Below are 246,767 nucleotides of genomic sequence, written 5' to 3' on the forward strand. Positions count from 1 at the left end.
AGAACTTACCTGGACTGTGATTTACCTGGACTGTGAGTTAATCTATTGAGAGACTGCTTTACCTGGACTGAGACAACAAACTGTAATCTATAACAAATTGTAACTCGGTATCTTTGCTAACAGTGTCATTGCTGGTATAATTTTTCCAAGGGCTTCTTGCATGGAGCCATCAATTGGCTTGGTATTGTGACATTTTGTATCCTCCCCTTCTGCTTGTAGCAGATTATTTATGGTGTTTGTGTAAAAACCACTATGGTCGTTATTTAAATTAAACAAAAGGGGGAAATGTTAGAGTCTGTAAACAAGTCAAAAATAACACCTGGCATTTTGCCAGGGGAATGTTAGAGTTAGTAAACAAGTCTGGATGGTGCCTGGCAAAATGCCAGAGGGAGTGGTTTGAGAAGTAACAAAAGCAAGCCATTAAGTGTGGAGATTCCTGATTGGTTGACTGCTGTATCTAGTTTATGCTAATTAGATAAGCTCTGTGGAATGTATAAATACTGCTCCTGTCCTGCAATAAACGGCTCCTACTCCTGCTGTATCAACGTACACAAGTTGCTCGTCACCCCCCTGATTATTTTGCTGCAGCCAGCAGGACTGCGGCAGGAAGGGAGGACTGTCTCTTTTGCTGGTGGCAGTCCTGAGAGGGAATGTTTGGATTCTTCTGGGTCACGTTAAGGACCAGCTGTGCATCATCTGCATGGAGACCCTGAGCAGTGTTTGGACAGACTGGGAGACTGAGTGTGCTCCCTCCGTGGCCCCCTGCCAAGGGATGGTACCTGAAACTATGAACCCAGACGGCCACTCCAGGGAATGAGTGTAAGTTCGTGACACAGGAGAGATACGGCCATGCACTGATAGGGCCCACGGCTGGAGGCTGGGAAGCAGAGGAACAAACAAAGTAGGTTTGTCCCAAGAAAATGCTTGCCCCTCTGTGTGGACTGAGGCAGCCATGCCGTCAAAGCTGATGCTCGCCCCACTGCCTGTGCATGGTGGCTTGCAGCTGCTCACAGGAAGTCGGACTCTACAATACTGCAAGTCCCACATCCTGGGCACAAGTGACCACATGTGTGGCTTGGAGCCATGAAATGCCATTGCCTCCACCACCATGTGAAACCCATGCAGTCCAGCCAGGACTAGCAGTGTCAGTCCAGGCAACCTGGGGACATAGCATCCTTGGCAAGGACACTGGTGGGCTCATGAGAAGACCACCATCAGGGTACCAGTAAGACTCCTCTGGGTGCCATTCTGGGCAGCCACATTGACCTGCACCAGGACAGGGAGAAAAGACATGTTCTTTGAAAAATGTGGAATAAAACCTGGGGACACCTGGAACTGACTGTAGGATTTCAAAGCCTTCATCATTCAGATAACTTATTTATTATTTGTGCAGATGAAATAAAATATACTGCATCTATGATAAACAAGAAGAGCATTCTGGAAAAAAAAAGTAAGAAAAAACACTTCGGCAAATCTAAAACTATTCTAAAATAGAAGGTTTGAGGCAGGTATGTCAATTATGAATGCATTTAGCTACAAGTAAAAGAAAGCCGATCAACAATGGCTTAAAGCAGACAAGAAACCTGATGGAAGCAGACAGTGGTTTCGGAATCTTTGTCCACTGCCACTAACCTGTCAACTTGAGGTTTAAGCATTGAAACTGCATCCGAGGCTAAAGGAAGGAGGAAGGTGGGGAACATGGCATTAGCTGAATATGTCCTTTTTATCAGGAGAATATGAAGCCTTCCTGTTGCCATCTATCCTAGCTAGTGATCTAATGCTGGTTTCACAAAGTCTTACCATTCCAATAACTCAAGAAAATGACAAAGAAAGCAGGCAACCATACAGAATTACCTTTTCAATAATCCAGAGAGGGCTCTGCGAACTTAAGCGTGCTTGGAAAGAGAGAGCTACCGTAATTCTTTATTCTTATATAGGGAACACACAAGAGGAGGTTCCATGGAACATTCTATCCTAAAAAGGGCAAAGGGGTGGGATTATAAAGGAAGAGGTGAGTGTAGCTCAACCCCTACGGGCGACATCTACACCTGGAGCCATGCCTTGCTATCCCAAGTTACTGCCAAGACCTGGCACTATTGTGCCAGTCTGAAGGCAATAATTGGTCAGTGCCTCGGGCATCAGAACTTGAAGCTCTGCATCCAGGGCAGCTCTCGACACCTTCCTAAGAAACCACCCACGGCCCTGTGGCTACACGGGCAGCTGGGCAGCTGTTGTAGTGAGCACTTAGCTATCCCAGTCTCCAAGATGGAGGAAGCGAGAAGGGTTGGAATGGGTGTTGTCCTAGCCTGCCACTGGGGAAGTCGTGTGTTTAAACTTGTGTTTTTAAACCCTTGTTCTGGATACAGAGTGAAGAAGAGTTAGGAGGTCCCAGGCCTAGAGGGAAAGATGGGTGAGGAAGAGTAGTCAGACTTCACAGCCTGCAGCCAAGGCAGTCTCTACTATAATGACATTTGTCACCAAGGCCAGAAGTCCCCACATGCCCTTGAGGAGGCCAGGAGAGCCCTGCAGGGCTGGGGGTAAAGACCAGTTCCACCTCTGCCCAGGAACCTAGGGTGAGTGTATTGGCCCACCAGGGACCCACGGCCAACTGGACCCGTGGAATTTCCTCTGGAGAAGACTGCCAGGCCCAAAGGTCTCTGTCTGCAACCCCAGAGGCAGGTGGTGTTGGTGGGCCAGAGTGGGCCATGTTTGGGCCATGTTCCTCCAGGGCTAGGTCCAGCCAAGGAGCACAGGGCTAGTATGCAATGTTGAGCCAGTAGGACCAGCAAGTCTTGGGACAAGGTTGACCCTCTGAGCAGGTGTACATGCTGTGCACTGGCAGAGTCCCCCATAGAAAGCTCCCTCAACAACAGGAGCTGCAGGAACTGGTCAGACCCTGCAGGGCCTAGGGCCACTCTTGGACAATCCCATGTTGAGAGAAGTCACGGGAAATCCTGGTGCCCTTGGGAGCCAAGAGCTGCTCCAACTCCACACCCCAGCCTGCTCCTCAGGCCCTGAGCCCCCAAGAACCAGCAAGGAGGGCACACAAGTCCCCCTCAGGCTGAAGGGCCACCTGGAAACTCTCCTCCCAACCCAGAGAAATCCCCAACTTATCAGGGCATCCTGCCACCCAGTGGCAGGCAGCTCAGTGGGGCCTTCTCAGGTGCTTCTGTAAGGACCCCACTGGGAGAAGTAGGTGTAGGGGGTGGAGAGGAGGCAGGCAGGCCTGGGGGAAACAGAGGCTCAGAGGGAGAGGGGAGAAGCAAGAGACACAGGAGGACAGAAGAGGGTGCAGGGTGAGAGGACGAGAGCCAGGACAGAGCAGTAGAGGGGAGGGAATTAGAGAAGAGGGGCAATGAGGGAGGGTACGCAGGGCCTGGCAAAGGGGGCAGCAAGAGCAGAGGGAGGCAGTCGGGGCAACAGAAGGTGGCCCAGAAGGGAGGCCGGAGGCTAGAGGGGAGGGTAAGGGGCAGTTATGGGCAAAGAGCGCTCTAGGTCACCTAGGGGAGGGGCTGTGCCAGGACCAGCTCTGTGACCTGGAGCACCTGTGTCACCAGGCTGCTTCCCAGATGATGGAGGCCGATTCTGTTTGTTTGTTTAATGAAAACAACCCCACAGCATTTATTGTTTTTGATAATAACATAAAGGCAATCAAAACAATATGAACAAATATTTTAGAACTGTACTCTGGACAAAGGCCACACACACACCTGACACACCTGTCACACACCTGCACTGCCTCCTCAAAGACTTGTCACTCCTGGGTCATCCTGGATGGAAACACTGTGTATCATCGTCACAGCATGTTGGAGCTGGTTGCTTTCTGGGCTTGGTTTGGGGTGAATCTCTGGCACGCAACTACTAGGAGCTCACATGCTCCCCGAAACCTACCTGCAGCCCCCTGGGGCATCGTCACTTCACTGCATGGTCACCATTATAGGAACTGGGCCCAAGGCGGGGAGTGGCACCTCTGTAGGGCTGAGAGAGAAGCCAGGCAGGGCCACACAGCCTGGCTCACCATCAACCCCAGCCCTCTGCAGGGACAGGTGAGGTGATCCAGCCACGGTGCCCACAGAGCTTAGAGGCCAGCTGCCTCCTATTCTGCTCCCTGCTTGGCAGGGAGGGTCTGTACAATCAGCAGTGAGTCACTGCAGGAGTTGGCTCCTGGCTGGGAGGAGCGGCCGGCCCATCCCTGTGCGTCCCAGGAGACCGAGCCCTGATGCTGGCTGACCTGGACACTGCTCCAAGCCCAGCCCTGGCAGCCAGGGGCTCCCTGAGCCCTGAGGTGGAGAGATGGGAGGGAAGTTGGAGGGAAGAGCGGGAGGGAACACGACTTCAGGTACGGAGGGTTTGTCACACAGGATGGTTCTGGAAACCCAGCAGGTGCAGACCAGAGCCCACCCTGACCTCCCCCAGCACAGCCAGGTCTCCCCGCCGCAACCTCCCACCTCCTTCCTCCGCTCCCGGTGAAAGGGCGATGGTCGAAGGTCAGGGGTCAGATGTTGAGCCCTAGTTGGAAACCAGGGGTCATCTTGAGCCCGGGTTGGCCAAGCCAAGTACAAATTCGCACCGGCCTCCCCTCTTTTTAACCTCACCCGGACCCTTGTTTCCCAGTGTCCTCATACATGGCGAAAAACAGGAACTGGACAATAAATAATTTATTGAAACTGGAAGAATAAATACGTGGACAGAGTTACAAACAACTGTAAAAACCATTAACACGTATATACAGAGGACGCCGGCGGCCGGGGGCGGAGCCTGGAGCGGTGGGCGTGGCTAGCCCTCCCGCGCCAGCCGCGAGCGCCCCTCAGAGGTAGATGGCTTATTTACAACGCAGGAAGCCGCCGGCGGCCGCGGGTCTCCAGACCCCACCCGACTTGTGCCAGCGCCCTAGGAGCGCCCAGCGACTGGGAAATCCGCGCTCGGCTCCCTGCGGGCCCCGCTACCCGGCGAGCGCCCGCGGAACTGCACCCCTTGCACTACCCTCTCCACCCAGGAGCTGTGGGCAGGGAGACTGGTGTAGACGCCCGGCCGGTTGCGCTCCGCGCAGCCCTCGCCCCAGCTAATGATTCCCGCCAGCAGCCAGGAGCCGTCCACCTGGCACATCAGGGGGCCGCCAGAGTCGCCCTGTGGGGAGAAGAAAGGTTAGGGACCCACAAAGGGCAGGCGGGGGGCAGACCAAGGCGGGACACGCCTTCCAGACCCACTTGAAGGGAGAAGCACTGTGTGCAGCGCCTTCTAAACCACAGATGGTGAGGGACGGGGCGTCGTTATTTCTGTTTTGCAGGTGAGAAAACTGAGGCTCAGAAGGAGGAAGTGAGTCGTCCCACTGGCAACGTGGGCGGCAGGAGGGGTGCCGCAAGCGGGCCTCAAGCCGGCCAAGCTCCGGGCCATTGCACACCCTGCCATCCTCCATGCCACTGTGGAGCTGGAGCTGGAGCTGGCCCTGGGGTCCCCCTCAGAAAGCAAGTTCCTAAGAGTGAGGGGGCGCAATTGTGTGCACAGTCCATGCATAGCCCGGCCAGGCTGAGCGGCTGCATAGGGACTGGGGAGGGGGCCTAGGCAGAGGTGTGGGGCTGGAAGCGCACGGACTCTGACTCCTGCCCTGGGTGGGCACTCGCCCCTCCTAGCCAGGGCCGCAGGGGTGGGCACTCACCAGACAGGCATCCCGCTCCCCTTCCAGGTAACCAGCGCACAGCATGTCCTCGGTGATGGTCTCCTGCCCCGCGCCGCGCCAGTACAGGCGGCTGCAGAGGTCCGAATGGATGATGGGCACCTTCAGCTTCTGCAGGATCTGAGGGCGTGGCAGGGGCACTGGGGACAGGAGGATAGAGTCGGCCAGGTTCCCCTCCCACTTGTCTCCTCAAGGGGCAGGTTCCCACCATTCCCTTCTCAAGGGCCCACAGATCAGCTCTACTGATGGGGATTGACCTCAGGGCCTCCCACATGCTACCACTGAGCTACATCCCCAGCCTTTTTTTTTTTTTTTTTTTTTTTGTATTTAGAGACAGGGTCTCACTGAGTTGCTTAGCGCCTCAATAAGTTGTCGAGGCTGGCTTTGAACTCATGATCCTCCTGCTTCAGCCCCAAGCTGCTGGGATTACAGGCATGCACCACTGCCCCCCCCCCCCAGTCAGATTCTTCATCTTTAATAAGTCCTCTGATGCTCATAGGGCAGCCCTGCTGGTTCCCATCTCTGGCACTACTTGGTGCTGTGTGACTACTAGAGTAAGGCTCAGAGGTGCGCCATCCACGCTTACTGTCATCAGCCTCTCAGGGAGGCTGCCTAGAATTGGTTTACAGACCCATGGGGAAGCTGCAACCTCAGAGTTGGGGGGAGTCCCCAAATGCACGAGCTGATGTCATTTCTCCTCATTTTTCTGGACTCTGGTAGGGTCCCACTTTCCTCCCGCTTTGTCCTTACAAGTGGTCTCTGTCTGTCTTCCAGTGCTCCCCACATCTCTCATCTCTCATTTCTGCCTGGGTTCCTTTTTCTTGGCCTGGGCTCTGTCTACCTGTCATCTGTCTTTCTCTTGCTTACCTCTGCCTCTTGCTCTAGTTCGTCTGCTTTGTGACTTTCTAAACCTGAGGACTTACTGGAGACTGCATCTCCTCCTGGAATGTTGCCTGCACTTGTGGCATGCTGCCACCAGGGTGCCTGCTCTGGCTTTGCAAGCTCAGGGTGGTTTTCATTTCACCCTGAATCCAGCCTGGCCCCCTACACCCCCTTCCTGCCATTTCTGTGTCAGTGAATCGCTTTTCTGATCTGGCTGTTGTTGTCTTGAAACACAGCTCTTGTCTCTGTGATGCTGTGCCCTGGCCTCCACCCCTACTCCTCCTGGTAGTGTGTCTCTGAGTGCCTGCCACCCACTGTCCCCAATGCCCTTGGCCCCCCATGGGTGGGGAGGAGCCACACCTCCTTCGTGGATGCTCCCCCAGCCTGCAATCCAGCAGTCGGTGTTCGGAGGGAAATGGACAGAAGAATCAGGTAGGCAGATGGGCAGGATTCGCTCAGAGAACTGGATGGAGTGTTCAAGGCGCACCAGGGCAATATCTGCACGGGTCCCATCCTTCCAGGAGTACCCAGGATGGGGCAGCACCCAAGCGATACCCACATCCTGGGACCGAGAGCCAGGGTTCTCCAATTGCCAGGCCCCCAGTAGCACTGAGAACAGGGATGGCTTGTTCAGATTGCTGCAAAGAAAGGGGGGAGGGGATCAGCCAGGAAGGGTCCAGGAGGGGACGCCTGGGAAGAGGGCAGGGGTAGAAGGCCCCAGGAGGCATCTGGGCAGAAGGAAGGTTTCTATTGAAGGGCAGCAGATCAGACAGAAGCCTGGGGGCAGGGGTAGGATGGGGAGCCTAGGGTCTGAACCCAGCGTGGGTTCTGGATGAGCTGGCCATACGTACCCCTTGAAACAGTGGGCTGCAGTGACCACCCAGCGGTTGGTGAGCAGGGAGCCTGCACAGTGGTGGGTGCCGTTCTTCTGGATGCTCACAACCCACGGCCACTCAGCATCCACACTGTCCTGGCCACCCACGATTCGGTTCAGCTGTTGGGGCTTCCCGCAGTCTGGGGACACTGGTAAAGGAGGGACGAGTTTTCCGCCATCTCTAGTTTTCTTCCCTGCCCACAGTCTGCCACCGCATCCTCGGCCTGTGCCAGAAAGCTGTGCCCTCCCCCTGCCCTCTGAGGCTACTTCTGCTACTTGCCTCCCTCCTGCCCACTCAGCTGTGCCCCTGGGCCCCTCTGTCCCCTTGGACTCTGGCCCCTTTCCCTGCTCAGGCTCCTTCTCCTCCACCTCCCACTCTCTTCCCTGCCTGCCTTCTCCTCTAGCTCCATCCTCCTCTTACCCCAGGCTGCCTTCTGACCTGCCCCCACACAGACGGACACACAGACACCCATTCCTCCCCTTCAGCACGTCAGCTCACACTCACCAGGAATCTTGGTGGCATTGAGGGTGGTGGCTGAGGGTAAGAAAAGGAGGGAGTCAGGGCAGTGCCAGGGGAGTCCCCATCCTCTCAAGCAGGCTCATTCCCAGGGCCCCTCCAGCTCCCAAGGGGTACTTTCTGGGACTGGGGCAGACAGAGCTCAGGCCCCACTGTACAGGGGTGGCCTCATCCTCCCTCCTGCTCTGTCCACTGCCATGGAAGGAAGGGTAAGAGAGGAAAGGGAGGCTCAGGACTCAGAACCATGGGTGCCCCAGGCTTCTTCCCTGAGCCCCACGGAGCCTGGATGGGGCTGTCCTCAGGGCCCTCCCCCCTGACATCCTACCCCAGGAACATGTGGAGCTGGCCCCAAATGTAAGCCATGGAGGAGTAATGGGAGATGAGAAAGACAAGGGGAAGGAGATGAAGACGGTGAAGATGAAGAGGGAGAGATAATCACCCACAAGAGGGAAGCACACTGAGTGCCTGCCGCCCTGCACCTTCTTCACGTAATCCTCACAGCTGCTGAGGAAAGTGAGGTTCAGAGAAGTTACATAGATGCCAGAGCTGGGCAGAGAGGTGCATGCCTGTAATCCCAGCCACTTGGGAGGCTAAGGCATGAGGATTGCAAATGTGAGGCCAGCCTCAGCAACTTAGTGAGGCCCTAAGCAACTTCGAGAGATCCTGTCTCAAAATAAAAAAAAATAAAAAGGGCAGGGATGTGGCTCGGTGGTGAAGCATCCCTGGATTCAACCCCTGGTGTCAAAAATGATGACATGTCAGAGAGAGGGAGGAGAGGGGAAGGGGTAGAAAGAGGAAGACGGAGGAACAAGAGAGAAAAGTAGGGGCCAGATTCCAGGCAAGTCTGGCGGGAAGCTGCTGAGTCCCAGGGAGGCAGGAGGGAGCCTGGCACAGAGAGGAGGGGGAGGAGCAGCAGCCCTCGGAACTCACCTGTGGAAACCAGAAGCAGCAGAGTGGTCAGGGTCCTGAGACAGCCCCCTCCCAGGGCTGGGGGAGGTCTGGAAACCTCCATGGCCAGTAGGGGTGGAGGCCCAGCCAGATGGTGGCGTCAAGGGACGTGAGGGCTGTGCTGGTTGGGACAGGCAGGGCGGGTGGCTGTAGTGTGTTGGGTCCCCTGCAGGTTGCCCAGGTTTTATCCTGTGAGGTGGAATGCTGTTGGACCAGTCCCCGTGGCTTAGTCTGTAGGTCACAGAGGAGGCGGTGCTGCAGGGAGGAAACAGCCGTTACCCGGGGCTGGGGGCTCTACCTCAGGCCTCGATGGGTGGGCTGGGGCCCAGGCTCCTGGGTGTCAGTGATGAAGTCTGGAGGGGCAGGTGAAGGGACCTGGGCCCAGAGGTCCAGGCTGTGGTCTTGACATTGACTGTCCAGGTGAGGAAGTGTCCTCACAGCATTGAACATGGGTCCAGCATGGGGAAGGGCTGGGTCCAGCATGGCAAAAGTCTGGGTGCAGGGTGTTGGGGAGCCCCAGGGCATGGTGGCCTTGGCTTGGGCTGTCAAGGGGAGGGCCCAGCTCACTAACGGCTCCCACCTCCAGGGGCCCCAGCTGCTGTGACTCAGCCCAGTGACCTGGTCCTACCCAGGGCTCTGGAATCCCGTTAGCCCACTTCCCGGAAAGCTGTGACTCAGGTCAGAGTGGCGGAACACAGTGGCCTCTTGGCTGCTGTCCGAGAGATCCCTGAGGCTGCCTTCCTGCTGGAGGGGCTTGGCCCTGTCACTGGGTTGCCAGGAAGAACTCACTTCTCACCAGGACTCCCAGGAAGGGGAAGAGCCAGTGGCCACCTGGGTCAGGCCAACCCAAGAGGGAAGGACTGGGACTACTGGAGTCTGCCACCCCCATGTCCTGGGACCCCTGCAGGGTTCAAAAGGCTGTGGGGCTGGTCTGTGGGAAGCCCTGGTTGGGGTGGACTTGATCTACTTCTACCTGGTGGCAGCCACCTGGGACAAGATTGGGGCAGTGCATCCTCCCAATCAACACCCTGCACTTGTGACACCCTCTACTCCAAGAAGGGACAGATGTCCTGTCCTCCCCTAGAGAGATGAGTATGTCTCTATCCTTCCCTGCCCTTCAAGGTTGGGCCCTCGCCATGGCAGGAGAGAGGGATGGCACTGATGCCACCATGTCTCATGCACCGCGGGCAGCCTCATGCCACCTCGAATTCCTTCTCCATCCCCATCCTGCAGACAGAAACTGAGGCAGCCTGGGGAGTTGCGTGATCTGCCCCAGGTCCCAGCTGGTGGGTAAGTGGTGGAAACAGGCTGTTGGGACTGGACTTGGGGGCTGGGTCCCATGGGCAGAGTGTTATTATTATTGCACAGGGTCCTACGGCTGGGCAGGGGGATGTTGGGAGCCCAGAGGAGGTGCCTGGCCCGACTGTTGGGAGCCCTGAAGAGAGGCTGCTGACACGGGAGCCTGCAGAACAGACACTATTGGCCCCACAGAGCATGGGGACAGGGAGAGGACATCACTCTAAGAGAAGGGGAGATTGGACAGAAGTTCTGGAGAGCCGTGGCTAGTGAGGGAAGGCAAGATAACCCCGGTCAGAGAACCTGGGGCAAGCCAGGCTCCCTCTGAAGCTGCACAGCCTGCCCTGGTAGAGCCCCTGTGCTGCCCACCTTCTTGGTCTCTTAGGGGTCAGGGTGGCAGCAAAACCCAGCTGGCACAGTGGGTCTGGTGGGGCCTGCCTGCAAACATTGGGTAGCAAGAGGACGGTCACCCTGTTCTCTCCATGCTCACTGCACTGTGGTCCGGAGGGCTGAGGCAGCTCATGGCTGATCTACAGACAGACATGGCAGAGAGAGGGCCCTGCCCTGGCCCACCAAAGAATTGCCTGGGACTGGGGCCACCGGAGCCCCTGGGGGTACATGACTCTGCCCCAGGATTCAGGGGTCACTATAGGAGAATCACCATGTGGAGTGGCAGAGGGGAGGCCGTTTCTCTGGGCACCCTCCCCAGCAGAACAGAAATGCTATGGGGGGCACTTGCTTCCTCTCTGCCCTACCCTGGCCCCCTGGGCCCTGCACTCCTCCAGCTGCTCCCCCTGAAACAAGCTCACTTGACAGACATTTGGGCACCTGCTGTCTGCCAGTCCTTAGCTGGGCACCAGGACGGGGGATGGGAAGAAGACACAGGTGCTGCCACAGGAAGCTCACGTCTTCCCAGGTGGGAGGAGGCAATGAGTAACGAAGGGAGGTATCTCAGGTGGGCCCTGCCGTGGGACAGAGGGGCCCTGGAGCCACACTCTACACTGTGCTATGGCTCCCTGTGGGAGGGTGCTGGGGGAATGGGAGGCTCCTCAAGCTGGTCCCTGTGCACATTGGGTCTCACTGGGGTGTTCATTGAGTGAATAAATGAGCATGAAAGGTGTGCCTCTAGGGGTATCTGGGCACTGATGGCTCTAGCCTCCTGCCTCTCCACCTCTTTTCCCCTTGCTCTCCCCATTTCTTCTCCATTCCAGCTCTTCCTGCCTTTCCAAAGACCTGGCTTACTGCCCTGGAGACCCAAGGGCAGACAAGCCCAAGTGTTGCTATCCTTGGGGTGGTCAGGAAGAGGCCCAAGGAGAAGGCCCTGTGGAAGCCAGAGATGCTAATGAAGACTTCATGGCACACGTCCTGGGAAAGAGCCCCAGAGACCGGTTCCCGATTCCCAGGGTGTAGACAGCAGAGTCCCTGAAGGCCTGGGGGTGGAGACTCTGGCATGATTCAACCTCCATTCAACAAAATATTTACTGAGTGCCACCATGTGCTAGACCCACGCAGGCATCCTGGCTGGGCATTGATTTGCCTGTGCAAGAGATGGATGAGCTGCCCACTCATGCCACCCACACCCCATGTCCCTATCAGTCTGGTCTCAGGGCCGCTGATCATCTTGCACTGAGGTGTTGATGACTGATACAGCTGCAGGGACATTTACATGCTAGCACAGCTGGTGCTGGTGATGCACAGACCAGAGAGGTGACTCACCAGTGGAGGCGGTTCAGATGTATGCCTAGGAGTCAGGGGACACATTCTGAACAGGGGTATCTATTCATTATCCAACCAAAAGCAACTAGGCATCACCCACTCCTGCCAGAGATCTTGCTAAGCCCTGGGCAATAAGAAATCAGGGCAGTGTTCCTGCCTTCATTGAGTCAATCAGCAAGCATTGCTGAGCACCTAATGCATACTGGACTCTAAATGCTACAGATACCACAGTGAACAAACCCCCATGGTGTGGATTTTGAATAAAATCGAGAATTTAAAAAGTATGTAAATTGGTCTGAGTTGTGGCTCAGTGGTAGAGTAGTTGCCTAGCACATGTGAGGCATTGGGTTCAATTCTCAGCACCACATAAAATAATAAATAAATAAAGCTATTTTTAAAAGTATGTAAATCATTTAGTCTAATAGACAATAAGGTCTACGGGGAAAACCAAAACAGAGAAAGGGATGTGGCAGGGTGGGGAGCCCCCAGGGGACTGGGATAAGTGGCAGGTGAGGTGTAGAGGGAAAGCCAGCTGGAGGCTAAAGGCCTTTGACGTCCTGAGAGACCTGGGCAACCACAGCTCTGAGCAGAGACTAAGATCCCTGCAGCTGGCAGCGGCAGAGGCCCAGGATGAAGCCAGAATCGTCAGGCCCAGGAGAGGTGGTGCATGGGAAGGGGAGGGGAGTAGTGGGGGTCATGGCAGGGGTCAATTCTAGATCTTCTCTAGGGCCCTGTACATCTTTCCGAGGGGTTGAGAGCAGCAGCGCTTTTCCAAGGGCTTTGACCTGAGCCCTGGTCTGAGGTGCTGCCCAAGGAGGGGCTGCTGCCAGTCAGACAGGGTGGAGGTGGGATGGGAGAGACACACCAGATCTCTTGGCCTGGGGTGGAGGCCATAGGTAGGGGAGTTCCAGGGAGAGGTCGGCTGGCGGGAACCCTGGAGTCCAGAGCATGGGGGGCGGGCAGTGCCTGGATCTGCTGAGGTGGGCAGAAAGATGCTGTTTGCAGTTGGAGGCCAAAGAACCCCATGCTCCTCGCCTGCCCATCCAGGCTTCAAGGACTCACATCCAACCCAAACAGGATGAGAACTGTGACAAGAGACAGGCACAGGTGACCCAGGAGTCTGACTGCAGGGAGTGTTCAGAGAACAGACAGCCACCCAGGCAGGGAGCCCCTGGCGGGGAGCTGGGCGCAGGGATGGGGCACTCAGTTGAAGCCAGCAGCCCACAAGGGCCTAGGAAGGAGGCTTTGCTCCATGATGGGAAGGGACTGAGGCCCAGAGCACATGGGCACCACAACATGCACCTTGAGAACATCATCCAAACGAAAGAAGCCAGACACAGAAGGACAAATACCACCAGATGCAGTGACGCAGACCTGTCATCTCAGCCACTCAGGAGGCTGAGGCAAGAGGCTGAAAGTTTAAGGCCAGCCTCAGCAACTTAGAGACCCTGGGTCAAAATAAAAGATAAAAATGGCTGGGGATGCAGCTTGGTGGTAGCACATTCAATCCCCAGTGCCAAAAACAAGTAAGTCAGACATACCCTGTGTGAGGCCCTGGAGAGTCAGACCTACGGAAAGGAGCATGGTGCATGCCAAGGGCATGGGGAGAAGGGGTGGGGACACAGCTTCAGCCTGGGGTGATGAGAATGTCTGGAGTGGACGTGGTGATGGCTGCTCACTGCCACTGAGCTGTCACTTAAAGAGGTTCAAATGTTGAACTGGATGTTACATACATTTTACCACAACTGAAAAAGTGAAAGAATCTGGATTCCCAGTTTTCCCTGATACATTGACAGCTCTGGACCCCCTCCCCTGGGTCTCTGTTGCCCTTGACTGTGGCAGGGTCCCCCACCCTCTCTGCTCTGTGACTCAGGCCACTGCCCTGGGTCAACACTGGCCCCCAGGGGTGCTGGGTTTTTGACCCTGCTTTTCGAGGCAGGGCTTGGGCAGGAGCAGACGCTCACCCTTCCGCGGGTCATTCTACTTTGCTCCTTCCTCCAACCTGGGCCTCAGTTTACCTGTCTGTGAACAGGACTGGTCAGCACAACTGCGTTGCCGTGCTTGGGTGAGGGGCTGATGATGTGCAGCTGAAAGCAGGCCCAGCAGGGGCTGGCTTGTCTGCACGCAGAGTGTCCTGGAGCAGGCGTGATTTCCAGGAGCCTGGCCTGGGTGGCTCCAGAGACTCTGAATCACCTAGTGAGGTGACACTACTCACCAGCTGCCACCTTCCCCTGGGATGGCACTCCTCCCTCCTAATCACACTCTGCAGTGTCTTGGGAAGCTGCATGTCACTCGGCTTCCCTGCCTCTTAGAGACTTGGATCCAGCTGGGCTCCAGCCCAGCCCTGGGTGGGGGTCCCTTTCGGGGATGCTCCTGGATCTCACGCTGTTCCTTGCCTCCCCCAGACCCCCCAAGGCCTTTCCAGTTCTGCTCCAAAGCTCTTATCCTCCTTGATTTCCATGAGAACCTGGGCCATGTTCTGGAGTCTGTGTGGCTCGGTGGCTCTCCAGAAGTCCCCTTCTGCGGTATCCTTTCCTTCACCCTCCCCACCTCCAATGCTGTACTGTGTGCTTTTGGTGCCCACCCCCCAGGTTCCTCTACAGGAAATAGCTCCCCCTCAGGACAGTCTACCATCAAAATTCTGTGGAGTCAGGTTTTCCCCGTCTTATAACGGCCTTGCTTTCTTTCACAGCATTTCCTTCAGATGGAGGTTGAGCATCTCCCTCCCTGCCCAACCTTCCTTTCTCTCCACTCATGGACCCCTCTGCAGGGCCCTCCCTCAACACCAACAGCTACCAGTCCACACTTTCTAAATGCAGGGCTCATCTGAAAGCTGGACTTCCAGGAGCCAGGTGATAATTCCTGACTCTGAATTATCAGATCTGCAGATGACTTCTGTGACAAAGAAACAGTGAGTTTGTGTGGCTCTCTGTTGTTCTTACCTCCACTACCCCATACAGTTCCCTCTTTTGCTTTTTTTTTTTTTTTTTGCAGAACTAGGGATAGAACCTAGGTGTCTATCACTGAGCTCTATCCCCAGCCCTTTTAATTCTTTATTTTGAAAACAGGGTCTCTCCAAGTTGCTGAAGCTAGCCTCCAACTTGCAGTTCTCCTGCCTCAGCCTCCTGAGAGGCTGGGGTCACAGGCAGGTGCCCCAGTTCCCAGCTTGCTCCATCTCTTTTCTATAGCAGCTTCCCCCAGAGTTTCTCTTCTTTTCTTAGAGTGCTCTTCTAGGTTGTTTAAAATGTCCTTCTCTTTCAGAAAAGTTGGCTGTACACTGTATTTCTATAAAGTTAATCACCTTTCCATGTTGACTTTTGTTGTTCTCATGGGAAAACACCCATTGGCCTAGGCTGGCAATCTGGAGAAAAGGTGGCCAGCCCTCCCGTAGAAACATCCTGTACCATCCATTCAGCCCCAGAACCCTCACCTGCACCCCAGCTTGAGTCTTTCTAGGGTTCCCCGAACCATTTCTTGCTGGGAATCTCCTCCTAGTGGCTGGCTAACTTACTTGTTGAGGTGTGCTTGGAGACCCGTTTGCTTGTCTAATCCCCTTTAGAATGACATGTTTGCAAAACAGGATTTTAACACTGGCTTTACTGGCTAGTAAGAGCTGAGTTAAGTTTTCAAATATTTTGCAGATTGTGAGTTGTCAACACCACCCTAGCACCTTGACCTCTGTCATGTGGGACAGAAATCAGCAAAAGCTACACAAAAGGCTAAGCCCTACTGCCTGCCCCCCGAGCCCATTGTTAACCACACACCAGCTCAGCCCTGAGTCCTAACCAGCCATCTCCAGCATGTGCTGGCACTGGTCTATCAGCCAAGCACTCCTCTCTCCCTTCTACCTAAGATCTGAGAACCTCCCCTCCACATAACACTGAGAACTTCACCTGCAAGGAATGAGCTTCCTTGGTTGGGAATGACAGGGGCAGAGCCAGGGTGGCCTAAAGGGATCTTGGGGTAGCTGGGGGAAGTGGCCCAGAGGGAATGGGCTTGCAGGAGGCACTGCCTCATGGGTGCACTTGGCCAGCTTGAGCAGCAACTCATGCTCCTGGAAACTCATTCTGACTCAGAGGAAAGGGGGCAGGACCTTCAAGTTCTGAGATCAGAGGTCATGTCCCAGGGCTGTCTCCCCACTTCAGAGTGTCTGACATGTGCAAAGAAGTGGCTGACTACGCAGGGTTAGCCATGGCCGAGGGGTTGGTAGAGAGTGAGGGGCCCCAATCTAATTCCAGAGATGAATTGTGTACAGAGCTGAGATCTGCAGGTCTCTGTCTTTGGGGATGCCGTGACCTAGCCCTTGGTGACCTGGGCTGCCACATCATGCCTGCTGAAGAGGAAGCTTGGAGAAACCAGCTCAGGCCACCCCCACAGGGTGGGGATTCACTTCCCACCACGTTCCTCCTCCCCCTCTTCCCTCCAGGGAAATGGGTGACTCTGCTAATTGCTGCTAATGAGCAGCTCTGGGCCAGAGTGTGGCTCTTTCCTCCAATCAGGAGGCAGCCGGTTCTGGGGTGGAGAGATGCAGGTGTGTGGGGAAGCTGTTTTGCAGTTGGGTCACCCCTGTGTGCACAGGAGGGAGCACAGCCCCCCACTTCTACTCCCACAGCTGTTCCTCAAGCCATGATCTGGGCACTGGGGACTTTAACTTTCAAGAGGTCTCTAAAATAGTGATCTAGAAAGTTCTCAACGCAGTCATTCTCTTGGACTTCCATGGCTCTCCCAATTGCTCAAGTCTTAGTGAGGGATCATCCTTGATCCACCCTCTCCTTCCCATCCACATTCATCCAACCACAACATGGTGTTTTGGACTCTGAACAAGCCAGAGGATCAGGCACTTTCCTTTTTTTTTAATATTTATTTTTTAGCTATAGTTGGACACATATATACCTTTATTTTATTTATTTTTATATGGTGCTGAGGATCAAACCCAGGGCCTTGCTCATGCTAGGTGAGTGCTCTACCACTGAGCCACAGCCCCAGTCTGAATCAGGCACTTTCCATGTGCACAGACCCATCAACAATTTCACACACGGCAGCCAGGGGGGCATGGTGGTGCACACCTGTAATCCCAGCAGCTCAGGAGGCTGAGGCAGGAGTATTGTGAGTCCAAGCCAGCCACAGCAATTTAGTGGTTCAATCCCCAGTGCCAAAAAAAGGGAAAAAGAAAAGAAAATATTTCCCACAGTGCAACAGGGTCCTGACTGCCTGACTGTCCCCTTGCTCCCCTGCCCCCCCCAACAACACTGAAAGATGCTTAAGAGTATAAATGAGATTCAGCCCTTCCTAACTGAAAACTCACATCTCTCGCTGCTCTTGTGTAGCGTTCCTCACGACTAAAATACTCAGGGTCACTCCAGAGGAACTGGGCTGCACGAAATAACCACACAAGAGACAAAGATACCTTCATCTTTGGGGTCCTGTGATGGCTTCTCTGACCTTAAGGGTCCGCAGAAAAAGACAGCCAGAGAGCACATGCTGAACCCTTTTATTGAGGAGAAGCCACTCAAATGAGGCAAAAGGTCAAGTTTCAGGGGGCTGAGTCTTGCTTTGTGATGTCTGCTGTCAGCAGGTTGACTGACATCTAGGAAGGCCACACCCAAAGGCAGAGCAAGAGAAGGGGACACACAAAGGGCGTTTCCATGGAACATCCTATCCCAAACAGAGCAAAAGGGTAATACCACAAAGGAACAGGTGAGCGTCGCGCAATCCATGGGGCTACATGCCTACGTCTGAAGACACATTCTGCTACTTCGAGGATCAGGGCAATATCCAAGTCACTACAAAGTGACCGACAGAGCTTCCCTGATCATGGGAAGAAGTATGTGAATTCTTTCAGACTGGCTGCCCACACTCTTAGAAGGAGAGTCAAACTCAGCTGTATGTCCTTGGCACAAGGCAGGCTCTGAGCCATCTGCACTGAGGAGGGCTCTGCTTTCAAAATACCACTGCTCCCAGCTCATCCTCTGCAGCTACACTGGCCCTCTGTTTTCTCTAAGCCCCTCTCCACCCAAGGCCTTTGCCACACTGGGCCATCTCATCTATCTGGAAGGCTCTTGTTCAGAACTGGCAAAGTCTCCTCAGGACTTAAAGTGACATCCTTTCTTTCATTCTTTTACTTGTCCCTGTAGGGAAATTACTGAAATTACTCTACAAAATTACTGGAAATCCTCTCAGGAGGTTGCTGATCCTCCAGGGAAGCTGTGAGTGCTTTTCTCTGATTAGAGGTGTTAGACACAAACAAGGAGCACAGAGACACAAGTGAACTGCAAAAAACAGCAGAGCAAACAACTCTTGTTCACATAAATGAAAACTGTCCCATAGTGGTGTTAAACCACGACACAAAGAAAAGACCACCGTCTCCAATTTTAAATCAAATTAAAGCAAGTTTGAAATTCTGACTGGCTGGGATGTCTCTCCTGAAATCCTTGGGTTAGAGGACAGTGCTCCAGCTCTCTAGAAACGCAGTTTTATAGCACAAAAATTTATAAAAAGGGAGGTGTCTTGAGAACTTACAGATAACAGGATTTTGACAAGCATAACACAAAGGTAGGTAGTAGGTCAATGGTCTAAATGTTTCAGCACTTAGGGAGTAAATTTAAATCCTGACATAAGAATTTATGAAGTGCCATTAGGGTTTCAGAGAGGGTTGTTATTTGGTCAGAGAAAGCCAGGCATGGATGAGTTCAAGGCACAGGCAGGCATTCCAAGCAAGTTGAAAATATCAAAATACGGCCAGGCCAAATAGAAATCCTAATATTTTACAGAAAACAGAAATGAATTTTTTATAACTTTTGATAAGATGGCTCCTAATCTTAGGAGGGAATTAATTAGGCTGGGTTTATCAGTGGGTGACATTAGTTTTGTATCTGTTGGCAAGTTCATCTGTCATCTGTGTCTGACAATAAGCAGGTACTGCTTGAGTCCCATTTTTTTTTCAAACATGGTACTGAGGATAGAATCCAAGGGTGTTCTACCACTGAGCCATACCACCACTCTTTTTTATTTTGAGAGTGTCTTCCTGAGTTTTTTATTTTGAGAGTGTCTTCCAAGTCTGGCCTCACTTGTGATCCTTCTATTTCAGCCTCCCAAGTAACTGAGATTACAGGTGTGTGCCACTGTACCCAGCTTAAGCCCTCCTCTGAAGATGCTGCAATACCTTAACTGGTTTTCTCATTAATTGATAAAGTCATAATTTTGCCTTTCTGGAAAAAAAATTGTCCTTTAACTATAGCCTCTTCATTTATTTATTTATTTATTTTGAAAGAGGTGGAGAGGAGAGAAAGGGAATATCTTTTTTTGTAGATGGACACAACACAATGCCTTTATTTTATTATATTTTTTAAAGAAAGAGAGAGAATTTTTTAATATTTTTTGGTGGACACAACATCTTTATTTGTATGTGGTGCTGAGGATCGAATCCCAGGCCGCACGCATGCCAGGCGAGCACGCTACCACTTGAGCCACATCCCCAGCCCAACACAATGCCTTTATTTTTATGTGGTGCTGAGATGGAACCCGGGTCCCACCCATGCTAGGCGAATGCTCTACCACTGAGCCACAATCCCAGCTCCAACCTCTTCATTTATTATTAAAGTTTTTATAATGTGTTCTTTTTATTGGACTGGCTTAGTAGACCATAGGCTTCATTAGGATCTTGTGTCTTAGGAAATATTGTGAATAATTTTGAAATGGGCAAAGGAGGAGTTAGGTGTCCTTTCAAAGAAATGCCAAGCATCATCTGGCAGATCCTTTGGTGTTATCTGATATATGGGGTCCTTTGTGCCTTTGTCTTTGACTGGGCTATTTTACAAACAGATTTTCCCCTCCATCTTGTAGTAAAGGTGATTCCAAACATCATATTTTGTTGCTCTTACTGCTAACCAATTTTGCATCCATTAATAAATTGATTTCAGCATTCCCAGTTTCCACTATGGGTGTTATTTCTATAGATTATCTTTTAGACCAGTCTCAACATCTTACTAATTTCCTCACTCATCATTAATGAATAAATTTTTTTGTACTGAGGATTGAATCCAGGGGTACTTTACCACTGAGTCACATCCCTAGCCCTTTTTATATTTTAATTTAGAGACAGGGTCTAACTGAGTTGTTTAGGGTCTTATTATATTGCTGGGGCTGGCCTTGAACTTGTGGAAGACATACTAAGTCTGGTGGTCCATCTTCAGAAGATAGTATTCAGTCTTAATTGGATCCAATTATAGCTATTTTAATTATAGCCCTTCTCTTTGCCAGCTCCAGTTTTAAAATTAGCCAATCCTGTAGACTGTACCCAAGTCCTCCAATCAGGGTGAAGGGCAGCGCTGAATTAGGTGTGTAAATAGGTGGACTGCCTGTCCAGGCAGCTTGACAGGCAGGTTCTCTAGCACACCTTCTGGTAGAAGTAAAAGTTTGCTTTGCCCACCCACTTTTGAATACATTTGATTTCTTGAAGCACCTAGGTATTTCTAACACTTGCAATCCTCCTGTCTCAAGACTCCTAAATTGCAGGGAATAGAGGCAGAATTAAAATATTTGACTCATGTTTATTTTATTCCTACTTGAAAGTAATACTTTTCTTTTTGAAAACTATACTTTTAATAGCTTACTTTTATATCCTAGTGTCCGGCACATTATGGTTCCCTAATTGTGTTAATTCAATGAAACAGTTTATAAATTTTTACTTAATTAATAAAACAAGTTATAGATTATATATTTTTCTTTTTGTGTTAAGATCACATTGTGAGTGGGCCTGGGATTGTGGCTCAGTGGTAGAGCGCTTGCCTAGTATGTGTGAGGCACTGGGTTCAATTCTCAGCACCATGTATAAATAAATAAATGGCTATTGACAACTAAAAACATACTTAAAAAAAAGAGATCCCACTGCATTGGGCACCATGGAACACACTTGTAATCCCAGTGACTCAGGAGGTGAGGCAAGAGGATTCCAAATTTGAGGTCAATCTCTGCAATTTAGCAAGGCTCTAGGCAATTTAGTGAGACCCTATCTCAAAATAAAAAGGTCTGCGGGTGTAGCTCAGTGGTAAAATGCCCCTGCATTCAATCTCCAGTACCAAAAAATAAAAAATCATATTGTTTCTTTTCTAAAATTTGCTTTTGAAATTTAACATATTTTGGCATATTCTCATATCAACAAACTATTCATTCATAACATGATTGTTAATGTTTATATAATATTACATCACATAATGTATCATAATCATAATTTACTCAAACCCATTTACTCTGAAACTGGACATTCATTCCTTTTACTGTTGTATATAAAGCAACGAAACCATCTTCTTCCATAATCTTTGAAAGCATCTCTAATTACTTCCTCAAGTTAGATTCCTAGAAGGGAAACAGGTCAAAGGTTATGAACTTACTTGCAGCCTTTGATGACATCTATATCTATCCATCTATATCTAATTATGTAATTGAATTATGCTCAGGATTGGGTGATTTTTCTTCCTTCCTTTATCATAGAAAAAAATAGCAAGCATGCAAATATTTCTCCTTACATACTGGTGGAGTTTGAAGTTTCAGACTTTCTTGCCCTTGAGGCAACATGAAGTAATTTTTCAGTTGCTAATTATGTGGTCTCAACATCTGGTGTGAAAAAGAAGAGAACTGGTTTAAGGATGAGAGGAAACAGGAAGTACCTCAGCCAGAAATGGTAAGGAGAAGGATTTCCCCAAGTGCAAAAGATGGGAGGTCTTGAAACCCTAGCAAAGTTCCACAAGAGGGCACAGTTCCAACTTTCCACTGGTATACATCAGACTTCACCTGTAGACACCAGACTTCACCTGTAGATGCCAGCCTTCAGGTACCAGGGCCAGGAGTACTTAGAGAGGTACCCTGATCAGAATGGATCCCTCACTCATGCCTTATCTACATGGAGCTGTCTGCCAACGTACATTTGCCCCATTCCTGGTAGCCCCATGCTCCTCCAAGCACAGCAGATTTTCAGTCATTGATCTAATGGGGCCCAACAGTATTTCAACCATGAGTTGGTTAAAAGTTACTTCCCCAACCCCCTAGATGCCCCTTACTGCCCAGTTGTTTCAGTCCCTCCACTAGACTTCCCCCAAAACAGTAATTACAGTAATGCCAGTTGAGACGGATGGCTTCCAGGGTTGTTGTCATTGCTCTATGCCTATAAAGAACTGACTGCTAAATATTCAGCTCAGTGCAGGAACTGACCTCAGTGAGTTCCAGACTCCCTGGGTTGGGATAATAGCTAACATCATCCTTATTTCTCTTGTTTCTTCCCATCTGATAACCCTCTGAGTCCTTTCAAAGTTGCTTCCTATGGATACATGTCTCTTGCAGGGTTTCTTGTCCCAGATCCAGTTTGCAGGGCTGAAGCTACACCCAGGATCATTTGGGCTTCTGTTCAAACAACTGCTGACTGCTGTATTCAACACACCACCTCACTTCATCATAATCCTTGCTATACATATGAAGACATGAGTTCATAGAGGGAGGAGTTGGCCCCAGCTCACATGATTGGTGCGCAGGAAGGCCAGGATTCAAACTTCATAGGGCCATATTAAAGATCTCAAAAAGCCTGCAGTGTTTTTAGTTTTACCAACACAAAGTTGCCTGTATTCCCCGCAGTTTAGGAGAAAACACAATGCACTTGTATGTTTTGTGTTGCAGTTGACTAGCGGACATAGCTGTTTGTAAGAAACTTAATAAACACCTAGTCATTCCCATTTGACAGCTCCTTTTCCTATCTGAGAATAGTTTGGGGGACTCAGAACTTTTTGTAAGCCCTACTTTGCTGTAGCACCAAAAGACTGCACACAACATGCTCTCGTTGTATATCCAGCTCCTCCCCATCTCCCTTCAATACGAATCTCATTTTACACAAGAGAAACCATAACAGGATGCCTCTGGATGCAAATAACAGAGAACTCCGACTCACGCTGGTTGAAGCAAAATAATATGACTGTATCGTCTGACTTTGTCATTCCAGGAAACACTTGTCCAGGAAGACAAAAACTGCAAATAAGCTTACTTACTAAGTTTTGGAAAATCCACCTAAACCATACGACTTTCCAACAGGCAGCAGCAAACAAAGCTCCAAGACTCTTCCAGGTCCTTTCCTCAATATGACCACCAATATTAAAGAACTAGTGACCAACAACTCTAAACAACTGGAGGTGTTCAATACTAAACTAACACCATCCTAACCCTAACTGGGACTTGCAACAAAGGACCAGACCCCCAGGCCTCAGTACCCCAATTTTGTTCTCCACACTTCCATTCTGAGACTTTTCCAGTAAAGTGCCATCTCTTAACTTGGGAGGAAAAAAAAAAAATCATCTTTCTTATCGCTGACTGTTTTGATGGCGTTTTCAGGGAGCCAGCATTTGACAAGGGTACAGACACAGTCAGCCAACAAGAAACAGAAATGGGCGGTCAGGAAAGAAGCAGTCTCCGAAGGCACAAGACCCAGGCGTCAAATACTCTGCCCGAGGTCACGCACAGAGTTGGAGGAAGATCCGGGAGGAGAAGCCAGGCTTCCTCCTGCAAACCCCAGCTTTTCTCCCTCAGGCCAACTCCACCAGAAGCCTGGGGAACCTTCCCCTACATCTCCCCTGGAGTGCCGCCTCGGGGTGACTCAGGTGATCACTCCTGCCTCATTAATCCGGCTGGGCTCGGTGTGGGGGAAAAACATAAACTAAATAACTTCAACCAATTCATGTCTGGTCTTGCTCTGCTTCCCCAGCCAGCGGAAGTGCGGTCACTGCGCTAGGAATGCCGGGAAGGCTTGCCAACTTCCGGCCGCAGAGGCTGCCGGTTAGAGGCTGCTACCGCAGCCGTGGTGCGCCTGCGCGGGCTGGGGGTGAGCGCAGCCAGGAAACATCCGGTTCTGAACGCGGGTTGAGCTCGTGCTGACTGCTGACGCACGACGCCCGAGGACCCTACCCCGCGCGGCGCCAGGACGCTCCTAAAACCCAGGGAGAGGCCGGGCGGCTGGGTTCCGCGGTCTCCCCTCTGCCGCGGGCACGTCTGTCGCTCCAGCCGCAGCCTCGTCCTCCAGCTCTGGTGCCCATTGGGATAGGGAGGTGAGCGCCATCGGGAACCAAGTGACAGCGGTGCCTGAGCTGGTGCACGGAGGCGCTGGAGCTGATGGTTCATTTCTCAGGCATCTTGCAAGATGCATGTTACAAACATTATTTGCGGGGACTGGAGATGTGGTAGAGCGCTTGCCTAGCATGCATGAGGCCCCGGGTTCATCCCAGCGCTACAAAAAAAGAAAAAAAAAAAATTAAAAATCCACACTTATATGTTGCCATTAAAAATTAAATTAGATAAATCTACAATTTAATAAGTTGCATTAAAAACAAAATATTCAAAGTTCATTACTAATTATTTTGCTACGTTTTACTACTAAGTTCTTGAAATTATTTATGTCTATTGTATCTGTACAGTAGGGGGTAGGTACCTTATAATGGTGTGCTACGCCACATTTTTTTCTAAACTATGAATTATTTATTTCTGAAACCTTAGTATTTTCAGATCTTGATTGACCCTGAGTAATTGCAAATACAGAAAACAAAATATGAGTAAGTGGGGACTACTCTACTGAATGCTCCCTCTCCCCCTCTTTCTCCCAGTCCTTTAATGGCTTACTTGCCCTTCTTCCTTACCTACTGTCCACAATGGCTTTCTTGGCAAACTCCAGAACTCAGGACTGACTGATTTCCTTCCTTCCTTCCACCCTTCCCCACCGACCCCCGCTTCCTCTTCCAGGAAGTCAGTTGCTAAACATTCAGCTGCACACCACTGGAATCAGAGAATACAGGAGAACATGGCCAGAGCCTGTGGCCAGAGAAAGAATCTAGGCAATTTCCTTTTACTGAAGGCCCAGCACAGGTCTGACACATGGTGCTCAGTGTTTAGGGGAGGAAGGATATTACCTGCTAAACTGGGCTCCACCAATTTCCTTAAGAGCAGCTTGCTTAACTTTGATGCTGAAGTTTTTCTAATTGTCCTAATAGCCCTCATTGCACACAAGGCCTTGAGGGCTGCTAACTGAAGTTGCAAAGGTGAAAGTTGGTCAGCTAGGGAAGCACTTTGAGTTGGGTGATGTAATCCAAATTTGCTTTGGGATGAGAACCAGGCATCTGTAGGCTGTTTTGTGGAGACCCAGACCTGGACCAGTGCATACGGGTGTGGGACCTACATATGTGGGACCTGCGTAGTAGGAAAGGGGCGATAGAGGTGAGTGTGAGCCACAACACATGGTCCTTGGGGCAAGAGACAGCAAATAGACAGTTACTATAAGTGTGATGAGTGCATTGGTTAAAATAAGGAGGTCTAAGGGCTAAAGAGTGTCTCATTCTGCTTGGAGGAGGTAAGGAAGCTGCCACTTGACCCTACAGTCAGAGGGTAGCAGTCAAAAGAAGGATGACAGGACTTGGGGTACAGCTCAGCGGTAGAGCACCTGCTTAACATATACAAGGCCCTGAGTTCCATCCCTAGCACAGGGGATGGCAAACACAGTTGTGGTAGCATATGCCTGCAATCCTACCAGCTTGAAAGGCTGAGATGGGAGGTTCAAGGCCAGCCTGGGCAACTTAGTGAGAATTGTCTCAAAACTTTCAAAAAGGGCTGAGGATATAGTTTGGTGGTACACTGCCTTTGTGTCAATCCCCATTACATGAAAAACAAAAAGAAAGAACACAACAAGTGGAGACCCCAGGCTGAGAAGCCCTGGAAGGCCCGGGTTTGTGGAGGCCCTGTAACCGAAAAGGCATGCAGAGGCAGATGGGAGATGGAGCTGAAAGAGATGGCATTTCTTCTGGCTGAGGCTTAGCAATAATGGCCAGCTGTGGGGCAGAGTTCTTGACCAAGCGGGGGTCTGTTATTCTCCAGGCTTGACCTCCCTGTATCTCCCACTTTCCTCCCAATCCAGCCAGGAAGGGATACTGAGTCCAAAGATTACTGGCTCTACACCTAGCCCATGATGCTTTGTTTAAACACATGGTTCTGTCTCTCTGTGTCTTTCTTGCACACCCACACACATGCGTGCATGTACAGCACCAGGAAAATTTTGCCCAACTTCAGCATGTAGCTGGATGTCATGACTCAAATTCAATTCTCTGAGGTTTTTGTTTTTAACAATATGCCAGGCATGGTGGTGCACCTATAGTTCCAGTGTTAGATATACCAAGGTGCCCAAGAAATCAAACACCTGTGCTGGAAAGTAGGCAGTCAAGGCATTTACTTCTGACACAAGGGCATGCTACAGAACCTGGCTAGCAAGCACGCCTGGGCGGCAGTCCCCTGGTTTATATACCTAACAGCACTGCCCTTCACCCTTATTGGCAGACTCAAAGGTACAATCTCTGCGATTGGCTAATTTTAAAATTAGGGCAGGCAAAAGGGAAGGGCTATAATTTAAAATGGCTACAATTGGATCCAATTAAGGCTGAATTCTATATTCTGAAAGTGGACCACCAGACTTTGTATTTCTCATACCAGCTACTCAGGAAGCTGAAGCAGGGGGATCTCTCTCTTGAGCCAAGGAGTTCAAGGCCAGACTAGGCAATATAGTGAGGATTTGCCTATTAAAAAAAAAAAAAAAAAAGGCCATGCCAAACCTGAAAAACGAAGCTGCCTCTGAAAAGTTTTTAATCTTGATAAATTTAGATGTTTCAGTCTTTATGTGTGTACTTTGTATTCCAGGATTATAAACATATCTTTCCAATATTCCTATAGTTTTGGATTTTAAAAATAAGTTTTTGAATGACATGAAGATAAACTATTTTCCGATTTTACTTGCTAATTTTTTCACTGATGTTTATTGAATCAATGGTCTTTTGATTTCCACTATTGAAATGATATTGATGCAAAATACGTTCATGTATTCCCGTTAGTTTTGGTGGGGAAGCAGAACCCCCAGGAGTGATGTGGAGTCAGGCATTAAGCGTAGGGTTCACTTTTATGTGCAGCATATTGAGAGCAAGGGAGGCGGAGAGGGCGCTGTGCCCAGGGACTTGCTGCTACGAGGGCTGATAGAGAAAATGTCAAGCCAGAGCAGGGAGAACCAGAACCAACTGGGACCACATCTGTGACTAAGCCCCTGACTCGATGCCTCATGTGACCTGCAGGCGGAGCTGGCTCCCTTGGCCTCCAGCCTACGCGAGGCCTGGCCAGGGACTCCAGCAGTGGAGAAGACCTGATGGGGGCTGGGGAGACCACCTCATCTGGAAAACAGTAAAGAAAGAAAAGAAAGGGTGGAAGAAGTTATTCCAGGCCAATAGTGGGAGCAAGTGGGCCAGTGACATTAATGTTGTGAACACAGAACTTCAGGTGGCTGAGGGACTTGGTTGTTTTGCATCTTCCTGTGCTGTGTCCCCTTTGCCTTCCCTCTGGACTGCGGCTCTCTAGAGACTACTGTCTTCCTTGGGTGCACTTGCCTTTCTCCTGATTTGGATGCCCTGTGTCTTGGATCTCACATCTTTCTCTGCTTATCTCTTGTTCTGATGGAGCACATCCTGCAGTGGCCTCATCAGGTTAAAGATGATGCTGTGTGTGTGTGTGTGGGGGGGGGGGTGCTGATGGCAGTAGCAGCAACCCCATCTCTGGAGTCTCAAGGCTGATGAGCAGCCGGCCTAAACTGGAGCACTATCCTCATACTATGGTAAGGGTTCCTTCACTGCTCTTCTCTGACCACTCTCTGTTTCCTACAGCCTACATCTTCTGCTTCCTTGATTTACTCCTCTGGGAGAACATCTTTCCTTTAGCGGCTTCCCAGGAGTAGGGTGTATGGGGAAAGCTTTTGAGAGCTTTCATGATGCATGAAAATGTCTTTTTTCTTGCACTCTTGCCTGTGAGCAAAGTGACACTGCATCTGACTGACCTAGCTCTTCCCTCCTTTCTTCTACCACACCCTTCCTGAGGCCATTATGGGTCAACCATGGGGCCAGAAGTCAGGCTCCCATTAACATCCTGCCCTGGGATTGTCTGCACTGAGTGGGACAGCAAGAAGCTCTAATCTTTTAGCTGGAATTCCTTGGAGAGGAAACTCCAGCTGCAGTGCATCCTGGCTCCGGGAGCCCTCTCAGAATACAGCAGGCAGGCTCCAGGGAAAGGCCTTTAGCACCACTCAATCCTGCAGTTTACCTTCAACTGGAACCCCTGCGGGGAGTCCAGGAACCCCCAACTGTGTGCATCTGTTGAGTTCCACCAGACCTGATCAAAAGAAATTCCCATGAGTTCATGACAACTGGTCATGGCAGTACCTTGGGCAAGCCTTTTCTTTAAAATGTTGCTGTTATTAAGTTTTAAAAATTTTCATTGTTATTACCCTTCCTACAAATCTTTATACCCCCCTTTTTCTAACTTCCTATAAATCACAAGCATTGTCCATATTTACCCTGAAAATGTCATTTTTATAAATTCTATTCAGAGGATGTGTTTGCTGTTGCCCTACAAGTTTTTGTTTTGGTTTGTTTTTCCAAATATAAATAAACTAGGCATGAATATCTTTGGTCAAAATGCCTTTTCTGTACTTAAGACTGGATGGACTTCCAGGGATGAAGAAGTCACACATCAAAGAAAATAACTCCTTTAACACAGAGGCACTGATTGACAAAAGGCCAGTTCCATGCCCACCTGCTGACCCACTTCCGCCTGGCCATGACTAATGTCATTCCTCCAACCTCCAACTCTGTGCTAACCCCCTTACGGATAACTGGCAGCTCCTTCTGTGGCTTTGATTTGCATTTATTTAATTACTGAGGCTGGACATTTCTCAGCAAGTCCATTAGCCAAATTGGTTTCCTCCTGGTGACTCCTCTGGGTCCTTCACCCATTTCACCTTTTGCATCCAGTGTTTCCCTCCTCCTCCTCCTCCTCCTCCTCCTCCTCTTCTTCTCTTTCTCTTTTCTTCTTCTTCTTCCTGTACTGGGAGCTTATGCATGGCAAGCACTCTAAACCTTGAGCTATATCCCCAGCCCTTGTATTCAATGTTTCACTGAACAGTTTCTTTTATATAATATATATTAATATGTATTATATATATGTGTGTGTGTGTATGTATATGTATGTATAAATAAAACTTGTTGATGGACCATTATTTACTTATATGTGGTGTGAGAATTGAACCCAGTGTCTCACACATGCTAGGCAAATACTCTACCACTGAGCCACAACCCCAGCTCCCCCAGTTTCAATTTTTAGGAGAAATTTGAAATCATTCTGGATTCTTCTTCATTTGTTTGGTGGATGGTGTGCAGAAGACACCTAGCTTCTTGCTCACTGCAGCCCTGCCCTGCTGCCTGATATCAGTTTTGGGTTTCACAGGCCCCAGAGTGAGGCAGCTGGTGTGTGTGCATGCAGGGGGAACCAGGGTGCTGGTTGTCTGATTGCAGACCCCTATTTTATTCCTCCGGAGTCCAGCCTTTCCTGGTGTCCTTGCTTTCTAATTGCATACTGACTTCTTTTGCAAGACTTCAGAGGAACTGGCTTTGGGAAACTGGCTGAAGTCTATGGCCAAACCATCCTGAATCACCAGATCTCATTTCAAAGGGGAGGGGATGAAGAAAGGCATCCAGGAGAAAGCAGTTAGCCTCAAAGGGTCCCAAACTGTTGTTTTTTTTTTTTTTTTAATTATTTTTTAGTTTTCGGTGGACACAACATCTTTATTTTATTTTATGTGGTGCTGAGGATCGAACCTAGCGCCCCGTGTATGCCAGGTGAGCGTTACCGCTTGAGCCACATCTCCAGCCCTACTGTTTCTTGAGTGCCTGGAGAAGTGTGGTCACCCAGAGGTTTTGAAACACTTTCCAATTGATAATTCGCCCCTTTCCTCCTGTAAATGACGCCTGCCATCTCCTCCCCGCTGCAGGGCGTGTCTTTTGTTCACCTCTGTTCCCCATACCTAGAAGCCTTGGGCACCCAAAGTGTTGAATGAATGAATGAACGAACGACTCTGGAGTCTTCCCTCCTCCTCCCTCCAGCTACCGGAGGCAGCCCCGCGTCTCACACACCGGACTCCAGGGACAGAGGAGGGTCGGAGGGAAGGCGGCCCGCGCCTGGTCGCGGGGGACAGGGAAACAATGGGCGGCCCCGGCGGCGGGACAGCTCCGCGCCTGGCGGCCACCAGGGGGCGGGCCGGGCCGACGGCACCGCGACACGCCCACCGCACGCGGGGGCGACCGAGGCAGGGCGGCGTCCCGGGCCCTCCCCGCACCCCGACACCGACCCGCGGACTCGGAGGGCGTGTCCGCCCCGGCCCCGACTCCTGCTCTGACGTCAGTCCAGTGTCCCAAAAAACTTCCTCTCGGACGTCTTCCGCCGCGGCCGAGCGTCCTGGACCTGGCGGGCGCGCCCAGGGCAGGCGCGGGACAGCCACCCGGCCCGCCACCCACCGCCTTCCCGGAATGGCTTCCGCCCCGCCCGCCCGCCCGGGCTCCATCGGGGCTGCGCGCCGGCGGGGCTCTGCGACCCGTGGTCCCACTTCCCCCGGCGCTTCTTTTCTGCACAAGCGCCCCGCGCCTAACTCTTCAGTGCCCGTCCTCAGATCCCGCCTCCGTGAGAGCGTTAAGGCCGCCCTCTTGGAAGCTGGGCACGCAGAAGGTGCTCATGAATATTGAATGAACGAATGAATGAACCGAGGGTCTTATGGGGGCGCTTCCCCAACACAGATGAAGACTGTGATCAGTTGGGTGGGGGGGTCTGGGCCTGCTGGGGAGTGGCCAATCAGCTCATGGTGGGGGGACTCCAGGGCACAAGTCCCCAAGTCACATAAAAAAACAGGCACATCTTGGCACCGGCACCCGAGGGTGTGTGGGGTGAGGGGTCTGGCCTGCGGGGTTCAAGGGGTTCAGGACCAGGTCAGTGAGGAGCCGGGGTTCTGGGGCGCCTCCTACTTGATGGAGCAGAGCTGGATGGGCTGGGCTGACAGGTTGGGTGGCATAGCAGGAACAACACTCACCTACAGCATAAAACCCCACTTCATGGAGCCCCGCACCTCGCTAGTGCCAGGAGCTCCTGCCACCTCTGACCCCCACTCAGCTGGACCAGGCTGAGAACATGAGGCAGCCCCTACCCCCTGCACTGCTGCTGTTGCTGCTGTGGCTTGGTGAGTCCTGGGTTAGGTCAGATCTGTCTGCCCCTCCTGCCCCCCAACCCCAGGAGCCCTCTGCCCTGCCTGGAGCTCCAACTGAGCCCCCAGCTCCCAAGGCCTGCCTAAAGCTACAGGATGGGCCTCCTCTTCCCGACCCAATGGTTGGGCCCCCAGGGCAGGTAGGAAGGTTCCAGATGTTCCCCCTGGGTGGGTATGAAGTGGGGAAGGCAAGATGGGGGCTGTGGGTGCAGATCTGAGAGGACCCCAAAGCTGCAGTCTGGCAAGGGCACCTCTCCACCTTCCTCAGGCACTCACAGTGTGCCAGGCACTGGGCATGGGCTCCCTGCTTCCTCTCACAGTGGACTCTCCCCACTTCCCCAGAGAAAGACTTCATTTGTGCAGGAGTTGAAGTTAGGTCAGGTGGGCTCCAAATCCCTAGGCCATTGTCAACTAGGTTGGGGAAAAGGACTAAGCTGGAGTTGCCACCTGAGCCTGGAGCCCACGGAGGCTGATTGGGGGCTCAGCAGAGAGCTGGGGGATGAGGACAGGTTGCAGAGGGTCCCACCCTCATGCCCACAGAGGATCAGGCAGTGCATTGCCAATCCTAGGCTGTGGTCAGCAGGTTCCAGCCAGGGCCCCCATCTGCCAGGCCTCTCCCTGCAGGGCGGGCCGCTCTCTACCAGGGAAACTCTCCCACATTCTTAGGCCAGCTGGGCCAGCCCAGCAGCCACCATACTTCCCTGTCCTCAGATCACCTCCCAGGGCAGGCCAGGTCACTCAGACCATAGCCTAGCCAGGGCTTTAGGATTCCTGTCCCCAGGGGTAGGAGGGCACCAGGTGGGCACCTCTACTGGGCTGTGCTAACCTCCCCCAGCCTCACTGGCTGGCCTCCCACTCCTGGCCTTAGGTAACAGCAGGATAACACCATTCTTTTGAGAGTTCATTTCCACAGAGGTGTGACGCTGTGGTTGCTTCAGCCTGTTGGGCAATCGAGGTCACTGCCAAAGTGGAAACAACGGCCTGCAGTTTGGAGGCTGGGTCAAGGGGGTCCCTCCTAGTAGCTTAGGCCTCATCTGGTTCCACCAGCTACAGGAGCTTCAGAAGCCCTGGGCCTGGGGGCTGATCCGTGGCCATGCTGCTGGCCCCTGACAGGCCCTGAAGAGCTCAGCTCTCTGGGTCAGCAACCCTCACCACCATTCTGTCCCTCCACACATTCCCTGAGCTCAGGCCCCTAGGCATGGCTTTGTCTTGAGCTCCCAGGTCTGTGTGTAAGATGAGATTCCAGGTGGGACAGAGAGCTTGGGAACCAGCAAGGCTTCTGAGACTGACAGTGCAAGGGAGGAGGGCTTCCCAGAGGAGGCAGTGCTGGGGCCTCCATCTGGACTGGGGCCCACTGGGAGCAGCAGAGCTGCAGCAGGGAGAGTGGGTCTGATGGTGAGGAGGGCCTGTTGTGGGGACTCAGGCAGAGAACTGGGAGAGAAGAGGCTCTTCCAAGTTCCTGGAGGGAGAGAAAGGGTCATCCAGTATGTTCATGCCAATGTGGACAGAGGGTGGTTGGCTGGAGCAGCATTTGAAAAGTGAATCCTCAGGCCTCAGGAGGGGCAGAGGGTCAGGTGCTGTCTTCCACTTTTCTGTCAGTCCCTTGAAGCAAGGGTTCTTGGCCTGGGAGCAGCCCCTGGGAATCTGGAGTCTCAGGAGCCTGCCCCATGTGGCTGCAGGGCTGGTATTCTATTCAAGAACACAGAGCATGAAGCAGACCTGGACAAGACTTGGAAACCAGGCTTTACAAAGCCCCAGGCTGCCCACGTGCAGAGGTGGCTCCGGAGCATCCTCACTCCCCAGCTCCTTGCGGCTTTAAGGGAAAGGCAGACCCCACGCACCAGGGCTGGAGTTCTACTCCCTAACCTCAAAGCTTCCAGACCTGGACAGAGGTGGGCCATGGAGGGAGAGAGTCCTGAAGGGACAAGAAAGGAGTCATCCTGCTCCAAGTAGGGGAAGTCGAGTCACGGGGTCACCACACTGGCCTCTCCTGGTTGGCCTGCCATGTGGCCAGTAGTTTGCTGCCCTTGCAGATAAGCTCTGCCCACAGGCCAGACCTGGAGCGGCTGAAGGTTCCTGCTCTCTCCTTCTGGATCTCTATGGCTATCCTGAGGGGAGGGAGTGCAGGTGAGTGAAGGGAGGACAGACCTGGGCACAGGCAAAGTTGGCTGACAATCCCTTTTGTTCACTTTCAGGAACTCAGGGGGCCAAGGCTCTAAGAGGTAAGCAGGCGTGACTGAGAGCTGCAGGATGGGCCAGAACACCCACCCACCATACACACACACACACACACACACACACCACCACCACCACCACCATCACCATCCCCCACATCACATGCAAGGAGCCCCAGAAGGAAGCTTAGGGTAGGGAGGCGCATGCCTGTAATTCCAGCAACTCAGGAGGCTAAGGCAGGAGGATCCTAGGTCCAATGCAAGCCTTGGCAACTTAAAATAAAGAATGAAAAAGTAAAATGGCTGGAGATGTAACTCTGCAGTAGAGAGCCCCTGGGTTCAATCCTCACTACTAAATACATAAATAAATAAGAAAGACCCAGAGGAATGTGCAGGACATCTGGCAGTGGCTCATCAGAACTGGAGCCCAGAAAGGAATGAAGGAAGAAGGTCTACCACACACCCAGCAAGTCAGGACATGGTAGGAGCAGCAGCACGAAGCACTGCACAGGGTCAGGGAAAGGGTCAGCACAGACCTGAGGCTTGTCTCACTGCACCAAGCCTGTCCCTCAGGGCCACCTACCTGTGAAGGACAATGCCTGCCTTCCATACTTCCATGAGCTGCATCAGGCCTTGGATAGCTCAACCCTCATGACCATTCAAGAACACAGAGCATGAAGCAGATCTGGACAAGACTTGGAAACCAGGTTTTACAAAGTCCCAGGGCAGGTCACAGTGAGGGCCTGAGAATAATGGTGGTCAGGGCTGGGGGAATCTCCCTATATCAAACTCCAATCAATGCTCTGGGCTTCTGACTTCCCAAGGTCCCTGAGCAGGTCAGGGGCCAGGAAGACCAGGAATTGAGCAGAGCAGAAGTTGGTGTGTGGTACTGGGGCTGGAATCAGAGCCATGGAACCAGCCCCCAGGGAGCATCCCCTGTTCCCCCAGCCTGTGGGCGCCCCAGGATGCTGAACCGGATGGTGGGCGGGCAGGATGCCATGGATGGCGAGTGGCCTTGGCAGGTCAGTATCCAGCGCAATGGGAGCCACTTCTGTGGAGGCAGCCTCATCACAGAACGGTGGGTCCTCACCGCAGCACACTGCTTCTCCAAGTGAGTGGGCCCCCACCTGCCCTGTCCCCCCAAATGACCAGAGTAAGCCAGTTCAGCACCAGGGACAGCGCTGGGCCACTACAGGCCTGTGGGCTGCTGCCTTGCTGCCTGTCCAGCAATCCCCTCCCAGCTAGGAGTTTCCTTTAGGTCAAGCCAGACCTAACTCCCAGCTGCGATCCCTGACCCCAGCCCTTGCTCCCATCAGCTGGCTTTCCACCAAGGCTCTGCACACCTGGGGTCCTGACCCACCTCAATCCACCTCTCTCTGGTATCAGACAAGCCAGAGTTCTGAAGAGCATACCCTATCTTCTTCATCCTTCTATGGCCACCTACATAGTACCTGGGTAGGGGGCCAGATCCCCACCCCACCCAGTCCCAGCCCCTGGGGCTTCCCAATTGCCTCACCCCCCACCTCACTGAAGCCCTGTGGTTCTTCTGAAAGTCCATATCCTACACTCAGAAACTCAGCCTCAGAGACCACACAGCCTGCCCAAGGCACACAGGCAGGGCTGGGCCCTGCGTTACCTGGGGATTGTCATCTCCTTCAAACAACAGGCCTTCCAGTCCCCAGCTTACAAATGAGGAAACTGAGTTAGAGAATTTGTTAAGTCACCTGGTACCAGGGACAGAACTTCAGCTTCTGCGCCCCCTCACTTGCTGGGCAGCTCTAGAGATGACACTTTGGGAGACAATGTGTAGAGATGTCAGGCACTGTGGTGAGCCGGATGCCCTCCCCCAGTTCCCTGCTGCCTGGCAGGGAGGCTCACACCAGCTCTATGCTCTTTTCCACCAGCACCTCAGAAACATCTCTGTACCGAGTCCTGCTGGGGGCACGGCAGCTGCTGCAGCCAGGGCCACGTGCCATGTATGCCCACGTGAGGCGGGTGGAGAGCAACCCCCTGTATCAGGGCATGGCCTCCAGTGCTGATGTGGCCCTGGTGGAGCTAGAGGCACCTGTGGCCTTCACCAACTACATCCTCCCTGTGTGTGTGCCTGATCCCTCAGTTGTCTTTGAGAAGGACATGAACTGCTGGGTCACTGGCTGGGGCAGTCCCAGTGAGCAAGGTAAGGGGCAGAGCCAGGGGATAAAGGGGGATGTGTTGGAGAAGGTCCAGAACCAACAACCATTTTCTGTTGATATTGGGGTGTGTGTGTGTGTGTATATATATATATCCTGTGCTGAAACAAATGGGGTGGGGCTAGGAATGGAGCAGCCATTCCAGGAGCCACAGAGACAGGGACACAGACAGGAAGCCCAGTCTGGTGTGGGGAAGAAAGGAAGAGGAATGCAGTTTTACAAAGCCCTGTAGCAGAAAAGAAGGTCTAAACACAAAGGAAACTTGGGGAGGGACAGGCAGCTGTGGGTCTCAAGAACCCAGGACCATGAGGTTCTGGCTGGACTGCCCACTGAGCACAGACTGCCATGACCCTCCCCAGACCGCCTGCCCAATCCGAGGATCCTTCAGAAGCTTGCAGTGCCCATTATTGATACGCCCAAGTGCAACCTGCTCTACAGCAAAGATGCTGAGTCTGGCTTTCAGCCCAGAACCATCCAGGATGACATGCTCTGTGCAGGCTTCGCAGAGGGCAAGAAGGATGCCTGTAAGGTAGGGGCAGTGTGGCGAGCTGGTGACTCAGCCCTGACCTGTACCCCGGATAAGGTGGGCTGTGTGCCCATCATCCCCAGCCTGGGAGTGGTCCTAGGGTCTGGGCAGGCCCAGGAAGCTGCATTTCTAACTCCCCCCACCAGGGGTGAACATGCCGTTGACTGGAACACCCTCGTTCACAGAGGTGGGACCAGCAGATGGGGGCGAGGCAGGAGGCTCCCGGGAAGGGACTAGCAATAAGTGCAAGTTTACCCCCGGAGGCTGGCCCTGGGTTCTAATGGGGCTTATGATTCCCTTGTAGGGTGATTCAGGGGGCCCCCTGGTGTGCCTTGTGGACCAGTCATGGGTGCAGGCTGGGGTGATCAGCTGGGGCGAGGGCTGTGCACGCCGGAACCGCCCAGGTGTCTACATCCGGGTCACTTCCCACCACAACTGGATCCAGGGGATCATCCCTGAGCTGCAGTTCCAGTCAGGGAGGGAGGGTGGCCAGCATCGAGACCCCCAAGGCCAGCAGCGCCTTGGTCAGAACTCAGCACCCTGCCTGGCTGCCCACATGGTGCTGCTGGCCTTCCTGGTGCTGCCTGCCTTCCTCTGAGCCCTCCCAGGCTGGGACCAAGTAAAGCCCCACCCAGGGTGTACATTTGTAAATAGCCTTCCATCCTCCCCTCCCCCAAACACCTGTCACTTTTATTTATATTCACTTCCAATAAAAATAGTGCCCCTCAGGTTGGGACCTTTGGAGGTCTGGGGCTGAGGAGCTGAGTTGGGGGGAAGATTTGGAGGGTTTGGTCCCTGGCGGGTGGAACCATGGGAGGCATACCAGGCTAGGATGCCACTGGGTCCCAGGACTGTTCTGTCCTGTGATGCTGTCCCAGACCTCCTCACAGGAGGCTGCTTTGCTGTCACCACGTGCTTCAGTTTCCCCACCTGAGTATCTGCCAAGAGCTGCCCCATGCTGGGAACATGGACAGCGACCAACACACGTAGAAAATTGGGTTACAAGCCAGCCAGTGCCTCTGCAGGAACCCTGCCCAGGGTGGGGTGGGGAGCTGAGGAGGAGGCAGGACCACACTGGGGAACTACAGCCTCCTTCCCCAGGCACCTTCCCCGCTCCACTGGAGGCTTCTCTAAGCAGTGTTAGCTGTTGCCTTGGGGAGTGCCCAGGCCCTGCGCGGTTCAGCCCCACGGCTTCCTCCAGGGACATTCACCCCATGTCCTCCCTTTTCTACACTGGGGAGTCTGAAGCAGAGGGGTTGGACACACCTACATGTGTGCATTGATGGCCACACACAGCTGCTTGCCCCACGTGGTGCTGAGCTGCAGGCACTGCTATCTGTGGAAGTGGCTGCTTGGCACAGGTGCTGTAGACCACAGGAGCACAGTAGGGACCACCGCCAGGAGTCCCCTGGGCCACTTGGTGGCCTCTGTGGATAGATCATGTGCTGAGCTCCTGCTCCAGACCAGGGTGGGTGTCTTGTCCAGGAGGGGCTGCTCTTCTGTCCTATGAGGGGAGTAGTTGCCCTGGAGCCCAGGTTGGGGGGCAGTTCCTGAGATAGCCCAGGAATAAGCTCTGGGCATCCTGGCTGACAGGTGTTGGCTTGGGGCCCACCTCGAAGTGCACCTGCAACCACTGTGGGTTTTAAGGAGCCTACCCTGGGGTGGGGTTATGGGAGGCTGGAGGAGGTGCGGTGACATGTCCCACCTATACACCTGGAGCCTCTGTCCCAGCTTCCCCAGGACATGTGGCTGGGCTGGGCCAAGCCTAGGGAAGACATTACACAGACAGACATCATGGAACACAAGAGACCCTGGAGCCCAGGGCTTGAAAAGGGAAATAGGTTTATTTTGTGCAAGTCACAGCTCATACTAAGCTCAGTGTGTAAGGATGGAGGGGAAACACCCCAGGTTGCTGCAAGCTCTTCTGCATGCTGGGTGTGGGGGGGCTCAGATGGAATTTTCCACATAGCCACCAGGCAGTCTCCAGTGATCTGCCAGGTGGGTGGCACCAGGGCACCAGCTGCAGGGAGCGGCTGGCACAGCCAGGCAGAGGGCTAGGGAGGGAACCTTCCACACTGGTGCTCAGAGCAGGTGACACTAGAGCATCCGCTGCCATAATCACAGTACCATCCACGAAGACATACATGGCACACATGCGCAGGCACCACGATCGGCCTGTGGAAACCCAGGAGAAAAAGGGCTGGGAGGGGACCCTTCTTGCCCCATCAACCCGGGGCCCAGAAGCATGTGTGGGAGCAGAAGACCTGAGGGCCAAGTGGCCCTGCCCAATGCCACCATCCAACTTAGGTGTTCAGAATGTAGGACAGGTAGGAGTGTGGCAGAGGGAGAGCCCCAAAGCCAGGGACACCCCTGCTCCTAGTATCAACACTACTTTCCTCAGAAAGCTCAGTCTGTCCAAAGGGATCAAGGCAGTGCTATTCCCACTCATGGATGGATGGTGCCAAGACTGAAGGGCTTTCACCCCCAGTGCCAGCACTAGGGGGTTCAGCTCTCCATCTCCTGGGCTGGGCTCAGGCACCAGCCAACCAGAGGTGTGGCTCCTGCCCCCATGTGGTGCCCTGGACAGTAAAGGCATGGCCTCTGCAGAATGCCCAGCAGCTGGGGACCCACTTGGGGGTCCAATAAAATAATATTTAAAAAACAAAAAACAATGGAAGGAGACCCTCAGGGTTATACAAAAGTACATACAAGAGGAAGTGAGGGGAAAGGGAAAAATAATACAAGAGGGAGAAATGAATGACAGTAGAGGGGGTAGAGAGAGAAGAGGGGAGGGGAGGGGAGGGGAGGGGAGGGGAGGGGAGGGGGGATAGTAGAGGATAGGAAAGGCAGCAGAACACAACAGACACTAGTATGGCAATATGTAAATCAATGGATGTGTAACTGATGTAATTCTGCAATCTGTATATGGGGTAAAAATGGGAGTTCATAACCCACTTGAATCAAAGTATGAAATATGATATATCAAGAAATTTGTAATGTTTTGAACAGCCAACAATAAAAAATTAAAAAAAAAAAAAAAACAACAAAAAACTTGGGGGAGGACAAGTTTATTCTGGCTCAGTTTCAGAGGTTCCAGTAGGTGGTCACTTGGATCTGTGGCAAGGTGGGATGTGGAGGGGAGGGTGTGGTGGAGCGGAGCTGCTGACCTCGTGGCAGCCCCAAGCCTCTTCTGTCCCCCACCTGCTTCCTGGAGCCACCAGGGCTGACAACCCTCACAATGCCCAAGTGGTGCTCCAGGGACCCCCTCCATGGTGGGGGGCTGTGCCTACCACTGTACTTCAGATCTGGGACGCCCCAGAGGTCCATGTGCTGGAGGCTTGGCGCCCAGTGTTCAGAGGTGGGGATCTAGGGAAGTGACTGGATCATGAGTGGGCTGATCAATGGATTAATCCATTGATGGGTTCATAACTGAATGAACTGCAGGGGGTGGGGGACTGCAGGAGGGGTACTCATCACCAGCTCCTTCTTGGCTGCCACGAGGTCAGCAGCTCCACTCCACCATATCCTCCCCTCCACATCCTGCCTTGCCACAGACCCAAGCCCACAGAGCCAAGCAACCACCTACTGGAACCTCAGAAACTAAGCCAGAATAAATAAACCTGTCCTCCTCCAAGTTTTTTTTTTTATTATTATTATTTTAGTTGATGATGGACCTTTATTTTATTCATTTGTTTATATGCGGTGCTGAGAATCGAACCCAGTGCCTTACACATGCTCAGCAAGCACTCTACCACTGAGCCACAACCCCAGCCCCTTCAAGTTGTTTTGTCACGGTGACAAGAAAGCTCACACTGAGCGGGATGGGGCTCCCTCCCTGCCCAGCTGACCCAGTAGACTGTAGAGCTGTCTCCTACTTAGTCTTCTGTTCAGAAGGAACACCTGCCATGCTGAAGCCCTTCCCAAGTGCTCTTGGCCTTGCCCAGCTGAAGTGCCTCAGCACGTCCAGGTCCTGGCTGCCATCAGGAAGACCTCGAGCTACACCTGGACTCCTTTCCATGTGCCCCAGGCTGTATCCAGACACCTGAAAGCCTGAACTCTTGGCCCCACATGGGTGACCCCCACCCTCCATCCTAACTTGGATAAACACAACAGCCCCCAACAGAGCCCTGGGTTGGGTTAGACCACCAGTTGAAAGAAGAGCTGCACACCTGGAAACAGGAGGGACAAGGCAGAAGTTCAGGTGGCAGAGAGTCTGATCAATAACAGGGAGTCACACCCTCTAGGGGACACTGGGGGTGGGGCCCTTGCTCAAGTGGGAGCTATATGTCTGAGAGGGCGGGGCCCTTGGGTGAGCAGTGTGGCGCTCCCGGCAGTAGCTTTGCATGCATTTGAAGACACTAGCAGTTGCTGGGCTCATTCATAAATACACAATTTTATTTGCTATTTTCAGGGGAAACTTAGGCATTAAATGGTAAGCTGATAAAATACGGATACCTAAAAAAGTACAAAAGTATAAATATCCCCTTAGAATAAATTTTAGTGAATTAAGTCTTAATATTTTTAAATTAAAAAACAAAAACAAAACAACCCACAAGCCTATCTATTATGTCAATGTCAAAATCAAAAAATGCTAAGCACCCAGCAGCTCCCCAGGGCCAACACAAGGACACCTTCCCTTGGAGCTCTGCTGGGGAGGACCGGGTCAGCCAGTGGCTAAATCTGCCCTATAGAAAGGTTTTTATAAATTGTTTAAGCTGAACCTTTAACAACATACAAGAGGCCTTACGAAAGGAGGAGGTAAATCCTAGATGCTGGAGAACTTAGTTAATCAGGTTATTGGCAAAGAAGAAAAAAAAGAGGACCTAGGCAAGAAGTTTCTGGAAGCATTGACATTAGACAGTGTCAGAGCCTCTGACCTCACACAGGCAACTCCAATGGTCAGTCTGCACAGCTCTCCTGGCAAGCAGAGATCAAGAGGCAGAGCTTGCTCACTGGGGTCAGGCCCCCAGCCCCCACTGAAGAGTCTCAGAGCCTGCAGGGGGCAGCCTCTACAGCAACCCCAGCAGCCTTGATGGCACACTGGCTGGGTCATGTAGGTTGTGTCAAGTCTCAAATGCTCCAGGAGTATTAGAAAGAAGAACTGCATAGTTATACAGAGATAACAGAGCCAGAGAGGAAGAGACACATGATGCACTGTAAACATCCCGAATCTTCAACGTGACTCGGAGTGTCAGCTCCAGAAGCCAGGGGACACGCCTCCGCCCAGCCTCCATCCCAGGTGCGACAAAGGCACTGGTGGGCACCAGCTCCCAGATGAGTCCGCAGGTGGAACCCATGAGGCAAACCTTCTACCTCCCTTTAAACTATTTGACAGATCCATCTAAAACATAGCAACACTTTTAGGCATTTCTAAAGAGTATAAACATTGGGTAATCTATCCATACTTAAAAAAAGGGATACAAAGTTCTCTTGCCTGGAAAATACAAATCAAGAAGCCTTGACTGTTCTGGCTGTGGAGGCTGGAATAAGAGCCTGGCTCTGAAGGAGGCGGTCCTCAGGGTAGGCGCCCAGAAAGTAGTGATGATGCGGAGGCCACCATTGTCAGGGGTCTTCGCCGAGGTTGAGAAACTGTCAACTGATCACACTGGAGGCAGAGCAGCTTCCCTGACCCAAGGATGATGTTCAGGTGCTCAAGCAGTGACCACCAGGCATCTGGACCTGAGCCACAGTGCGCTGGACAATCCACATGGCTGCTGCCCCTTCCTCCTGGTGAGGCCTGAGCTGCTATCGCAGACTATGAATGTAGCACCAAGGGCCCTGCCCTTCAAATGGTCTTCAGGACTGCGCAGGCTAGTTGGGAGCACCCTGCCTCAGTCCCACGCAGCACTTGGAAAGAACAGAGCAGGCTCCCAGAGAGAGCCCACCTGGCCCCTGTGCCTCCTCCCTGTGGGGATGCCTGGCCTTAGACAGCTGGGCCGTCTCTCACCACCCACCTCTGAGGCAAAAAAGGATGCACACCCAGATCTCTAGAGAAATGATCAAAAGCAGGTTTCTTCTCACAGACGTACTTCCTGGACATGGCGGTTCACTGAATCTTGGGAAAAAGTATATCATTTCTTCAGCTGTCAGTACTGTATCTCACATCCTTGAGCCTCGTTCTTGCAAAATCTGAAAAATAACACATGCAGAGTGAGGACTCAAGCCTGACCAGTCCTGCTCTGCAGAGCAGAGCCACAGACCTGCAGTCCACTCCAGGCAATTGGCTCAAAGCCTGAGGACCCTGCACCACAGGCTAGGGTCTCAGCTGGCAGGCTCAGGGACCTTCAGTGTGGGGAGCCAGCTCCTCACACTCTCCATCCCCCCCCCATATCAAAGAGATCAGCCCCCAGACCCTTCCCCCCATGAAACAGCAGACCCATCACCACCCATGCAGCCCTGGCTCTCCTCTGAGACACCTGCCTGACCACAGAAAACTTTCAAGTATGGGTCATGCTGGGGAGATGCCCTCAGTGTCTTGACCCCACCTGCCCAGCACAGCCCTCTGCTCCCTGGCAGCTATGCTCACACCACTGGCTCCATCTCAGAGCCTGACCTCAGGGGACCCTCCCCTTATGGCCTCTCTCGCTGGCACAATCCAGTCCACTGTGCACCCAACTAAATAGGAGTGGGAGCTCCTGGAGGCCTGGGGACAGGCTAGGGCCCTGGCAAATGTTACTGAGTCAAGTCCTGGGCAGGGAAGAAGACCTTGTCTTCAGGCAGGGGTGCTAGAGCTGGCCAATCCCACCAGGAGCCACTCAGCTGCTCCTAGCCACTGCTGCAAGCACAGAGGCACTCTCAGAGCCCTAGCAGCAGAGAGCTGGCCCTTGGGAGGCTATCAAGGGCTTGAAAGAAGGCCAGGGTCTCTCGAGCTACTCCAGCCTGTCTGCCAGCACCCCAAACACCCTTGCCTGTCTCCACGGACAGCTCTCGGGGCCAACTCCTGCCAATGGCTCCCACTCATGTCAGTACCTTGAGGGGCACTTCCTACAGGACTGGGGAGCAGCGATTCTCCTCAGGCCCGACAAAAGCAAGCCCCATGAAGTATGATTCTGAGTCTGCCAAGACTCGGGAGGTGACTCAAAGACAGTTCCACCCTCCTGCTAAGGGACCAAACCCCCAGCCACCACTAGCCCCAGTGCAGAGCTGGAGCCCAGTACACCCAAGAGAGGGTCTGCATTGGCAGAACTAGAGTGAGTGACTTCCCTGGGACAGTGTGACTCCCTTGAGGGGCCAGACCTGATAATCCCCAGGGCTTGTGACAGCATGCTGTCACCATTAGCCCTCCCAAGACCAGCTGACACCATCTGCCCGGACAGAGTGCAGTGTAAAACTCCCAGGCATGCTTCCAGCAGGGCTGTCTTCCACAGGAGGTCCAAGTCCCAACAGAGACCCTATGGTGTGCTTGAGGCTGCGCCCAAGGCAGTGCCACACTGACAGGTCTGGCCACTTACATAGCCTCACACTGGGATGTCCTGGGGCAGAGACCACCTCCCATAGCCTAGATCTCTAGAGATGGGGGCCACCAAAGCATGTTCTCTGATAGCACAGACTTGGGAGGTAACTGTGGGGTGGGGAGGGGACACTGAAAGAAGTCCCCCTCCCTCTAGGATGTGGACCAGGCTCTGAGTCTCAAGCACCTTCAGATAATCCTCTCCTCTGCCCAACCTGGTGGTAGGTGTGGCTCCCCTGTGTTCCTGTGGACCCCACAATTCCCCAAGTCAGGCACCTGTCATAGCTTAGCTCCACGGCAGGTACATCTGAGGTCCTGCTACCCACATGGCTGTTGAGCCCTACAATGGATGATGCTGACAGAGGCTGTGACACAACCCCATGTCTCACTTCAGAGACTCAGAGCAAAAAAAGGAGAAGAGGAACAGATTAGTACTTTTTATGTTAAATGACAATACTTTTAACTCAATATGGTGGCATACCCCTGCAGTCCGAGCTCCTTGGAAGAGTCTGAGGCAGGAGGATCACTTGAGCCCAGGAATTCAGGGCCAGCCTGGATAGCAAAGCAAAACTCCATCTTTGTGGGGGAAAACACACACACACACAACTGAACCCACCCAGGGCCTGTACGTGGCAGGCAAGTACTCTATCAGACACCTCAAGCCCCCTTATTTTATTTTGAGACAGTCTCGCTAAGTTGCCTGGGCTGGCCTAGAACTTGATTCTCTGACCTTAGCCTCCTGAGTGGCTGGAGTTATAGGCATGCGCCACCAGGCCTGGTTTCTTTTACTTATTTAAGAAGGTTACTAGAAGATTTTAAAAGACCACATGGAGTTCATGACAAATTCTCTTAAAGGGCTAGATGATAAATACTTAAAGCTTTGAGGGTCAAGAGGCACTTACATAATCACCTAAAAGCACTATTCAAACAAAGAAAGTGAGCTCAAGGACTGTACACAGGCAGACCAGGTCCCTGGGCTGCAGTTTGCAAGGCCTGCTCTAGATTTTTTTCGTTAGTTGTTCACTTTGAGAGGCTCAGCTGGCCAGGTGTATTTCCTTATGTTCCCTTGTACACTGAGCTGCTCATGGGTGGTGGTAAAGGCTCCTAGCCTGTAGGGCTGGGCCTACAAGATGGAGGCCTCCCAGGGGATGGGGGAGGGGCTGGCCTTGCTGCCCACCACCACCCAGGTACTCTCCTGTGTGTAAGGGAGACACCAGGCAACCCTGCTGAGTGATACTATAGTTGGGTTCTAACAAAGGTCCAGCCTTGAAGACATGAAAGGTGAGACTGGGCTGAAGCAGAGACTGGAGGAGAACCTGGATGCTATGGGCACTGCCCAACCTCAGGCAAATGGTAGAAGTTCAAACACAATTGCTGCCCTGTGGTGACATGACAGAAGCACTCCTAGCCTGGAAGGCTTGAGTATAAGTGAGAATCTGGGCTTTGGCCTCTGAGATCAGAGCCACCGACTCCTGTTCACCCAAGATCCTGGCCCATGACCAGCAGGAAGGCCACCCCTCAGGGGCTGGCAGGCTGGAGTGAGTGTTCCCTGCCTGGCCCTGGAGTGCTCCTGGGTCCATACCCACTGATGCCATGGTCTTTCCTGACACAAATGGCTTGGTAAGTGCCCCAATCCTTCTGCCCATGGTAACCATGGAGGGGTACTATGGCAGAGCAGTGCCCAGTGTCTGTATGCAGACCTTGGCTCCACCTGCAGCTCTACTGTGCATCTACAGGTACATCTATTGGAGGTTCTGTGCATCTACAGGTGCATCTATTGGAGGTTCTGCACAGGACAGGTGTGTGGGAGGGGCTGGGGCAAGGGTCCAGTGGGGCCACAGGTTCAAGGACACTAGGTGCTGGGTCAATCTGAAGGGCTGCAGAGCTCACCATGACATTACACTTAATCTGAGTCACTGCCTTGGTACCCCGTCTCCTCGTCGTCACTCTGGTGCGGCAACGTGCAGCAAGGGAGAAGAAGACACGGGTGTCAGCCAAGTGCAAACCAGGCAGGCAAGAGAGCTGTCCACTGGATCACCCTGAAGGAATCCCCAGGCTCAGAGTGCCACAATTGCTTCCTGGAGGTGGACCCACCTGCAGCAGGTGCTCATCCTCTATGGTTTCTGCGCAGTTCGGCCCCGTGACCTCAGCTACCTGGAGGTGACTTTCAGGCCCACAGAACCTCCTGTTAGATAGGATGGCCTTTATCTGCCAGAGGCCAGGAACCATGCTGCTGCATGATGGAGGGTGGGGCCCTGGGTCTGAGACTAAGCCACATGCGCAGTTAACTGATCAATCTCAAAGGGAGGGGAAGGGTTCTCCTGGCCTCTGCCACATGTCACCTCCTGCAGCTGCATGCCTCTGTAACAAATGGTGACTGCTCCTCTGAGACAAACCTGGAAAGTTCTCAAGCCTGAGTAGTTTGGGAACCTCCTGCACTTGTGGTTGGCAGTGGAAGCAAGGGTGCTCACATGGGGTCTGTCCCTCTTGTAGTGGGCCCAACTCCTCACACTGGCCATAGCCTTGATATCTCTCATTCTCATCATTCCCAGCCTGAAACAGAAAAGGCTGCCTAGCATTGCCAGGAGGCCACCAAATGCTCAGGGACCCTAAAAGGCAAGGCTCAGTATAAAGAGGGACACTAAAAGGCAAGCCACAAGGTGACTCACTGCCCTCTGAAGTGTGGCCCTGTTCCATTCAGGCTGTGTGCAGGTGTCCCCAAACTACTCTCTTCCAGATCTGGCCCATGATTTTCCACTGCTCCCAGGGGGCCTGGGTTCTGCCCTACCCTCTGGGGAGCTACTGCTGCCCCCATTTTGAAGCTGCTGTAGCTGCTCCACTTCAGAGCCAGGTATTTTTGGAGACAGAAATAAGGTCCTGCTTTCAACAGCACTAGGACTTGGGTCATTCCTGGAGCTTCCTCACAACACAGAATGTATCCTTCCTGCAAATGAAAAGCCACCAGAGGGAAATGAGCCCTGGTGAGCTTCGGTGTGAAAACTGCAAGTTCAGAAAGAAAAGCTTCTAAAAATAAAACCATCTATAAAAGAGTCCTACTGTTGCTCAGAGACAGAGAGGGGTGTCCCCCTAGAACAAGGCTGGGGTCTGGTGTAATGGTCATCATCTAGACCTTAGACCCAATGGAAGCTCATCCCAAGCCTGGAACCAGGACCCTGGCTTCACCTCATCTGCTAAAGGACACTGTGGGCCTGCCTAGCTTATATGGTCTTATGCCTTGAGGTGGCAGTGGTGGCAGGGTCTGGCCTCCTGCAGGTGTAGGAGGTATAAGGGAGGCCAGCAGCAGATGCACACACAGCACCGGGTGGGAATGCATGGCCTCCTGGAGACCCCTGGGCTGACTGAGTCCATCAGTTCCCAAGCCCTCGCCCCAAAGAAGACCAGGGAAGATCCAAAGGGATAGCCCTGGATAGGTGGCTGCTATCCATGGTAGACGCTGGCCCAGAGTCAGATTGTCACAGAGCCCTTGATTCAGTGTTCTCACTTAAAAGCCTCCCAGACTGGCCTCTTCCTGCACCCACACATGATGCACTCTTAGGCCCCTCATCAGGATCACGTGGGGGCCCCTGGAGCTGCTGTAGAGCTCTCTGTCTACTGTTTGGCTCTCAGGCCAGGGGCCAAGCCAGCTCAGGCTGTGCTGGGTGCTTGCTGCAGGGGCAAGTACGCCTGTGTGCCCTAGGGCCCAGCTCTGAGAACATGCCTGGAGGATATGCCACTATGACTGGTCACTTGTGGACAGGCCACAGGACTAATCCAAAACTAACAAGGCAGACCACTCTCTGTACTTTTACCCTAGCCGCCACCACATTCTGGAGGAGACAGAAGAGCGTGGACTGCTGCAGGGCAGACTCACAGGACTGTAGAAACTCCTTTACACACTAAACCCAACTCAGAGACCTGTGGCCATGGGTGAGGCCACTGCTGATGCTGAGAACCAACCCTCAGCTTAAAGGCCTAAACCCTCCCCCGACATTGGAGGCTGTCTCGGGAATGGAGGATTCCTGGATTCCACAAGAAACAACCAACAGTGGCGATCCTGAAACACAAAGAGTCCCTGACAGCAGGTCCAGTAGATGCTTCCAGAAGCAGCTCTGCACATGGGTTGAGAAAACAAGGATCAGTACTCATTCCAGGAGGCTCTACTGATAAGCCAGGCAGTCCTCATGAGGACTTCAATCCATCAGGAAGAAAGCCTTTCAAAATTCAACCTTCAGAGTCTCCCACCAGGAGAGCTGGCAAGTCCACAGCTATTAGAGCACCAGAATGTCCCTGCACACTCACCTTGGCCTTCTCGCTGGGCTCACTGGTTGTGCCATATGGGGTGTTGTGCAGCTCCTTGGAAACCACACAGAGGAACTCGGCCTGGTCTTCATTCCCATAGTTGTAAGAGGAGCCAATGCTGACCAGCTGGAAGAGAGACACAGGCTGTGTGGAATATCTCAGGCTTCGGCCAAGAGGTTCTGGTGAACTGAAGGGAAATTCACCCCGAAACCCTTGCAGGAGCATGCACCTGCACCATGACATTATGCAACATGCTGGGACAGGATGCTGTTTCTCTCTGTTTCTGGGCCCACCGGAGATGCTGACTGGCTTCCCTGGAGACAGAGTGCGTGGAGTGAGACGAGTGGGAGACAGGGCCAGAGCTTGTGCAAATGCTGCACAACCTGTTTGTCCTTGCTGGCCACCACCTGGCCCTCTGCAAGACTGAGCTGGGGTGGGGTGGGGAAGGCAGAGGCCAGGCAGCTGAGAACCTGGAAAGCTGAGCCTGTCTCTGAAAGTGGGACTCTGGAGAAGCTGTGGTTTGCCGCATCTCAGTATGCATGGGTCTAACTGTGCCTGACCTGCTGGGCATACCCTTGGACATTTTAACTTGCCTAGAATACTCCAGGACATTCCATGCTATGTAGGGATGGGGCAGAGGACCAACCTGGCTGCTGCAGACATGCATAGGGGACTAAGTTACACCACTGCCAACAAATGTTTTTGTAATTTAAAACACAAAATTAATCAAAACAAAGATAGCAACGGTATAGTAAAGGCATTAACACAATATCTACTGAGCCAAAGAACAGCTGAAAGGCTGCCAGCAGTGGCACAGTCCATCTGGCAAGCCATGACCAATGCAGCAACAGGGACAAGATGGTGGGAGGTGGTGGGTCCTGCCAGGTGAGATAGACTGTAGGGATGCTGGCCTTGAGTCAGAAAGTTGGGAACCCCACTGAGGAGAACACAGAAACCCAGTCTTCTAGAGATCCTAAGCAACTTGGTGACACTTCAACTCAAAATACAAAATAAAAAAGGGCTGTGGATGTTGCTCAGCGGTTAAGCACCCCTGGTTCAATCCCTGGTACCATTAAAAAAAAAAAAAAAGGGGGGGGATCAAGTAAGGACTCCAGATTCTGCCCCAGTGTTGCAACAGCTTGCCAACCCACAGTCCTCGCCCTGCTTTGGGGTAGCAGAGCATCCTTATCAGGTGCAGAGGAGCGCAAGCTACTCAGCTCTAAATGAGGATGACCCAGCCCATGGATCCAGAGCTGGCAATGGCAGCTTTCCAGCACCTAGCTCTGTAGGGCCAAGACATGTTCCTGCTTGAGTCTCTGGCATGATTCTTTTATTTCTTTAGAGTACTGGGAATTGATGTGCATGCTAGGCAAGTGCTCTACCCCTGAGCTATATCCCAGCCCTTGTTTCTAAATTTAATCTGATAGGGTCTCACTAAATTGATAAGGCTGGCCTTGAACTTGTGATCCTCCTGCCTCAGACTGAGTAGCTGGGATTACAGGCGTGTGATGCTGTGCTGAGTTCTGGCATGATTCTGATGGGACCTGGGCGGGAAAGACTGGCAAACTCGGCCCGATGGAACCCCCAGGAGGGCAGGGACAGCCTCTGCCTGTATGCTGCAGAGACAGCAAGTACACACCCATAGTCAGGATGTGCTAGAGAGGCCAGCTCCACACATGGAGGTGTGAGGGAGGTGGCAAAGAGCTCTTGACAGCTGCACCTTCCTCAACCTCCCACAGCCACTGTGTCAGGCAGGGTGGGGGATGGCCAAAGGCTCCATATCACGGAATTCTGTCTCTGGAGACTTCTGAAGCAGAGGTCTCCTCACTGTACTTGTAATCAGATTTTAGCTGCAGTGTAGGCTACTGCAGCTAGCCAACAGCCTCTCACCTGCTCAAATTTCCAGCCATCGGACATGGTGGACACCATCTGTGTGAGCTCTTCCTCCTGACACTGCAACACACGGTATACATGCTTCACAGGCACCTGCAAGGACAAGGGCTGCCATGAGGCCAAGTCATGCCCATACCCAGCAACCCTGCCCATGTGCCTTTGCAGGAGAGAACTCCACAGGGATCCACAGGTCCTAGAGCCCAGAGCAACCCTGAATACATCCACACAGCCGCCCACAACCTGAACAGCCGTGTGTGCCACTTCCTTGCTTGCCTCCAAAAATATTTCTACTTCTAAATTCCAAAATAAAATGAGTCATGCTCCTCAAATCTTGAGAGCACCTGTAGCTAGATGTGAATACACAAGAATGCCCACTTTGGCCACAGGCAGTCTCTGGATTGACCAGCTGGGAAAAGGGACTAACTGGAAGAGCCTGAGAGACAGCCAGACACACACATGCAGGTCCTCTCCCAGTATTAACTGGCTTCCCATGCCCACATCTACCTCCTAATCCTCAACCAGCCCAAAAGGGATCCCTGTGCTGGGCTCCAGGCAGGCTTCTATCCTAGAGACTTGGGCCCATAGGACCCTGCTGGAAACAAAGACGAGCTAAGTCTGGGCTCCACCCTTCCTGGAGCAGCTCTAGCAGAGGCCGAAGCACAGGGAAAATGAGGGCCCAGGTGGCTGGCACTCAGGCAGTATCTCATATGCCAGTGACACGTGGCTGACAAAGTCACACAATGAACCTGCTGTTGCCCAAGTCTATTAGACAGCATATGATACTGGCTACCACTACTACTGGAGGGCCAGCTCCTGGGAGGGGTTTTTCTCACCTCCGCCTCAAAAGTAGTTGCACCGTTGTGAGTGGGGCTGGGATGGAGAAGAGGCAAACAGTACAAATGAAAGAACCGGGGAGCATCTGGGATACATTTCCTACTTGCTGGAAGAGGAGCCTCTCCCTAGACCCAGTCCTGCCACCAAGTGGGATCCCACAGAAGGGGGAAGGCCAGAGGCAGGTTACATCCATGACCCTCGCCTGACCTGGCTGTTATTGTTCCTGGGTCCACTGGGTGTGCAGGAAGAAAGCAAGCAAGACCACCACAGTGGGAAAGCCCATCATGGGGTGGGGATATTGAGAGGGTTTAAGCATACTGGCCAGAGTGCTAATATTACCCCACAGCATCCTTCCGGAGCAGAACCAGCTTGGTGAGGGCTTGCTCAGCTGTTCTTAAGCACAGAGCTGGCATGGTGACAAGATCAGCTGGTACACCTCCTTCACAGAAGGTGCTGGATACAACCCTCCTCCAGCAACAACAGCCCAATGGGTGGCAGACAGCTTCTGACTGTGGCCATGCACCATGGTCCCTAGGAGGATCCGCAGCAAGCATGCACACCATTCAGAGCCTGACCTCTCCTCTTTCCCAGGAAAGCCCAGCATTCTCTGTGCCTGTGCAGACCCCTTGCCTTTATCTGATGCCCCTCACAGTTTATCACTGTTTTTCCATTACACTGACCACTGGAGGCCTCCCTGTTTCCCCAGAACACGTTCGTTTCACTGGACCTTCCTCTCCTCCACTGTGTTCACTACACCCAACCTCTGTCTGTTGTCCCACTGGAGGAGGCTCCCTGAGGTGGGGCCAGGAAAGGCTCGATGGATCCTGTATGGGACACTGCAGGAGCTGAGCTGGAAGGTGAGGCTGCTAGGCTCTGTTCCAAAGGCCTCATGTGAGAGGGCAGGTGAGCTGTGCCTACAGGCCAGGCCTCCAAAGCTTCCAGTGCATTAGTCACTTGTCTCACCTGTGATGTTTTGCTATCTCGTTCTCTAATTTTGTCCTTTACAAGTTTTATTAGTGAGGTGATGTTGTAAAATTCTGCTTCTTCCAACACTCCTGGAATAGAGGAAAATAACAGACTTTCACCAGACTGGACCAAACAAAAATAGTATTTCATACCTGCCTCTCTCCCCAGGCCCAGCCTGTCCTAAGTTGTCACAGACCTGCTGCTCATAGCACTCAGCAGAAGTGAGGGTTCAAAATGAGAGATGGGCCACATGTGGTAACACATACATGTAATCCCAGTGACCCAGTGACTTGGGAGGCTGACGCAGGAGGGCTATACACTTGAGACCAGCCTTGGCAACTTCGCAAGATCATGTCTCAAAATAAAAAATGAAAAGGGCTAGGGATGAGGCTCAGTGGCAAGGAGTCCCTGGGCTCAATCCCCAATACTAAAAAATAAAATAAAAGAGGAAGGGTGATGTTTATTAAACATTCCCTTGCAGCCTCCCTCCAGTGACATACAGGGGTGGAACAGCTGTCCTGGGCCCACAGATGCTGGGAGAATGACTGGCATTTTCCCTCTGCACCCTGGACACTTGTTCTGAGCCCTAGTTCTTCCTGCTGGGAGCCTGCAGGTGTCACAGGTGCAGGCCATGGGGTGGTAAGCCACAGCTTCCTGTGTATCAGTCACTCACACCTATCAACTCTCTTGAATAGGCTCCCCTATTCCACAAAGACCAGATGGCTGAGGGCTGCTCCTGGTTCCAGTGCTCTTTCCAAAGCCTGCCATCCACAGCGCACCAAACTTGGAGACACAAAACCTCCCAGTTAGCAGCAGATTCCCAGGGTCCTGTTTCAAGAATTCCTCGTGGGTATGGGCCACTACCTCATTTTTTCAGCCCAACTGCATGACAACTCAGAACAACACACAGCAATGTGGGAAGGACATGGGGCAGGTGAAGCACAGGGCAGCTTGGAGCCAGAAAAACACACACACAGGAGGCTGTCCCAAGTAGTCAGTGTGTGCATGTGAAAAAGCCTGGGCTGACGCAGACAATGCACATGGGCAAGAAGTATCCTCTGGCCTCAGGGCACATCAACCTGGGGCTTCTCAAGCTCAGGAGGAAGGAGAACACCAAGGTTCAGAGAAAAGAAATGGAGATGCAGTAGGGGTTAGAGAAATCAAGCAGTCCAGTCTAGACAGACTGCCACAGAATCTCCCTGGCCCTTCCTGAAAGAAACCCCTGGCTTTTCTGAGCCAACACCAGAGCACAGAGTCTACCCTAGGGCCTGGTGCTGGGCAGCCTGCAGATGGGCAAGTGTCCCACACTCTGATTAGGCAGGATGCAGTGGCCAGTAAGGCAGGCAGTACTCAGATGATAGTGAGGAATGTCGCTACTTTGAGCTGTCCTTGGAAAGCAGGCAGAGGATCCTAAGATACCCCACAGGTGTGCTAGGGTGTCTGTGACACATGGCTTCAGAAACATGATAGATAAAACAGCTGCCCCCCGCCCCCCAACACACACACCAGACCCTTGAAAGAGCAGAGCAGCCTTGGCCACTTGGCCCACATCTCAGGCTCTTCTTCTACAGCAGTCCTGACAGGCCACTGGGTAGCCTCTCATTCTCAAGAGGCCTGTGAATGGCAGTGCAGCAGCCCCCAGGGCCACATCTGCAGAGAAATGTGGGGCTGCAGCTTGAGGTGTCTGGTTCTTCAATGGACTGACCAGCACCTTCACCAGGGGCTTGCCTTTGAAAATAAGGTCTCTGGGGGCTGGGGTTATGGCTCAGTGGTAAAGTATTTGCTTAGCATGTGTGCGGCCCTGGGTTCGAGCCTTAGCACCACATAAAAATGGAAGGAAGGAAGGAAGGAAGGAAAGGTGGGCGGGCATCCAATCACAACTAAAATAAATAAATAAATATTTTTTAAAAAAGAAAATAAGGTCTCTGTGCAAAAAAGGATAGCCTACCTTCCTCAGCGAGATCTTTGTTAATGACCAGCTTTCCATGTCTCAAGTAGTTCAACACAGGTCCAAAGTACGTGGGATCTCTGTCAATTAAATAGGCACCCGTTTCATCCTATGAAACAGAAATGTCATCAGTCATGGATGAGAAACTAGTGGCTTCTGCAGTTAGAGTAAGACTTGAGTGCATCTGGTTGACACACACTCACCCACCCAGCACCAGGCCTGTGTTCACAGTACCCCAAGGCTCTCCCAGGCCTCCTCTAAGCCGATCTGTCTGGCTCCTAGCTAGAAGACAAGTTTCAGCTGTTTCCTGAGTTTGCTCCAGAGTGAGGTGATGTGGCTGCAAGTAATTTGGGATGCTGTGGCTGGCAGGGTCTGGTGCTACAGAGACACAGATGTCCTTGTGCCGATGAGGGTGGGCCTCTCCCAGGCATAGCCTCGCATCTGCTCTGACAGACGCCCAGGGAGAACAGCAAAGTCAAGGCTCCACTGGGGTGAGGCCACAGTCCTGGCTTCCTGGCAGCTTTCCTAGCCCTTTCCTCACAGCTCAGGAGAATTCTGAGAAACCACGTGGCATGACCAATCACACAGTCTCCTCCACTGTCATGGGCAGGGCCTTCCTGAACAGAAGTCAAGGACTGGACTGGTCTGGATGGCAGTGGGGGCCTTCTGATTGCCAGCATGGAAGAAGGTAGCCTCTGATTGCTGATCTCTGATCCCATTGTCAAGAGCCTCCTTAAGTGAGCAGCACATCAACTGCCCACAAAGGAAGCCCTATTTTCTGTTGAATGGTAGCCCCTGAGCTTTCCCAGAGACTGCGACCACTAAGGGAGCCCTCACCTCACAGCCAGTGGTTTGCAGTCCACGGGAGCTCAGCTATGCACAACACAGCCCACTCACTCAGCAGGCACTCAAATTGACCTAGCTTCTCCAGGGGGCAGTGGGATTTCTGAGGCTGTGGTGGCCAGCCAAGTTCCCCTTGAGAGCTGATTCCTGTCACATGTATCAGCCTGGAGGTAGACACACCTCCCCAAGGCATGAAGTAGGCACAGCTTCTGCATGACCTGTTACACCACATAGCCCAAGGGCCCCCAGAAGCAGGTGATACACAGATGCCCCAAGGACACATCTGGAGGGGTGGGTAGTAAATTCCTGTCACCCCCACCCCAGACTCAGGCCCACAAATTGGCTGCAAGTAATTTGGGCTGCTGAGTCTGGCAGGGCCTGATACTACAGAGACACAGGTGTCCTTGTGCTGATGAGGTGGGCCTCTCCTAGGCATAGCCTGGCATCTGCTCTGACAGATGCCCAGGGAGGACAGCAAAGTCAAGGCTCCACTGGCTTCCTGGCAGCAAGGCCCACAGCCAAATGCTGGGAAGAATGAGGACTCTACAAATCAATAGGATGGACTCAATTTTCCTCTTTAGAGGCTTCTGAGCTCCTATGGGGCCTCTGCAGGTACAGGGCATGGACAGTGCTGTATGTGACCCTCAGTGGGAGCTGTTGGCCAGCTCCAGTCCCAGGGAACAGCATCAGTACCTCTGCAGAAGGAGACTGTTGAACCTCTGGGACACAGCATGCCCATAGGCACCAGAATCCAGAGAGGAGGTGGTGTCTTGGCTACAAAGCAATGTGCCAATAGGACCCTTTTTTCTTCATGAACATCAATTCCTATAGTTGGGCAGTAAAACCTCGTGATTTCAGGGTTCTTTCCCCAAACCGACAGGCACAAAACTATAAAAACCTGTTTTTCTTAGACCAAAGGGATAAAGTTGAGTTCTGTGGTTTAGATAAAATCAGAGAGCTCCTGGGGTGTGGGGGTGCTGGAACCCAGAAACCACTTGCTCCAATCACCTCTTTTCTCTCCCTGTGGGCCTGCCATTTCACCCCACAGCAGCATCCTAACCCCATACAGACCTCCTGACTCCATGCTTGACTCCTACCTAAGGCTATACCAGCTGGACTGACCAGGCTTCCCCACCCTGTGGCCCTGGCCTTTATTTCTAGAAGTTACCCCAGGGACCATCCCCCTCCCAGCCTGGTCCTCCAGCTGCGGTCCCAAGGAGTCTAGAAGCAGTCCTGCCCGCCTGCTGAGGACAGCCACCATTTCCCAGTGCCAACCATGTGGCATGTGCATATCACCAAGCTCAGGACTTAGGAAGCTACCAAGAAGGAAAGGTCCAAGACTGGGGCACATGTGAGGCACTGAGATTGATCCTCAGCACCACATAAAAATAAACAAATAAAGTCATGCTGTCAATCTACAACTACAAAAAAAAAAAAAAAATGTCAGAAGGGTATTGGGCTCATCTCTGCCTGGACACCCTCCTACAGGGCCTCCCTTATAATGTCAGCTATGATGTGAGTCAGACCGTGGGTTCAATGCCACACTACCCCAAACCTCAGTTTTTTTTCTTAAGTAGAACAGGAACAAGAGCAGTTCACTGGCCTCATGGGCAGCTCAGAGTACCAGGAAGCTGGGGATGGCCCTGGCCTGTGTGCCACACCTGCCAACAGATATCACACATGCTACAGGGCCTGGGCTGTAAGACTTCCTGGCAAGGACATAGCTGGGCACCCCTCTGGGCACTGGGACTGGCAGAGGAGAAAGAGGAAGTTTTCTGAGCACCACAAGCCACACAACTGCAGCCCAGACCTCCTAAGCCTGGAAGGCAAGGGCATGAGAGAAGGAGGAGGGACTGTGGGTGAGCAACAGAGGAAAACATGGCAGCAGGATGTTGTGGTAGGCCACAGGGAACTGGTCCAACTGGCACTGGTGCTTGGCTCTGAAACCCCAGAGAAGGGGAGATGAGCCTCAGCTGCATGTGGGCCCTGGCAGGCCTTCCAGATTCAGCCTTACTGGGGCTGGCTTGTCACCACACATGCCCATTAGGAGACAGCTTTTTCCTCTTGGCACTGGGGAGCACTCACCACTGAGCTACACCTCTAGCACTGTTTAGAGACAGGGTCTTGCTAAGTTGCCCTGGCTGACCTTGAACTTGGAAGACCTCCTGTCTCTGCCTCCTGAGTGACTAGGATCACAGGTATGGCCACCGTACCTGCCAGGAGACAGCTTTCTGGTGGACACTTTCAAGGAACTCCTGCCCTAGGTCTGACCTCTCAGCCTGGAGCACTCCTGGCTCAGGGCAGGGACAGGACACATCCAAGTAATAGACATGGGGCTTTTCAAGGCAAGTCTGCCAACTGGGCTGACGGCACCTTCTCAAGGTGCTCATCCATCCCCAGGGCTGCAGGCTTCACAAGTGGTAGGGCAGGGAAATCGAGAACCAATTAGCCTTCCTATGGCTTTAGCCACAACCTCTTCTTCCAGCCCACACCCTGTGTTCTCATGCTGAAGGCCTGTGTGCCTATGCAGCAAGTAAAAGGGCAAGCTAAGATCTATGTGCAGACCCCCACTTGCATCAAGCTAAGAAGCAACTTTAAAGCAGCAGCCTCCTGGTGACTTCAGAAAAACAAGATCAAAGGAACCCAAGACATCTACTTTAACCTTGCTGCAACCAAGACTGGAAGACAGGAAGAGCATGAGGACCCTGAGCACACTGACCAACACAGGCCTGTGATACCTGTGGGCCCCAGGCCACTTGGCCTAGGGAGATGCCAGCAGCACATCAGGCAGAGCTGCCAAGGACATAGGGAGAAGCCAGGCTCAACAAGGGCCCCCATGCAAAGAGCCCATACACTATCAGCAGAGGGCCACAAGCAGGCACAGAATGTGGCAGTGGGCAGCAGGAGACTGGGCAGCAGAGCTTGCAGAGAGTGAAACAGCCCAGGGCCAAGTTCACATCTAGACTCCCTTGCCAGGTCTCAGCTGCCCCATTGGTTAAATAAGACATTTAGCCAAGATAACCCTTAAGCTTTTTCTGGCTTCAGCTGTGTTCTAGTCTGACTCCCTTTCCTCTAAGAGGTGGGCATTTGGCTCTGTCTTGGGGTATGTGTATGACAAATTATAAGAGAAAGGAAGCCACATATCTGGTCACTGAGATGAATGAGTGGGAACTAAAACCCAGAAGTGAAGTGCACCTGGCCAGGCTGGTCCTTTTGAGGCCCTGCCTGTATACATCTTTATACAGGAAGGGTTCAGTTAAAGCTGAAGCCCAGATACAAGGGAATGAGTGTACCTCAGGTGAACCTCCACTAGCTTATGACTTGTCTCAAAAATTCACATGAATTTTACACTTAAATCCCTATTCTTGGGGCTGGGGTTGTGACTCACCGGTAGAGTGCTCACCTAGCACGTGTGAGGCCCTGGGTTCGATCCTCAGCACCACATAAAAATAAATAAATAAAAATATATTTTTTTAAAATCCCTATTCTTTTTCGACTATAAGATATGTTTTCCTAAAACTCAAAAAGTCATCATAAACCCTGGCTGTCCAGTCAGTGCCTCCTGTCCTCTGGAGTATAGTCCGGTTTGATAGAGCATTTCAGAACCTGCTCACCACTCCTGACACCCCTATACAGGCTGGCCTACACAAAAGAGGGATTCAGACAGGGACCCTTGTCATGCCACTTTCTTCCCACCATGGCACAAGCCTGAGCCCAAACACCTCCAGGTCTGCCCAGAGTCCCTCCAGGCCTCATGGAATGTTTGGCTATAGTCATTTCACATGGCCCCCTTTTGAAGTGAGGCCTGAGCCCATGCCCAGGCCTGCCAAAGTAACCTGGACTAATGATCCAAGAAGAGCAAAGGCCAACAGAAGCTGAAGAAAGAACAAATGACCCCATACAGGTTACACCTCCCACAGAAACCTGGATTGTCCTACGGCATCCCTCAGAGCACTCTGGTGCTTTTGGTGAGCACCTTTCAATCAGGTGGACTTCCTTAATAAAGGAGGCACCACTTGGACAAAGGTCAAGGTCAGAGCCAGCAGGGCCAGGAAAGGGAGGGAGCAGGCTCTCACACTGGGATTCCTGGGAGCTGTCAGTGGGAGATCTCAACTTCCATAGGAAGGTCTGGGTCCTAAAACAAGACTCTACCAACTCCCACTTGGATACACATGGGCAAGATAGCTCAGAGTCCCACTGTAGAGGCACGCTTCTCTTGAGTTAACAAGATCAAGGTGAGCAGTGCAGCTCAGGTGGGGGCCAACAAAAGTGCGGCCTCAGCACCATACATCCTAGTATTGGTAATGCAGCTTGGGGCCTCTGTCCTCAACAGAGATAAAGAAAACAGAAAAGCAGGAAACATAAAACACTCAATTTCAGAATGAGTCTTTGGCTCATTCATGCAAAAGCTATGACAGGATCATTCTGGGATGTCTGGAACAGTGACTGGGGCTGACTGAGGAACAGCCATTATTGTCACCTGCTCCCAGATCCTGTGACATGTGGAAGGAAGCCCTCATGGTACACACTCAGGTGGTTATACTTCTAAAACCAAACAGACTGAGAGGTCACAGCCAGGACTGAGTCAGGGTGTAGTAGTGGGCTGGCTGGCCAGGCACCTCGGCTCTTTCTTCTTCCTTCTTTTCGGTCCTTTCCATAATTCATGTAGCAAGCAATGTGCTACATCTGTATGGTGGGAAGGTTTGTTTTGTTTTTTTGAAAAAGAGTCAGACTTAAGTCTGCTTTCTCGGCAAATCATTTTTCTCTACTGACATTCTTTCCCCACTTCTCACTGAATTTTAGTGTTTGACCTACTTGAGGCAGTGCTGGCTTGAAAAATACACATCTCCCTTCAAAGACATAAGAAAGGGATCACTGGACTTAGCTTTAAACGTTTAATGAGGGCCAGCCCCCCAACCCCATACTATGGGTCCATATGCTGGCAGGGCAGGCTGGTGATGCCCAAGTTGACATTGAGTGGGCCCAACATGGAGGCTGAGCCCCTAGTCTCAAGGAGAAGCAACCCTGAGCCTGAGCCACTGGCCATGCCATGGCAGGTGTCCACAGACATCTTTCCAAGAGGAGCAGATGGTTACAAAGACAACATCAGGCCCAAGTCACATATGCTCCCAGGAGACCCCTGACCATCAGCCCCAAAACGGGGATGGGGAGACATGACCTGACCGACAAACCTGACTGGGCAGCACCAAGTGAGCCTCCTGACCCTGTGTTTTGGGTTAGAAAAGAGTCCTCAGAGAGGCCCAGGGGGAGGTGGGCCACTCTATTCACCCACAGTCAGACCTCCACCCACCTCACTGCTGTCACCCACCCAGGGCTCACCCCTTCATTCAACCAGGTAACCCTGGAAAGAGCAGGAAGAGGAGTTGAAAGTTCCAGGTTCTCAGGTAGTGTGGAGGCTCCTGCAGTCATGCTGAGAACTCTACAGAATGTTCACACCCAGCCCCTTTCTCTTACCCCACAGAAAGGGACAGAAAAAGTACCCACCTGACTGAGAGAGACAAGGCATGGCCACTGGAGGGGAATCCAGAGGGTAAAGTACTGTGAACCAAACTTGTGAGGTTTCTCAGCTGAAATCTAAATACATGCAATTTTCTGAGCACCAACATTTGTCAACATTAGAAATACCATTTTTGGGGGCTGGGGTTGTGGCTCAGTGGTAGAGCGCTCACCTCACATATGCGAGACCCTGGGTTCGATCCTTAGTACCACATAAAAATAAATAAGTAAAACAAAGGTTTATTAAAAAAAAAAATACCATTTTCACTTTGCATGTGCTACCATGCCTGGCTTTGTTTTTTATGCAGACTTGTCATATCCTTGACCCAAAAGAGACCCTAGACATCACCAATTACAAGTGAGGAAACTGAGGCCAAGAAATCAGGGAGGCTTATAAGAAGCCTCTGAATTCACAGAACAGGGCCAGGACTCCAGCACCCTGGTACCCAGACCTGCTGCCTCCAAACGAGTACCTCTTCCAATGCACCTCACTTCATGTAGCATGGGAGCGAGAGTCTAAGAGAGCTGGCGTACACACTGCACCTTTCCTCCATGAGACTCTGTGCTGGAGACTGGAAACAGCTACAGACAGGGAAGGCAGGTGCAGCAAGAGCTCCAGGTGAGACAGGGAAGGCAGGTGCAGCAAGAGCTCCAGGTGAGACAAGGAAGGAAGATGCAGCAAGAGCTCCAGGTGAGATGGGGAGGGGGTGGAAGGTATGTCAGGGCTGAGTCACTGAAACTCTGTATAACCCCGGCCAACTGCCCAGGGAGAGTGTCCCTCAAGACCCTAGGGCCTGACTCAGGATGCCTCTTCATTGACATACCTGGGGACTAGAATTAGGATGTCAGCAATTACAGACTCAAATGAAGCCCTGCAAAAGCAGATATGAGTGGAGTTGTGAGGGGGAGCCCACATGTGAGGCTCCTAGGGCTTTTTGTGGAACAAATGTGCTTCGAATTCAACAAATATGGGTCCCTAAGCTGTGTGAAGAAGCCTGAGATTTGTTCAGAGTGCCCTCCTAGCTCTGCAGGACAGAAGTCCACCTATAGCACAGGAAAAGGCAGGCAGGTGCTGTGTCAATCTGCCTCTGTGGGGGTGAGTTGTGGGCAGGTGCAGTGTGCCACCTCTCTAGGACATCTATATAGCTCCAGCTGCTGTGAACACTTAGCCAGCAACAAGGGGTCGTCCATCTGCTAGGTTTCTTGGGTGGTTTCTCCCCAGAGAAACTCTTGAGCTACAGCAAACTCCCAAACAAATCCCCAGCAGGTATCATCTCCTTACTGCTGATTTGCAGAATAACAAAAAACTGCCAGCACAGACAGGTGGAAATGTGGTCATGCTGCCAACCCCACCTCTACCCCTGTAATCTGGAGGTAACACTCCCCACTCCCTCAGAGTCTCTAAGCCACATGCTTCAGTCCCCTCAGTGCTGGCATTAGGGTCAGCATTCAAGGACACTGCGGCCACGACAGCCCAGCCAGAGACTCTCCCCCAGCTCCTGTGGTGCCCAAGCCTGCCCTATAGATGTCCCCGTGATCACCACTGTCACCTTCAAGGTGGCCTCTGCTCTCCTCACTCGTGGCCATGCAGGCAGACTGAGGACAGAGTTTTTTCTTCCTCACTGGGGCCAAAGGGCAGGCCCTCGGCTCCTCCTCCTCACTGGGTACTTCCTGCACCCAGAGGATCCTGCCTCTCCTTATTTGTTTTAGAAAACCTATCTCAGCCTACTGGCAGCAAGAAACAGGCCACCCAAGCCTGATTTTCAAAAACCAGGCCAAAGAGTGTGGAGACCCAGAACCAAGGTGGACAACTGAAGATGCTGGGGGAACACCCTGCACTCAAAAGTCTACGTACCAGAGCCCTGGAGCTATATATCTCAGGCTGTAAGGCATCAGGTGTCTTGCTCAGACAGCCCCGCCAGCCCTTCAGAGCACGGGCTCTGCTATCCAGAGCTGGGGACCCACCCTCTAGGGGCCTGTTCACCTGCAAACAGCCAGGAGCTTTGGGCAGTGTGAAAGGGCAGAAGGGGAAGCAAGGGAGACAAGCAAGGTGGGGACCCCCAGCCACACACAAGCCTTGGAGGTGCTTAAGGGGAGCTGCCCACCCTGGCACAGAGAGGATTACAATAATGAGTGTGAGAAAAACAGGAACAAGAATAAATTCTGAGAGGGGAAAAGAGCATTCTCAGTGTATCCTTTCTAAAACCAAAGTACAAAAACATCATTAACAACTTCTGCTGACTGCATTGGCTGGTGCCAGGTAGGGCAGCTCTCTCCTCATCCTGAATCTTCATAGCTACCCCCTGCAGAGGCATCACCTCCACTTCACAGAGGACAAACATAAGGGTCAGAGAGTTGCATCCCGAGTCACACAACAGGGTCAAACCAGGCTCTCAGAGACAGGAGTCTCTTTACACTAAGGAAATGACCATCATGCCTACACCAGCCTGAAATATTCTTTCTTTTTTTTTTTTTAATTTTAATTTTATTTATTTATTCTAATTTGTACCAGCCTGGAATTTTCTATGAGTGAAGGGAGAAGTTGCTCAAGTACGGTCTGATCAGAGCCAGTGTGCACCTGAGGACTGGGTCAGGCACACTGGGATATGCTCTCCTTGGAAAGGCCCAACTTATGAAATGGCAAGACCTTCTGGGCACCAATTGTGGCCTGCTCAGGGTTGAGGGGTTTTCACATGAGGCACCTTTCAGAGGTGACCACAAACTCAGAGAAGACAAGTACCCACTGAAGAGGGGTAGGGCAGCCTTAGCACCTAATTTATGGTCAAGGGTCAAGGACACCCTCAGAGCCACATCCTCAACTTGAGTGCAAAGTGAGACATGCATGCCTCAGACACCCACTCATGGCCTCTACAGCCAACGCAACTCTGCCTAGTGCACGAGATGCTTGTGGGGATTCTGCCAGTTAGTTTCTCACTTCTGATTTAGTTACATGGAACATAATCTGCCATTTCTACTCTAAGTAATCCCCACTTCTCTTGCCAAGCAGCTGATTCAAAGATGGTTCTCCCGCCCACATCCCATTCCCTGGCCGACTGTAAAATTCCTTTCATATCTTTTCAACCCTAAAACTTGCCAGCACCAAGTGCAACCAGGGTGGACATAAGAAGTGCTGTGATTGCCCCCAAAGACCCATCTGATGCCACCATATCTATAAGCCCAAAGTGGAAAAAGTGGCTCTCTTGTAAGGGGAGACGCTCCTTTGCAACCAGCAGTTTTCTCCAGGTCTGGCTCAGCTGCAGAGACAGAACCCTCCTTGATCCTCATCCACCCAGGTGGCTTCCAACCAAATAGTATTTGCTATTTCCCTTTACTTCCTAAAGTATATCCACAATAAAGCAGGACTGGTTCAGACACAACAATAAACTCTACTGTGTTTCCAACAATACCTCTAGAATACAACAATACTACGGATCACCACTGAGACGTGGCCAAAGTGAATCAAATACTAAGCTTTTACACAGGTTTTCTGATGGGCAGCTCAGAAAGGAGCACCAAGTCTGGTCTGCCTTAAGGACAACATGGGAAAGAAAAGTGACACAGGAGAGCTGATGAGTAGATGCTGAAATGCACAACACAGCCACAGTCCCACTGGAGGAAGTCCCAGGAGGAAGTGAGAATTCATCAGGCTGTCTAGAAACAGAACCTCATAGCAGCAGTGGGCCCCAAGATGGCCCCTGAGACAAGAGGGTTAGGGCCCGGGACACAAGGCATGAAAGGCAGTGGGTCCTAAGCTGTGCCTGGAGTATTGGGGGTGAGGGGCAGTCACAGCCTAGAGGCTTAGATATGGGGCTGCGAAGCAGTCAGCCAGCCCCTGGACATGCCTGTGTTCCCCACCCTCCCCAACAACCTGCCCATGTCTTTAGAAAGCATCCTCCAGAAGACCTGCAGTAACCATTCCCATAGCACCTCACTGACAGCTGCCACCACACTCTCCTGTGAACTTGAAACCCAGCAGTTTCCCAAAAGATTTCTTGGGAGCCTCTTTCTCTAAAATCTCCTCACCCAACTCTCATCCCAGTGTCATATTCTGCAAGCCCAGTGCTCAATAAACACTAGTAAAGTGCCAGGCAGGGATCTTACACCAGGTCCTTACTGAAGTTCAATTCCAGAGGTATCTGTCAGGTATCCTTTCCTTAATCTTGATGAACTATGGAGTCAGGACTTGGAGATACCTACACATGAATCAACATCCTGTTTATTTTCCACCATGTAATTAGTGGCCTCCCACTGCTAGCACCCCTTTCCCCTCCACCCCATCCTTAAGACTCCTCACTCAGGATTTAATTATCATGGTGGAATCTCCTGGGACATTCTTTCATCAGAACCTGGGGGATGAGGGAATGAGAAGATAGAGCATTTTATACACTTTCTTATTTGAAGTAGAACACTCTAGTAATATGACTAATGTGAATTAACATTATTCTTTCTAGCAACTTATCTGTGACTAAAACTAAATCTTATTTACTATCAACTATATTATGAGACAGGGATTGTATCTGCCATATTACAGTCATGCTTGGAATCTTGGCTTTGTAATTTAGAAATCAAGCCTAATTAAGTGATGATTAAAAAGAAAAACAATTACGATAGACTTAATAGATTATCCCCTACCAAGAATCCTTATTACAGTATGGCATAATTTTTAAAATGGTCTTAAAAGAAGTAAAATCAAGGGCTGAATCAATTTAACTGCATTAAAGTCAATCGGTTCTGAATCTACTGTTCGGGTGCTGAAAAAGCAGTCACTGGAAAGAACCCAATAGAAAAGAACATTAAAATCAGATTTAATATATAAAGCAGGGATTCTTTTTTTTTTTTTTTTAAATATTTATTTCTTAGTTGTTTTCGGAGGACACAACATCTTTGTTTGTATGTGGTGCTGAGGATCGAACCCAGGCTGCATGCATGCCAGGCGAGCGCGCTACTGCTTGAGCCACATCCCCAGCCCATAAAGCAGGGATTCTTGGGTAGAAAGGCAAGTGAATAGTCACTATGACCCACTGTTTAAAAAGAAAGACCAACAGTAAAACATACACCCACACCATAAAGGGAAAATGACAGCTGACAAAGACCTATTTCCATACTGGAGATGACAGTCATTTTCTTCGAGGTCAATCTAAGAGTAGAGAGCTTGGTCAAATGAGCAGCAGGAACGGCTGGCTGGGGCTAGGGAGGGCACACTGGTATGGATGGAAAACTCTGATTTCTGCTTAGGATGGATGATTTTGCTATAACTCAAAAATTTTCATTTTCTGGTCATAAGGTCAGGCCATGCTGAGACTGGTGTCTGTCAGGGTTCTCAAAGTAAAGAACCTTTCTGGATTCTAGGGAATATATAATCCTTCCAGAGATTCTCCAGCAAGGCAATGTCAGGCTGATAAAACATATAGCCAAGTGCAATCAAGTCAACTGGAAGACCCAGCAAAGTTAGCATAAGGTTTAGGAATTGCCTAGAAAAAAAATCAAGGCAACTCTTCTTCAATTAGACTTTTTTTTTTTTCTTTCTCTCCTGTCCGGTGATGCACTCCCTCATATAACTCTTGTAAAGGTAATAATCAAAATAGCTCCTATTACCACCCGAACAGTATAAATGTTTACTTTGATCAAAGACAAACTGTAAAACTAACCTGGAAATTCCTATCCTTTTGCAAGGATGGTGGGGAAACTAAGTTTAACAGAAAAGCAGATCAGAAGAGAAATAGGAAATCAGAATAGAAAAGCCTCTCCTTGAACCCCTAAGCCACCCACTAATGTGAGCAACACTCCCTGTGAAAAGTCTTACTATGGGTGGCACCTTCTAAGAGCTGCGGAGCCGGTGCGTGTCGCGGATGAAAAGGATGGAGCGTCAACTCTGTAAATGCAAGTCACCGGGGAAAGAAGGCCACCGTGTCAACCTCCATGCCTACGTTAATTCAAACGTCTGAAAACACGAGATGAACTCAAAGAGTTCTCCATTTCCAGAGCCAGCAAGTACGCTGGGGCGGAGAAGTGTTCACACACCCAGGGCAAGAGTCTACGGAGAAAAAGTAGGTCTGCAGCCAAGTCAGGGGTCTGGGGAACCTCCTCCGCCACCGAAGGCGGGAGCGCGAGGGCGAGGGGCGCCCGCGGCGCAGCGACGGGGGTCCCTGAGGCAGCGGGCGCCAGGGCGCCGTGCTGTCCTCTGACCCAGGCGCGGGGCCGGGCCCCCGGCTAGCCTGCGCGGCCCTCACCTTGTCAGAGTCCAGGTCGGGGTCTGCCTGGCACAAGCGGTACAGGAAGGACTTCGGGTCCCGGCACAGCGTCTGCCGGGTGGTGAGGAAGTAGGTGCCGCCGACGTTGAGTCGGACCCACTTGGACACGCCGCCGGGGCGCTGAGCCAGGGCACCGAGCCCTGCGCTGCAGCGGCGGCATAGGCCGCCCCCCAGTCCCGCCCCGAGGCCGCCTGGGGCCGGCGGCAGCAGCTCGAAGAGATTCTCCGCCATGATCTCAGCAAGCCCCGCCACAGCGCCCCTCCGCCGGAAGTGTCCGGCCTTTAATAGTGTTCTCTTCGCTCTGTCCCGCCCACAGGTCCGCCCTAGTAAAGCGCCCGCCCCGGAGTCATGCGGGAGGCGGAAGTTCCGGTCCGAAAAGGCTGCCGGCCGTGCTCCCTTCCGGCAGGTGCAGGCCCTGGTTTCACGCGGGGATCCCGGGTCCCGCCCCGATCAAAGGAAGAATCAGGCTCGCAAAAGGGTGCACTCTACATGCTTTTATTTCAAGACTACGGAGCATACGAGGGAAATTCATCATCCGGAACTATATCTAAAGCACAGATATTTGAAAAAAGAATAAACAGATTCATTAAATTATGATATGATTAAACCATGACCAAATAGAAAATTTATATAATAAAGCCAGAAAAAAAAGTTGTAAAATATAATAGTTTACAATAATTATTCACATTCAAGGCTGTACATCAATACATACAACAACGTGGCCCCGAACATGAATTCAATCCAAATAATTCATATATTAGAATTTAAATAACACAGAATGAACTAGAGGCCGACAATAGCCAGCAAATAACCTTATATAAGAATAAAAATACAAAAGTGTATATCCTAGTATCATTGCATTATTTGTTTCCATAAGGTTTTTGTTTTTTTTTTTTAATTTTTGCTTTGCCTGTACATCACAGTTACTGCTACAGACCAGGTAGAGGACATTACACACGGTGCAACTGACTGCCACCAACCTGAAGGACAGCAACATACTATCCATTCAACCTATGGTATGTGGTTGGAACTGCTGCAGCAGCTCCAAACACTGCAGCAGTTAAATTTGTCAACATCCAATCAAACTATGGTCAAAAGAGAGGCTTTCAGCCAGATGTTAGACTATAGTGGGCTACAAGGGTTTTAAAAAAAAAAAAAAAATTTTTTTTTTTTTTTTTTTTGCCTTTTGTAAAAAGTTCTCTATACAGTTTGGTGTTTCTTCACATTGAAGAAAAGAATTACAGGGAAAATTCAGGTATTCACACTGGCTCATTCATTTACCTGCCATGGCCATCTCTGCAACAAATAAAAATGCTCTTTGCTGGAAAACAGTTTCCTTCCCAGAACAGTTCTCCACAGGCAGCCTAATTTACAACCTTGAAGTTTTGGGCTAGAAGCCAATGCCTCTCAGAGGCTCTGAAAGTGGCTACAGCCCTGATTCAGGGGTTCTTGCCATACACTCTGCCCAAGAACAAAGAGTCACACCCACTTGAGTCACCATCAGTTCATGCTGGGTTTTCAGTGAAACAAAATGGAAAAAAAGCAAAAAAAACATCTGTCAGGACACAGTACCTTCACCATATTCTCACAGAAGTGGCCTCTCAAGTCACAGCAGTGAGCATCCTGGGTCTGTAATCCAGCCAGAGGAAGAACTGTGGTGCACCAGAGGTGGGCAGGAGACCCAATTCTGCACAATTCAGCCCTGAGCTCTGGTAGTCAAGTGGCACTGAGCATGATGGTCAGAAAACCCTCTTGTACATGTTTCTTCTCAGAATCAATGGAACTCAGTAAATGTGGAGAAATAAAAACACAAACAAATTTGGATGGTCTGGACTTGAAGACCACTGGGCAACCTGCAGCACTGTGGGCAGGGAGAACACCTCACACTCATGCCACCTCAGATCCACATTCCACAATGAAAGGCCTAGACATTGTGTTGTCCTGAATTGCTAAGAACTTCTGTTGAGGGGTGGAGGGACACACAAATGCACTCTTGTAAAACACAATCGTCTATACGGTTTCTTTTACAAATAGAGCCTTGCTCTGCTAGTGATCCCAAATGGTGTAATCTATAAACTTAAGTACAAATCACCCACTAAGCACGTGGCAAGGTCAGTTCAACTTTTTTTTTTTTTTATCTCTGCTGACTGTGCAGAAGCAGATTCAGTACCATTGTGGACACAAAGTAAAAGATTTCTTAAAACATCACCAAGCACTTGGAAGCCATAGCAGCAGAAATGGAAGAGAACTAACATGCAAGCATGACCAGATTATTGCAACGAAAATAAGGAAATTAGCTCCTGGAAAAATCTGTCACAAATGGATCTGCAGGAATGACATCATTTTAGCATTAACAAAAGAAAAGAGAGCAGTCATATTCATCATTCTTTGGAACACACAGCTTAGCAAAAACTGATTTGCTCAAAATCTGTAGGACACCAGGAAGGAGGCTGTTACTGAAACTCTGAGCATCTGAGCAACAAGACCAAGAGGGAGGAATATCTGAGTGAAATGAACAAACTCTTTAACCCTAAAATACCATTTGCTGGTATCTAAGGGGAAAAGATCAGAGTCAAATATAGAAAGATTTATAAGGACATTCATCACAGCATTATTTAAACAGTGAAAAACCAGAAACCACCTAAGTCTTTTACAATAGGGAAATAGATAAAACTATCATAAAAATTTATGACCATTAGACTCTACAATCATTAAAACATGCTTTTGAAGAACTGCTCATGACATGGGAAAGTACTTCAGATAAAATATCAAATGAAAAAGATGGATACAAAATAATGTACACTGTATGTTCCCAATTTAGTTTGAAAAGCAAATAAATGGAAGAGGGGACAGAATCTAGATCAAAATGCTCACAGTGGACTCTGGGTGGAGAGCCTAGTTGATTTTTTTCAGAAAGAAACTACTACTTTTAAGAAAGCACAGAATCACCTGGAGCTCTCTGGCTGGTGTGTGTGGATGTATACCACGGGGCTGAGTCCTTCCAGCATGGACCACAAATACCAGAGCAGACTGAGAGCACTGGAGCAGGTGAAGTCCCTGTTTGCTTTGGACTGACAACATAAGCCAACTTTCTTAAAGCAAATTTCTAACAAGCCTCTAGGAAGTTAAGGTTGAGAATGGTAGATACACCACAGTGCCACTCCCTAGGGTAGAGAGGCTTAAGCTCCACACAGGGATGCCTGCTGCCCTGGCTGGCACCAGAGGAAAAAGGGTGCAAACAAACCATCTATACCTAGCTCCCTCTGCATCCCCAGGGAAGGCAGGGCACAGTGGGCTGTCTGAGCCATGGCCACCAGTCTGCTACCCTCTGGGCTGGGAGAAGCGATAGAAAGGCATTTACATTTGTCCTTACTGGTCCTTAGTGGGACCCATGGCTCCTGGATCTATTATACAGGAGGGCACTACTTTCTCACCTGGGCTAGACCCAACTTGTGTCTCCACAAACGCATGTCTACATGTTCCCTGAAACCCACAGTATCTGCATGCTAGGTGACAGCTTGAGGGTGACTGGAAAAGCTAGACTAACATAAGTCAGGGCTAAAGAAGAATGTGCACGGCCCTTAAACAAAAAAGCAGCAAGGAAAAAAGGGACAGCAAGTAAGGACCAAGGGGAACAGGGAACGGTGTGGCATTTGTCTTGGCCCTCAGCCATGTGGTGGAGGAGGTTGGGATGGTGTTTATTGGTGAAGCCCAGGAGGTAGCGGTGCTCTCCAGAGGGCGCAGATAAAAGAAGACTTCTATTCTAGTTCTTTATTCTAATTGGCCAGGTTCTCTTATTCAGCCGAGTCTTAGCCCTACTTGTTCCACTGTACCAGATTGCCCCAAGAGACCCCTTCTCTGCATGTGTGTGCACAGGCAGGAGAGTCAGGGAGCTACCCCTGCAGACACAGGACATTCTGAAGAGGTCAAAATAGCAACAAGGGGAGTGAGTCTGCACAGGATTTCAAGAAAAAAAACAGCCAAGTGAGACTCACCTAACACAAGCAAGCCTTCTAAAGGCTGAGAGGAGACCTGGTCTGTTCCCCGCTCTCTGAGGATCCCCAAGGACAGGTGGGAACCTGACACATGCTTGCTCACACACAGCTCTCACAGAAATGACTGTCAAAGCCTGGGGAATACCTCTGTTCCAGTCTAGCACTAGTGCAGCCCCACATCTGCACTTCCTCTCAGTTTAAAAAGAACCACTCTTATCATTAAAACAGTTTGGGAAAGAAATCTTTCTTCTCAGTTTGGACTGGTCTGGCACACCAGGTGATAGGTGTAAGGAGTACATTTTCTGTGGGCCTTTTGCTGGTGCCTTTATGAAGGTCTACAGAAATGGCAAAGTTGTTCCTGCCTTGGGTACATGGGAGTCAGATGGTGTCTGTGAGCAGACTGCAAAGGCAGGTGCCTGCTCTTCTTCCCCAGGGACTGAAAGCCACCCTTCAGGGACAATCAAGGCAAGGACAGGCACATTTGAGACCTTTTGGAGCACTCTGCCTGGAAGCAGCAAAGCAAAGCAAGGGACTGGTACATTCTGGTCTCTAAAAAGCAAAGCACTGCTATGGAAGCGAAAAAGGAAAGTCGCACTAAAACTGGCAGAAGACACCAGATCAAACAGACTCAGGCTTCAGTGGGCTATTCTAATGTCCCGGGCAACAGTAAATAACACTTTTTTCTAAACAAACTCCACCCTCATTGGCCAAGTGACCAGGCAGTGCGGGAAGAAGGCTTTTAGATTTCCAACACAGAAATGTAAAAACTGAGCTATCTTTGAAAAGTGTTTAGCCACAACATGAACAGGGGCACGTAAGGCTGGGCAGGAGACTGAAGCACCCTGGGACTGCTGACACTAGGATTCTCTCAAGCCTGACCTTACTAGTAGCCTGTACGGGCAGCCTGTACATTTAAAACTTTCCAGAGATTCTCAAGAAGACCTGAGGATTCTGTGGTACCTCCTGGCCTTGCCAAGTACAGGACAGGGTTCTGTGTATCTGGCAAAAACTCAGCTGGGTGCTAACCTGGTTTCTATCTGACAGTGCCCCTCCCAAGCACGTGCTTGGCTTGGCATCCAGCCCCACTGAAGGACACTGCTAGGAGGTGGGACATGGGAGCTGAGACCCAGGAGGGCTCCTTGTAACTGCAGCAGCCTGCTCTGCATGTCATCTCCACAGTCTTGCCTACTCTTCACCTCTCAATCTGCCTGTCAGACAGCAGGAACCACAGAAATCCTGTCACCAGAGCCACAACAGGAGACACAAAGGGCCAGGCCACACCTCCAGGGCCATGCATGAGGAACATAAGGTAGGGAGCACACTCACAAAGCTAAGAACCCTGTCTGTAGTACACACAGTACGGTGCACAGAGGTTCCCTGGTGAAGGGCTCCGTGACAGTGGGGGTGGGCAGAAAGAGCCAGTCCCCGGGCCACAGTAGGAGTGGTGCGTGGCAGGCACATGGTTTTGATGGATGCTAGGAGGGGCTGGTGACACCAAGTCTAGCCACTGGTCTGGGCAGGAGCTGGGCTGCCGTGCAAGGGGCTGGGTCTTCACGGCCCCAAGAGCACATGGAAGCCTCCACAAAGCACAGAGAGCAAGCAAAGCGACCCTGAATTCCTGTTTTTTACTGGTTTTGTTCTTTGTGTGGTTGGGTATTTTTTTTCTTTTCTTTTAAATAAAAAAGCTGGAAGGTTTCCGCTGTCCGCATTCTCCTTGAGATGGCTGGCAGGTGGTCTGGAAGTGTCCCGGGTGGCGGCCGAGCCGCGCTGGGGCAGGTATCCTGGCAGCGAAGGGCAGCTCGGCCGCAGGCTACGTCACTGCACAGCAGCATCTGGGTGGCTCTGGTATCGCTGCCTCCAAACCTCCTGGATCTTTCTGCACCACTTGTGAGCATTCCCACTTGGATCCATCAGGTAATATGTCCTGTTAGGCTGCAAAGACAGAGTACCTGATGTTCTCCAGGGAGTCCCACCCACCCTCCATCCCGTCCTGTGTCCTGTTGCTAGTGCTACAAGTGCCTTGGAGAAGCCTGTGAGCACAGGGGGCTTCTTCTTTCCACACATGCAGAAATTAAATATGCAGGCAAGTGACCACCCCAAGTTGAAAAAAAAGCCCTGGGTGTCTCCCAGCCCAATTCAGGGCTGAGCAGCTAATGCAGATTCTCAGGGAGATGGGAAAATGCCATGGTCCCAGCTGCTCCCTTGACTAAAGCGAGGGATGCTGTCAGCGGAAGCACTGAGGTCTATGACAATACTGCCAATAAGAGTTCTCAGGAACAGACTCACCGTGTGAACAAAGAAAGTTTTAAAATTCTTGGCTTCTGGTCGGAGTTCTTGTGACCATGGAATTTCACCTTTTAGAACTTTGTTGACAGGATCAACATAATATAGATGTGGCCCTTCTGTAAGCAGCAGCTGTCGTCGTCGTGCAAATAAACCCTGATACAAACAAACAAACAACTCTATCATCAAGATTCACAGGTGAGTGTGGACAACATGCACTGCTACCTCAGAGGGAACTCACCTAGAGTAGCTCAGTGCACAGGGATCATGCCAGCTACCTCTCCACTGAGCTAGGACACCTTGTACCCCACCTAGACCCTGCTGCTGAGCTCACACAGATGGGCCATTGACCACCGTCCCACTGTCCCCTGGCTTGTCTAAGTCACAGAAGCCCACTCTGGGCAGGCCAGGTCAAACACAGCCCACCTGCATGGAGAATTTCACTGGGTGGAAGCTGCACAGGTAGGAAGGGCAGTTGAGAGTCATGCTTAGAATGGTTGAAGAGTCTGGTATTTTCTGGCACAATCTGCTTAATCCATAAAACATAACATAATACTAACAAAAATATTAGACCACCTGCTAGGGTACTAGACATGGACTCCACAGGACAGACACCTTGAAATGGGAAGCCAGGTTCCAGAGCCAGAGCTGAAGCTGGCTTTCCACCTGCCCCTTGCTGACTCCCTGTGGGAGTTCCAACTTTTTGGAACTCAATGGGGTTCCACCTGTTTCCCTGAGGGCTTAAATCTTCCTGGGCTATTAAATCTAGAGATTTCTTTATAGAGTGCCAGGATGAAGAACACTATGTCAACACATCATGGCAAGAGCCCAAGAAAGGAGAGCTAAGCCAAGCTAACAGCGGGAGGAAGTCACCTATGAAGACAAAAATCAGCAGGAGTCTGACTCACCTTTCGCTTATCCACTGGACCCATTTTTAGTATTAGATTATTTTCTACAAATTGGTGCCTATAAAAAAGAAGAAGAAAACAAGAATAAGACACTCACAGAAACTCCCCAGACTCCTTCTTTCAGAAAACCCCACAGGACCTCTGGGATTCTGCACTACCAAGACTGTCACCTGCAGATCCAGCCAGGCTTCAGATACAGGAAACAACTCCTAATGCGACACATGGGACATTTCACCTGTGTCTAGACCAAAGTCCCATAGTCACTTCTTGGCTGGGGTATCTATGCAGCAGAGAACAGGTAGAGGGGATGGTACCCTGAACCCAAAGGCAACACATAGCAAATGCAGGAGGCCCTGGGTTCAATCCCTAGTGCACATGTGCACCCACCCCTCAACACAAACCTATGGTGAGAGAAGAGATAAATAATCCATTCAGGACGAGATTGTGATAATTAAGCTACTTCCCATGCCAGGACTTCCCAGTTCAGGGTGTACAATCTAGAGTGCTTTAAGATCACAAATTCTTGAAAGACCCAACTTGGACCTGGTTTAAGAATGTTTTGACATAAGCACAGACATGGTGTGTCCTTGGACTAGAGAGTGGGACATCTGGCTTCTGAGTGGGAACCTACTTTGTGGTAGCAATGAAAGAATGAATTAAAAATGAGTGATGTTGGGGCTCAGGCTATTTAGCTCAGTGGTAGAGCCTGTGTCTAGCACACGAGGCCCTGAGTTTGATCCTGAACACCACATAAAAATAAATAAAGGTATTGTGCCCATCTACAACTGAAAATTTTAAAAAGAGTGATGCTGAGAATGGCAAAGAGTTTTGTTCACAAGTATGCCCCCCGTGCCACATCACGGAAAAGGGAGGCAAGCACACGACTGGGCCAAATCTCCATGGACTGTTTGGGCAGAAGACAGGTCAGGCTGCTGGATTCTTTCACACAGATGCCAACAAGAACAAAGGTAGCACCTGGGGAGAGAATACACTGATGGAGTATTTGGAGAATCCCCCAAAATACATCCCTGAAACAAAAATGATCTTCCCTGGCATTAAGAAGGGAAAAAGGGTAGGCTTAATAGCTTATCTCAAAAAAGGTACTAATGAATAATAGCCACTGCCTTATTTATTACCAAAAATAAATGTCTTGTGGCTTTTTTATGTGCACCATAATTTAATTGATGTGACACACCAGATTCTTATCAGGAATGACTGACAAAATAATTTTTCTTGATTTAAGTAAAAATAACTTGTAGTTAAATTAATATTTTGGCTATAATCCCACTTCAGTAAATTGTATCACTGTTTTCCCCTTTTTAAAGTTATGCCTGGACTTAATAAGTAATATTCAGTATTATGCAAAAATGGTGAATGCCATCTCGAAACTGGTTTTATATTTGGATTTATATAAGTGATTATGTGAATATGCTTAAATATAGGGGAACTCTCCCTTCACTCTCTCAGAACCAAGCATGATTCACATGTGTTTCAATTTGTGTTCATTAGCTTATTAAAGGCAATGGCTAAAGATAAGGTAGCAGTGTCTACTTTATATTTCTGTTGATCATGCCAATTTAATTAGAATCCCAGGTATCTAAAATGCTGTTTTTTTCTTTATGGAAAGGCCTTTTAGTGTGGTTCATGTATTATATTAAATAAAGAATATTTAACACTTCTTTAAAAACAAACAAAAAAAAAAGAATGTCTTTTCTGGGATAGGGCAGAGTATAAACTCAGCAGGCACCAGCCCTGGGTCTGACCCCAGCACCTGGAGGGGGGACATCTTTTCTGAAATCCCTATCACACTAATATAATACATCCATTTAAATGTGGCAAATCTGGAAAACAAAGTTTCAAGTACAGGCTTTGTTATAATACCCATCATCAGCAGCAAGTACAACACTTCACTTTGCCTCCTAAAAGCATAAGAGATCATTTTAAAAAAATATTTTTTTTAGTTGTCAATGAACCTTTATATCACTTATTTATACGCAGTGCTAAGAATTGAACCCAGTGCCTCACACATGCTAGGCAAGTGCTCTACCACTAAGTTATAACCCCAGCCCAAGAGGTCATCTTAATGTCTATAGGTTACCTCACTTGTTAAAGCTAATAGCTACTGATTTATATATTACACCACTCCCACCCCCACCCCCATGCAGTGATGGGGATGGAACCCAGGGCCTGTGCATGCCAGGCAAGTGATCAACCATTGAACTATTCCCCCAGCCCTATATCTAGCTGATTCCACTGAAATCCCTAATCTGAGGTTCTCCTGTAGAATACTGTTTTTATATTTGAAAAAGGCCTAAGACAACCATGTAAGTACCTGGGCAACTTACCAAGGGGCCAGAGCACTTGTAAGAAGGAGAACTGAAATGGAAAAACCCAATTCTCCCATCAAACTCTACTATCCCCACAGCCTGATCCATTCTGGCCTGTCTAGGCCAAGTCTTGGCCAAAGGCATTCTGTAGGCTTTGAGAACCAGAGGCAACACAAGAAAATGGAGGTGGTCCTGGGTTCAATCCTTAGTGCACCTGTGCATGTGTGCGTGCACATGCATGTACACACACACACACACACACACACACACACACACACAAACCTACGGTGAGAGAAGAGGCAAAGAATCCCCTATAAAAGGCCTGATACATAAGCAAGGGAAAAGGAGGCCTCATGGTGCCATCTTGTCCTTGGCTCTTACAGTGCATGAGAAAGTAAGTCTGAAAGATTAAACCAGACAAGGGGAGTACCAGAAGATGATGAGGGAAATTCTTCAAGCTATGCGGGAGGAGTTGCCTTCCAAGACCAAAGTAAAAGGAGTCACCAAACACAAAACCACAGGCTGGACTACATGAGAACAAAAACAACTCTAACCACAAAACCACCAGGATAACAGGCTTTGGAAGGGACAACACCTGTGCTCCACAGAGCCAACACCAAGCGCCTCTAGAGGCCACCAGTCTCAGCAGAAAAGTGAACAAAGTACCCAAATTGGAAGTTCCCCAAAAGAACGAGGTGATACAAAAACATTTTCAGTAGTCCTTAATAAAGAAATGGAATTGAGCATCCTTTGTACCATTCTTCTGGGACCACTGGGGTTGCAGGGGGATACAATTGTTCTCATGCAGCACTAATGGCCTGAAATGAGGCCATGCTGGAAAAGCAATTTAGAAATGCATATCAGGAAGTAATCCCACTTTATAAATCTAGCCTTAGAAGGAAAAGGAGGACAGAGAGGTCCAGAGCATTATCATTCAGAGAGAAAGTGAAGCCTGTGATAACTTAGCAGCAGAACATGTAGGCACCACAGGAAGTAGTGCCACTCACTCCTGTGCAAATGGGGAACCCCTACCTTGCTGAGGCCCACGAGTCAGAGAGTACAGGGGGCAAACAGAGGCCAAGAAAACTCCATCATTAGCAGTTATATCACAGTGTACTAGCTTAGTTAGCCAATGAGCTTACAAGTAACTTGTTTATCTACTTTAAAAGTTTAAGTACTTTAGCCAGGTATAGTGGTGCACGCCTGTAATCCCAGCAACTCAGGAAGGCTAAGGCAGGAGGATCAAAATTTTGAGGTCAGACCTAGCAACTTAAAAAAAAAGAACAGGGAACGTAGCTTGGTAGTAAAGTGCCCCTAGATTCAATCCCCAGTACCACAAAAGAAAGAAAAAATACTTCCAAGGAAGAAATATATATATATTTTTAAGTTGCAGATAGACACAGTATCTTTATTTATTTATTTTTATGTGGTGCTGAGGACCGAACCCAGGGCCTCACGTGTGTGAGCAAGCGCTCTACCACTGAGCTACAATCCCAGCCCAGAAGGAATCATTTTGATTTTTTACTTCAGAGTCAATTTCCACTCCTGAAGAAACCTCCTGCTCCTCCAAGTGTACTTCTTCTCCCTGGCAGGTTGTAGAAGCCATTTGAAGACTTAGAGCCAAAACCAAACCTCAATCAGAGATACAGCTAACTATTCAGTGGACAACCTTACTTACACACACAGCATTTGGCTCCCCAAAACGGATGACATCTCTCAGCCTCACCATATAGTGGCTGAGCATCTGATGACATCTACTTTCAACTCACAAGAGATGACAATGTAAAATCCTGCTCTTCCCCAACTCCAAAGCCTAGATTATTTCCTCTTCCTCCCCTGTACCCCACACAGACCCCAAAGAGACCCATCTTGAAAGATCTGAGCATGAAACACCCAGAAAAACTCCATCTGGAGAGCACAGTGAGGCTGTGGGACTGGGAGTGGCTGCCCTGAACTCCAGGAAGCCTCTCTAGACCTCGATTCACTTGGTGGGAACCAGTGGCAATGGCTGATGGGACATTGTTTGCTCTGAAAGGTCCACCCTCTACTCTTTAGGTCTTGGACTTCAACTTGATGGAGACCCAAAAGATCTGTCTCCAGATTCTATCCACCAAACGGACTGAGAAACAAACGAAGACATTTTCAAATATTTATTTAAGTCATTAAAACAATAAATCCGTTGCATAAATAATATTTAAAAGTGACCTCCTCTGTCCCCAGCATGGTGGCACACTCCTGTGAGCCATCTACTTGGGAGGCTGAGACAGAAGGATTGAAGTCTGAGGGCAGTGTGGGCAACTCAGTGAGACACTGTGCCAAAATAAAAATAATAAAGTGCTGAGGACAGGCCCCGTGTTCCATATCTAGGACTGTAGCAAAAATAGTTAATGGAATGAGAAGCATGGTTATGCATTTAAAAAATCTAATTTAGAAGAATGGAGCTGGACTCTCACATCTGTCCTTCAGGCTCCAGTATGTAACGATGCAGCCTCATTCTGATGAACTGCTAGAAAAAGGAAGGTTTTAATAGCCTCTTAGATAATTGTGGATACTCTTCTTTGATATTATACTAAAACTCAAAAAGTAGTAGTTTCTTAAAGACGAACAGCATTAAGGAGCTTTCCATGCTCTGTGACTTTAACACCACCAATCTACCTCACACTTGAAATGGACCTTCTGCCATTACATGATTCTACAATAGCACACTGTGGAGTCATCTGGGAAATACTGGAGAGCTTCCAAATGGCAACAAGTATCACTCTACAATATCAATGAATTAATTCATTAGCATCAACACTGATCTCCTCAAAAGAAGATGTCAAACTACAGTAACAACTTTCCAAAATCCTAATTTTCACTTGAACATTTCAATTTTATCATCGGTACAGATACTAGCAATTGTTTTCTTTGAAAAAAAAATTATCAAGAAAAATGTCGGGGCTGGGGATGTGGCTCAAGCGGTAGCGCACTCTCCTGGCATGCGTGCGGCCCGGGTTCGATCCTCAGCACCACATACAAACAAAGATGTTATGTCCGCCAAAAAACTAAAAAATAAATATTAAAATTCTCTCTCTCTCTCTCTCTCTCTTTAAAAAAAAAAAAAAGAAAAGAAAAATGTCATCCAAGTGCCCACACCTGCACAACTGCAGTTGGCCAACCAATCAGACTCTAGTGGGGATGGTGTTACCTGGAGAGTGTCAAGTGTGCAAATAAGTGCTTTCCTTGAAACAGCTGTCACACCTGTGTTCTAAGCAGAAGTGCCAAGGCATACTTTCCATGTCGTCACGTGGAACATCAACCAAAATCATTATTTCTAGAAATACTTGAAAGTGAGACCAGCTTCTTTTCTTTCTATGAGCATATGGCTATGAAGAACTAATATGGCCCTGCACTGCTTGATGCCTAGGCCTCAATTGATGCCAGCAGTTGTATCCACCACAGCTTTTGCACCTCAGCACAAAGGAGCACATATTGTTCCACAACAACTATTTGAATAGGGACTCTTCTACATTTCGACTATGTCAGCACTATCTGTGCTTACTGCCAAGAACTTCAAAACAACAGAACATCTTTGGTGAGAAGCTGGGTGGTACCAGATGAATACAAGCAAAGCAACAAGTCCTGTCCTGTGTGCACATTCATTCACAACTTGCCTTACAGGAGAAAGCAGGGATATGAATTCCCTCCTCTATGGTGCATTTCCACTGTCTTGTGGACAGTGGCAGTGTTGGCTTCCATGTAGGAAGCACAGTTGCAGCCAGGAGCCTCTGTCTCCCAGAGACTGTGTGGCCTCTGTATCCTCAGCCCAACTTTTCTGTGTGCTTCAAAGGCTTTTTAATTTCTAGTCTGGAACACTGTAAAAGTGCTTAGCTATTAAAGATCTCAGCACATACACATTTAAAATGTTCCTTTTAAGTAGAAAACATTCCCTTTAAAAATTTCTCTATCTTTAAAACTCTGAACTGTTGGTCTCAAAAAGATGTTGCAGGGCTAGGGAGATAGCCAGTGATAGGGCATTGCCCAGTATGTACAAGGTCCCCAGTTCAATCCCCATCACCCTCCCCCCAAAAAAGTTGTAATTAATTTATATATTTATTAATTTATATTCAGAACTATAATATTGTGCAAAGTTCTGTTCAGACAGAAAAAAAGCAAAGCATTAAGATCTATAAAGTCAAAGGAAAGACAGCTTTTATCCCATTTTTGTTTTGTATTTATAATTTTGCCTAGTTTCACTGGTGTAGATTCCTCCTGCCACATATAAAGCTCTCTGGCATTTCAGTTTCTTTTGTTTGAAGAAGTTGCAATTGAATCCAGGGTCTTATTCGTGCTAAGCAAGTGCTCTATAACTGAGGTACATCCCCAGCCCTTTCTCCTTCTTTTTTAATAACTGATAATCAATTTATTAAAATAACTGATTTAGACATCTGCAATGGTGATGACAACTTGGCTCCTGGCTTGAAGTTGACAGAAGGAACTTGCTTAACATTCTGGGAAGGGCTGGAAAGTCAGTGTGTTGCTGTGGATTCTCTTCTGGAAACCACTCTGTGTCTAAGAACCTTCACCATAAGGCACTTTCTAGATGATCTCAGGGTCTTAGTAGGTTTCCGAATGGCTCCTTTCACTTTGTTTTTTTTTTTTTAAAGAGAGAGAGAGAGAGAGAATTTTTTTTTAATATTTATTTTTTAGTTTTTGGCGGACACAAGATCCTTGTTTGTATGTGGTGCTGAGGATCGAACCCGGGCCGCACGCATGCCAGGCAAGCGCGCTACCAGTTGAGCCACATCCCCAGCCCTGCTCCTTTCATTTTGAAGGATCCTTTTCCTTTGACCTCTCAAGTCAGCATGCACCTTCTCCAGGGACTTCCTGCTGCAGCTGGTGAAGGTAACCCTAACACAATGGAGTACCACCTCTGGTTCTATGAGGTCCTTCCCCCATGGCTGCCAGGTATGGTGGCACATGCCTGCAGTGGGAGGCTGAGACAGGAGGAGCCAAAGTTTGAGGACGGCCGGGGCAACTTAATGAGACCAAAATAAAATTAAGCTAGGCTTCTGTTCAGCATCTTTAGACTTGAGCAATGCTGCAGCAGTTGAGAAGGCAGGCTTCTCCTCTGTTAAGCCAATGGCTCGTACTCACATATGAAAAATACACATTTTACTTCTGGAGAAAAACATTAATATCTGAAGTAGGTTTTAGTACAATTTACAAAATCTCTTGATAAATTTGTTAATAATAGTACAAAACAAGTCAATGAAGTATACTTACTTCTTCTTGTGCTTCCATGTAGGCTCAAGGAAAACATCAGGATTTCAAAGTGATTTATTGAATGATATAAAATTACAAAGATTATAGCAGGTATAACTGAAGATTGCTAGTAAGGGTTCAGTGGAAATATTGAGAACCTATTAATCTCCAAAAATACACGTATTTAAACCATAAACCTACTAACTTCAGAAAATTCTAGAAATAACAATACACATTCCATTAATTGTCAAAATAATGTCCACCCTACAGCATGGAGCCACTAAAAAAAACTCTACTGCACACTACCAGAGAATAAGAATGAATAATTTTAATAGCATCATACACCCAAGTCCCGGCCTTGAGCTTAGGGACTCCCCAATCTCACTGTTCACAAGAACAAGATGCTTGAAGGATTGACCACTGTCAAATGCGAGATCCTCCAAGCTCTCTGTAGTCATCACCTTTCACAATGAGCCTGAAATCTGGAGGAAAAGGAAAGAGAACCCTAAACCCAAAGGACACATGCAGGAGGATGCAAGCTCCCCTGTCCAGCCTGCCACTGAATCACCTAGGGTGACCCTGCCCCTGGGCAGAGATACAGACCTTTGAGGGGTCATCAGAGGAGCCAAGATGCACACACACCTGGAGAGGAGCCAGTGAAGAGCAGGTTGGCTGGAGGCCCAACATGCAAGAGCCCAGTAGGCCACCACACAGCCCAGCACACACACTTGTTCAGAGCTATGTCCAGCACTGCTCAAGCTGTTTTCACCAAACATTCTTTGCTCCTATCCCTAGCAATACCACTTAAGGAAAAAGTGAGTTAAAGGACAAACTTAGACTCCCTAGAATTGTAGGTTATTTCTGGGGAGTCAACATTTATACTCTTTTTCCAGAGATAATTTCTGATGGTACAATATCCCATTCTTAGCTACGTTCAGCTTTTCCCTCTGCATCTCATTGGGGAAGCTTCTGAGGGCTCATCTCCTCTCTCCTCACAAGTCCCCAGTCCCATGCATCCTCTCTCCTTCTTTGCCAAAGTTTCAACTCTCCCCTTCCTATCTTCTATTTTCACCCCACCTCAACATGCCTTCCCAAGAGATGCCACCACCTTGGGTGTGTCTGCCTACATGAAAGGTAAAAGCATAAAAACACTTGAGGCTGGGGTTATAGCTCAGTTGGTAGAGTACTTGCCTTGCATGCACAAGACCATGGGTTCGATCCCCAGCACCAAAAAAAAAAAAAAAAAGGCATAAAAACACTTGAAGAAAATGCAGGTAAAAATACTGAGGCCCTTTTCAAGAGACTAAGTTAGAAAACAATAAAAACATGGACAGGATGGACTTTGTGAGAATTTGCAACTTCTATACAAAACAACAGCATGGATAGACTAAAGAGATAAACTGTAGAAAAATGTTGGCTAAGTATACAACAGAGAATATCTTTCATTATGGCTCTTAAAAGTCAATTTTAAAAAGATGCAAAATATACAAGAAAAAGCAGAGGATACAAAGCACCTCAAAAAAATTTAAAAAAAAAAGAAAAGAAAGAAAGAAAAAGAAAAAACACAATGGCCAATGAACATGGAAAACGTCTGCTTCAATACAAATAAAAATCAGGATCTTAGAAACACCCCAATGTCTCCCTATGGGCAGCATCTATTTTAGTCATAGGGACTCCACACCTACACCTGGGCCATCCAAATGCCTGGCAGAGCAAGGGAACTGTCTCCAGCCTTGCCCACTAGAACCAGGGCTCTGAGGGTCCCAACCCACTTAATAACTGACCCTGCAGCATGCTTCAGGCATGGGGAGGTGGTACCAGGCAAGATCTCCCTCCAGCCCTGCCAGCCACTCTCTGGGCTCATTGCATTTCTAGTGTTGGTTATACCTGTATTTCTTTTTTTAGAGGTAGAGGGGAAACGAGGATTTAATGGGGTGCTTTACCCCCAGCCCCCCCCCCTTTTTTTTAAATTTTGAAGCAGGGTCTCACTAAGTTGCTTAGGGTCTTGATAAGTTGCTGAGGCTGCCTTGAACTTGCAATCCTCCTGCCTCAGCCTCCCAAGTCTCTAGGATTATAGGTATGCGCCACTGTGCTCAGCCACTATACTATACTTCTTACCAAGGATTTCCACCAGCTTGCTTCTCCAATAATAACCTCTTCTCATCTTCAGAAAACTGTAAGTCCAGTTCAAAAGAATTAGTGTCCAAATCGTGGATGTACTGCTCTATGTTGCTGCCTGACCTGTGGGGCAGGCCCGCATCTGCCGTAGACAGGGAGTGGGAGGAGGAAGATGAGGACACCTGCATGCAGCCAAACTGGCTCAGGAGATTGTCATACTGTGGGGAAGAACAAAAGAGAAAGATGCCTTAATTTTCCTCTAGGGTCAAAGACAAAGACACACACACACACACACACACACACACACACAGCCCACCTCTATGACCCTCTCATATCTGGTGAGCTTACACACACCACAAAGGCAGGTAGTCCATTGATCCCTTCTGGAAAGCATGTAGAGATCCAATTCTCCTTCACTGGCCGTTTGGCCATCTAGCCAAGGCAGGACCAAACCTTCCAGGATTTCTCTTCCAATAGGAGCAAGGGACAGAGAGAGAGGCTGTGTATGCCTCAGCCTTTTATTACCAGGGAGATCGAGATCTGGGACCCTCATCCAGCCCAGCAAAAGAGCAGCAGCAGCCTAAGGCCTCTTGGACCCACAAGAGAAAGAGACCAGAGGCTGCACCCTCCGGGCAAAGAACTTAATACCCAGGCATACTCCTCTTTTGGCCCAGTGTTCTTGAGTCAGTACTACATATTTTGATTTGACTCACCATGTCTTCAATTTAAAAAAAAAAAAACTATTCTTTTTATCTCAGTGAAGAGTAATTAACTTGGTATAAACAAAGTTATCCGTTATTCTAAGAAACATATAAACCAGTATTGACAGAAAACAGCTATTCACAAATGATCCACATGGGCAGAGCTGTGCATCAGCTTACTCCTGAAGCCACCCCAGCTTTAGGCCCCACACCTGACTCCTGCCTTCTACCCCACAGAGGATACCTCCTGCCCTCTGCAGGCCCTACACCCAGCCTCCTCACATGCTACCCAGTGGACTTTCCTGAAAGCACCTGCTCACACAGCCCTGCAGCAGTCACAGCCTCTCCTTGCTGTCTCCAGAATTGATGTAGTCTGGTACAGTCTCGGTTTCTTAAGAACTCCCTAACTCAAGGATGCCTATGCATGAAGTTTACACAGGTAACCACAAATCCCCCATCTGGGGGGCATAAGAGCCTTTGGAGCCAGCAAAGTGGCTACTACCATTTTCTCCATTTCTGACAGAGAAACCAAGGCTCAAAAATTGGCCCTAGGATGCTGCTGGCAAAAACTGAATTTAGTACCAATGTAGCACTGACTCTCCTGTGTCTCAGAGATGCCATGACCACAACACACTGGGCCATTCTTGCTTTGGAGCTCCCACACATTATCCCATGGCCAGTTCCAGAAGCACTATGCTAGTCTCCACGCCTCCTCTCAGTAGCCCAGCTTAGGGCCAGGGCCAGGACCAGGGCGAAGGTGAGTCCCAGGCAGGACACATGGGAAAGGGGATTCCTGGGTGGGAGTAAGGTGCTGCCAATGGGCACCATGGAACATCCAACTCTGCTGACCCTTGTGGATCCTTCTTCGCAAGAGCCCAGCCTTGGCTAGGTTCACTCCAATGTTACAGAGACCAGCAAAAAATGTCACCATCAGCAAGCTGCAGGGAATCAGTATGCCTGCCGTCCTTGTACCGACTCCAGAGTGGACACTGGACTCTTAGGTGAAGGAGTTCTATCCACAGGGAGAGAGCATCTCCAGAGTGGACTTCCCTATGCCAACACTCCCTCTGCTAAGCCTTTTCCTAGGCTCACTAGTTGTCCAAAGGTGAGCTTTGGCATGGGGAGCTCTCGCCCAGGTGCTTCCCAAGGTCTTAGTGGGACAGCTAAGCAGTGGTCACCTAAAAAAAGAGGCTTATGATGCTCAGAGCTAGAGTTTATAGTGGCAGCCAAGGCTTGTGATCAAAAATTCAGTATCTACAGCATCACATATACAGATCTGCAGAGATACTCAGGGTGTGAAGTGCACTCATGCATGATGCTCATCACACCCTGCGTGAAGAGAAGCTCCTGGGTATTGAGACTAGAGACACAAGAGCCTATATGATTCCTTCAGAGTGTGGCTGGTCCCTGGGAATAACAGGAAAAGGGCACAGAGCCCATGGGCTGAAAATTGCCTACCAGTCCCAAGTGAGACTTCTAAAGGTATGACAGGCTCAGCTGGGAAAGCTCCTGCTGACCCTGACCCTAGGGGGCAGCATCTGTCCAGCATGTAGGGAAGCAGGCAAGAGACTCTGAACTCCTGGGGCTGAGGTTTCTGGAGCTTATAGAGTGGAGGCTATGGATGGCTGTGGGAAGCAGATACATAGATGCTCTTGAGTCTTGCTAAAGTCTGGGTACAAAGGGTATTTTAGGACAAAAGGATGGATGTGCTTTACAGGAAGGGGACATAGGGAACCCTTGATGTGTTGCCAGGCAAGGTGGCACACAACCTGTAATCCCAGTGACTTGGAAGGCAGAGGCAGGAGGATCACAAGTTCGAGGCCAGTCTCAGCAACTTAGTGGGATACTCAGCAAGTTAGGGAGACCCTATCTCAAAAATTAAAAGAACTGGGTAGATGTAGCTCAGTGGTATAGCACTCTTGAACTGAACACGTGATCTCTATGAGATGAAACCAGTAGTGACTGTAATTTAGCTTTGGAAGACTTTTAGATATGAGCTAGAACTCCTCAGTCAACTGAAGCAGAACCCTATGAACTTATTCTAACTGGTTAGAATAAGCCATGATGATAGAATCAAACCAGAAAAATCAACTGTCAATGATAATAAACTTTTATAATACTAATTTTTATTTATTTATTTATTTTTGTGTGGTAGTACTAGAGATTGAACCCAGGGGTGTTTTACCACTGAGCTACATCCCCCAGCCCTTTTTATTTTTTGAGGTGGAGTCTCTCTAAGTTCCTCAGACTAGCCTTGAACTTGTGGTCCTCCTGCCTCAGCCTCCTGAGTAGCTGGGATTATAGACATGTGCCACCACACCTAGGAGATAGTGAATTTTTAAATCAAACTTAAATGTTGAGGGGTAACAATGGAAGATGATAAGAGGAGCTTGGATAAAAAAGACTGAAGGCTGGAGGTGGGCATACCATAGCTCCTTATACCTTTCTGCCCTTTTTTGCATGTTTCCCATTTTCCAGGATAAAAAGTTTTAAGAATAAGTGTACTTAAGATCCTGTGTGTGTGGTTAAGCCTTGGGAGACAAGGAGCTTCAAAACCAGTGACAGAGATGTTCACAGAGCCAGGTGATGTACCCTCATAACTGGCTCCAGTTCCTGCTGAGCATCAAGCTGCAGTGACCAGAGTCCACCCTCCATGTACATTCCTGTGAGTTCAAAGAGCAGCACTCTAAGCTTTTTTTGGAAAGATAAGCAATATTCCTGAACATCTTAGACACAATTATAATGGCACTACAATAATGAGCCACCAGGAGACCCAGTGCCAGGAGCTCAGGGATGCCTCCAGGGCACTGCTTCCCAACCCAGGACTGGGTTCCAGACTCACTCCTGAGGGAAAACTCCCCAGACTTTTCACAGCTGAAGATATGAGAGAAAGGAATTAGCCCACCCAGGCCTCATGGCAGCGAAGCATTTTACCACCGATAGGTTTACAATACTGGCTCATACTTCAGCCACTAATCACACAAATCAGTGTCCTGTAGCATGTGGGCACGGACCCTGAGTGCACAGAGGAGCCATGTTCACATAGCATGACAAGCACAACTCTTCTCTGCCCAGGCTATCCCAACAGGGGTCAGCTTACATTGCCATAGCAGTCCTCGTCGTCCTCTGACATGGCTGGCAAGTAAGCTGTGAGCTTCGGAGGTGTCTGCTGGTGCAGATTCTCCCATGTGATGGACTCAAAGAATGGATGAGCTTTGAGAGGTTCATACCCTTCCATCTCTTCACAGCCTAATCGCTTTGTGGCATCTAAAACCTTAAATGACAGTCAAGACAAGTTACTGCCTGAGTCAAAATGTAATTTTTGACCATTTTTTTTTTTTTTTTTTGGAGCAATTCTTTCTGATTCTCAGTCACTCCTAGAAAGAGCAGAGGCAACACGGTCCACCTCAAGGCCTGCCCACTCCTTCTGTGGGGCTGTAGGGGTGGTTGAGGCCTCTCTGGGTTTCTGCCTCACTTGAGGGGCTCTGCCCAAAGACTCCCACAGGTGAAAATGAATCTCTATTTCAAAACATAGTGGCAGCAGCAAAGTACCTTTTTCAAGTTTGCAGTTAAAAGTCTTAAAATAAGAAAAAAAAATGACCCAATTGGCTCTAATAACAGAGCAATCAGCCTGGATAACAAGTGGGGACACTAGGGAGGGGATGTGCCCCCAGGACCTCAAGGGGTACTAGGAAAGGAGACAGAGCAGACAGCAAAGAAGATATGAGAGAAAGGAATTAAAATCAAGAGAGGGAGGAAGCTCAGAGTCCAAAGCAACCAGGGCCAGGTCACTTTCAGTTTCTGGAATATAAATTGATTTACCTTTCCTAATTAAATCTGTATCTCTGTTTCATCACCTGGGTTTATCTTTAAAATATTCATGTAGTTTACTCTAAAGTTGACATCAGCAGATGACACTTAAGTAGGACTTACAACCATCTGCCACCATAATAACTCTAGTTGCTCTAAGAGCAGTAACTTAAAATGCTATGTGATATTGAGCACATTCAAAATGATAACAGTAATTAACCTGTCTTATTAAAGTCAGGAATCAGACATTTGGAAATTGAAGGGGGCTTATAATGAGATGAGATAAAGACACAATTCTATTTAGAATCCATCAACCCTGGATGTATCTTTCCAATGACACAGGATTACAGGGTCAGAGGATACAATGGGTGGTAGTGTAATGGGATCCCCCATCAAGAGAACATTCAGAATACTTACCAAGAGTTTTTCTACAAGGTCTCTTGCCTTAGGGAAGAATTTTTCTGGGAAGTCATATTCCAACTTAATGATCTTCTGAAATATAAGATATTCATTTCTGTGGGGGGGGGAAAAAGCAGTCATTTGGACAGGACTTTTGTTCACACCTCCAGTGCTAAATGACCTTTCCTAGAATGATTCAGGGTTGCCCTTATCTCAAAAGACCACCCACAAGCCACCAAGCCCTGTGCACTTATAAGTCATGGTGGAAATTCCTTCCCAGCTGGGTATGGCCCCTGTTACTGCACCCCTTCCACTCTGTCAGGCAATTGGGTGTACTGTGATGGGTTCAGAAGCCTGGGAGTCTCCTTACCCGGCTCGGAATGGTGGGAGTCCTGCCACAAGCTGGTATATTATGCATCCAAGAGCCCAAAGATCTGAACTTTAAGGTAGGGAGAAGACAAAGAAAAATGGCATTGGTATAATTTAAATGATGAGCACAGTTCACTTTCCACTTCTTCCATGCCACACCAGTTTCGGCCACCAGGTACTCCTGTCTCTTGGGACCAGGTATGTGTGAGATACGAACTGCCCTTCTGGGGAGCTTCCCCAGGGCCATGGGCCCAAAGGCTAGCAAGTGCCACCAGCTGGGTTCAGCTGCCCTTGAAGCTTTGCCACCTCCACCAGGGGTTCACAACTTCTCCATCCACCCTAAGAGACAGCAGAGTTCACTGCCAATGTCACACCATGCCAGGCTACTGCAATCAGGCTGCAGCAGTAAGAGAGTGAAGATGGATGGTCACATGGCTTCCAGGGATGACACCAGGAACAGTCTGACAGAAGCAAACTCCTTTCAGTGGTGAGGAGCAGGCTGAAGGAGCTGGCCTCACCACTGCAGGTGGTACACTTGAGACTAACCCATTTGAGCTCACATCAGAACAGGTGTGAATGTCGCATGCCACAGAGTCAAGAGGCTCATCCACAGGATACTCATAAAGGAGGCTCTGCCCTTCCTTTCTCGTACTCTGCTGTAAAAAGCCCTGCCCTTCCTTTATAAACATTTGGATTACCCATTTTCAAGGGAAAACAGCACAGTTCTAAATGTCTCTAAATTGTTTCCAGAATGTCCCCAGCTGTCAAAGATCTTAAGACTGCTGTTCATCTGCCCTCACAGCATTCCAAGTCTGTCTGGCTCTCCCACCCACTCTCAGTGTACTGTGATGACTTTACAGTATTTATTCCAAGTCCTGCCTTCCATTCCCAGCTCCCCGCAAGACTGGGTATGCACAGGGCTCACAGGCTGCTGACAGTGGCCTGGCATTCTGAAAGATGACATCATAGGACATGGGTGAAAACCACTGCTCTAGACAGTAGGCCAGCCAGAATGACCAAGCCTGGGTGAAGGCTCTGTTCTCACCCCAGCATCACCAGCACAGCAGGCCAGGATACTTAGGTTGGTTTTAAAAATAAGAAATGTGAGTCATAACAGGGTAAAGAGCATTTAAAATATTAATTTACATTGAACTCAGTAACTAGTTTACATTTGGTTTTCTTTAGTGTTTAGTTAAAATAGAGAGTGACGTAAGAAAAACCAGGGAGTCAAGCACATGCCCTTCAGTGTGCAAATAGAGGGGCAGGGCAGTCAAACCTGTAGCCTCTCTGAATCCTCTCTGGATTGTGGGAATTCATACAAAAATGGCTCTGGGGCAGCTTCTTCCTCCTCTGTGAATTATCTCAATGTTTTGCTTTTTGTTCTGTTTTCTTTTTGTTTTTTTCCTCTTTCTTTACCTATTTCAATGTTTTATCATGAGCTTGTATTTTAGAAATTTATATGTCTTTTTAATACAATAATAGAAGGGAACCAGTAGAAGTGGTGCATGCCTGTAATCCTAGCTGCACAGGAGGCTGAAGCAAGAGGATGGCAAGATCAAGGCCAGCCTGGGCAACTTATCAAGACCGTATTTGAAAATTTTAAAAAATTTTAAAAGGGCTGTGGATGTAGCTTAGTGACAGAGCACCCCAGAGTTCGATCCCCAGCACCCCTCCATACAAAATAATAAAAGGGGGGACCCAGTATAATGGTTGTGGAAAGCATTATATACCAAGAAGTCCTTAAATGTTCACTGTGGCTTTGTCTTTCCCACCAGATGAATGACAGGGCACCCCCCTGAGTCAGAGCCCTGGTACCTTCCTCATACCCAGAGGGGGCCCAGCAGCACATAGCAGACACACCAGCACCACCTCAAGCATCCAGCAGCAAAGGGACAGTTTGATGAACTATGATAAACTCATGCAACAGAAAATTACACAACTAGTAAAGAGGCTGGCAGATAATCTTAATGACATGGGAACTGTTCATCACAGAATCATGAGGATCAGGATTTATACTGGCCATGCAATGACTCCATTTGTATCAAACTACATAAACACATTTAATGTAGACACGAAAAATATACCAAGTTATTATCTGCAAGTGGGCTTGCAGACTTCTTCTTCTTCTTCTTCTTTTTTTTTCTTTTTGCAATACTGTGGCTTGAACCCAGGGCCTCCCACATTCAAGGCAAGTGCTCTAACACTGAGCTACTAACCCTAACCCTAACCCTAACCCTAACCCTAACCTTTCTACTTTGAGACAGGATCTCACTAATTTGTCTTGATTGGTCTCAAACTTACAATCTCCCTACCTCAGCTTCTTGAGTAGCTGGGATGATAGGAAAGTGCCAACACACTCATCTGGAGAATCATTTTCTGAGAATTTTTAACAATTAGTAGGACCTTCCCCCTTTATTGGTATTGGCAATTGAACCCAGGGTGCTCTACCATTGAGCTACATCCCCAGTGCTTTCTACTTTTTATTACAAGACAGGGTCTCACTAAATTGCTGAGACTGGCCTCAAACTTGCAATATTCTTGCTTCAGCCTCCTGAGTTTCTGGGATTATAGGCATGCACCATCGCACATGGCTAGGAATCTCCTTTCAAATATGAAAAGAATTCTCAATTATTTTTAATCCATTTGTCCCACTGTCCCAGATGTTAACACCTATAAAAACAAATACAGGCCGGGCATGGTGATGCACACCTATAATCCCAGTGGCTGAGAGGCTGAGGCAGGAGGATCCCAAGTTCAAGGCCAACCTCAGCAATATAGCAAGAGGGTCAGCACCTTACAAGACCTGGTCTCAAAATAAAAGAATGAAGGGCTGGGATTGTAGCTCAGTGGTAGAGCACTTGCCTAGCATGTGTGAGGCACTGGGTTCAATTCTTAGGACTGCATATAAATAAATAAAATAAAAGTCTGTCAACCATTAAAAAATATTTAAAAATAAATTAAAAAATAAAAAGGATTGGGGGATGTAGCTTTGTAATAACATGCCCCTGGATTCAATGCCTAATACCAAAAAAAATTAAAAATAAAAAAAATAACACCCAAAACTTAAATATAGTACGTAACATAAATTTATATAGCAGTATAATTATATAACACAACAATGATAGTAATATTAATGGACATCAGCTCATATTAATGTAATAATATATACACTCTAGATTATAATTTCCAACCAATCTATTTTAATACAACTGTCAATTTCATTGAAATACACAGAGAATTGAGATTTAACAGGTAAAGGAATATCCCAAGATTTAGAAAGTTAAAAGCAAAAGAAATACACAGTGATGTCTCCCTTAAAACCCTGTTCCATGCCCCAGTCATTTCTTGTCTATCCCCACACAGAGAACATGAGCTACACACACAAACATGCATGTATGTCCCTGCTTCACACAGAGTGGTCTAGGTGCTTGCACCCATCAGTGCTGACGAGCTTGTCACCCAGAGCAGAACTGATAGCAAGGAAAGCCAATTCTCAGACAATGATATAACACAATTGGAAGTCAGGAGGCCACACCTACCACCTCACACTGTGCACCCTGGCTGATGCATCCTCTGCACTATAAGAGGCTGAGCAGCATCCCTGGCCTTCACCTATTGCAGGTCAAAAGCACTCTACACCCGTTTTGACAACCCAAACTGTCTTCAGACAGGGCCAAATGTCCCCAGGGGCAGAATCACTCCCACTGGGCAGCTCTGTCTGGCCCTTGTTCAGAATTCAAAATCTCATGACTGAATGAGAAAAACCAAAATAGAGAAGCCCATTACAACTGAGATGCTCAAGTTTAATTTTTCAGAGCACCTTCCATGCAGCCATTATGTGTGTGCCATGGCACTACCCTTGAGTTTTCAAAGCTTCCAAGCTTAGAAACCGAGGGGCTTAATCAGAATCACTCATTCATTCTCACAGGGGCAGCCCCTTGTTACCTGTCAGAGTAGGACACTGACTGTCCGCAGGAGACTGTGTGACAATGGACCCAGTAGCTGAGCCAAATCAGACACTAAAGCAGAGCTTGACTGGTCCAGGGAGGGGAGAGCCCAGCTACATCTTCATTCCACAGATCTGTTGCCTAGAACTGCTCTCCAAACCTGAGCACAGAATCTAGTGCTACCTCTCTCAGTCTTCCAAGACAGCACTTCAACTCTTCCCTATTCCAGGCCATCAGCTGCTGATCAACTGCTCTGCAGACTGATCCTCCTGCCCTCTTACAAACAGAACCCATTCCTGGACCAGCAAAAGCTCTTCTAGTATTCATGACTGAGAGCACCACCAAGGCCCAGCTGCATCCTGCAAAAACCCTCACTGCTGTGACCACTGTGCCTGTACCAGGACTGGTTGTACCTAGCTGCAAACCTCCACTTCCCATGGTTCCTGGGCCTCTGCCCACCTCTGCAGACTCTGTGACACTAAACAGTGCACAGCTGCCACAGCCTTATAGCACAGCAACAGTACTTTGCCACTGAGCAGTTTCCTAAAGGAACAAGAGCAAATAACTAACCAAAGATCAACAACTAACCCTGAAATATGAAATATAATGATAAAGGAGCATACATGTGTATCAAAGAAAAGCAAAATGTTATGATTTTTTTCAAAGTAAGCTTGACTATATAAAGGCCACCAAAGTTCCTCTTTCAAATATTAATTTCTCATGAAGAAACCTAGTAGCTACCATAGAGAGAAGAGAAACATGATTAGATAAAAGCAGATTACCTCTTACAAGCCGACTTCTCTGTGAGCAGCTCTGGAGAAACATACTGCGCTGTTCCTACAAATGAGTTGGCCCTGGCTGAGGAGAGAGAAAGAAAAGGTTATATCTGGAGCTGTAATCCCCTGCCCACCAACAACTACACAGCTGGTGCATTCCCCAAGATATCATAGTACAAACACAGCAGAGAGGAGCTTGCTGTCAGCTCAGTGAGGGTCACCTGGAGCAAACTGAGCTCTCTCAGGAGCCAGACTCTTTAAGCCCCACCCAAAAATGCCTGCTGGACCCCAGAACACTGTGCAATCCTCCCTGGCAACTCCCACCTGATATGATATATGACTGTAAAAAGCATTCATGACGCACACTCATCATCCTGTCACTGCAGCAGGGCAGCATGAGAACAGGGGCCCTGTCTGTTGTGTTCACTGTTGGACGTGCAGCACCTAAACATACACGGATGCACAGTAGCCACAACAAACGGCTGTAGGCCAGAGACCACCCTCTTCTCAGTCACCAACAGCTCGGGCATACAGGGGCTCCAAGGCCAGTAAGACTGAAAGCCTCCATTCCAGAAACTCTCCACATTTGGCTACCTTCAGTTCTAGATTACTTGAGGTTCATCCATAGGTCACAGGATTGGTACGCAGGCCCTCTGGACCCATTCATCATCAGAGACCCCAGGGTTTTAGGACCATGGGGACTCATCAGTCATAGTACAGACAGACAAAGCAGCACCACAGCTGGGGTCCAGCTGCCTGTACACAAGGAACTGGCAGGTCTGGTTCACTCACTGCAGTTGCTACCACCTGTCCTCTTGCAAACCAGTTCTAAGCCATCCCTCCCACCCTATGCGGCCAGGCTGAGGAAGGCCCACAGCTTCTCTGTAGGAACCCAGCTTAGTTCGTCCTTCAGTCATATAAATGGTCCTTTCAGTAAATGGTTTTCTGAAGACTTCTTGGCTGCATTTGTGTCCTGCCAGGACCCTGAAAGATACTATTCAAGGACACCAAGGAGGCCCAAGAGGAAAGAAAACCAAACCAAGAGTCAAAAACAAAAGAGTCCACTCAACCATGTAGTGAACCCAAGAAATGTAAATTAAAACACAATAGTTTTTTTAATATTTATTTTTTAGTTGTAGTTGGACACAATACCTTTGTTTTATTTATTTTTTTATGTGGTGCTGAGGATCGAACCCAGGGCCTTGCACTGCTAGGTGAGCACTCTACTGCTGAGCCACAACCACAGCCCCAAATTAAAACACAATAGTTTAGACCAAAAGGAAGTCTAGTAGCATACAGGAAGGAGAATGGGAGAGAAGAGGGAGGACAGGAGGGAAAAGGTGGGGGGGGATCATGAACTGAAACTGAATTTCGCGCTGTATGAGTTTGTCAGGATAAACCCAACTACTATAAAGCTCTAAAAAAAAAAAAGTGTCGGGCACAGTGGTGCACACCTGGAATCCCAGCAGCTCTGGAGGCTGAGGCAGCTGGATCACAAGTTCAAAAGCCAGCCTTAGCAAAACCGAAGCACAAAGCAACTCAGTGAGACCCTATCTCTAAAAAAAAATACAAAAAATAGGGCTGGTGATGTGACTCAGTGGTTAAGTGCCCCTGAGTTCAGTACCTCCCTCCCAAAACAAACAAACAAAAAGCAAAACAAAACAAAAACACCACAATAGCATATCAAGTTGGCAAACAGGAAAAAAAAAAAAAAAAAAAAAGAATGAAATGCATGGCATTAACAAGGATCTGAGGGAACATGCAGGACTGTTGGTGGGACTCCAATGGTACAACTTACAAGGGGCCATTTTTCAGTAAGCATCAATCCATAAAGGAACAGGCCCATACTGAAAGACCAAAGCAAACTCTATCAAGACAGATAGAGCTATGCTGGGTGGGAGGATGGGCATACTTTGGTAATGCTGGGAAATCCATTTGAAGGCAACCATTTCTGTCCCTAGGCAGGCAGTCCTGCCCACGCTAGAATAATAACAAGACCAAGGCAGTCATGTGAGGTCCACAGCATAGCATAAAGACAAATGGCAGCTGGCCAGGGGATCTGAAGGATGGCCAACCACAGGTGGGGATGTGGGGCCACTGCAGTGATTAAAACCTCCCTATCCATCCCCTCTAGCTTCCCTGCCCACAATCGCTGACCCCCCTCTCCTTCCTATTTGCTGAATGCAGCCTTTGCACCTGGCTGAATACCAGAAAGACCTTAATAGGTCAGAACTTGGGTTTCCAGAAACAAACTCCCAGTCTGAACTTCCAAGACACGCAAACTCTTCCAAGGCTTTTGTAAAGAGGGCAAAGTCCAGGAACCGATGAGCTGCTTACTCCAAGTGGATTAAGCTGTCTTCACCAGGATGTATCTAAAGGATCCTCAGGTAAGGGCAAAACCAGAATCCCTCATCAATCCCACATGCCCTTTTCAATTGCCCTGCTCCACTGCCCATCATCTGCCCTCACAAACACAGGGCATAGCCTCTGTCTAGGAGGAGAGTGCAAGATGCCCACAGCTAGGGAACCTGGGTGACCCTGCTCCCACCAACACCTTATTCTAGAAGATTTCAAGATGTTTTAGGGGGGGGGCTGGGGATGTGGCTCAAGTGGTAGCACGCTCGCCTGGCATGCGTGCAGCCCGGGTTCGATCCTCAGCACCACATACAAACAAAGATGTTGTGTCCGCCGAAAACTAAAAAATAAATATTAAAAAAATTCTCTCTTTCTCTCTCTCTCTTAAAAAAAAAAAAAGATGTTTTAGGGGAACTAACTATGCATGAAAGTAAAAAGAAGCCAGTACAGGAATAAATTCTGATTGTGAACTACTCCAAAGAGAAGTTACTAAAATGAATCAGATATTTGTCCCTTTTCCTCTAAGAAGGAAACAACCCTGCCACCTCCTCTGCATATACAAGCAACTGTCCTGGGTTATACAACACCATAAGGACTTCTAGCAGAAAACCTTTCTAGAAGAAAAGGTTTATTTCACTAATTCACAAATGCACTTAAATTTTTATATATTTTTAAGTGGCTGTAGGGCACAAGCCCTGGCTAAACTATCAGATTCTGAAGAAAATCTACAAAAAGGAAGATACACAGAGCACAGCCCAGGTACGGCTCCCATAGCTGATGGGGGGCCAAAGATGTCCCAGTCCTGCCGCCCAAGATATACCATGGACTCGTATCATGCAGGAAGAGTCAGCACAAGCAGGACAAGGAGCTGACAGATCCCTGCACAAAAACCTGGCAGACATTTGGTTCAACTTTGTAGTGGACAATGTGTTTGGTTTTTTTGTTTTGTTTTGTTTTTTGGTACTGAACCCAGGGACACTTAACCACTGAGCCATATCCCTAGCCCCTTTTTATATTAGGGACGGTCTCGTTGAGATGCTTAGGGCCTTGCTAAATTGCTGAGGCTGGCTTTGAATTTGTAATTCTCTTGAGCTGCTGGGATTATAGATATGTGCCACTGCGCCCAGCTAGACAATGCTTGTAGCTATGAGGTTAAATCAAGTACATGAAAACAGAATTACCAGCCAGTAATATGATTACTATTAACAAGTCCAACAGATCCAGGTTTAGGAGCTTTCAGAAGTACCAGGGGAATAGACTATCATCTAAGACACTAGAGTCAATAAGCATCTCTTCCTTGACTGGTAGGTTTGCTTTTATCCCCCCAGGGCAGTGCTTTAGGACTGACAGAGATCTTCCCAATCCAGGAGGAGGCCAAACAACTCAAAAACTACAAAGCGGTTAAAGGGCAGACAGAACCTGGACAAGAATCCTCCATATAAACAGCACCCAGAAAGACACAGACTCTAGCACGGGAAGCCTGCGCTGCATGGGGGAACAGGCTGGCTCCTCCTAGTAGCACCCTGCAGACAGAACTGGTCAGGAAGCTGGGTATAATCCCCTCTAGCTCCCATGAACTAGCTGGCTGCTGGTGGAGAGGCCAGAACCATCACCATCCCCCTATTCAACAAGAGTAGCAGCACTGGAGATGCTTATGTTGGAGTCTTACTTCCACCAGCACACTGGTGCTCCAAGCCTGTGGCCAGCACATTCATCCCCCAGCACTTTCCTCCAATGTCTTTCTCTCACAGGGAGCCCAAGCACAGAAGGAGAGGCCAGGCAGCTCTGCAAAAACTCATGGGAGGATGGGCCACAGGACACTCACAAGAACAGAGCCTCCTTCCCTACACCTTCTAGACTGGACATGCTGCCTGGTGCCCTACAGTGGGACCCCAAGAAAGGCATCATGAGTCTCTGCAGTAATGCTAAAGACCACACAATGCTACACATTTCTCAGAAGTTGCTTTCAGTTTTAAGCACAGAGCTAAGCTCTGCTGGAAACCAAACTCACACACCTTGTTTGCTCTCTGGGGTTAAAACTTTTGCTGTTCCAAAATCTGTGATCTGGATGTGCATGTCTTCATTTAACAAAATGTTTTCTGGTTTAAGGTCCCTGTAAAAGTAGATATTTATGTTTGAGATGAAATACAACAGCAGCATTATTACATACTTTATCTTTTGATGACAACAACGCAGTGATGATGTGATGAATACTTACCATCTTTACGGATTAAAGCAAAAATACAAGCCCCTAAGTCCACACCAAATAAATATCAACTGCATACAATAAGGTCAGTGTAATTATATCACTTCATAATACCATCTATCATTTTAATAAATGTTTTACTACAGTATAATCTATCATTTTTAACTCAGAAAGAGCTTATGGATACTTCCAATTTGGAAAAAGAGATCAGAAATAAGTATACACAAAAGCTACAACTGATAAAATAAAAGCACTAGTCAAGATGGTACAAGTTACTGCCTAGGCAGGAAGACACCTGGCCACTGTGATCTGGTGACTGAAGGAAGACACTCAACATGCATATTCCTCTGACTTCAACCTTTTCTCACCTGGCACCTATATCCCACCCACCACAACATAAACCCACACTGATCTTAGAGGCCTGGGATGGTCTGGGCATCAGCAGTAGCTTGTAGGCCAAATGGCTGCTGGCCCAATCATTACACTGACCATCCCACACATATCACCCTAGGTGGCCATCAGGTTACCTGTGAATGATGCCCTTGCCGTGCAAATACTCTAGAGCAGACACAATCTCAGCTGTGTAAAATCGGGTACAAGTCTCATCAAATGAACCGATTTTGCGGATATATTTAAGCAGTTCTCCATTTTTGGCATAACTAAGGCCAAAATCTGAATATTGTACAGTTAAGGAAGATTGGTAGAAAATTTGTTGTTTTAAAACTAACCTTAACAGCCCAGTAGGAACATGTTTTATTAAATGCAAACTGAAGCTACCTGTGACCCAAGACAGTCACCCTTTTTTGAGTCAGATCCAGGCCAGCTCCAAGACCAGGCACCAGCCTTGGGGCTTCTAAGAACACAATGATACAGTTCCTGGAAAAACAGACAACACGACTCATCCCAGACTGCCCTTCTGGACATGGTCCCCAGAAGTGTCTGTAGACATATGAAAGGGAACCACTACAGATGGCTGTCATGCCTACAGACCCTGGCCAGGGCACCAATGCATGTATGGCTTCAGGTGAAAACAGAACAGCTCTGGAAGACAGGTCCTGACCAAGAACCCTGCTTAAACACACAGAGCTCCAAGTGTCATGCCAATTGTCCTGCATGTGGTTCTACTTCCATGCACAAGTGACATGCATTGTAAAAGAAGAGCCATTGGGATTACAGGCATGTACCACCATGACCAGCACTGTATAAATTTCTCAATTCATTTGATTTATTTGTGAGGCACCCACTGGGGAGACACAAGGGACAGTCAGCCTACTCTCAGCACCCCGCACCGAGACATGTTCCATCTGAATTCTCCTTCTGAGGGAAAGGAAGGCTGACAAGAACAGCTCCCATATAACTGTTTCCCCTGGAAGCACTGGACATTTGTGCCTCATACTAGAAATCTCTAGGTGCTTCACCTCCATGGCAGTCCAGAACAGAGACCCAATGTTTACTACCTTAAGCAGTGGCTACTGGAGACCCAATGTTTACTACTGTAAGGGTGGCTTGTGTTCATGGTGCCAGGCCAGCCTTCTTGGTCTGGTTTCTGTCTGCCAAGGCATGGTCAACTCCTATCAATGAAGGAGGGAAAACACCACAACCAATGCCACCCCTGTCAGGCCCATCTCTGATCACTCACACCTCCCCAATGGGACAAGTTTTCACAAAACCTAAAACAAAAAGCAAGTATACCTCATTATACTGGAGAATGCAGAGGGTCTCCACCAGGGCCCCCTCACCTCACCCTGCCTGCCCCCAACAAGGGAGGCTGGGGCCATGGAACTGCTAGTTCTGACTCCACCTGGGCTGCCCATAAGACTACTAGTTAGGAGCCCAGGTGTGAGACAGCCTCAGTCACATCCTGAGGAAGCAATTTCTTGCCTCTTCCAGCTTCATAGCTTTGACTTTTATCCAACCTCTCACTGGTTCCTGTTTTCTGCATAAAGGACATGTCTCTGCTAAGCATGGGGGGAGAGGTGATCAGCAGGTCTGAACACAGCAGGTGCCCAGGATTACTACTCAGGCTGCTAGTTCTCCATAGTCACATGCCTTCCTCATCCCAAGGTGCTCTATCAGAATCCTAAGCACATTCTCCACCCTCTAGGCCAGGGCAGTTAGGGGTTGGCAGAGGTGGCAGATCTCTCTCAAACATACCCAGTAAGCCCAACACCTGCGATTTGCAGAGCAGGAACCTGGATTAGAGATCAAGCAACTGACTCAAGATCACAAAGTAAAAGGAGAGGGACCAAAGTTCAGCCCTGAGCCCAGAGGCAGTGTTCTTGACTCCTCTCTGCAAGTGGGGCATCACAAGGGCAAACAGGTGTTAATCAGCCTTCACAAGAACTGGAGGAAGATAAGACTCCTCCAGCCTTCAACTATGCATGAAGAGGAAGGCCCCTCACTGCTCAGACTTGAGTCAAGGCAGAAATGCTCTGGGGGTGGAGGGCTTTCTGCTTGGCCAGGCGATTATGCTTGCTCTCCTGGTGGCCTACACTGCATCTGGTAAAGAACCCCAGCAGGCCCTGAATGGACCCACTTGCCTGTTTCCAGGCTGTAGCAAGGCGTCCACAGGCTCTGTCTACCCTCATACTGTCCTGAGGATAGGTGGACTCACTCTGAAGTCACTGCAGGTAGTGACAAGAAAATGCACTTAATCAACCACTCCCCTCTCCCACTGGAGATTACAGTTAAAGAGAGATGGTGTCACATCTAGGCACTTATTCATGGAGACAAAGTTTCATTTTCTTTTCAACACAATGTATACCAGGGATGCTGAGTGAAGCAGAAGTCCCTGAGTCTTATCCTTGTGGGAGGTGAGTGAGACCTCATGACCTTCTGGGGTTTTGGAATTTGTCTTTATTTTTGTGGTCCTGGGTCTAAATGAATTTATCTTAATCATCAAGAATAATATGTGCAGGGCTGGAATTGTGGCTCAGTGGTAGATCACTTGCCTTGCAAGTGTGAGGCACTGGGTTCATAAAAACAAATAAAAGCATTGAGTCCATATACAACTGAAAAAAAATTAAAAAAAAAAAAGAATACTATGTGCATAAGCTCATGCCCATAATCCCAGCAGCTCAGGAGACTGAGGCAAGAGAATTGTAAGTTTAAGGCCAGCCTTAGAAACTTAGCAGGCCCTAAACAGCTTAGTGAGAGCCTGTCTCAAAAAATAAAAAGGAATGGGGATGTGGCTCAATGGTAAAGTGACCTGGAGTCCTCTCCACCTGCACTGCTCTAGCCAGACCCATCTGAAAACCAGACAGCAAAAGCATTCTCATTTGGATTCAGAGCTGGTCCCATCAGCCATGACACTAGGAGGAGATGAAGTCAAGTGATTATTGTTCTGTTCAAGCTGTCTATGGTTTGGATATGGTTTTGATGTCCCTCAAGGGTACCTGTAATTGAGACTTGGTTGCTAGAGTAGCAATCCTGGAAGGTAGTGAAAATGGAGCTGTGTTAGGGACTCAGGTCACTGAACGTGAAGCAATTCCTGGGAAGTTCTCAAGAGAGGGTTTTCATAAAGGAGCAAACCCTGCTACATCCACTGTCTCTACTTTCTGACTTGAGATTTGCTCCTTTCTCTGTACCTACTCTGCCATTCACCATCCACCACATGGCTACAGCATGCACTAGGACTTTCTCCAAACAAGCTAAACAAACTGCTTCTCTTCAAAAAGCTGGCCGCCTCAGGCATTTCGTGGTGGTAATGCAAAGCTGACAGAACAAAGACTCCCAGCCAATAGGACACATCGTCCAGCAGGCTTGCAGGAAGCCAAGGCCTTGGACCTCTGGTTATCTGGTAGCTAGAAACCCTCAAAGAGGCGTGAATTCACACTGGGTCCCAGGGGACACGAGGGAGGGACCAAGGCAGCCTCAGAGGTGATAAAGATAGAGACATGAACAACGTGATGAGGCGGCTAATGAATGTCACATAAGCAGCAGAGGTGGGGACCATAAATGATACTGGGAGACAGCAGGCTCTACCCTACATGCCACTATTCAATCAGAGCTAAAACCACCACCAAAAAAGGCCTCTCCAGGCCACAGGTCTGCCACTACCAGACCACTAAAGTGATACTAAGGGAAAACCACCAGGAAGAGCCCACTTGAGTATTTTATCTCCACTTGCCTCACCGCTCAGTCTTGAACACTGCCCTAAGAAGCGTCCACCCAATAGCCAATAACTTGTATAAATGCAAATCCTGGTCAGGCCCAGGCCCAGGCCCATGTATTTGACTGCTGGGCAGCAGCTGGCTGAGCAACTATCACCCTACTGGAACAAATCTGATCCTGTAGCCTCCAGGTCTCCAGGCTCCTTATTAACTGGCAACAACTTATCACAGTCTCCTCCTTCTTTGGGTGCCAGTTAGCCCACTCTGGATCTGCACATCATCCTGGGTGAGCCTCCAGAGCTCTGATGACAGCCACCCAACAGCCCACTCAGTCCTTGAAGAGCAAGCACCAGCATATGTGTCATATGCCAACACAGTATCTGCCCCCAGCCTAGTCTCTCCTGGCTAAGTAACAGCACTATATACTCTGAGGGCAAATACCAGAAATCACCTGACTCCACTTTCTCCTGCCCAGCCCCCAACTGCCTCTAGCTCCCATTCCTCAGTATGGACTATGAGGGGGCAGAGTTGGGGCAAACCCTGTGTTCCCCAGCACAAATAGGACAAAATCCAAAATTGATGCCAGGTCATCATGGTTCACAGAACTGACCCACTTCCACCCACAGACTGCCTATTCCTCAGATTCACATTCTCTCCTGCCCTTGCAAGTCCACTGAACTTAGAGAGGCCCACATTTCCAGATACCTGCACATTGCAGCCTTTCTACTTTCTGTAGCTCATCCTGCTACCTGGACATCTGTGACAGTGTGATACTCTACATCTCTCCAACTCCTTCTCTGAAAGGGAGACCACCAGGACAGAGCCTTTTCCTTGTTTACCAGCACATCCCCATCTCCCTAAGCACAACAAACACTTCTAAAAGAACAAGCAAATTCAGGCAGCAGTAGAAGGAGCCAAAGATGGTATTAAAAGTGGGAACAGGGCCAAAGCATGGTGGCACACACCTATAATCCCAGGAAGCCTCCTTAGGGAGGCTAAGGAAGGAAGATCACAAGTCCAACCCAGACAACTTAGTGAGACCCTGCCTCAAAACAAAATTTTAAAGGGGCTGGCTCTGAGCTCCCCTCTATTCAGTTCCCAGTATGACAAAAAATAATTTTTTTAAAAAAATGGAGCAGGGGGGCTGGAGTTGTGGCTCAAATGGTAGAGTACTCACCTAGCACACAGGAGGCACTGGGTTTGATCCTTAGCACTGCATAAAAATAAAATAAAGATATTGTATCCACCTAAAAAACTAAAAAATAAATATTAAAAAAAAAGTGGAGCAGGGGTTTAGGAGTGTGGCTTAATGTAGAGCATGTCTTTTTTTATATATTTATTTTTTAGTTGTAGTTGGACACAATACCTTTATTTGTTTTTATGTGGTGCTGAGGGGATCGAACCCAGGGCCTCATGCTTGCTAGGTGAGCGCACTACCACTAAGCTACAACGCCAGCCCTAGAGCATGTCTTAATATGCACGAGGCTCTGGATAGGATCTCTAGCACTACACCAAAAAATAAAGTAGGAACAGAATACAGCAAAGTTTTAACAGAAGAATTGGTGTTCATGGTACAGAAAGAGATGGAATAGAGAGAAACCAGGTACCTCACCCAGGTAAAATAGGGAGGCCAAGCCCTCAGAGGCTTGGACCAGCTTTGAGGGTGCCAAGGAGAGGGGTGGGGCCCACTAAAAAGAGAAGAGCACCTTTTGGGAGCAAGGAAAACCCACCTGCCTGGCTCACAAGTGTAGCCTGCCCCCAAGATCCATAGACCTGCCTCCCTGATTCCTAAACGAAAGTTTGAAAAGAGTAAAGAAAGGGCTCCCAAAGTTCAGGGAATTAAGGACAAGAGAAAATGGACAAAATGAAGACCTACTGGAGAAGTAGGACTATCCTAGAGAGCAAAGGCACTAAAGAAAGCTGAGGGACTGAAAGCCCAAGGGAGAACTACACTCAGGACATGAGGAAGATGATTCAAGATCCTGTGGGTCACTCCCTGCACTTCTCAAATACCCAGAAAAGATGTCCTTTCCAAACAAATTCCATAGCCCAGGAGTCAAGGAGGCAGGCAGACACCAACAGACACTCCAGGAGCCCAAGGATATTCAAGATCACTCCTCCTCTCTTGTCCTCTGCTTTATTTGAGCACGGGATTTGATATCTAACAGATACTGCACAGATGCTTGTTAGAAGGGAGTACCTTTGCATTGATATCTAGCAACCCAGCAGCCAGGATTAAAATAACCAACAATCTATTAGGTAGAATGTTTACCAATAAAACCCTCAAAACTCTTTGATGGCTTCCTCAGCAGACAACCCAGCTGGGAGCCTCAGCCGTGTTTGGCACTACCTACTGCCTCCAGGAATATTGGCCACCCAAGAGGTCCCATAGCAACAGGAGTGGGGAGCCACACTGTACCCTTTCCTTTTGGGGGAAGGGGTTACTCATGAGAAAAAAAGGGCTGTGATTCCACAATGAGAGGGATAACTGGTATGATTTCAGATAGTGCTAACCACAAAAAGGATACACAGCTTTTCATCATCCTGAAATGTGAAGTAAAGCTTAACGAAGAAGGGGTGATCCAGGCGTGACATCACATCTCGCTCTCTGGTTACATATGGGACCTTGTTCTCTTTTATAATATGACGCTTCTCCAGAATTTTAACTTAAGGTAAGAGAGAAGTAAGTTACTACAATTAGAAAAGGTGAAAATAGTAAATACACAATTCATAAAGATAACTGGTACAAATTATAGTTTTCCCAAAATTACCCACACCAGCTTCATGGTCTCTAAGACCAACAATGTTCTAGATCCTGAAATCAGCAGAAAAACCTCGGGCCCTGCCACCCAGACTGCCATGTGCATGGATGCTGCACTGTCCCCAAGTCCCAGATACATAGCTCACTGGAATTAGTACTTACTAGCATATTCTCTGGAGGTAGCCAGTTCTCGGGCCAAGACAACCTGGTTTGGGGAAAAAAAAGGGGAAAAGAGAAGGAAAAGAACACACACTGTAATAACCAGGAGACAGTCTGAAGAGACACGGACTTCCTCATCCCACTCGAGGTTTGAAATTACATAAATCCTTTGGATTCTGTACTAACAAACAAAAGTACAAAGCCACTGCTAAGGTAAATGTGTTTTAACAGTTAAGAAAAAACATATAAATCTCTCCATTGTTTTCAGAAGGCTCAGCTGCTACTGGTCCTCATAGTGCCATGAAAGTATAAATTCAAGAACCTTATAGGAAAGTATAGTGGCACAAGCCTATATCCCAGCGGCTCAAAAGGCCAAGGCAGGAGGATCACAAATCCAAAACCAGCCTCAGCAACTCAGTGAGGCCCTAAGACACTTAGTGAGACCCTGTCTCTAAATAAAATACAAGAAAGGACTGGGGATGTGGCTTGTTGCTTAAGTGCCCCTGGGTTCAATCCCAGGTATCAAAAAAAAAGAACCTTGTAGCTGGGTACACCGGTGCACACCTGTAATCTCTAGCTACTAAGGAGGCTGAGGCAAGAGAATCACAAGCAAGTTAACTTAGTGAAACCCCATCACAAAATAAATTTTTTAAAAATTTCAGTGGTAGAGCCCTTGTCTAGCAAGCACCAGACCCAGACCCTGGGTTCAATACCCAATACTGACAGCAGTTGTGGGGGACAACCTCATAGACTAACATATCCAAATACCACAAGTGGGTCCTTGGAATTTCTTCAAAAAATAACTTTAAGAACATGCCCTTAAAAAAAAAAAAAAAAAAAAAGATGACGCCCTTCCATGGCTGGTGCTATAGTTCAGTAGCAAAGTGCTTTCCTAGCATGTGTGAGGCATTGGGTTCAACCCTCAGCACCACATAAAATATTATGTGTCCATCTAAAACTAAAAAAAAAAAATTAAAAAAAGAACATATCCTTCCGGTATATGTATAATGCAAAAAGATGCCCTAAACTTAGATTTTAAAATAATTGCTAATAATTTCTACCACACATTTCATCAGATGATGCAAATATGATCACAGCTATAAAGGGCACAGGGAAGTAAACCAGCACAGGAGTAAGCTACCTTCTCAGGACACCCTCACACTGCCACCTCAGAAGCACAACTGACCCTGTGGTTCAAACTCCACTTCAGGGGCAAAGTGCCCAGTGTGGCATCCCCAAGTGTGGATGTGGAAAGACTGAATAAACCCTGGCCATACTTGAGGCACCAAAGTGGAAGTAGCTGATGGGCCCAAGGTTTGGCCAGAGCTTGCCAAGACAGCTTTGCCACAGTAGATCCCACCACAGCCTATGGGTGCAAATGCGCCTAAGACCTCTGAAGAGCAACAGCCTGAGGAACAGAGAGCAGATGAAACTAGTCCCTATAAAATTCCTGGGCCTGATGGGAGGATGAGGTCCACTCAATCCCTCATTGTGAGTCAAATCCCATGACAGGATGCCTGACAGAACTCCTCAGGCGTGGTCCTGGAAAAGCACTTTGAGACGCCTGGCCATTATTGTGAACAAGATCGGGTTATATGCACTCAGGTGGAAAGATCTCAAAAATCTTTCCTAAGGAATGTGCTGTGTATGGATGGTTTTCAGTCACTGAAGCTGAAGGAAGCGGCCAAGGCAGAACATTCTTCTCTGGGTTATGCATTTATACAATGTCACATTCCTTCACAAAAGCATGTGCTAGATTCATAAATAGGAAAGGGAAAGAACTATTAGAGAGTACTGCTATTTAGTAGAATCCTCTCTAAGACCATATTTATGTAATCTTTCTGGTTGTCTAAAGTTAGCAATTTATTAACAGGTTTCCACAGGAAAGGAGGGGGTCCTTTTCCAGAGATTCAGGTGCAACATATCCCTTCACATTACCCAGGGTGATGGCAGGCTGCCCCAGATGTTTTAGTATCCTCAGGACCTCTTCCCTCTCTTGCACTAACACCAGGCTCTGCCAACTCAAGATCCTGGTACAACCTTGTAATTGTGCCTCTCCCCTGGAAATCTAAATTTAAGTGGTCTCTATTTCAGGAATTGTGAGAAAGAAGGGAGGGTAACACCAATTTCAGACTCAGGGCTACAGATTCTAAACAGTGGGAGAAGGAGCCCCTGGCTCACAGCACTTTCCCAGGCACCTTGTGGCTAGGTCCAAAACTGCACAGGGTAAGGGGAATGATGATTGCATCACCCAGAAAGGGTGACACCTACTCCGCAATCCCTAATCCAGGGACACAAGCAATGCCACAAGTAAATCCTCCCTCCCAGTTGAGATAAATGTAAAAATATCAAACTGAGAGGAGAATTTTGGATACTCTAAGTAGTGAGAACAAAAAATTGGGGTTGTACTACTGCCCAGGGTTATCTAGGCAGTTTCCTCTCTCTTAAACGGTAGTTAAGTACAGAACAACTGGAACTATCTTCATAGTTGAGGGCTTTTTCACGAAGGCACAATCCTTTTATAAACAATATTATTCATAAAAGTTGCTATTAGAAATCTAAGTTACGAGTGTAAGGGGAAAACAAGGCACAGTGACGCACATCTGCCATCCCAGTGACTCAGGAGATGTAGTCAGGAGGATCACAAGTTCAAGTCTAGCCTGAGCAACTTAGTGAGACCCAGTCTCAAGGAAAAAAAAATAAAAAGGGCTGGGGATAGAGCTCAGTGGTAAAGCACCCCCAGGTTCAATATCCAGTATCGTAAAAATATACAAATAGTTAATTTTTTTAAAGGGCTAGGAATATAGCTCAATGGTAAAGCTCACTGGGTTCAATCCCCAATACCAAAAAAAAAAAAAAAAAAAAAGTAGAAGGGCAGCAAAAGTTAACATTAAGTAAAACAAAATGACAAGATATTAAGAATGCAGTGAGCTATATTCCATGTTCTTTGTATTTTAGAATCATTCATAAATGTAAAACAGAGAAGGAAAAAACAACAAATTCCACAATTCCACATATGGTTTCTTCACAAGGTTAGCAAGAAAGACTGGTTATTCAGAACTCTCTCAGGGTGAGGTGCTTCCAGGGCCATCCTGAAGCGCCCATCTGAAACTGAAGGCCAGTGTAGAAGTCGCATTTGTGGAGGGACTTTTGAACTGAGATTGTATACCCACAGCCAGGACTTCTGAGCTGTCACAACCCTGCACAGCACCCCCCCCCCCCAAATGCCTCCTGGATCCCTCCTCAGCAACCTGGCTGCTACCATCAGCCTTTGTTTCTTTGCTTTCTCTTAAAGTAAAGAGAAAAACCCAAGTCAGGTAAATCTGTGACAATGTTACTGTGGTTCTATAACAATGTTACTGTTTATTAAAAAAAAAAAAAAAAAAAAAAAAAGAAAGAAAGAACAAAAATCTAATTTATTTTATTTTAATTTTTTTTTATATTTATTGTTTAGTTTTCGGCGGACACCACATCTTTATTTTATATGTGGTGCTGAGGATCGAACCCAACGCTGCGTGCATGACAGGTGAGCGCACTACTCCTTGAGCCACATCCCCAGCCCACCAAAAATCTAATTTATATATTAAAACAAACAAAAATCAAGAGACTTTTTTTTTTTTTTAAAGGATTAATTGTTGGGCTGGGGCTGTAGCTCAGTGGCAAAGTGCTTGCCTAGCATGCATGAGGCACTGGGTTCAATCCTCAGCACCACATAAAAATTAATAAATAAAGGCATTCTGTCCATCTACAACTACAAAATTTTTTTAAAAAAAGCATTAGTTGTAACAAAAAAATGTCTGAAAAGATACTAACTTTCAATCTCAGGAACACAAAAACTTCCTTGGGACAGGAGAATAAAGAATGTAACCTGCTAAGGCCAGGTTAGAATGAAATTAACTTGTATTTAAAAACACAACCGCAAATCATTAGTTGTAGATGGACACAATACCTTTGTTTTATTTATCTATTTATTTGTTTGTTTGTTTGAGGTGATGAGGATCCAGCATAGTGCCTCACTTGTGCTAGGCAAGGGCTCTACCACTGAGCTACAATCCCAGCAAGAGATGTTTTGAAATGGGTCTCACTATGTTGCCTAGGCTGGTCTCAAACTCTGAGGCTCCAGCAATCCTCCTGTCTCACATCTCCTAGGTGCTGGAACTACATAAGTATGCCATCACGCCCACCAAGAGATGCTTTATAAAGTTTTCATCTACAAAATCAGGTTTAGACATTCTAGACACACTCCTGGTGGTCTGCTGTGGAAGCCAGTCTAGAAGACTCCAGTGGCCTTTTTAGCGGGAGACAGACACTAGGAAGAAGCCTGGGAGCACTTCCCAGGAAGAATGCTACCTGCATTCAGGTGGCCTAGCTCTTAGTTTCACAACAGTTGGCCTTCCCAAGAGAAACATGGTAATTTAACAAGCAACAGCAGAACATACTCACTGTTGAAAAAGAGCCCTCGCCAAGAATTTTCCCAAACTTGAAGTCTTCAGGCCGTTTCTTGCGTGGCTGTGGTGGCTGGGCAGTGTGCTGCAGGGGGTTAGTGCTTGGCCGGGACTCAGCTGTAGTGCTGTCCATGGTGGGGCCCTGCCTGCTGCTACTGCTAGGAATGCCAGGAGCGGAGCCGGACTCAGTCTGGGTCCTCACCATTGATGGAGACGGGCAGGCACATAATACCACACTGGACTGAATGGGAACAGCGTCATACTGTGGACACAGAGGAGAAAGGTAAGACAAATGGTTCACTGTCCAGCACACATGGACTGAAGTCTGACCTTCTTCAGTCCTCTGGGGCTGCTACCCTCTCCCCTGCTCACACCAGCCACCACTCCTCAATTCTCTCTCAGTGCTGCATGAGTCTCCAACCAAATCTCTAAGGCCAAACTAAGGCAACCAAAGACAGCACTGTGAATTTTAATTATGGGGGATGAGCAGATAAGAGCAGTGATTAACTGTGTTTACAATACACAGAGACACCCAGTGCTGGCAAGACTATGATAGAGCAAGCACATTCATATTCATACTGCAGCTGGCACCAAAAACCAGTGGGGCTGTTAAAATTATTTTGGAAAGCAATTAGGCAAATGTCAACAAAACAACAACAAAACAGTTGTCAATGAGACACTGAAACATGAAAGCCTCAGGGGGAACACAGTTAAAAATGGAAGTGGGCACTGAGAAAATCAGATAAGTGTTTAAAGTTAAATCTGCAGTATGTGAAAATTGCACTCATGCTTAGAAAAGCCCCTTCCCCCGCTCTGCCCCTCATGTTCTCACAATGATGACACAGGCCCACTTATTACTAGACTGTGATATAAAATACAAAATGAACTTGGAGCACCCAGGTGCAGGTCTTCATACTCCTGCCCACTAAAGAACCTAGGAGGGCACCTTACTTGTTTCAATGTGCTTCTAAAATCCATGCTGCATCTGAAAATCAAAGTCTCCCCAACCGTCCCCATAGGATAGAAGGACAGGACAGCAGCCTGCCAGGTTGTCACTGGCCAACACATGGCCCTTTCAAACACTAAAAACAAACTGATCAGAATAACCTGAAACTGACCATGGGTGGTGGACCATACCTATAATCCAAGCAACTGGGGAGGCTGAGGCAGGAGGATTACAAGTTCAAGGCCAGGCTCAGCAACTTATTGAGACCCTATCTTAAAATAAAAATTAAAGGGGCTGGGGATGTGGCTCAAGTGGTAGCACGCTCGCCTAGCATGCGTGAGGCACTGGGTTCGATTCTCAGCACCACATAAAAATAAAATAAAGATATTGTGTCCACCTAAAACTAAAAAATAAATATTAAAAAAATAATAATAAAAAATAAAAATAAAAATAAAATAAAAATTAAAAAGGATGTAGCTCAGTGGTAGAGCAGTCATGTGCAAAGGCCCTAGGTCAGTACCCAGCACCAGCCCCCTGGAAAAAGGCTGAAGACAACTGAATGCTCAATTTTCATAATTCAAATAAAAAAGGGAGTGTGGACACACAGCTATTTCTTAAACTGTTTGCACATCTGTTTATAAGGACAGACAAGGATTTTTCTCTTTCCATATAAACAGGGAATGATGTACAGAGAAGCAGCAGCCAGGGCTCCAGAAAGGTAGTAAACATTCCAAACACAGGAAAGAAAAGTGGGGGAGAGGGATTGGGGAGATTGAAATGCAATCAAATTCCATTCCTGTATGAGTTTGTCAGGATGAACCCAATTACTAACGTATAATTAATGTAAAAAACAAAACAAAACAAAACAAAAAAAAAACAAACAAAAAAGACAAGAAACACAGGTGGACCCACGATAATCAAGAGTGAGCCACAAGACAACAGTTCAGCCACCAAAAGCAAGAAAAGGTGCTCAGTCAACCCACACCTATAATCCTAGCCACTCAGGAGGTTGAGACAGGAGGATCAGGAGTTCAAAGTCAGCTTCAGCAACAGTGAGGTGCTAAGCAACTCAGTGAGACCCTGTCTCTAAATAAAATACAAAATAGGGCTGGGGATGTGGCTCAGTGTTGAGTGCCCTTCAGTTCAATCCCTGATACCTAATACCCCCCAACCAAAAAAAAGAGAAGAGGTACACATCTTGATACCATAAAATGCACAAAAAAGACAAACAAATTTATTAATACAACTAATAAAAGTAGCCTCAATTTAGATGTCCAAGAGGATGCATTGTTTCCTTAAAACCCAAAAAGTGTGCTGGGCACAGTGGCTCATGCCTGTAATATCACCAGCTTGGAAGGCTGAGGCAGGATTGCAAGTTCAAAGTCAGCCTCAGCAACTCAGCAAGATCCTGTTTTATAATAAAAAATAGAAACGCCTAGGGGTTTGTCTCAGTGGTTAAGAGCCCATGGGTTCAATCCCTGGTACTAAAAAAAAAAAAAAAAAAAGTTCATCTATAATTCCAGCCACTCAGGAGACCAAGGCAGGAAGATCACAAGGTAAATGCCAGTTCTGGCAACTTAGTGAGATCCTGTCTTAATATAAAAAATAAATAATATATAAAGGCCGTTAGAATGGATGCTCACAAGAAAGCCCTGCCCTCAAAGGGGGAAGTGTGTACCTAACCTGGGCTCAGCAAGCCCCTCGTCCAGGCACCAAAACTAGGTGGTATGACCCCACAACTCCCATACTCCATGACAGTTGCCAGCCAGACCAGTGGAGGGTGTTATTAGAAACCACAGGGATGAATTGACAGCATGACTTGTCCCAACAGACTCCAAGACATCAGGTAGGACTGACATGAGAGGAAGTAGAGCATCACTGCCACATTGCTAACATCTGTCCACAAAGGAGAGTAAGCATCATGGAAAACACTCACATGTGTGAAAAGACTAGAGATCAGAGCTGAGATTCAAAGGACAGGAAGTGTGTTTTGCTATTACTGGTGTTGGGGGATAGCTGAGTAAGACTCAACTGAGTCAAAAAGACAACCATGGTGGCATTTCAGAGCAGCTGTTTTCACTATGGGTGTGCCACTCCATGTTGACCAGTTTTGATGAAGAGGACTTCAAACCCTGGGCCCAAAAGCACTTGATTAGGCTAGATGTGCCGCCAAAACTCCTTCCTTCCAGAGGACTGCATGTGCTCAGTACATAAGCAGTGGGTGTGAGAGCAGGCAACTGCCTGGCTAGTCATGGGCATAGTCCTAGGGCTGCCTCTCCTGTGGCTCATGTTGGGAACTGCTGGGCACAGGGCCATGCTAAAGCCAGGAGAGATGCAGTGCTACTCACATCACCAGGAGGGCTCAGTCCGAAGAACTTAGGTGTCCTGGCACATATTCTATTGCAGAATCTTTCAATCAGAGCAGTTTTGCACCCCCTGGTGAGACTTGGCAAAAACTAGAGACATTTTGGGTTGTCATACTTGGGGGAGGAAATAAGTATTATTAGCATCTAGTGGGCAGAGGCAGGGACTCTGCTAAACATCCTAGAATGAAGATAACGCCCCCACAACAAAAAATTATCAGACCCAGGGGTTGACAGGGGTTCCTACTGAGAACCCTGCTCCAGACTCACAGACTCTGCCAGACCCTAGGAGATCTTCAGCAGCCCCTCCAGAGCTCAGCTACGCCCAGGGACAGGATCACCAGGATCCTCAGAGAGGATAAGGTGTATCTTCAGTCTGAGAAGAGCCTTAAAAATCCTAATACAATGTTTTGGAAATGACAAAACTTAGTTTTGTGATACAAACAGCATAAAATGGTAGTGAGATTCCCATCAAGGGCTGTAACTTCAAGGTGAGAGACACTGAACTGGGGAAGAACACGCATAACACCAAGCACACTTAAGGAACCCAAGAGCCTACAAGCCCATAGGAGGGAGGGTAGGAGTGGCTCAAGAGGGTGCAAAAGCAGTGGGAGGAAAGCCTCAGGAACTGAGCCCACATAGAGGCTGAGGTGACATAGCTGCTGCCTCAGCAGCAGAGGATGAGGTACACCAAACCAGCAAAGATGCCATGAACCTGAAGGTCTGGGTAGAAGCTGTCCTCCTTATGAGAGTTGGCATGCCATCCCCTCCCCACCAAGTGGAAAGGCACCCAGGGCCGTGTCTGAGGAAACGCCACCCAGGCGCCAGTATTTGTCTGGTCCAATTTCTCTTGGACTCCTGGCTCAGCTGGTCACAACACAGGTTTTGGCTGGAACTCTGCTTGACAATGCTGTTTCCAAATGCCAGCCTTTGACATTTCACTTGCTGTAAGATTATACCCAATAATTTCTGATTTTTTTTTTAAACTAACAAAGCAAACTCTCAGCATGAAATAGGGATGAAAAGAACACCAAGGAACCCAGGTCCGGCTACTATGAAGAACACAGTGTTTCTTCCATGGTATAGCAAGCTGCTACAGAACAGGAACACAACCAGCCAGACAACTAGAACAGGAGAAACACTAAGTCCATGTGACCTGTAGCCATCAGAGCCCACCCTGAGCAGCTGTTTCCTGAAGGGGGGAGTCACCTTCCACAGACAGAGCCATTACCCACCCAGTAGACACAGCAGCAGGTAAAGGAGCTTCTCCCATGAGTCTTTGATGAGCACTGCACCCTGAGGGTGATCTATATACCATGACAGTCAGTGGCTAGACAAAGAGTACATCCCATACACTTCCCAGAGCCGATTTCAAGAGAGAGGTTTCAGCCCAGGTCTTTCTCAACTATAAACATCCATGTACCCAATGCTAACTCTTTCCTTTAAAATACTTGGCAATGTCACTCAGCTAAAGTACAATTTTTTTTTCAGTTGTAGATGGACACAATATCTTTATAATTTTTTTTTAATGTGGTGCTGAGGATCGAACCCAGTGCCTCATATATGCTAGGCAAGCGCTTTACTACCACTGAGCTACAACTGCAGCCACCCCCCGAAGTACATTTCCAATGAAAAGTCTTAAGGCGTCAATAAGCCTCTCCTTGAAGGCAAACATGGCACCTTAATATAAATCAACATAAACTAGTTAGTTGTCTGTCTTTGCTGTGGACATCTGTCTGAAACCATCAACAGGTCATGGGCAGGTGCAGAATGCTCTAGAGCCTGAGCTAAGTCAAGCTGCTTCTGTTTCATGGGCATGAAGTAAAAGGCAACAGCCAGGTTAACGAGATGCAGGGGTGAGGTAGAATGGCAGGGCAGGAATGGGGAGTGGGGAGCACCTACAGCCACCGTCTTCCTCCACCTAGGATTTCTGCACTCATCCTCAGGAACCTACCCCCCAGGCCCTTTAACCACCCTCAGCAGGCACATTTATGTTCTTTGTACAGCTCATAGCAACTTCACATTCACAGCTCTAGAAGGCTTAAGAAGAGATCCAGGACCTTTAGCACACCCAGCTATATCTAGCCCAGGATATGGAATGACTTCTGAAGGTACACCACACTCTTCAAAGACACAGTTTTTGTTATTTCAAAATAACTTATCAAAGCTGCTGCTGCTGCTTTTTTTTTTTTTTTAAAGACTTCCCAGTTGAAGAACTTATTTTCTTTCTTCCTTTCTTCCTTAATTTTTTGTGGTGCTGGGGATTGAACTCAAGACCTCACACATGCCAGGCAAGTACTTTACCCCTAAGCCTCATCTCCAGCTCTCAGTTTCTTTCTTTCTTTCTTTATTGATTTTTTATTATTTTTTTAAATACACAACAACAGTGGAATGCATTACAATCCTTATTACACATATAGAGCACAATCTTTCATATCTCTCTATATAAAGTATGTTCACGTCAATTTATGCCATTATACATGAACCTTTTTTGCATTACAATTCTTAATACACATATGTACCACAATTTTTCATATCTCTGTTTGTATATAAGGTATGTTGACACCCAATTCAAGTCTTCAATAATTCTTTTTTTCTTTTTTTTTTTTTTGGTGGTACTGGGGATTGAACCCAGGAACTTGTGCATGCTAGGCAAGTACTCTACAAACTGAGTCATATCCCAGCTCAGTTTCTTAAAGGAGGTAAATGAACTACACTATTCATCCAATTACTCAGCAAACATGACCACTGTGCTAGCAAGGCATGGGGAAATGGCCAGAAGTCAAACATGGTCCCTGCCCATAGAAGCTGACCTCCTGCTCCAGAACCATCCTGTTACAATGGTGAGGTAGCTATGTAAACATGTATAGGTGCTGGGAGGGCCCAGGGCAGATCCCTTGCTGCAATGGAGATACAGCACAGGCTGGCCAGGGATTTGGGCAGAGTGGCCATGGGCTCAGGAATGGTGCAGTTGCTGACACAACACTGCAATGGCAGGGGGAACATAGTTACATTAGGAACCTGAAGCATAACAATAGCTAAACAGGCATCATACATTACTGACTGCTCTAATTGACTGCAGTACTGGGGACTGAACTCAGGGGTGCTCTATCACTGAGCCACATGCCCAGCCCTTTTTTTACTTTAAGACAAAGTTTCACTAAGTTGCAGATCTCACTGGCCTGGAACTTGCGATCCTCTTTCCTCAGCCTTCTATGTCACTGGGATTACCGGCATGTGCCACTGCACCTGTTGCTGATGTACACATGCCTTTATTTTATTTATTTATTTTTATGTGCTGCTGAGGATCAAACCCAGTGCCTCACATGTGCCAGGCAAGTACTCTACCACTGAGCCACAACCCCAGCCCCTAAAAGTTTTTATTTATTATTTTTTTGCAGCACCGGGGATTGAACCTAAGGCCTTATGCATGCAACACAAAGCTCTACCACTGAGCCACATCCACAGCCCTGCTTCACACATATAAGTTTCATTTTCCCCTAAGGTTTCAAATTCAAAATGCAGCAGCCTTCACAAATTAGAAAGAAAACTCAGCCAGGCATGGTGGTGCATGCCTTAATCCAACTGCTCAGGAGGCTGGAGCAGGAGGATTGGCAAGTAGAGGCCAACACAGCCAACTTAGCAAGACCCGTGTCTAAATAAAAACAATAAAATATTTTATATTTTGACCATGGATGGTAAAATGCTTGCCTATGAGGCCATGGTTTCAATTCCCAGAACCACAAAGAGAGACCAGTCATTTTGAAATCAACATCCAAGTGATGTGTGGAAAGAACTCTGGATTTTTGAAGTGGCAATAACACAACACATGATGTAATACAGACTCACACCCCCCGCTTGTCCATCACATGGTCTATGTGAAATGGCAAGGCCTTCCCAGCACCTCCAACCATGTGGTACCACCAGTCCCTCAGATCTACAATGTCCACTGAACACCTGCCACAGGGCCTGCACTGCCAGATCACTGGAGATACAAAGAAAAAAAAAAAGCAAGTCCAGGCCCTCAAGAAGCCACACTGGGAAGGAGGATGGGATTATGTGGGTGGGGATAGTACACATTCAACCAAAGAAGCCTTTACTGGGCAGGTGACATCTGAGCAAACACTCAAGGAGGAGGGGAAAGTCCCAAAGACATCTGAATAGAGACTTTCAGCAGAGGACTAGTCAGTGCGAAGGGCTGGAAGTAGGGACAGCTCTCAAGTCACATAAGTGTGGCTGGGCCATGGCACGGCCACCTCCAGACAGTGCCCCTGGTACCAGCCAGATACCTCAGTACCTCTAAACACCCCATAGGGTCATTCTGACACCCACTGGATACTTCAAACCACAAAAGAGTAGCATGAGGCACAAGGCCACCCATAAGGGCCTGTGCCTCCTGAGGCTAAAGCCCACAGTCACATACCACTCCTGGGCTCCCAGACACTGGTCACCTCACCATGACACTCTTATGGATATAATGATAGAGAGACCTGTCCATGGCAACCTTCTGCCTGTGTGGAATTCTGCAATTTCTTTCCTGCCATGGTCACAGCATGGCAGCTAAGCACCTCTCAGGGCCATTCCCAGGCAGCAATCTTTACAGGGTCAACAGGATGCACTTGCCATCTCTCAAGGTAGTCCTAACTTGCTGCCATAGCTATGTTTTTTTGTTGATTTGTTTTTGGTTTGGTGGTAACTGGGGCTTTAACAAGGGGTGCTTTATTACCAAGCCACATCCCCATCCCTTTTTATTTTTTATTTTGAGACAAAGTCTAAGTTGTTGAGGCTGGCCTCAAACATGTGATCCTCTGCCTTGGCCTCCTGAGCCACTGGGATTATAGGCATGCACCATTGTGCCTGGCTATGGCTATGAATGATTTTAAATTTGCAATAAAAGGAAAAGATGAAATATTATCTTTTTAAAGCATTTCAAAGCATCAGTTGTGAAATCAAAAGCTTGAGAATCTCACTTTATTTTTTCTTTTTGGACACAATACCTTTATTTTCTTTATTTATTTTTATGTGGTGCTGAGGATCGAACCCAGTGCCTCACACGTGCAAGGCAAGTGCTATCCCACTGAGCCACAACCCCAGCCCGAGAATCTCACTTTGAAAGCAAAATCTAAATGCTTATTTGAAGCCAGGTACAGTGATGCATGCCTGTAATCTTAACAACTTGTGAGCCTGAAGCAGGAGGATCCCAATTTCAAAGCCAGCCTCAGCAATTTAGCAAGGCGATAAGCAAGACCCGGTCTCAAAATAAAAAAATAAAAAGGGCAGAGGATGTGGCTCTGTGATGTAAGGCCTCTAGGTTCAATACCCAATACCAACATAAATACATAAATAAGTATTTAGAAAAATAAAAGCTTATTTGACTATAGCTGCTTTTGAAAGAGCAAATTCTATAGCATTTTTAAGCAGGAAGCAAGCTGCATATACAGCTGATACTGCCCCCCCTCCCCTGCTCTGGAGGACATGCACTGCCCAGTGGCCTGTGTGCCAAAGAGGGTCCTGCCAGACTCCAAGCAGCCCTTCCAGCCCTCAGCCCTACAGAGGCCACGCAGCCTGAGAATCCAGCCAACTTCGGGCTTGGGGGTGAGTCATCGCCTCCAAGCTCAGCCCAATCCATTTGCCACCCATTTGGTGACCCAAAATTATGGTAAGTAAATCCTTTTCATTACTCAATAGCTTCTGAAATTTACGTCTCTGGGGAAATTTAAAGTAACAAAATCCTAGATGTGTCCATCTACCATCCCTGTCCCTCTGCCCATCCCATATAATGAAGCACTTTGACAAAAGAGTTCACAAGAAGATGGCCCTCTGTTCATTCCACAAGTGTTTCCTTAAGAACCCCGATTACCATCTGATATCTGGCCTTTCCTACACACATGAAAATGCACAGCCAATCCAGATGAGACCTGTGCTTTGGCCTGCCTCACCAGCAGTCTTCCACCCTTGGCTGCCCACAGCCAAGGCCTTCCCAGACCACCCTTACAACACCCACTCCCCAATCCTGGCAGTCATCCAATGTCCCCTTCAGCAAGGATTCCCTCCTGTCCTCTCTCCTAGCTCCTGTGTCATTGCCAGGATAAGCTTCTGCAACTGGATCATCTCAGGGAAATGCGATAGATCTATGGAGATCAAGGAAGGACAAACCCCTAAGTTTAATTCAGCTAGGACAGTCAGTGCCATTGACAAAGTTAAGACTGTTGAGCACCTCCTAAGAAAAAGTGGGTCTGGCCACACCTGTAGTACAGTCAACACACATCACTGGTGTCCATGAGCTCTCTGCATGGGCTCCCCAAGCTGTTCCCACCACTCCTTTCCACCTAGGGTTCAAGGAGGACTACCAAGTGCCTGATAGAAAAACAGACAAGTTTTAAACAAATGAAAGTTTTCAAAGAACTTCAAATTGTCTCATGTAATTTGCACATAAGAACTTAAGAGTTTCAATTTCTTTTACTTTTTGAGTATTAAGCTCAGCAGTCTCCCTTTCAGAAGTAGAAACCCTCAAGGGAAAATTAATTTGAAATCTAATTACATTTTCAAATCCACCAAAAACAGGCTTAAAAGTAGTACATAGCACACTGCTCAGTTGCTAGGGAATGTTTAGGAAAACATCAATACATCAACATACCCAGTGACCGGCATTCAAAACTGCTAAATCTAACAAATATGTGATTGACAAATAGATTGAAATGCAAATGGACTTGGAGGCCAAGGAAAACAAATGATCCATGGATTTCTTTTCCACCTCTCTTCAAGCCTCACATACCAGACACCTCAAGTCTTCCAAGGCTGCAGACAGCAATTAGAAGACTAATTGTCAGGTACATGAAGCCTTACTTTTAAAAAATACAGAACCGTATATTTTGAAAGCACAACTCACAGTTCTTAATTATCTGATGGCAAGTCAGTCTTGCAGGGGGCTGAGGAGAAAGTAGAAGGATGACAGACTCCCCCAGGTTTCAGCGAGGAGCCATGGCCTGGCCTACACCTGGCTAAAGAAGCACTCCCCCCACCCCCCGCCCAATCCAAGATGGCTCACAAGGATTGCATCAGGGTTGGAGAATCACAGGCAGTTCCCCCCTCTACTTTGAAATGCAATTTAGAACACTTTTACAGTAGTTCATTTACTCATACTCTTAACAGGTATTCAATGAGCATTTCCCAAAAGGCCCAGCACTATAAAAAGAGAAAACTCATGGGTCTGTTATCAGACAGGCAAGGGGATTGAAGTTGGGGGAAGAGGGTAGACTGGATTTCCTCAGATCCCTCTTTAAGGACAAACTGCAAATGAAGCAAGGAGTTTATATAAAGGATGATTTTAGAAGCTGGAGGCTAAAGACACAAGAACTGGTGCCAGGAAAACAGTTCCAGCCTCAGGGGAGGCCACTGCTCTCTACACACCAAATATTTGAGCAATCACCGCTAGATTACCAAAACATGTCTTGGCTCCTAAAAGGTTTTTTCCCCCCTACAAACCTGGTGAAGAAGAATCTAAGTCCTCGTTATCAGAATAAAGAAATCCGATAGCTGAATCATTCCTTATGAAACTGTCTAAAACTTTTGCATATGAACCAGCCCCAGGCCTGGAATGGACAGATCCATTCATTACATAAATGTTAGGGCTCCTGTTCTGCATGGGCTGGGATGCCAACTCTGCCACTCACTAGCCATTGTCTGTAGCTCAGATTCTTGTCTCCAAGTCAGAGGGGAAAGCCAAAGCTTGTTGTGAGGATTTGATGAGTTAATTTACAAGGAGATTGAGCAGGCCAAGCTCAGAGGGAAAGGTTATGGGCACTTACACCATTAAATGGCACCAAAAACACATACACAAAGTTTTCCCAGCCAAAGGTCTCAGACCACATAAGCCTCTCAGGGCCAAATGAAGCCCACCCCCTTTCCAAATGCTGTTAATTTACCTGTGAATAAAACTGCACTAATACCTAGTGCATTAGGAGGCCCAACTTTGAGAACAAAATCTTACATAAAGGCTGAGCTCCCAAACACACAGGACAGTAATCAAGATTGAAACAAGGGCCTTCTATGGTCAAGATACTGTCATGCAGCTTAACACTTCAGCCAGCAAGAGAAAGAATCCCACACTCAAAATGCCATGCTGTCTTTAAATACCAGCAAATGCTCTGGAGCCCTGGAAAGCACTGCAACAGGTGCAGTCAAAACACAGCCAACACACACACACACACACACACACACACACGCACATGCATACTCTAGTATGCATGTGCCTAGCACTAGATTCAATATGTGGCATGGGAGCAGGAGCTGTGGGAGGTGCTAACGAGCCGACTCCAAAGGGGTTCTGCACACAAGTAGGCTCTGCACACTGGCTAAGAACATTCTGGAAAGGAGCTCCTTTCATCCCAGGAAATGCCACAAAGCTAGTCCCAGCATGAAGAACAAGAGGAGGTAGGGTGTTGATAGAATGGTCATCACTGCCTTCTCCTACCCCACAGGTTTCCACATAGAATGAACAACTACAGTGGAATAGCAAAATCAAGAACCAGGGTCCAACTCTATGTTTGCAACTTACTCCTGGACAACCCATCCTCTTTCTGTGTCATAATTTACTCTTCCATAAAATGAGCTTGAGCTAGACAGTAATCTCAGTGACTCAGGAAGCTGAGGCAGGAGGATCACAAGTTCAAGGCCAGCCTCAGCACCTGTCCCAAATTGAAAAATAAAAACGGCTAGGGATATAGTTTAATGATAAAGTGCCCCTGAGTTCAATACCCACACCCTCTCCCCAAATACTATTAGTTTCATCAACATGAAAATCAGGATAGGAGCAGCCTTTGGACTGGGGATAGGATTCCCATCTGGAGGGCCACTCAGGGCTTCTCAGAAACTGGTAAAATCCTATTTTTTAAGCAGGGTGGTAGATACATATGAGTTCATTCATTTTTATTCTTAAAACTCTGCATATATAGAATATATACTTTTGTAAGTACAACTTTACTATTGCTTAAAATAAAATTAACAAAATGCCATTTTTCTCACCTTCTGATGAGAACATTATTTGCCATTCATAATACAATCTTCTGAGCATTTTACACATATTATTACAGTTCTCAAAACCACCTTGGTGGGTAGATACAACTCTCATCCTTTTCACAGAAAGCGATAAAGAGGCAAAGGGCAGGTCCTTGTCACAAGTCATGCCATATTCATGCCACAGTAAAGCCATATTCAATTCTGAAGCAGAATTCAACTATAGTCCATGCTCTGAACCCTCCCAGTTAATGGAAGGTCAGTCCAACTGACGCTGACCCTGTGCTAATCAGGGAATCAAGAGGCAGGCTGAACACCTGTTAAACCTTAGATTCCACCCTTCTGACCTCATCAACTCCCCTACCTGGAATCTAGCCAATACAGTCAGAAATTCAGATCAAGATTTACATTATTAAAATAGCCACCTGTTTAAAAAATATATCTATATACATACACACACCTACACACACACCTGTAATCCCAGCAACTTGAGAATGTGAGGCAGGAGAATCACAAGTTTAAGGACAACTTGGTGAGACCCAATTTCAAAATAAAAATTTAAAAAGAGCTAGAGGGTGTATCATGGTGGTAGAGTACTCCTGGGTTAAATCCTCAGTACCACAACAAATAAAATCTCCAGGACTGGAGATGTGGTTCAGTAGTAAGAGCACTTGCCTGGCATGCATGAGGCTCTGGGTTCAATCCCCAGCACGGCAAAAAATATATGAGTATGTGAGTGTGTATCCCCATTAAAATGGGGCACAGTGGCACATGCCTATAATCTGAGTTATTGGGGAGGCTGAGGCAGAAGATCGCAAATTCGAGGTAAGCCTGGGCAATTTGGTGAGGCCATTTCAAAATAAAATTAAGGTGACAGCATATAGCTCATGTGAGAGCATTTGCCTAGCATACCCAAAGTCCTAGGTTCAATCTCCAGTACTATGCCTTCCAAAGAATTGCATGTATATGTTCACCTACACTATAAATTTTCTGTGCATAAACATGTTATATGTATATACACGTTTATACACACATATAACATATAAACATATATACTGCCGTTAAGCTGAATGAAATGGTGCATATCTATAATCCCAACTACCAAGGCAGGAAGATAACTTGAACACAGGAGTTTGAGACCACCCTGAGCAACACAGCAAGACCTAGTGTAAAAAAAAAAATGCATTTAGAAAATACTCCTGGGCTGGGGTAGTTCAATGGTAGAGTGTGGAATTATCATGCACAAGGCCCTGGGCTCAATCCCAGAACCAAGGAAACAACCTATGCAATTGTCCAAAGCCAGGACAATGGTTCACTCATAGAAAAGTATTATGCACCTGCTGCAAAGGAGTTTTAAAGAAACTCACATGCAAAATGTTACGTGAAAACAGGAGACAAAACAACGTCTGACATGGAGCAAGGATCCCAATTTGATTAAAAACAGACCAGAGGGCTGGGGATGTGGCTTAAGCGGTAGCACACTTGCCTGGCATGCGTGTGGCCCAGGTTCGATCCTCAGCACCACATACAAAGGTGTTGTGTCTGCCGAAAACCAAAAAATAAATATTAAAAGAAAATTCTCTCTCTCTCTCTCTCAAAAAAAAAAAAAAAAAAAAGACCAGAGCTGGGCATGGGCATGGTGGTACACACCGATAACTATAGTGACTCAGGAGGCTGAGGCAGGAGGATCACAAGTTCAAGACCAACCTTAGCAACCTAGCGAGACCCTGTCTCAAAATAAAAAATAAAAAGAGTTTAGGATATAGCTCAGTGGTCAAGTGCTCTGGGTTCAATCCCAAGTATAGGGATGTGTGGGAGGCCATCCTTGCATGTGATTTGAGTTGCCTCCCTGGCTGGGTGAGAGGCACTTAGACACAGCGGTGTTAAAGCCATCTCACACCCCTTCCCAGGTCTGAGGGTTTGTCCGTGCAGAGGTGTGCCTGACCACTGACCTGAAGACCCAATTGCCGGCCCTGACCTTGGGATGCTGCCCCCCTTAACCTTTATTGGATGGGATTTTCCCTTGAATTTTTTGTTTCCCAATAAAAGCTCACTCTCTGGCATGCTCTCCCTCTCTCGCTAGTCTCTTCTGTAAACCTTGCCACCGCTTTAGGTGGCTGGAGGCGGGAGCTAGGAGAAGCCGTGTTTACTCAGAAGGGTGCAATGATACATGCCTATAATCCCAGCAACTCAGGATGCTGAGGTAGGAGGACACAATGAGCAACTTAATGAGACTCCATTGCAAAATAAAAAAATTAAAAGGGCTGGGTATGCAGCTAGGTGGAAAAGCACTCCTGGATTGAGTCACCAGTATAAAAAATAAAAATAAAAAATTTAGTCAATGAAATTGGTTCTTAGAAAAGAATATCAATAGGCTCTTGTCTTTCATTTTGCTACAATCAATAATTTAACATGCTAAAGTTGACAACAAAGAAAAATTAAGTTTCTAATCGGAAGTCACATTACTTACACACCACTTAAATATGAATCTTTCCTTCGGAATTAAATTCATTCAGTAAATGTTTTTCCTTATAATCTAGTCTGCAAATAAGAATGATAGCTCAGAGCCAGCAAGAACCTAATAAGGATCCCCCTTCCCCCTGTTTCTTTTTAATTTTTAGTTGTAGATGGACACAATACCTTTATTTTTTTATTTTTTATGTGGTCCTGAGAATCAAACCAAGTGCCTCACACATACTAGGCATGCAATCTACCACTGAGCTACAACCCTAGCCCAGATTTCCACTCCTGACCAGAGCCCTACCAGGCACCTAATCCACACTCTTTGAGTTTCTGACCTAGCTCCTTAAAGGAACCTCCTCAGCCTCCAAGACTCACAAGTCAACAGTGAGATGAAATCTAGCACACACAGGCAAGCACAAGGGCATCTGTGGTTCATAGAGAATTTCCCTCTCTGGGGTTCTAGCCCTACCAATCCCTCCCAGTCCCCTAGCTGGCCTACCCTTTCAAGGACAGTCTGTGCTCTGCTGGGTTGAAGACCTCAGTGCCTTCACCCCTGCCATTGATGTGGCTGCTCTGGTCACCTTCCCCTTGCTTACATTGGCTTACCAGTTCTGCCCTCTCCTTTCTCCATTGTCCTTCAACTCTGTTCCTACAGTCCATAGCTTTGTCCATGTGAATAGAATCTCCCCAGGAGCAGTGAAGGGGCCTGTTGGAAAGTCCCAGAGTCCTGAAGATGACCAGGATTTTGTTTACCCAGTGTATCCCATGTGTAAATGCATAACCATAGTGTGAGAAACTGCTCTGAATGAACACACTTTCAAGTCCTGTCGCAGGGGGCTCTGACCAATTACTACATTTCCATTTCATAATGATTTGGGCGTTGTCCCAACTCAGATAGCAGGGCGTGGCTTCAGGTGTAGGTGTACCTGCTGGCACTGAGTTACACTCACCTGTTCCCATGTAATCCTACCCTTCCTGTCTTTTTTAGATAGAAGTTCCTAAGAACAGCGTCCCCCCAAATAAAAGCTCACTTCTGAACATGCTTGACAACCCCTCCCTCCCTCTCTCTCATCAGCCTCTCGTGACTTTCTCTTGCATTCCCTTTTGGGGAGCTTGAGGCCAGGAAGCAGGGAAAGCCATCCTGAAGCTTGTGTAAAGGTATTTCGTGTCTGTGTTTTATTTTGCATCACCCCGAATTCACACGGTGACCTTAGTTCAGCCACCTGCGCTGGACGGGGGCGGCACCACAGTAATAAGGATGGATGTTCTAGTCAGGTGATCCTAAAAGAAAATGCTGGATTCATGGGGTCAGACCTTGGTTTTTAATCCTGAGAAGCTATTCCCTTACTGAAATAGGAAAAAAACCTAAACCAGCCAAGACAGGAACTCCCTCCAGCAGATTCACAAGCACGGAAAAGGCACCAGAAATACATGGTCTCCCTCTTGACTGCCTTACCTGCAAATTCTAAACAAAGAGTTTCTTCTGGGGTCAATAATTACCAAGTTAGACACAGTAACTGTGTCACACTATTCACAACCAAGTACACAGGAACATCTCACAACATCCTCAACATGCACAGGAAGATCTATTTAGTCAAGCACAACATTCATCTAGAGTTTAGCTACCAGAAACAAGGGAAGGAGGGAGGGCAATGGGTCAGTCTGGGATTCCACTGTCTAAAAGCTAACTATGAGCACCTAACCACAGACTTTGATGGGCCTAGCCACTGCTCCTACATGCCTCAATTATCACTACCAGGACAATGCCACCACTTTCCTTAAAGTACTTTCCTGTCTTATTGGTGCCCTGGTCTGTCTTCCTGCCAATCTATGTCCTGACTGTGCTATCACAGTGTGGAGAGAAAAATGGAGGAATTCGGCAAACGGATGAGAAATAAATCAAAGCCCTGGCTTTCCCAAATACATTCTTCCAAGATCTGTGCTAAAAGAATATCTGCTCTTGGTTCAATTTAAAAGCTTCAAACAAAGTAGGAGTGCTAGGGTTCATTTGTGATTCAAGGCAAAGGTCGATGGACAATAAACAATACTGCAGCTTCACCTGAAAGAAAAAAATGCTCGAAAAGGCATCAAAGCTGATAATCGTGTCAGGCACTGTGGCACATGTCCATGACCCCAGCTTAGGAGGCTGAGGCAGAAAGATCTCAAGTTCAGGCACCCTTGTCTCCAGATAAACATTTTAAAGAGCTAGGATGCAGTTCAGTGGTAAAGCACTTGCCCAACATGTGCAAGGACCTGGGCTCAATCTCCAGTATAGAAATATGGGGAAAAAATGTCAAAGCCATAAAAAATAAGGAAGAGATGTGACAATAAATAGAATGGGACACGCTGGGCAAGATCTAGAATAGAAAAAGGACATTGAGGTGGGGCAGTGGAGGATTACTGCTAAAATCCCAAATAGGTCTGTAGTTCATTCAATAGTGTGGTCCAGGGTCTGGGGTTGTAACTCAGTGGTACGCGAGGCAGTGGGCTGGATCCTCGGCACCACATAAAAGTAAATAAATAAAATAAAGGTATTGGGGCTGGGGATGTGGCTCAAGCGGTAGCGCGCTTGCCTGACATGCGTGCGGCCCGGGTTCGATCCTCAGCACCACACACAAAGATGTTGTGTCCGCCAAAAACTAAAAAAAAATAAATATTAAAAATTCTCTCGCTCTCTCTTTAAAAGAATAAAATAAAATAAAAAATAAAGGTATTGTATCCATCTACAACTAAAAAAAAAAAAAATTTAACCAGGTGCAGTGGTCCACACCTGTAATCCCAGAGGCTTGGAAGGCTGAGGCAAGAGGATTGCAAGTTTGATGCCCGCCTCAGCAACAGTGAGGTGCTAAGCAACTCAGTGAGACCTGTCTCTGAATAAATTACAAAATAGGGTAGGAGATGTGGCTCAGTGGTCAAGTGCCCCTGAATTCAATCCCCACTACCCCCACCCCAAAAAAATTTTTTTTAAAAGTGTGGTCTTCAGGCATAGTGATGCACACACGTAATCCCAGTGGCTCAGGAGCCTGAGGTAGGGTAAACACAAATTCAGAACCAGTCTCAGCAATTCAGCAAGACCCCTCTCAAAATAAAAAATGAAAATGGCTGTGGATATGGATGTGGTTTAGTGGTACTCCTGAGTTCAATCCCTAGTTCAAAAAGAAAAAAAAAAAAATAGTGCAGTCCTGTGTTAACATCTTACTATTGACAGATGTGCTATGGTTTTGTAAGGTGTTAACTCTAGGAGAATCTGGGTAGGGTTATTACAGGAACTCTTAAGTATTCCAAAATAAAGTTTATTTTAAAACTGATTTCGTGGGGCTGGGGATGTGGCTCAAGTGGTGGCGCGCTCCCCTGGCATGGGTGCGGCCCGGGTTCGATCTTCAGCACCACATACAAACAAAGATGTGTCTGCCAAAAACTAAAATGTAAATAAAATATTTAAAAAATAATAAAAAATAAATAAAACTGATTTCGTTTGGCTGGGCATGGTAGCACCCACCTGTAATCCTACTGACTTGGGAGGCTGAGGTAGGAGGATGGAAAGTTCAAAGCCAGCCTCAGCAATTTAGCAAGACCCTAATTAACTTAGTGATACCCTTCTCAAAATAAAATATTAAAAGGGCTGGGGATGTGGCTCAATGGTTAAGCATCCCTGGATTCAATCCCTGGTACCAAATAAATAAACAAATAAATAAAACACTTCATTTGGAAGCTATCTTGATAGCTTCACACAAACTTACAGGATCTGAAAAAATCCCAGATCATTAAAAACTTGACTCAGCATCAATGTTCAACAACAATTTGAAGAATATAGGGCTTTTAAAGGAAAAGAAAATGCTCAAAAGGAAAAAAATCTAATATAAAATTTCTTAATACCAGCAACTTCTTTGGCTTGTATTGTCCAAAGGTCCCAGAGTTTGGAAACAAACCCAATCTCCATGCAAAAATCAGATGTAGCAGGCAAGTAGAGTCTGCCTGGTCATCCTAGCACGTGCAAAATAGCATTTTCTACTGGGAATTTCCTCCACTCTTGGCTATTTCCCTGCTCAGGCAACTAGACCTTGCCCTCCCTCCTTCCTGGCCTCCCTGTCTACCTACTGGGTTTACCGTAGGGCCCAGGTCCTTCCTGTACATGCCTTTGGAGAAGACACATGAAGACTGGCCACCTCTCCTGGCAGGACACCACCCCTGCTCCTTAGAAACCACCTGGAATGACCAGGTTCTTGACTGCTTCCCTTCTGGTTGGCAAGGCTCACAGAGGGACAGAAATGCCATGCAGGCTATCCCCCAAGCTGCAAGGCATAGGCTTTGCTTTTTGCAGTACTGGGTATTGAGCCCAGGGGGGCTTTACCACTGAGCTATATTCCCCATTTTTTTTTTTAAAAGACAGAGTCTCATTAGGTTGCACAGGATGATATCAAACCTGTGATCCTTCTGCTGCATCCTCCTGAGTAGACACCGACTTTTTTACCCAAGAATTTCTTCAGGTTAGCCTGGCATGGTGGCACATGCCTGTAATCCCAGTGACCTAGGAGGCTCGTGAAAGAGGATTCCAAGTTCAAGGCTAGTCTCAACAATTTAGTGAGGCCCTGAGCAATTTAGCAAGACCCTGTCTCAAAATAAACAATAAAAAGGGTTGGGAGTGTGGCTCCATGGTTCAGTGCCCTGGGTGCAATCCCTGGTACCGCCCCCCAGCTCCCCAAAAAACTATTTCTTCAGGCCTGGAACACTGAGCACATTCTGTACATAACTGCTTCTCCTAAACTACCCACCAGTCTTCCTCAACCTTCTGCCCCAGATACACAGTGTTCAGTGCCAGCAGCATCTGCACAGGAGAGTCTGCTAATGCTTAAAACCAAAAACAGCACCATTTACATCATATTTTGTTTTTTTGGAATGAGAATAAAATGCATTCACAAAATCTACATTTAGATGCATATTTTAAAATTGTATATCTGATAATAACCAGCATGTATATACAATCAGTAGAAGACTATAATTTTGACCAATGAAAAACTCATGAAAGCCAGGTGCAGTGGCGCATACCTATAATCCCAGCAGCTCAGGAGGTTAAGGCTGGAGGATCGCAAGTTCAAAGCCAGCCTCAGCAACAGCGAGGCACTAAGCAACTCAATGAGACCCTGTGTCTCTAAATAAAATACAAAATAGGGCTAGGGATGTGGCTAAGTGGTTGAGTGCCCCTAAATTCAATCCCCGGTACAAAAGAAAGAAAAAAAAAACCCACAACCTCATGAAAGAAAAATACCAAACAGCAAGAAGAAAAAAATGAGTTGACAATGGAAAAAGTGCTCAGTAAATGCTGTGCACTTTGGAGATGGTGCAACAGAGGGAACAGCATCTCCTCTCAGCCTGGGTCCAAAATTAGTCATAGCCCATTGGCAGCAGATGCAGGACGAATAAGTGCTCACCTCAAAGAAGGAAGTCAGCACCAGCAGCTGCCTAGGAATGAGAATTTATCATACTTTATTAGTTTTAAGGTACCAGCTTCCCCAGGATCTGGCTGCTGTGGTTCTGCAAAGCAAGCCTTCCTAAGAAATGCTGAGCAAAGCCAGAGCTCAAACAATCCTCCCAAAGACTGGTTTGTCTTTGGACAAACCTCATCATTTGCCAGAGAAGGTCCATGGGACACTAGTTGTGTCAGCTAGTAGTATCAACACATGCTGGCTCTGATGTCCAATGTAGCCTGTCCCCATCTTTTTTTTTTTTTTTTTTTTTTTTTTGGTACCAGGGACTGAATCCAGGGGTGCTTAACCACTGAGTCACATCTGCAGCCCCTTATTTACTTATTTATTTTGAGACAAGGTCTCATTAGGTTGCTTCTTATAGTCTCGCTAAATTGCTGAGGCTGGCTTTGAATCTGCAAACCTCTTACCTCAGCCTCCCAAACTGCTGGGATTATAGGCGTGCACCACTGTGCCCAGCTGCCTGTCCCCACTTATGATGGTGGAGTGTCTGTCACTAAGTACCCGCTCACTGAACATCAGCATGGGCACATACCCAGAAACCCTGAAACAAGTAGGACTACTTAGGGTGCTGAGTGCTAGGATACCCCCACCACCCAGGATCACAAACTGCACAACCATCTTGGGGGGAATAGCTGTGACTCTGAAGGTGTCTGCACCTACCCATGAAGCACATGCCCCTTGTCACCACAGACCATCTTAGAAATTAGAGCAAAGTCAAGGCCCGGTGACAGCCCTCTCAGACATTGCCCAAAGTAGCAGAGACCACCAGAAGTAACCCTTCTACCAAAAAAGAAAAACAGCTTCAGATAAGAAGGACTTCCAGGTTTCCCATCCTCAGGATCTTCAGGGAAAACAGTCCTCCTGTGGGTGGGTAGCTGCCTTAGAATGGTACCTCTGAGACAAGCCTTTTTTCTTTCTTTCTTTTTTTTTTTTTTGGGGGGGAGGTACTTGGGTTCAAACCCAGGGGTGCTTTACCACTGAGCTACATCCCTAGCCCTTTTTATTTTTTTGAGACAGGGTCTAGCTAAATTTTTAAAACTGGCCTTGAACTTGAGTTCCTCCTGCCTCAGACTCCTGAGTCAATGGGATTACAGACCATGTTCCACTGCACCAGGAGGGACAAGGCTCTTCTACAGGTTTGGAACTTAGGGTATGACCATGTGAGGACAATGGTCCACACAGGCCTCATCTGCCACCACATCTGTCCAAGCTCACAACATTGAGTGTTCAATACAAAATTTTAATCCAGCATTTGGTGGTCAAAGGCTTTGAAAGGTAACATTTCATGTTCAGGTAGGTCTTGATGAATAGAAATTTAAAAATACAGATGATGGAGAGGTGCTAGTCATCTAGTGTAGACTCAGGATTGAGTTATCAGCCTCAGTTCCCCCAAGCTGCAGCTTTCAAATTACAGGCCCAGGCTACCAAGTCATTCTTCACTTTTGCAAAAGAAGCTACAAAGACTTGTGTAGACACTCCTCAGGCAAGCGTCACTTGCCTGTGTGCTGACATTCAGGGCAGAAAATACATCCCTCTCAATCCCAAAAGTCATACTGGAAGCACTGCTCACAAAGAGCACACAGCCTAATGTCAGAACAGCCACACTAGACAGGCTCATAGGGAACAAGTTGGGTACAACTGGCCCATTGCCAACCTTCCCCACACAAGAGATCCATCCTCAGTCAGAGAGCCAAGAACTAAACCCCTCTTACTGCAAAGACAGTTGGAAGGTATCATCCTGAAATTGAGATTTAGGTTACTTTTAATTTTGAATTTCAATATTCTATCACTCAATTGTGCAAAAAAAATACCTAGTTATCTCAGCTGGGTATGATGACACATGCCTGTATCCCCAGCAACTCAGAAGACTGAGGCAGAAGGATCATAAGTTCAAGGCCAACCTGGGTAATTCAGCAAAACCCTGTCTCAAATTAAAAAGTATAGCCAGGGGCAGTGATGCAGGCCTGTAATCCCAGCAACTCAGGAGGCTGAGTCAGGAGGATGTTGAGTTCAAAGCCAGCCTCAGTAAAAGCAATGTGCTAAGCAACCCAATGAGACCCTGTCTCTAAATAAAAAATACAAAATAGGGCTGGGGATATGGCTCAGTGGTCAAGTACCCCTGAGTTCAATCCCCAGTACCCCCCAAAAAAGTAAAAGAAAATGACTCTTAACGTTTTTGCCCCTCCTCTCAAAAACCCACACCCCAACTTATGAGAAAAACACTGTCAAATCCCAATAGGGGAGCATTCTACAGTAGCTGATCAGTATCTTCAAAACTATCAATTATGCCAGATATGGTGGCACAAGCTTGTAACCTTAGTGACCCAAGAGGTTGAGACAGGAGGATTTAAAGTTCAAGGCCAACCTAAGCAACTTATAAAACCCTGTCTCAATTTTTTAAAAATTTGAAAAAGGACTAGGGATGAAACTCAAGTGGAACAATGCCCCTGGATTCAAAACACACACACACACACACACACACACATATACATTCAAGGTCATCAAAAAATAAATGAATGTCTGAAAAACTGTCACAGCAAGAAGGGCCTAAGAAGGCATAAGGACTAAAAGTAGTGTGTTCTGGATGAACTCCTGGAACAGTAAAAGGACATTATGTTAAAAACTAGAGGGTTTTGAATAAATTATAGACTTTGGCTTATGTATTAACATTTATTCTTTACACCAAGGGTGGTGACACTTGCCTGTAATCTCAGTGACTCAGGAGGTTTTGAAGTTTGAGGCCAGCCTAGGCAACTTAGAGAGACCCTATCTCCAAATGAATATAGTGCGGGAAGTGTGTGTTGGGGATATGGCTCAATGGTTGAGCACCCTGGGTTCAATCCCCAGTACTGCAAGAAAAAACAACCAAAAGCAAAAACAGTGAGACAAGCTGTACACCACAGGATGCACAGGTATATCCATGAGAAGAATGCCAGCAAAGGAGCAAAGAGGCCAGGCTCCAAAAGCCAAGGCCATAACAAGTCGAAAGCCTGTTTTAGAAGAGCAGATATGAAACTCAAAACAGAATCTAGTACAGACCCAAGGCCTGAAGAAGGGGTGGCCACCACAAAGCAGACTGCTCAGACAAAGCTTATAACCATGAGATGGGGAGGTTCCACAGAGGGGAATTTCTTTAGGCAAAGAGGAAGAGCCTGGAGAAGACAAAAGCCACCAAGAATGAGGCAGCTACAAACGTCCTGGACATTATCCTGGGCATGCAGGCTGGAAAAAGGACCACAACTAGGCTTCTGAAGCAGGGCCCTTTCTAGGAGGAAGGTGACAGGTCAGGAGAGGAGGGGATGGGGCAGGAGTGGGGTAAGGAGTGCTGGCACCTGGGGACCCAACCAGCAAGTCCTTGGAGTGTTCCCTCACCAGGAAAAGGGGAAATAAGAAGGAAAGGGAAATGCCAGAACGTGGGGGGGAAAAGGCTACATGTATCATGCCTTCCCTGGAGGAACAGCAGCCCTGGCTGCACTAAAACCAAGCCTGCAGCACTAAAGACCCCTTTTGACTCAGTGAAGGGCACCACACCTAAGACTTGGGCTCCAGAACAAGGTCCTGAACGTCCAATGGCGATGAAGGCCCTCTCCTCCCAAGCCCAGCCTCCTGAAAATAAGAAAGGAGAATTGAAGAGACAGCACAATCCCCTTTCCCCACAAAATTTCCACTGTAGGTCAAGCACTTGGTGAGAATGTCAGGTAGTTTCAAGTCTGAAAATCTTACTAGCTTTCTCTAACAAGAAACTGTCACTTGGAGCCACAACTCCTTCCTACTGAAGTAAAGTCAGTTCCCAAATAGAAGAATGAGCCAAAGAACAGGATTTTCACAACAAATTCACTATATAAAAATTACACCTTGAGGCTGAGGTTGTGGTTCAACAGTAGAGCACTCGCCTAGCCCCCCATGCGAGATACTGGGTTCAATCCTCAGCACCACAATAAAATAAAGGTATTGTGTCCAACTACAACTAAAAAATTTATTAAAATTCTTTTTTAAATTATTTTTTAAAAATTACACCTTTAACTGAATGAATTCTGAACAAAGCCCCACTGAGACACCAGCCTTCTCTGAGTGAGCAGACCTACCACAGGTCGCCCCCAAGTCCGTGCAAAAGACCTGCTCCTCCAGAACCAAGATCCTTGAGGCCAGCTTAGGCAACTTAGAGAGACCTTCAAACCACTCTTCACATACTTCGATTTCCTGCAGGCAGCAAGCTGACTTGAAACAGACTAGGTACGTCCCCCAGCCCAGAGGGCACCAATCTGGTCTGTGAAATGAAGTCAGCAGGCCATCCAGAATCACACACCCACCTTCATCAGGCCCCTTGGCAAATCTCCAGGTGGAAACCACACACTCATTCTCAGTTGTGGGCTGAGAGGCTTGCCCATGTTCTCCATACACAGAATCTGCAGCACCAGCAACCAGCTTTTGTCAGTCCCTAAGTAATCCCACTATTGAAACATAACCCTGAATAGGTGCTCTGATAAAGATTTGAAGTTCCTTTATAAGGAACTGAATATCTCTCTTAGCACATTCAACGCTTGGAAATCTCTTGGAATAAACTTTCAGTTTAAACGCCAGGAAAATTTTCGGACTAAAACATTGAAAACAAGATTTTGAACAACTATATAAATGCAATCAAGGTCAGGTAGAGAAATAGAACCCACAGCCATCAACGACCCAAACAGGCCTCTCTCCTCTCAAAAAGAACACATTCCTCATGACCCTGAGAAAATGCACTCTACCTGTGATCTAACTAGAGACTGAATACTGAACCTGTTGGCAATATTCAAGTAAAAGAGCCTGCCATCACACTGAACATGTGAAGGGTGTGATCTGGTCACAGAAGAATGCACAAGTGAGAAGACCTCAACTTACTTGGAGAAGACCTCCAAACTTACTTTCCACACCAGCACTTCCTCCCCTATGCACTGTCCTTTGAACCTGCCTCAAAACAACTGCACTAAATACCCCATAACCACCTGTCATCAACGGGTGGGTCTGGAGCATGCCCACGTGGCCTTGGCCTCACACCTGCTGCACCCAGTGCTCCTTAGAAGCAACTTGCTCTCCTCACAGAACTAAAAACCATATAGGATTCTGCCCAAGGGCATTCCACAGAAGGGGGGAAGTACATAACAGGACCACTCTCCTCCAAACATATCATCACAGACAAGGCTGGTCACTCTTGCCCTTCCTTTCTGCAGCACTTTCCAGCTCATCACTGGAGTCAGTCAGCTGTCCAGGAGCACCCCAACCCTGAACCAAAGGACAAGGATACACTGAAAAGGCTGACACGTGTCTAGAAGTCACCTGTTCCTCCTCCCTAAAACCATGCTGCAGGCAGCCCAAAGGCCAAGACCTGACTAGAAGCCTGAAGCTTCTTTCAGGCCCCATCTCTGCAGGAGGCTGCTATGATCTTTATCTTAAACTGGCACATCAGAGAGCAGACCAAGTAATTACTTCCACCCCTTATTAGTAATGGGGACCCCACATTACCTACTTGGTAACTGCTATTGGGGAGTCACTGGAGACAGAAATACATCATGCTCCACACCAGATGGGCCATGTGAGGAGAAGCTACCCACCCACAAAGGAGTGTGACAATCAGAAGCCACTTCTTTCAATGCTCTCTGCCTTTCCCACCACCTTCGCCCACAGATGCAACACCCTTGCAAAAGACAGAGCACCCAGAGCATGCAGGAAGTTGCTCTGCCCAAACCCCAACTCTCCCTTTAACAACACTGTTGCACATTTCTTTTTTCCAACAGGAGGGTTCTAAGCCTCACCCCAGCAGAGCCTCACCCCTCAATGAGGATGAAGCACAGCTTCCTTCCAAACAGCTGCTTTCTGACAGCACACAGCTGAAACAGGCCCCAGGGGTCACAGAGTACAGCCATCTGCCCAAAGAAATATGTGTGTTCTCCTCCATATGAAGACATTCCTCCTGCCACAGCACAGCAAGACACTCAGGGAAGACACCCTGGGCAGCAGCACCATGGACTTCCTTACAACCAGGTGCTGGGTTGAGGTGCCTGGCAGACCCTCACTTAGGGGCTCCTCATGTGGGGCAAGGTGACAGTGGAGTCTCTGCCAAATTGCACTTGACTATTTATGAGGCAGGTACTTAACCTCTCTCACCTCAGTTCCACCGTACTTAAAATGGGAACAATATCTACCTCACAACATGATATGAATGAAGTACATAGCAAAGTGTCTGCCTTCAAGTAAGGGCTCAATAAAGACTTACATCCTTTGATCCACAATAGTGCCAGACTCGGGTAAGCCATTTTCCATCTTTACAGCTCATACTGTTTCTCCCTCTGTTGGGAAAGTTAGGTTGGACCTGGGTCTTCTCATACAGAACCTGCCCTGCCACCCTAACATAGAGATGCAAAACTCACTCCAACTATTCACCTCTAACTGTCCTTGGATATAAATGCAATATCGGGGCCATTTCTGCCATTACTTAAAGGAAATTTGGCATATTCTCACACACATGCATGTGGGGGACTCTAGCTGACAAAGGTGCAAAGCCTAGATTCTCTCAATTCCTTATTACAGAAGTCTATCCTCTATTCTGTATTTTTTTTCTGCTCCCTGGGTTTCCAGTGTTTTGCACTAAAAAAGCTGCCTGAAGAAAAGCAAATGGTGAACTCCAATTCCATCACGTGGAAGTGTCAAGGCCATGAGAAAATATACTCTTTTCTTTTTCCCACAGACATCATCAAATACACACCTTTCACACAGCATCACTGAGTGAAAGTTTGCTTTATAAATGTCCAGGATGAATGTCGCCAGAGCCTCCACTGAGGCATGCCAGCAGCCTAAATGTTTTTTGCCCCCTAGCCCAGGCACCTCAGGGTATAACATGTGTTGCAAAGTCAAAGGCATTCTTTTTTCCTTTCATCATTTTCCTCCACCAGACAGGTCCCCCTTTTCTAGACTTTGGATTCATCATCATTCGTCTCTACAAGAGAAGACTGTAACCTGAAGTTTTCCCAATTCAGCGCAGCGAGAGCTCTCTGTCTCAGAGACCCCATACATTCCCTGAAATTGTCAAAAGGGCTCATGATCCTCCCAAAACATTAAGATCCGTTACTACAAAGCTTCATTCTGGAAGATAAGAGGCCAAGTAAACTTCTTAGGTCTTCATTCTATTAAGGGATTTTTTTTTTCCTTTTATTCTGTCAAACTGGGAATCGAACCCAGGACCTCGTGAGCAGGCTAGAAAGCGCTCTACCACTGAGCCAAAAATTTGCCTTTGAACCAAGTTTTGCTAGCTCTCTGACATTCTCCCATGACCCACTTCACATAGCATACAAGGTATACATAATTAATCACAGTCTCAACACTCCAAGACTGAACAGAGGGAAAATACAAAAACACTAAGGATACTTTTAGCAACATAGTAAAAACACTGAAACATTTCTCCACACTTCACCCAACAAGTGGTTGTATTTTTCCCCCTAAAATCCCTCCTCCCTGTCAAGCTCACACTCCCCCTTGGCGGTGCCTCTGAGCCCGGCCTCCCGGGGCATCCCACCTTAGTGAGCAAAGCCATGAGCAGAATGAGCACCCAAATGCCACGGCTGAGAGCAGAGCGTCCCAGACCATCCCAATCAGGATTTGGGAATCCAACCGCGAGCATCAGGCGTTTAGGGCACGATCCCGCACCCTCTGCTTCCTGGAACCCCGTCCCAGGTGAAGGCCCAGAACCGCTCCTCCGCGGACAGGACCGCAAGGTAAGCCCAGAGGCTCGGCTTCAGACTGCGAGGAGGCGAAAACAAACTTTCCAGGCACTTCCACCCCGCCCGGTCGGGTGACACCTCCCGGCCTCCCCCGCCCTCCGCGCCTGTCAGAGCCCCTGGCCGCCCGGCGCCTGCTGCAGCCGAGGCCCGCGCTCTCCGCGGCAGCCGAGAGGCGCCCGGCCGGAGTCCGCGGCCCGGCCCGCCGCCTGGCCGCAGGTGAGGCGCCGGCCGGCCGCGGAACCGGGCCGCCTCGTCAGACCCGGAGGCAGCCGAGTTCGCGGATAACGGGCCGGCGCATCCCGTCCCCCGCAACGCGCTCACCAGCTGGCTGGTGGTCCTGGCCATGGGCCCCGCGTCGGCGCGGGCGCCTCCCCCGCAGTGCTGCGCGGCTCGGCGCCTGCTCAGCGTCCTCCTCCCCGCGACGGAGCCCCAGCAATGGCCGCCCTCATCCTGCGCCCGCCCCGCCGCCCGCCGCCCCCGGCGCCACCCCGCCCCCGCGCGACGCCGAGCGGGACTTCCGCCGCGCCGCCACCACCGCCCGCACCCATTGGACGCGTCCGCCGTCGCTCGCCGCGTCCCACGGGGGCCCCGCCCGCGTCCCGGGCCGCATTTCCGGGTTGGGGCCTGGTCCCGCCTCCGGAGGGAATCCTGCGCGAGCCAATCCCGGACCGCTGGGCGGGGTCGGCCGAGCTGTCATTGCCGCTCCGGGTCCGGGAAACTGAGGCTCCGAACCCGGTCCCGTCAAGGTCACGCCCGTAGCAAGCTGCCGGGCTGTGCTAGAACCCGCGGCTCGGACTCGAGGCCGGCCGTGCGTGAATGCTATGAGAGTTTACAGCTCACGAACGACAACGGAGGAAAGGAGCCATCGAAGCATTTAACCGGCGCACTTACAGTCCCGCAACACCCTCGGAACTGTGTCTTTGCCTAATGTTCTTGTGGTTCCTTTTTCTTTTTGGTGGTGGTAATTGTTTTGATGATGATGGTGGTGGTGGTAGTGGGTTTTTTATATTGCAGTGAAATACACATAAAATTTACCATTTTAACCTATTTTCTTAGGGCCCCGCATATGCTAGGCAAGTGCTCTACTATTGAGCTACACCCCCTGGCTTTAACTTGATACTGGGTATTGATCCTAGAGGCAGTTTAGCACTGAACCACATCCCCAGCCCTTTATTTAACTTTTATTTTGAGACAGAATCTCACTAAGTTGCTTAGAACCTCACTAATTTGCTGAAGCCAACCTCCCTCAAACTTTCCATCCTCCTGCATCGCTGGGCTTAGAAACATGGGCTACCACGCCTGGCACCTTTAATCATTTTTTAAGTGCACAATTCAGCAATATTCAGTACATTCTCATTTTTGTGATGCGATAATGTCTTAAAACTAGGATCACCCTTATTACCTGAAGGTATTTTTTTTATTTTATATTTTTTTGGTACTGGGGATAGAACCCAGGGCCTCATATATGCTAAACACACACAATACCATGGAGCCACACCACAGCCTCTGCAGTTTTAAACAATCTGTTTTCAAATTTTCCAACAGCAATCTTTATTTAAAAAATTAAAATTCAAAACCAGGTACAAAACCCAGCATGGTAGTGCAATCCTGTAATCCTAACAGCAGGAGGATTGCAAGTTCAAAGCCAACTTACTGAAGCCCTAAGCAACTTAGCTAGACACTGTCTCAAAATAATAGGGGCTGAGTTTGTTGCTCAGTGGTAAAACACTTGCCTAGCACATGTGAGGCACTGGGTTTGATCCTCAGTACCACATAAAAATAAATAAATAAAACAAAGGTATAGTGTCCATCTACAACTAAATAAAATAAAAATAATAATGATAATAGGGCTGGAGATATGGCTCAGTGGTTAAGCACTCCTCCCCAGGGCAATCCCTTGTAACAAAAAGGGGGAGGGGGCACAAAGGCATATGCTGACAGTCTCAGCTACTCAGGAGGCTGAAGCAAGAGGATCTCTCTCTTTTTTAAAAAACATTTATTTTATTAGTTTTTTAGGTGGACACAATATCTATATTTTATTTTTATGTGGTGCTGAGAATCGAACCCAGTGCCTCAAACATGCTAGGTAAGCACGCTACCACTTGAGCCACATCCCCAGCCCCGGAAGAGGATCTCTTGAGCCCAGAATTTCAAGTCCAGCCTGGGCAACATAGTGCAACTTTGTCTGAAAACCCTAATACAGCATCCCTGATAATGTTGCTCCACTTTTCAGATGAGTAAACTGAGGCACTGGGAGGCAGTTCTGCAACTTGCTCAGGGTCATGCAGTGTCAGGATCCAAATATCCATGTGGCCAAAGCCTGTACATCAACCCCTCTCAGCTCTGACTGTCCTTGCCCTCTGTACATTTATAGACCTTTAAAAAACAAACAAACAGGTATGGTGGTATATGCCTGAAGTCCCAGCTACTGAGGTTAAGGAGGTGGCTGACACAGGGGAATCACAAGTTCAAGGACATCCTGGGCAACTTGACAGACACAGTCTCAATAAAATTTTTAAAAAATTAAAAAGAGCTGGGTATATAGCTCAGTGGTAGAACACTTGCCTAACATGCTCCAGGCCTTAAATTCAATCCCCAGTAACCCACTTCAAACAAAAAACAAAACAACAACAACAACAAAATAAAAAAACTGGCTACTATAACCCCTAACCCCATGCTATTCTTGCCGTTTTGATACTTGTTTCTTTCACTTAACAATGTATCATCTGTATCCTGTATGGCTCTCCTGACCTCTTTTCCTCAGTTGTATAAGTCCAGAGGAGGCCACTGGAGGAACATAACATTTAAAGATGAAATGTATATTTATACATTCAGGTATCGATTTCCTAATAGACATGAAAATGATTCCCAGGTTTTTTGTTTTATTTTTCCCTCATGAACAAGGACTACACTGAAATCCAGCACACCCTTCCTTATCTCTTTAGGATAAATTCTTAGCCTATGGAATTACTGGACCAAAATATAATTCATACTGCTAAACTACCTGCCCCACTTCAGAAAAGGTAGTCTAGTTTACACTCTCACCCTGAGTGCACAGAGAGAAGCTCAAGGTGGACACAAGCTCTTATATCTCAAAACATAGATAACCACTGGAGACACCAACCACAGCACCCCCTCAAGTCACCACAAGCAGTGTCTGCTTGTTCCACACAACAGCCCATGAGCATCAGCTGCTATGATGGTTCCCACTTTTCATTTGAGGAGACAGGCTTCTGTGGCTTGTCTACTGTGCGGTAGAATAGAGTTCAAGGTCACCGAGCACAGGTCTCAAAACCAGACCTGACCAACTCTGTTCTTAGTCAACAGCCATTCTATTTATTTTGGTCCTCACAAAGCAATAAAAGCTTTTCCTGAGCCCAGCATAGTGGCACACACCTGTAATTCTTATGACTCAGGAAGCTAAGGCAGGAGGATCACAAGTTCAAGGCCAATCTCAACAACTTAGCAAGGTCCTAAGCAACTTAGTGAAACTCTGTCTCAAAAAATAAAGAGGGCTGGGGGTGTAGCTTGGTGGTGAAGCCCCTGGGTTCAATACCCACCCCACCCCACCCCCCAAAAAAAGAAAATCAGGTAACTAGGTCACAGTTTTGGTAATTTTTGGCGGGGAGGGGGACAATGGAGATTGAACCCTGGGGACACTCTACCACAGAGGTTATAGCCCTAGCTTTTTAAAATTTTTTATCTTGAGACAGGGTCTAAGTTGCCCAGTCTGGCCTTGAACTTTTTTTTTTTTTAGTTGTAGATGAACACAATACCTTTATTTTGTTTATTTTATGTGGTATTGAGGATCAAACCCAACCCTGGCCTTGAACTTATAGTTCCCCTGCCTCAGCCATATCCATGTGGCCAAAGCCTGTACATTAACCCCTAAGAGATTCTAGACATGCTGCCCCGATTAAAAGGTAGAATTTAAGTGAATAGGGTGGGAAAATGCCAGGATAAGAGCTGTCAGCAAGGAACACCCAGACTGAAGTGGAGTAGACTTCTAGAGGAAATTATAGATTCTTGCCACAAATAAACTTGAATTCAGGTTGGGCATGATGGCCACACCTAGAACCCAGTGACTAAGGAGCTTAAGGCAGGAGGATCACAAGTTCAAGGCCAGCTTCAGAAATGTAGTGAGACCCTATCTCAAAATAAAAAATAAGCCAGGCAAAATGGTGCAACCACTAGCAGCTTGGCAGGCCTAGGCAGAAGGATCTCGAGTTCAAAGCCAGCCTCAGCAAAAGCAATGTGCTAGCAACTCAGTGAGACCCTGTCTCTAAATAAAATACATAAGACTGGGGACATGGCTCAGTGATCGAGTGCCTCTAAGTTCAATCACTGGTATCCCCCCCCCCCCAAAAAAAAAGGGCTGGGGATATAGCTAAGTGGTAGAGCACACCTGGGTTCAATCCCTAGTATCAGGGGGAAAATTTGAGTTAAATTGAGGGACTCAGGGAAATGAGAAAAAAAAATCCAGAATAGCTCTACCAAAAAGGAATCACAATCACAGCCCATACCTCCTCTCAATCCTCTCTACTGTGACTGATATTTACAGTCATGGTCAGTTATTACACTGATTCGGTAGAATATGATTCATCATATTCTACCTGGACAGGAGGCAGAAGACATGGCAGGTATAAAAACTGAATCCTTACCATTTCAACAGAAAGGCAAGAAATAATGACCACAAATGATGAATCATAAAAAGTATAAAGATATTTCTAGAAAAGCAGACAGACATCTGGGCATGGAGGTGCATGCCTATAATCCCAATGACTTGGGAGGGTCTCAAGATTAAGGCCAGCCTCAGCAATTTAGCAAGAACTTGTCTCAAAAAAAGTTGAAAAGAATTGGGCCAGAGATCAGTGGTAGAGCTCCCCTGGGTTCAATCCCCAGTACAAAACAAACAAACAACAACAACAACAAAATCACACATGGCCAGATACAGTGACACATAACTGTAATCCCAGAGAGTGAGGAAAGAGGGTCTCAAGTTTGAGGCCAGCCTCAGCAATTTAGTGAGACCTTGTCTCAAAAAATAAAAAAAGACTGGGACATAGCTCAGTGGTAAAGCACCCCTGGGTTCAATAACTGGTACCACTCACACACATACACAATCCAATGAATGTTTTCAAATAACCCTTATAAATCTAAGCATGTATGTAAAAGGATTTTTATTTTGTTTTTGTACCACTAAGGATCAAACCCAGGACTTCACACATGCTAGGCAAGCAGTCTACCTCTGAGTTATACCCCCAGCTCCCAATTAGTAAAGTAAATGCAAAGAAAAAAGCCTGGAAGGAAATATAGGCAACGCTGATTTCCACTGGGGTGCAGACTGGGTTCTCTTAACATTTTTCCTGTTCAAGTCCATTGTACCAACACACAGCCCTGTGGTTCTTAAGTAGTTCACAGAGAAACTGGGAAGGAAGAAGTGGGTGGGGTACTTGAGTAAAAATGACTGGTGAAAGGTGGAGCCCACCTGTGCTGTGGGCGTGATGCAGCCAGGCAGCCTTGGGGAAGGAGTGAGGGGAGAGGAGGAGGCTGCTGCCCTGAAGAAAGCAGCTGAGCAGGCAGGGAGGGCAGCAGGAGGCTGAGGAAAAGCAGTCCTCACTCCTGCCAGGACCTTGACAGCAGAGAGCAGGCAAGGCCTAGGCCAAGCCCAGCCAGGCAGGCTTCTATTCTCACCTCTAGAGAGGCAGGGCACCTGTGTCAGGTCTGGCCACCCATCTTGGGGACAATGAACACTGGGGGAGATAGTCTCACCTGGTCCAGCACAGTTCATGGGCACCTCAGCTGGAGGAAGGAGACAGACTGTTCTCCAGCTCTTATCTGTCCCTTTCCTGCCCAATGCCTCTGTCCATAGCTGAAGGGTGTCTTGAGCCAAGCATCCAGGGGCTTGGTTTGACATTGTGAGGTCATGGATGTTGGGAACCAACCATGAGGGGGCAGCGAGGATGCCCGATGTGCTGGCTGCACTTGGCCTGTGCTGCATCATGTATTCCTCCATACTTATTCCCATAACGTTTGCAGCACAAGGGGAGAAACGGGGTTCAGAAATTAGGAACCTAACCCAATGTCTCACAGCTAGGGTATTAGATACCTACCACTATGTAACAAATTTTCCCCAAACAAGAGGTGCATTGTCTCATAGTTTCTGGGAGTCTGAAGCCGGGGAGGGAACCAGCAGCTGGGTGGTCTGGTTCAGGCATCTGAAGGCTTGAGCAAACCTGGAGGACCCACTTCCAAAAAGTCTCATTCCTACAGCAGTGGGCTGGAAGTCTCTGTTTCATGTGAGCTGCTCTACAGAGCTGAATGTCTTCATGCTGTGGCAGCTGGCTCTCCCCAGAGTAAGTGGTTCAAGAAAAAACCATCAGACCCAAGCTGGAAGCTAAGGGTTTTTTAGTTTGTTTTCTTTGTTCTAGCAGGAAGAGGAGGTACTGGGGATTGAACCCAAGAGTACTCTCCCCATTTTTTGGAGTCTTGCTAAGTTGCTTACAGCCTCACTAAGTTGCCCAGGGTAGCCTGGAACTTGCAATTCCCCTGCCTAAGCTTCCCAAGTAGCTAGGATTACAGTTGTGCACCACTGTGCCCAGCCATGGTGGTTTTTATAACCTATATAACCTATATCCATCATCAGGAGGAACATCATGTGGGGGGCCACCTTCAAAGCCAGCTACCACCAATAGCCAAGGGCAGGACAACTACTAGCATTCATGCAGACACAGCAGAAAGGGGAAGGTAGGTCCACACCCCACAGATTTTGCAAGCACTTAAGTATCAAGCCAATGAAGAGCTGCACCAGGCAGAGCCCAGTTGATTTATATTTTAGACTCTCCTGCACCTGCTTGGCAGGGTCTGGGGAAAGGATCTCAGGGGGCAAATAGGGAGGCAAAAAGACCAGTTAAGGTACAGGCAGGTGATGGGAAAGGGCTTTTCAAACAGTAGCCTCTGCCCATGGTCTCTGTTCACCATGCCCAAGGCTCCCAATATGCATTTGTTGATGGCTGCAGATGAATAGATGGATGAGAGATAACAAAGGGATTCAGTGGTTTCCAAACTACCTAGGTGAATTCACATCTTCCCCTATTAACTGTGACAAAGAAGCTTGACTGGCAGTCAGGAAAGGGGCAGTTTTGTGAGATCTCAGTCTCCTAACTTGCCCTCTCAAACCTCAAATTTCCCAACTATAAAATGGGGCTCATTCAAAAACCGATTAAACTCTCAAAACTTGAAAACATCCGCCATTGGTAAGAACGTAGGGAAAAAGGAACCTTCATGCACTGATGACAGAAATATGGTATCTCCTTTTTTAGTTTTTTGTGATGTTAGATGCTGAAACCTGAGATGGAACTAGTATCTCTTTTAGACCTGAGCAGGAACACTTCTGCCTGGGGCCTTCTCTCCAGAATAATGGTCTGTCCAAGGATGTTCAGTACCTGATCCGCCACTGTGAGTATGTCATGATCTACAGAAAAGGGGGGATTAAGGCTGCTATTCTGCTGACCTTAAAAATGGGAGACTAGGGTTGGGGTTGTGGCTCAGTGGCAGAGTGCTTGCCTCCCACATGTGAGGCACTGGGTTCGATCCTCAGCACCACAAGAAAATGAATAAACAAAATAAAGATATTGTATCCATGTATAACTAAAAAAAAAAAAAAAAAAGGAGACTAGCCAGGGTTCTCCAGCGAGCCCAGTATAATCACAAGGGTCTCTAAACATACAAAAGGAGGCTTGCTGGCCACTGCTGGCTTTGCAAAAGAAAAGGAGTCAGCAGCCTCTAGGAAACAAAGCAGAACAGGAACCTCTGCAGATTTGCACCTGCCTTGACTTCAGCCCATGAGACCTATTTCTTACATGGGCCTCCAGAACCATAAAACCATAAGTTCCAATTGTTTTAAACAGGTTTGAGGTGATTTGTTACAGCAGCAACAGGAAACTCATGCAGAAGGCCGTTCTTTGGTCTTCTTGGGATCACAAGGGGACAAGGCCACAGAGGGAAGAGGAATGCCCTGGAGTATCTGGATCCCCAGATACGCCCATTTCCACCCTCAGGCAATCCTTAGCAAGGGTGTGGTGAGAACTGGTTACTGTCACGGAACACCCATGTTTACAGAAAGGACCCAGGCACCTTTTACAATAGAGACAGATCCATGCACTCCCATCTGGGAAGCTCTCCACATGCTCACTTTAAAAACAGAGAATTGCCAAGCAGTACCAAAAGTGCAATACCACTTAGTAATAAACTGTGACACTGTGGTAAAAGGCGCAGGATCAGGTTGGAAGGGGCACACCTGGCGGCTGACCATGGGACTGGGAAGGTGCCCTTGGTCCACCTGCACTCCAGAATCATAGTCAGGGAAGAACAGGCTGGGGCGGGGCCCAGGGAATCGTCAAAGTGCTATGAGTGGGGTGCAGCAGAGTCTGCCCTGAGCAGAGCACACGTCCCTCTCAGTTGGCCACTGTGATTGGCCCCAGCAGAGACCACCAGAAGCAGCCCTCCTAAGGCAGGCGAGTCCACGTGCCCACCCGCGCCCCACCTCCAGCCCCCCGCCAGGACAGAATAGGCCTCCTGGACTGGGCCCTCCGCTTTCTTCTGCTGCTGTGCCCCAGCAGGGGTATCTGACTAGGGAGACCCGCGCATCACCCCACCATATGCCAATGGTCCTGGGAGCCTCGAGGCCTGGAGATAAAAGGGCTTGGCTGGGTCTCCAGCATGAGGACTTGAACCTGCGGTGGCTCAGTCCTGCGTGCCCTAGAGGGTGTTCTGGAAGGCCACCGGGTGGTGCCCGCAGAATTACGCTTGCCAAAGCACCTCTTCAAGCTGCACACAGCCAACAGACAGAGCGACAGGCCAGGTGTCTCACAAACACCAGCTCTGCCACCCACCAGGCTCCCCCGCCCCCACTGTGACTCAGCGGGCACACCAGCCTCACTGTCCCCCAATCCACACCCACCATACAGCCTGTGGCAGCACCGCTGGCACCCACGGCCAGGGCGGCCCGGCCCCCCAGCACCCCCAGGATGACCTAAGCGGCAACCCACCCTTCCGTTTACAGCCCTCCAGCTCAGAGCTTTGGATGGGGCAAAAGTGAGGTCACCCTTTGGGAAGATGGAGGTGTGATGGCTGCACACAATATGAATGTGCTTAGTGCCACGGAACTGTACATTTCAGAGTGATCAGAATGGTAAACTTGCCAGGTGTGGTGGAGCTCGCCTGTAATCCAAGTGACTCTGGAGCCTGAGGCAGGAGGATCACAAGTTCACCAGCCTCAGCATCTTAAATAAAGGGCTGGGGATGTAACTCAGTGGGTTCAATCCCTGTTACCAAAAAAAGGCGAGCTAGGGGTGTCCCGCAGTGATAGAGCACCCCTGGGTTTAATCCCCAGTACTGAAAAAAAAAAGTACATTTTACATTTTGTCATAATTTAAAAAATTTAAAACCCAGTGGCATTTCCCCTTGCACCTCAATTAAAACCTAAACTCCTACGGCAGGTCCAGAGCCCTGCTTGCACCTCTTTCCATTGACTGCAGTGGCGGTCTTTGTTCCACCAACACACACACATCTGTGTCTCTGGCCTTGCTGGGACAGTTAGCTTTGCCTGAAACTCTTCCACAAAGGTAGCTCCCATCATCTGAATGTCACACCCACTGTCCACCCCTCTAAGGAGCCCTTCCCTCCTCTTCATCCAGAGAAGCAGCTGGATGGAATGAAGCAGGGTGTGCCTGGGCTAAATTACCCTGTCCCCCATGCTGGGAATGAAACCCAGGGCCTGGCTAGAAAAGGACTCTACCATTGAGCTACATTTCCAGCCCCCGGGGCACTCTGTAGCTCTAGGACTCAGTACTCCAGTTTCCCCAAGAGAGAAGCAAAAATGACAAATAGGCCTCCTCTTTGGATTTTTTTTTTTCCTCCAATACTGAGAAGCGAACCCAGGGGCACTGTAACACTGTGCTGCATCCCCAACCCTTTATATTTTTTGAGACAGGGTCTCACTAATTTGCCCTGGCTGGCCTTAAATTTGCAGTCCTGCTGCCTCACCACTGCCCCCACCCCCCAGTAGCTAGGATTATAGGTTATAGGATTACAGCCATCACACCCAGCTTCCTCATTGGTTTTCTGGCAGAAAGATGGAAATGAGTCAACACTAGTAAAGTATTTAAGAGCAAAGCCTGAAACCAGGTGAGGGTCAAGCTCACCTGCCTCTCATGGCCATAATGAGCCCTGCTGGATAGGCCCAGCGTGACCCATATTCACAACTGTCTCCCAGCACTGGACACATTGCAGGGGGTGGCCAGCCACATATTGAAAGGCGTGTGGCTATGGGACAGACCTAAGCATCCCTGCACCTACAGCTTTTGGAAGGTTGGGATCCCATAGACTCACATTCTTGGGCTGATGGTGTGTACCCAGGAACACACGGGCTGAGACCTGGCCTGATGTACCCCTATCCCACCAGCTGTTCTCCCCCGGATGTTTGCCCACAGTCCAGGTAAAAGCCCATGAGTGGTTTTGTTGCTGTGGCCTGGAGACATTTCTTTTATTGGAAGCAACATACAACAGCATCCTGGCACATTTTTCTTTTGCACCAAGGAATAATCTCATCACATAAAAGGGGGTGGAGCCACCTATTCCAGGACCCAAATGGGAAGAAAGTCAATATACCACTCCCAGGCTTGACCCCCCTGTGTCACGGTCATCCTCAGAGCCAGGAGGGCCCCCACAGCCTGCCCACCTTGAAGCTATCCAAAGAGCCTGATGGCCCATGGTACTTTAATGGAGGAAGACCAAGAATGTGTTGGAGTAGAACACTGGAATGTGTTGCCCAAGCAACATTAAAGAAGCAAGCATAAGTTGAAGGGCCCCTGAACAGTGGTGAGACCCTGAGCTTCCCAACAGCACTGGCAGGTCTCCATAGCCACCAAACTATGGTGGGCAAGGGGAGGGCTTGTCAAACCCACCAGGGGCAGGTTGGGGAGGTGGGGCTGCTGAGCTATGATGTAGAAGAACATAGAACCATGACTATGCACAAGGGCACTAGGTGATGGGACTGAGGTCAGGCAAGTCAGCAGGCCAGGGATAAACAGCTAGCTGGGGGTCCTAGTCTGGATTGGGACCCTTGGGTACTACCTCCTGCACTCAGTGCTGGGTGACCTGGGGTTCCAAGACCAGTGTGGACACCCTCATGAAGGTCTCAACAGAGGGCCTGGAACTGTGCCCAGGTCCAGAACTGGGCCTTGGGTCTCCCCTCTGCCCACCCAGCTCAGGGGATGTGACTAAACATTAAAAACCACCCACCATCACTGTCCCCAACTCCTTCCTGTGGTCTTCCAACCATGGCCATGATTCCATTCCACCCGCCACACTGAAGGACTCCCTGCTCACTTCCTGTGGATTTATAGACCTCAGACAGGTCCAGCCTAATAGGGGGCCCACAAGGAATCCAACCATTTCTGCCCCAAGACACAAACACCTTCAATGAGGCCCCAAGACAGCAGCCCTGCTTCAAAAACAATCAACACCCAGAGACAAGGCAAGTCTTGCTGGCCACACATTTATCCGAGCCACTGCCTCCAGGGCCACTTGAGGCTCTGGAAGGGCCAACCTGGAGGAGGGGTCCCAACTTGCTCTCTGGAGACCAGCTCCCTCAACTGTCCGCCATGTCAGTGTCCATCTGGGGCTGGGCATCCTCTCCTGCTGAGGTCCTTGGTTATAGCCTGGCTTCCTCTGCTTGCCACACCAGCTCACCAGAGATGTAGGTGGCCTGGACACGGAGGTTGTCGTCGAGCACCACGAAGTCTGGGGCAGAGCCACAGGGTAAGAAGGGATGGGATGGGACCACCCCAACCCCCCATATGGAGTCATTCCCCCCACAATTGAACCCAGTGGGGAAGCTGAGGCCCAGGGACATGACTCATGCAGGATGTCCTGACCATCACAGACTGGCATAGGTTCTAGAACCAAGAGTCCAACTCCTCACAGTCAGGGACAAGGGACTACTCCCTGCAGCCCTGGTCTGGCCTTATCTTGGATGCCAGAAAGCCTAGCCAAGGGGAATAGAGAGCCAGAGAGAGACTATGGCAGGCAATGCCACCAGGGAGCCAGAAACCGGGAAGACTCACTCACTCACCTGGGCCCTGACCCAGCCCTTTACTGGGCCTCTCCTATGTGGAGCCTCACCTGCATCAGCACCAAAGTCCAGACTCCCCTTGCTCTTCTCCAGCCCCAGCAGCTGGGCAGGATGCAGGGATGCAGCCTCCAGGGCTGCCTCCACACTGCAGCCTGTTTGGGACACATCATGGTAAGGTCCCACAGCCCCTCCCCTACTCACAGTTCCAAGCTCCCATTTTAGGGCCTGGAAACAAGGGGGGACAGCCCAAGACTCTGCAACATGTTAACAGCCAATCCCTACCCCAGCTCTAGGGGATAGTACTTGCTCCTCTCTTCCTCAGCCCAGGCACCATCCCTGCCTGCAGGGTTTCTCTTCTCCCTAACAAAGCACTCTCTGGTCCCACATGCCCACAGGACCCTCCACTTTCTCCTGAATCCTGGGGAGAGCCCCCAAATGCAAAGAAGTAATACCAGGGCTCACTATGTCACCAGCCTAGCAGGAACCCAGGGCTCTGCTCTCTGCTCCCCTAACCAAGAGGTCAAATGACCATATTCACTTCACCACTCTGATCAGTCCTGGGGTTAGGACACAGCCATGTCCTGCCTCCTAGGCTGTCCCCTTGCTGTCCCTTGTCCTCAGCCCATCTGATTTAAACAGTACAATGGACAGTGATACCTACTGCCTCCAGAATGGCATCTAGCCTCTCCTCATCTGCTGCTGTGCAAGGGCACTGCACAACCTATCCCAGGGGCCCGCAGTGCCAATCCTGCCCCACCCCATCCCACCTGACCATCTGTGCTGTCCCTGAGAAGCCCCCCATCCCATAGGGCTGGAGCCTTGGTCCTTCTGCAAGTAGGATAAGGGGCCCTGCCCCTCCCAGGGTCTGTGGTTTCATTGCCCATCAACCTGTTGCTACCACACAGCCATGCTACCATGCTTATGAGCTCTCTGCAGGGTCTTGGCCACATTCCAGTGTCCAGTCCATCCCCTGGAAACCACCACCCCAACATGGGCAGGTGAAGATTGTTGAAACAGGATTCCCATAATCCTACCCCGCCCCAGTTCATCCCAGAGGTGGCCTCTGTTCCTAGACACAGAGACACACTGGCCCACTAACCTGTGGCCTGCAGAAAATGCCGGACGCAGACATCCATTGGTGCTATGCTGCCACACAGCGTCTTGGTGCCTTGAGAGCAGAGAGGCCAGGGGAACTGTGGGCCTGGGAGCCCAGAAGGCAAGCAGGGGATACCCAAATTCCACACACCCCCCCCAAGAGGCTGAGGGGCTGCTTTCCTGAGAGCATGGGAGTCACTCACCTGCCACATAGGCCGTCAACCCATCCACTTCGACATCCTGCTGTCCCAGTGTATGACGGCCATTGCCCAGGCCCAGGGCAGGGACAGCATCAGTGACTAGCACCAGCCCTAGAGGAGAAGTGCTTCAGGACCAGGACAACTGATTTCAATGCCCCTCCTCCCTGGAGACTCACCCTGGGGATGGGCCTGGTGGGCAAGCTGAACAACTAACTTCTACTGCCCCTCCTCCATGGAGGCTCACCGTGGGGATGGGCCCGGTAGGCAATGCGTAGAGCTGCAGGATTGGTGTGTATGCCATCGGCAATCATTCCGTAGAAGATGCAGCGCCCAGGGGGCAGGCGGTCACTGGTCAGGAGCCCCACAATGCCAGGATCACGGTGGTGGAACTGGGCAGGACAGGAGGAGCTGGCTGAGTGAGGACAGAGGCTGCCAAAAGCCCACCCCTCCAGGAGCCAGGGCAGCACTCACAGGCAACATGGCATTGAAGAGGTGGGTAATGAAGGTGGCCCCACTCTGTACTGCTTCCTCTGCAGCCTGTAGGTCAGCCACAGAGTGCCCTGCATAGGGGACCTGAGTTCAGACTCTACTCCAGCTGCAGACCCCGCCCCTGCTGACGGCCCCTCACCTAGGGAAACGCAGATGCCCTGGGCTGTCAGTGCCTGGATCACTTCGTGGCTGCGGCCCAGCTCAGGGGCCAGTGTCACAATGCGAACGTTGTCCAGGGGACCATAGGTGGCCAGCACATCATGGAAGGCATGGGCCTCAAAAGAACGGAGGTGGGCCTCAGGGTGTGCACCCCGCTTCTCCTGGCTGATGAACGGGCCCTCTAGGTGCACCCCTAGAGGGAGGAAATGAGGGTGACTCCAGCAGGCACCCCCGTCCTACAGCCCACATCAACCCCTTGTGCCTGCACACCCTCCCTCCCTCCCCATCTGGGCACCTGGTGGGTAGGGGTCTCCCAGGGTGGGGGCACGAGGGGATCAGCCACTCACCGAGGACCCCTGCCCCATGGGGACCACCACTCTTCACGGGGATCTGAGGAAGGACCTGGGGGGAACCAGCTGTTAAAGCCCTGCCCCCCCATAGCCCTGTACCCAGAGATCTCAGGTAGAGTTCAGGGCCCTGGCCCAGCCCAGACCCACTGGCCATCCCTCCCAGGATCTAGAAGATGGCCAAAGGCCCCACACAATGGTCAAGAGCAGGAAATTACGAATGGGGGACACCAGACAGCCTGCCCAGAGGACCGAGGCAACAGAGCTTCCATGCCACGAGGACAGGAGCAGGGGCACCAAAGGTGGCGCCAACCTGCTCTGGCCCTCAGGGTGGCCTCCATCCAGCAGCAGCTAGAACGTAAGTGGAGTAGAGGCCCCAACAAAGTGACCATAACCTTCCTGAGCAGCAAGGCCAGGAGGCAGGAGCAGGTACAAGCAGCAAGGCCAGAGTGCTCAGTGCAGGTAGAGTCAGGGCTCAGCACTCACAGCCCAGGCCACACTTGATCAGAAAGGTCACAGCATTGGGGAGGAATGACAAGGCTCACGATTGATCTCAGGGGCTGAAAGGCCAGGCAACCCAGCCCATGCCATGTTTCTCCCAGGTGGGCAAGGGCTTTCCATAGCCTGCAGCTCTGCAAGGGTCCCTGGGCAAGGGTGGCAGGCTGCTTGCAACTCCCTCAGGACTCCCTGCTGAACAAAAGTGATAACTGCACCCTCCCCAGAACTCCCTGCCCCAAACAAAAGTGAAGGTTGATTGATTGATTTTTTCTGATGCTGGAGATCAAACTCAGGACCTTAAGCACCACTTAGAAAGATCCTGTCTCAAAATTAAAAAAAAAAGGGGGGGGGGGCTGGGGTTATAGCTCAGTGCTAGAGCTCCTCTAGGCTCAATTTCCAGTACTCCCACCTCCAAAAAAAGACCTCAAACCTTAAAGACCTTAAAGAGGAAGAGAGAGGGACTGGGATTGTGGCTCAGTGGTAGAGCCGCTCACCTAGCACGGGTGGGACCCGGGTTCAATCCTCAGCACCACATAAAAATAAAATGCATTGTGTTGTGTCCATCTACACCAAAAAATAAATATTTAACAAAAAAAAAAAGAGAGGGAGAGAGAAAGGCAGTCAGACTCTGAAAGTTAGACAAGCAGATCCTGGACAGATATAGGTGGGCCACAGACTGAGAAAGGACCATGGGCTCAGGCTCTTCAGTGCCTGGTGCTGCGAGAAATGGGTTGGGGGCAGGCACTGACAAAGGAGTCTTGTTTGAGAGCAGCTGGGTCCCTAGAATACCTGCCCCAGGTGTCCCTGGCTGAGAGAGGGCCTCTGGGAAAGGGTAGGTCAAGGAGCAGCAGAGAAATCAGTAAGAAAGTAGAAGTTTACATCCTGAAGACTTTCGCCAAGTCACCAGGCAGGCCTGTTTCCTCTGAGCAGAACAAGGCTTCCTTGGCATTCTGACAAGCCTGAGGCAGGACCCGGGGACCCTGACCTGTGGGTATCCCCAGCCCTCAGAGCACCCTAAGACAACAAGGGGCAGCCAACAGTAGAACTGAGCCAGGGACTGTCACATCAAGAAGGGACACAGGAAAGAGCTGTTGACATCCTCTGGACAATGAAAGGTCATGTGTCCATGAAGCAAGAATACAATATTTAAGACAAGGAACATGGGGTGGGGGACAGAAGAAGCTCTTCAAAGCTTAAATTATGTGAGCACCAAAGCAAGAAATCCAAGAGAAGAACTGGAAGATAAAAGCTGAGGAAATACCTAGAAAATGGAGTCAATAAGAAAATACAAGAGAAAAAAATCAGAGAATGGGCCCAGGAGGCCCAACTGTGGACCAGTGAGACTCCCATAAAATGATGACATAGGACAGGCAAAAAGTCACCAAGGAAATAATTCAAAACAACCAAGTGGGCTCAGTGGTGCACACCTGTGATCCCAGCTACTTGGGAGGCTGAGGCAGGAGAATCCAAAGTTTGAGACCAGCCCAGGAAGTTTATTAGTCAAATTTAATTAATTCCCTGTCTCAGATTTTTTTTTTTTTAATTTTTTAAGGGTAGGGTGTAGCTCAGCGGTAGCGGACTTGCCTAGATGAATGAGGCCTCAGGTTCAAGCCCCAGCACCACCAATAACAAAACAAAACAAAAAATCCTAGGGGAAAATTGCTTCTTACCATGGATCAATAGAATAAAGATATTTTCAGTCCTTTGAGGCTTCAAAAAACTTATTGTCCCATGATCCTTTTCTTCAGAAGCTACTGGAGGATGTATTCCACCAAAATGAAAAGTGTAAACCACCAAGATGAAAATACAAGAGGCTCTGGGACATGGAAGACTCAGCAGAAAGGTGGATAGACTCCCCAGATGGTGGAGAATGGTGATACCAGGACTGCTCAGCCCTAGTGAGACAACAGGAAGTGCTGGGGAAAGCAGGAAGCCAAAACTGATGGAGCCCATTCTGTGTTTAAATGGCCTAAGAGTAACAACTGTCAGCAGGAAACTACAGAACTTGAGTTACTAGCTATTAAAAAAAAAAAAAAAAAAAAAAAAAGTATGTTAACTCCAGGAAAAGCAGAGTTTAGAAAAGAGAAAATAACTCAAACCTTGGAATTATACACAGCAGCCCCCATGTCTGAGTTATGTGGCTGATCTAATAAAAAATACTATTTAGTGAGAATGAGACATAGAAAAAGATGAAAGATGGGCTGGGTTGTGGCTCAGCAGTAGAGCACTCACCTCGCACGTGCGAGACCCTGGGCTCGATCCTCAGCACCACATAAAAATAAATAAAGAAAAATAAAGGTATTTAAAAAAAAAAAAAAGAAAGAAAAAGATGAGAGAGAACTAGTCCTCATCTGTTCTGGTGGGAAGCAAGAAATATTGCCCCAAACTAGAAAACTGAATAGGAATACTAGCATATTTTCTAGTATGCAGGTGAATTCCTAAAGAACAGCTGAGTTGAAAGTGATGGCACCTAGGGAGGGAACAAGTTGGGGCAAAGAGCTGCTGATGTTCCAACAAGCTGTGGATATACATTTAATTCAATAGAGATTAAAAAAAAAAAAAAGATAATGGCTGAGTTTTGCTAGATTAAAGTCTGGAAGGAAAGCAGGAGAGGAGTAAAGAGAAAGGACATGTTCAAGCCAAGCTAGAGGGAAAGAAAGCAGGGAGCAACTGGAAAGGCCCAAGTGTGAAGGACAGTGGGGTCAAAGGCAAGGAGGTACTCTCCCTTGACTCAGCAGATAAGCCCTTGAAACTGAGAATAATGTGAACAGATCTGCTGCCTGGAAGGAGAGTAAAAGGCAGGGCTGAAGGAGGCCCAGGAAAGGAGCAGCTGGTGTCAGATCAGACTTCAACAACAAAAGACCTGGCTAACTTCTGGCAAAGCGGCAATCCATTTCTACCCAGTGTGAAGGGGCCCGGAAGGAAGGTTGGGTGCTTGTTGAGGGAAAGGTCCTCCGGTTTCCATGATATTAGTATTAAGTTTACACATCCCAAACCCTCCACAATCTCCAACATTGGCAGATGGCCCAAGGCTTTCGTCTTGGAAGAGTCTTGTTTGTAACACACCTGGGCCCAGTGAGTGATGAGAAGAAAACACGCACTCTTCACCAGTCCTCCCTCTGGGGCAGAGTGTCTACATCATGCCAGAAAGACCTTCAGGTGGCGCAAGGGCAAGGAAGCAACTGAGAAGCAGGAGAGCAAGGCCTTCCAGGTAGAGCTTGGGGGCAGGAGAGGGGAAACCTGGAACTACAGGAATGTGCCTGGGGAAAGAGAACAGGTTCAGCAGGTACAAAGGGAATGTTAGAGATATGCTGAGTCCTGTTATCTTGGAAAGGACCAGAGCCTAAGAAGGCAGCTGGGAAACCAGATGCCTAACTGCAGCAGGACAATTGAGTTTGGTTTTTGATATTTGTGTGGTTGCAGAGCTGTGGAAAATTTCCAGGAAGACATCCTTAATTAACATTTACCAAATGCTTCATATGCACCAAGCACAGGATCCAAAGACCCTGAGAGACGAAGATTATTTTCAATTGAGGAAACTAAGGTTAATAAAGAAGGTTGTTCCAAATATTTTGGCTGATACAAGAGTCAGAAGGCCACCAGGTGCACACCTGTAATCCCAGTGACTCAGGAGACTGAGGCAGGAGGATCACACGTTGGAAGCCAGCCTCCAAAACGTAATGAAACCCTGTCTCACAAATTTGAAAAAGGATGGGGGTACAGTTCAGTGATAGAGTGCCCCTGAGTTCAATCCCCAATACCTAAATAAACACAGGAGGCCAGGACCAAGGCCCAGGAAGCCCAAACTCAGAGCCCACCCACAACCTCCCACAGCTCCCTGCTCACACTCAGAAAGGGACCCACAGACAGTCATACATTTCTGCAGTGGATTCTGTAGTACAGGAAAAGTCAGATGGGGCAAATGACAAAACTGAAAGAACAAGATCAATTAACCATGGTTAAAAGTGTTCAGTTCGGGCTGGGGATGTGGCTCAAGCAGTAGCGCGCTCGCCTGCCATGCGTGCGGCCTGGGTTCGATCCTCAGCACCACATACAAATAAAGATGTTGTCTCTGCCGAAAATTAAAAAATAAATATTAAAAAAAAAAGTGTTCAGTTCCTAAATTTACCAGCCACGTTATGGTAGTGTAAGAGAATACCCATGTTTTTAAGTTAAGTATTAAAGGATACAGAGGCATGCATATGCAACCTACTCTCAAAGCGTTCTGGAAAGGACAGCAACACACTCAGGGAGAAACAGCTCAGAGGACAAAACTTCCAAGGAAAACTGGACAAGAACAATGGAATTTCTTCTAAGCAGCAAGAAAGGTAGAAGGGTGGGAAATGTAAGATAAATTAGGCTGGAAACACTGGGAGAGCAGCTCTTTCTGGAAGACATGTTCAAGTGAGGTACACACCAGTCAAGAAATACGAGTCTGACCCCAGGCAATGGTTGTGTCTCCAACAACCTTGCTTGCTCCAGGAGGATTGGAGGCCGGCAGTGGGGGTAGGGAGGTGCTGTGGCAGATGAGGACGCTGAAACAGCAAAAGTGGGGAGCACTGCAGAGGCAGTTAGAAGGAAGAGGGACAGCTGATGAATAAAGGCCAGGGGACCCCCACCCCAGGCCCAAGTGGAGGGAGAACAGATTCAGATTCATACGATGTGTTTGGAGAGAGAACAGCAAGAGATTTAAAAGTTAAGGGGATGATTGCTTCCAGAGACCGCCCCCGCCCCTTTTGCTTGAAGCCTGGAGCCTGACCTCACCTTATGATAAATCTCTGGTGGGGAAGTGACCAGGGTGGGACAGAAAGAGGTGACACCGTGGGACAGAATCCTCTGGGCCACCAGCGCAACCCCCGAACCCACATTCTCTGTGATCTTGGAGAAGTCGACACCAAATCCACCTAGGGCCAGAAAAAGAGGCGGTCGCAGAGTGCTCGGGGCTCCTCCCCTGCGTCCCTGGCCCTGGCCGCACCGTTGATCTGCACGTCGATGAAGCCTGGCGCCAAGATGTAGCCCCCGCAGTCCCGCTGCTCGTCGGCCACGCGCCGCTCGTCGAAGAACAGCTTCTCCGGGTCCAGGATGCGGCCCTCACGCACCCACAGGTCCTCCCTGCTCACACAGCGGCAGGCGTTCAGATTGCCCACCGGTCCCGTTGCCCAACCCAGCCCCACACCGCGCTGTCCCCGCCCGGCCCCCGCACCTGAGCAGTGCGCCACCGCGCAGGATGCGGCAGTTGGTGAACTGGAGCACCGGTGCCCGCGTCGCGCCCTGCCCGCCGCGCATCGTGAGCCGCGGCAACTCGGAGCCGGCAGGCCCCCGCGCCACGTGACCCTCAGCTGACTGGGGCGGGAACCACATGATCGCCCCACCCACGTGACCCGCCGGCCCACGTGACCCGCGACGCATTGACGTGCAGCGCCAGCCCGGCCCGCCCCGCCCACACAAGCGCTGGGACACAGGCCTATCACATCCGAGAACTTTATTGGACACAGCTGGGCGCCAAGGCCTGGTGGCTGGCGTTCTGCCCCCGACCGGGGCACCGGGCGCAAGGGGCGGTTCCATCCAAGGAGTCTCGGCAAGGGGGACCCCACAAGGCAACACTCTACCTAAAGGGTACTATATAGTTGGGAGACAAGGGTTGCTCCACAGACGCATGAACAGGTCAAATCTTTTATAAATAAACATCCAGTGAAGAGAAAAATGACAACTCTAATTCATCCTTATACACAGAGCACTCTAGGGCGGGGGGCCGGAGGCTGGCATCCTCACTGGTCGGGGGCCTGGATGGGAGATGAGTGGGCCCAATGTCCACAGCACGGGGAGGAAGGGGCCAGGCGGGGCAACAGACAATGGGCACTAGGACACTGCGCATTTACAAGACCAACTACGGAGGAGGGGGTGGCTGCCCGTGCATGTGTGTCAGGCTGTTCGTTCTGGAATGAGGAGGGGGGTGGTCTTTACATCGTGTTCTGTGGCTGGTGAGCTTGAGGGGCTACTTTGTGGAAAGTATGAGGGCCACGATGAGACCGTAGAGGCCAAGCACCTCAGCGAAGATGAGGATCAGGATCATGCCCACAAACAGCCGGGGCTGCTGGGCAGTGCCCCGAACACCGGCATCCCCCACAATGCCAATGGCAAAGCCAGCTGCCAGGCCACTCAGGCCCACGCTCAAGCCTGCACCAAGCTGGAGGAAACTCCTGGAGAAGAGAAAAGATATAGGGCCGTTAGCAGCCTGCCTACCAAGGCAAGACAGTACCAGGCATGGCACTCCCCACACTCACCTGTAGAGGCTAATACCATCATTCAGGGAGTTGGCGATGAGGACTGCCACCACCAGGCCGTAGATGGCGATGATCCCAGCCATGACCACTGGGATGATGGACTTCATGATCAGCTCCGGCCTCATGACTGACATGGCTGCGATGCCGGTGCCACTCTTGGCCGTGCCATAGGCGGCACCCAGGGCTGTAGGAGGGAGGTGAGGTGAGCCAGGAGCCACCTGCAGGCCTCTTTAGCACAGCTGAGGGCTCCCCAAGTTAGCACTCACATGGGGAGCCAAAAGCACCAGAGGGGCAGAAGGGCCTCCAGAAGCAACAGCCACAGTTAGAACCATTTCCCACTTTCCTCTCTGGCTGAGTGCCCACAGTCCACCTCTCTCTCCTACAATAGCCCTTGTGGCCCGCTAGGGTTCCTAATCTGCTGTGACACCTAGCCCTGTTCCCTAGCACTCCTCAGCCTGCTGCCTGCTACCTTAGGGAGACCTAGTTAGAGTCCCAAAAGCCTTGCTTGAGATTCTAGGCATCTTTGTCCCACCTTAAGTCCCAGTATTTCCAGTCAAGAAAGGTCTGGAAAATCATGAGTGGCCCACTGATCAGTAGCCCAGATGCAGGTCCAGGGTAGCCAATCAGTCCTTAGCTAATATCCAGGGACAATAGCCTGGAAGAGCCACCACAGTCTAGGCTGGGTGGTAGAGTGGAGTGGTAGAATGCTTGCCCTCCATGTGTGGGGCCCATGGTTCAATGCTCATAATACTGCGCGCACACACACACACACACACACACACACACGTCCCCTCCCCAGTACTAGCAGGCTAAAGCTTCTACTGATGGATGTGACCTCAGGGTCAGAAGTAGCTGACCATAAGCAAGTCTTTACCTCCAGGCCAGAGCTTTTGGACTCACCACCCAACTTCCCACTACTCCAGCCCCTAAACTGGAAGTCAGAGCTAAACTGGGGGCTGGGAGGGGCTGTGCTTTGTCAGGAAGGGCAGCTTTCAGCACCCCATGCCACACAGCAGGCCCTGTGGCCTTGATAGACAGGACCCTCCCTAAATAACCAGGGAAAAGAAAGGGCAAGCAAAGAAGAGGATGAGGCACAGGAAAGAGGTCAGGAATCTGGGGTCATCACCCACCCAGACCATGAGAACTCAGGAAAGTTCTGCCCTCCCTGTGGTCTTCAGGCCTCCCACCACATGGCAATAGGGGAGCTGGACTCTAGGGGTGGCCTGTCTCCTCTGGAGCAAGTGGCAATGGCATACTTTGTCCTGTCTTTACCCAGGGTGCCCATACTATATTCATTTTGAAGAGAGCAATGACTGGCTTGACCACAGAGACAACACAGGTCAGAGGCAGAAGGAACTAGGACAATTCCAGCCTTTGTAACATTTTATTGATTTCTTAGCACTGCCCCCCCCCCCAAAAAAAGCCTGCTCTTGTTCCAGCACTGAGAAGAGCTGAATTCCAAAGGGCTCTGTCTTTTCAGAGATGAGGAGACAGAACAGTGACCCAAACACAGCAACACCTCCAGGACAGCAAGGTGGGGGTAGGGGGTGGAAAGATGACAGACCAGGCAGTTCTGAAGGAAACAGTGACAGTGAATAGGAAATCACAAGATGGGACAGAGGGCAAGGATAATAGCACATGTGGAGATGACAAGGAGCAAACTGGAGGGAGCAGGCTAGGACAGGGATACAATGGACCATATTGCTTCCTCTAATGGTATCCTGAGATGCCCAGATACCACCAGGCCAAGATTTGTAACACCATTAGCCTAGGGGTCTGGGCCCATCTTCAAGAGGCCATTCCTGGAACTTTTCTGGTCAAAGTGTATTTTTTTTTTTTTTGGCGGGGAGGCACTGGAGGCTCCCTCTGCAGGCACAGCCCCATGTCAGGCTGCATCACATATGTGCAACAGACGAGCACCTCCAGGGTTCACACCCCTGGGGACAAGTTACAAACAGTGAGCACAGGCTGACATGTGGCACTGGGGAGGAGTTTGAACACAGGGAACTAGCACCCTAGGTATTGAGACTCTTAAGAGGCAGGAAGTAAGCTAGGCCCTTCCCCAGAACAGCAGGGAAGTCATGTGGCTGGGGAGAGGGTAGGGCAAGAGGAACAAGGGAGAGAAAAAGGGATAGCCACTGTAAGTCAGAGCTACAGAAAATAAAACCTGTCTAGGCCTGGGTGGCAGCAGGTCCAAGAAGCCAAGCCTGACGGAGTTTTAAAAGGCAGGCCTGCCAACAATGCCAGACGCAGTGGGGCAGAGAGCAGGGTCAGGAGGCAGTTCCTGGAACACAAGCACCAAACCAGGGAGGAAGTCGCTGAAAATACAGAAAAGGAGCAACCAGCAGCTTCATGGAAGACATGATGAAGAAAGAATCAACAGGATGTTTGTCACAAGAAAAAAGGAGAAGCTGGAATGTGAAATGGGGGAGGGGGGCCTGAAAGATATGCATGGATCTCATTTGGTTAAAAACTAATGAGTCGGGCTGGGGTTGTAGGTCAGTGGTAGAGTACCTGACTAGCATGTGTGAGGCACTGGGTTTGATTCTCAGCACCACACATAAATAATAAAATAAAGGTCCATTGACAACTAAAAAAATATTAAACAATCAGTAAGTCAAGTGCAAAGCAGGCCAAGACCCAGACACTGGCAGAGAGCTTCATGTTGATCCAACAGCAACACCAAAGGCCATGGAAGGACAGAGGGGCTTGTCCAAGCAGCAGAGAAGATGAAGACAAACCTTGGAGAAAGACACATTTTAGAGTGCAGAAATGAATTCAAAAGGTAATGGCCAAGGAAGAGGCAAGCCACCATTGGGCTGTGTTAAGCTCCATGTGGGGAGGAATGGAGCTAAGGACACAGAAGAGAATTCACAGGGGCCAACAGGTATGCAGGTACCAATCCCCAGGAGCCAGGGTCAGGCAGGAAAGGCCTAAGCCAGCAATACCCTGTTCTCAATAAAGTACAGACACCTGCTGGTACTGCTCAGTAGAAAAGTACACGCACGCAGGTTCTTGATGGAGAGGGAGAGAACTGGGTACAGAAAAACAGGTCAGTGGGAAAACTCAGAGTCACCAGAAGTTACCCTGAAAATTGGAAGGCAAGTTTCATTCAGGCAGAGATCTTGGTTGTTCACTGATGTCACCCCAATACCTGGCAGAGCTCAAGCAAGATTTGCTGAACAAGTGATAGCCACAGAGAGCTGCGGTGGAAGGTAGTAGAACCTCCGAAGGCATTCTGGGGACAAGGAGCTTAAGGGAGATGCATGGCATGCAGCTCAGAGAAGCTCTAAAGGTGTGGGAACAGCAGGCGTATCCTGGCAAAGGAGATGTCTAGACCACATCTCCCACCACAAATGACCCCTTTCTGGAAGGGGATGGAAAGGGCAGGGCTCACTCAACAACATGTGACTGGCAGACAGGCCCAGGCAGGGGAAGGCCCCCAGGACAGCAGGGTCCCCAAGTCCCCACCCCACAAGTATTTACAGTCAGCAGAGACTGTTTAGAGTTCAAACCCTCCACATACATGTACTGGGCGCCTCCCCAGTCCACCAGGTAGGGTGGGGCAGGGCGGGCCACTCTAGCCAAGAACCAGACCTACCAGAGGAGGAGCAAACCAGGCCAGACCAGTCCACTGTAGCTGTCTCTGACTTATCTCCCTAGGCCCCACATTCTCAGGTTTGGTCTAAGCTTCTGTCTCCCAGAAGGGCAAGTTTTCACTAAATTTGACCCCCTAGTAATGTCAAGGCCCAACTTCAAAGCAGGGTGCCATCAAGAACTCTGCTGGATTCCTTCTCCATGACCAGGGCAGCCCCTCCCGATTCCTGGCCCTGAAATAGGAAGGTCATTCATTCATCCCTCCATTCTTAAGAACCAAAACTGGAGAATTCCTCCGAAGGAACAAAGACCCAATCCTGTAAATGCTAGCACCCCATGCCACCTTCTCATCCAAGTCAAAGCACAGACCCTTAGCAAGCGTCCACACAAGCGCTGTCTCCCAGAAGCCCCCATTTCCATATGCTCCCACCCCTACGTCTCTGTGAGATCTCAGGACCAACTCCTTTTCCAGCTTTCCCAACCAACCTACATAGCTGACAGGGTAATTGGGAAACCGCGACAAGCCCCAACCGGAAGGACCTGCCTCAGGATACGGACCACCTGACCCCGGCTGCCTTTGAGGCGAGGGCTGCGGACCTTGGCGAGACCGAGTGTCCCGCCGGCCAGGAGGCCAGGGACTCCCCTCCCGGGCGCACTCGGGGCCGCCGCCGCCGCCCACAGACCGGAGCCTCCCGAGGTGTGATGTCACACCTGCCCGCTGAATGCGGGGTGCGGAGCAGTCGCAAGACCGCGCGCCGCCCCCTGAACCCCCACCCCAGCCCCCCTCCCGCCTCCTGGGGCTAAGATGGCAGCGGCGCCAGCGCCGCCCCACCCCCGCACCGCAGCTTGGCTGGTAGGGCCGTCAGCCGGAAACCGGGGACCCCCAAGACTCGCACCTAGACAAGCACGCACACCCTGCGCCCCAGACACCCCATGGCCCCCGCCGCCCTCGGACCCGACCCCAGCCCGCAGTCGCGTGAGGCCGGGCACCCCAGACAGCCCGGACTGCGTCAGAGTGAAGTCACGCGCCGGCCCCCCGTGCGCTGCGGGCAGGAGTCCCGCGGCGCCCCCCGCCCGACCCCGCCTGCCGCGGGGCTCACCGCTGAAGATCATGGCGGACGAAGCGCCCATGACCGCGAAGAACGAAGCATACTCGGGGCTGTTCTTGGTCTCGGACATGTCTGCGGGCGGGGCGGGGCGGGGGGCGAGCTCAGCGGGCCGCGGCGAGGTGAAAACAGCAGACCGACAAGCGGGCGCAGAGGCGAGCGAAGGCGACCTGGCCCGTCAGCCGCTGCGCTCTAAATACCAGCACCGCAGAGCAAAATGGCGGCCGCAGCTTGGTCACATGATCCTGTCCCCGCCCCCTCAGGGCTGTACCACTTCGCGCCTGTGGGGGAGCCGTGGCTTCGGATGCCTGGGAAGCCGCTGACCGCCCCAAGGCTGTGCCGCCAGCCCACTGGTCCCAGCCCCGACTCCACGCCCCGCATCAGCCTTCGTGGGCGCACTGCCCGGCGCCGCCGCCCTCCAAACCCCACGGCGTTGGGTCCGTCCGACCCCCGGGCCGGGGCGGGGCTGGGTGCTCATTAGCATACAAGGCGGGGTCTCTCCGCCCCGCCTCCCTTGCGGCTGCGCACCGCCAGCAGGTGTTAGGTTTTTTTCTTCGTCGGTTTTCTTGGCATTCCAGTGGTGGAGCCCCACGCCCGGGTTCTCCCGCCGGGACCCGGTGGCAGGGCGAGGCTCCTTGGAGCTCCGCGCTGGCCCTCGGTCTCTTCGAACAAATGAATCAAAGAAATTTCGAGTGCCGGCGGCCGGCCTCCTATGCTCCAGGCCCCAGGAAAGCCCCCATCCCACCTGTGAAGTCCTGGCCTGTGGCTGAAGCCTCTCTCTCTTCCCGCACCACCGGTCCCCAGGCTCCTCCAGACCCCATAATCATCTTATCCAGTAGTTGATGACTTCACTCCTAGATTCCTAGAAAAAAAAAAAAAAAAAGTCCTATCTGCCATTCTTGCTTTAGCGACCCAGATATCAGTTGAGGGTGTCTCCACCCCTCAAGATATAAGCATGACGGGTTGAAAGCCCTTTTGGTGTCGTGAGTCCTCCGGATTTCTGAACGTTTGGGGTCCAGAGGAATCTTCATTTTGTGTTTCTACCTTCTGGCGTCCAGGTCCTTTGCATGTCCACGCAAAGCCCAACCATGCAAAGTCTCTCTTCTTTCTGGAGCAAGTCCTGGAGGACGGGGGTTCCTCCATCAGAGCAGGCTGGCCCTGCCCTGCTGATGCCCGTGACAGCCCGAGCACCTCAACTAGGTGCTTCGTCTCCACCAGCCAGATCTGGCTGCCCTGTGCCTTTTTCGTTCCTTTCCTTTAAGGATCCTGGATCAGCTGCCACCTGGCCAATTCTCCCTTTAGCCACAGCCCACAAGCCCACATCCTGAGATCAGAGCTCTGTAAGTGGCCTGGTGCCACCTGCAAACTTCTCCATGTAGGCAGTGGAGTCACCTTCCCATCCTGGCCTTCCTGCTGAATTCTCAGCCCCACCTTCCACAACAGGAACCTCCCTGGTGCTCCTTTCCTCCTGGCTGGACTGGGTCTATCACCCTCTGGACTTGGTGCCCATTAAAGTACCCAAGTATGTATATGTGTGTGTGTGTGTGTGTGTGTGTGTTTAAAAAATATTTTTTAGGGCTGGGGATATAGCTCAGCGGCAGAGTGCTTGCCTCGCATATGTGAGGCACTGGGTTCCATCCTCAGCACCACATAATAAATAAAATAAATATATATTTTTTAAAAAGATGTACTTAAATATTTTTTAGTTGTAGGTGGACACAATACCTTTATCTTATTTTTATGTGGTGCTGAGGATCGAACCCAGTGCCTTCCACATGCAAGGCAAGCACTCTACCATTGAGCCACAAACCCAGCCCCTTAAGTACATTTTGTTTCAGAGAAGAGACTACAGAGAACAACTAGAAGCCCTTCTTCTACCTCCCCATTTCTCACATGACTCTGGTTTCTGAAAAGAGGAATCTTCACTGTGTGTTTCCACCTCTTCACCTCCCCTTCCCTCTACAGCTTCTCACTCTGGCCAAGGTCATAGTGACCACCATTTCTCTTAAATAGGAAAACAGTGGTCAGGCCAACCAAGTGGGCCTCTGTGTTATTCTCCCAACTGCCCACTTCTCTGCCCCCTCCCTTCTCTCTCTTCACTTCCTACAGGTTTGCAACCCTAATTCTTCCTGGAGTCAGAAGCTGGAGGAAAGACAGGTCCAGGCCCTTTATCCTCAGTGTCACTGCAAGGCCCAGGTGTTCCCAAGACCCTTACAGGCTCTGCCCTTTCCCTAGGTGATCTCATCTTCCCTGTGGTTTTATCCCCCAACATGCATTTTGCCCTCACCAGCAGCTTTCCAGTCCTAACAGCTCTCAATGTGAGCATTGCATCTCCAAGCAGACTAGGTACAGAGCCAGACAGTCTAGGCCAGGGAGATGACCCTGACTAGCGGCTGAAGAAGCAGCATGTGAGGGTTGAGTCCAGTCCAAGGAAAGACAATACTGTCCATCTTCAGGGAAGTCAAACACAGAGACACTGATAAAGTGTGCATAACCCCAGTACGGTGGAAATAACAAGGCTGGGAAGTTGGAGAGATTGTTTTCTCTGCAGGATCAGTGGGGCAGCTTAGCTCACTGGCTTCTCACTGTCCTGTTTTGTGCTTAATTCTGGTGTAAGAGGTCACTCTATGTCTTCAGGGGGGGCTGCTGACATTGCAGACCAGTGGATCTCAGACTGAGCTCACCCCTTCACCATCACCTCCTTCTGGTTATCTTCCCTCCAGATAAAAGGCACAGCCATTCTCAAAGCAGCTCACACAAGCCCCTCCAGTCATACTGCCCATTCCTTCCACCTCACTAGTAACTGCTCATCAGTCTGAGATTGGAGGCCATTCCAGCTCTCAGCCCTGTCCCCACCCTGGAGGTGGCAGCTGCCCCTTGTTTCTAACCTACATCTTCTCACCATCTCTAGCCTGGCCTGTCTGCCCAGTATCACCCCCACCCCCCAACCAACCCATTCTTCATCCTAAAACCACAGGACCTTTGTATTCTGGAATCCTTCAACACCCCCAACATTGATGGGGCCCTTCCTGGTCTTCTCCCATTTGTTATTTCCAGCCCATTGCTAGTGTCCTTGAGCCTGTGGCTCCATCTCCACCAACTCATTTCCCCTTAATTAGATGCACCATCCTCTTTCAGGAAGCCCCCCTAACCCTCTCCTTTCTTTCCTCTTCCTTGGGTGCCCCCCTTGCATCTCATTCTTTTTTTTTTTTTTTTTCACTCTCTGCCACTACCACTGAGGGTTGCTTGTCTCTTTTTCTGTATCCTCAACCTCTGTAGGGTGCCCAGCCATTTAGCTGTCCTCGCTGAGGACAGCTGTTCTGGGCCCTGTGCTGAGCACCTTGAGGTGATTCTCATACCAATTTCTTGTCCTGGCCCTCATTTTGCTGACAAGGAAACAGGCCTATGAATGTTAAGAGCCTTGCCCAGGCATTGCCTAGAAAGAAGTGGAATGAAACTCAATTCCAGGGCCTGGGCCTGACTCTGCAGGGAGCTATCATCTGGTGACCATGAAGGACCTTGGAGTCCAGGGCTGGGCAGGGCCCCAGGGTGACGTGGACTCTGGGGTGGGAACAGAATCACCAGGAACACATCCCTGCCTTCTCCCTCACCACTACTTCCCCCCTTGCATGAAATCACAGATCAGGAGCCTAGTCGGTCACCCTCACTGCTGGAAGAAGGTGGGGATTTCCAGGCACCATGAGGGAGAGACTAGGGGTGGGGGGGGAGTCAGAGATCTCATGGGGAGAGGAATGCAGAGGCAAAGGGGAGTGCTGAAAGGATCAATAGCACTTTACAGAGACCCCAGGAAGGAGGGAGAAGAAGAGGTAAAGAGACCAGGAATAAAATCCCAAACAGCTTCAAACAATTGGAAAGATGGACTTAAGGAAGCTATTGTAAAGAAGGGAAAAAGGGGGTTGGGGTTGTAGCTCAGTGGTGGAGTACTTGCTTTACACGCTTGAGACTCTGCGTTCAATCCTCAGAACCACATAAAAGTAAATAAATAAATAATAAAGGTATTGTGGGCTGGGGTGGCTCAGTGGCAGAGCACTTGCCTCGCACATGTGAGGCCCTGAGTTCGATCCTCAGCACCACATAAAAATAAATAAACAAAATAAAGATGTTGTGTCCATCAACAACTAAGAAATAATAAAAAGGTATTGTATCCATCTACAACTAAAAATATAAAAAAAAAAAAAGAGAGAAAGATGGGAAAATTAGCAGACTGCTCTATCAGTCTTGTAAGAAAGAACAGGAATTGCAGATGACAGAATATCCCAGCGAAATCTGAGGACAGCCCTGTCACTGGAATGGAGGTCTTGAGATGAACCCAGACTCTGACTATGAGGTTTTTGTTTTGCTTTTTTAATTTGTTTATTTGTTTTGGTATTTGGGATTGAACCCAGAGGCACTGTACCACCGAGCCACATCCCCAGCCCTATTTATTTTTTGTTTAATATTTTTTGCAGTTGGACACAACACCTTTATTTTATTTTATTTTATTTATTTTTATTCCTTTATTTATTTATTTTATATGGTGCTGAAGATCAAACCCAGTGCCTCCTACGTGATAGGAAAGCACTTTACCGCTGATCCAAGACCCCAGCCCCTTTATTTTTTGAGACAGGGTCTTACTAAGTTGCTTAGGGACTCACTAAATTGTTGAGGCTCGTCCCTCAGCCTCCTGAACCACTGGGATTACAAATGTGCACCACTATACCCAGCCATGAGGGTTCTTTATGATGCTGCAGAAAGGAATTTAAGAACAGGCAAAATGAGACAAATGATTTTATTAAGAGAAAGCAAGGAGCACACACTCTGGGAGACAGAACAAAGTGCAGGCATTAAAGAGTAACGTGAGCTATCTTAGCATGGAATGTGCATATGTGAGTGAGTGTGTGTGTAAAATCTACTGTTTAGAGATATAACCTAGGAAGATATTTTTAGATCTCCTTTGTGCTAGTCACTTGTTAACCATTTTCTTGATTAACAAGTTGGGTTTTCTTTTCTTTTTTTAGTTGTAGATGGACACAGTGCCTTTATTTATTTGCTTACTTATTTATTTAAACATAGTGCTGAAGATTGAACCTAGTGCATCACACATTTGAGGCAAACGCTCCACCACTGAGCTACAACCCAAGCCCAACATGTTGGGTTTTCTTTTCTTTCTTTCTTTTCTTTTTTTTTTTCTTTTTTTGGTGAAAAATCGTGATTAACTTCCTCATCTTTGAATTTTGCCTTTCTGTTTTGTGTGTCACACTGAGGGTTATTATGGGTACTATTAGGAGTATGACATACACATGGGGTGACTGGATCCTAAAAAATAGATTACAGAAAAATCCATTTGTTGAATGAAACATTTCTCATTCTTTTTTTTTTTTTTTTGGGGGGGGGGTAGTAGTTCTTGCAGATTGAACCCAGAAGCTCTTTACGACTGAGCTATGCTCCCAGATGTATTTATTTTGAGACATAATCTTGCTAAATTGCTGAGGCTGGCCTTAAACTTGTGATCTTCCTGCTTCCGTCCCAAGCAGCTGGGACTAAAGGTGTGCACATTCCTGGCCAGATACAAGGATTTTGTAAAAAGTAAAAATGTCCTTCCAGGAATAGTGGCGCAAACTTGTAATCTCAGCTCCTTGGGAGGCTGATGCAGGAGGATCACAAGTTTGAGGTCAATTTTGGCAACTGGTGAAAACCCTGGGGTGGGAACAGAATCACCAGGAACACATCCCTGCCTTTTCCCTCACCACTACTTCCCCCCTTGCATGAAATCAAAGGTTGGGGGTATAATTCAGTGTAGTAGAGTACTTGCCTAGTGCTTGCATGCACAAGGCCCTGATTTTGATCCCCATTATCTCAAAAAAGTCTATAAATGCAGCTTTATATGCATAGGATGCATCACCTTCCCTTGGTGCAAGGGAGCTCAGTGGGTACAGTTGTGGGCAGCAAGGAAATTGCAAATCCTGGAGCTGCTCCAGCCCATGTCAGGCATCAAGACCAGTAGGAAAGCAGAGGCAGATAACTGGGATGATCCCAAGTCTGGGGCAATTCACCTTTCTCACTGACCCCAATCTACCACCGTTGACACAAAAAATGTCTGATAGATTCTTACTCTTTGAGGACTGACTGGTGGGCAGGGAGCCTGGAGTTATTCATGGCCACGAGGGGGCAGTGTGCACCTCTCTCTCAAACCTGCTGGGCTACATTAAACCAGTGCGTTCCGCTGAGCTTGGCCCTTGGAGCAGGTTCTCAGAAAGCAGTGGGTAAGTCCTTAGCTCTGGATGATCAGAAGGTGTCCTGTTGGGCTGGAGCTGTAGCTCAGTTGCAGAGCGCTTGCCTAGCATGTGTGAGGCACTGGGTTCAATCCTTACACCACATTAAAATAAACAATAAAATAAAGATATTCTGTCCATTTATAACTACAAAAAAAAAAAAAAAAAGAAAAAGAAGGTGGTGCCTTGACTGCCTCTGACCCATCCACCCCTGGGGTCGCACTAAGAAGTCTAGTATGGCCTCCTCACATTCTAGTAATCAGGATTCAGAACCCCAAGCCCGGACTTAAACCCTGATCCATTCACTGGGCTTTTACTTAGCATCTATTATATGCTAGAGAGGAGTTCCTGCCCTCATAGCTCTGGGAGCCTACCAGAGAAGTGAACACTAAGCCCAAAATGTGGGTGCTGGATGCAGGGGTGGTACAAAGGAAGGAGTGGCCAGTCTCCTGAAGAGATGATCTGATGTAGGGTTTTGTTTTGTTGTTGTTGCTGTTTTCTTTTGGTTTTGTACTGGGGATTGAACCCAGAGGTGCTTAACCACTGAGCCACATCCCCAGCCTTTTTTTGTATTTAGAGACAGGGGTCTCACTGAGTTGCTTAGCACTCACCTTTGCTGAGGCTGGCTTTGAACTTGCAATCCTCCTGCCTCAGCCTCCTGAGCCTCTGGGATTACAGACATGCACCACTGTGCCCAGCTCCCCAACCCTTTTTAATTTTTTGGGACAGGGTCTCAATAAGTCTAAATTGCTGAGGTTGGCCTCAAACTTACAATCCTCCCAAGTTGCTGGGATTACAGGAATAAGCCACTGTGCCTGGCTTGAATTAGGTCTTAAATGACAGTTTGGAGTAGGGGCGAGATGTGAATCAGTTTGTATTTAAATAAATCACAGATCATTCCTACCAGGGAAAACTGGGAAGCTGTAATGTGAAGCAGGCAAACATGTTCCGCTGAGGAATGGCTCCTAAGGCCTGACGAGGTAGCAGCAGGTGAAATGCACATACACTACCTGAAAATGTGCAGGCCAACCAGACAGTAGCAGTTGCCTATGTGGAGGGTATGGCTGGTTGGGGGACAAGAAAGGGAAGGAGATATCCGGCTACAAGCATTCCCACACTGCAAGAATTTTCAAGTAGGTGCACATTCTGTCTTTTCAAGAACCCAAGATGAGGGCTGAGGCTGTAGCTCAGTGGTAAAGTGCTTGCCTCACATATGTGAAGCACTGGATTCAATCCTCAGCACCACATAAAACTACATAAAGATACTGTGTGTTCATCTACAACTAAATAAATATTTTAAAAACAAAGAACCCCAAGATGGGAAGAATGGGGAGCAACTTCTTACAGACCAAGATTTCCTTTTGAGATGAAAAGATTGGGAAACTAAATAGAGGTGGGGGTTGTGAAACACTGACTGCAGTAAATGCCACTGAATCATTCACTTTAAAATCACTAAGTGGGCAGGGGTGTGGCTCAGTAGCAGAGCACTTTTTGCCTGGCATGTTAGAGGCCCTGGGTTCAATCCCCAGCACCATAAAAACAAAACAAAACAAAACAAAAAAAAAAGTTCAATTCATCTCATGCAAAATTCACTTTGGTTAAAAAAAAAAAAAAGACAATAAAAAGAAGGAAGCAGTATTATGGCAGGCTGGAGGGATATGGCTGGAACACTTGCCATAGACCAGGCTCTGAGAAGGGCCTGCATAAAGGCAAGTGACGGGGACAGCAGGAAGGGAGGGGTGTCCTGCCTGATCAAGCTCCAGAGGATACTGGCCACCCACTGAGCCTCCCAAATGTTGAGGACACAGCTCTGTGCCCCACCTTCTGGGCTAGGGCATTTGCTGCTCCGTGCAGGAACAGGTCTTGCTCAATTCTGGCCTGTGCCAGTGTCTTAATGTCAACTGCAAGGTACATATGAGCATTTACAATGAGAGGAAGTGAGAGCAGGATGTTATTGAGAGGAAGGCTGGGGACCCAGGACTGCACCCAGAGAAGCCCTCTAGCACCCCAGCAGTACAGGCAGGCTCACAGCACATGGGCTGTCTGCACTGGGGCCTGACCCTCTCCAGTGGGACAGCAGCACAGTTGCCTATAGTGCTACAAAGCTCACAACACAGGACCCAGCCACATGAGGGTCTCAGGGAAGTCTCCCAGGAAGGGGCAGGAGGAAAGGTCAATAGCACAAGGAAAGGTCAACAGCACATGCAAAGGCCTTGGAGCAGAGGCTCTCAGCTCATTGGAGGAATTGAAAAATAAAAATGCTGGTGCCACAGCTTGTAGGTTGTACCAGGTAGTATTGTGTGCCAAGTCCAGGCCAGCCTACCAAATCAGGCAGCCCAGTAACCACCTGAGGTATACTAGGAAAACTTTTGCATTAGGAGGCAATGAAGGAAGACAGCACAAGATGTGTTCATGCTTATGGCTAGTCTGAGGAAAAGGAACCAGGGAAGGAGTGGGCAGCAACAATGTCATGGAAAGGTAAGCAGAGTCCCCACAGCAGCTGCAGAAGGGAGAGGAGGTGGAGAGAAGTGCCAGGTGGCCTCACTTGGAGGGGAAACTAGATGGGGCATGGGCATCTATACAGCACTTGAACAAGAGATGTTCTATATATGAATAATCTCATTATAAGGCATTAGGAATGACATAAATATTGACTTACATAAACTTACAAATAAAATATTCTCATTTTGAATGACAAGTGTGAATACACACACACACACACACACACACAGATTGAATATCCTGGGCCTCATGCATCCTAGGCAAACACTTTACCACTGAGTGCTCAGCCCATTTTATTTTTTCGTTTTGAGATAAGGTCTCACTAAGTTGCCCAGGCTGACCTTGAACTTGTTGAGGTTGGCCTTGAATTTGGAATCCTCCTGCTTTTGTCTCCTAACTTTTAAGAATTAAGTTTTGTTTACTTTTTTCTTTTTCTTTTTTTGGTACGGGGGATTGGACTCACGGGCACTTGACCACTGAGCCACATCCCCAGCCTTATTTTGTATTTTATTTAGAGACAGGGTCTCACTGAGTTGCTTAGCACCTCGCCATTGCTGAGGCTGGCTTTGAACTCATGATTCTCCTGTCTCAGCCTCCTGAATGAGCTGCTGGGATTACAGGTTTGCATCACCGTGCCTAGTGGGGATTTGTTTTTTGACATTGAGTTTTACACAAGACAGGGACCCAGGCAATTCTTTTTCCCCCCTTTTTTGAGTACTGGAGATTGAATCCAGGATATTATACATGCTAGTCAAGTGTTCTACCCATGAGCTACATTCTCAGCCCACTTTTGGAAATTTTTATTTTGAGATAGGGTCCTGCTAAATTGCCCAGGCTGGCCTCGAACTTGTTGTCTTCCTGCCTCAGTCTCCCAAGTTGCTGTGATTAGAGGAATGTGCTGCCACATCTAGCTCCCAGGTGACTCTTGGTGGTATTTGATGATTCCTGATGGCAGCTCCTCTCCCTTTCTCAAATACTGAGTGAATCCTCAAGACAGGCCCTCAGACACCAAAGAATAAAATCAGGAAGCATGTGATTTCTCTGGTCAGTGGCAGCAAATGCACAGAATGTGATGTCTCTAAAGAGAGGTCAGACATGCTCAGCCCCCAGACCACTGGGCACATCACAGGGCTGCACACCATCCCACATTGAGATAAAAAGATGTAAGGAAATATTTGCTGAGGGATCCTGGTAAAGCAGCTGAAGGATTCTCAGGAAGCAATTCAACAGGACTCTGCAGCTGGACACAAACAAGGGGCAGTTATCTCTTGCTCTGGCAGCCATCTTGCAACCACAAGAGTGGCCAGTCTTGGAGAGACAGAGAGAATGCTTCATGGAGATGGTGTGATATTGCTGAGCTACTGAATCAAGCTTCACCTGCATCTTATTTCTCATCTTGACATCTCATTTCCTACATGATAAAAGTAGTTTAAAGTGGGTTTTCTAACCAAAACATCTTAGCATTGTGGCTGACATGCAAGTCCTCAGCACTATCCCTAGATAATATTTCTGTTCTCTGATGAGCAGCCAAATCTATATATGCCTTCTTGTCTGCTTTATGCCTCCATCACAGTCCATCTCCAGATGGCTGAACTAAATGATGAATCTGATGAGCTCTGGTACACAGGTGCTCAGGAAGGTAGATGGCATTTACTGACAAACCCAAACCTTATGAAAATTAGATGTTGACATGCCAATAAAACATGTAAATGGCCACAGTACTTTAGAACTCCTAACTGTGGACCATGGAAGTGAGAAAAATCAACTGTGTATACTAACATCAATGGCACACGTCAATCTACATCTATCAGTGAATTGTACCACAAGGATCAGAAATTAGCTTAAAGGTAAAAGGACGTTTTAAACACTTCGTCTATGAGGGAAGAATAAATAGATGAATACATGGTTCTGTATACATCTGCTTTGTTTATTAGATATTTTTCTCTGTTCTTTGTGTCATGATTTGAAAGAAAAGAAACATAGGACCTTATGCATGGAAGCGTAGGGAAGCTTACAAAATGTATGTGTGGTCAAGGTGGGAATATTAACATTTAAGAAAACATAATTCACTGGGGCAAACACCTTAAACCAATATCTCAACCCAAAGGGCATAATGCTCAGGGTGCATGCAGCCTTAGTAGGGCTTTGACTTGGTAAGTTAACCCTTATCATTCCCTGTAGTCCTGTTCTAGAATAGGGAAAATTGAGAATCATCTTGATAAGTATCTTTTGTTATAACAATTTTCTAAAATAAAACATTTGTAAACCAACAACAACAAAAAATAAAATAAAGAGAGGCCAGTCTTACCAAGGACTGCAATCAGCTAGTGCAATCTCTTCATTCCACTTGAAGCAATCAGTCCTCAGTCCACTGCCTTCCTCTGCTCCGTGACAGATAGGTGGAGTTGCTCCAGGAGATGAGGCACTGGAGATTTGCCACCCCACTGAACTCACTCATAGCAAGTATTGCACTATTATGTTGTTCCATCAGTTTTCACTATTTGGGACTCAAATTAACACCAACCAAAAATCACTAAATTACTTATTTTCACAAAGTTGGATTTTGCTATAAATCCACATATTTACTCACTAAGCAATAGTATATTTTCATTACAGCTGTTCAGATACACCACAGGATTGGCCTGGTGACCAATTTAAAGCCAATAACCATCCTTCACAAGAACTAGAAGGTAAAATCACACAGGAAACTTCTTCTCCTTCCATCTTTAGCTCACAAGCTCTGACCACATCTTTTGACAGTCAACATGCTTCAGTATGATAGCGTAGAGGTGCTCCAGTCTCTTTACATAGAGCAGTGAGGGCCAGAGAGCCTGGGTTGCATTCGCATCCCCGTTGAGCACAGTATTGCTGGATGAGCTCAGACCAACAGACCCCTTTGGCCTGGTGCACCGCACTGTGGACAAAACAGCCTTAACTTATGGAACTGCCAGAATTTCAGGTAACACACCTGTGGTCCAGCAGTGTGCAGTGCAAAGTTCTGTTGTTTCTGTCATGTCACAAGTCAATTTGTCCATGTGACAATGTGTCCACCAACTGCTTTCTTAGGCCCAAGCACAATGTCCACAGATTCAGTACAGTTCTGCAAAAGGAGTCAGCCTGCAAACAGTGAGACCTTTTGGCTGCAACAATGAATCACACGATGTTGCACCTACACTTGGGAGCACAATCACATACTGATACAATGGAGATCATGAGAAACTCTTCACAACAGATTATTGTTTAAAACCACACTCTTCTGCCTGAGGTGAATGCTGTAGGAGAGGAACCTGTGAGGATTGCTTGGCATTCCTGCTTCAAGTGATAACTTCTCCATGCAAACAAGACATTTAGGCTGAGGAGGAGAACCATTGAGAATCCAAGTTGGAGATATTTGCTATACAGTACTAATTAGTGCCAATTTTATTTTTGGACCAGCATTAGTCTTGTTTGATAATATTCTAGATCTGGTAAAAATGTGAGAAAGTATCTCTAAAAATTAAACATATTTCTGTACAGTGGGAAAATGAGCAATCTGAATAAGGTCTGCTCTTGTCTTATTAATAGCAGTGTACAGGTGCTATTTTTTGTTTTGTTTTTCAGGTAACAGTTATCGAATGGATAGTCTTGTGCAAGTGTTCTATAACTAAGCTACATTCCCAAACCTTTAAAAAAATTTTTTTAAATATTTTTTAGTGGGGCTGGGGATATGGCTCAAGCGGTAGCCCGCTCGCCTGGCATGCGTGCGGCCCGAGTTCAATCCTCAGCACCACATACAAACAAAGATATTGTGTCCGCCAAAAACTAAAAAATAAATATTGAACTCTCTCTCTCTCTTAAAAAAAATAAAATTAAAATAAATAAATATTTTTTAGTTGTTGATGGACCTTTATTTATTTGTATGTGGTGCTAAGAATCGAACCCAGTGCTTCATGCATGCTAGGCAAGTGCATTACCATTGAGCCACAACCCTAGTCCCAATTTTCTTTTTTTTTTTTTAATTTTGAAATAGGGTCTAAGTTATCCAGGATGGACTTGAACTTGTGATTTTCCTGCCTCAGGCTCCTCAGTATCTTGGATTACAGGCATGATCCACCATATCCAGCCTAATTTCTGTTTTGATGTTAAAATTTGGAAAGTGGGTAAGGGATTGTAGAGATCACCATTGGGGGTGTAGCTCAGACAGAACACTTGTCTAACATGCTTGAGGCCCTGGATTCATATATATATATATATATATATATATATATATATATTTTTTTTTTTTTTTTAAAGCCCTAAGCAATTCAGCAAAATAAAAAATAAAAAGGGCTGAGAATATGATTCAGTGGTAAAGTACCCCTGGGTTCAATCACTGGTACAAAAAAAAAAATTAAATAAAAGTACAAAAACTAAATTAATATAAAATACCTAAGGAGATCATAAAGAGGAGGATGAAAACTGTGCCAACTAAGCCACTCTTCTAAAAATAGACCAAAAAAAGCACAAAAATTAGCTAGGCATGGTGGTTCATGCAGGTAATTCCAGAAACTTGGGAGTCAGAGGCAGGAGGATTGCAAGTTCAAGGTCAGCCTCAGCAACTTGGTGAAGCCCTAAGCAATTCAGCAAAATAAAAAAATAAAAAGGGCTGGGAATATGATTCAATGGTAAAGCACCCCTGGGTTCAATCACCAGTACAAAAAAAAAAAAGTACAAAAACTAAATTAATATAAAATACCTAAGAAGACCATAAAGGTTCTCTGGCTTCAGGAAATGGGTAAGAGTACTTCAGAAATCAAAAATGTTCTAAAATAAGTTGCACTAAAAAACTCAATTAAAGCACGTCAGCTTACAAAAATAGGAAAAACAGAAACTGATTTTACTTCAATAATACTGAGAAATTGACAAAATACAAATCACTTACGGTTATAAATAATTTTTCAAAAAACTTATTTCTGGGCTGGGGCTCAGTGGTAGAGCACTAGCCTGGCATGCATGAGGCACTGGGTTTGATCCTCAGCACCATATAAAAATAAAATAGAGGAACTGTGTCCACTACAACTGAAAAAAAAATACACATTAAAAAAAAATTTAGTCCCCCCCCCCCTGCTTTTTTTTTTTTTTTTAACTGGGGATGGAACTGTGAGGGTGCTTAATCACAGAGCCACATATTTCTTTTGGGATTGGGCTGGTACCAAGGATTGATCTCAGAGGCACTGACCACTGAGCCATGTCCTCAGCCCTATCTTGTATTTTATTTAGACAGAGTCTCACTGAATTGCTTAGCACCTTGCTTTTGCGGAGGCTAGCTTTGAACTCACAATCCTCATGCCTCAGCCTCCCGAGGCCCTGGGATTATAGGTGTGGCCATCGAGCCTGGTCTGAGCCACCTATTTTGAGACAGGGTTCACCAAGTTGCTTAGGACCTCAATAAATTGCTAACGCTGGTCTTGAACTTGAGATTCTCCTGCCTCAGCCTCCCAAATTGCTGGGATTACAGGTGTGCACTACGATGTTTGCCTTAAAAAACTTTTTCCTTAAGCATTAAAGTCATTTGCTTGGCATTAATGAATGCATTTAATTTAATGAACTGGCTGAGATTAGGTTTAATATTTGTTTTTATATTTAGTTTTTATGTTCATTTTTTCAGTTTTGGGAATTGAACCCGGAGCACTCTACCACCAATATATGTCTCCTTTATATTTTTTATTTTGAGACAGGGTCTCACTCAGTTGCCTAGGTTGGCCTTGAGCTAATTAAAATCCTCCTGCCTTAGCCTCCTCTGGAGTTACTAGGATTATAGGTGTATACCACTACATCTGGCTCGAAATTTGTTTTTAAAATAAGTGTTTAAATATTTCTTAAAAAATAAAAATTGTGTAATTCTATTCAATTTTGATTTTTGCAATATCAAAAGTTAATAATCAAGAATAAATAATAGAAAACATCGATAAAGTAAATTATGTTCTATTTAGGAATTTTAGTATCAGATAATAATAGTAATAAGAATAAAAAATAATAACCACATCTATCTTTTGGAAGAAATTTTTTGGTAGAGAAGTCAGGAAAAAGGCAGCACTAAATTCAAGGAAAATGAATATTTTGCAATGTACACACAAATCAAAAAACATATATTATAATGTAGAAATCATGATTAAGTGTTATTTGGTCATCTTGGGCTGGATCTCAGCAAGGCCAAAGCAAGCTGGCCTCTTGGGGCAGCCACATAGAACCAGTTGTTTTTCAGTAAAGCCACCACCCACCACCCTGTCAGGAAGTTTGCAAAGACGCCTACAAAAAATGCTCAGGTTTAGCTTCATCTGTGTTTTTAAAAGCCAGTGACAGTGCCTGAGTGAGGATCCCAAGGTGGCACAACCCAGGGACTCCCCAGAGACTCATTTAGCTGAAGAAATCAGGCTCAGACCCCTGGAGTTAATGAAACAAAACTGTATTTAATGAACAACAACATCGTAGGTTACAGGCCTGGACAGTGGGGGACTCAAAAAAAAAAAGGGGGGGACAGTAAGGGCTGTGGCACTTTGGGGGGAGCAATGTCACTACCTCTTAGCACCTCTCCCCTGAAGAGGGATTCATGTGATTCCCCTGTCCAAGAGGGCAGCATGGCAGGAGAACTGCCCCATCTCAAGGTGGGAAACTTGAACTCCAGGTAGTTTATCAGCTTACCCAAAGCCACATAAGGTTCCTGTACTGCTCTTGTACACCATGACCCAGCTCAGAGGCGACATGACTAGACAGGCAAAAGGGGATGAACCCCTCACAGGAAGGGCAAGCATGGTGTTGGAAGAGGCATTAGTGCAGTGCACAGTGACAATGAGAGGTGCTGGCTGCAGCTAGGTGGGACTAGGCATCTATCCTATTTCCCAGGTCTCAATGGCCCAACATCCACTTGGGTCACTGCTTCTCCCCTCTTCTCTCTGGTGTCCAGACCCTCAGGACTGGCTGAGGGAGTTCACAGGGCAGAATTGGAGGGTACAGGGAGGTATACTCCCTGTAGTGCTCAGAGAGAGGTATTCCCTTGGCACCTGCCATGCACAAGGCCAGCACAGGGCTCAGGCAGTGCAGGTGCCCAGGGGCCTGAAGGATCTAAGGGGAGGGGGCAGGACACAGAAAACCATGACATGTGGCCAGCCACAGTGCCAGGAGAGGCATATAGAGAACGGATGTAGTAGGCAGAGAAGTCCAGGAGGTGTTATGTGGGCAGGACCTAGGGAAGTGCAGGGCCCAATAAAGAGAAGTAGGGAGGGCAGGACTGAGGCAAGCATCCATGCTGAGGGGTCTGAGTTTGACCCTGGCCTGGCGGCCATTGTGACAAAAGAGAAAAACAGGATGACTGCAGAGACTGTGGGAGGCTCAAGGAGGCCACGGAGATGGAAAGAGGAGGGCTGAGAAGCCACAGCGAGTCCAGGCATCTCTGGGCAGGCCTCTGGAAATGGCACTGGCTGTTTGGGAGGTTGATCAAAGAAAGTCCCTTCTGGGGCCACCTCTTCAGGTGGACTTGCAGCAAGGAAAGGCCCACCAAGAGCTTCAGGCTCTGCAGAAATACAAGGACATGTCACGTTCCCTCCAGCCCCCACCCCACCGGCCTTTGACCCTCTCTAGGGGAATAGGGGAGCAATGGGTCTCAGCACAAATCCTGCCCTCCGCTTTCCCACTCTACAGTAGCAAATGTAGCCCAGCAAAGTCTCAGAGTGGAGTTACTGCTGGAGAGGAGACCCCCAGGGAAGGAGGGACTTGACCAGAGGCCTGGGGAGATGCTCTTGGGGAGGGAAGTGGGATCCTACCGGGGAACAGTGCCAAGGGCACCTGTTCTCAGGACCAATCCTTGGGAGACATCAGGTCCCCTCCAGAGGGGAGTGACACCTTGCAGCACCAGTAGGGGGCACCACAGCTACACACTTGGTGGAAGGTTCCTCTGTCTTTCCATCCCCCTCATCAGGGCCTGAAGCCCCAGTGGCAGCAAGATGTAGATCCCCAACCTATATAGCCTTGGGCAGATTCCTCCACAGAGAGCCATGGCCTTCAATTGGGAAGGAGTGTGCCTTCTATGCAAGCACTGTGCTGGCCTGAGCCCCCTGAGCTCTAACCCAGAGGCAGGTGGGATCAGGGAGCCTCTTCCAAGTAGAAGGAGCAGCTAGTCCAAGCAGGCTTGGCCAGGCTTGGCCATGGTAATCCAGCTGCAGGCCAATACTGCTCACCACCTAGGGGCGGGTTTCACTCCCTGCTCCTGGAAGAGGTGACCCAGCCTCTACCCCACCACCCCACAGAGGCAGCTCAGTCACCATCAGCGCAGGCCCATCACTGGGTATCAGGGTCTTGGAAGCCCCAGGCCTCCACAGCAGCGATGAGGAAGTTCTCTGAGCAGAGGGGCTGGTTGTTGAAAGTGTCGCAGTGTCCCGTGCGGCCCCGGTTCAGGTCCCCGTCGATGTAGAGCGCCTGGCCACCCCCTCCCCCTACAGGGTGCTCATGTCAGTAGCAGCCTCTCTGTCCCCACCCACAACCCATCAGCACTGCCCTTGAGGTATCTCTGCCTAGACTGGGCAACCTCAGAAGTCCTTGCCAGAGGCCTCTCTAAAGCCTCTGGCAAGTGGTCCCTTTAGGCCTTGCCTAGCATGTGCAAGGCCCAGCATCACAAAAATAAATGCATAGGTACATAAAACCACAGGCTGACCTTTGAACCTCCACAGTACCCTGGGCCTGGCTGTCCAGGTAGACCCCTGCTTCCTAGTCTATTTATCCCAATCCTCACTCACAATCCTCCATGCCCTCCCCCCAGGGTAGGTGGAAGAAGTGGGTTCCTACCGATGATGAGGCAGTCAGTGCCCCCAGCCATGAACATGGACTCAGTCTTGGAGGGCAGGTTGAAGTGCCGAGCTGCCAGGAATGGTGAGAGTCGGTCAGCTGGGTCTGAACAGCTGGAGTGGGAGGATGTGCAGGGTACCGGCTTGATAAGCTCTGGGTGCTTGATGACTACCCACTCGTAACGCTGCACCTCTGGCTGCAGCTGAGGGTGAATGGGCATGAGTTACTGGCATGCAGTGCCCCAGTGAGCCCCTTCTGTCCTCCAAAACCAAGGCCCATCTCCATTCCATAGATTGGCTATGAGCCAGGGGCTGAAGAAATGACAACACACAAGCAGATGAGGTCCCACTTGCTCATAGGCACTTGATAGTGTGATCAAAACCCAGAAGTTGTGCTAGGCAGTGGCACACACCTCTAATCCCAGTGACCTATGAGGCTCACAGGAAGATCACAAGTTCAAGGCCTGCCTCAGCAATTTAATGAGGCCCTAATTAACTTACTGAGACCCTGTCTAAAAATAAAAAATAAAAAAGGGCTGGGGATGTAGCTCAGTGTAACTCTGGGCTCAATCCCCAGTACTGGGAAAAAGAAAAAAATCATTTATAGCTAGGTGCAGTGGCACTTGCTTGTAATCTCAGTGACTCAGGAGGCTAAGGCAAGAGGGTTGCAAGTTCAAAGCAAGGCTTTGCATCTTAGTGAGATTCTGTTTCAAAATATAAAATAGAAAGGGCAGGTATCTGGCTCAGTGGTAGAGCACTCTGGGTTCAATCCCCAGTACCAAAAAAAAAAAAAAAAAAAAAAAAAAGCAGAAGGAAAATATCCTGTAGGGTAACTGCTGTAGTGAAATGAAACTTGATCATGTGAGCTGGGGTACCAGGGCAAGGGCCTGCCAACTCCTGAGCTCCCCCTGGGAGCTTTGGTGAGGTTGAGGGACTGGGAACAACCCTGGCCCAGGGTGACTGCTGGGCCTACACGGGGGGCCCTGGGCTCAGCCCCACTCACCCTAAATACAAAGCACTCTCCAGTTCCGAAGAAGGACAGTTTGCCTCCATACTTGTTTCTCTCACTCCAGTCTGTTGATAGATAAGCTCCACACACCTGAGGAAGAAGGTCAGGCTACCCCAGGAAGGTTCCCTTGTTCAGGCCTACTGAGGTACCAAGTCACAGGCCCCAGCAGGGCATGCAGTGTGTCACAGTCCCCCCACCCACCCACCCACACCAAGTGCAAAAGGGATGTGGAGAGGGCTAAGTTTTGAAAAGTGCACCCTTCCACACCACAGGTTGAAGCTGGCCATGGGGTGGATGCCTCTGGGACATTTCCATCTCCCTTAGTGGCCCTCAAGCACAGGATGAGCTCCATGCATAGGACACATCCACATTTGGATTTTGGTATCCCTGGGAGATGCAGCCTCTCCCAGGTTCATCAGAGTCCAGGTCCCAGACTCCCTTGGGTCCTCCTCACCTCCTTCTGTGTGGTCTTGATGAGCAGGAGGGTAGGTTCGTGTCCCTCACAGTGGAAATAGAACCTGGGGGCAGAGACCACAGATGCTACTCTGCTGCCCTCCCCACTGTCTCCTGCCAGCCTCTGCTGACTCTTAGCCCAGGCTGTCAGGGGTGCTAAGGATCTGGCAATGTCCTCATCAGGTGCTCTTCTCACCTGGCCTTTTTCGGACATTCTGGGCTGTCTACCCCAGTTGGATGGAAGAGAAGCCTCATAGCAGATGGCCCCCTGAGGGCAGAGCCCAGAGCCAGGTGCTACAGGGAAGCAAGAACCAGAGGAACAGGTCCTCACTGTAGGAAAGCTGGGCACATCCTCAGGGGCTGGGCATGTGGGGCGACCCACAGCTTCCAGTGTGGTGCACAGTGCTCGGCTGGTATGCTTGGTGGGGGTTGGGCAAAGTAGCTCCAGCTATGCCAAAATGCTTACATGGTTGCAGACAGGGCCTGGGGTGAAAGCTAGGCCAGATCTGCCCAAATCACCCAGCCAGGTCTCTTGTGACACCAGCTAGAGTTTCTGAGGCTACCTGCCATCTGAGACTTGAGGTGCTGAATACCAGCCAAACCTGGCTGAGGTTTTTTGGTGGTAGTGTGCTTGGGGAAACCCCCTATCAGAGCAATGCACAGGACCCTAAGCTATGGCCTAGGAGGCAGTGATCTCCAAAGTGTGGGAAGCCTGGAAATGACAAAAGTTCAGACAAGGGGCTTCTGATTCTTGGAGCCCACAGGAAGAGGTAGGGCCTTACCAGGGGCTCAGGTGCAAAGGCTTTTCCAATCACCCCTATGAACTCCTGGAAGTCATGGCAGGACATACCCAGGGCACCAAGTGGGCCTCACCTGCTTAGACTGTACCCATGCTGCAATGAGGAGAAAAGTAGAAGGGGCTGGCAAAGGGCAAACCGCTCAGGGACCCAAGACCAGATATCTCTCATCTCCTTCACGCTGACAATCTCAGAGCGGAAGTTCTCTGCATGGACGGCCAGGTGCACAAACTGCCTGGGGAGAGCAGAAAATGTCAGAGCCTGCAGTGACCTGACTGTATTCCCACCCAGGTCTCAGAGCTACTCTTTGTAACCAAGCCCAGAGGGGACATCTCATCTACTCAACCAGGTGTACTGCCTGATTCTAGGGCCTGGATACAAAGAATGGGGCACAGCTGTTCCCAAAAGCCCCACCTCCCACCTTCTAAAGGGGCAGAGTGCCCAGACTGGGGGTGTCAAAAGCACCTTTTCTCTAAGAAATCAGGACAGAAGGACAAAGTTGCAGGGCCAGCCAAGTACCAGCAGATGGCACAACTGAGGTAGACAGACAGACAGATTGTGCCTGAGTGTCAGGCTGAGGAAGTGGAAGCTGGTTCATAAGAACCAGCCAGGCCCTGGGAAATAGCAAGAGTTGGTTCAGAGCTGGCTGCCAAAAAGGTGGAGAAGTCAGGCACTGAGGTGTGCTTTTAGACCTACCTTTTAGAAAGTGAGACACTGAAAAACAGGAGGAAGCAATGGACATGGAGAAGAAAAAAGAAAATAAAACAGACAAGAAGAGGTTAGTGGCAGATACCAATCTCAGGGTGTGCCTTTTTCTGGCCCAGGAGAAAGAAAACTACATGCAACAGTCACCCATGGCATAATCCCAGTGTCAGCTGCTGAACACCGTGACCCTTCCCAACCCTGCTCCCCAGGAGCTACACTCAGGGCAGGGAGACCACATCAGCAGCCATGAGAACAACCAGCCATGAAGCTGCTCTTACATGACCGCTGAGAGGCCAGCCTGGCCCCTATGGACTTTCTGACCCTCTGTTGCTGTCTAGCTTCCATCTCAGCCATTGACTTTAGTCCCTGAGGACAGGCCCTGGCATGTCTTGCTGTGACAGTAACTAGGAAGGCTCTTCCTGCTTTTTAGTGTCTTTCTACCCATATGTGTACACATGGACAGACCGAGACTGATAGAATAAGCTCAGGCTCAGACTTCCAGGATGTAATCCACCAGAACCCCCACTCTTGCCTGGGTCCCTTGCAGCCTGCCAGAGGCCACACACACACACAACACACACACACACACACACACAGCCTGGGGCTGCTTACCTCTTCTGCTTGACCGTGATACCTTTCTGCTTCAGTGCTTTCTCATTGGCCATCTGCAGGAGTTGGATCTCCTTGCGGGAGAAGAGACGGATGGCAAATGCTTTCTCTAGCAGCTTCTCAGGGGACACCGTCTTAGCAATATCCTTGACAAACATGCGGATGTCCTGCTTTACATTGTCTGACTCAAAAGGCTGACCAGCTCTCACCTTGTGAAAGAACTTGAGGATGGCCAGAGCGACGCGGTATAACACCTTGTAGCCTTCCACCAGGAAGACATCAAAGACACGGGCAAAGTAGTTGAGGGGCAGCTCTCCAAACAGCCAGCGCTGCCAGTCAGAGTAGACCTGCAGGACATCCTCTGACACAGCCACCATCAGCTTGTGGGCCGCCTGGCAGTACTTGTTTACCAGGTCCCCAAATGTCATACAGGATGACTCAAAGGCCAGGAAACTCTGGTCAATTAGCTTCTTGCTGGGGTCATTGCAAGCCAGGATGCGGCAGGCTTTCTCGAAGCATTCAGCCTCATCAATGCTGTAGTGAAGTAGCAGGGCCACTACGGCTGGCAGGGCAGGGCAGAAGGAGATGTCAGGGAACTGGTTGGCAATGCACAGGAGGATTTTGCGCACGGCACCCTCGCCCCGAGCATTCAGGCAATAGATGGGCACCTGGGTGTTGTCCACAAACTCTGGCAGGGGCAGGCTACTGCTGCTGTGCTTGCCCACAATTTTGCCCACAATGTCACTGTACACACTGGCGTCAGGTGTGACTGTGCGGCAGGGGATGTCCCGGATCAGACGCTGGTACACCTTTCCCCTCAGGGCGTGGCTCTGAGCCCAGTATCCCTGGCGTGCCAGCTGCTTTAGCTCCTGCAGCTCAGTGCAGCTTAGTTCCTTTGGCCCCAGGTCCTGGATTGCAGCATCCATTTTGTCTCTGTCCACAAAGCAGTTGTACCCTGGGGAATCCATGGTGTTGGTATGCCAGGGAGAAGGGCCCCAGGCTGCCAGGATGGGCGTAAAGAGTAGCTAGATCCTCCAGACCCCTCTATAGAGTTTGCTTGCTAACCTGTCTGCCATCCCACACCCTGTAGAATTAAAAAATATTTTTAGTACATGTGTTTGAAAAAGCTTGAAAAATTTTTAAAATAACTTTTTTGTCCAATACACTTTTTGCCCAGCTACTCAGGAAGCTGAAGCAGGAGGATGGCAAATTTGAGGCAAGCCTGGGCAACTTAATAAGACCCTGTCTCAAAACAGGCTGGGAAGGGGGTGGGATATAGCTCAGTTGGTAGAGTGCTTGCCTTGCATGTACAAGGCCCTGGGTTCTATCCCTAGAACATACAAAAAAAAACCAAAAAACAAAACAAACAAACAAACAAACAAAAAAAAAAAAACTCAACAGGCTGGGCTTGTAGCTCAGTGGCAGAATGCTTATCTAGCCTGTGCAAGGATCTGGGCTCAATCCCCAATACTGAAAAAAACATTGTTTTTCTGTTTTAATGTTTCCACAAAGTACTAGAAGGGCCTCCATTTAAGATAAATAGCTGTTCTGGATGTGGTGGCACATGCCTATAATCCCAGCAACTCAGGAGGCTGAGGCAGGAGGATTCTAAGTTCAAGACCAGCCTTAGCAACTTAGCAAGGCCCTAAGCAGCTTAGTTAAACCTTACCTTAAACTTAAAAAAAAAAAAAAAGGGGCTTGGGATGTGGCTCAGTGTTTAAGCGCCCCTGGGTTCATTCCTAGTACCACAAAAAAAAAAAAAAGAAAAAGAAAAAGAGAGATAAATGACTCTTCTGAGAAATCATTATGAACTTTGGAATATATCTTATTTTCACAGAACTCAGGTGTTACTGGAATGGGCTACACAGGTTTGGAGTAATGAGAAGCTAGGGACAGGGTCCCTGGAAGGGGTTTAGAGACCAACTGTGCTAAAAACAGTTGGACCTCTCCTCAGGAGGTCCACTCAGGCTCTCAAACACCCCGTCCTGAGGCCTGGGATCTTCCAAAAAGGAGCCAAGGGCCAGGAGGAGTCTGTGAGCAACTCCTTCTTTCAGCCCTTGGAGGCAAAGGCTGTGCACTGAGGACCTGCACCTGCTCTGCCTTACCTGGCCTGGGATGGAATTCTGAAGCCAGCTCTTAACTTTGATATTGTCAACTTGGAAGGTACATTCTGCAGGCAACTCCAGACAGAATCACTGGGGGTGGGGGTGTGTGCTGAGTAATAAATGGAAGGTGACCCAGCTTCAAAATCAGACTTCTGGGGACAAAGGATGGAGTCTCAGAAGCTTCAGTGCCATCTCTCCATGATGCTGCTGCTGTTCTTCATACACACATAAGAAACAGGGGAGCTGAGCCTCAACAGGAGGTTCTAAATAGCCACCTACAACAGCCAGTCTTCTGCTTCAGGTCCCACACTCACCAAAGCTCTGCCAAAGCTACTCTCCTGGACACAAAGGCATAATATCTGCCTACATAAAATCAGACTAACCTGTCTGCCTGGGACAGCACAAGTGTCTGAAGATGTCAAAGGGATAAGCTTCAGTGAGATTTGGCAAATGACTACATCACTCCAGGTTCTCTTGCTTCTAGAAGATTCATCTAAAAACAGGAAAAGCAAATACTACTTTATTAAAACACCGAATGAAAATTAAGAACTATAATGCAAAACCAAATGGGCAATACTGTTTTGAGAAAATGCCTGGGGGAGGCTTTCATTTTTGTGTGTAGTAAACACACACAAAAATTGCCGTTTTAACCACTGGTGAGTGTACAGTTCAGTGGTGTTAACTACCTTCACACAGCTGCACAACCAGTGTCACATTCAACTCCAGAAACTCCCCTGATTAAACACAGACTCCCTCCCCCATGCCCTGACATCCCCCATTCTACTTTCTGTCTCCAAGAATTCAGTTGCTCTAGGTGCCTCACAGGAATGAATCATCCAATATTTATACTTTTACGACTAGCTTATTTTACTTAGCTAGATGTCCTCAAGGTTCATCTCTGTTTTAGTACATACCAGAATAAAGGCTCAATAATATTTTGTCATATGGACAGACCAGTTTGTTTACTCATTCATCTGTGGATAGACACTTAGGTTGCTTTTACCTTTTGGCTATTGTGAATACTACTACCATGGACTTGGGTGTACAAATATCTGCTGAGTCCCTGCTTTTAGTCTTTAAGGTCTATACCCATTGATATGTTTTTAGAGGGGCTTCCCCATAGAAAAAATTAATTAAAACAAGTTTTTCTGACAAAAACACTAAAATATAAAAGTGATTTTAATATGTCCCATTGGAAAACCATGTTCACAGTAAGATTAGGCTTGTGTCACAACCTGTACCCTCTTCTTAATAAGGACACCCCTTAAAAGTAGTTGTGGAGTTTGCTCTGTCTTGGGAGTAGCAGCAGCAAGGGTCCCTTCTTCCTCTGCTCAGAAGGATATGCCCCAGGCCACCTGCACACCCACAGCCACAGTCAGGCCACACTCCACAATCTCCCATGTCTGAGTTATCTATGTACTCTAGAGCCTAAGCTCACAAACACTGGAATAACCCCAGGCCTATCCTGTCTGGGTGAAAAGAACCAGGTCCTTCTGACAGCAATAAACATGTTTATAAAGAGAGGGGCAGAAAAGCGCCTTCAATTGCCTAGCCCCAGACCTAGGTTGAATATTAAACTGAAAACTCCAGAAGTGATCTCTATACTTGGCAGAGAGTTCTTTTAGCAAGTTGCAGATGCAGAGTGGTGAGCTGCAGCAAGAAGTCCAGGATCACACTGGATCAGAGGGACACAGAGGCAATGAGCCCCCATTCCATGTCCCTTCCTTCTCCCCACATCTGACTCAAAAGGAAAACATGATGCTTCTAGGCCCCAGCAACCAGGTTCCCAATGACCTCCTCAAGGCAGCTATTTTTTTTTAGTTGTTGATAGACCTTTATTTTATTTATTTATATGTGGTGCTGAGACTCGAACCCAGTGCCTCACACATGCCAGGCAAGTATGCTACCATTGAGCCACAACCCAAGCCCCCTCAAGGCAACTATTAAAGACAAGTATCTTCCTTTGGTTTCAAACAAAATGAAACATTTTATTAGGTAAGTGATATATGAAAGCAGAATCACAATCACAAAAGGTTAGGTAAGACCAGATTATAGAGTTATGTTTAAATTACCTCTCTAGTTCTATCCTCCTTCTATGGAAAGAGAACAACCAACACTTTGGTATACAGCTTTCAAAACTAACTTCCTTCCTTCCTTTCTTTTTTGTACTGGGGATTAAACGCAGGAGTATTTCACCACTGAGCTACATCTTCAGCCTTTTTTAAAAAAGACAGGGGGCTGGGGTTGTAGCTCAGTGGCAGAGTATTTTCCTCACACATGTGAGGCACTGGGCTCGATTCTCAGCGCCACACTAAAAAAATTTAAAAAATAAATAAAGTTATTGTGTTCACCTACAACTAAAAATATATATATATATATTTTTAATATTTATTTTTTAGTTATCGGTGGACACAACATCTTTGTATGTGGTGCTGAGGATCGAACCCGGGCCGCACGCATGCCAGGCGAGCGTGCTACCGCTTGAGCCACATCCCCAGCCCGCAAAACCTTTTTCTTACATATTCACATGCATACAATTAAAACTGAGTTAGCCAGGTACAGCGGCACAAGGCTGTAATCCCAGCAACTCACAAGGCTGAGGCAGGAGGATCACAGGTTCCAGGTCAGCTTCAACAACTTAGCAAGACACTGTCTCAAAATATAAAAAAATAAAAATGGCTGGAGATGTAGTTCAGTGGTCAAGTGCCCCTGGATTCAATCACCAGCATCACAAAAACATACACACACAAAAACCAAAGTTAAAATTCCCGCTGCCCCCCTCCCCCCCATACTGAGGATTGAACCCAGGAACTTTTTCTCCCCTCAGCCTCCTGAGTAGCAAGGATTACAGGTGTGTGCCATCTTGCCTGGTTGAGTTAGATCTTTCTTAAACTGGTCACTGGGACAGGGAAATAAGGGGAGGTAGGAAACTCATCAACAACATAAAATGAGCCTGGCTTGCACACCCACACTTTGTGGAGCTTTTTTGTTTGTTTGTTTAGTGGTGCTGGGATTGAACTCAGGGACTTACACATGCTAATCATATGCGCTACCACTGAGCTACAACCCCCAGCCCAACAAGGTGAATCTTTATAGCTACAGTGACTCTTTCCCTGTTGATCCACCAGCTGGACTGCTGCTGTTACACAACATTACATGCTTATTTCCCTAGCTCCTGACAAAGGTGCCATACCCAGCATTCACCCTGGTGGCCAGGGAGAGAGAAGGGAAGCAGAAGCTAAAGAATGGGCCATCTGTGCAGGTAAACAGGTCTGGTTGCAAAGTTCACCTCTGACATTTATTTGCTTAAGCCCTGCATCTTCCTTATATTGCAGTGGCCTAATCTGTAAAATAGAGCTAATAAATAACATTGACCCCACAAAAGTTTTTGTTTCTAGGCAAAACCTGTGGGTTGAGTTTTGCCTCTGGGCTCACTAAAGTACAGGTGATGTTGGAGTGACACAGCAAAAACAATGCATCCTCCTATGCCCCCATGCTTGGGCAGCCCAGGATAGACAGCCAGGCTGTTGGACACACAGTAGTGCGGGGCTCTGCATAGGCACTACTGGCTATTATATGATTTTCTTGGCCACCATAGGGCAGAGAGTAGTTTCTCACCTGAAACACCCCTCCTCAAGTTCACAGCAGGGGTCTCCCAGGGCTGGGTCTCCAGGTAGCAGCTCCGGCCAGCCCCAGCTGTCTGCAGCTTCCTGAGCTTGGAATGGTAGAAGCACTGCCTTTGTCCTTAGCTTTGGGCCTCACTGGCAGTTCCAGGAAAGTAAGAAAAGTTCCACTTGACACCCTGTGAGACTGGGAGCTAGAGTAGTGTCAGTTTCTGACTGTGGGGGCTCCCCACAGAGTACCTGCGTGGCAATGGCAACTTTACAAAGGGTCTGCAGTTTGGATACCTCCTGAGAAATGACATATGAGCCACAGAGATAAGGAGGCAGCCAGGAAAAAAGCCATGGAAAGGGTTCTGGGGATAGCTAAAAAGGCTTCTGTCAAGGCCCGAAGGCAGGAAGGAGCTCCAGGGAGAGAACAATGCAGCTGGCAGGGCAGCCAAGAGCAGGGAGACTGTGCTCAGGGACTGGGCATGCAGAGGAGGAGTCCGGGTTTTACTCTAAGCCCAATGGGAAGCAGAGAAGGGTATGATCCATCTGATGTTTTTGTTGTGAGGATTAACTAGGACTGTTTATAGGAAGCACTCTGCCAGTGTGGCACACCAGGGCCGCTCTGATGTTTCCAGGGCTTTCCCACTGTAACTGCTCCTCAGGGTCCAGGCCTGGCACTCAGCAGATGCTCAGGAGTGTCCAGGAGTGATGCCCCAGTGGGCCAATGCTGGGGTCAATCCTGTAGAGGGTGCAGCATGGGAGTCAGGTGGGCAGCTCTCCCATAGGCCAGGTACAGATCCCAAGCTTGAGTCTGATGATGGTTCCCCCCAGGTACCTCTTTCAATTGCTACACTTTCCTTTCCTGCCATGCACTTCCTCTTTCCCCACCCTGTAAGCCTCCTCAGTGACACTCATGGTCTTTTCCTCATCAACATGGTGCCTATTTGATAGTTCAGGATACCTGAAGATGGGAAGCAAGTGTTTGTGCGTGTGTGTGTGTGTTACTGGGGATAAAACCAAGGGCCTTGCACATGCAAGGAAAGCACTTTGCCACTGAGCTAAATCCTCAGCCCTTCAAGTGTTTCTTAAAAAGGAAAAAAAAGGTAGGTGGAAACAAAATGCTTTTGATTTCCACAAAATGTTATATTGCTACATCAGGTGATTTCTCCAGGTGATGCTCCCAACCAGTGATCCCACTGTGTCCTTTGGGTCCGCCAAGGGTGAGGCCAAAGGCTTAAGGGCCCCTTAAATATCTCCAGGCTCACAGCCACATGGCTAGGCTTCTCTAGAGAGGAGCATTCCTATGAGATACTTCTGCCACGAATCCCCCACAGCAGCCTCAAATAATCCCCAGATCTTTCCTCCACAACAAACCCCCTACAGAAGTTAGGGCAGGAAGGAGGAAAAATGGATGTGGGAGAAAGGACAAGCCTTATTACCAACAGTGGTGCGGAAGATTCCCAGGACCAAGGCTGGTGCCTCTGTGCGAGTAGACTACCCCCCATCTCTGGAAGCTGCAGAACAAATTTCACCGCTGCTGGCCATACAGTCACTTGGCTTCATGGTCCACCTCTAACTGTGAGTTCAGCTGGATGGTTCAGGTATTTGCTCTAATTCACAGATGAGGAAAGTGGGATTCAGACAAGTACTGGAGGATCCTCTTGCACAGGAAGGATGACCCTAGTCTGCTGAACCCTCTAGGGTCCAGAAGCCCTCCCCACAGTTGCCAATTCCCTCTGAGGTACAGGTCACCCTATATGATCAGTGTTCTCCTTGGCAAATTCAGGATCCATTTCTCAATACCATAAAGCTGTCCCAAAACACTGCTTCAGAATCCAGGGAGTCATGAGAACTCTGCATTTCTCACCTCTTACGTAGAGATCATGACTTTCCCAGACAGTTGGATTTGAAAACAAACTCTCATGTGACAAAAAGAGAACCACAGAGTTAGCCTTGGTGACTACATCTTAACACTCATCAACACTGGGAGCTAAACCTCCCTTCCTGGCTCTCTCTCCCATTTCTGGTCACTGGACAGAGGGGTCAGCAACAATCATGGCTCTCTTTGCCCCAGACTTATTCATTCCACAAACATTTAGTGAGCTACCTCTTTCATGATGGGCCCTGAGGGGGAAGTGAAGGTGCTCTAGAGGACACACACAATCACAACTGATGCAGGAAATGCTGGAAGTGGCCAGGCAGGGTACTGGGGAACATCTAGAATGGATGCTGACTAGCACTTGAGCTATAGAAGAGTGATGGTACCCAAGTTCATAAAGATGGAGGGTGATTCTGGAATGGTTTGCATGGAGCACCAAGGGACAGCACTGTAGGAGAAGTGGGAGAGGCAAGGGAAAGCTGGAGGACTGGGTGGGTGGTACTGAGTGGCTGAAGGTGGGAGAGGAAGGAGGCAGTATCCTCACGCAAGGGGCACAAAGAAAGGAGAAGCAGAACATGACACCTCAGAAAAATTCAGAAATACCCTCCTGGAGGCTGTGGAGAAGTGGGATTGGAGAAAGGTAGACAGAATCCAGCTAAGACATAGGGGGCTGACATACCTGGGCAGGCACATATATGGTGGGCCCTAGAGTCTGGATAGGAGTGGATTCAGGCAGACAGAACAGCCTGATGGTGGGGGCAGGGACCAGGTCACTCAAGGGCTCTAGGCTAAAGGGCAAGCAGTAAACACAGAACTCCAGCCCAGGGAAACTCTACTTTGGAGTATTAAGTACCAGAATTTTTTTGTTTTAACAATAACAGGGATTGAGCCTAGGGGTGCTCTGCCACTAAGCTACATCTCCAGCCCCCCAGGCCCTGGTATGGGAAAATCAAATCAGGATCTTAAGCATGTTAGACAAGTCCTCTACCACTGAGCTACATCCTAGCTCCTATTTTACTTTTTTAATTTTGAGACAGGGTCTTGCAAAGTTGCTCAGGCTGACCCTCAACTTGTGATCCTCTTGCCTCAGCCTCCTAAGTAGTTGGGATGTACCACTGGGGCCTGGCTAAGTACCAGTTTCAATGAGACGCTTTTTAAGCAAACACCAGAGCTGCTCAGTTGACCTCACAGCATTGGATCTCCTAGGAGACGTGCAGCTCACTGCAGTGGTCCTACACACACCCAGACGCTGAACCAGACAGGCACTCAGCTCACTAGAACTCCAGTTTGAGGAGTTAGCACCCTAGGCCTGGGTCCCTACCCAACACTTTGACCACAGGAACAAGCTGACCAGGACCCAGCATGTGGCCCTGCTGAACCTTAGTCACTGTGTCACCGAGCAGGGAGGGGTATTAGCTGCCACTCTGTTCAGTGCTTCCTCTATAGCCTGAGCAATCCCCTCGTGCATTCTGGGGAAGAAGAGGGATGACAGGATGAGAACAGGAGAGGAAGTGAGGCTGGGGGTCTAGCCTAAGCATGTGGGGAATCTGTATGCCCAGAAGATGCCATGGGAACAACAGAAATTAGGGGCACCCTTGCCAGTGGAGACTCCACATAAGAAATGCGCGCTCCTCTCAGGCAGGTTCCCCTAATGGAATTCAAAGCATGTACATGTTCCACACAGCCCCTCAACCTTGTTGAACATTGTGGGCAGGAAAAACAAAAAGAGCCCATGGAGGGTAGTCTCTGGACAGCTAAGGAGATGCAGAGGAACCCACCAGTGCCTCACATCCTGTCTGGTACTGATCACACCTCCTAGGCCAGAGAACCACAGAGCTGACAAGCCTCATTCCAGCCCTGAGGTGTGCCCTATGGAGATGAGGAAAACACACCTTTAAGTGTTTGCTGTCTGAAAAGGAGATGCTCAGGCTGCCAGGGATGCCCCCAGCAGTGGGCCAGGTGAGAAATGGTGGAGGAGGGCATATTTGATGGCTGAAAGGAGAGGTACCAGGCAGGTGGGAAAGCTTGGAAGGGTGTCTGGGGAGGCAGCAGGTAGGAAAGAAGGTGGTGGTGGGGAATATCCCATCCACTCTGAGGCAGGGAGGAAGAAGAGGGCTGGAGGAACATATTGGATAGCCAGAAGGGGCCATGGCAGGGGTATAGGTGTGAAAGCAGACCTGGAGCAGGACACAGAACAAATGGCAGGGAAGAGGAAGAGGGCAGAGGTGGCTGCTAGCACTTAAGGGCAGGTAGGGAGTGGCCTCCTTTTCCCCCCACAGTGCTGGAGATTGAACCCAGGGTTTCACACTTGCCTTGAGCTACATTTCCAGCCCAGGAGTATCCCTCTTGATGCAGGGATGAACCCAGTCCCATTTCATCACAAGGTCCCCTTCCTCCCACCCACCCAGGAGAGGCCAGGGATAAACCTCCAGAAGCACAGACCACCTCAAGACACTGTCAGTAATCCTGGGCAGAGCCTCAGGTAGGGTGGACACTAGTCCTTCCCCCAGGCCTCATCTCTGGGACAGAACAGGACAGGGCAGAGCAGAGTGGGCCTAGAAAGGGGCCCACTGGCTTAATCCATCCACCCTACTACACCCATTCTTTCCAGACCTTCCCTCTTTTTTTTTTTTTGATACCAGAGGTTAAACCCAGGGATACTTTACCACTGACCTATATCTCCAACCTTTATAATATTATTTTAAATATTTTGGGCTGGGGATGTGGCTCAAGTGGTAGCGCGCTTGCCTGGCAAGCATGCGGCCCGGGTTCGATCCTCAGCACCACATACAAACAAAGATGTTGTGTCTGCCGTGAACTAAAAAATAAATAAATAAAAATAATAAATAAATAAATATTTTTTTAGTTGTAGATGGACACAATATTTTTATGTATTTATTTTTATGTGGTTCTGAGGATCGAACCCAGTGCCTCACATGTGCAAGGCAGGCATTCTACCACTGAGCTGCAGCCCCAGCCCTTGATTTTTTTAAATAAATATATATATTTTTTTAGTTGTTGATAGACCTTTGTTTTATTTATTTATATGTGATGATGAGAATCGAACCCATGCCTCACACATGCCAGGCAAGTGCGCTACTGCTAAGCCACAGCCCCAGCCCTAATTTTTAATTTTTGAGATAGGATCTCATACAGTTTCCAAGGCTGGCCTTGAACTTATGATCCTCCTGTCTCAGTCTCCAAGTCACTAGGATTATAGCCATCACCAGAACCTTCTCTTGAGTGCCTATTAGGTCTCTGGCACTGCTCTATGAACAGCAGATACAGAAACAAGACACCTGGTTGGACAGGCAGAAAACAGATTTGTAGACCCACTGACACAGAGAGGTAACAAGGGATGATTAGGCCACATCTAGGGAGCTGGTGAAGGTTCTGGAAACCCTTCTTAGAAGGTAGATAATGTGGCACTGGATATTGCAGGTATAGGACCAGCATACACAACGGCAGGGAAGACTTACTGTGTCCAGGTGACCACAGCAACTAACTTCCCTTGGGGTGTCTCTAAAAGAGTGTGAGTAAACCACTGAGGCCCTTATCCCACTGGAGCCCCAAACTCGTCCTGCTGGGGATAGGGCACCATTAGGGCACTGGGACAAGGAGGCACAGTCAAACTTGTGTTGCAGAAAGATTGATTGGTGGCAGCCTGGAGGGTGGATACAGAGGTAGCAGCCTTCAGAATCACTCAACTAAGGGGTGGTGTCTGGGGCAGGTTGATCAATAGGGTCTGCTGCATGTGGGTGGGGAGAGGCCCCACACCGGTACATTTAGCAAACAGTTGCCTGGAGAGTTCCCAACCCATTGACTGCCCAGTGAGAACCTAGGCTACACATGGGCAGGTAGTGACACTAACCAGACTGAAGACAGCTCCTGGTCTTCCCCAAACTTCCTTGCCTCGCCGCTCCACTTTTTGCCCCCTCTTCACTCCCACCTTCCTTTTTGCTCTGAAACCTGTCTAGGGCAAATTCTACCCCATGCCACATTATCATTCTCTCCCTTTCCCCTTCACATCTCTTATCTCTTCATTCACACCCAGGAACCACTTGACCCAGAGGTTGAATATTCATAAATACTCTCTCAATAGGGCACCACCCTCCTCCCACCCTTCAGCTCTAACCCTTATCTCCTAGCCCCCTTCCTTTACTCCCTATAGCTCAGTCTAGACATCACACCAAGCCCCAGCTTCCCCCCATCCTGTCCTCCTGCTTCAGCTGCCTGAGGTGAGGAAGCCAAGCTAACACACGCTTCTCCATGCCTACACAGGAGCCACAGAGTGGGAAAAAAAAAAAAAAATCAAGCTTCCTGCTCAGTGTGTTCAGTCTTTGGGGCTTCTTGGCAGGCCCTTCCTAGCTCACCTCTGGCACCCTCTCCTGTTCCCAGGTGCTGCTCACAACTTTATCCTACTACTCTTCCTTGAGAAAGCGAGGCTGCCAAGCAGAAGTTCCCTTTCTCTCTGGCCCTGTCCTTTAAATGCATGGGTCCAAGCCTAGGCCTTCCTCAGTCCAATCTTACTTCCTGGGGACCCTGACTCCCTGTACTCTCAACATTCCCTCTCTGTTTAGGCAGGCCTGAGACTGTACTCCAGCTCTCTCTTTTCTCCTTCCTTCAGAGTAGAACTGCCGGCAACAGCAGGCTGCATTCCCACCCCTCCTGTCTTGAGGACTCCATACTTGGTTGCCAGGTCTAATGGACACTTTGGTTCCTTATCTTGCTTGCTTCCCATATCCTGGGCTCTCCTCACCTTTTGGGCTTCTGTCTCCCTCAATGTCATTTCTGCAGAAGTACAGCTTCTTCTCAGCCTAGAAGCCCCATGTGAGCTCCAGTCCTATACCTGAAGCTGCTTCCCAGGCATCTGCTAAACATTTCCTGACCTTCCTGCTCCACATGCCTTCAACACAACTCAGCTCTGACTCCCAGCACTTCTGCCCAGCCTGGGACTTGACTAGTCCCAACCCTTCAATGGAGATCTTTCCTGTCCCTGGCCCTTTATGTCCTGGCCCCTTCCTGCTTCTCCACGGCAGTTACAGAAGCCATAGCCACAAAGCACCAACCACAGTACCATGCTACACTCAAAAAAGAATATTCCTGAGTGGAGGAAAGACAGGACACATCTGCCCCTCTTCTCCTTTCCCTGCTGACTCTGGTCATACCTTCTTCATGGCCCTTCAGTGACTTCTCTGACAGGGTTAAGATCTCCTTGTCCAAATCTGTTTCAAATCCTTATCCACACCTCCTTGCCCAAATCTTTTTCCACTCTCAGCACACTGAGGTGTTACAGTAACTTGCTTATACATCCTGTTCTACTATACTGTGACTTCTGTATTCAGTGTCACACTATACCCAGTGTGCCCTGGAAAGGGGAAAACCAGAGAAGAAAAAAGAGAAGCAAGAAAAATCTGCAAATTATTTAGTCCTAGGATGAAATTTAAATTTCAAAGGCTGAAAAACAACAGGGAGCCTTAGTCAACTTGTCCTAGGCAGTGACCTCCCTGGAAGGCATCTTCACGTGACAGGAAGGCAAGGTGTGCACAGCTTCTACCCCCCCCCCCCAGCAGAGCACAGGAATTTCTCCTATGTTAATGGGGAATGGCACCCCAGAGTGACTACCAAGTAGCTGATTACAGGGAACTTGATAGTGGGCCCTTTGCTGGTGGCACACAATGGCGGGCACGTGCCAGGTACAACAAGGATATAACCATTAATGAGGTGTTAGTCACAGCATACTGGGCCAGCTGGCCTGCCTGCTGGCTAGAAGTTCAAATGCAAGTCTTAGGCTACATGTGGGATCCTGAATAGGTGAATCTCCAGCTTGGTTAGCCACTCCAAAAAGGTTCCCTGTGTCCCTTTCCTGGGCAGAACACATTTCTTGGTCTAATCTGACCTACCCATAGGAAGGGAGGGGCTGGGCTGGGGCTGGAACAGGACTCAGCTAATTCAGCATCTTTACCTTCTGAGCTCTAAGGGTCTGCCAAAAAGTCAGTCAGGGAAAAATACTCCCCCATCAGGGCACATGGAAAAGAACTCATTCAAAAGTTAGTAGCACATAATTTTGACAGGTCTGAGTTCCCAGCAAGGTGCCCGAGTCAGGTATGCCCTGAAGGCCAGGAGCTCAGGTTCTCCACAAAGACCTTCAGACCTAATAAGACAGCAAGACAGCTAGCCAAGATGGAACTGTGTGAACTTAATCATTTTAATAGGCATTCAAGATATACTTCCTGCATGCCAGGGTCCCAAGTGCTGGAGGACAAAGAGGTGGTACCGGTTCTAGCTCTCAGGGAGCCCAACACAGGGTATCTGGGTCCCTATCCACAAGGAAAGAAGGCTCAGGGAAGGTTTCCTGGAGCCAACACCTGCATTAGCTGGGTTTTGACAGGTAAGGAGGACTTAGCTCCAGGAAGTGACACAGACAGCATGGGCAAAGGACAGAGCCACAAAAGACAGATCTAATTCAGAGTCCGGGAGCTGTTCAGGAGGAAGGCACAAGTCTGTGGGCATCTTTTGTGGCTTAGGTGAAAAGACAGTTCTATAATCGAGTTTACAGGCTTCAAGAAGCCAAAGGGTCTGAATTTACTGGGCTGCCAATTAAGGACAGTTCCCTTTCATGCTGGAAGCAAGGTGGGGCAGCCTAGAAAGACAGGTAAAGATACCAGGGCAGGAGTTAATGTCCACATCTTGATCCTTCTAAAGTCTACAGGTTTCCAAGATTCAAAGACTATAAGGATACCTTCCAGGAAAGAAACACAGAGGGTGATTAGGAGAAAAGAGCAAAATTATTTAAGAAAAGGCCTAAGGGACAGAAGTGAACTTTTGGTGGGACCGAGATAATGAACAACCCTTAGAAGAGTGGACAGGCTTTTACTGTTAATAGAATCACCCATCAGTAAACAATTTCTGAGAGTGTGTAGCACCCCATTAAAACTGTGTAACAATCAGGAAGACACAGTTTCAGATTATGGGAAACAGTCCAAGTGGTGTGCTGTATATTCTCAGTCACCTCTGAAAAAGTACACCAGGGTGGCTGCAGAAGGGAGGTTACCACTGCTTACACATGATCCATGAACAAAAGCTCTAAGACTGAGCAGCCACACGCCCCAACATGAGGAACAAAGATAACTGCTCACAAACTCATAAGACATGTGGCCATCCCAATGGGGCCCACGTGCCAGAGGTGGGCAGACAGGGACTCATTTTGCAATATCAGCTTTTCCCTACCCTTCTCATATGGCCCTACCATGTGAGACAGAGTGGGGAAGGGACACCACATGCTTGGCCTCTGTACCCTTGGTCATTCTTTTCCAAAGTCCTATCTGATACTAAGGCTGCTATATCACACAGAAACCAGGGTCCTGGAGGGAAAGCAGCACAACCTGGAGAATTCTGCAATAATGGATTTCCAGGTCTAAGAAGATACCTGCCCCTCGAGTTCTAACCATAGAATGTTCTGACAGGAATCCTCAGTCTAGAGCCAAATGGGGTCTTTTGAGATGAGTGCTCCCCAAACTGGAGGTTCCCCAAAAGGCAAACAAACACTTGAGACAGAAAGACCCTTGGAAAGACAACAGAAATGTGTGTTTGCACCTTTAGTATCTGACATCCTATCTTACAATCAATCTAACAAGCAAAACTGGCTCTCTGACAGAAACAAAAAGCCCACTACCCTACCCCCATCTGCCAAGAAAGCAATTGGTTACTAAGCAGCCTTATGTTCCTAAGAACATAAGATTAGCAGTTCATAGGTACAGCCTTTTTTTCTCACTGAGAAGACCCAACTCACTCCCCAACTTTAACACCACACAGGAATGCCCCCTAAATGCTCTGTAGCCTCATGGCACCAGACCAGTAGATACCTACCTGCTGCCTGGATGATGATTTTCCAAACTCAAAGTCCTGAGCTTTCCCCAGGCCTGCTCCACTCTGTGTGCATCATGGCACTGAACAGCCTGTCATCCAGTCCTGGAGTGTCCCCAGCATCCTCTTTTCTCCCTGGCTCTTCCTATTCCAGCAGCTACTTGTCTCTTAGTTTTGCCCTCCTTTCCATTCTTTTTTTTTTTTTTTTAGTTATCGATTGACCTTTATTTTCTTTATTTATTTATATACAGTGCTGAGAATAGAACCCAGTGCCTCACACATACTAGAAATGCACTGTTATCACTGAACTTCAACCCCAGCCCCTCCTTTCCATTTTTTGTCTCAAGGTGTGCCACGAAGATACCTTACCAACCTGTCTTTGTTACCACTGGCTAAGGTTGGATAAGTCCTTAGAAAACATAAATCTCATCAGGTCATTCACAAGATATGCTCCTCTGATGGCTTCCACCGCTCTCAGGGTAAAATTAAAATTCTTGATCCTGGCGCTCAAGGCCTTTCCCAGTATGCTACCAGCCCAGCTCCCTTCCATTTTTCCATCTTCCCCCACATACTCAGAGCTACCCATTGCCCTTCTCCCAATAGCTGAGAGTAGGAACCATTCCCCTTTCACTTTGTATGTACTATCCTATTGCCCCTCTGCCTGGTAGGTTCTTTCATTACATGTTCTAACCATCCTTCAAAATGAAGCTCATGGCCTTCTCTGAGCTCCTATCCCCCAACACAGTCCAGCTGGATGTTGGTCCCTTGGGCCCACAGAAAGATCTACCCACCCCTGTGGGAGTGTCTACCACTATGCATTTATTTGCCTGTCTCCTTACTGCACAGTGAGCTCAAGGGCAGAGACCAAACCTCACTCAACAATGTTACAGCAGACACAGCACAGTGCCTCATCACATGAAGTATAAATTAAATAAACCCATGTTAAAGGATAGAGAAACTACATAACAAATTCAAGGTGGTTCTCAGTAGAAAGCCTGAGGTTTTGTTTCTTTGATATTATCTCCATTTGGAAGGTGACGCTGCAAACAGCCACTGAAATTGCTGCTTCAAGTGGGAAAGGGCTTTTTTCTTCCATTTACAGAGTTGCCATAACAGAAAAGGTATGCTCAAACAGGTAAAACATTGAACAGAGCAAATGTTAAGTGCTTTTTTTTTTTTTCTTTTTACCAACTACATCATTGTCTTATGTAAGTTAAACCAAAAACCACCCAAAGGCAAACACTTAAAGATGTCTTCTGCAATTGGCAGAAGGAGGTTTAGGAGCAACACTGTGTGCCCAAGGTCACTCAGAACTGCTAGACAGTTCTGGCAGGTGTGGTTAGAAAGAGTTAGCCAGGCCCACCAGCAGGCGAATGAATTAGCAGACCCAGGGGGGTGAATATCATTGTTATGAAAACCCTGCTTAGATCACTTCAACATCCCAGAAGGTCACCCTTAATACAGCTGAAAGCTACTGCACTAGCTTACATCTACCACTCTGACAATGCTCTGATTCTTTTCAACAACCACTTAGAACCTCAAGCCAGCCCACCCATGTCAGGCAATGGGGGAACAAAGATGAAGGTGATGTGGCTCCAGCCCTGTTCACAGGGAGAGACAGGATTCTAAACAGAGCATTCACTACCCATTAAGCACTTCCCACAGAGGCTTAATCTGAGTGCTGAGGAGATTAGATGAAGATCAACCTCAGAATAAAGGGAAGCACATGTGGGGGTCAGACCACTGTCTATCAACAATAACTGTAGGGCTGGGGATGTGGCTCAAGTGGTAGTGCGCTCGCCTGGCATGCGTGCGGCCCGGGTTTGATCCTCAGCACCACATACAAACAAAGATGTTGTGTCCACTGAAAACTAAAAAATAAATATTAAAATTCTCTCTTTCTCTCTCTCTCTCTAAAAAAAAAAAAAACAATAACTGTAAATTCTTTGAAATTTGTTGCTTGTTTCCTCATCTGGGTTTGGTTTCAACCTTAAAATGAAAGAATCTGCTCATTTCAGCCAGGCACGGTGGAACAGGCCAGTGATTGCATTGACTATGAGGCTGAGGCAGGAAGACAATTTAGCAACACTCTAAAATAAAAATAAGAGCTGGGGATGAAGCTCTGTCATAGAGTGCACCTGGATTCAACCCCTAGTACCACAAAAAAGAAAAAAAATCTGCTCACTTCAAAGTAATTAAGTAAACATTTACGGTGCCTCTTAAATGCTTCAGAAGTAAAGTAAAAATGGACGAAATGCACAAAATGGCAATGCATGCCAAATTATGGGGTGGTTCCGCAAGCTGCTTGGGAGGCACCTGCTGACTCTGAAGCAAGCACACAGTGAAAAGAGGAAAATCACCTTCTAGGGTTTCCATTCATCTTGGAAAAGTAGGCCGACTTCCCTGCCCAGGAATAACTGACAGTAAAGACAGCATCGCGGCGTCACTAATAGCCAATCTATACCTACACAAGACCCAGATGGTTTAGACAATCTTTGGCCTTTAAAGTCAGCACAGGGAGGCCCACAGCGCAATTGTTTCCACACTGCTCTGGTCACCAAAGAAAACCTGTGGCCAGGCCACCAGCACCCTGTTCACAGGAGAGCCTAAAAGGCGTAGCCCATTCCCCACGGTGCCAGCTCTGCCCTCCAGCTGTGCTGCCTCAGAACGCGGCGGGTCAAGCTCCTAGCTTCCAATTCCCAGGGCACGTATGGAGGACTGCTGCCCCCATTCCCCCGGCACAGCAGCCACGGCCAGGGGTACCCAAGACTCCGAGGTTGGGAAAATACCCAGGCGCCAAGTGGACAGGTGTGCCGTTCTGAGCAAGTGAAGGGCGCGGGGGAGCTCCAGCTCTCGGAGGGCGGTAGGTATCGGGGAACCTGCTGCAATTCCACGAACCCAGAAGAGGATTTCCTACCCGGCAGAGACGGAAAGTGCCGCGAGGCAGCGTGACACTCAGCTCTTTCCGACGACACCTCGCCCCGGGCCGGGCCGGCGGGTGGGGGACCCGGCCTGCCCCGAGGGGTCCGGCTTCTGGGCCCGCGTAGCAACTGCAGCTGCAGCGCCAGGCTCCTCAGCAACCCCGAGCCGCGCAGCGCCAAGGCCCGGGTCACCACCCCCGGAGCGGTGACAGCGTAGCCCACTGGGCCGCGCACCACCACGCCCCCGCCGCGCACCCACCTCCTCTCCGCTTCCCTCAGCTCTCTGCGCGACGGCGACGCCCTTCTGCGCACGCGCGCACGCGGCCCCGCCCCCGCCGAGCACACGCCGCCTGCCGCCCACCCCAGCGCCCCGCGTTCCGGCCCGCCGGCTCTGGGCATGCGCGCAGGCGCCCGACAGCCGCCGCATGCGCGGGTCAGGCAGCGGTTCCCACAGCGCGGAGGCCCCGGCGAGCCCTAGGTGGCGGGGGCTGCCGTGCCGCGTCGACAGCCGTGGGGCAGGCACCCTGAGCTCGTGCCGCTGCCCGCCTGTGCTGCTGCAGCCCGGCCGGGTCACGTGTGGTTGGGGCTGCGCTCTGCGACAGCAGATCCCTGAGAGAGTTAAGGACGCAGGGGAGTTGGGGGGCGGGACCCGAGCCGAGGAGTCCTGAGGTCAAGGCTCAGAGACGCGGCAGAGAGGACAGCGGGACAGACTTGGGGTCACAGCAATCCAAGAAAGAGGCAGGACAAAGGAGAGACGCGGCTGGGGAAAGAGATACGGACCCACGGCCCGCCAGGACCCACGCGAGGACACAGACCCGCGGAGGTGAACAGAGGCAGCCTTCCGGCGCGGGCGGAGCTCAGCGTCCTCTGCGGGTCCTAGCAGAAGGCGGGGGACTTGCTGTGCAGGCAGCGGAATTGGGTCACCAACCCCATAGCGGTCCAGGACGTCTAGGGTGGCCACAGTGCCTTTGGGGAGGTCGCAGCGCTCTCTGGCGGATCTTGGGATCAAGGGGTTGAATCGCAGTGGCCCACGGGATGATGTCAGACCCTGAGGGTTCTTAAGCTACGTGTGGGGGTTTGCAGCCTTATGGGGATATCGGACATCGCTCTGCCCCTCGGAGAGGGCAGAGTGAGTGTGGGCGCACCAAGGAGCATCCAAGTCTCCGGGGGAGGGCGGGGTGTCATTGCGGCTTCCGCATCCCTCTGCCGCACAAGCATGATGCTTCGGGGGAGGCGAAGGACGGGGACCAGACCCAGCAGGCGACGCCAGCAAAGACTCGTCCGAAGGCTAAGGCACTGAAAACGTGCGCCGTGATGTCCCAGTAGCGCCCAGTCCCCGCCCCGCCCCGCCCCGCCCGCGGGCTCAGGCTGCCCCGCAGCGTCCCCGCCGCTCGCGCCGCTGTAGCCTCCGCAGGCGCCGCGTCCACGCGTCCCTCCAGGGCAGCACGAGACTTCCGCGGGCGGCGCTGAGTCCGGGTCCCCGTCTCCCCGCCGCGGCCCCCGACCCGCTCCCCAGCAGCAGGTAGCGGCGGCCGGGTAGTAGGCGCGGGCAGCCGCAGGCCGCGTCGCGGGCGGGCACCCACAACGCACTGCTCCCCCGCCGAGCGCGCTCCTCGCCGCTCCGGAACACGGCGAGTACAGCCACCGGAAAGCGTGTCCATGCGCCTCGCGCCTCGCCGCGCGCGCCCACCGCCACCTGCACGGCTGCGAGGAGGGAGAGAAGGCGGGCTTAGGCTGGGCGGCGCCGGCAGCGGGCGGGCGCGCGAAGCACAGGGCGCCCACCCGGAGTGGTGAGGACACAAAGAGGTCACCCGCAAGAGGGAAGCATATCACTTTGAGGACACTAAGGGCTGGAAAGGTGGGGCCAGCGGTACTGGGGGGCCCTCGAGGGACGAAAGGGAGAGGTGGGGTTGAAGGCGAGGTGGGGACTGAGGGCTCAGGCATCCTACCGTAGTCCTTCCGGCAGAACTTCTTCAAGCTGATGCGGTAGCTGCCACGGGCAGGGCTGCAGTGTGACTCACAGTCTAGGGGGAAGGCGGAAGCTGGCCGATTTTCCCCCTCCTTTCCGCTCTTGCTCGAGCCCCATAGCCCCCTGCCCCAAGGTCAGACCAATCTGGACCCTGTTCTGTGTCCACTCACCCTGTGACTCCACAGGGCTGCTCTCCTCAGTGGGTCCTGGGATAGGAGTCTCTGCAGAGAGGGTGGGAAAAAGACTTTTTGATGAGGTGAACTGGACAAATAGGCAACAACCAGGAGCAGAGGTGTCTGGGGCAGAGCAGAGTCACTCACTAACGCAGGGTGCCACAGGAGAGCGGCTCTGCTGGAAGCCTGGGGCGCAGCGGTTGCAGGTGAGGCCTGTGACACCATCCTTGCAGGGACATTGGCCTGTGGTCTGGTTACAGGTTTTGCCAGCCGCACCAACAGGGTGACAATCACAAGCTGAGGGCAGATATGGAAAGGTCCTTGTCAGAAGCTCATCTGGGGTTCTGGGAAACCAGAGTTTGAAAACATGCAGGTGGCAGGCTCACCTCTGCAAGCACGACGGTCACTCAGGGCACGGTCTGGGTCACGGTAGAAGCCCTCTCGGCAGTAATGGCAGTGGCGACCCGCAGTATTGTGCCTGCAGTTGAGGCAGACGCCCCCACTGCGGCGCCCGGATAGTCGGTACAACTCCATGTTGAATCGGCAGCGGCGGGCATGGCCATTACAGGAGCAAGCTGCAAGGAGAGGTGGGTCAGGGGCAGGCCCACCTGATCTAAGGTCCCCAGGCCACCCTCCAAGGCCTCACCAAGGCAGGCATGTGCTTCCCGGGCCGTAGCCCTTTGCCATGGCCTGTCGCAGTAGAAGGGCTTGCAGCGGCCACAGTCAGGGCCCTCAGTGCCATGCCGGCAGTCGCAGATCAGGTGGCCTTGGGTGTCCAGCAGGCACCGTGAGGCATGCCCATTGCACTTGCAACGTCCACCCACTTGGAGCTCAGTGGCTGAGTAGGAGTAAGGGACCATGGCCTCTGAGTCCCTAGTGTCTCCCACATTTGCAGGCCTTGTGAGTAATATGCGGATATCTGTGGCGGTCACCCAGTCTTGGAGCACTGGGCTGCTGTCCAGATCCAGGCCTGGTGGGCTGCCGTCCTGCACACTGAAGGCCAGAAGGCCACCACCATCAGGTTGGGCCTGAGGTGCTGGGAAGCAGAGGGCCTCAGGCCCTGGGCCAGCAGGACCATCAGCAGGGGCAGGTGGTCTGCCATAGTCCAGGCCACAGCGGGAGGAGAAGTAGCCAAGCGGAGCCCAGCTTCGGCCATGGTCCTGGGATTTTAGCAGAGCCACTGAGGCAGGCGGGGCTGAGCAGAAGCGCAGGCTCACGAAGACCAGTTCAAAAGCCTTGCCCAAGGGGACTGTGAGGGTCACGTTGAGGGGTACCTGATGCAGTAAGTCAGAGCGCCAGCACAGTGGGCTTGCTGTGCCCCCTGCAGAGGTCAGAAGGGCAGAGGGATGTGCCCGCCGCGGGTCCGAGGCGTCACAGGCCCGAGTGGCAGGCCGCCCACATGTGCTGGAAGCAAGCACCTCACGGCCCAGGGCTGCGTTCACCAGGCCAGGCACGCAGCCACGGGGCGCGCCCCCCTCATCATGGCAGGGGTCGACGAACGCCGGTGGCCCGGGGTTCAGCGCGGCCCAGAGCGTGCCCGCGGTCAGCAACAGCCCCCAAGGCCAGTTGGGCATGGCCGGAGCCGCAGTGGGTCAACCAGCCAGTCGGAGACCCACGACTCGGCCCTCGGGGAGAGAGAGCCCGCTCCTAGACTGCCCTCCGGGCTCACAGTATGGAGCAAGCAGAGCCCCTGGGCGGCCCCAGCCCCGGTCCAGAGGTGGTAGCAGCCGGCAGCACGCCCTGGGCCGAGCGCAGCAGCGGGGATGTTGGCGTGTCCTCCCGCTGGGCCTGGAGCGATGACAGGCGTCGCCGCCGCTGCCGGTGCCTCTGCCAGCGGAGGCCCCACCCGCCGTCCGCCGCTCGATGCTCGCACTCACCCACCGAGGGTCGGGCAGAGCAGGTCTCCCGGCCTCCGGGGAAGGGCCGTGGGCGGGCGGGGCCTGGGGCGCCCTGGCCGCCTCCTCCCGACTGCAGCGAGGGCGGGCGAGTTGTGCCAGAAGGGGGTGGGGGGCGCAGCAGGAGCGAGCTTGGGCCCAGCCGGGGGCGGGGCTGCTCGGGCTGGGAAAGGAGGGGAGAGGAGGGGGGCTCGGCACAGCCAGAATCAGAAGCAGATTCAGATGTAGGCTGGGCCAAGAGGGGAGGGGGTTGGGGTCGGAGGGAGGGGCTGGGGAGCCAGGAATGCGCCAGTGGGAGGGGTCTGGAGGGGGCAGCTCAGCCCTGCAGCTCAGGGAGGACCACCCAGTAGGGTCCCAGGCCTGGAGCCAGGATTTGGCTGCTCCTTGAGTTGTGCCACGTGCTGGGCTGGGGTCTGGGCCATCTCCTCCCTTAAGTCCGTCGTGCAGGCATGGCCCTGGGTATTCCCCATGGTAGGGAAATCAAGTGTGGCTAGCTGGTTGTTGGGTGTCCCCAAAACAGCAGTCTGTTATAGTAGAAGGAACCCATGGTTGAGTTCAGGTCTGATTTCAATCCAAGCTGCTCCAATTTCTGGTTGTGTGAATAAGGACTCCCAGTTTCCTCATCAGCCAAATGCCTGTTATTTATCTTGCTTTGTGGAGCTGCTGGAAGGATTTAACAACCACACAGATATCACGCCTAAGCCAGGAGCTCAATCAGGGACCACCTGAGCTGAGCTAAGGGATGGGACCAAACTCATGCCCAAACGTTCCTAGGCCTATGAATATCTAGTGGCCTCATCAGGATGGACCCATAAGCTGGAGCTGGCAGGAAGAAAATGGGAGCTTCAGGTACAGGGGTATTACAGAACTTGGTCAGTTGTTGAGGACATGTAGAGTGGGATTTGACCAATGGGGGAAAATGGTCAAAAATGAATGTGAGCCTGCTGGCCTACATCATAGTAGGTTTTGGCAGGGTAACAAGCCCAGCTGAGTGGCCCCAGTCAAGAGGGACCAGGGTTCACTCTGGACAGAGAGACCCCCTTCCCTACCACCTTTAAGTCCTTGACAGAAGGGGCCAAACATTCCAGGGAAGGTTGGAGGTTTTCCTCCATGCAGTAGACGTAGGAGCAACCCCAAGATCTGAATGCCCAGCTTCAAAAGGGAAGTTGACCCAAGACCAGACCTGCAGCTGGTGGAAGAGGCCACCTGGGCACGTTTGTATAGGCAGAGTTGCCACTCCTACTAGACAGAGAATAAGAAGAGAATCAGAAACCCTGTGCTGTTTGGAAGAGAAGGAGTTAAAGGACACTGAAGTCTCCCAGGGCAAGCCAAAGGAGCAGAGGGAGCAAGAGGCCTGACTTGGAGAAGCAGGAAGACAGAGTGATGGGCACCTGGCTTGACTCCTGGAGTAAATGATTCCCCTGGCTCAGGCTCTTTCCTAAGCCTGATGCAGAGATAGTAGGCAGGGAATGAGGGGTGGATGGATGGTGGATGGACTGGGCTTGGAGGGATGGAGGGGCTGGAGGTACTGCTGGCTTCTCCCTTAGGCCCTGCCCTTTAGCTTCCCAATAAGAACGTGTCCTTTACAACAAGTAGTCATGGGCTTACACTCAAGTTCAGAACCAGCACCTGTACAGACACACTCTTTTAAGACTCTTCTAGTCCAGAGCCCCAACCCCTTTGGGATGGAAGGCACCCTGGTGGGAGTATGGGGGCTGATATCCATCTTTCCAAGACAGGGGAAAGGAAGACCCAGGCCTAGCACAGGGATCCCACTGGGCCTGGAACAAGTCTCCTAAGAAATCCTGCTGTCTTTGGACCTACAGAGCCCCCAGGCTATCAGAACTTAGGAGGCAGCAGCCTTTCACCCTTAAGAGTAGAGCCAGCTTTGTCTCCAGCTCAGCCTCCCTGTAAGCTGGGACTAGGGTCTGTAGACATCTGGTGGCTTCTGGTGTAGGTGGAAGTAAGTTCCTGGGGGACAGCCCTGATCAGACAGTAGCAGGGTAGTCTTGGAGCCCAGAAGACTATTGCATTACCAGGTCTCCAGGGAGGAGGCTGCTGGCTACAGAACGCTTCCCTGGAATTGCCCTCCGAACATATTCTCCTCTGCCTTCTAGGGCTGCCCTGGCAGATGATGTGATAGAGTTGGGGAAAGCTTTCCCCTCAACCCCCAAGGTAGGCCTGGCTCATTGCTCTTCATGGATGCAGCCACCTGTCCCAGTCCCTGACTGTGGGGCCTTTCATACCCTCCACTTCCATGGTCCTCAGGCCATCTTTAGCAATAAAGAGGCTCTCTGCCTTGTCTCCCTTCCCCCCACCTGCAACTCCTCTGGCTGTTACATCAGCTTCAGCAACTTAGAATTACAGCCCCTGGCTTCAAGCCACAGGTTGAGAAGAAAGGGTAGAGGAGGTTGACAGTCCCAGGGAACTGACAACTAATCACAGCCTAGGAACTACTGTCCCTTCCAGACGCTTGCAAACCACTTGTTCTAGTCTTGTGCGTTTATTGAGCGACTACTATGCCTGGAGGGGATCCAACCCGGCGCAGAAAGCAGATGGCTCCCTGGAGAGGACTTAGCACGCTGTGCCTCCCCCCAATAGGAGAGTGGTCACGCCAAGCCGAGTATACGTTCTGCCGCCCCGCACCCTGTGTGTCAGGTTCTGGCCCTATGCGCCCAGGCTCCAGCCCGCCCCGCTCTCAACAAGGCCTGCTCTGCCGTTGCGACCAGCTCTGCGCGCCAAGCGAAACGCTGAGAAGCAGCACTGACTGGATGGAGGGAGACTGGACAGGGAGCGGGGAGGGAAATGACCAGTAGCCCCCTCCGCTCAGGCTTTCTAAGGGTCCAGAAAGACAGGGTCTGGGGAAGGGGTTTCCGCGACCTGGAGGGAGGAGACAACCGGTTCGTTTTGACCTTGGTGGGGGGCGGGTGGGCTCAAGGCATCCACGGCTCCCTCCCGCTCCCGATGCCCAGCCCGCTGCCGCCGCCGAGCATGCCAGCATAGGAAGGTGACGATCAGGAGCCCGAGGCCCACGCCGAGAGCAGCCAGCGACGCGCCCTGGGCCAGGTCCAGGCGGGGTCCGCGCAGCGAGAAGGTGATGGTCGTAGCGGCTGCACCGGCCAGCACCGCTACCGCGCCAAAGGGCAGGACGCAACGCGGCCACGAGACCCCCGCGCCGCCAGTGGCCAAGAGTAGCGCGCGCAGGGCCCCGGGCATCTCCGGATGTGCAAGGCCCAGGGGGGTGGGATCCGGCTCAGGCGCGCTCATGTCGCCGACGCTGTGGTCACACCGGTGGGTAGTACCGGCACTCCTCGGAGGGTGGCTCCTGTCCCGGCCCGCCATGTCAGAGCCGATTGGGCCGGGATGCGGTGACGCCACCAGGGAATCCGGTGAGTTCTGCCTCCTCCTGGCTTTAGCGGGGGAATGGAGTGGGCAGGAGTGAATCCAGAGGGGGTGCCTCTTACTTGCTGAGTATCCTTTGTGTTGAGGCTTACTCAAACACCCCTCCCCCTAATGATCCAAAACCACCAGTGCCTAGGATTGGCCCCAGGACAGGTGGCTCATTGAATCCAGGTTCACTGGGCTACCGACAGAGCCTGGTTAGGTGTACAGTGGATAGTCCCCCTGCCTTCCTCTGGTTGGAAAGACAGATAACAAACCAAGTGAACCAGCAGAAGCCTGTAATCCCAGTGAAGAGGCAGGCTGAGGTGTGGGGGTTACAAATTGTAGCTAGCCTCAGAAATTTAGGGAGAAACTGTCTCAAAAACTTAAAAAAAGCTCAGTGGTCAAGCACTCCTGGATTCAATCCCCAGCACTTAAAAAAAAAAAAAAAAAAAAAAAAAACAACAAGACAATTAAGTGAACCCATCGATTAAATAATTCTGGGTAGACTACCCATTATGGAAACTGATGTTGGAGTGGACAGCAGCTGTGGTGGTGGGTTCATCCTGGGGATTGAGGGGTGCTCCAGGTCAGAAACTGGACATAAGCTCTGCAGGCTGCAACAGAAGGGATAGGCTGGCTAAAGGGGGGTGGTAAGATACAGGTGCTCCCTGGGCCTGAGCACCAGCTTACAGGGGGCAAGCAGTCCCTCAGGCTCTCCTCCTTTCTTGGCTCACTCTCCCCTGGGGTTCTGTCCCTGGAGGGACCCCTCAATGCAATAAAGCTCTTGGTTTCTCATTTTCTACTTTGGTCTCTTGCCTATCAGAGCATGTTTCTGGCCCACTGGGTCTGTTACAAGTAAGGCCTTTTGCAGGAGTTCAAGGAGCCACCGGAAGCTGTCACCATGGTATTGTAGGTCCAGCCTCATCCCTGCACACTTCATCCCGCTCGCCACAGTCCTAGTTTTCACCAGGTGTCATGTGCCTCCTCTCCTGCTGCATGTAGGGGCCTGGGTCTCTTGGGGAAGAGGCTGGTATTTTCCTGTTGCAGGGCCTCATCCTTGGCCCAGAGTGGTGAAGCTCCAGGGCTGTCTACACCAGGGGCCTAGGCCTGAGTTCCAAGGGACATGGTCAGGGCTCAGTGAAGGTCCACCTATGTACACTGGCCCTGGGTGACCAGCACAGCGTCTGCCCAGTACTGCAGACAAGCTCAGCTCGCTGATCTTCATGCCAGTCCACGGGGCAGTGGAATGACCACTACCCACTAGGAAAGCAGGAACAACCTGGGGAGTTGAGGCTCAGAGTCTAAGAATCAGGCTAAACATTCCACAGCCTTAGACCCAAGTCTGTGACTGCAGAGGCTTCCCCTCTGACCCCTACCCTTTACTCCCTTCCTGGGGAGGTGATGATTCCTTCCACAGGGGATGGAGAAGCCTCAGAGGACATGACAGTTGAGGGAGGGAGTGAAAAAGGTCCTCTTCCCTGATGAAGCCTAAGTGAAAGACAGGAGATCCCATACCTAATACAGCATTGGCACCAGGAGGTGCTTAGCACGGGGCATCATAAGACAGTGGGGATGGAGCTGGGGTGGCAATGGGCAGAGTGGCTGGCCTGTTCTATAATGGTAGCTGAAGGTTTTTTTGTATCTTCCAATAAGTTGAGGGGGCAGGCACGTTCAGGCATGCTGGGGCAAAAACACCTTGAGTGGTCCTGCCCCTTCCCTTATACAGAAGGAATATATGCATTCTTGATATAAATTCACTTGATAAATTATTTTTCTTTTTTTTTTTTGTGGGGGGGGTACTGGGGCTGGAACCCAGGGGTGCTTTACTCCTGAGCTACATCCCAGTCCTTCTGTTTTTGAGATAGGGTCTCACTAAGTTGCCAAGGCTGGCCTCATATTTGTGATCTTCCTGCCTCTGTCTCCCAAGGCCATGGGATTACATGTGTGCACCACCTTGCCCAGCTTCACTTGATACTACATTCTTTTTTCTTTTTTTGGTACAAGGGATTGAACCCAGGAGCACTTAACCACTGAGCCACATCCCCAACTCTTATTTTTTATTTTGAGACAGGGTCTCACTAAGTTGCTTAGGGCCTTGCTAAATTGCTGTGGCTGGCTTCGAACTTGTGATTCTCCTGCCTCAGCCTCTCCAGCCGCTGGGGTTGTAAATGTGCTCCATCACACCTGGGTTTGATAACATTCATATTAATAAAACCACAAACAAACAAACAAAAACAAAAGACACCCCCAGTAAGTCTCGCCTTGTATTAAGTATATGAACTTCCTAAAGTAGGTTTAATATCACATAGGAGATGCTTAGAGCTACAGCAAGAGAAAAGAGCTAGCTAAGAAAGGCTCTACCAGGCCCCTGGCAACATCTGATTTCCTGACAAGGCATAGGTATCTCTGGTCCCCCAGATCCACCAAACCAGGAAAATTATCTTCAATCCCTGTTCATTTCACCCCTTCAGGAGAAGGAGACTCCCTAAGAGGCCTGCCTGCTCAAGGGTCCTGAGGCCTTGGGGGGCTCCAGATGGCCCAACGATTGAGTCAGTAAGCAGGGTCATCTTGCAGGATGGTGAGGAAGCACTCGCCTCCCTCGCAGAGCAGGCTATGTACAGCTCGGCACATCGCCAGCCAAGATGGCCCTTGTGGCTCCTGAGTGTTCACCAGGGGAAGGAGCTCAGCCATTAGGACCTGGGGGCAGTGCAAGGCCAAGGTCTCAGTGGGGCCTGCCCCAGCTGGCAGCCCCAGGACAGGCTTCAGCATTCTAGCCTCTCTCCCTGTGCAGCTCATCCGGCACATCAATGTACCTGGTGGTCTACACATGGGCCTGAGGCTTACCCCCACCCCACCCCACCCCTGTCCTCCAAGGGGATCTTGGAAAAGGAACATCATACCCTAATCCCAGGCCTCCGTTCTTATAAACTGAGCCTTCAGGTGGCTCCAGAGTCAGCCCTCCATATGGTAACTGGCTCCACGGGTGCCCAATTGCACACTGCCAACTCATGCTCTGAAAGTACCTTTTCCAGGTGAACCTGCTGCTCCAGCATGGCCACCCGCAGCTTCAAGGTTGCCAGGGTCTGCAGCTCCTGGGTACTGGAGTAAAGGAGGAGCTGGGGGCTCCAGGCAGGGTCTACTCCACCTCCACAGGGTGATGAAGCCTGGGGGAGCCTCTCCACAAGACATGGTACTGGCAGCTGTTCCCTCACAGCTGCGAGGACAGGAGATATGTGGTCTCTTGGTATGGCACCCATGCCCAAGGGCCAGGGTTCATTCATGGGTCAGTACCTGACTCCCCAGGCACTTCCCTTGCCTTTAAGGAGTGCAAAACAACAGTGTGTGGCAGAGCATGGGGGTGGCCTGGGATTCACAGCAGCCAGAGACCTTCGTGAAGTCTCCTTTTGCCTCTGGGTTTTCCTTACTGGTGTTTACATAACTTTCTTGAGACTGACTTTGTATTTGAAGATAGAACCTTCCCTCTTAAAAATTTCAATCAATTAAAAAAATGTAAAGGATAAAGAAGCCCCATGACTCACCTCCCAGTATCTAATTCTCAAATGCTGCTTTCTCAGTAACTAAGTAAATGAGCAAACTGCTTAGGCTGATAGGTTGTTGGTGGAGAGGAGTAGGATAGAGGACCTGTTCTGAGCAGTTGAGGACAGCTGGCTGGTCCCACAGGACAACTGGTAAGAACCCAGAACACTGTGTGTGGGTGGAAAGGGCCTACCTGTCTCTGGTGCCAGGACTGGTCATCCTTCCTTAAGGCATGGGCAAGATGGGCTAATGTGCCCCGACCCTGGTTAAGACCTCAGCACAGGTGGCAGCAGGGGGCAGGGTCTCACCTGTACGCAGCACCTGCAGCCTCTGAAGATACTGCCCAACGATGGCTTGCAGCCCCTCCAGAGTGAGCAGACAGCGGTACTCCTGCATCCAGTCAGCAGGGGCTACTCAACAGTCAGGGAGGGCAGGGTTGGTCCATGCCAGTTCTGAGACCCTTCCTGTGACTGCCCTCCACACCCCCTCCACAACCCCACTGACCTGAGGAGAGCTCCTCCTGCAGGCGTAGTCTCACCATCACACAGGCCTTCCGCAAGCGCTGAGCCTCCAGCTCTATTTCCACAGCACTGAGCCTGGGGCCAGGCCAGCCTGACTGACTATGGGTCAGGGAAACTCCCCTGAGTCCAGGCCCCACCCATGTCCTGCCAGGTTAGAGTCAGAAGCACCCCCCTCACCTCCACTCCTGCAAGTCCAGTAAGCACCCCCACTCCCAACTCCTGCAAGTTCAGCAAGGATACAGTTGCCTGCAGTTTCTGCAGAAACTGGGCTTTGGCAGTGCTGGTGGCATCTGTGGAGTTGCTGGTTTGTGTAGAGTTGAGCTGGGCCCATAGGCTGAGATGTGCATAAGAGCACCCAGGAACCAGAGAAGGATGCCATTATTCCAGCCAGCTGGGCTGAACCGCCCAGGGAGGGGCCAGAGGCTGGGTGTCTATTTCTGCTGAAAATCAGCAGGAGTCTCTGGGGGAACCTAGAGGACACTGACCAGGACAAGGAAAGAGCTGACCCACTCTAGGAAGTGCTAAAGAGAATTCAAGGAAGGAGAGAGAAACCAGCAGTGACTGGTAACTATAACTGAAAAGAGACCTAGGTGCTTGCTCTGTACTAATTAACAGCACAAACATCTGAAAGGCACCATTTGCTTAACCCTCCCAGCATCTCTGTGAGTTTGGGTCTGGTCACTGTTGCCTCTAGCTCTAAACTTGGCGGAGGGAAGACAGACTGAGACTTGGAGACACCAAGTGTCAAGTTCAAGCCTTGCAGCTGTGAGTGGCTGAGCTGAGGGTATCAAGGCCACTGAAGCAGTGCTAGCTAGTCAGGCTCTGAAGATGGACAGTGCCACCCAGTTACAAAAGCAGAGGGACCTACTGGAATGTCTTGCCTACATATTCCCAAGCTTTCGATGTTTTCTGTCCCCATCCAGCCTTACCGGGAGTTCTGGGAAACCACCTTCCTAAAGTTCGCAGGCAGCTGCAGCAGGGTCCTGTCAGAGAAGCCAGTGTTCAAAATAGTCTCATCTCACTCTCAGGGCTGCTAGTCCTGCTCAGAGTCTATCAGTGGTGAGATCTCATACCCCTTCTCCCTCTCCAGTCATTATCAGACAAGACCCCCTTGGAAGGGGCTTCCCGAGTGACATGGAAGCCAACCTAGTCCAGTACTACCCTTGCAGAGAGAATAGAGGGCACCATGAACAGAGGGCCTGAGACCTCTAGTGGTTCCCATCTGGGTAGATAAGTGAATAGCCAGGAAGAAGAGGGCAGGTAAGGCTCCAGAATGTAAAACCTGTACAATCCCAGATTGCTGCAAAGCATGAGCCTCATGAGGTGGTACTCCAGGGCTCCCAAATGTAGCTCTGTGCCCTGCCCTACACCAAACCCCAGACTCCTACAGATGGCCAAGGTCTGAGTGAATAAAGATGGCAGATTTTCCAGTGAGGGTCTGGGAAACCTACCCCTTCTCCTTGAGTGTGAAAGTTTCTGCTGCCTGAGGAGCAGCTGATTGGGCCATCTGTTCATGTCTGAGGCCTGGTCCACAGCTAGTGGCCCTGGCTTCTATTGCCACATGGGAATTATCTCCCATTGACAGAAGCCTACGTTCAGGGTGGTCCTTGGCAGGCTTCCTAGGCTGGTGGATGCCCTTGGTAGCTTTTGCTCCAGAGGCACGGCTGCCAGCCCCACTCAAGGCCTGGGGTGGTGCTGATGCAGTGGTGTCAGGAGAGGCAGAAATCGGTCCAGATTTCAGGCGCAGAGTTCTGTCTTTTTCTCCAGCCTTAGAGATGCCTTTCCGCACCCGTACTGCCTTCTCCAGTGCCTGGGTTAAAAGCTCCAGCTCTTTGAGGTCCTGGGTGCTTGGTGTGTATGCTGTGAAAGCCAAAAATCATGCAGAAGTCCTCTCCACTATTCCAGGATGGGTCCCTCATCACTGCATGCCAGAGCTGGGCCAGTGGCTGCACGGGGAAAGGGTGGGTGGCCGAGATTTACCTGAAGTCAGGTCCTCTTCCTTATTTTCTGGCCTTGGAGGTGACTCCGGAGCCTGAGACCTGGCTGGTTCCCTGTAAAGACAGGGTATCTGTGGCCCGAACAAACTCCACCCCCGCCCCTCCTCCGCCTCAGAACCTGCAGGGTAAACTGGGTGGCACTGACAACCGAAACCTCGGAAGTGGGAGGCTGGGCCCGACCTCTCAGCCTCTGAGATTCTGCATGATTCCGAAGGGCTCCCGGGGTCCACGTACCAGGCCCGCAGCAGCCTTCGGGAGATGCTCAGGCTCCGATCTAGCTGCCGCTGTCGCTCTGCGCAGGCGTCAAGGGCACCCTGCAGCTCGGCCACAAGCCTGGAGGGACGCACGGTCAACTCAGCACCCCGACAGGCTTGGTGCCCCGCACCAGCCCTCCCCGCTCCCGCCTCGCCAGACCCACCGGCGCGCGCAGTCGGCCGGCAGCATGGACTCCAGCTTGGATTTCCAGCGTTTTGCCGCCGCCTCCTGGCTCCGCCCCTTCCACGTAAAGATCCGCCCCTTCCTGCCGGCTACCCAATCCTGAGCCTAGGACTCAGACCCGCCTCAAGTTCCGCCCCAAAATGCAGGTTCCGCTTCCAGAGGTCTGCTTGGGACTCCGCTCCTGCTGGGCTCTGGGCTCCGGCCGATCCGACTCCAGAAGTATCTTCTGGGCAGATGGAGGCGCTATTTTCGTGTTCTTCTTGCAGGGAACCATAGTTTAACGGTTGGCTTTATATCTCTTTTTTTTTGGTACCAGGAATTTAACCCAGGGGTGCTTTACCTCTGAACTACATCCTCAATCATGTTGCTTAGGGCCTCGCTAAATTACTAAGGCTGGCCTTCAACTTGGAATCCTCAGTGGGATTACAGACATGCCCCACCGCGCCAGGATTGTTGACTTTGTCTCAAACAGCCCTCATTGAAGGCAACTCTAAAGCAGGCACGAACTGTCTTGCTGACCCCAGGACCATCTACCACAGGGTCAGGAACATGGACTAGGTGAGAATGACTTGTTAAGATCAAGGAAGGGACAGAGGAAGTGTTCATTTTTGGACATAGGGATGAAGTGATGACATCCTGGGAGGTATCAGATAGAAATCTGGATATAGGGAATGAAGCATAGGAGATCTGGATCATGGCACACTTGGGCCTGGCAAGATGGCCCAAGGTTGGAGGAAGCGGGTGGCAAGGAGGGTAAGCTTCTCAGAGAATGGCCAGCAGTCAGTGTCCAGGAGGCAGCCATGGGCAGGCGCTTCTGCTAAGTCCTGGGCAGTACTGGTCTTGGGAGTGTTGGACAGGGAGTGGACAAGGCATTCAGTGACCCAGGGAACATTTGGGTCAGTGGGAGGACTGTGGGCACAGATATTGCTGAGGACGAAGTGTGCAGTCAGGGGGCACCAAGGTGACAGGCCCTGGGGGTAGACAGGGAGACCCATACCACAGTCAGGTGGTCCAGGCATTGCCTAGAGTGTTTCTTACAGGTGCAGGCTGGGAGAAGACAGAGAACTGAGTCCATCCAGAGTTGGGATTCTCATCAGAGAGATTATGAAGGGTCAAGGCAGTTCAGGGATGCTTCACTCCTGTGCCACTGTCCCCATCACATTTAATCCTCACAACACCCCTGTGAGGTAGGTTATCATCGTCCCATCTTACAGATGAGGAAACTGAGGCGCACACATGCCCAGGGGCACATGGTGGAAAGGACAGGTTTACAATTCCAACTCCTGGACTTTCCTCAACCCAACCATGCACCACCCAGGGTGGTCAGAATTCTTGTACAGTAGCAAAAAAAGACAGCTGCCACAGTGAAAACACACACACACACACACACACACACACACACAGAGCAAAGCCACTACCAAGCCAATATCCCCCTTCCCTATACTTTTGGTTCAAGAGCTTTGGGGAAACTGGCCAAGTGGTTCTTACCTTTGAAAGGTAATAAAAGTACTCCAGCAGGGTCAGAGTTAGGATAAGTGATCAGCCTTTGGTGGGCTCACATGCATCCAGGCAAGTGCTCTACCACTGAGCTCCATCCAAGCCCTGTCATTTTCAAAGCAGGAAGCCACATCTCTGGCCAGCTTGGAATCCACAGATCTGCAGTTATCAGCCATGGGCAAGCCCTCTGATATTCTTCCTCTTGATTACCTCAGATATTATGACTCTTTTTCCGGCTAACCTCTCTGGGAAAATTCTGTTTGCACAGTGTGCCAGGATAGCACCAAAGGGCTAGTGTCACTTGTTCTTTTTTTATTTGAGCCTAAATAAAGTTGGGAACATCCTCTCCAGTTCCCACTTTTATTTTTCCTCTATTTTAACTTTTTAAAAAATTTTCATTTTAAAGAAATATAGAAATAAAAACAGGAAAAGAATGGCCCGTAAATTCAGTGCAAAGAGAGATATTCATATAGACACCATGAGACACAGACCACTCTGGGAGAAGGGACATATTTCTAAAATAAGTTCAAAGTGCTGGAGGGAGGGAGCCTGTGGCCCCAGCTTCAGGGCCCCCATACCCGGTGGTCACACTGAAATCCACATCTATATACAGGGTCATAGGTTGCCTTACCATGGGACGTATCACCCAGAAGGGAGTGGATATCCCAGCCTGGCTGAGGTGGGTGAGGGGACGGTGGTGTGTTCAGAGCTGCGAGCTGTGCCAGGATACCTGGGTCACATGAATTTGGAGCTTGAAAGCTACTGTTTCTGGGCATGGGGCTCAGTGGGCCAATGCTGGGAAGAGGAAGACACACATGGGCTTAAGCTCTCAGAAGACAGCAGGAAACATGAGGGTACAAGGACAGGTCTCACATGGTGTGGCATGATTGTTTTAAGGCTATATTTCCAGAGAGGAGCTGAGTGAAACTCGGTGCCCAGGAGTTACCCCTGTTCTCTGTGTGACACCTACCCAGGGTCTGCATAGCACCTATCCACAATGCTTGCTCCCCCCCTCCCCGTCCCCCCCTCCCCCAGTAAACATTCACTATGGCAAACACACACACACATTCACAGCTTCAGGAAGCCCAAGTTCACGTCCTTGCCACTGTGCATGGATAGGTTTTGCGGCTTCACCTGCTGCTGGGGAGCACTGCTCCCTGGGGGGGTTGGGGGACGACACTGTAAACATGATTTCTTGGCCTGATGGTGGCAAGGCTGTGTATCTGAGTTGCTGCCCAGAGACAGCACTGAGGTAGAAAGGGGAGGGCCCCCTGAGCCACTGTCCACTGAGTTTGTGGGACTCGCGCTGCTCACGGAGGAGTACCCTGAGGTTGTGACGTCCTTGCCAGGACCCCTCCTGCTATGGAGAAGAGGCCTGGGGCCTAGGGCTGGAGGTGTCTGAGTGCCAGGCACCTGGTGTCCCTTGTCCTCCTGGCAGGTCTCCTCATCACTTGATTCCTGGCAGCAGTGCTGTTCTGGGTTCAGGTACACCACGGTGACATCGAGGACACCACTGGGAGCTGTCACTGTGGGAAATGTCGGTGAGGGGGAGAGAGGTCACACCTCAGCCTGAGCATCCGGGGTAACCCAACAGCCCAGGCTTCAGCTCCTTGCCAAGATAGTTTAAAACATTGTGTTCCAGGACAAATGTCCCCTACCTGGCTATAGTTCCTTATATGGCTTAGGTGAGAGCTGAGGGTGACATGCTTCTCTTAAGCTGGGAGGGCAGTGGAAAGTGACAAATTGGCCAACTAATCACTCAGTCCACCAACAGACATAGATGCAATAGAAACCCTTCCAGGCTGGGCTGGGGACAGGACCTTCTGTGGCCGGCTGAGGGGGCTTGCATACACCACATGGACACATCTCAATGTGCAAGAAAGAGCTTACCAGGACTCCAGAGAGGAGTCTATTTGCCCTATTATCTATTTGCCCCTGCCCTAGCAAGGTCCTGGAGCAGCACAGACCCTGCTGGAGCTGGACACAGAACTTGTCTAAATCATCTCCAGGCCTGTGGGCAAGGCCCAACCCCACCCCTGACTCTACTCTCAGGCTTTTCTGTAGTCAGAGATATGGTAGGAGGTGGTGCTGAAGGCCCTCAGTGTGGGTGGCCTCCCGCCTGATGACCCTTTGCACAGCATGGCCACACACTCACCGTCACCCTCCTTCTCTCCTTCACTCTCCTGATCGCCCTCATAACCAGAGCAGCAGTCCAGGCTCCAGTCGAGGAAACTGCCCAGCAGCGTCTCTTCCTGGCTGGACAGCTCTGCAGTAGGGGTGGTGACAAAGCTGCCTCTGTCCTCCTGGAGGCTGTTCTCTCGCTTCCTGCAAAGTGGGAAAAATCCAGAAGGCTCTGGTCACAGGCAGCCCATCTGGAGGTCCCGCCTGGTCCTCAGCCCCTGCCTCAATTACCTGCATGTCCCTGGGCCCTCACCTTATGCTCTGAAAGAGCAGGTGTAAGCCCTGGGGGAAGGATGATTGGACCAAACCGGGCCCAAGTCTGGGTGTGAACCCAGATTCATCCGGGCTGGCTATGGGGACCTGGGCCAACTACTTGGCCCCTCTGGAGACTGGCAGGATGATGCAACCCTCCAGGGTGCTAGTTATATAAGACATGGGTAGTGCCTGGCCTGGCACTGGGCAAAGACAACATGGACAGCCTGTCTTTGGGCAGTGTCAGCATGTTGCCCCCCCTGTGGTCAGAACTGAAAGCTGGAATGTAGGCCTGTCCCTGGGAGATGCTGCCACACTGCTGAGCCTTTCTATTTCCTGACCTTAGACTAAGGGGGCTCCAGGGAGCCTCTGGGAAGCAGGTTTGACACAGTGTGGTTGGGCACATGGCAGGGGCCAGGGACCCCACCCATCAAGGCACAGATGCACGTGTCTGTTGGGCTTTCCCCATGGTGGTCTCATCCCTGGACAGTCAGGGTGCCATCAGCAGAGTAAATTGTAATTGGCAGCCCTCTCAGGAGGACCCAGGTCTCCTCTACTCAGCACAGTAGAAGGTGGTCTGGTGCATTTCAGAGAGGAAGCACCAGGACCAGGGGCTTAGCCTGTTTCTAGATCAACTATTTCCTTAGGGTTCCCCAAAGATTAGGGCTCTATAACCAGGGACCCACTTTCTATAGAACTGTCATGGAGGTGGCCCAACCTGGCCCTGTGTTGTGACAGGGATAACCCAGCTACCCAGTGCCTGTCTTCAGGAAGCTCAGGGGGCACATGGAACAGAGGAGTTATAAAGGTAGGGCTTATCTGGGCTTTGCGGGACCAACAGGAGTTCTTCAGGTGGGCAAGGTAGGGAGGGAAGGTACAGCTACAGCATTAGAAGAGAAACAGGAATAAATACGAATATATACAAAGAGGGAGGGGACAAAGGGAGGAAGGCTAGCAATAAGATATAGGGATAACAACATAAAGCAGAGAAGCCCAGGCTGGCACATGACATATAGGCAGGGCCCGGACCCAGGCGGGATCAAGCGTGCTCAGGACCATCTGCCCCCAAGGGAGCCAGGAGAGAGAGGCAGCCAAGCTCAGGAGCAGGCCCAAGGGCAGACTTCCTGGGTTCAAGGCAGGTTCTTTCTACATGAGATTTGCTGCTCCACAAGTCTCAAAAGCCCCTCGGACAGCTGCATTGTCAGTGAGGGAATTCAGAGCTGGTGAGCAAGGGCCAGCCTTTCATCATAAGACCTGAACCAGGGCCAGACTCACCGTTTGGTTCTCCTTCCGGAGGGAGAACTGAGGAAGGCATGGATTTCTCCTGTGCTAAGGAAAGACGGGGGCTCTGGACTCTCTTGCTTCACTCCTAAGGCCACACACAACTGACTGTGGCTCAGCACCTGAGGGGAGGCCAGAGTCAGTGAGGGAAGCCACCTAAGGCGAGACTGAGGCAGGGCAGATAAGCCCACCCACCCAGCACCCTGTAGACACCCAGGCCGGGGTGAGGCAGCACCTCTTCCTGGCTGACTTCTTCATAGCGCTTGTCCTCAAATCGCTGCTTCACAGCAGTCAGAGAGACTTGTCTGTAGTCCTTGGGGGCATCATCATGGAAGCTAGAAACAGGGACATGGGGGAGGACCCATGAGGACCTAGACCCAGTTTTAGTCTAACTCTCTGAACTGGAGGGGACAACAAGCTTTTGACACCAGCCCAGTGGTACCAGTGCAGTCACCTTGGAAAAGCTCTTGGTAACACCTCAAATGGTTAAGCACAGTTTCCACAAGTCCCCGTGTTTCACCCAAGAGAATCGAGCACCGCCACACAAGAACTTGCAAAATGTGTTCACAACAGCACTGTTCACAATGGGCAGGGGTAGAAATAACAAAAGTACCATCAGTGTATGAATGGGTAGACAAAAAGCGGTCCATCCATACGGTGGAATTTTATTCAGCCACAAAAAGAAATGGAAGCACTGGGGAGTGGTTTTGTGTGCCTGCTACAGTATCAGAGGCTTGGGAGGCAGGAGGATTGCAAGTTTGAGGCCAGCTTCAGCAATTTAGTGACATCCTGTCTCAAAATTTCAAAAACTAATAATAAAAGGAGGGATGAGGATATGGCTCAGTGGTAGAGCACTTGCCTAGCATGGATGACGCCCTGGGTTCACTCCCCAGTACTGAAAAAAAAAAAAAAGAAAGAAAGAAAGAAAGAAGATTAAGAAAAGAAAAAACAAATGAATCACCAACACACCAACACAAGCCTGGAAAACAGCATGGTCACTGTGAGGAGCCAGATAGAAGAGGCTGCCTGTGCGCAGGGCAGGGTCGCATCACACAGAACATCCAGAACGGGCAGATCCATAGAGGGAGGGAACAGACAGTACTGCCAGGGGCTGACGGAGTTGGCAGAATTGAAGGGTTAGAGGTAAAGGGTCAGAGTGTTTTCTTGGTGCAGGGGTGGGGCGGGGGTGATGAAAATGTTCTAAAATTGGTAGAAGTGATGGTTGTGTGGACTCTGTGAGTATACCTCAGATTAAGTTGTCCAGTAAAAAAAATTTAGGGGCTTAAGCTGTAGCTCTTGCCTAGCATGTATGAGACATTGGGTTCAATCCTCCCTACCACATAAAAATAAACAAGTAAAATAAAGGTGGGGTATCCATCTATAACTACAAAAACATTTTCAGCTGGGTAGAGTGGCATACACCTGTGATCCCAGTGGCTCAGAAGGCTGAGGCAGGAGGATTGCAAGTTCAAGGCCAGCTTCAACAACTTAGTGAGATTCTGAGCAACTTAGCAAGACCCTGTCTCAAAACAGTCTGAGGTTATGGCTCAGTGGTCAAGCACCTGGGTTCAATCCCTGGTACAAAAAAAAAAAAAAAAAAAATTAAATTTATAAATAAATGTTTCCAATTGAACCAGTTTGAAAAGCAAAATAGACTGAGGGTATAGCTCAGTGGTTGGTTATGTGCTTATCATGTGTGAGGCACTGGGTTCAATCACCAAAAAAAAAAAAAACAACATCAACAAAAGCTCCTGTGTGGGGAAAAGAACCAACACAGCCCAGCAACACCTTCTGGGCTACTGCTGGGTAATGATCTGTGCTCCCAGTAGAGCAAGGGGAGGTCAGAGAGTCAGCCTGGCTCCTCATCCGTCAGTTGTGGGGTCTGGCAAAACAGGGTGGGCCAAAGCACATGCCAAACCCTGAGAAATGCCCCTGAGAATGGAGTACAGTGGGGAGAGAGGAGAAAGGGCAGGTGGGCAGAAAATGGCTGGTCAGAGAGACTGGGAGCTGCTCTGCAGAGTTCTGATCTCATCCTGGAAGTGCGCAGGTGAGGCTCTGGATTGGTACAGCAGAGAGGACATGTTATTGAGAGATGGCTAGGGGAGTGACCAAGGTTCCTGAGAGGACCTACACCCAAGGTGCTTGAGTGTATGTGGAAAATGTGCCAGACCACAGAGCTCCTAGGCGACAGGGAAGAAGCAGACACAAAAGCAGGCTGATCCTGGCCTCAGCTAGGAGACTGGGCTTGGTTCACTAAGCACAAATGCAACCTACAGGAAGAACACATCCAGAGAGGAGACCAGCCAGCTCAGACACACTGGCAGTCGGGGGCCCAGGGTCGAGTTTAGGTGAGGTCTGAATCTGGTTAAGTCTCCCAGAGGAGAAAATCTGAGGAGTAGGTGAAAGACAAAGGACTCCAAGGAAGGGCAGCACAAGGAACAAGTGGACCTACAGAGTGGGAGGACAAAGTCCCAAAGTGCTGATGAGAAGGCGGGGGTGGGGGGGAGTCCCAGGCGGCGCACACTCAATGCACGGGTCTGCAACTCTCCACTCAAGCAGGCAGAACTACTGGTCGGCACATGCCCTAACATGGCTCCCCTCTGCCTAAGACCTGGATGCCCACAGGTCCCAGAATGCTTACTTTAGGGGAAGCCTGGCTCTTGTCTAAACATCACCCTGCCCCAGCCCCTGCCTGTTTGCTTTCTCTCCAGGGTCCGTCACCATCAGACATCCTGTATAGCCCATGCTGTTCTAGCCTCTCCCCCAGCACCTGGCCTGCCAGGGGGCGCCATGGACTGCATGGAGCAGACCATCAGTGGACCACTGAGGCTGAGGGAAGTGCCCAGAGAAGATGCAGGTGCACAGATGGGGAGGCAGCAGGGCAGTGGGTCTGAAGTGCAGGTAGGGGCAATAGGTCAGAGCAGAGTGGAGACAGGCACAGTTGGGACTGGTGGTCAGGAGCCCTTGTCTGCTTGCTCCCTGTTCCTCCATAAGACAGAGGATTTATCTAATGAAGAATGTGTGAAATAAGCAGCACAGGGCTGGGATTTTAAAACATTAACTCTGAGAAAGACTTTTCTTGCAAGAAACTCATTATAGGAAGCTCTGTGGGTTGACTGATAGCTGTCACATGAAGAAGCAAAGGCCTTGATAGTACATGAGTGCCACCCCTGCTCTCGCAAAGTCTGGATGGAGGCCTTGTTTCCTCACAGACTCACCACTTTTTATGAAGGCTCAGGACACAGGGAATGAGGTCTTCAAAGGAGAACCCAGTGAGGTCACACAACTGACTGGTCCAGGGCTGTGCTGGGGAGGAGAGCAGGCTGGGAATGAGACTGACATCTGCCACTCCCACCCCACAACCTGCCATTATATTGTAGAGATTCCTGGAGCTCAGGATTGCAGTCCCTTTAAAATGACTTTGATAAGACCCCCTATAGACAGACTATCAACTGTCAAAAATCTGAGAAATACTTAAGCTAAAACAATGCTTCCCTTCCCACCCTGAGCTGCCTCTGGTCCTTCTCCAGGATGGACGGGTAATACTTTTTTCTCTTTGGTCCCTCCACCCCAATCCTTACTCTGCCTGTGCATTAGTCTGGCCAGGAACAGGGCTGCAGAGGCCAGGCAGGCTGGGGCGTAGGCAGACAGGCTGGTGTGTAGCAGAGAGAGTTCACAGAGGAAGCTGCACAGGTGCTGGGTTCTGGGTGCCACAGGAACCAGAGTCAGCAGGACCTCTTTGTAATCAACCACGGTGGGGATCTAGACAGAAATGAGGTGGGTGTGGGACCTGGGGTGGCAAGGCACCTTCTGGGCCCACGAGGACTTCCCAGAGCAGGAAAGCCGATGGATGACCTCCACCTGCCCACTCCCAGGACCTCAAGCATGTTGCAACTTTGATTCAACAGGAAAAAGAAACCCCACTTACCCTAATCTTCCCTTCCAGGGTGGAGATGATTTCTCCCATCATCCTCACCAAGTCCTCATACTTGTACGTGTTATCTGTGAGCCACACGGCCTCACGGATAGTCAGGATCTCCTTGCTGATGAACCTGGGATGTGGAGATGGGGTCACAGCCCTAAGCCCACTTCCCAAGGCAGGAGTGTGACTGGGCTGAGGAGGGCCGGAGGCTCTAGGAGATCTCAAGGTAGGGAAAACATGATGGCTTTGGGTTTTGATGACAAAAGGAGGCTCCACAATGGATCAAGCTGCCTATAGCTGAGAAGGAGCCTTAAGGAGGTAGTCAGAAGGTACTAGAAAGAGGGATTTGGGCACAAATATCTCTACCGATGGCCTCCATGAGTGATGTCATCATCCACCTGTCTTAACAACCTTAGCAGGGAGGATTTGCCCTACTTTTCTTTCCTTTGCAGTTTGGAACTGAACCCAGGGCCTCATGCATGCTAGGCAAGCACACTACCACTGAACAATACCCTCTGCCCCATCTTTTGTCAGTGTCTATCAGGTGACTATAAAGAATTTAAACCTATGGGGCTGAGGTTGTGGCTCAGTGGTAGCGTGCTTGCCTAGCATGCATGAGGCACTGGGTTCGATTCTCAGGACCATATACAAATAAACAAAGTAAAGGTCCATCAACAACTAAAAAATATTAAAAAAATAAAAAAGAATTTAAACCTAGGAGGTTGGGGAGCCACAGAATCAGAAGTTGGAGGCAAAGGGCCAGAAGTAGCATCCGGCCATAGAATGCCGACTGTCCCTGAGGCAGGCGGGCACCCCATTCTTTACGGTCCACCAGCACTGACTCTCAGGAATCACACTGCTCCAACAGCTCTGAAGGCACTGTCTTGAGAGAGTCGACATGGCCCAGTCTTTGCACTGCTCCATCCAGAGACGGCAGTTTGCACATTTGTCACTGGCTTGACAGGGAGGATGAGGGTATATGCTGCCAGTGTGAAGGGCATAGATGCCAAAAGGAGGGATGCAAGTGGGCTGATGAGAGCCCTGCACTGGGGTCATGCTGGGGACAGCAGGTGCCACGCAGAGCAGAGCTGGTGCATCTTGGCCCTCAGAACCTTTTTAAGCAGATATTACTGCTTGTCTATCATCCAACAACTTTTATTTTAGATTGCAATGAGGTGACTGTGTCATTAGATCCAGGGAGGCAGTGGCTCCACCAGTTCAGCATCTCTGGTCAGAAGACCTAGGAAGTTGGAGTCAGGTCCAACAGAACATTTGTAGAGGGCCCTGGATGGGATATACTAGTGTCTGCTTACTAATCCTGAAGCCTATGTTCCCTCCTTCTGTGGCAATATGACCCTGCTCCAAGCTGACAGTTCCCATCATGAATAGATGTGGCTATGTGACTAAGCTGGAGAGAAAGATAGACAAAGAAGCTATGGGGATCATGGGGACAAAGGCAGCCCTTGGAAGTAGTGACAGAGAACAAGATAGGAGCTAGGGTTCCTCAATAACCTCATGAAACCAACCCACCCCAGAGACCCTGGACCCTCTGAGGTTACCATGCAAAAGAGGAATGAGCTATGCGCAGTGGTGCACGCCTGTAATCCCAGAAACTTAGGAGGCTGAGAAAGAAGGATTGCAAATTCAAACCCAGCCTCAGCAACTTAGTGAGGTGCTAAGCAACTCAGGGATATCCTGTCTCTAATAAAATATAAAAAAGGGCAGGGGATGCAGCTCGGTGGTTAAACATCCCTAGGTTCAATCCCTGGTACCAAAAAAAAAGAGAGAGAGAAAAAAATGAATCTCTGCTCTTAACATTATTGCTAAGTGCAGCCAAACCTGTCCCTTAACTACCAGGCCTGACTGACAAGGACAGTGGCCCTGGAATGTACTTCTAGTGGCTGGAGGAAATGCCAGGGATGGTGAATTTAGGAAAACAAGAAAATGCAAAATGCATTGTGAGACTGGCTTCCTACATTGCTTCCAATGACAAAACCAGGGTGATCAGGCATCAGTTAAAGACATAGGTCTGGATGAAATGTAAAGTGGTCCAATTTAAAAAGCTGGAGCTGCCAATGGGTAGGCTGCTGTGTTTGGATGCCCCTAATACTGAATAATGTCCACAAGGTGGAACTGGGCTTTACCAAGGTGTCATTGGGGAACTTAAGACCCTCTCACCCCAGGACTGTGGAAAACTCTGACCATACAGACTTAAGAACTAGATCTCAGAGTTGTGGTTCTTCCCATGAACTCTGAAGATGTGAGGGTAAGGACAGTCAACTATACCTTCCCTGACACCACTGCCTTCAGAAGCTGGGGAAGCCTGGTCCAGCCTGTGCCTGCTGGAGTCCACACTCTGGGTCCCGAGACCATGTGCTGGGATGCTCATGCCCTGCACAGTGGCAACCACATGCCAAGGGTCAATTCCATTGTCCCTGTGTGTGGAGAACACCTAGCCTGGATGCCCCATTTTGGGACTCATTTCCTTTAAGAACCAGCCATCAGCACAGAAATGATAGGCACTCCCTGAATCTAGTAAGGGCCAACACATACACATACCAGCTCTGCCACGGAATGAATGTTCTTCTTACCGGGTACAGATGACCATGCAGGCAATGCCCAGCAGCTGGAGTTTGTACCGGGGTACTAGCCTTCTCCGCAGGTAGCGGTCCACACACTCTACTGCCAGGTGGAGGCAAAGACTCGTGAAGTCCTTCATGGTGGCAACTTCTACCAGCCAGTCAATCAGAATGTACCTGTGGAGAGAGAGCCACCCTTGAAAACTAGGACAAGCTTCCCTACATGTCCCAACTCCAATTTATACATAAGCAATTGAGCTGGCAATTTGTAGAATCACTGGTATACCCAGGAACCCAGGCTAGAGACAACATGTCCCAGGGGAGACTCCATGGGTCCCAGCTCCATAGCCATTCCTAAAGGCTAGCGAGCTCCAACATCTCTGCAACCTGCCCCCACCTCCAGGCATGCACATTCCTGGTGCTCATAAATACAAGTGTTTGGGGGCCTTTTCCTAGATTAGAGTCATGTTTGTGGTATTGGAGGAGCCTAACCCTTGCAGGTAAGGGGGCCAAGTAGGGTAGTCTAGGGCTGGGGTTGGATCACTGCTCTCAGAACCAGAGAAAAGTTACTCAAAGGTGGAAGAACTTTGGCTCTTCTACGCATCCAAACTCAGCCAACCAGTTTATTTATAATAATGCTCTGCAAAGGATGGAAGAGCCAGGAATGTTCCTAAAGCAAGAGCCACTGGTATCTTCATGAATCATCTGGAAACCCTGATGGATGTCCAAGGGATGACAGACACTGTTCCTCTCCACCAGGGGAGTAAACCCAGGGACCAGGGTCACAATCACGAGAATCCTGCAAGGATATCTGAACAAGGTCAATTCCTTTCTGAATGAAGGAGACACTGTCTTAAAGCAGAGTGAGTCAAACCAACAGAAAGCAAAAGAGAATGACGAACACCAGTGGAGACAGAAGGGGCAGGGTTCTAAGGTCAGCCCTGAAGCATCTTCAGATGTTGAAGGAAGGAGGGGGAGATGGGCTGAGGTACCAAAAGGTTCGGTTGGGAGAGTGGATAAGCCTCTATTTCCTCCCAGAAGGAAGAGCACGCAAAGGTCAGGTGCCCTGGTTTAAGCCAGCCAGGCCTGAACAGGACTAGGAAGCCCCCTGAGCAGATGGACTTGAGGAACTTAACAGCCTGACTTCTAAGCCTCGCACAGTGGCACACGCTGGTCATTGTAGCTAACCTGGAGGCAGAGACAGGAAGACTTCAAGTTTGAGGTTAACTGGGGCAACTTAAGAAGGCACTGCCTCAAAATAAAAAATAAAAGTGGTAAACAGTCTCCTGGGTTCAATCCCCAGTACTGGGGAAAGGGGAGAATCTGATTTCTAAAACAGATCACTGGATTATACACTTTAAAATGATTAATTAGTAGCTGGGTTTGCTGGTGTACACCTGTAATCCTAACAATTCTGGAGGCTGAGGCAGGAAGATCACAAGTCTGAGGCCAGCCTGGGCAACTTAGGAGACCCTGTCCAAAATGTTTCAAAGGGCTGGGGATGTAGCTCAGTGGTAAAGTGCCCCTGGTTTCTATCCCCAAATAGAGTGAGTTAAATTCATATCAATCTCCCACCCCACGTACACATAAAATGAGTATCAACAGTTTAAAAAAAAAGACAAAGAAACAGACTGGGATTAGAAGGCATTAGCCACATATTTTTCCTAACAGGAGGAGAAATGAGCTGAGAGAGAAGTGGGTGGAGGGTGGTGGGGCAACCATGGCCCCAGAAAGCAAAGGCATTCCAGTTGGATGCCATTAATGGGGGAGAGGAGTGCGCTGCATCTCTGAGGCTGTGTTTGTGCACAGATGAGTGTGCATGTGTGTGAGACATCAAACCTCTCCAGGGAAGGGATGATCATTTTAAAAATAAATGTTTGTTGAGCACTAACTATATGGGCAGTGTCTCCTAGACGGAGCCAGAAGCTGCCCATTATAAATTCAAAATGTATTTGAAATCTTATGCACAAACTTAAAAAAATCATTCATTTTTCATTTGACCCTCTAACACATTCTGTGATTCAGTACACAAGAGTGTCATTGCCCTCCTGGGAGGCCCGCTGGAAGTAAGCTATGCTGGGTGTTGTGGCCACTCTCCTAGGGGCACAGCTCCCTGGGTCCAGGCTGGCTTGGTCAGCCACCAAGTTTCACAAAACATAATAATGCTTAGAAAGATGAGCTATGACAAAAAGTTCGTAGGGCTGGGGCTATGGGTCAGCCGTAACTTGTCATACACAAGGAATGGGAGCCAATGGGTGTTTTGGTTTTAGAAACTCCCATCATTTTTGAGAGATGTTTAAAGTGGTTGGACATATTCTGTGGCTTACAAAAGATAACTGGAAAGAGTGGAGTAGGATATTTTCTCAAAGTGGAGTAGGACTTTCTCCAAGACCCAGAGAGCTGAAGCATTACTGCTTTTAGAGCATGGGCACACGCACACGAATGTGGGGAGGGGTTCCTGGTTGGCTGGTAACTGAACATCATGCTGCCCTGTGACAGGTGACTTGGTTATTTCTCTGCCACTGGATCATGCATGCCTCACCTCATTGTGTCGTTGAGTCCCTTCTGCACGGAGAAGATCTGCTGCTTACTGATGGCTTGAGAGGCCTGGAACAGCTGGCTGACGATCTCACTACAGGTTTTAGCTTCTAGTCCAAGTTGGCTTCCATTGGCACAGGCTTTGGCTAACGCTAGCTGAGGACCAGAAGACAAGTCCAACGTGAGCAGGAGGTGCTCCACACCCAGGCTCACGCCTTTCTGGTAGAAAACACAGGTGTGAGTGCTGCCTACTTAAGACTGCTCACCCTGGGACAGTACGATAAGATCTTTAGTGTCGCTCTTTTTGGGACAGGTGATACAGCACATGATAAGAACTTTAAGCGGAAGAGAGGATGGACGTGTGAGTCACCTTCCCTCTCCAGGGCAGGGCCTCACCAGCTAGTCTCCTGCCTACATTCTTTGTGAGAAGCTTCTGTTCACAGGTATGAAAATCAGCATACCAGGGGAGGCTGTACTGCAAGATGACAAGACCCAATTGGGGTCTCAAAAAATCTGGCTCTATAACTTGGGTCTGTGTGTGACCTTAGGTAAACTGGGAGACCCCCTGCACCTTGGTTTCTTCTTTCATGAAATGGTACATTAACAGTCTGGGTCAGCACCCAGCATGTAACCACCCAACACCCACGAAGACCTCAGATAGACACCATTAACTATTTTTATACATTTCCTTCTAGATTTTTCTAGACATTTTTAACAGTATATAAGTGCATTTGTGACCAGGGCACACATACACACATTTTTTCTTGGCCCACTAATAATGACATGCTTCCTTGTGTTATTCAACTCCAGACATATCCACTTCTTCTTTCATTTAGAGTATTTTAACATATTTCTTTGAGGAACTCGTGGTTCCTCACTGGTGAATCCACAGGAGCAGCTATAACCTTTTGCTCCACCTGTTCTCTGATGAAAGGCCTGTACTGATTTCATACCACTCATAGGAGCACTTACTTTATCTCACCTTCATGAAAAGTGATATTGCTACAAGTATCTATTTCCGGGAGTTACTAGCTAGCCACTCAAAAACACACAGAAAAATAAATACAATTTGCTAATACAATCAGCACAAGTTCTTTCATTTAAAGATGCACTCATTTGACTAGCAGCAAGTTTAATAGTTGTTCCACTTTTTATCTGGTTGTGTTTATCTCCTCTCAAAAATCCACTGAGCCCTCAGAATATCCACAAGGGTCTTACTACTCTTATTGATTATTCTGAGCTTCTGTAGAATTACATTTCTTATAAATCTTTTGACTACCTTTTTAGACATGAACACTGCAACATTCTATGATACATCAGCCTGGGCCATCTATGGATTTGTGACTTCTTTCCCAGGGTTTGAATGTAGATGACAGTATCATCCAGCTGATGGAGTGATAAGAAAAGCTTCTACCTGCTTGGCAAGGGGGGACTTTCTTCAGTTTGTCCTTAAATGACTTCTTTATAGCTGCAACGGGAGAGTCTGGGGAATACCAACTACAAACCCTTGACTTCCTAGCTGAATAACTTGAGCCGGGCTAGGTGCTCAAAAGATCGGGAAAGAACTCTACACACCCTCTGCTCTCAGGTGGCCTCAGCCTTCATTGTCAAGGTTAAGTATTATCTATGGGATGACCTCCACAAAGGAGTGGTATGAATTTTCATAGGTGTAGTCCACCAACATTTAAAATTAAGAGGCTAGCAAGCATGTGGCAACTGTAATCACAACAACCCAGGAGGCTGAGGCAAGAGGATAGCATGTTTGAGACTACCCTAGGCAAGACTTTGCCTCAAAAAATAAATAAATATATATATATATATTTTTTTAAAATTTTTTTTAGTTGTTAATGGACCTTTATTTTATTTTACTTTTTAAATTTATTTGAGAATCGAACTCAGTGCATCATGCATGCTAGGCAAGCGCGCTACCACTGAGCCACAGCTCCAGCCCCATATATATATATATATATTTTGTACCAGGGATTAAACACTGAGCCCCATCCCTGGCCCTTTGTATTTTGAGACAGGATCTCACTTAGTTGCTTAAGGCCACACTAAGTTGCTGAAGCTGATCTTCCTGCCTCAGTCTCCCAAATCACAGGGATTACAGGGTGTGCCACCATGTCCGGTTTTAAAATAAAATTTTTTTTAAGAAGGTGGGAGGGGGGCTGGGGATGTGGCTCAAGCGGTAGCGCGCTCGCCTGGCATGCGTGCGACCCGGGTTCGATCCTCAGCACCACATACAAGCAAAGATGTTGTGTACGCCGAAAACTGAAAAATAAATATTGAAACTCTCTCTCTCTCTCTCTCTCCCCCTCCCTCTAAAAAATAAAATTAAAAAAAAAAAAGAAGGTGGGAGGGTAGTTCAGTGATAGAGTGCTTAGCCTGAGAGACAGGGGTGGAGATGAATGAAGCATTTCTGAGCTCTCTCCCTGTGTGCCCAAGAGCTAACCTCCTGAAACACTAGGCTTCAGGACCAATCTTACTGTATCCCTCAGTCTCCATGTAAAGCCCAGGCAGTCCTGCCCCAAACACATAAAGGGAAAGGCCAGCACTCCATGTCACCTGCGCTTCCCAGCAGCCTTTGGCAGCATAGTCTCTGAGTTTCCGGAAGCTGTGGAGGCATCGTCCAGGATCTGACATCTGTCACAGGAGAAAGTTGCCTTTATACAGTTGTGTCTTGGGAGCTGACCCATGGGTTCTTAGATGTCTCCTCCCTCACCCCTGGTCCCCACTGTGCTGGCTTCCCAGCCTTTTATCCCCAAATGAAGGTGGTTGTCTTTGGGGGGTGCTAAGAGCAGACTGCTACTTAGCAGCTCCTGGTGGCCAAGAGGCCAGAAGCTGTTAAAGCAACTTCTTTTGTCCATTAGAACCTAGTCCAAGGGCCAGTTTGGGGAATGCCTCTGGCCAACAGGACTCCTCCTTTTCCCAGAAGTGGGTCCACTCACATCCATCCTTCTGTCACTCTCCCAGAGGAGGTATGAGCTGGCCAAACACCCCTGATGAGCAGACTCTTCAAACAGGTGACGGGCCTGCTTCTTTTTCTCTTCATCCTGGAGTAAGCCAAGCACAACTGGTTCTTTTCTCATCAATCTACCAGCCACCTTCTTCCCCTCCATGCACCTAAGCTATCACACTCTGAGATAACTCAAGGGTTGACTAAATCAGGGTAGAAATGATTCTCTGAAGATATACCACTTGACAACCAAGAAGTACAGACTTGGAGCTCTGGCCTTGCTTTTCCTGGAGGAGGTTTCTGTGTGGGTTTGGCCTGCAGGCTCCTTGACTCAGCTCTGGGACACCCAAGGCCTGCCTTTCACACTGTTGCCAAAGAAAATGTTCTGTACCGCCTGGATAGTAGTGTTGGTGGCTCCTCACTTACCCTCAGCATCCCTCCCAGATGCTTTAGGAGAAGCATCACCTTCTCTAAATCTGATGCAAAGGGGGCTAATGAGCACAAAGCCTGTTAAACTTTAAGAGTACAGAGGTCTGGGTGAGCACTGAGGCTCACCAGTGGAAGAACTCCACCTGCTCAAGTCCTGCCTATGTCTGCTCACCTGTGCCACTTACCCACCATAGGCATTTGATTCTCACAGCCCCCCAGGAGCCCGATCACACAACAGGATCCACTGCCCAGCCCCATGTAGCCTTTCAGGGCCAGGCTTGGCTTTTGCAGTGACCTTGGATGCCCCCTTCTGCTACTTTTCATGTACTTCCTGGATCTTGGACAGGGATTTGACAAACAAAGCAAAGTCCGAGGGCAGCAAACAACTGGACTAACCTCGAAAAGATTTAGCACTCTTCCCAAGCAATGCAGTATGGACGCTCTGTGAGTCTTGAAAGTAAAAAAAGAAGGAGGAGAAAGAAGTATAATTCCTCACAAAGAGAACTGCCAGGGGGCTATCCTTCCCAGCCCTGCCACAGCCCCCTCTTCACACAGAGGACCACGCCCCAGTTCTAATCTTTAGCTCTGGCTGCTTCAGGCAGTCTTGATCCTGTGTTTCCAGCTGCCAACACTTCCACCAAGACAGACTCTGCTGTCCACCCCTGCCCTTCACACCTCCTCTCCCATGGTCAGTTCAAGTCACAGCCCCCATACCTGCACTGAATTTTCTATACTTCTACTTCCTTTAGGTCCCGACTTTACATGGCCTACAGTATCTACCTCTGGGTTTTCCTGTGTCCTGGGACCCTGCAGGTGGAGCCCCTTGCCAGAACTTACTCTCTGCAGCTGGCACTCTGCCCTGAGACTCTCATGGACCACAGCCTTGCAGCAGCTTCCAGACACTGACCATGGCGGGCGGATGAAGAGCCAGATGAAGGGCATAGCACTCACATTCAGTCGCTCTGCCAGGCTGAAGAAGCGAGAGGCCTTCAGGCCATTCACTTCTGCACGGGCCTCATCAGACACAGACACTGTCAAACAGAGAAGAGCCCATGCTGTCACTGAGGGGAATGGAATAAGGAAAGTTCTCCAGTCCTTCTGGAAAGTCTAAAAGCTCAAGCCCATTGCAGTGCAAAGTAGCTGGTGTCTTAGAAGAGATGAGGCCTCTAGGAAGGGGGCTCCATCCTCTTTTTCCCCTGCTTTCAGTTCTAGGATGGGTCAGATGGTCTTGGTGATCTCAGGACCTTGCTGGAATCCTTCCGGAAGCCTGGACTCTAATGACGAGGGAAGGTGTGCCCCAGAGGTTTCAGTCCCATGCTCCCTCCCTAACCTCTTGCTTATGGGTTGTGGGGATGGGTTCTTTTCAGGGTGAAAATATTCTAACATTACAGTAGCAATGTTTGCACAACTCTGTGAATATACTTAAAAAAAAAACCAAAACACTGAATTATATACTGTAGGTGCACAATTCTGGGAACTGATCTATGACAGGAAGGTGGGGGCAGGACTTTGCCTCTCCTAGCCTGGAGGAGGGCAATACTTTTGGGCTCCATCAGTCACCACAGTCCTGTCAGCTGGCCAAGGACAGGGATTATCTTCGCAAAACACCATGTCTTTTAGAAGCAGGAGAATGTTGGGCTATGTCTCAATCATGTCTTTTGGAAGCTGGGATAGCCGACTGGGATTCCTCCTTGGGGCATATGAGTTCCAGTAGATTAGCAAGAAGTGGTATAAGAGAAGCCTCACCAAGGCCTTTTTTTTTTTTTTTTTTTTTAAGCCAAGGTCTTTTAAGAAGCACCGGGCCTTCAGAGGCAAAGGAATCCTAGCACAAGGCTAGGCAGGTCTGAGCTGCCTCCAGCATGGAACCATGGCTGCCCATGTTACTGAGACCCTGTGGAAGCAGGCACACTGATCTCTCCCTGACGTTTTGCAAAGGATGGCCAAGGAGAGAAACTATATCCACTCATGGACTGGTGGGGTGGAGGAAGCCCAGGAAAGGCTAATTTCTCCAAGCAGCTTCCATCCTAAAGTTCTATTCAAAATCATTCTTGATTGAACTCAAGGACACTTGACCCTGGGCCACATTTCTAGACCTTTTTTACATTTTATTTAGAGTCAGGGTCTCACTGAGTTGCTTAGGGCCTCGCTAAGTTGCTGAGACTGGCTTTGAACTAGTAATCCTCTTGCCACCTGAGCCACTGGGATTACAGGCATGTGTGGTATGTGGTTCAAAGTCATTTTTTAAAAATATTTACTTTTTAGTTGTAGTTGGACAATACCTTTATTTTATTTATTTTTATGTGGTGCTGAGGATTAAACCCAGGGCCTCGCATATGCTAGGCGAGCACTCTACTGCTAAGCTATACCCCCAGCCCTCAAAGTCATTTTTTAAAAAATTTTTCTTAGTTGTAGATGAACACAATGACTTTATTTTTATTTGTTTATTTTTATGTAGTGCTGAGGATCGAACCTGGTGCCTCATACATGCTAGGCAAGCGCTCTACCACTGAGCGACAACCCCAGCCCTCAAAGTCATTCTTTGCTGACAAAAATTCAAGGATTTTTGGGCTGGGGTTGTGGCTCAGTGGCAGAGCGCTTGCCTTGCACATATGAGGCACTGAGTTCAATCCTCAGCACCACATAAAAATGAATAAACAAAATAAAGATATTAAAAAAAATTCAAGGGGTTTGCTAAAACAAGATTCTTGGGGCTGGGGTTGTGATTCAGTGGTAGAGCATGTGTGAGGCACTGGGTTTGATTCTCAGCACTGCATATAAAATAAAATAAATAAAATAAAGGTCCATCAACACTAAAAAAAAATCAATAAATAAATTTCAAAAAAAAAGAGAAGAAATTCTTAGAACCTAAGTTAAAGTATCAATGGTTCCTCACAGGGCAGCTCTGGGCACAAGCTATTAAGAAGAGATAGTAAGGCAGACCATCAGATACAGCAAGAAGAGCGACTAAATAACTTCACTAAGAATGTCTCTTGACCGAAGGCTCGTGTTTATCTAAGTGCCAACACTGGGTGGGGGCAGGACTTACAGCCTTCATTGTAGAGGTAAGCTATGCCCAACTTCACAGCAGCTTCAAAGTTTCCCTTTTCAGCAGCCCTAGAACATTAAGAACAAAGAACACAAGACTTTAAAGCCACAAAGGTGACATACTATCACAGCATTTGAAGCTGGATACTTGCTTTCCAAATTGAATTTTTAATGTAATATAGTCAAATAGCAATTACCAATACATGCTATAATGTGGATAAACGTTAAACATCGTGCTCAGTGAAGTTAGTCACAAAAGACCACATATTTTATGGTTCCATTTGTATGAAATGTCCTGAATAGGCAAATCCATAGATGGAAAATAGATTAGGGGTTGTCTAGGATTTGAGGGGTTGTCAGAAAAAGGGGGAATGACTGCTAATGAGTATGATTGGGGAGGTACTGGGTGCTTAAATCACTGAGCTACATCCTCAGCCCCTTTGTATTTTGAGACAGGGTCTTGCTAAGTTGCTTAGAACCTAACTAAATTGCTGAGGCTGGCCTTGGACTCTCCTGCCTAAGCCTCCTAAGTGCTTGAGATTAAAGGTGTGTACCACTGCACCTGGCTTCTGGGTTTGTTCTTTTTCTGCAGTATAGGGAATCACACACACTAGGCAAGTGCTCCACACCACCAACCCTTTTTAAGTTTTGAGGCAGACTCTCACTAAATTATCCAGGCTGTCCTTGAATTTGTCATCCTCTTGCCTCAGACCCCTGGGGTTGCTAGGATTATAGATATGCACCATTATGCCTAGCTTTCAGTTTATTAATTGAGGAGGATCAACCTGAGCCACCTGGTTCCAAGGGCAACCTCTGACACCATTATAATGTTCTTGGATGGTGGGCCTGGTTGCTAGTTCCTGGGCTCACAACTCTGTAGCAGATGGGATGGATCAACCAGTGAGTGAAATTCAATAGGACTGAAATCACATGGTTCTGAACAAAGGAAAAGGCTGAGTATTACTTCCATAGACAGGTGATTCATGTCTGAGTAACATGGGAAGTGGTCCCTGCCCCAGGGGGACCCTCTGGAAGCACAGCAGACATGAAGGATGAGCAATGAAGTGGCCTGCTGGAAGTGGTGTGGCTCAATGGGTGAGATCAGCAGCTCTGTGTCTTTCCTCGGGACATGAGGCAATAGTCAGGGGAAGACAGCAACAGGAAAATAGTTTCTGAATCAGATCTTGGGACACAGGCAGCAAATCAAGAGGAGCAAAGGCAGGAGGAGATTAAGCCATCCATTTTCAGGGTGCAGAGATACCTTTCAAAGAGCTTCAGGTTCTTTGGAGAAGGCCATAGCTCCTGGAAGCTGGCACATGCCCATACGCTGGCGTGGTTGTCCACCAAGTACTTGAGGTGGGAGTGTACCTGCAGAGCAACAGAAGCAGGGGGAATTACCGAGTGGCTCCCCAACAGCTCTGCTCCTGAAGACTCTTGAAGACAGGACACAGACATAAGGTGTCCTGTCTCCTTCCTGTCCCAAGCAGTAAGGGATCCAGTCTCTGTGTAAAAATTATGTTGCTTTGCATGGAAAATAAAGCCCTAAATGAGTTTCTTTGAAGTTCTAAGGGAGAAGTACAATGGCCCAGGAAGGGAAGACCAAACACCTAGATTAAGAAAGAAGGAATGACACTTCTGCAAGGGTCTATACCTGAAAGTGATTAAAGGGCCGCAAGCAAGACAAAAAAAAAAAAAAATCTGTTTTACATGGCTTAAAGATTGGTCACAGAGTCTCAAGGAAAAGACTGATAACCTCAGGTAGAACCCAGAGCTTTCAGGCAGGAAATACCGAGGCCAAGCACCTGAGCACAGGTGAGCAAATTAAATGCTAAAGTCTCCACTACTGTTGAGAATACAGTACACCATGGGTTCCCCAGGTATATTATAACCACAGTAGAGATGGTTTTGGGAATCAGAAAATGGGTTATTGGCGTTTTCCTGCCAATTTGTTGTATACTCTAGGACAAGTCATGCAAAGTGAGATTGCAGTTCAAAAATAACTTCTAGAGTTTACTTCAGCATTATATGTTAGGATTTATCTTCAAGAACATATTTTTATCCTTATTTTTGGGGGAGTGGGGATACCAGGGATTTAATCCAGGGGTGCTTTACCACTTAGCTACATATGTAGCCCTTTTTATTTTTTATTTTGAGACAGGATCTTGCAAAGTTGCTTAGAGCCTCACTAAGTTGCTGAGAGACTGGCCTTGAACTTGCAATCCTCCTGTCTCAGCCTTCCAAGTCATTGTGATTATAGGCATTGCCATAATACTCAGTTTATTTTTATCCTTTTTAATACAATCTTATTTCTTAAGAGACCTAAATTTTACTGCCAAAGAGCGGTACTTTCTCAGTTGAAATATACATTGCAATAAATGGAGTCAAACCTTAGTGTACTATTTCTCCAAATGGAATGTCCTCAAACATCTATTAGTGCTATCACTCTTGTTTCCTTTGCTCCCTTTTGTAGCCAGAGTTTTATTCTGACATTTAAGAACACGAGGCATTGATGTTGTAATCAGATGTGGTATGATTGGTATTGCTTTAATTTGGTGACTTACAGCTCGGACTGCAAGGATGTCCCCAACAGAAAGCCATTTCAGGATGTGAAAGAGCACATCTTCCGGGAGATTCAAGATGGTTAGATTTTGGGGTCGCCTTCTTATTCTTCTTTTGGTAGGATAACAAAAACACTTTGCACACCTACAGTGGATCACTTAAGGAAAAAAAATATATATATATAAGTCTTGATAAGTGAAAAGTTATATCTGAAGATGATTTAATAGTTTTTGTTTCTGTACCACAAAATAAGGAACTGACTAGTCCTAAACTTAGATTAAATAGTTGGATATCTTTGCTTTTATTAGACCATGTGATTAAAAAATATAACATTCAATAAGGATTTGTGGGTTTGGGCACTCTGGTTTTGGACCCTAAATTAGGAGGGTCAGCCCTGCAAGGAAGCAAAGGACTTGTAAACCAGACAGGTCCCTGTCCAAGCCTCAGTTTTGCAGATGTCAGAGCTGCCCTGTCAAAGCCCTAGTGTCCACCTCTGGGAAATGGGGAGTTGACAGCTATTCAACAAGGTTGTGCAAATCCAACACAAGACCTTGATTGGCACATATGCAAACATTAAAGATGAGATATGCAGTCTGCCGGATCAGTTCTTTTCTCCCTCTTCCTACAGTGGGTCATTCCAACTCCTACTCCAGCAACCCCTTCCTCATTCTAGGCAGATGGCTTTACTCCTTCTTTTGGAGAAAAATGTAAGCCCTTAGGAACCTCAACATCCTACTTCCCCATGTACAGATTTACCTGTCTTTCCACCCATCCCTCCTCCATCCCCCAAGGAAAGTAACTGCTCCTGCCTCCGTGAATCAGAACTTTTCTTACGAATGCCCACTCCATCTTTTGACCTGGATTTTCCAGTAAGCAACTAAACGGTACTGCAAAAGCCAAATGTACACCCAAGGAGACTAGTTCCCAAAGATTACTCCGATTACCATTAAAGTCTCCCCATTCATTTGTTCTAGAACACACACTTATTAGAAATGTTTAATCACCACTATAAAAACAACTGAGACCGCGGCTCGGCTTGACCGAGCTCAAAGGAGCCGTGGCGCCGGGGCTCAGAAGAGCGGTCCGCAGGTGCGCGGACAGAGCCTTAGGCGGGCGTGGGCTGCGGGGATCGCAGTGTCCCCGTTACTCCCTCCACAGGTTTGGAACTCTACAGAGATGCAATCGCAGTTTACTCTGCGGAAAACCCAAATAGTCGCCCAGGAGGAACAGAGCCGGGAAACGCCGCCGCGAGAAGCGCGGGCGCCGAGTGGGTATTTAAACCGCGCGTCCAAGTACGCGGTCGGGCTCAGGCTGGGGGCTCCCGCCGGCCTTGCTGCGGTGGATCACGCGCCCGCCTCCGGTGACAGGCGCCCGAGCACCCAGCCGCCTGCCCAGCGCCAGCCAGCCGCCCGCACTTACCACCGCCGCTCCCCATCGCCGAGCTCGAGCCGATACCGCCCGAGCCCGCCCGCGAGCGCGCCAGCGCCGGGCTAGCGCCCTGCCGCCGCGCGCAAGCGCAGGCCCCGCCCTTCGCTTGCCCCCGCCCCGTTTTCAAATGCACCCGGAGCTCCCATTGGTCACGCCAGGAACCACGCCCTCTATCCCGCCCGCCCTGTCGGCTCGTACAGCCAGCTATAGGCCCCGCCAGGACGCGAATTCGAACGCTGGCCGCCTATTGGCTGAGCTGGTGAGGACGCCCCGCCTTCCCAACCTGGCGGGGCTCCAGGAGGAGCGCGGCTGGAGTCCGCGGGCGGGGTAGCCTAGCTGCTTGCTGGGGGCTGTCCCTGGAGTAGGGGGTGCTGCCAAGCGCCCTCCGGTGCGTCCTCGTGTACGCTGCTGAACCCCATCCTGGCTCCTCCGGCCCAGTGCTGACTGGAGCAGGACTCGACCCTGACCCCGCCCGCACCGTCTGTCCCTCCCAACCTGGGTATCGAAGGTCTAGAGATGCGCGAGCGGAGGGTGATACCGAGGAGTTGGGAAGCCTAGGCTCCAGTCTTGGTGGGCTTACCTAGTGTTACTGGCAGCCTAGCCCAGGGACCCTGCCTGGATCTAGGTTCGCCAAATGTACACCCAAGGAGACTAGTTCCCAAAGTTCCCCGCCTGCATAAGAAATAGGCAGATGATGGGAAAATATATTTTATGCAGGGGTCTGGGCTAGGCTGCCCACTAACACTAGCACGCTGGATTTCCGCAGGCAAGCCCTTATTCTCGCCTTGACCACCGGTTGTCCCCCCCCCCCCCCCCCTTTTTTTATTTTAAAGAGAGAGAGGAAGAAAGAGAGGGGGAGAGAGAGAGAATTTTTAATATTTATTTTTTAGTTTTCCGCGGACACAACATCTTTGTTTGTATGTGGTGCTGAGGATCGAACCCGGGGGGCCGCACGCATGCCAAGCGAGCGCGCCACCGCTTGAGCCACATGCCCAGCCCCACAGGTTGTCCCTTTTGTTTCCAATCTCCCATCTTTACCGCTTGCACTTTCCGGTTTTATTGGCTGCCGCCTGCCACCTGGAATACTTGTTTCCGCATATATGCGGCATTGTGTATCATGTCTCAGCTCTTTATGGGATATGCTGTGGAGGAAAGACATTCTCCTGGGGAAGTCAGAAAATCTAGGCCCGGCTCTCCTCCTTCTCCCATGGCTTGGATCAGCCTTCATCCTCCCACTGTTCCCAGCTCACAGCTCACTAAACACTTGGGGTATCTGGCCTGAGCTGGACACATAGAAGCCAGTGTCAAAACCCCTTGTCAGACTGGGGCAGAAGACAGGGAGATAAGCAGGTGATCACAACAGGAACATAGGAGAGCCCTAGGGTTCCTAAAGAAATGAGTTAACTCAAGTGGGGCACAGTGGTGCACTCCTGTGATCCCAGGGGCTCTGGAAGCCAAGACAGGAGGATCATGAGTTCAAAGCCAGCCGCAGCAGTTTAGCAAGGCCCTAAGCAACTCAGTGAGACCCTGTCTCTAAATAAAATATTAAAAGGGCTGGGGATGTGGCTCAGTGGTTAAGTGCCCCTGGAGTTCAATCCCTAGTACCAAAAAAAGGGGGGGGGGGGGAAGTGATGAGAGATGGGACTATTTCCTGCCCCAGACTGAGGAAGAGTAGATAAGAGCAGAGCAAGCTTGGGACCTGCTCTCCCATGCTCCTCTTCCCACACAGAAGGAAGAGGAGGATCCACTGGGAACCTCAGATTTCTCATTTCTTTGTCACTCCTTTGTTTTGTGGGTTACTGTTTCCCAATTTGTTACTTTGTCCTCCTCACTGCTGTTACTTTGTTACCTGGTCCCTGAAGGCAAAGGTTCACTTTCAGTGTTTGTTTTTGGTAGTACTTGAAGAGATTAATAAGCTATATCTAGTAATGAGCAAGTCAGTTGCTACTGGTGTCCCAGAATCTATAACAGTATCATTGGTTACTCAAGGCCCCAGTGTCCTAATCACTCTTAGAAGAAAAGTGTTCTTTTTAAGGATCAGAAGTTCTTTTGGCTGCAGCTACAGGTCATGCTGCAGAAATCACTCCCTGACACATGCTCTGCACTGCCTTGGGCACCTAGGAATGAACTAAGATAATGGGTCACTCCTAAGCCATATGAGGTGCCACATTTCCCGTTGGGCTTCTAGAAAGTGAGAGAACTCCAGAAAGTCTCAATTCTTGGGAGCACAGGGAAATTCCTAGCAGAATAAGGTGGCAATTGAAGACCTGAGGGTCAATGTAAGGGGGGATTCATGGGTAAGGGTACAAAGTTGAGAGTAAGGAATAGTGAAGTAGGTTGGGAGCTCAAAAGATCCCACATTCAGAGAGAGGAAGGGGACCTTCAGAGAAGGCTGAAAGGAAACCAGAGGCAGTGAGCAAAGCCCAGGGATACTTCTATGACAAAGAAGTAGGGGATACTTAAATGCCTTAAAGCAGCCACACAAGGACAAAGAAGCTGGATATGGTGGCACACACCTGTAATCTAAGCTGCTCTGCAGACTGAGGTAGGAGGACTGCAAGTTCAAAGCCAGTCTTAGCAACTTAGACCCTTTCTTGAAATAAAAAATAAAAAGGGTTGGGGATGTGACTCAGTGTTTAAGTGCTCCTGTGTGGGTAGCCACTCTAAATGTACACACTTTTAAGTCCTGATGCACCACAAGGATCCTGAAAGATCACTGTAGTCTGGCGTGCAGTAGTGTCATGATTTGTGACTTGGGCTTTTTTTTTAACCCTCACTCTGATAATAAGGTGTGGCCCTGGGAGTGGCCCTAGGAGTAGGGCACCCAGAGGGGTTGAGTTACACTCACCTGTTCCCTTGTAATCTTACCCCTTTGCCCAGTTTGGGGATAGAATGTTCCATGGAAACTCCGTGTGTGTCCCCTTCTCTGGCTCTGCCTTTGGGTGTGGACTTCCTAGATGTCAGTCAACCTGCTGACAGCAGACATCATGAAGCTAGACTCAACCTCCTGAAACCTGACCCCCTGCCTCTTTTGAATGGCTTCTCCTCAATAAAAGGGTTCAGCCCATGCTTGAGAAGGGACAGAGAACACACCTCTCTTTCCATGGACCCCTAAGGTCAGAGGAGCCATCACAGGATCCAAAGAAAAAGGTATTTCTCTGTGTGATTATTTCGAGCAGCCCAGTAGCCCAGTTCACCTGGAGTCACCCTGAGTGTTTTAGTCATGAGACGTGACAATTGGTGGCAGCTGAACTAAGATTGCTTGTGTGAATTTGCAGGGACACAAAATAAAACACAGACACAATTTACCTTTACATAAGCCTCCGGCTCTCTACCCCAGACTCCCCAAAAGGGAGAGTAAGAGAGGCTGAAAAGAGGTCGGGGAGAAAGAGAGAGAGAGAGAAGCGGGGGAGGGGGGAACACCTTGGGAAGTCAACTTTTATTGGGTGGACTCTTGTTCTTAGAAAGTTCTATCCATAAAAGGGTGGTAGGGGCAGGACAACAAGGGAACAGGTGAATGTAAATCAACCCTAGGGGCACGGCCCACAAAGAAGACCTCCTTGCTACCCGAACAAGTCTCAGACCTGGCCACAACAAATGCAGTGGTTGGCCAGAGCCTGAGGCATCAGGACTGGAAGGCGTGGTCATTTAATGTGGGTCCCCACACTCCTGGGTTTAATCCCCTGGTAGCAAAAAATAAAGAAAAAAAAAGGACAAAGAAACCAATGGATGTGGTGACCAGGGGTTTGTTGATGCTGGGTTTTTTTTGTTTGTTTGTTTGTTTTTTAGTTGTACATGACACAGTACATTTAATTAATTAATTAATTAATTAATGTGGTGCTGAGGATCAAACCCAGTGTCTCACGCATGCAAGGCAAGCACTGTACCACTGAGCCCAGCCAGATACTGCTGTTATGAGTGAGGGGGTGCAGGGAGTGTGGGCAAGACTTGTAGACAATACTTTCATGAAGTTTGATTAGAAGGGACAGAGAACACATCTGTATTAGGGGACATCTGGTTGACCGAAAAAATGAGGCAGCAAGAGGGGCAGGGTGACCTCAATAGAGAGGCAGGCTATTTGATGGAGTACTTCTCAGAGAAGACAACAGTCTCCATGTGACAAGGACACACACCACATCTGTCCACATGCAAAGCTGGAGCAAAGGCCTTAGCATCTGTTACAGGGCTAGAGACAACAAAACCTGCTGAGCCCTGACCCACCAATTTATAATTCAGTGGGTCAGGGTGGGGCCCAATACCATTGAACTACTTCCCCATCCCCAAGAATCTACATTTCAAGTAAGCTTTCAGATGCTACTATGTTGCTAGTTGGGAATCCCACATGGAAAATTCTGCTGGAGTTGAATCTTGGCATGAGGTGCTGGAAAGTTATTGAAAATCTTTTTTTTTTTTTTTAACATTTATTTATTTATTTATTTTTAGGGGTAGACGGACACAACACAATGCCTTTAGTTTTATGTGGTGCTGAGGATCCAACCTGGGTCCCACCCGTGCTAGGCGAGCGCTCTATCGCTGAGGCACAATCCCAGCCCCAATTGAAAATCTTTAGGTCTGTTTCACATTTGAGAAAGGGGGCAATAAGTACATGCACTTCACAGGTTGATATAGGGTCACATGCAAACTCACTGCAAACATTTGCAGAAGCAGGGAAGAGAATAAATGCCCACACATTCAAATACTTATTGAAAAATTGTGATTTAGACTAGGCAAAAGTGTTGCCTCCTATCTTAAGAAAAATAGCATCATCAAAACCTGGAAGGGTAGTTTTAAATTTAGAATACATGGACTCCACCATGCGGCCTGCGCATTGGTTTCATTAATGAGGTTCTTGGCATAAAAGTTAGCTAGCAGAGATCGAAATAAAGCATACAGACTCAGTTACCTTTTTCTATGACCAGGTCCGAGACAGCTCCCCTCTCTGGCTCCAACCTCGAACCACCCGTAGGGCAGCAAGGATTACTCAGGGCTAGCAGGAGAGAGAGAGAGCGAGCACGCCAGGGAGTAGCCTTTTATTGGGGAACAAGAAATTCAGGGGAGAATTCCATCCAATGAAGGTTGAGGGGGGCCGCACTCCAAGGTCAGGGTCAGTGATTGGGCCCCCGGGGTCAGTGGTCAGTCACACCCCCACACAGACGGGTTCTCTCATCAGGAGAGGGCCGGGAAAGTTCCAACACAGCCAGAAGCCTCAGACCCAAACCGGGAGTCGCCCAGTCACGCGTGAGAATGGCTCTCCACAATGGACTCTCCAAGTTCTACCCTGGAGGTAGCATCATGTGGGAAGCCAGGCCCAGCAAGATCAGTGTTCAACCCCTCTCTCCCTTTTCTGGCTCTATCCTGCTGGCCAAGTGGTCTGTGTACACCTGTGTGGACTATCCATGCATCCATTCAAACCTTGCCCATGATGCAGCAGAGAGCAGCCATCCTAACTGCCCCTGAGGCCTTGGGATGTACGCAGGTGATATGGTATACCTGTGAAGAAGTGTGCTGCAGAGGCCACCTATCTGGGAAGGGGATTCTGGAGAAGGGAGGGTGAAGACTTGGGTGAGCTGTTCCTTCAGTCCTGCAGACTTCTTACCCACGAGCAAGGACATTTTACCTGGGCCTACAGGGGACACAGTCAAATGACAGGGCACAGAAGACAGACCTGGTATCAAGCAGAGCCATGGTTGCTACTATGTAACTCCTGGGGCCACTGCCTTTTCCAAAGGATACACAAGGTGTTCCTCAGGGGCTGGGGACATAGCTCAGTGGTAGAATGCTTGCCTAGCATATGCAAGACTCTGGGTTTAATCCCCAGTACTACAGTAAGTAGATAATAACAAAGTGTTCCTCTGAAGTTGCTTCCATGGCTAGGTCCCTAGG

General features: G+C 49.2%; 10 protein-coding genes and 1 long non-coding RNA gene across 22 annotated transcripts in view; 2 read left to right on the plus strand and 9 right to left on the minus strand.

Moving 5' to 3' along the window:
* LOC139702855 (uncharacterized) overlaps positions 1-541 on the plus strand; it is a 1,587-nt gene extending 1,046 nt beyond the window's left edge. The window contains exon 2 of the long non-coding RNA XR_011705429.1: positions 1-541. This exon is cut by the window's left edge and continues 622 nt beyond it. This is a non-coding gene — a long non-coding RNA (uncharacterized lncRNA).
* A 4,349-nt stretch (positions 542-4,890) lies between these two features.
* Positions 4,891-9,179, minus strand: Prss22 (serine protease 22). Its single transcript, XM_027940690.2, has 6 exons — positions 8,878-9,179; positions 7,936-7,965; positions 7,408-7,579; positions 6,917-7,194; positions 5,657-5,814; positions 4,891-5,127 (listed from the first exon to the last, which is right to left on the minus strand). The coding sequence occupies exons 1-6, from the start codon at positions 8,957-8,959 to the stop codon at positions 4,891-4,893; spliced, it is 957 nt and encodes a 318-aa protein (XP_027796491.2). The 5' UTR covers positions 8,960-9,179.
* Positions 9,180-30,966: 21,787 nt separating this feature from the next.
* Prss27 (serine protease 27) lies at positions 30,967-36,526 on the plus strand. Its single transcript, XM_027940689.1, has 6 exons — positions 30,967-31,015; positions 33,235-33,261; positions 34,162-34,324; positions 35,118-35,389; positions 35,762-35,931; positions 36,233-36,526. The coding sequence occupies exons 1-6, from the start codon at positions 30,967-30,969 to the stop codon at positions 36,524-36,526; spliced, it is 975 nt and encodes a 324-aa protein (XP_027796490.1).
* Positions 36,527-38,821: 2,295 nt separating this feature from the next.
* Kctd5 (potassium channel tetramerization domain containing 5) lies at positions 38,822-66,191 on the minus strand. The gene is made up of 6 exons (XM_027940769.2): positions 65,909-66,191; positions 53,319-53,427; positions 51,368-51,459; positions 49,568-49,663; positions 47,678-47,803; positions 38,822-42,057 (listed from the first exon to the last, which is right to left on the minus strand). The coding sequence occupies exons 1-6, from the start codon at positions 66,158-66,160 to the stop codon at positions 42,028-42,030; spliced, it is 705 nt and encodes a 234-aa protein (XP_027796570.1). The 5' UTR covers positions 66,161-66,191; the 3' UTR covers positions 38,822-42,027.
* A 217-nt stretch (positions 66,192-66,408) lies between these two features.
* Positions 66,409-137,312, minus strand: Pdpk1 (3-phosphoinositide dependent protein kinase 1). Its single transcript, XM_027940506.2, has 14 exons — positions 137,190-137,312; positions 108,843-109,106; positions 104,403-104,445; positions 104,008-104,145; positions 97,895-98,039; positions 97,177-97,274; positions 92,813-92,888; positions 88,085-88,153; positions 87,733-87,829; positions 86,606-86,779; positions 82,805-83,022; positions 73,116-73,173; positions 72,211-72,363; positions 66,409-71,856 (listed from the first exon to the last, which is right to left on the minus strand). The coding sequence occupies exons 1-14, from the start codon at positions 137,211-137,213 to the stop codon at positions 71,740-71,742; spliced, it is 1,674 nt and encodes a 557-aa protein (XP_027796307.1). The 5' UTR covers positions 137,214-137,312; the 3' UTR covers positions 66,409-71,739.
* An 11,100-nt stretch (positions 137,313-148,412) lies between these two features.
* Amdhd2 (amidohydrolase domain containing 2) lies at positions 148,413-157,128 on the minus strand. Of its 2 annotated transcripts, XM_027940568.2 has the most exons (11): positions 156,996-157,128; positions 156,768-156,904; positions 156,557-156,696; positions 151,295-151,349; positions 150,928-151,140; positions 150,771-150,859; positions 150,544-150,688; positions 150,303-150,410; positions 150,104-150,172; positions 149,055-149,156; positions 148,413-148,673 (listed from the first exon to the last, which is right to left on the minus strand). In XM_027940568.2, exons 1-11 carry the CDS (start codon positions 157,076-157,078, stop codon positions 148,585-148,587), a joined length of 1,230 nt encoding a protein of 409 aa, XP_027796369.1. In that variant the 5' UTR covers positions 157,079-157,128; the 3' UTR covers positions 148,413-148,584. The 2 variants fall into 2 exon arrangements, with proteins under 2 accessions (XP_027796369.1, XP_071461903.1); XM_071605802.1 differs by lacking the exons at positions 151,295-151,349; positions 156,557-156,696 and having other exon boundaries at positions 156,996-157,127.
* Positions 157,129-157,259: 131 nt separating this feature from the next.
* Positions 157,260-162,997, minus strand: Atp6v0c (ATPase H+ transporting V0 subunit c). Its single transcript, XM_027940547.2, has 3 exons — positions 162,774-162,997; positions 158,077-158,260; positions 157,260-157,992 (listed from the first exon to the last, which is right to left on the minus strand). Exons 1-3 carry the CDS (start codon positions 162,850-162,852, stop codon positions 157,788-157,790), a joined length of 468 nt encoding a protein of 155 aa, XP_027796348.1. The 5' UTR covers positions 162,853-162,997; the 3' UTR covers positions 157,260-157,787.
* Positions 162,998-177,961: 14,964 nt separating this feature from the next.
* On the minus strand, positions 177,962-202,639 carry Tbc1d24 (TBC1 domain family member 24). Of its 9 annotated transcripts, XM_027940478.2 has the most exons (10): positions 191,077-194,083; positions 189,645-190,376; positions 186,410-186,519; positions 183,925-185,005; positions 182,684-182,842; positions 181,812-181,875; positions 181,352-181,447; positions 180,350-180,551; positions 179,830-180,000; positions 178,990-179,081 (listed from the first exon to the last, which is right to left on the minus strand). In XM_027940478.2, the coding sequence occupies exons 4-9, from the start codon at positions 184,887-184,889 to the stop codon at positions 179,846-179,848; spliced, it is 1,641 nt and encodes a 546-aa protein (XP_027796279.1). In that variant the 5' UTR covers positions 184,890-185,005; positions 186,410-186,519; positions 189,645-190,376; positions 191,077-194,083; the 3' UTR covers positions 178,990-179,081; positions 179,830-179,845. The 9 variants fall into 9 exon arrangements, with proteins under 9 accessions (XP_027796274.2, XP_027796271.2, XP_027796275.2 ...); XM_027940473.3 differs by lacking the exon at positions 179,830-180,000 and having other exon boundaries at positions 177,962-179,081; positions 189,645-189,843; positions 191,077-193,523; XM_027940470.3 differs by lacking the exon at positions 179,830-180,000 and having other exon boundaries at positions 177,962-179,081; positions 191,077-193,523.
* Positions 202,640-203,666: 1,027 nt separating this feature from the next.
* On the minus strand, positions 203,667-206,211 carry Ntn3 (netrin 3). The gene is made up of 6 exons (XM_027940872.3): positions 205,092-206,211; positions 204,832-205,020; positions 204,593-204,742; positions 204,443-204,493; positions 204,253-204,327; positions 203,667-204,007 (listed from the first exon to the last, which is right to left on the minus strand). The coding sequence occupies exons 1-6, from the start codon at positions 206,017-206,019 to the stop codon at positions 203,667-203,669; spliced, it is 1,734 nt and encodes a 577-aa protein (XP_027796673.2). The 5' UTR covers positions 206,020-206,211.
* A 5,556-nt stretch (positions 206,212-211,767) lies between these two features.
* On the minus strand, positions 211,768-216,267 carry Tedc2 (tubulin epsilon and delta complex 2). Of its 3 annotated transcripts, none has more exons than XM_071605406.1 (10): positions 216,198-216,267; positions 215,960-216,112; positions 215,763-215,833; positions 215,234-215,642; positions 214,712-214,765; positions 214,023-214,116; positions 213,766-213,877; positions 213,570-213,671; positions 212,748-212,938; positions 211,768-211,908 (listed from the first exon to the last, which is right to left on the minus strand). In XM_071605406.1, the coding sequence occupies exons 1-10, from the start codon at positions 216,221-216,223 to the stop codon at positions 211,903-211,905; spliced, it is 1,218 nt and encodes a 405-aa protein (XP_071461507.1). In that variant the 5' UTR covers positions 216,224-216,267; the 3' UTR covers positions 211,768-211,902. The 3 variants fall into 3 exon arrangements, with proteins under 3 accessions (XP_071461507.1, XP_027796681.1, XP_071461506.1); XM_027940880.2 differs by lacking the exon at positions 211,768-211,908 and adding an exon at positions 211,975-212,421 and having other exon boundaries at positions 216,014-216,112; XM_071605405.1 differs by lacking the exon at positions 211,768-211,908 and adding an exon at positions 211,975-212,421.
* Positions 216,268-218,753: 2,486 nt separating this feature from the next.
* Ccnf (cyclin F) lies at positions 218,754-240,942 on the minus strand. The gene is made up of 17 exons (XM_027940675.2): positions 240,876-240,942; positions 239,459-239,613; positions 238,159-238,265; positions 236,899-236,966; positions 234,690-234,883; positions 234,249-234,302; positions 233,416-233,520; positions 233,033-233,110; positions 230,472-230,623; positions 227,942-228,106; positions 225,357-225,480; positions 225,010-225,190; positions 224,647-224,734; positions 221,664-221,763; positions 221,423-221,550; positions 219,870-220,039; positions 218,754-219,240 (listed from the first exon to the last, which is right to left on the minus strand). Exons 1-17 carry the CDS (start codon positions 240,889-240,891, stop codon positions 218,783-218,785), a joined length of 2,343 nt encoding a protein of 780 aa, XP_027796476.2. The 5' UTR covers positions 240,892-240,942; the 3' UTR covers positions 218,754-218,782.
* Positions 240,943-246,767: the final 5,825 nt, after the last annotated feature.

The sequence above is a fragment of the Marmota flaviventris genome, chromosome 19 (genome assembly GCF_047511675.1).
Source record: "Marmota flaviventris isolate mMarFla1 chromosome 19, mMarFla1.hap1, whole genome shotgun sequence".
Classification (NCBI taxonomy): Eukaryota; Metazoa; Chordata; class Mammalia; order Rodentia; family Sciuridae; genus Marmota; species Marmota flaviventris.

What these genes read in the sequence shown, in the direction of transcription:
- Tedc2 (XM_071605405.1), bottom strand. Translation starts at nt 216,223, where the DNA reads ATGCTGCCGGCCGACTGCGCGCGCCG. An exon ending in CCGGCCGACTGCGCGCGCCG is followed by an intron (nt 216,113 to 216,197) that starts GTGGGTCTGGCG and finishes GCGTCCCTCCAG; the next exon opens with GCTTGTGGCCGAGCTGCAGG. An exon ending in GGAAGAGGACCTGACTTCAG is followed by an intron (nt 215,643 to 215,762) that starts GTAAATCTCGGC and finishes TGGCTTTCACAG; the next exon opens with CATACACACCAAGCACCCAG.
- Prss27 (XM_027940689.1), top strand. Translation starts at nt 30,967, where the DNA reads ATGAGGCAGCCCCTACCCCCTGCACTGCTGCTGTTGCTGCTGTGGCTT. An exon ending in GGGGGCCAAGGCTCTAAGAG is followed by an intron (nt 33,262 to 34,161) that starts GTAAGCAGGCGT and finishes CTGTTCCCCCAG; the next exon opens with CCTGTGGGCGCCCCAGGATG. An exon ending in GCAGCACACTGCTTCTCCAA is followed by an intron (nt 34,325 to 35,117) that starts GTGAGTGGGCCC and finishes CTTTTCCACCAG; the next exon opens with CACCTCAGAAACATCTCTGT.
- Ccnf (XM_027940675.2), bottom strand. An exon ending in AAGGCTGCTGGGAAGCGCAG is followed by an intron (nt 230,624 to 233,032) that starts GTGACATGGAGT and finishes TCTGGTCCTCAG; the next exon opens with CTAGCGTTAGCCAAAGCCTG. An exon ending in TGCATGGTCATCTGTACCCG is followed by an intron (nt 225,481 to 227,941) that starts GTAAGAAGAACA and finishes TCCACATCCCAG; the next exon opens with GTTCATCAGCAAGGAGATCC.
- Atp6v0c (XM_027940547.2), bottom strand. Translation starts at nt 162,852, where the DNA reads ATGTCCGAGACCAAGAACAGCCCCGAGTATGCTTCGTTCTTCGCGGTC. An exon ending in GTCCGCCATGATCTTCAGCG is followed by an intron (nt 158,261 to 162,773) that starts GTGAGCCCCGCG and finishes TCCCTCCTACAG; the next exon opens with CCCTGGGTGCCGCCTATGGC. An exon ending in GATGGTATTAGCCTCTACAG is followed by an intron (nt 157,993 to 158,076) that starts GTGAGTGTGGGG and finishes TCTCTTCTCCAG; the next exon opens with GAGTTTCCTCCAGCTTGGTG.
- Prss22 (XM_027940690.2), bottom strand. Translation starts at nt 8,959, where the DNA reads ATGGAGGTTTCCAGACCTCCCCCAGCCCTGGGAGGGGGCTGTCTCAGG. An exon ending in CAATGCCACCAAGATTCCTG is followed by an intron (nt 7,580 to 7,935) that starts GTGAGTGTGAGC and finishes CTCCTTTACCAG; the next exon opens with TGTCCCCAGACTGCGGGAAG. An exon ending in GGGAGCGGGATGCCTGTCTG is followed by an intron (nt 5,128 to 5,656) that starts GTGAGTGCCCAC and finishes TTCTCCCCACAG; the next exon opens with GGCGACTCTGGCGGCCCCCT.
- Tbc1d24 (XM_027940474.2), bottom strand. Translation starts at nt 184,889, where the DNA reads ATGGATTCCCCAGGGTACAACTGCTTTGTGGACAGAGACAAAATGGAT. An exon ending in ATCACGGTCAAGCAGAAGAG is followed by an intron (nt 182,843 to 183,924) that starts GTAAGCAGCCCC and finishes TGCTCTCCCCAG; the next exon opens with GCAGTTTGTGCACCTGGCCG. An exon ending in CACTGACTGCCTCATCATCG is followed by an intron (nt 179,082 to 180,349) that starts GTAGGAACCCAC and finishes GTATTTCTGCAG; the next exon opens with AGCCTGAAGCTCTTGGTGGG.
- Pdpk1 (XM_027940506.2), bottom strand. Translation starts at nt 137,213, where the DNA reads ATGGCCAGGACCACCAGCCAGCTG. An exon ending in CCAGGACCACCAGCCAGCTG is followed by an intron (nt 109,107 to 137,189) that starts GTGAGCGCGTTG and finishes CTGTGTCCACAG; the next exon opens with TATGACGCTGTTCCCATTCA. An exon ending in ACCTTGTAGAAAAACTCTTG is followed by an intron (nt 86,780 to 87,732) that starts GTAAGTATTCTG and finishes CTGTCATTTAAG; the next exon opens with GTTTTAGATGCCACAAAGCG.
- Kctd5 (XM_027940769.2), bottom strand. Translation starts at nt 66,160, where the DNA reads ATGGCGGAGAATCTCTTCGAGCTGCTGCCGCCGGCCCCAGGCGGCCTC. An exon ending in CAAAGATCTCGCTGAGGAAG is followed by an intron (nt 51,460 to 53,318) that starts GTAGGCTATCCT and finishes CCTCTATTCCAG; the next exon opens with GAGTGTTGGAAGAAGCAGAA. An exon ending in GAGATAGCAAAACATCACAG is followed by an intron (nt 49,664 to 51,367) that starts GTGAGACAAGTG and finishes TTGTCCTTGCAG; the next exon opens with GTGCCTGTGAAGCATGTATA.
- Ntn3 (XM_027940872.3), bottom strand. Translation starts at nt 206,019, where the DNA reads ATGCCCAACTGGCCTTGGGGGCTGTTGCTGACCGCGGGCACGCTCTGG. An exon ending in TGACCGTCGTGCTTGCAGAG is followed by an intron (nt 204,743 to 204,831) that starts GTGAGCCTGCCA and finishes ATCTGCCCTCAG; the next exon opens with CTTGTGATTGTCACCCTGTT. An exon ending in TCCTGTGGCACCCTGCGTTA is followed by an intron (nt 204,494 to 204,592) that starts GTGAGTGACTCT and finishes CCCTCTCTGCAG; the next exon opens with AGACTCCTATCCCAGGACCC.
- Amdhd2 (XM_027940568.2), bottom strand. Translation starts at nt 157,078, where the DNA reads ATGCGCGGCGGGCAGGGCGCGACGCGGGCACCGGTGCTCCAGTTCACC. An exon ending in CATCGACGTGCAGATCAACG is followed by an intron (nt 156,697 to 156,767) that starts GTGCGGCCAGGG and finishes TTCTGGCCCTAG; the next exon opens with GTGGATTTGGTGTCGACTTC. An exon ending in GTTGACGGCCTATGTGGCAG is followed by an intron (nt 150,173 to 150,302) that starts GTGAGTGACTCC and finishes TCTGCTCTCAAG; the next exon opens with GCACCAAGACGCTGTGTGGC.